Genomic DNA, 230,026 nt, shown 5'->3' with positions numbered 1-230,026 from the left:
CGTGAGTTGAGCTGGAGTGAAGACCCAAGTAGGGCCCATACTCTGAGTGGGGCTCCCAGTAGAGTGGTGCCAATTGATGAGGCCCAGAAAGACCCAGTCAGACACAACGGTGCAGCAGGCACAGAACAAGAGCAGACCCAGGATGGGGAAGCAGGGGCAGAACCTGAACTATAAGGGGAACAGACAGAGCCTGAACTGGAAGGTTCCCCATCTCCCAGGAAGGTTCTCCTCCTATCCAAGGTCTCGGAAGCTGGCTTCACCGGATTCACCCTGCACAATTCCCTCCCTTCTCCTGGGGAGCCAGCTCAACCTTTGGCTCCTGCACTGGCTCTCCTGGCTGGGACAAATAAGGGCCTGTCTTCCCTGGAGGACCTCTTCCCATATCTCAGCCACTCTGCCCTCTGGGACATTTCACTTGCACTTCTCCAATCTCACCATGGGCCTAGACCTCCACCCGATATTCTATCACTGCCCTGCTTGAGAAGCCACAGAAGCCGGCGGTGGCAGAGGCGGTGGGGACAGAGCTGGCGAGTACCCACAGATGCCACCAGCTGTCAGGGGGGGCAAGTGCCCCCCCATATCCCCCCTACCAGCCGCCTATGTACCCATTCAACATCTCCTCCACACCCCCATCCAGTCTGAGGTTCCTTCCATTAGCACAAGGAGAACATAAAGCCCCCAGGGGAAGGAGGATAACACCTTTGAGGGCCTTTACGCTGGCAGCGCAGGGCTCTGCCATGGGGGCACCGAGAAGAGGACTGAACTCCTGTGGGGACTCCATGGCCAAGTAGCCATAGAGCAATCTCACCTCCCACAGCAAGGACCCAGCAGGGACATACCTGGCTCTGGAGACCACAGGCACAGCAGCTAAGCCAGCTCAGTCTGAGTACCCAGCCTCCCTTGGGGACACTAGTCACCACCTTCCCTGGTTCAAGCTTCTCCCCTTCCTCCAGGACCAGGGCTGTGAAAGAAACCAAAGGCCAGAAGTGCTGACTGGGCTAAGGAAAACCAAGGAAGCCAGGCTTTTAGACCCTGCAGGAGCTCCCAGCTGCATAAGACAAAGCACCCCCTTCCTGCTGCAAAGCCATCCTACTGCTTGAGGTGGCTTGGTTCAACAAGCATTGGCTACTTGTCCATCAGGGAGATTAGGAAGGTGAGAACAGCCATACCTTAGCATGTGATGGGAAGGCAGTTCCATATAAATCCCCCTGCCATGGCCCTGCCTGGTTGTGTAGTGAGGCCAGGTCTTGCTAGTGATGGGTGTGTGGGTGGAAGAGAGCTTGCTTATATCTGCCTGTGCCCCACCTGCCACTACTCTGTGGCCTTCTCAATGAAGCTCACTTGGCCCCTGGAAGTTCTAGATGAGTCCCTGAGGGACTATGTGCTGGGCACCCCAGACCAGGAGGCTAAGCACTGCTTCATCTGTTTCTCACTAGGTGCTGACATAGTTAGGCCCAAGGACTGGGCTGAAAACTACAGGGTACACAATGGCTGAAGGGAGAGGGCTGGCCTATGTGTATTAATGGGACAGCAAGGGAGAGGGGGGAGCAGCAACAGCACAGAAGGAGTTGGCTTGTCCCCCTCTCTGACTCTCACTGAAGGTGTTCCCCAAGTGCCTTTCTGTATCCTGAGAGCCCTTGAGTGTCTTTGCCCACCCTTCACTGAAGAGCCCAAGGCTCATGGCTGCAAGGGGAATGCATCTCTGGGCCAGGAGAGATGAGTGCCAAGGGCCCCAATGCCAAGTAAACACACTCTTTGGCCAGGGATACTACAGCCAGCACTGTGAAATGTCTCCAGAGCAGAAGCGGCCTGGTCCTCTTGCTTCCTAGTGAATTCCTCTCCCCTTAGTCCAGCACCATGTTCCTGGCTGCAACTATGGGGCTAAGAGACATGGATCCCAGCACCTAGGAGCACCCACTCAGTGACTCTGCTGCTCAGAAGCCTGCATCCAGGGCTGGCACAGAGAGCAAGTGCTGAGGAAGCCTTCAACCTAGAGTTGCACTGAGAAGAGAGGCAGCTACCTCAGGGCTGGAAGCCAAGGGTCTTGCAGCTCTTGCTGCAGGGGAAGAGCTGTGTGTAACTCCTCATGAGGATGCTGAGTCAGTCCCAACTGGGACAGTACTGCTCGTGGTGTGCCTGAGAGAGAGAGAGAGAGAGAAACACACACAACACTTGTTAGCAAGGTTTTCCTCCCCAAGGGGCTGATGCAGCTTCAAGGTCCCAGCTGCTGGGAAGGAGAGGACTGGCTGGGGCTCCATGCCCTGCTTGTGGGTGGGTGACTGACTGAGGGCTTGAGAGTGAACATCCCAGTCACAGGCAGGAGCAGGACCCCCTGTCCCTATAGATCCTTGCCTCTGTTCTCACAGGACCCAGAAACCACACACTGGGGGTCGCAGCAAGGAACCTGGGCCGCAGCCCTGACTACCCTGCCACTCTGCTCTTATGAGAGCTCACAAACCCCCTCTTGCTGGGGGCAGGAGCTCTCATCTGGCCTGGGAAGCTGTGCCCAGCTAAGGGACAGCTGTAGCATCACCACCAGTTTTGGTTGCTACTTCTAGCCAGAGCATTCAGAAGAACAGCACCAGCAAAATCTCCCCCTCACAGGCATAACTCAGTATCTTTCCATGTTGCACCCTTTCAGCCCTTACACAGGAGAGTTTCAAAAGGGCCAAAACTGCAGTTTGAGCCATATCTGAGCAACATTATCTAGAGCAAATGCAGATAGACAAGGAAAAGCAGATGATTGGACAAGGTTGATAACACCCACGAATACACTGCACAGGCAGTGCTTGGACTGAGGCCCACAGGAGGAAGTGGGATGTTTCCCTCTACTTTACCTATCTCAGCAAATAGGTGGCAACTCCTTGCTAGGGGGGCAGGGCTGAAACAACAGGCAGGGCTTGGGTGAGGAAAGAGAGGGGCAAAAGGACCGTGCTTAGGATCAGGGAGCTGCAGATCAGCCCCACAATGCAGAGGGAAAACCATATGGGTAAGATCATGGCTGGAACAGCAGGAGACTCAGCTAATCCAGTGAGATGAATGAGTAGAATCCGGATGAGGATGGCTTCCCAGCCTAGCATGTAAACCTCCCCTATGTGGTGGGAAGCACTTAACCATGCTCCCTGCTGCCATGATGGCAACCAGGCAGGGGGCCCAGTTCTTCCCTACTATTTCTTTGGAAATAAGCTTAGCCCTCACCCAGCTCAGGAGTGGGAGAGAACTGACAGGGAGCAAGTGATTCAGGGCTGTTCCTGCTGGTACACAGATTATCTCCTTCCAAGCAACTGGTGTATCGTTGCTTGAGAAAACGTATGCTACTGGGGTGTGGGGGTGTTCTAGAGCCAACACAACCGAGTCTATTGTCCAAATGTACGTGGCTAAAATTTAAGGCTAAGATTTCAGCCTTGGAAGCTGCTGTCTGGGGGCTGCCACCCTTACCCTGCCTTGGTTACCTGTGCAACACAGAGGCCAACCTCGTAGCTCTAAGATGCAGCTGCACTGCTTTCTAATCACAGGAAACTTCCTTGTCTGACCATTTACCAGCCCTGCTGGGTGGGCTACCACAGATCAGGGTTAGAAAATTAAGCTCTCCCTTCCTGTGTCTCTCTCACTGTAATTGGAACTGCATTCCCTGCATCCCAAATGACACCAGGCAGCACTAGAGCCACTTCCTGGGGGGATCACTAGCTACTCTTTACCAGATTTGCATTTGTTCTTATCCCCACCTGTGGGCTAGGCAGTTTGGGGGAGGGGCTATGCAAAGACCGTTGAAACTTCCTGACTGAAAAGGGTATTTTTTTGAGTGCCTTCAACTCAGTGATCTCTGAACATGTGCCCACTACTTAATTCTTTATACTCCATAGCAACTAAAGTCTCATCTGCCTTTCACTTAATTTTTTTTGTTAAGGCTTAAAGTTAAGTTAATGCTTGACAGTCTCCTCTCTGGAAATTTCTCATTCCCAAACGCAAAAAAGTGGAATGACTTTCAGATAAGCTTGGGCAGGAGAGGCTGAACTAGGTAGAAGCTGACCTAACAGACATCCTCTTGCCAATTCCACTAGGGGCAGGGGGATGATGCTCCTCATCACTGTCTGTAGACTGTGAGAGATCCAGCTTCTGGTCCAGGCTCTAAATCATCCCTACTGAAAGTCCAACCACTTACCTATTGACTTTGCCTCTTCCCAACATCCCCTCTCTCCAACATAAAATGCCCCAGTTTGATTCCAATATACAACAAAACCCAACACTGAAATCTTGACATTTGTCACTAAACCTTCGTTCTTGGCCAGGCCTACCTGTGGGGATAAAGCCTAAAGATGCTCAGATACTACAGTATCGAGGTCATAGGAGTGGCCAGGAGTGACTGAGCCAGTGAGTTCCCTGGGATGGGGTGTCTTCCAGGACAGGTAAAACCTGAATTTTTAACCAGGAAAAAACAAAACCAGGAAACAAATTTTTAAGAAAACCACTGGTTATTGACAGAGAAGGAGAATGCACCCCCCCTCCCTGGGCTTCCCTCCTCACTGTGTCCCTTTCAGCTTTCTTTACCAGTCACAAGGAAGCACAACAGTCATGAAAGTGCAGTGTTTCAGTGCATAATTCTAAATTGTCTTTCATTTTAAGCAAATGGCTTGAGCAGTTACCCTAAAGATCTACCCCCCATACATCGCATTAAAGTAACCCCAGATTCCATGAATATGATCAATATACATACATGCACATCAGAAGGAAATTACACCAAATTGTGCATCAGAGATTTAATTAAACAGTGTTTTAATGAACAGAAACACCCAAGTAATTGTTTATTAAAGCCTGAATGAGAAAAAGATGCAATGTCCAACATGCTAATGAAGGCTCTGATACCTAGGGTCCCACAGCACTAATAACCAGGTATCACACAGTGTCATGAGCCACTGAAGCTTAAGGTCTAATAGTAAAATGACCATCATAGAGCATCTTTATTCTCTCCTTTGGCTCCCCTAGTGTGTTCTGGTTTCTTTTGCTCCTTAGGTCAAGGTCTGTTCTCCTCTTCAAGATGGTCACACAGTGGTGCATGCCACTGTTGATATTTAAATACCCTTGCTTTTTTGGCCTCAGCAATTAGCCATTATCTAAGGCCTTATGAGGCTGTCTCCATTAGAAGGAGAAGTTAGAGATCCAAGTCAAGTATTTCTTTGGTGCAATATGATTTTGTTACAAGAAACATACACAAATTCCCATTTCCCACCATACAATAGGAAGACACAAGAGCCAGTCCACTTCCTTGCACAGATGCCCACATCTGCCTCTCCAGAGAATTCTGTGCCCAAGAAGTGCCATCTCCCAGACCCGTCCAACCTCAAACCCAGAGGCAGAAAACCAGACTTCCAAGCCCGTGTTAGAACCACACTGGACTACATGGGCTAGCCCTGACTGAACATGTGCCTTCAGCAGGCTTTCTACTACTTGAAGCTGTCCATAATACATAAAGGGGCTTACTTGCTTTTTCCATCGAGAGCTTGATTTTAACTAGATCCATGATTATCTTTGGAACAGTCTCACTTGATGGCATCCTCGGGACTGGGCTGCCAAACAGCAATGTTGCTGCACACACTTTGCTTCCGTTCCTTCCTGCTGCCTGAGGTATGGGGAGAATTGACACATGATATTTCTTGCCCTCGTGAAGCCTCCAGAGAAGGTGGACTTTGGTGCATCTGGTGGCAAACATGCCTCTTTCAGGAGTGATTCTCTGCTGTCTTGGTAATTAGTGGAGAGTCATGTCATGGAGAGGATTGTGCTTCATGATTCATCCCAGATTACCTTGACCCTCTCAGGACTGTGGGTTTGTACAACAGGCATCCCTCATTGGTCAGTGCTCTGTTTGCCAACTGCTGGACTTGCTACCATATTTATCTCTTGGAGCTCCCGTCACTTCAGATCCATGCACCAAAATGTCTTGTCTCAATTTACCCTAATAAGCAGCAAAATAACACCAGGCTTGTGCATGTCAGGGGAAATCTGGGTTCTAATGAAGCATTTTGTGCAGCACTGGAAAATGTTAGAAAGAGAAAAAAAACTTTCAGGAGGACTGGGACTGGGGTGTGCCAAGAGCTTCAAATTAGTCAATGCTGCACTTACCAAGTCCAGCAGAATCAGCTGTCCAGTCCTGTTAGAATGACAGGGCTTGGGCAAGGCTTTATTCCCTAGTGGAAGCTCCCCTGCTGATCCCGTCTTCCTGCTGGATGCAGTCAGCAAAATCCCAGGAGCAAGGCCAGTCAGAATAGTCGTGTAACTAGGGGTGAGTGAGTGGAAAGCCAGCCCCAGGTGCTGACTGCAGCCCTGGCTGTCACTGGCCCAGCCACTACTGCTGCACCAGCTGCTACTTTTTATGCTTCTGGGTAGAAATTCCAGAATGGGAGCTTTGCAAAGACTCATGTGGACTCATCAGGAAAGCAGGATTACAACCTCCTGTGACCTTGCTATTTGGAAACATTTTCATAGATTTCATAGACAATAGGGCTAAAAGGGACCTCAGAAGATCGAGTCCAGCCCCCCGCCCAAAGGGCAGGAAGTCAGCTGGGGTCATAGGATCCCAGCAAGATAAGCATCCAATTTACTCTTGAAGGTGTTCAATGTAGGTACTTGAACCACTTCTGATGGCAGGCTGTTCCAGACCTTGGGGGCTCGGACAGTAAAGAAATTCTTCCTTATGTCCAGCCTGAAACGGTTTTGCAGTAGTTTATAACCGTTTGACCTCGTCATCCCTTGGGGCGCTCTGGTGAACAAACGTTCCCCCAGATACTGATGGTCACCCCTGATAAACTTATAGGTGGCCATCAGATCACCCCTGAGCCTGCACTTTTCCAGGCTAAAGAGCCTCATAGATCTCAGCCTGACCACCCAGTTTCATCCAGGCCAAGTTGGACCTGAAGCTGAACTCCTGGTTTTGCAAACGAACTCTCCAAACCCAAATGGCTCACCAAGCTGCTGCTAAGCTTTGCCCATCCCAAGACCCTTGTCCACTGTGTGGCATACTGGTGCATCAGCCTCAGCACACTGAGCACTAACATATAGACCTTCTGATGCACACCAGCTGAAGGCCTGGCCTCTGGGAAGTCAATTGGAGTCTTGCCACCATTTCCAGTGGAGCCAGGATTATACACTGTTCACAGGCTCAATGGCCAGCACACCTGCCAAACACAAGTTCCACCCTCTGTGGCATTGCTGGAAATGAGGAACACAGGGGAACCAACTCGCACACAACTGCCAATTGCCTTTTTACGGTGCCTGCTCTTATGCCACAGGTGGCAGGATCCCTTCTACTACTGAGAGAAACACTGGTGAAACAGGATCTGTAACACCCGTGCTTGGCAGCGCCTCAGTTCCACCCAGGCCAGTGCCAACATCTCAATTACACATCAGATTGTCCTCCAGGGGAGAGGAAACCTATTATTTCCCATTGTTCCTAATCTGTGCTGCTGCTGCTCTCTCTCTCTGCAGGAATAGCTTTGCCCTGCTCCTTGCTGTAAAATGAACTAGGAGGCATGCTAAGATGTGAGCTAGCTGGGGCAGATTGGGGGTGGATGCAGCAGCCAATGACAGAGCACAGTTTAGTGTTGCACCTGCAGACATAAGCATCTGGGTAAGAGACTAGAACTGCCTGGGGCCAGGGGAGAAGGACCAGAAAGGGAGAACAGGGAAGATGCACTATAGGAGGGAAATTTTGGCTATCACCATATCGACCTCCCCCTATCAATCATGAAACAGGCAGTGGCATCACTGGTACCTATGCAGAGCAGGAGGTACCAGAGTTACCCTCAAATTACGCCCCCACAGGTGTCCCAGAAGTGGCCATGCCTTGCCTAAGATAAGGTATAGGAGCCCTTCCTGGGCTGAAGCTACAGAGCAGCATGTCCGGGCTTCTTTTCCACTCCAGAGAGATGTCAGGCCTCTCTTTCTGACACTGTCCTCACTGATGCTGCCCTTGGTGTGGGGAAAAGAGTTAACATGCTTGTGTTCCTCTCTCCTGCTTCTTTGGGGCAGCTCATGGCTTTGCAAGGAGCTGACACCAGCAACCCCATGTTCCTCCAGGGTTTAAATCTGCTAGTCCCAAGGGCCATAGCTGTCTGAGGCTCTGTGGTCTGTACAGTGTGAATGGGATCCAATCAGATGCAAGATACACCAAGTTGATGTTTCTTCACCTGTTTCTGCCAGGCCTTGTGCAGTAGGTGCAGCCTTACCTGGGGCACACCATGACTGGGCAGAGAGCTGCTCTCCTCAAACCATTGCCTGCCCTACCTTCAGGGCCAGTGCCAGGAGTCCATCTCTGTTCCATGAGGCCTGAAGCAGCAGGAGGTGAAGTGAGGGCTGAGAGTAGGCAATAACATTTGAGGCTGGTGTTGGGAGGCAGAGTTACTGAGCAGAGGGCCTTGCACCTGGGAACGCAGGTTTCCATTCCTGGGCTTCATTAGACTTGGAGAACATTGCTGCCCCAGCACTGTCCTGTTCTTCTGCAGGAAAATAGCCCAGCATCACACGTTAATGCTGCAGCAACCTCAAACAAAAAATACTAAAGCCAGGGCACCAGCCCTGTGGGACAGCAGGCATAGGCCCCAGCACCCTGCTAATGCCACTCCACTTGCAAGCTTGAACTACTTGTTTAGAGCTGTATAATCCAGGGTCATAGGCAAACCCTGGGCTGAGAACCTGCCCAAAGCTGTACCTAGCAGAAACCAAAGTTTTTTCCAGATTGACCCAGTGCTGCAGAGAGAGGTCTCTTTTGGCAGAATAAGGGAGCAAACCACCAGTTCAGGCTGCTGCTCAAGTGCAAAGTACCTTCTTTTGGATTCCTATCATAGGCATTTAATAGCAAAGCTGTCCCCCTATAACCCACTGCCCTAACAGGCATGGGAGCATGGATGGCAAGCACACCATGTGGCCACAACAGTCCCCTCCATGCAGTGAACTTCCACCTCCTGGTGGGAAGAAGGACAAGATAATCATGGTGAGGGTGAGCTGACACACCAGGTGCCTGTACCATGTGGGTCAGGTTGGTCCAAATAAATAGGGCCTGTTGGCACTGCCAACCTGACCCACTTCTCGGCATCACCCATGGCAGGTGGAATCCCTCACGCAGGTTGAGGTCACAGCAGGGATTGCCCTGGCATTGGGTGCCTCCCGCAGGATCTCTGGAGTGCTATATTTGTTTGGGAGGGAGCAGGGATAGTGATGCCAGGGGCATGTTGTGAGAGCACACAGGGAGGAACAGCAGGCCTTTGTGCGAGGGGGAGAAGTCTCTGACTGTGGGTACCAAGCACGAATGGCAGCAATGGGCCCGAGTCATGCTGTGCTCAGGGGAGGCAGTGGCAGGGAGCCAGCTGGATGCTGATGTGCTCAACACCACCAGGGCCAAGTGAAGGAGGCACTAGTTGTAAGGGCAGGACATCTGAGTCCCACCTCTAGCTCCAGGGAAGACTTTCTGTGGGACCCTGGCCACTGCCCTGCCTATCCCCCATCTGGCTCTCCTGGTCAGACTGCAGGCTTATGGGTGCTCAGCCCAGCAGGGCTCCAATCTTGGCTGGTGCCATCACCACCCAGAAAAGCACCTGGCAGCCTTCAGCATCACCCCACGAGTCCCTCCATGGCAGCCATCAGCATCACCTGACAGGCCCCTCATGTCAGTGGGCTCAGACAAGGCCTTGCCTGTCTCGCTCCAAGTCAGGAGGGAGCTTGTCTGCTCACAGAGATAGTTTTTTGTCACAGAGCAGGGCTAGGGGTGGGGATCCTGCCCCTAGACAGGCCAACAGGGAGAGAGGACATAAAATCCAACTAGGATGAAGCACACTACCAAACAGCAGCCTTGCCCTAATGTAGGACATGAGGTAGACTCCCCCCCACTACAGACAGCAATCAACAGACTGTTTCATTGCCTCAGTAGGATCTTACGCTGCCAACAGAGCTCTTAGGCTGTTCACCAGCCCAAGAGAGGACTGTGATCCCTTGGGGAAAAGGGGAAGACTTGGGGTGGCTGCTGCAAGCAGCACAGTGATGTTGGGCACAGGTCAGACCAATCCCTGGTGAAGCAGGTGAAACCCCTCTGTCCTCAGGACTGGGAGGGGACCAGAGGCAGCTGCTTGTCCTTGTGGCCAAGCTACAGCAACCTGCTCCTGCACCACCTCTGGCACTAGCCCCTTTCTTCCCTCCACATCTTTTGACCCCTGGGCATCTTGGGGGCTGGGTGGGCTGTGAATCAGCCCATAAACTCATGGAACAGATAAATGCCTACCCTACTACCTCCCCCACAATAGGCACAGAGTGAGGGGAACTACGCCACATCATATCCCCCTTCCCCAGAAGGATGATTGTGCTGCTTGGGGTCACGTCATGCACAGACTCCTGCCAGCCTCCGTCCACAGGCTCTCATGCTGCATTTGTCATTTTTACACCATTTTATGAGTAGCAAACTGGCTTGTGCTGCAAGTCTTTGATATGCGAGTGCTTGGGGAAAAGAGAAGAGTCAGAAAATTGCATCCAGAGCTTTTTAAACATGCATTAAACTCCCTTATAAATCACATCACAGATGCTCAAACAAACTGCTCTATGGAGCGCCACAATGCAGACTCATGGTCCCCTATCATGCCTTCCTCAGCATAGCCCCTGGATTGCAAGTGTGGGCTGGGTGCCTCACTCATCAGGGTGCCTGCATGAGGAGTTCCCCTTCCTGAATATCTGTACAGGGCCTGCAATCCAGGCCTGCCTTCACCCATTCAGGGCAGAAACACATCCTCTGCTTCTCCGATGTGGTGTGCAGAACACAGCACATTCCAAAAAGTTGCAAACAGTGGCCTCCCAATGGCTGTGAAGCAGATACGGAGGAAATGAAGCTCTGTGCAGTCAGGTTATCCAAGATCTCCATGGCACATAGCTTTCTTGCCCCTGCCCATACATCTCACATTGATGTGCCTGGACTTCTCTTTGTGGTCAGAGGCTAGCAGAAGCAAGCACCAGTTCCACCCAAGACTGACATGTACCTGTATGTCCCTGGTGGCAAGAGCTCCAGAAGAGAACCTGTGCCATCCTTTCTGTGTGCCATTATTGGTATCTGGCACAGTTTGCTAGGCCCCACTTCCTCCTGGTCAGTTGCTACTTTGGAGGCAGTAGCAATCTGTACCACCATCTCTGAAATCATCAGCACAGAGCCCACTAGACTTGCTCACACCTTACTAGCCAACAACCTGCATCAGCCAGGGGTAGTCAGCCTCTAGATGGCAACAGCAACCTGCTTCTGAACAGGCAAGGCTTCTTTCCTCTGAAGGTCCTGGCAGTGGAAGTTCTGGGTAGTGCCTTGTGGCAGGAAGCCTTCCTCATGAGCAAAGGTGAACCACTGCTGGCCATCTCAGGTCAGGCCTGCATGGTCTACATCACATCACTCCACACTAGTCACCCTATACTAGAAAGGCTAGTCTGCATGTAGAGAAGTTGTAGCAACCTCAGCATGCATCAGGTCCCTCCCCTCTGGCCTGGCACCCTCCATCCCCTACAATCCCTTCATCATTGCCCATCATTGCCTCTGAAGATTACAAACTATTGCAGACGCACCCTCCACTGACTCCCATGCTTTCCTGCTGCAGCAGTATAGCTAAAAGCAGGATCAGCTCACACCTGTGCTGGATTTATGCCTGGTCGCCAGCTGCATTCAGAAGCCATGAGCCTACAAAGCCAGAAATGCCTCAGTTAAGCGCATTGGCAGCTAAAGATGCTTCTGGAGAGTAGCTCAGGAAGGACAGACAAGTTCTCCCACAACACACTGCAGACAAGTTTCCAGAATGGCTCAGGTTGGCACCAAGAAACATGGGATACTTCCATCACCCCATCAGAACTGCTAGCACTTCACCTGAGCCAATGCAGTGCCAGTGCATATGCAGCTACCCAGCTTTGAGTCAAAGATCCTATGTTCAAACCCTGCAGGGTAAAAGTCATGTAGTCATGAAATTAAAAACAATCATGACTGCAGAAAGAGAAGGCCTAGAACTTAATTCTAGCATCCCAGAGTGCTGGCTTTGCAACCGTAATATGATATGGTTGCATCCATCCATACAATTATATATAATAGTTGCCCCTTTTAAGTTAATGTGAAAACCCCAGAATAATCATACCTGTTGAAATCAATTCATAACTGTTAAGATCAATTATGTTAAGAATTGTTCCCTACAGACCTGCCATCGGAGTTGGTACTAATTTTTGCTGAATTACTGCACTATTACTATTTTGGTTAGGGGAAATTGTCCTTTTATAAATAAGCTGGGGAACTTGATTGCAGAGTGTGTTTGCAGGAGATAAAGAAGGAGGGGGGATAGTCCTGCATATCCAGAGAAGATAAAACCCTGCCAAACATCCAAACTATTCAGAGTCCTATTAGATTTATGTGTCTTTCCAGAAAAGCAAGACCCCACAGCACTTAGCAGGGAGCAGGATGACTCGGGACACTGCAATTGAACTGCATTTCAGCCACCAGCCTAAATCCAGAAAAGCTCAGGTAAGATTAAAAGCTGTTCTCATCCAATAGCTGTTTGGTGGCCTTCATATGAAAGGAGTTTGGTGGCCCTCAGCTCCAGCGCCACCACACTTTGTGCTCATCAAGCAATGAGGCATCTGTCTGGGATGACTTAAGAACAGTGCAGCATGCATCTGTGCAGGGGCAGATGGGATGGCCCTCAGAGTGTATAATTCTGAGAGCTTAAAATATATGAGCCATGGGGACCAACCCACCCTATTAGCCCTGAGGAGGGCCCTTCCACCAGCCCAGAGAACAAGGGCCGAGGCCGGGTATGGAGAGAGGCCTGTTTGGAGAGAGTCCTCAAGAAGCTGGGATGGCTGGTTGTTCTGTCTTCACTGAATCCCTGAAATGGGGTTTTCTTCCTGAATTTGAAATACGGTCCCAGAGTGGCACTAGGACACAATACACTGTTCCCTGGTGCTGCAGGAAGCCAAGAAGCCAGAGCCATTCATGTGGACTGGGGCCCAGGCCTGCTAGCTAGCTAGTAGCTTGGTCTCTCAGTACTACAGGGATGTGGCCGTATGCATGAGCTCTGCCTCTCTGCAGAGCCAATGACCCTGCCCACAGCCCCACTCTACAGTGGCTGCAGCAGCTGGGACTGGGAGCAGCATGGACCAGTTCTGACCCTGGCAGTCTGCAGAACATCTGGGACCAGGTCCCAGATTTTGTTTCTGTAAAGTTGGTTGTCTCCCAGGGACAGCATCATTCCCCAGGACCGTTCAGGAGCCCTAAATCCACCCCATGTTAGACTACAGTCTCAGGGAACATGCAGTGCTATATAACCCATAGGACCGACCACACAAGGAGAGCAGCAGCTGCCCCTCATCCCATTCCTTTCAGCTCCACGCCTACCCCATCTTGGCAGCTCCAGCCATAGACTGCCCCAGGTTCTACACATGGGTCATCAACAACTTGCCCTGCAGTGAGTCCAGGGCCACTGTGCATGTAAATGTTAAGGGAGCTTCTTGCCATCCTGCCCACCTGCTCCTTCCTCCTGCTGCCATCAGCACTTAGCAAAGGTTGGAATGAGCCTTCAAAGCAAAGCCTGCAGCACTATAGGCAGGCACAACTGGCAAGAGAAACTGTATTCAGCTGGTCTGGGGTGCAGAAGCCTTGGCTATATTAAATGCAGCATTGAACAGGGAAGAAGATGAAGGACACATGCTAAAAGGTGAACAAGTCAGCTAGGGAGCACTCACAGCAGCCAGATATAATGGGGATCCAGTGCCTTGGCAATGGCTGGACAGCAGCCAGCACCATTAGGTGCCCCTGAGTGACAGGAGTTGAAGCAATGGGACTGCTCCGTCACTCAGGTGCAGCTGGTTGTATGCATATGATGGGGGTGAAGATACAGGGCCAGGCTGAAACTTCAGCCCCAAGCAGACTGTTCCTGAGCTGTGAACATGAAGGCCATCAGGAAGCAAAAGTCTGTTGGTAGCTGCCAAAAGTCAGGAGATGCCTGGCTGAGGGGTGTCCTACATCAGGGTTGGGAGTGCAAGATGCAGCCTCCAGTGTTAACTGGCTGCTCATGGGAGGAGCCAAAGCTCAGGGACTTGGGGATCAGCACCCAATTAACCCTTTCCTGCGCTGCCCAGGGGCTGAGAATGAGAGCTGTGGTTCTGGTGCGATTCCCTCCCCCGGCACTCCCCTCTTCATCCTGTCTCCTCACAGACACTTGTGCACAACAGGGCACTGCCTGGAACCTCCCAGCTGCCTCAGCTCTTCACTACCCTTCAGGTTGCATTGTGGAGGCCAAGCTCAGGGAGCAGGTGTCCAAGCAGGAGCTGGAGGTGGAAGGCCTGGACAGCTGGAGCAAACTGGCACACCTGCTGGCCAGAACAGAGTGACAGGGAGCTCCTTCATTAGCAGAGGCAGCAGCTAAGGGGAGGACATACGGCAAGACCTGCTGTAACCTCCATGCTTCTCTTGCAGCCTGCATCTCAAAGGGTCCCAGATCACTTTGGGTCCAGCACCTCTGGCAGGCAGAACAGCAGTGCTGTACAACTAGGGCACAACCAGTGCAAAGAGTGGAGCATCTTTAATGGCCATACAGCACAGGAGGGCCAGCTGAGCTGAGCCTTCTGGGTGACATGTCTGTGTCTGGGACTTCAAGGCCCAAGTGCTTCCCAGCTGATGCTCAGTTTACAGAACTGCAAAGGCACCAGCTCCATGCTGCAGTGGGGCAGAGGGTGGGAGGGAACTGAGCCAGACAGCAGCTGGGGATGAGTTTTGGAAAGTGCCCAGGAGGCAGATGGTCAAAAAATAAAGTGAGCAGCTGTGCCCCTCCAGCATGGCAGCACATGCAGCTCCCTGCTGCCACTCAGTGTCCAGATGAGAAAAATGCAGCATTCCTTCCATCCTCGTGGGATGAAAACCCCAGGGGTTTCCTTCAGTAGGAATCTGGTACTCTCCAGGGCCATGGACTTCCAGCACCGCTGTGGGAACCTGCAGAACTAGGCATCCCCACAAAGCTCCAGCACACAAGACTACAGCTGGCAGGACCATTCAAACAGTAAAACTTGAGTGGAACTTAATGCATGGCCTGACTTTAGAATTGAGGGTCCAGTGTACACCGAGCGGAATGTCATGGCCTGAGTGAGGCAGACTCACATGCTGCCCTGAAGCAGTAAATAGGTGCACAACAATTGCATGAACATCACAGTGCCTAGGTCACCCACCTACACATCCCATGGTAGACCAGTATATCCACTGCTGCAATGAGGGCAGAAGCACCCTTGCAGACCCAGTGTAGAAAGCTGTGGCATCCGAGAGCACTGCTGTGCCTGAATGATGTTTTGCAGAGAAGAGAGACAGCTGCAAGCAAGCCAATACTCTGCTCTCTACCCCATCCCCCAACTCTCCCCAAGCACTTGAGGGCAGCTGGAGCTCTTGAGAAATCCCTGCTGTAGACCCCATGACTCCCCCACCCCTACCAAGCACAGGCTCTCTCAGGTTGGGCTGGATTGGGGGCAATGCCTTTTGTTTTCCTCCTAGGCACAGGATTTGGGTCCTTCCTGCTCCTCAGAGGACCTCTGTTCAAACTATGCACTCAGGAACTGGGGTTACACTAGTGTTATCCTAACGAGCGCACTGGGAATGGTGCACCGCGCATAAGTGGATTAACACCTGGGCCTGCAGGGCCCCTGACAATCAGGGGCCCCTGGATGCCTGGGTTCCCTCTGAAAATAGTGGCTTTCCCCTTGCAGGCAGGTAGCATTCCAGCCTGCAAGGGGCCCTGCTAGGGGCTGTGGAAGCAGGATGCAGGGGAGCACCACATGCATGTGCACTGGCAGGAATGTGGCCAGGCAGCATGGAGAGCAGCTCCCCACAGGTAATTTTATGGGGGGCTGGAGAGTGGGGGATGGAAAAGTAGGGGTGCAGATTGAGGCCCCTGGGCCCCACGTTGAGGAAGGGAGTGGGGTAGGGGTAGGGAGTGGGAAGCTCCCTGCTGCTGTACAGGTGTACCCCCAGGTGAGGCATACGCCCCTTCAGATTTGGGTGTGGGTTGAATACAGGCTGCCTGCTGTGGACTTGGGGCTGTCTGCCCTGCTGCCTTTTCCCCAGGGACTCTGTGCCAGCCATGTGCCCCTGCCCACCCAGCAGCAGCAGGGGAGGCAAGTTGTGCCTCCTGCTGCTAGGTGGGCAGGGTTTTGCCCCATGATCCCAGCAGAAGGGCAGCTCCTTATTGGTAGCAATGTAAATAGCACATGGGGATATAGAGTAAATTGGTGCCTGGCATGACCAAAGTGCATTTTGGACCAGGCAAGACCCTGGTCAGGGGTGTCCGGAAGAGTCCCCTGGTGCCACAGAGGCATGGCATGGTGTGGCCCAAGAAGGATTTCCATCTCTAATCCCAGCTCAAAAGAAATTCCTTATCTGAGCCATTATACTTAGTGCAGTGGGCATGGGGAGCTGCCAGTTAGCAGCATGGCACAAAGAAACTGCACTCTGGGCCAGGCAAGACTCCATTCAGGGGTATCTGGGAGAGTCCCCTGGTGCCACAGAGGCATGGTGTCAGGTGGCCAAGAAAGGATTTCAATCTGTAATTTCAGTCCAAATGCCAGTTCCTTATTTGAGCCCATATACTTAGTACAGTGGGCATGGGGAGGCCATCAGTTGGCAGCCTGGCACGAACAAACCGTGCTTTAGGCCGGCCAAGACTCTGGTCTGAGATGTCCAGGAGAGTCCCTCAGTGCCACAGAGGCATGGTGTGGGGTGGCCCAAGAAGCATTTCCATCTCTAATCCCAGCCCAGAAACCAGTTCCTAATTCAAGACCATATATACAGTTATTTAATCCGAATGTCATTTAGGGTTCTGTACTTGATGTGGAATATTATTGTACATATTAATTAGTAAATATGCATAGCTAATAAAATTATCTCTGTTTAGGATGTGTAATTCATTAATAACAGCTTTATTGGGTCTAGATGAGCTTTGAAAAAGGAACTGGGAATAAGCAACCAACTTCAGCCTCATCCCATTCCCCCTGCTTCCCACGCAAGAGCTTGATACAAGCTGGATCACAATGTGAGGTGCATAGCAAGGACTGTTGAAGGGTCGCACAAGGTGATTCCTACCAACCTGGGCTTTGCTATTACACAGCCGGCCAAGAAAACTGGGTCAGTATCGACCTGGAAAGATGTGGGCAGTGGAGCTCCCCCAAGGTTCGGTCCTTGGACTAGTACTGTTCAATATCTTCATCAGTGACTTGGATGAAGGCATGGAGAGCACTCTGTCCAAATTTGCGGATGACACCAAATTATGGGGCAAAGTAAACTCACGGGTGGGGAGGGAACGGATTCAGGTGGATTTGGACAGGTTGGAAAAGTGGGCAGAACAGAACAGGATGCAGTTTAACAAAGACAAGTGCAAAGTACTGCACCTAGGGAGAAAGAGTCACCAACACACATACAGATTGGGAGATGACCCTCTAAGTAGCACAGTGGCAGAAAGGGATCTTGGGAGTCATAGTAGACTCCAAGGTGAACATGAGTCGTCAATGTGACAGTGATAAGTAAAGCTAGCTGCACTCTATCGTGCATTAGCAGGTGCATCACAAACAGATCTAAGGAAGTGATACTTCCCTTCTATGTGGCATTGGTAAGGCCATAGCTGGAGTACTGTGTCCAGTTTTGGGCACTGCACTTCAAGAAGGATGTGGATAACCTTGAGAATGTCCAGAGGAGGGCTACTCATACGGTTAGGGGCCTGCAGGTAAGGACCTGGATCTCTTCAGCCTCTGCATGAAAAGGCTGAGAGGTGATCTTGTGGCCATCTACAAATTCATCGGGGGGGAAGGGGGGCAGCAAAGAATAGGAGATGCTCTATTTACCAGGGCTCCCCTTTGGATAACCAGAAACAACAGCCAAACTGACAGAGAGCAGATTTAGATTGGACATCAGGAAGAACTTCTTCATGGTAAAGGTTCCCGGAATCTGGAATGGGCTCCCAAGGGAGGTGGTGCTCTCCCCTACCCTGGAGATCTTTAAGAGGAGACTGGACAAGTACCTGGCTAGGGTCATCTGAACCCAGTGCTCTTTCCTGCCCAGGGCAGGGGGTTGGACTCCATCTACTGAGGTCCCTTCCGATCCTAAACATCTATGAAATCTATGAAAACATGCAGTGCTTCTTAACTTCAGTTTGGAAAGACACCACAGTAAAGCAGAGCATGGGTTTTCACTGTAGAGCTTTTCATAAAGGGAGCATCAAGCTGCCACATGCTTGCCCCAGTCTACTGATGGGAGATAAGTCCCTCACCCAAAATCATGTAGGAAGTCAGTGAGACCTCATGATGGAGGCCTCCACATTCCCATGGGGGTAGGCTGCCTTGCTCCAGAACCCTGCCTCCACCTCTTTCCCATCATGAAATCAGAATAGCTACCCACCCACAGCAGAGCCCCACTTCCAGTACACCCCCTTCAAGATGAAAGCTACCCTCTGAAATGGCACTCTTTACTGTACTTCCCACAGCGCTGCTGCTACAAAAGCCATCCTGAAGGATTATGAAAGAACCAGCTTTCACAAGCATACCTTAACCTACTGGTTCTTCACCTTTTTTAGCCTCCAGGCACCCCTCATGCAACTCGAGGCACTCGTCCGAAAATGCCGGCTCTTATTTTTCTGTAGTCAAAAAACAAGTGAAAACTAATAGAGCAATTCTTCTGTTGCAAAGAACTCAGAGCAAGAACAGCTGAGAATGTTATTGACATCCTGGATTCCTCTTTGAAATGTCTGGGTTAACTTGTGAATCATGTCTGCACACCTAACAGTGCTAACATTGTGTGGCATGCTGCAGCACCCTTGAAAGGATTAAGGCACCCCAGGGTGACATGGTGCTCTGGTTAAGGAATCACCGCCTTATCCTTTAACTAACCCATGCAGCCATAGTACAGTTTGTAATCTCACTATCCCCCTGGGATGGTCTCATCTTGATTGCAGTCCCCCTAGTACAGCCTGCCTAGTGGGTGTGGAGGAGCAGGACTCTGATCACACCATAGCCTGTTTCAATGCTTGAACACCCACATAGTCGAAACATTCTTCCAAATCCCACCCCTAAATTCCCTCCACTGGTTTGAGGTCATTGCTCCTGGTCCTGTTCCCTACAGCCACGGAGAAAAGCACATCTCCTTCCTGCTTGCACTTGCCCTTCAGGTCTTTGAAGACTTATCAAATCCTCCCTCAGTTCTCTCCAGGGATCCTGGTTTTCTGTTTAAATACCACAAATTCTCCGATTAATACCCCCCAAATCTATCCTTCACAACTGAAATGAAATGCCACTACACACACTACATATAGTTATATATATCTCTATATCAGTTGAACGCATGGATGTATTAAAAAATTTAAAGCAATCTGGAAGCCTACCAGTGCCTTAATCGTTAAAAGGTATCCAGGTTGTAGCTGAATTAGTCTAGGGGAAAAAGCAATCATTGTTTAATCATTAAGATAAATTCTAAATACCTACATATTTGATTTCGGTTTATCATGGAAAAATCTGAGCTCCCTCTGCCCCCTTCACTCACCAGGATGCAGGTCCAGCTGTGGCTGCCCCCCTACTGCTTTGTGGCTCTGAATAGCCCTGATATGCTGGTGCCTCTCACTTCCAAGCCACAGCCTCCCCACCTCAGCCCTGCCAGTGTCCCTCACTCCCAACCTGCAAGCCCCCCCGTCCCAGCCAGTGCCCCTCCTGACCCGCAGCCTCCCACCCTCCCCAGCCCTTCTGGAGGGGTCCCCCAGCTGCCCCCTGCCCCACCTGGACTCACAGGACTCCAGCATAGGAGGGGGTATGGGTCCTTCAGGGGCAGCAGGGAGCTGCATGACTGGGCCACCAGGAGCCAGTGCCTGTGCTCTTAGGGGCAGGGGTGGCCATGTGTGGCTGAGAGACACTGCCTGGGGTCTGGGGTGCCAGTCCTCCTCCCTCCAGTCTGCGCCAGGGCCAGACTTGCTCCGCTGCCACCCACAGGAATGGGAACCACCACGGGTGGGACAGAGACTGCCTGGAACTCCTCACCCTCCTTCAGCTGCCTGCAGCATGGCCTGGGCCAGAGCCATGCTTGCCTTCATACCGCTGCACTGATCTTCCCGACCACATTGCAGCCCCAGCCCCACGCTGTAGCCCCACCCCCATCCAGTGGCACAGGGCAGTGTGTGGTCCCCAGCCACTGTCTGTGCCGTGCAGCTCCCTGCTGTCCCTGAAGGACACCCCCCCCCCCCGGAAGGTGGAGCAGGCCCCACTGGCCACAGAGCCAAGCTATGCTGCCTCAGACCCCTCCCCACCCTGCCACAGCCCCAGTACCCGGACTCTTTCCCCACCCCACACCCCAAGCACTGGCAGGTACCCACTCCCCCCACCCCACACCCCAGTTAGTGCCCCAGATGGCCCTTCAACCCCAGCCCCCTATAGACTTACCTGCATGCAGTTGCCAGGGCTGCTCCCACCATCCTGCCTGGCTGTATGCCAGCCATGCATGTGACTGCACACATGCACGTGGTGCCCCCTACCTCCAATCGCCCCCATCCCCAGCTCCAAGCCACTCCTTGCAGGCTAGAAGCCTTCCAGCCTGCAAGGGGAAACCTGCAGTTTCCCACTGTTTTTTCCTTTAAAGGGGAAAATGTGGAGGATGACATGAAGCTCATGATGTTCTCAAATCAACCCCTTTAAAGCAGCAGGAAGGAACAAATGGGTTTACAGCCTCCAACCCCTGGCTGGCTCAAGAATGGATCTCAGTCAATGCTGCTGTTTTGCAGGCTGCAGACTCAGCCTACGCTTCTCCAGCTTTAATTACTGTACAGCTATGATCTGAAGGTTTGAAGGGGAAAATGCATTTTGTTAATGAAGCAGGATGATTCACGGCTCCAACCTCTCCCCGCCCTCTGCCATCCAGTGTCTACATCGGGGCGGGTAATTATTTTGGGCGGAGGGCCGCTTACTGAGTTTTGGCCAGCCATCGAGTGCCGCGTGACAGGCAGCCAGGGGCAGATAAATATTAATTTTCTAATTTTTTTAGGGGCCCCGTGGGCCAGATAGAAACGCCTGGTGGGCTGCATTCAGCCCACGGGCCACATTTTGCCCACCCCTGGTCCATATCCAGGCCTATTTTGGTCTGTTTTGGCCTGGCTGGCCCTGAGGGGAACCCAGAGAGGATTTTTCCCACCTGAGAGAATGGGAACACAGCACAAGAGTGGAAAAACTTGTCTGACCTCAAGTGCAAGATTATCTTCATCCCAAGGAGCCCAGACAGTTAAGTCAGTGGCACCTAATTTCCCTTGCATTTTCATCAGTGCTGTCCTGTATAGCGCATGGGGCGGCTCCAGGGGTGGAGAAGGCACCATATAAAAAAGCAGGATAGGGAAAACTTTGGATGGTGGGGGAATGTTTCAAAGCTGCCTATGCAAATTTCATCACCTTCTCACAGAAAGCATGTGCCATAGGCCAAAGGCACTAGCTGTTTCAAGGTTTAAGCTTTTCAGGCTTTAGATGCAGCTCAGTCTTGTGCAATATCCAACTCATTTCCAACAAGGATAGTGAAACCTGGAACAGAGCCACAATACCATGGGGCCCTTGGCCAGCCCAGTACCTGGTTTTCACTGGCCTAACACCAACCCTGGCAGAGCTCAACAGCATAGTGCAATTTACAGCCCACTGTTCACATCAGAGACTCTGCAAGCAGGTTATAAATGTTCTGCAGCTTGGGAAGAAACTGATAGCTATTGGGCTGCATGGAGTTCCTGAAGCCAGAAGGCTTTTACTGTGGCTGCCACTGGCACCTGCTGATAAGCTTACAAGCCAGTTTCTATTACAACCCTGCGTTTTCAAACACTTGTGGCTTCCCTGTCACTGGTCTAGACATTGGTACGCTGCTCTGTGCCAAAGTGAAATCAGTTAAAAAAAATCTAATCACCCTTAAGTGCTTGCTTCAGGCCATTAAATGCCAACTTAATAATCACAAACATTCTGTGCGTAAAGAACAAGAGAAGAAATTCTGAACTGTGCTAACATTTCTGTGCTAATGCAACATCAACTTTCCACAGATCGTAAGATGGGAAACACAAACGTTAAGGCCTGAACACTAATAAGGAGGCTTGTACAGTCAATTTGAAATCCAGTGGGAAACTATCAAGACAAAAAAAAAAAAAAAATCAAAAAGCCTTTCCCAAACACCTAACCCCCACCCCATAAATCTAAAATCTTATAGTAGGCTCCTGGCCCCTCTCCAAAGTTGCAGTTTCAAAACATTACCCTTTTCCCTTCTGGGTGCAAACCCACAAACAGCAACAGGGGGAAAAAAGCCCCAAAACCAAACAAACCTGATTGAAGCCAACCAGACACAGGGCTGCTCAGCTGGACACCAGCACTCCCTTGCAGGAATGACTAGTGTCTCCCAAGACTGGGAGGCCACTATTTGTAGGTGGCGGCGTCAGCATCAAGCAGCGAGCGGGGACCACCCGCAGACACCAGAAACAGCATCTGCATCAAGCAGTGAGTGGGGACCACCTGCAGACACAGGCAATGGTAGGGCAGGTGGTGGTGGCAACCACTTGCAAAAGCTGGTGACGGTGGCCAATTGCAAGGCAGGGGGGAGCATGTGTTCCCCCCCCCCCCCCCCAATCCCATGGTCCTCCTATGTATCGCCTATGCTCCCTTGGGTACGTACCAAGTCTAAAGCTCAAGCCCAAACTCCAGGGCATGCTAACTAGAAACAGTCCTTTCATCTCTTTCAGTTACAGCCACTTCTGGGGTTGCTTCTAAAAAAGGCTCGGGGAATAAAATGTTAGGACCAAATCTGATTAGTTGACCGTGTCCCTTCAAAATAGCTATCTCGGCTGCCTGTAACACCCCCTTGCCCTGTGGTTAGACCTGCTGTCATGACCAGAACTTTTGCACTCTTGATGTGTTATAGACTTCAACTGTACAAACACCCAGCTCACTTCTGTAAGCTTTACTCACCAGAGTTGCTTTTACATATACATGCTAACTGGGTGACTTCAATAGGATGCCTCCCGTGAGTCAAGATCTGCAGAAACAGCCTGCTGCATTGCTGTTTGTACTGCTTTTGTACTTAACCATAAATTGGGGGTGGGGCATTTTAATTGCAAAAAAAAGATTGACACTCTAAATTTCAATGGAATTTAAAGATAAATGCTTTTTCCCTTAAAGTCTCCCATTACCTCCTTTGTATTCACCTTGCCTAGCTCTTGGATAGCACTGCCACCTACTCAGGCTGTTCTGTGCCCATCATCCAGGCACCTGGCCTCCTACCAGGCCACTGTCTCCACACAACTCCGGGTTCCCCATTTTGCTGTCTCTTGGACTGCCTTTAGAGTTGCTTTTACCTGCAACTGCCCAAGCTATCTTCAGCCTTAGCTGTGATATCCTGAGATTGACTTAGGGCAGCATTTCCCAAACTTTTGGTACCGGGGGTACTTTTTTTCTAGAATAAAATGGGCAGCACGCTTCACTTGTGCACCCAAAAAGGTGCGCATGTCTATATAAGATTTACATAGCATTGCCCAAGCCCAGTCTTTTGGCCCCACAGACCACACGAGCAGTGCCAGGTCAATCTGCAAGCCAGATCTGGTCTGTGGGCCTGATCCCACCATGCAGAGCTTGGAAAATTGGTGGTGGGGAGTCATGGCCTGGTTTAATTGTCTCTACTCCCCCACCAATTTCTGGATCCATGGGGAGCCCCACAGGCTAAATGCTGCTGCTCTGCATGCTAGATCTGACACTGATTGGGTATAATTTTTCATGGCACACTTCTGCTGCTCCACAACACACTCTTTAGGACTGCCTGGTCCAGGGAAACTTTCAGTATGGCTAACACTGGTCACAGCTCTGCTCACATATAAAAGGAGTCTCCAAATTCAGCAGGATCCAGTTTCCCTTTCTCCTTTACATTACACCAATGTGTCTCAACCAGAATGTTGCAGTATATGAATCACAAAATAAACCCAGAGATTTCAAATAGGAATCCATGTGCTATTATTTCTCTGTCAGCAAAAAAAAAGTGAAAATTAAGAGCTGGTATTTTCCAAGTGTGCCTTAAGCCTAAAAAGGTTAACAGAGAATCATGCCCTGGTTTCACCAGAAGGGGTCACTAACAGGCAATGCAATGAATGACATGGGATCCAGAAATATGCTCAGAGAAGTCTGCCCTCCTGAAGATCAGAGGGCAAGACTTCAATCCTGTTTCTGCCATTCATGTCAGTGGTGCAGAACAGGACTTCCCCCTGTTCTTGGTTACTCAAGGGGGATCCCAGTGAGGTCTACAGAGCTATTCCTGAGTCACACCAGGGAAGCAAGACAACTTGGTCTGAACAGGGATCTCTGCATGGCAATACCTTGTGCAGCTCCTGGGGTTTCTATAACACCATTGACAGGAAACTCCCTGAAGAATCTACCAGCCCAGAGGAAGGGCTTCATTTCCGATGTTCCTGGGGATTTTGCAGTGCTCACACAATTCCTGCTTTTAAAGCCTGAGTCAGCAATGACAAGCTATGAAAACATCTCTCAGTCCTTCCCTCCTCTGCCATCCCTTCCTTCCTGGGGAAGCAGAGAAAGGAGAAAACACTCTGAAGAGTAATGGTAACAGCTTTTAATTTGACAAGAATCAATACATCATTTAAGACAATACTTTTTTTGCCTCGTTTCGAGTTTCCTTCACATACCAGCAGGGAGAGAGCAACTTTATTGGGAAGTACAGTTTTTTTCCTTGGGAATTTAAAGCATTGTCAGTGTGCAAGTCAGTGCTTTTGTGTTTAAAACTTTTTTCCTGGTGATTATTTACAGTTACAGTACCTCGGAGTGATCAACAGGAAAAAAAAAAAAAAAAAAAAGACTGTTTTAACTGGGGATACATGATCCCAAGTCAAGAAAGGCAGGTCTCCAATATTTATATATTTATACATATATATATATATATATTTATATTTATATAATATTTGTGTATACACAGATACATTTCTCTCTTCTTTAAAGTATTAAAAAATTGATCAACCTTCATTCTATAAAAATACCTACTCTACAAGATAGAAAAATCTCCCTCTCCAAGTATACACTGATTTACACCCAAAGCTTCTCTGGAAATGTACAGTACGTGGCTTCTTCCCACAGACTTGAGGAGCGAAATGTATGCGAGGGAGACAGCTCAGAGCACTGCCAAGTGCACAGGAGCTCTTGGTCTGCTGGGGTATGCTACACAAGGGTGCAGGAAGGGGAAGGTGGGTGTTGGTGGTTCACTGCCCTGGTGTTGAGAGAACATGGCTCCCTCCTTCGATGCACATCACCCCTTTTCTTGCAGCAGATCTTACAAACAGAAGCCTCCTCAGGAAAGTGTTTTCACAGAACATCCAAAGGGGACTGGAGATCCTGCTCCTGCCTGGCAGAAGAGTTGAAAGCATTGCCTCCTCTTTGCCCCTCTTAAAAGGGCACTTCCCTTACCCAGTTCAAGGGACTACAGACTTTAAAACAAAAGTCAAACCTGTATAAATATGAATACACTGCACAGGTGCCCGGAAAGCTGGCTCTGTATCATGGAGTGGTAGAGAAGTCAGGGTAGCAACATTGCTTAGGGCGCTCACAGAGATCCCCAGGCAGACTCCTCTCCCACCACTGGGACATCCTCTAGGCTACCATGAATATGGTTCTGTGCTGTCCTGTGCCCTGTGAAGTGCTTTTACTCTCCAATCTAAGGAATAAAACTAGGGAAGAGAGGATAACTCAGTAGTTGTGAGCATGTAACAGGCTTTACAGGGGAGTGACGAGTGCAGCTACAGAGCTGGCCACTTGCCAAACTCAGATGCTTTAGTGCTACAGATGAGGAATGCATGTAAAGTGTGGTACTGGTGCAGAAGTTTTCCACATTACTACAGATTTGGCATTCAACCCAGTTAGCCAAGTCCTTTAAAAGCTAACTGGCTGATTTAAAAACAACAAAATTGCCCCCTATTTTAAAAGAGAAACCTGCTGTCTGTCCCATGTGACTATGCTTGGAATCAGGACAGCTATTTGTTACAGGAAAAGTGTATTTGTGAGGAACCATTTAATATTGACTTGGAGAAAATTATGTTTTCAAGTTTCACAAACATACCCCCCCCCCGACTTGTTGGGCCAAAACACCTCAGTAACAGAAGCCAGATCCTTCAGGAGCTTCTACCCTTCTTAATGTTATTTTGGTAGCCAGAGGAAAAGGCTCTTTTTAATCAACTCCTCATTTACTTATTAGGCAATGCACTGTGAAAGGCCCTTAGATTTAAAAATGGCCTTTCATAGTAGTGAGCCTAAATGTGCTGGATGCAAACATGGCTTTTGTTTCCCAGCAGTCATGGATTTCAGTCTCCAGCGAGCTGTATGCCCTTCCCACCACAAGGTTCAGGCTCCAGGTAAACTCAGTTGTCTAAGTAGTCAACACAATGATAGCAGTTTCCTGGTTTAGACCAACAAAAACTTGATTAATGCAAGGGTGAAACCAAAGGTAGGGCAGCACAGGGATGTGAGAAGAGGACAGGCAAGAGCCAGCCAGGGCTCTGCCCTATACCCTGGCAAGGGCCCCACCTCCAGTGCTGTGAGTGTCAACAGCGGAGCCCATCTCAGAGAAGATTATTGCCATAGACCGTACCACTTTCATTCTGAAGTGACATTCAGGCATAGGCGACAGTTTCCATGGTACAACAATCCTTGGGCCTGAAATAAGTGTTCAAATGGCTCATGTTGTTTCTCTTCACTGTAGCTTATTCTCTGACACAAGGGGCTGCCTGAATGCAACTGCCTCAAGGTGCTGTGCGCCCATTTGTTGCTGCAGCAATTCTAAGGCTATAAAAGTACTCCAAGGTAAGGAGGAGTCATACAAACAGAAGCAGGAGCAGGGAAGAACATGCCAGCTGCCAGGCTGGCTCCAGGACTGACTAATAAAGCTGGGAGAGATTGTAGCCCTGCCTTCAGTCCCTGAAGGGAACAACAGGAAGGAAGGGTAGAGAGTCCACCTATCCATGGTTGTATGACTTTTATCCCTCCCATTGCTTGTTGCCCTACCGCAGGCCCATTCAATTCAGGCCCCACTGGCTTGATTCATAGGGATTCACATCTGATACTTGGGGAACTTGTCCCAAAAGGAGAAAGGGAATTTGGTAAAAGCCACCCCAGTGAATCACACATGGGATGGAGCTTGCTGAACAGTGAGCTCCAAAGATGGAGCAATGTGACATCTCGCCAAGCCAGAACAAAACACAAGTGCAGAGGCACAGATCAGGCTCCAACAATGGTCTACAAAAAATGGCTACTCCTCCCTTTTCATCTACCACCTAAATGGAGAACCCATCAGGGCCAAGCCCCAGGGAGTGAGGTGCTAGCAGTGCTGTTTGAAGAAGGAACTTCCCACTATGAGTGAAAAAAAAAAAATATACAGGTCTGGGACAAAGCTTTTCTTGTTGGTAGATTTGCCTTAGTGAGCATGTGCTGGACACTTCGGCAAAGTAGGTGTGTCAGTGGGACAGGGCACAGAATTCAGTCAGCTAGCTTCTCCGTCCCATTAGCATCTTCTCTTAATAACAGGCTGAATGGGAGTCATCTCTCTATGGCCCTAGGTTCTGGATAACTCTTTTCAAACTCAGTCCCCACCTGTGCAATAGGGATTTCAGGATTATGGTTTAGACAGTTCCTGTTAGCAGCCATTTATCAACCCCAGTGTTCGATATGTTCCAGTGGCAGGGTGGCAGTTCCTCTTCTTTCCCCTTCCTCTTCTGCCTATGCCTGCATTTCTCCAGATTCCCTTTTTACCCCTCAAAGCCAGGAAGGGTCTTTAAGTAATGGAGTCAAACAACAAAGCTTCATTGCTGTTTTTCTTTCTCCCCCGGTCCACTGGATTAATTCATCCAACAATCTGAAGTGATGCTTCTTGTGCCTTCATTAAGATCAAAGGTGTTGCAAGCCTCTTTTCCCCTCTCAGAGCACTAAGTCCACACCAGATCCCCAGTACAGAGTCTGCAGCTTGTGGCCTCCTTATTTGACTTCCAGGATGGATGGATTCGTTTCCATGATGGCAACAATGATCCTGTCAATGTAATCCTGGAGGCGGAAGTTGATTTCTTCCTGTTTTTGAATCGCCTCCATTAGCTGTAGGGAGGAAGGGCAGGGACCTAATTAATAACTAACAGGCCAAAGGTCCAGGACATTTAGCAAGTATCCCCTTGCAATCTCTAGCCATAGATAGCTTGCTCAACAACAAACATAACAGATCCAGGAGGGGCCACTACAAATAAGTACTTTGCCCCGAGAAAGACATCCTACACAACAGATTCCCACCATCCTCTGAGTTTACACCAATCATGTACACAACTCCTATATGACAAAGGCTACTGCTAACAAGATTCATTCCTTTTACTATACAGCACAAAGTCCACTAGAACTCATAACCTTCTCAATGCCTAAGCACAACCATCTTCTGGCTATAAACTCCCCCTTTTCCCCCCACCAATGTAGGGTCTTATATGGTCCCCCCACAACAGCATCTGAGCACCTGATAGGTTATGGCTTTCTTCAGAAATGTGCAAAGGCAGCAGCTCAGCCAGAATCTCTCTTCCCAAGAGCAGCTGAGCTGTAGAACAGCATCCCTATGACACAGCATTGCCTTCTTCTGTTAGGCAGCTTTCAGTAGATCTCTACATTGTTAGTGAGCATGGAGGGCATTTCAGCTCCAACTAGGTGCTCACAGGCAAGGAGCATGGATTACATAAATACATCAATCTACCTAAAAACAAAGGGGTTTGAGGTAAACAGGGATAAGCCTCCTGTCAACACCATACAGTAAATACCTCATCTCTGGAGACCGAGCTGATTTCTGCAGCTAGGGACTCTGAAAATGAAGCTGAGAAGAGGTTCTTGGCTCCCTGGATGCTAAGGTTTATGATCTGTCCATTCAGTTCATCATTTTGTTCCTTCAGGTTTCGGTTATCCTGGTCACAACAAAACCCACAAATCAATACAAACAATTTGCACGTCTACAGTGTGAGAAATCTATCAAGCATTAGGTGCTCTACAGAAGTTCTGTCCCATCCTCATTTTGCAGATGGGGAAGTTGAGGCATAGACAAGGGAAGAAACTTGCCCCTGGTGTCCTAGGACTGGGTGGAAGAACCAGAAGGAAGACAGGCTCCTGACTCACTTCCAAGTCAGCAGAGCCCTGGGAGGCCTTACTCAGTAGAAGACACATCGGAAGGATTCTACAGCTTTTTGTATTTCTGCTATGGATCTGGGATTGAACTGTTTCAATGGGGGAAGAAAATAGCATTCCCAGAATGCATCCACCACCTCAGGATACTGAATGGCTGGGTAGGCAGATCACTGCTTCCATGGGGAGAAGGTCTTGCATTCCCCCATTCAGTTTAGAAAATCCGGGCACTCCCTTGCAGTTAAATGTATTCACATTACCCAGTCTACTTGCAAGGGCCATCATGCACATGAGCAAACCCAGGAGATTCTGACTTGGGACCACAAGCTGCTTTTAGGTCCAACCTATGTGGTAGCTGTGACTCCAGGAAAGAATTTCTCTGCAGTAACCTGCCTCCACCCCCAACACTGTTCCAGCTGTGCTTCATGAGGAGTCTGCACCAGTTAGCAAGGGTAGACCTAAAGAACATCAGCTGTACTGTTCAGCTGAGCATTGTCACCATTACTGGCTGAACCACTCATCTTCCCTGCCCCAGTCCCAACTACCTGTTTGAGCCGTCTGATCTCTTGCTCCAGCTCTGTCTCCCGCGTCCTACTATTGTACTCCTGGAGTCCCATGCTGCTGCTTCTGCCTCTTCGCTGCTCTGCTTCAAGTTTAAACAACTGCAGGTGCTCCAGCTGCTTCCTGAGGTCCTCAATCAGCTGCAACAGAACAAAGGAGACTAATGCAGTGGGCAGAACAATCAAACAAATCCACTCCCTGAATATGAGGAAGCTAACAGTGAGGTACAGGTGGCCTGACTACCATTGTACTTGCACTCTACAGGGGAAAGCATCCTCTTACCAGAAGATTGTGACAGCAGGATTAATGGCCATCTCTAAGGGTGGAAGCAGATGTAATCTTTGGTTGCCTTCATGGTGTCATAAACATTTTCATGGCAGTACAAAGTGAAAAGCAAACTGCTTTTTGCTGTGCCACATGCCCAGATTTGTAGTTGCAACAAAAAGTGGTAACAATCTGCGCCACTTTACTGTGGCAGACATCTATTTGCTTATGGTGGGAGAGCACAAGCAGCCCAGAGCTGCCCATGCTCTCCAGCTACCTGCTCCAGAGTCTTGAGGGGCCCTGATCCTTTGCACTGTGGGAATTTCCAGGCAGAAGTGGACCTTTCAAACCCACAGAGTGCCTGCCCAGCTTTTCCCCACTTACAGAGATGTGTGCCAGGGATCTCCAAGGAAACATCTGGGTAAGCAGGGAAGCTACCAACCCATGCTTCACATGGTGTTATGGGCCAACGTGGGACCTGCATGGAGGCACAGGGCACTGAAGATATCCTAGCTCCCTGCGCCTCCACATTGCCCCATGCTGGCCTGTGCCTCTATGTGAAGCACAAGTCAGCACAGGTCCCAGCATGGAGGCTTAGGCACCAGGGACTCTGGTTCCTGTGCCACTCTACCCTGCTCCACATCAGAACCCACAGTAACCTGCGCTTCTACATGAAGTGTGGGTCCCAACATGGAGGCGCGGAGCAGAGCAGGAGCTTAAGAATTTCCAGCATTCTGTGCCTCCATCCTGGGATTCCCCAGCTCCCAACCTGGGGTCTGGTGCACGGCCTGATGAGAGATAATGGTCAACATGCATTTCACCCAATAAAACAGATCAGCTATGGCAGGATGTGACCCACCACAGCTGGTCCACTTGAAGCAGAAACAGACATTACTAAAACAAAGGCAGAAGATGGTTTCTTCCCTATCCCTCCTCAGACTGTGCACTGTAAAACAGTGACTGCAGACAGGGAGGGGATCCTTACAAATACACTGGACTGAAGAATAAGCACCAGCCCTTGGCATGCCAAGGCAAGAACTGCCCATGAGCTAGTGTCAGGAGGGTGGGCTGCTATTTGAATTTTTCTTTCAACTCATTTATTCTGCTGCTCCAAGAATTTCACAGCAAGGAGCACACAAGCCCTTCAGATGCACATGGATGTCTTTGGAAGTTCAAGTAACCAAACTGCACTAGAGAGATCATGCAGCTCTGGACTCTCCCCCACTTCAATAAGCCTCAACAGAAGCCTGCTGCTGCGAAATGGCAATGTTTTGTATCCACCACCTCAAAAGTCAGGCCTGATACTTTAACCAAATGGCTGCTTGCATTATAATACAATCCACCTTGCTTGGTAAACTGAGGCAAAAGCCTCCCTTTCTGCTGTGGATGGCAAACATTAATTTGTCCTGTAATATGGAGAAATCAACCTTCCAGAACTCCTGGAGCAAGGGAAGTTTTTGAACCCTCAGCCCTTTTCAAGAAGAGGTTTGTAGTTTTGCCTGTGTAAAGACTCCCTATTGTTTGTCTTGTCAGGAGTAGATCAAGTGCTGTAACACCAAGCATAAGTGATCTTCCACACTGCTTCAAAGGGGACCATTGAATGAGATGGCAGGACGAGAGGGGGAATGGTTGGTGCAAAGCACACAGAACACATGCTCCTGACAGATGTGAAAAAACAGAAACAAAACAAACAAACAACACCCCCCCCCCCCAGCTTTTTACCAGAAGAGGAAGGGTGCTGGTTTGACCTGGATCCCCAGCTTCTGTATAGATTGGGTGCTTCAGTGGGGCTTGTTTGCATTTTTATATAAAGCTGATTTAACCAGCTATTGGATACAAGTGCCAAAAAGCCCAGATGAAGCACCTGATCTATACTGGCTTCAGGAACCTGGGTCAAACTAACATGCGTCTTGTGGGCATGCGCTACGCTCACTGCAGGAACACATTGAGCTAAAAGTAAAACATTCTTTTCACACCTGTAAGCAGCCACAGTTCTGTTCTGATTGTTATTACATTCTTGTCCTTGTTATGATAACACTGGTTGATTCCAAGTCCCATCCTCATGCCTTTTCCATTACACTTAAATATGGATGAAAATAAGGCATTGCTGAATAGGGAAAAAAGCCCTAATCAGAGGACTATATATTGCATATCTATATCTGTAAACACAATTATGTTTGGATGAATTTTCATGTCACTGAAAATGATGGCTTTGATACAAGCTGAGAGGGCAAACAGTACAGATGCTGTGTCAGCTTCCTCTGCCCAGCTACGACAAGGCATCTTTACCGACTGCCTTATGACTAGGCTCTGCCAAGCTACAGTGATTTTTTTTGTTTTTTTGAGTAGTGGCAAAAAGGTAGGACAAAATTATCAAGGACATTTTACCTATAAGCAGTTTGCATCTCCTGGTTCCCTAGCAATGAAAGCAAGAGTTCCCCCTCCTCTTCCCCCTGTAGGTGTGTCCATTGTAACTGAAGGCACTGGACAAACACACAGGCAGAAGGGTTTAGACAATTACATAGATTTACGTACCTCTTGGGTGGACTCTTTTTCCTTCTGGAACTGGTGTCTCTCATGAGTCAATTTGTCTCCCATCTTCCTCTTGCTTTCCTGCTCCTCCTTGAGTTGAGCAGTGAGGTCTTCAATCTCATCTAACAATTTCTGCTTCTCCTGCAACAAGATTTAGCCAGGCAGAAATATCACCAGAATTCTCTCATAGCTTTGCAAGGACTGTCCCTCCTGCTAATCCAAGAGGTCAAGCCTACGCATTGCAGTAAGGGAACATGCTTTTAACTGATGTACATTACTGCAGCTACTTTGCCTGCTGTGCTTTCATCTGCTCTCTGGGGACTTCACAGACTCAGTGCTCTGGCAGCAATAGAAGATGTAGTAGTGTAGCTAGCTGACACAACTAATGACAACCAGTCTTAAACCATCTATGTGGGCACCTGAATAGCTGCCTAGTGACTCTGCACAGCACAGAAACCATGTTGCTGGACTGGGGCCTAAGTGACAGCTGCAAGGCAGAGGTTACATGAAATCAAAGGGATCTCTCAGCTTGAAACAGCGTGATGTCACCTCTGAGATGTTTAAGGATAAATAGCAATTCAGAGACATCATACAAACCCCTCTTAAGGCATTTCCTTACTTGGAGGTTTTTGATGAACCAAGATGGGATGGGATCCTTGATGAGCAGAAATAAAAGCTTTAACTGGGAAATGTAACCCAAAGCTATAATTACAGGGCATTTCTGAAACACCACTATATAATGTTCATATCTCAGATGAATGGTTGCACAGGACAGCATGCCAAATCCATTCAAAGGTTAGACATGTAGATGTTAACAAATTGCTATTAGGTTTTCAAGTTCTGTCAGATCAGCCCCTCTCTATAATGTAGCATAATGCACAGCTAGCCCTTAATGTGAGAGCCAAGTAAAAGATGGCTATTTCAGGAGCACCTTGATTTGATACAGACCAAAGTTCACAAATGTAAGTACTTAACAGCATATGCTTGAACAAATGACCACATTGCTTAGTGCACCTGAAAACAAACAGCTCTCAGTAAAAGTTAAGCCACTACTTTGATGCCTAATGTCAGGCTCTCAGGTTAATTAAGTGCACTGACATTTTCTGGGATGAAAGGTGCTGTGTAAGTGTGAAATTATATTAACAGGAAATGTTTGTTTCAACCATGCTGAATTAAAGGAGACATTCAATTTATCAGCAGGGGTTTCCCTCCTTCATGAAGTTCCAGTATAATTGCACCTGTCATTGCTCATTAGCCACATTTATTCCAATTTAAGCTAAAAACAAAGAAGAGCAATAACACTTTGTGGATGCATCTACACAAGACATTTACTGTGCAGCAGACTAATTAGGTGTGCAGTAAACATCTCCGCACCTACATGAGCCCCCATTAGGCTGGAGTAAAATAATTTACTTCACAGCAGGGCACATGTAGATGCTGGAGGGGCTGGCTGGGGCACGAGGGTGCTTCATTGTAGGGGTTACCTGCTGGCCAGCCCTGCACTGAAGCACCCTCATGCCCCAAGCCAGTCCCTCCACAACACACTGAGCCAGGGGGAGCAACCATGGTCTGGCAGGCTGACCCCTGGGGCTCCTGCCCTGGTTCAAGATGCTGTGAGTGCATGTGCAGATGTGCACGCAGCAGCAATACACTCCAGAGTGATAAAGAGAGAAGTGTCAGGAACAAACACTTTGCAGATGGCTAAATGTGCCCAAGGAAAAAGCAGAGCCACATATAATCCAGATCTAAAACCTACTCTTTAAAACGAGGGTTTCCTATTTATTAAGTGATCATTTTATATAGCACCTGTTAAACCAGAAAACCCCCCAAACAAACCTCAATGCACTTTTTAAACCAGGTCTTGATAGATGAATCACTGGGTTGAGTCCTATGGCTTGTGTTACGCAAATGATCAGACTAATAATAGCCCCTTACAGAGCCTTAAAGGCTCTGAATCCAGGAAAAAACAGAGGCTCCAAAATATGCAGGCATCTAAATGTAAATTTCATCTTCTGGCACCTTTGCTCACAGGCAAATATGACTGTAATTTCTATTTAATACACACATCTCAAATCATACACATACATTTATACCCATGCACTCCCCTCTGCCCACTTGCACATGTTCTTAGCATAAAGATTTTTTCTCCTGATGAATTTGGCAATTAAAAGAAAAACGTCAATAAAGTTTGCATCACATCCCCACTGCTAGGTACATACTCAATGGAACCTAGATATAGTGATCAGGGAGGAAGAATAAGAAACAATTCAATGCTCTGAAGCTAAAGAGAGGCTAGGATATAAGAGGGTTCCCCTGCACTAGGTTAATTTAAGAGTACCCATTCTGGTGACAGCAACTGAGACTTCCATAAAATCTGCCAGAAGAGGGCAGCATCTCATGCACAAATGGTATGACAAAGGGATACAAAGCATATAAGGTAGGGGTGGGCAAAATGCAGCCCGCGCCCCAGATGCGGCCCGCCAGGCCATTCTATCCAGCCCACGGGGCCCCTAAAAAAAATTTAGAAAATTAATATTAATCTGCCCTGGGCTGCCTGTCATGCGGCTCTCGATGGCTTGCCAAAACTCAGTAAGCGGCCCTCTGCCCAAAATAATTGCCCGCAACAGATATAGGAGCATTGGCTGCTGGAACACATTCCATCCTCTGGTTAGACTAGAAGACTGCTGATGAAGTTCATATTCAGACTGCATTAGCTCAAGCTGCTCAACACCAAGATCTACAGAATTTTAAAAGAAGACAATGCAGTGACTCAGTCTCTCCAGACAGAGCTGGGGCCCAGGGTAATATTTAGGGTAGGACTGGAAGAAATGAGGCTTCAAAAGGATCTCTTTGTTGCATAACCTAGACTCCATACAAGTCTATTGTATAAATGAACAGCCGCATTTTCTGCTCAGTTGTCAGCCAAAAAACCCAAATCACACGTGAACTGAACAAGATTGATTTATCCAAAGTTCATGACTCCCAAGGAAAACTGCAGTGGCCCTCCCTCCCCGTTTTGCAATTGTTATATTCAGTGCCATAGCAACAGAGTTTGGCACCCAGGGCAAAGCCCGCAGTGGCAGCCCATCCTCGCCTCACACACAGATCCAGGAGGCACAGGCCCCGCCCTCCCCCATGATTACCTGGGACTGCACACAGAAGTGGGAGCCTGTGGCTCCATCCCATATCCTGCCCTGGCTGGGTAGTGCCTATTGGCATCCCCTTGCTTCAGCACCCAGGGCAGTCACCCTGCTCGCCCCCCTTGCTATGGCACTGGTTATATGGTCTTGGAAGAAAGACAGTACAAGTTCTGCCTAATACACCAGGTTCTGCCTAAGACAAGTTTGAAATTACACTGCAAAGACGTGAAATGAAGATATGCACAGGAAAGAAACAGCATCAGGAGAAGGTGCTGAATCACAGCTAAAGAATTAATACCATATTCTAGCACAAAATACAGAGATGTGCATCCACACTTTCTCACCCCAATCTCTGGCACAGGGAACAGATCGCTCTTCCTATTTTTAGTACACAGAAAAATAAATATATAACATCATTTAAGAAAGTATTCCCTCTCACCTCCTCTAGCCTCTCGATACTGGCCTTCAAACAAGGGACGCAGGATCTCAGCTCACTGTTATCATCATCCAGCTGCTGTAGTCTGTAGCAACAAATATACACACAAAGTTCACCAGTGTGCCTCCAGCACTGGAGAACTTTATAGCATTAATCATAAGAGCACATTCATTGAAGGCAGGAACATGGAATCAGAAGTATGGGGATGGGATGAAGGCAGCACTCCAAAACTGACCTTCTCCCTATCTCTTAAAGTAGAACTCAAAATTTTCAAATCTCCCCATTGACAAACATGGAGACAGAGAAGCAGACATTTGACTAAGTGTGGCTGGACTCCTGTGATTTTTGAATGCTGTTACAAATACTCCATCCATAAGGCCCCATGCCATCTTTCAGGTTGAGGACAGGGCTACCTTCATTGCCCTTCCTTCTGTTGGAACTGCTTCACCATGTCCACATCCTTCACTCTGGACCTGATCCTAGCAAAACTCTCACTTACTCTACTAAGAACAGGATCAGATGTTTTGCCTGTTCTCATGAAAGTGATTTGAGTTAGAAAGTCAAACAGGCTTTCATGGTCTTTTCACATGGCTCAAGTGAACACTGTCTTTATTCATGCATTTGGAGCAGGAACAAGGAGGAGACACATAGGCTAAAAGTAAGCAGAATTAATTAAATCCAAATAAGTTCTCCCCAACTAGAAACTGAGCATCAGTTCTGAGGTGGTTAATTTACTATTTTTGGATAAAGTTGTGGGAAAAAATAAAGCAGGAAAAAGAGGGGGTTAGAAAGACTTTGTACAGCCATTATTGAAGCAGCATAAACTTGGATGCAAAATAAGATGGAAACTTACCCACTGCTGTGTTCTAATCATGAAACGCATTTAACACAAAACCATATCAGGAAACCTGCACAGCACAAGGCTGTGGCTGCTGGACCAACCTGGCTTGCAGATTCTCAATCTCAATACTCTTTTCTCTCTCCATCTTGCTCAGAATTTCCCTCTGTTTTTTGATCTCCTCCATGAGGGTCTCATCTGCTTTCAACTCCTGTTCCTTCAGCTGCTCCTCAAGGGCATTAGCTCTTTTGAGAGAAGGAAAGATGCCGATTAACCATTCCTGACATTACACAAGAGTCCCGCGGGCACACTGCTATTTTGAGAGAAGGGATGTCCTTTTTCATCCTCTTCAGTTTACTTCCTACAGGATTTTCCACAGGAGTGATCAGGGAACCTGAAAAATCATAAGATGTCAAAAGGAAGTGTGCCTGTACAAAGCAGAAGGAAGAGACGCCTAACAAGGGCTCACCTCATTAAAGACCATGTGAAAGCAACTGGCACACTATTTATCCATAACCAGGTCTATTTCAAATTTAAGATAACCCCCCATTAATTAGATTCCACGCATGGAAAACTATACATTGTTTAATTATATATATTATTTAATGTTAAATACGGTATCTTTACAGCCATGAAATCCACTATTCCCCTCTCTGGGGTCTTTAGTACCAACTCTGAAGCATCTAGATTTGACAGTAGAATCATTGTGAATCCAAAAAAGGAGGCAGGTAGATTGCCACCACACTCTGAATAGCCTCAGTGTTACAGTGAAACCCTTTTTAAAAGGAAAGATCAACTTATCAACTTGCCAACAAGGACAAGGGCAAAGTCCTGGACTTGGGCTGGAATAATTGCATGCACAAATACAGACTATAGGGTATAAATGCTTAAACTGCAATACTGCAGAGAAAGAGCAGGGATTACAGTAGACCAGAAGTGCTCAACCTCTGGGCCAAATGTGGCTCATGGAGTCATGGCACCCAGTCCGCAGGGCTCCCCAGGGGCTAGGAAATATGGCGGCTGAGAAGCAGCGACAGTTAATGCTGTCACCCTCCCCTGCTGCCAAATTCCCAAGCCCCACAGCCAGATCAGGGCCAAGGCATGCCCCCTTCCCCACCTTGCAGCCAGATCAGGGCTGGGCCATGCCCCCTGCTCTCCTCTGCATCCCCCTCCAGGAATGGGATTCAGGACCACCAGACAGACCCATCCCACAGGCTAACCAGGCACTGCAGTACCAGTTGAGTACCACTGCAGTAGATCATAAGCTGAGTATGAGCCAACAGCGTACTCTTGTTGCAAACAGACAGCGTACTGGATTGTTTCAACAGGAGTGAAAGTCAGAATACTAGGCTGGGATGGTTTTGAAAATTAGAATGCTTGTCAGGGATGATCCCACTTCAAACATGGGGCTGGGATAGATGACTTTACAAGGTCCCTTCCAGCCCTACTTCCCTAGGATCCTATGAAAAAGAGTGCTTAAAATTTGCACCTTAGTGGAGCAGTGTAAAATCTGGGTGCTCCACAGAATAAATGGTGGAACTGAACCATGTCTAGTCCTTTCATTTTTTTCCTTTCCAACTTGGCTGCCATTTTCTCCTGCATTTCTAATGCAGTATGAAATTCACATGCTACACAAGGGAAATTCCTTTCTGCTATCAAGGATATTTGGGCAGTTCTGGAAATAACATTCTTTGGCGTTCAGCGGATCCTATACAAGTGATGTAGGTCTTACATAATGACTAACTGTCGCAGAGACAAAATGTTGGGATTTGGAAAGCAACTTTAGCCAGTTTAGAATAAGTTCATATTAAACTACATCTAAGACCTAAAAGAATGTGCCCATTTACCTGTGAATTCACACCCAAAAGGGAATTCTCTTAAGTGAAATGTGGAGGTATTTCCTATCCAAACCTAGAAGACTTTTCTTGCCATGTGGTTCTCAGCAGAGCACAGAAATCTCAGAAGGCCTGTAGGTATGCTAAGCTAGAACACAAATGCTTATTAATCTAAGTATGCAAATATGCAAACCTGTTCTTGGAGCAGGTGAATAAGTGGTGCACAGACTAGCTTTCATTTTTATGCCAAGGCAGCACACAGGTGAATTAGCTTCAATACAAATTGCTGAGAAGTTTGCCGGGATATTATTTTATGTAGTTTATGCTGACACATTTCAAAAGCAATATGATACCTGTTTCAGGCATTTTCAATAGATCACCCCATGTGAAAACAACCCTTTATTTGAATAAAAACCAGTTAACCCTAAGTGATTAAAATGAAAACATCTTATTACTGTGAAAGTTTAGCAAGGAAACCTTTACTTGAGTAACACACAGCTCTGTGACACACTTGTTACTTACCAATCTTACAGTTCTATAAATGAAACTTCTAATGGCTTTATGTGGTGAAGGTAAATGGGGTTGGAAGACAGAAGCTTATCTGAGATTAAAGAGCAAATGATTATACTTAGATGAGGTTTAGAGTTTATGTTTTTGCCAGCATCTGAGAGCAATGAAGTCATTTGGGGCTGTGGGAGGTATAGATGTTTCCTTAACAGTTGTTAAAATGCATTGGGCTAAATGAAGGGCTAAGTAGGGGGAAAATAGTAATTTCTCCTTTCTAAATTGTATTAGATGTATTATTGCTAACTATTTGTCAAAGTAGTAGCATCCTAGGGAAGAATTAAAGCCCTATCATCCTAAGCATTGTGCGCATACAGAAATGACCATGCCTGTCCTAAAGAGTTTGCAAACTATGTTGACAAAATGCTCTTAGATTCCATACAGATTATTTATGAATGCAGGGGCATCATTGCCTGAAGGTGAGCTACTCACACCTGTCAGGCTGCATGCGTAACTGAATCCTCAGTAATTTATCACTGACCCAGGAAAGGGGCAGGGCAGGGCAGGGCAGGGCACTGGAGATAAAGCAGAAGGGTCTCTTGCAAAGAAGGCAATTGGATGCCTGCTGGCTTTAAAACAGCAGCCTTTGGATTGGATGTTGTTTGGGCCATTGAATGAAGGCAGATTTACTAAGTTTTAATACTCTGCTCTGTGTCTTTTTGTACCTTCCTTTTCTACTGGCTTGCTTCCAGCACTTAAAACAGGAGCTCCCAAAAAATAACTGCCTGTCACACAGTCAGTAACCCTAGGGAGGATAAGGGTGAAGGTTCCATTCAGAGTCACTTTCTAGTCCAAATACACACATACATACATGCACACACACATGCGCAAGGAGTAGAGGAAGGGAAGTAGCTCTAGAATACCATCAGAAACTCATGCTCAAGCTGTTTGCCCCTAGGATGCAAGATGAGCTCCCTCACCTGTGCACAAGTTGCAGATTTTCCTGTTTTAACCGATTGTGCTGCTCCCCATTGGCTGCTGTGTCCTTTTCCAGCTCTGTGACCCTCTTCTCCAAGAAGATAACCTGTGCAGAGAGACAGACGGGAGACCAAGATGCCAATGGATTCTTTCATTTTAGCCATTGTCATTAAGAGCACTGGCGAGCTGCTACCTAGCACCAAGAATCATCCCCATCAGGACTGAAATCTAGGGAGCCAGTGAAATAATTGCACGAGAGAAATAGATTTACTCCGGCGGCGGAAGCAGCAGGCAGTTGCTTCTAACACATATTGGCCTTGTTTGACTCCTATAGTATCACTAACTATTGTCACAGAATCACCTGCTGCTGTTTGAGCATTCCCAACCTCCACACTCACTGACTTTATTTGTATTTAAATAGTTTGAGAATAGGCTGCTCTTACATTTTTTTCAAAACATGCTTTGTTCTCCTTCATAGCCTGGTTCCTAGACCATTTCCCCAATATCAATATGGGACCAAGCAGTTCACTGGAGTATCATCTTCCAGATTAATCATGTTACACCAGTCACTTTTTTCATGAAGGCTTTGAAGTTGTAGGTCTATAGAAGACAACCAGCTGCTGTAAACTGTAATAGATTTACTGGAAGTCAGAACTGTAAAAATTTACACCAGATACAACTATGCCTTATGGTACTTAGAAGAGACACAATATCCATTTTCCCCTTAAAAAGTGTCCAAGTATTTTTAAACAAATAAAACTTTTGCCAATTCTTTAAAAAAAATTAGACAAAAGTAACTCTTCTCCCTCCATGTTTACCTTATGCCTAGTGTTCCACATTTTCAGTTTTTATTTAAAAAAAAAAAATCTGGGAATTTTTCAGAGTTTATTTTCCAAGCATAAAAACCAGGTTCAAACTGGGATAAGAGGAAGAAAAGAAAAAAAAATTGATTTAAAACAGGGAAAATAATAATACGTTCCCATGGCGGTAAGGGAGGAAGGGAGTAAGGCAGGGACTAGGGAAGGGGCAGGGGGAGGGGCACGGTGCAGCCTGTTGGCCGCTCCTGGGGCTGCAGCAGGCAACCAAGTGGAGGGAACTGTCAGTGGGTGCGGGGTGGGGGCGCACAGCTCTGGCTGCTACAAGCACCCCAGGAGGGCTGCAGGCAGGGGGCTTACACTGGGCTCTTCCTGGGGGGCACATGCCCCCGGATCTGCACGCAGGACAAGAGCAGACTGCCGCTGCAGGCTGGGACCAGTAGTAGTACCGGGCTCTTCCTGGTGCTCAAGGCAAGTGGTAACCTGCTCTTGTCCAGCGCACAGATCCAGGGGCACGCACCCCCCAGAAAGAGCCTGGTGCAGCCCTCCAGCCCACAGCCCTCCTGGGGTGCACGTAGCAGCAACAGTCATACCCCCCCCCCCCCAACACCCACTGACTTAGTTCCCTCTCCAGTTGGTGTTGGTTGTTTCCGGGGACGCTGCACAAAAGGGCTGGGATAAGTGTCAGCACTTGGGGGTCAGGAGCAGAGGGAGCAGAGCACACATGTGCCCCACACACGTGAGGCCGCTTACCTAGGTGGCGGAGGCAGCAGGCAGCAACAGTGGCGGCAGCGGAGGGGACAGCAGCAGCTGATCCCTAAGGTAAGTGGGGGGAGAGGGTGCTGGCGCAGCTGAGGCGGATCCGAAGGGGAAGCTCTTTGGATCCCTCTTAGTTCAGCCAGCAGGGAGCCGCACTCCTGAGCCACGTGCAAACAGGTATGCTCTGTAAGGGCACACCAGCATTTCCGCTGGTGTTCGCATACGGCGGGGTGCATGGTAGCAGCCCGGAAGGGTGCATGGTAGCAGCCCGGAAGGGTGCCTCCAACAAGCGAGAGTAGTAGACTCAGCTCCCCGGACATGGTGCGGCCGTAGAACGCAGCTGCTAGGGACCCCACCCCAGCGGTGCCACCTGCCCTGGGCTCTTCTGAGGCCTCCACCTAGACAGAGCTCCTGGTAGGGTCAGTAGCCCCTTGCCCCCGTCTGTGGGGGAGGCTCAGTGAGGTCCCAGCAGCCGGTGGGAGGGGGGCCTGGTGGTTCCCTTGCCTGTCTCTCCTGTGCCTGACTTAGGGCTCTGGAGGAGCAGGTATGGGAGCTCCAGGCTGAGGTGAGCAGGCTGCGGGGGATCAGGGCTGCAGAGGACAAAATCGATTCATATTTCTGTTCACTGCAGGACCAGTCATTCAGTGTACAGTCCCCCCAGGAGACACGTTCAACACAGGAGTGGTAGAAGGTATCCACCAGATCCAGGGCTGCTCGGGCTAGCGTGGTGGAGGCTCCCCAGGTACAGCTGGGGAACAGATACGAGGCCCTGGCAGCCGTGGCGGAGAAGGATGAAGGGGATGCCTCCAGCAGGGATGATGCCACTCCATGCAAGACACAGACGGTACAGAGAGGAAGCATCAGGAGGAAGAAACGCTGGGTCCTCATCATCAGGTACTCCATCCTAAGGAAAACAGAGGGACCCATCTGCCGACCTGACCCCATGGCACGAGAGGTCTGCTTCATGCCTGTGGCTTGGATTCAGGACATTGCAGAGATGGAATTCACCATCCAGCGCAGGGTGTCAAGGGCCTGCAGCAAGGCGGTAGCCCTTGACTGCAAGAGGGCCAACTTCAATGCATTGAGGAGATTAGCGGGAGAAGCACTGGGGTCCTGCAGAGTAGGGGAATTGGGTGCCCCAGATGAGTGGTTGCTCCTTAAGGAGACGATACTCAGAGCCCAAGGGGTGACAATCCCAACGAGAAGCAAAGGGGGCAGGAGTGCCCAAAAGCTCCATTGGCTCACCAAGAGCATTTGGGAATGCCTGATTGCCAAAAAGGAGGCATACACCCAGTAGAAGGGAGGGGCTATCACCAAAGAGGAGTATACTTCCACCGCTCAGGTCTGTAGGGGGGCTGTTAGGAAAGCCAAGGCAGATACGGAACTAGGGCTAATATCAAAGATAACAAAAGGTCCTTTTTTAAATACATAGGAAGCATGAAGAAGACACTGGGTAATGTGGGGCCCCTGAAGGACATGCTTGGCAATCTGATGGTTCCACCAGAGGAGAAAGCAGACCTCTTTAACAATTTCTTTGCCTCCATTTTCTTGTGCAGGGACTGGGACTCCCCTACTGAGATTCAGGACGGACTCAGGAGAAACTCCGCCAGGCCTAGGGTCAGGGAGGACTGAGTTAGGGAACTTCTGGAGGGGCTGGATGTGTTCAAATCAGCAGGTCCAGATGCTCTCCACCCCAAAGTGTTGAGGGAATTGGCAGGGGTTATCACAGGGCCCCTGGCACAGCTTTACGAGCCCTTATGGTGCTCTGGCCAGGTACCGGATGACTGGAAGAGGGCCAATGTAGTCCCCATCTTTAAAAAAGGGAAGAGGGAGGACCCGGGCAACTATAGGCCCATTAGTCTTACTTCAATCCTGGGGAAGCTCTTTGAGAAGATTATCAAGGAGCACATCTGTGATGGGCCAGCAGCAGGGATGATGCTCAAGGGCAACCAGCATGTTTTCATTAGGGTCACGTCCTGCCAGACCAACCTGGTTGCCTTCTATGATCAGGTCACAAAAATCAGAGGATGCAGGTGTCATGGTGGATGTAATCTTTCTGGACTTCAGGAAGGCCTTCGACACTGTCTCCCACCCTATTCTCATTAAAAAGCTAGGCGACTGTGGTACTAATGCCTACACAGTCGGATGGATTGCAAATTGGCTGAGGGGTCGTACTCAGAGAGTGGTGATGGACGGGTCATTTTCGACCTGGAGGGAGGTGGGCAGTGGCGTCCCCCAGGGCTCAGTCTTTAGGCCCGCACTGTTCAATTTCTTTATTAGCGACTTGGACGACGTGGTGAAAAGCACCGTTTAAATTCACAGATGACACCAAGATTTGGGGTGAGGTGGGCACGCTAGAAGGGAAGGACAGATTACACCAGGACCTGGACACATTACAAGGGTGGGCAAATGAAAATAGGATGGGATTCAATACTGACAAGTGCAGGGTGCTGCACTTGGGCAGTAGGAACGAGCAGCATACTTATAGGCTGGGTAACTCCCTTCTTGAAAGCACAGTGGCAGAAAGAGATCTTGGAGTCATTACTGACTTCAAGATGAACATGGGTCAACAATGCGAGAACACGCTCAGTAAGGCTAACAGTAATTTGTCGTGCATCCACAGATCCATTACAAGCAATACCAAGGAGGTGATCCTCCCCCTCTATGCAACACTGGTCAGGCCGCAGTTGGAGTACTGCATCCATTTCTGGGTGCCGCACTTCAGGAGGGATGTGGACAGCATTGATAGGGTCCAAAGGAGGGCCACTCGCATGATGTGGGGACAGCAGGGCAGACCCCATGAGGAGAGGCTACGGGACCTGAACCTGTTCAGCCTTCGCAAGAGAAGGCTGAAGGGGGACCTGGTGGCTGTCTATAAAACTTACTAGGGGGGGACCAGCGGGGATTGGGAGAGACCTTGTTCCCCTGAGCGCTTCCCAGAGTAACAAGGAATAACATCCATTAGTTGTTAGAGAGTAGGTTTAGACTAGACATTAGAAGGCACTACTTCACAGTCAGGGCGGCTAGGAGCTGGAACCAACTTCCAAGGGAAGTGGTGCTGGCTCCTACCTTGGGGGTCTTTAAGAGGAGGCTTGACATTTACCTAGCTGGGGTCATTTGAACCCAGTTTTTCTCTCCTGCCCAGGGCAGGGGGTCAGACTAGAAGATCTACAAGGTCTCTTCCAAACCTACATCTATGAATCTGTGAGTAGGAACAAGCAGAGCCCCAGGGGGCATGGGGCACGGCACAGCTTGCCCCCACTCATTCTAGCCCCTGCTGCAGTGGCGCCGGGAGTGGCCAATGCCAGCTGCCCGCAGCTGCTGGGCTGTGCCGTGGCCCTACCCCCCTGCCCTGCCCTAGGCTCCGCTTGTCCCTACTCACCCCAGCCTCTGGGCTGCACCATGCCACGATGCAGGGAGCTGGCATCAGCTACTCCCAGGACCACTGCAGCAGGGGCTGGGGTGAATGGGAACGAGCAGAACCCCAGGGGGCACGGGGCATGGCGCAGCTTGTCCCCACTCACCCCAGCCCCTGCTGCAGCATCCCTGTGAGCAGCCAACACCAGCTTCTTGAAGTTGCTGGGCAGTGCTGCACCCCAAACCCCCTGGGGCTCTGCTTGTTCCCACGCACCCTAACCCCTGCTGCACTGGCACCGGAGTTAGCAGACACCTCCTGCCTGCATGGCGCAGCCCAGGGACTGGGGGGAGTGGCATGTGGCCAGATGCAGTGTGGGTGTAGGGGGGACCCAATCCCCAGCACCAGCACCTCCCGCCCCACCTGGGGTAAGAGCTGGGAGCCACGCGCCCCTGGGCAGTGGCTCCAGTCCCGCAGGCCTGTGTGGAGCAGCTGGGTGCAGCATCCGCTGTAGGGAGCAGGGCCGAACTCTCCTGCCTGCCCCCCTGGTGGGGCTCACAGCTCCTGGCACAGGGCCCCAGCCAGAGCTGCCGGGGTGCAGCTGGGACCCACGCACCCCAGGAGCAATTCCCACAGCCCCTCCTGCCTTTCCCGGGGTCAGAGCCAGGGGCCCCGTGCCCCCAAGCAGCTGTTCCAGCCACCCTCCACTGGCCCCTGCATGGCCACCACCCCCCTCTCCACATCCGGCTGGAAACCCGAGCCTCAAGTAACCGTCACTTTTAGCTTACTGGCATCCCCAGCCATTCCCCACTCATGCCAGTTAAATGCCACTCATGCCAGTTAACTCATGCCAGTTAAATGCCACTCATGCCAGTTAAATGCCAGGGATTTTACTGTACCCAGTAAAATTGAGTGAACTGAAAAATGGGTGTAAATCAGTAAAAACCAAATAACTTAAAAAAAAAAAATCAGTAAAAACTGAAAATGTGGAACACTACTTATGCCCAGTCAGTTTTACAGTTGTACCAATGTTTTCTGTTAGGCCCAAAGAGGGTGGAAGGAGGTGGGGAGGGGGAATGTCACAAGAGGAGTGGGGAAATGCACTTTTTTTTCTTTTAAAGAAAATAACACATTACTGTCAAACCACAAGCAATAGAGGAGGGACTCGGGGCAGTTACAGGACCAGAAACTATTTTAAATTAATTTTTAATACGGACCTGACGAGATTTCACTTTCCTCCCCACCACTCGAGATCCTCTGGCAGAGAAGTAAGAAACCATGTAAAATCAGAAAAAATAATTTTCCTTTGGGTTGCAAATCTGCATTTTAATTTTGCAATTACTTCCTCCCCTTCCCCTGAGCTATATACTTCCCTGTTCTAATCTATATGTTATAAAAGGAAGGTGATGGTAAATATACCATAAGAAATGCGCTCTTGATATCCTGCCAAGCTGCAGTACTCAAAATTGTGACCACTGTGGTCAAGAAAACAATCACTGCATGCTATAAACAACAAGTGGTGAGGATACGTTTACAAAAGACAAAGTATCTATTCATGAAAAAGGTTAAGACACAACATCCAAGTAAGATCAGATCAAGCGACACAAAACATTTTTTTCTTTACCACAGATGTGCCTGAAAAGTCAATTTTACACAATACTTTGGAGTGAAGGACAAGTTCTGCACAAATCTACACCAACTCCAGAGTGTCAATTCAGAACTAAGAAAACAATAACTAAAACGTTCAAACCTGCTGCCTGAAGTTAAGTTACAAAATACATATTTGGGATCTTTAAAGAATTAGCTTAGTATCCAGCAGAGTTTGAGCGCACAACTGAAGCTACCATAAGCTACATGCAATTGCTCGGTACCCTGAAGTCAGAATACATTTATATGCCCTTTAGGCATCCAGGTTTGAAAACTCTAGCATAAGTTTTAAGAGAGACTTACTATAAGTTATGTTATGCTATAATCACACCAAAGTGCTGTCAAATGCAAGAGTTAGGTATCTTTAGACGCTCTATATTGTCTCTCATCACATTGATCCATGAAGCTTCCTCTTATAATGCTAAGACAGTGATTCTCAACATGAGTGCTGCAGCAAGAGCATGTACAAGGAGGTAAGTGGAGGCTCTTCCCTGCCCAGCTACTCCTCCTCCCACTACCTCAGTGCCCAGCCCCTCTGCAAGGAGGCAAGGACTATAATAAATAATTTTTAAAACTGGGTATTATAGAAGGGTGCCTGGAATCTAAAAAAGTTGGGAACCACTGTGCTAAAATTAAACCAGTTCTGAAAGGATATTTTCATGCACATTTATACAAGCCACAATTCATTTTACTGGGAGTTTTCCATAGTCCCTCAGCTATTTTTAGCTATTGGTGTTCTAGTAAAAGCTTTCCTTCCTTTCATCCAGCATCTTTTCCTGTCATATAATCCTTTGCTTGTAACATCCCAGCAAAGCTCATCAGGGATGTCACAAAGTCAGCATTATATCCTCACTGTGCAGTAATGGCAAGGGAAAGACAGAAGTCCTTATTTCAAGCCAGACAACTTTACATACTAGAGAAAGTGGCATTAGCTTGCTTTAATTACTACTGTGAAACACAAAATAAGCTGATTATAAAATAGATTTTTCTGTACCAATATTCCTGAGTAAGTATAATTACTTTAAACAACACCCGCAATGCCTGTATATTGTATTAACAGGCCAGCAATATCACCTATTTAGATTAAGACTACATGTGCAAGCCTCCTGTCATCACAATGAAGAGGTCACAAAACACAGGATTGTTTAGTAACCGTAAGGAAGAGGCATCACAAGCCACTTACCACCATAAAGCAAAACTCAAATGCAAGCCTGGGCAATTCAGCCTTAATTCTCACTGAAAAGACAGCAATTAGACCTCCCAACCCAACACAGGAACAGGACAATTCTTTCCTGGTCATTTTGTCAAATTATACCCAGCAGCTGAGTGCAGAATGCTCTGTATTAGTCACCTGTTTCTTTATCCTTTGTGTTAACCTATCCAATGTCAGCCAAGCTTCCAATAACAAGTGATTAATACTTTGCATTTCTACAGAAACTTATGCCCAAGGATTTCAAAGCACCTTAAAAGCATTCAATTACCCACTGTAGCAATAGGACCAATATACCAACTTTACTAAATGAGCAGACACACAAAGAAATGACTGGCTCTAGATCACACAGCTAGTCAGACAGAGCCAGATACAAAATCTGGATGTTCTAGTCACTGACCACTTGATTTAGCCAGTACACATACATGCTCCTTCCACTAAAAGGGAAAGTAATTCTAAAATCAAATCGCCATATAAACAGAGCTTAACAATACGTTCAGATGCTATTCCTCCTTTAAGGCAAAACAGATGAAGCTGAAATAGCATTCAAACCTTGTCAGTGATGTCCTCATCTGCACACTCCATGGCGTCCCGGTAAGGGTCTTCTGTAGCATCCACAGCCAACGTGCCTGTCTGATGCAAGTGTCTATAACAGAGACAGACCAGCCCAACCCAGAGAGCACCAGCAACATTAGAGTCAGCATTGCAGAAGACAGTCTCAAACTTATTTACATGTTAGACATACAACTCTGTTGTTCTTATTTCTCTCAACTCCCAATGCTTTTCTTCCATGAGATATCAAGACTCTACCCTGGAGTTAAAGCAAACTTTTAAATTCCAGTAATCGCATGTTTTAACCACCTCCAGTTTCATCATGACAAGATGCATCCTTGATTTTCACCAGGTACCAGTATCTTAACAACATCTCAACTTTCCTAAACTTCATAACTGAATTTTTTACCTTATTAGTGACTGCTTGTTAAGAGTGCAAATGCTTAGCGGCCAACAAGAAAACATGCAGTTACTTTTGGAACTTTATGTTATACTTTATCAAGTTATAAATCAGCTTTTTTTGACCTTTGGAACCTGGAAAGATAAGAGCTTACTTTCCATACTTCAGTTCTTTTTAAACCTGTTAAGACTGGCATCTTATACCAACAGGACTAGAAAGTACCCTGCTCTCACCACCGATAACCAGGTGTGAAGTGACTGGGGAAGTCAAGAGAGAGAATGGACCTTATTGTGAAATACACTGTTAACTCTTGCTCCCAAAGATGAAGACTAGTAAATTGTTAGCCAAGACTTGTAACTTTTTGTCCACGTGTGTATTTTGTTTCAAAGGACATTGTCCAAGATACTCAACCAAGACATTTACCAGCTCTGAACAGTGATGTGTTATCACAGAAGACTTGCTCCATATACCATCTTGACAGGAACATGGAAAAAAGGAGGCAGTGCTATTGATACAACTTAAATAATGGAAGAGCTATCTCTTTTGAGCTCTATGGAGAGGGCAGAGGATTTGTGGATTATGGTTTTGCCAGGAGCTTTTAAAAGCTAGCTTGTAACTGCTTAGGAGTGCAGTTAGATCCTGGATTTGTCTTTCCATACACTGTAGTTAGCACAGTGCCCTCTGGACTGCTTTGTGCATATCAGTTGACTTTGTAGGCACCAAAATCTTTATAATACAGGCAGGACTCCCTAATTCTGCTTTGGTAATTTGTCTAGATCTCTTTCCTCCCACTTTCACAGGGTATCCCAGAATTCATTCTGTCTTATGCTGGCATCACTGTGCACAAATGTCATCCATGCACTCTGGGCCATCCACTCAGATTTCTCCCACAATGCACTGTAATGAGCATGTTTATTTTACATGTAGGTGTGGCCCTAAAGCATGGATGACATCTAACATGTTTTAACTTTTTTCTTCCCACCCTGGGTCTTTAGCATGGAATTAGACTGTAAATTCTTTGGGCTGGGAGCTAACTTTGCCCAGTGCCAAGCACACTGTAGTCTCATCTTAGCTGGTTAACAAGTCAGCATTAGCCAGGAAGCAGATGGTCTTTGCAACAAGGAGCAGGCATTTCCTTTTCCTGGGAACCCTAGCCTACAGTTCATAGCAGGAACTAGTTGTATTACTCTTAATAAACTATACAATTGCTCCTGTACCAAACTAGTAGCAAGCCTGTGGTAGCAGATGCCAACAAAAACAAAACACTTGCTCACTTCCCTAGCATTTGTCCCATGTAGATTTAGACTGACTGTATTTATTCCTGAGAGATTATCATCTCAGACATGTCACGCTTTGTGGCAAGGAACATGCCATTTTTTTCTATCTACTTGAACAATCAAAAGCCATTGAGCAATCTAAATTTAAAAGTGTATTTATAAAGCTCCCAAGCCACAGGAAGAGATGATACTGCATATACCTTGATGACTTCTGTTGTTTAGAGGGAGTTAAAAAGGAAAAACAACCTAACTTGAATCCCTGGCGATTCTGTTCTCTAAGAAAGCAGAATTCTGATTCTTAGCCTGATCCTCAAGTACTGACAATTGCATTGCAAGTACCTCTATTATTTAGAATGAAGACACTGAATGGATTCTCAGAATATTTTGAACAGATATCAGTTCCGCTTTCTAGAGCCAGTACTGGGGTTCTATATTAAAGAGTACTTGAGGCTTGAAACTAATTTGGCGCAATGTTACCAGCTTTGGAAAATACATGGGTGTTGTATAATAAAAGATGCAAGAAAGAACGATAATTCACAGCATCAGGCAAAGTTATTAAAAACATGTATTTACCTTAAAGAGAAGGGATCCCTCTTAAAAAAAGATATGAAAAAGAAAGAAACCTGGGTTCAAACTAGATAACCCCAGGTTTTATCAGAAACCCATTTTATTTCTTCAGGCAGATGCACACATTCAATCAGAAGTATTATTAACAACCATCACGGTACTGCTGAACTTCTCTATCCTCTCAACCAGAGCTCAACCACCACCATAGAGAAGAATAAGTGAAGTGACTGCCCCCTGAAAAACACTACCAAAGATCTGAATTTGTGAATCTGACACTGGCCAGGTTCCGAGTATAAAGCTACCTGGAACTGTGATCTTGGAGCCACTGTGATAGATGAAGAGAGACAAGAATCCAAGTTGGATGAGGCTGGGGAACAGTTTAAATTTAAAATGAAAATTCCCAAGTGATTTTGTTAGCAGGTAGAACACAAAAAGCAACTTGAGGAGTACAGCATGTTAAAAATCTCTTAAATTAATGGGCAGCCTTAAAGAGCTTAGAAACTGTTTCTTAATAAACCACAAGGAGACGAAAAGATTCTAAGGAACAGAGTTTAAAAGTAAGAGAATAATACTCAAGACATACTTCCTCTCTAGCAAGAAAGAATCATGCCTGGAAGGGTTAGTTTGCCACAGAAAAGACTGGAAAGGAAACTGGAGGAAAACAGCTGGGAAAAGATTTCTAAGAACTCCTGAGATACTGAATCCAGCACAGGAAGACTACTGTCCAAGGGAAGCCTGACAAGACAGGACCAGCCCTCCCTGCATTTCTGATCTCAAGAGATTCACAATGAAAGTGAAAATTTCTTGAAACGTGACACAGAGATCAAATGATCCAGCAAAGATGGTGGCTGCAACAAGCAGATTAGGAAAGTCTGAGATTACAGGCTTTTGTAAAATGCAAATTAAATCACAGACCATTCAAAAGACGAGCTCCCATTTCTCAAACAACCCCCCCAAATCAAAATTTAAAGAAGGTGTATGTATGTGAAAAGATGAATACTAAAATCTTCTCTCTCCCACCCCCTCCTTTCACTTGAGTTGCACTGAACAAAAGTATTTGATTCTCGTATATGATTTCAAAAAATCCTAGAGGAGATACCAATGAAGAGAATGCCAGGAAATGAACAGGGCAGGTGGGACAGCTAGCTAAAAGGACCTTTCTTAAAATTACAAAAAGAGCCAACATAGGGTGAGGGGGGGGCAGGAGGGGAGTAAAGAAATCTTAAGCTACCTCCCCTGAAGGGAAAGACTTGAAGCTGACAAACTGTTACCAAGACTATTACCAAACTGTTACCAAAGTCGCTTCTAAAAAGAACCTCAGAGATAAACAGGTGCTTATATTTTATTATACAGTGTCCACAAGAGGAGTTCTACTGATGTAACTGCAGTGATACATTTCCCCATGTACACAAACCTTAAGGCAGACTTAATCTATGCAGAGAGAACTGTAACAACCATGTAAAGCCTCAGCTGTAAGGGCTCAACTCTAATATCTAAGGAGTCCATGAAATGATGAGGTCTGGATGAAGGTAGTAAAGAAATTAAGCAGGATAGAGTGCACAACACTCAATAGAGCAGAAACAAACAGAAACAGAGGACTTGTTTCAGAGTGAATTGGTTTTAATGAGGTCTCATTTCTGATTGGATCTGCCTGCCCAACTGACTGAACCAGCAAATACTCAGTCTAAACTAATAACACTAATAATAGACAGAAGGGTATCAGTTACCAGGAGTTCTCAGAATGGAGATGATCTTCCACAGCAGCCCCCCAATCTCCACCCATCTTGGGTCACACATGGACTGGGGAGGTTTGAGAACATTCAAGAAGTAGCCAAGTTTATGGCAGTCAAGAGGTGTATTAAAATTAGCTGTTTAAAATATATCATGAGAATTAAACCAGCTATAAATTACATATTTTGCAGAAGGTAACATTCATTTATCTACAAGCAAAATATTGCACATCTATATAGTTTCAAGCACGCTGCACATCTGAATCTGCGCAAGCACATTCCTTTCCTACTGCAAAAGGATAATACAAAATGCCAGCATACCTTGCTACCTTCTTGCTTGAGAGTCTTTTATTCGGACTGTGAAATAAAGAAAAAACAGGAAAACAAAGTCAGGAAAACTGACAGTGAAGAGTAAGAGAAACAGGAAACAAGCTAAGAACATTAAAGGGGCACATCCTTTACAGCACAGCACAGCACGGCACAGCACAGCACAGCACAACATGCATTACTCAGCTTTTTAATGCAATCCATGTTAAAATCAAATGTGTGCATGTTTTTTAACAAAATTTCATAACAAATCAAAAGGTCTAGCACTTGTTATGGCTGCAGGAATTTCACTGGCACTGGCAAGAGGCTTACTCTTCACTCATTGATTCCAGTCCTGAAAACAGATCTTTGAGAAAAGGACTAATAAGACTTGGGCTTGGTAGGACTCAGCCCAGTTGCAAGGTGACTGTAGCCTGATCCACTCAACAGCACATGCTAAAGAGATCAACTTTCAAAGGAACAGCGCTGAAATACCCTGAAAAATCAGGCAGAACTAGCACACAACAGGCACAGATGTGGAAGAGCCAAATACTTTTAGAAACCCAATACAATATCCTCCACATTGCATTCATTACAAATATAAACTGACTTGTGTTTGTCATTGTATATGTCATCAGCATCAGTTGACAGACGACTGGCTAGTTATTTTAATGTCATACTAGATTTAACATGATTTTGCGGTTGTTTAGTTAATTTTGTCCTCTCTTCTCTTCCTCCCTAGTATAGGCAGCTGTATTTGCATCTAAAAAAATCAAGATGACTGGATTTTAAGCAAGGTCTCATTGCAATGATTAGTAATAGGGACAGCATACACTAATTTAATAGTACCGGCAGATGTAACAATTGTATGATTATAAAACAATATTAATACATGCTGTTAAGATGCAACTGTTGCATGATTATACAGTGACATAAGTGTAGCAAAAATAACCCTAACTTTGACCCTGGATGATGCACGGTTAAAGATGGAGCAATTTAGCTCACTTGTATGGCTACATGATCATGCAGATATAACACTTGAACAGCTGCTGTGTGCTCCCAAGCAGCAGCTCCTCCCCACCCCCGGCCTTTTGAAGTGGCTACAAATGTCCATCTGTCTACATCCTTACTAATAGCTGCCAGAGGAACCATGTATGATAGCTATTTAAAAAAAAAAAAAAAAAGTATGTTTTACAATGCAGTTTACTGCTATTTAAAACTTAACATGACATCCCAACACATGATATATGTAGTAGGGTGCATCCACACATGCAAACATGTGCGCTTGCAGCAGCTCAAATAGAAGCAGTGCAAATTTGAGCTAGGGCTTTTTGCCTCAGTGCACATGCTTGGACATGCACTTTGTTGAGGAGCAAATTGAGTCACTTGGGGCAAAATAACCCTGCCTGGCTCCTTCTGGATCTGCAGCCAGGGGGAGCTAAAGCCCAGGGCCAGCACCTGTGCTGTGTCCAGCAGTATAAAAAGCTGCTCTCTGGCAAGCAGCTCAGGGCTACTCACTCACAGGAGCTTCTGGGGCTTGGCCACTTGGTACCTGGGGACACTACCCCTTGTGCCAGCTGGACTGCTGCAGCAGCATCCCAAATCCATTTTTAAAAATACCCCAAAATCCATGTTTTTCCACAATTAAAACAAAAGACCACTCTACACACACACACACACACACACACTCTCTCTAGATATATATCTAGCGAGAGAGAGCAAGCGCGAGTGCAGTCAGTTGGGTAATGCTTCATCGGTATATTTACAATGTTAAAGCAATGTGGAAGCCTACCAGTGTCTCTATCATCATGATAAAATAAATTCTAAATACCTATATATGTTGATGTGTACTTTTGGTTTTCTTCGCACATAATGGGTGTTTTATAGGGGGATGTGGTGTTTGCAGGAAGCAGGTGGGAAGGGGTGTGGGGGAAGGCGGATGGGTGTGTGTGTGGAGGGATGTGGGTTGGTGTGGGCTGATTGCTGGGGGGATTGTGAGTGTGGGGGACCCTGTGGTGGGGCTGCTCAGGAGGGGTGCAGCCCCCCCCCCCCCACAGGGCCCCAGCCCCCCCTGCCCAGGGTCCTATAACTTGCCTTTAGCAGCAGGAGTAGGGCGCTCTGCACCATGGCAGCAGGACCCAGCGCGACACATGGGGACCATGCGTCGGGTCCAGCTGGGTCCTGCCAGCCCTGAGGCCTCTCTGCTACCCGCCTGGGCCGAGTCATGGTGGCAGGACCCAGTGCAGCACGCAGGGACCGCGTGCCAGACCCAGCCAGGTCCTGCTGCCCTCGGAGCCCCTCTGCTGCCCAGCCGGGCCAGGCCCTTGGTGGCTCCTGCGCCATGCCCAGACAGGTCCTGCTGGTCCTAGGGCTGCTCCAGCTGCCTGGCCGGGCAGCAAGAGCAGTCCCAGGGCCGACAGGACCCGGTGGACGTGGCACGCAGTCCCCGTGTGCCACGCTGGGTCCTGCTGTCATGGGCCCAGCCGGCCGGGCAGCAGAGGGGCCCTGAGGGCGGTAGGACCCAGTTGGGCCTGGCACATGGTCCCCACGTGCCGCGCTGGGTCCTGCCACCAAGATCCCGGCCCAGCCGGGCAGCAGAGGGGTCCCAGGGCGGGCAGAACCCAGCTGGGCACGGCATGCGGTCCCCATGCACCACGCCAGGTCCTGCCTCTGCCCTGCTGTGCCTGCAGGGCGGAGGTGGCACGCGGCAGGACCTGGGCCAGCCCTGTGTGGCTCACTAGTCCAGCTTTGCACCGGAGTGGGTCACAGGGCTCCGGGAGGCACGGGTCCTGTGCGTGCCTCCCAGAGCCCTGCAACCCATTCCAGTGCAAAGCCAGACTAGCAAGCCGCATGGGGCTGGGCTGGGTCCATACCCCTTGCAGCCCTGGGGACATCCCCCCTGCCACTCCCCAGATCTGCTCCCCACATCCCACTGCCACCCCTCCCCCCCACTTACCTTGGACAGCGCTAGGGGCCGAGGCAGCAGGAGAACAAAAGAGACACTCTGGCTCACACCTCTTTTGGAGGACTGACCTCCTGGCACGGTCTGGGACTGTGCCTTACTCCACTCTTCTGTGAATCAGTTTTTTTAGACCCCCAGATATCCAGGGGTCTAATTTTTCTCCCTGGGCTGAACATTTTTTTGTTCCCGCACGTGCCTCTTGCCCCGCTTCAAAGGGATTTGAGGCGGGGCAAGAGGCACGTGCGCGCTCATCTGGACGTGCCCGTAGAGTTTACCATTATCCTTAAAAGCTTTATATCACAATGCCATGACTCCTAGTACAGATAAACGGTACTTGGTTGCAGAACTTCTCTGCTCACAAGATGAACATTTAGTAGTTCAACTCAACATCTAATAGTACCACTTCAAAGCTTTCTCCACTAACCCCACTCCCCATTTAAATCATGACTCCTATTTTCCCCTTTTAATTTTACTAACATGCAATCAAAATAGGACAGGTTACAGTGATGTATGCCTCAATTTTCCTTATAGTTTTAATCAAATGGTTGCTTTAAAAACAAAACCAATCATTTTCCTATAGAATCTTTCCATCTTTCTCTTAGTCATTCCCTTTGCTCCTCCCCAGAGCAATGCCTTTGTACAGGAGGAGTTGTCACATAGTAAAGTTTTGACACCTACATTTAACTTTTGACATGGTGTCTCTATGTATGGGGACCTACTAACTTTAGAGGGGTTTGGCAAATAACCTATTATTTGCCATTTGCCAGGGAACAATACTGCCTTAACTTTACATTCCATTTTTGCCATACTCTGTCTTGTTAAGGAGAATGGGACTCCAACCCCAACAGGGATGCTATTACATTGGATGAAATACTAAAAAGAAGATATATCCTACAGAACAAATCTCAGAGGTCCCCAGGATTGGATAACTTGATAGCTTTCTTCCTTATTTTTATTTTTAGGACTATTATAGCAACAGTTAAAGCATTTAATACCAGCAATATCAATGGCCTTTAAAACATTGCAAACATTAATTTCCAGCAACAAGTATAATGCTCAGCATCTCTCCCTCAGACTGGGCACAGAAAGCAGGGCATGGATCAGGCCACAACCCATAAGCTTTGGGTAGACAACCTGGAAGCTCAAACCTAGGAGACGATCTCTCTTCTGAAATCACAGGGAATAGCTGAACACAATCTCCTTCTACTTTATGAAGAACCTTTGATGTGGTTACATGAAAAGCCCCTCCCCTCAAAGAGGAGTAGGGTGAGACTAGAGAGCAAGCACCACTCGTGACTCCCACACTCTGAATACATAATTTTTATTGTAAACTTACTCCATTATTTCTTTAAAAAGAACATCCAACCTTTAAATAGGTCTTTTCAATAAAGTCATTGTGGCCTAGTACCACCAAAACCATGGAAAGTTCATTCCCACCTCTGCACCCAATTAAAAAAAAAATGTAAAAGAGAATGGAAACTGATCATCCATAAGACCAAGCTGAAGAGTAATGAACATGGTTCATTACAGACTGTGACCTGAGGCAACTGGAGGCTCAGTCCTCCACAGAGACACTCTGGTAGCCAACCAGAGCATCTCTATGCTGGCCTTCACCCAGGTGTTGAAGCACATTGCCTGCCCGTGCAGAGCAGGGAGCGCGCCAGCCGCAGGGAGCTGGACCTGGGCTCCTGCCAGTAAGTAGAGGGTAGGGGACCATGGTGGGACCACACAATCGGGCAGTGGCAGTTCAGGTGCCAGGCAGCCAGGGCCGGGCCCTGCTGCCCCATGCTGCAGTCCCCCCACAATCCACCCACATCTACCCACACACCCCACAGCCCCCCACATGCTCCCTTTCCATCCTCCTCTTGCAAACCCCACATTCCCTCAGCATACATCCTGCATGCCCAGCTGCAGGATGAGACCTGCTGGCAGGAGCTGTGGCTGCAGGGACAGCTGTCCCCACATCCTGGTTGGTGAAGGGGTCAGGGGGAGCTCTAACTGCTCTATGGTAAGAAAACCAAAGGCAAACAGCAAAACATAGGTATTTAGAACGTATTTTATTATGATAACAGACACACTTGTAGGCTTCCAAATTGCTTTAACACTGTAGATACATCAATAAAACATTGCCCAACTGATCACTGTCTCTCTATAGCGGGTTTTAATTTTAATTGCGGAGAAACATGGATTTCAGGGTATTTTACAGAGTGACTTTGGGATTTTTTTATCAGGGATTTTTCAGTTTTCAAATAGGGAACACCAGAATTCCTGCTAGGGAGGCAAGTGGCAGGACCCAGGCAGAGAAGCCTGCTCAGAACTGGCACGTTGGACCCAGCTGGAGGTGGCTGACCTCCTGGCCAGTTGGGACCAGGAGGACATGCTTTGACAGTTCAAAGCAGGCCACCACACTGGGAACATCTTCTGGGTGATAGCTGCCCAGATGGCCAGGCAGGGGGTACACATGGCAGTAGGGCCACACAAAAGTCAACTCTGCAGCCACCACCCACTGGCAGCCCACTGCACAGCCCACTGCAGCCTCTACTGGTTGTGCAGTCCCCACCTGGGTCTGGCAGGTGCACAGCATATCACAGCCAGGCAGCAGCCCCCACTGCCAGACTGCTGCAGTGGGTAAAGGATGCAGGGAACTCTCAGGGCTGCTTCAGCAGCCCAGCTGACACAAAGGGTAGTGTCCCCAGGTACCAACTGGCTGGACCCCAGAAGCTCCTGAGAGAGAGTACCCTGAGCTACAGCTGGAGACAGCACAGGTGCTGGCCCCAGGCTCTAGCGCCCCCCTGGCTGCAGATCTGGGAGGAGTCAGGCAGGGTTATTTTGCCCCAAGTGGCACAATTTGCCCCACACCAAAGCGAATGTCTGGGTACATGTGCTGAGGCAGAAAGCCCCAGCTCTAATTTGCACCACTTCTATCTGAGCTGCTGCAAGTGCACATGCTTGTGTGTGTACGTGCCCTAAGAGACACTGACTGACCACTCTTTTCTTGCTAACAGGTTTACTAATGTTGGTTTTAAGAGTGAACTTTTGACATTCCTACTGCAAGCAAGAATTGCTTTTGGCACTATTCAAGGATGCTGAGACAGCTTCCCATATATCTGATGGAAAGAGACTAGATTCTGCCTTCTCTGGTAGTAGTCATAAAAAGAGTGTCACATGTGACCGAGGAAGATTAATCTTCCCTGCAACCCCCATGAATAGCTTATCAAAAAGTCTTGGAATCCACAGATGGAAGAGCTCAGAAGCCATGTGCTACCCACCACAAAATGCACTTCAAATATGGTAAAAGCTAGATACACGTGGGTCTGGTTTCCTTGGGGTCCAGGGAAGTGTCACCTAGCTTTAAATAGCTTCTGCTTGATATAGTTTTGGAAGTAAGCTGTTGCAGAAATCTGTATCTAGCAATTGCATCATGGACACATTTCAGGCACGGCTTTAGAATATTGTGTTTTGTTGTTTGTTCCTACTCATTTCATAGTCCCTTTGATGAACTCCTGGTGAAGAATGAAGAAATGCTGATAAGAGTTCTGGAATACTGCCACTAGGCTTCCTGTTTTCTTCTGGATGCAAGGTGTTGGCAATCATCTTCAAAGCACTCAATCTATGGCCATTATCAGAGTGTCTCTCAACCTCTCTCTTGTCACAGCTGCAATAGACTTGCTGTTTAATTTGGGGGTTCAATTCTCTCAGTAAAGTGCTCTCATTTCAAGCTTTTTGTCCAGCACAACAAGAATTTGGCACTCTCCAGGGGATGATGCAAGACAAAGTTATTTAATCAGACAAAAGCTAAAATCACTCTTTTCCTTCCCTGGAGTCACCTCTACTAGTTCATAGACCAGAACTGTATTCTGGATTTCTGTCCACTGTGTTGTTGGCTGAATCATTACCTGTAGTGTGAACATCTTAAGCATGACTGACTGTCACACTGTACAATTTTATTCTTCTGTTGTAAGCATATGCTGCAAATATCACTGCATCGAGTCACCCACTGATGTCACTTAACAATAAACCAAGAGACAAAGAAAAGGAGTGGCATCTCATTGTTCATTGGACTTCACTGCCTTGTTTTAGGCACCTTCAGAAGTAGGTACATTTCCTAAGCAGGTGCTGTTCTTGAAGAGCCTAATTCTTAACAGACAAGGTTCCTTGGGTGAATTTGATATCTTTTATTAGACCAACCCAAATGGTTGGAGAATAGTTATTAAGCAAGCTTTCGGGTTCAAAAACCCTTCGTCAGGCTAAGGAAGCTTCAGCAGTTGGTGTGTGCTCAAGCTTCCTTAGCCTGATGAAGGGTTTTTGAACCCGAAAGCTTGCTTAATAACTATTCTCCAATGCACTCTCATCATTTTCACCGGTTATTTTCTGTTTCTTTCTTCCATGCTCAGATCCATTCATTTGACATGATGCCAACAACAGTAAGATTTCCCTCAGCTTCTGATTTCCTGACCTCTCTTAGAGGGCTGGGCTAACAATAAGGTCGAACTGCCTCTTCTCCAGCTGAGCGACCCGCTTGTACTTCATACAATATAAACATTCTGTTTCCTTGTCAAGCAAAATACAATCCTTCTTTCCGGTTGGACTGCCTTCTTCCTGGAGTGTGCTATTCTAACGCTGAATTTCCTGACTTTCATAGATGCTAGGATCAGAAGGGACTCAACAGATCATCAAGTCTGATGCCCTGCCTAAGCAGGAAAGAGTGCTGGGGTCAGATGACCCCAGCCAGATGCCTATCCAGCCTTCTCTTAAAGACCCCCAAGCTAGGGGAGAGAACCACCTCCCTTGGAAGCCCACTCCAAATTTTGGCCACCCTTACCGTGAAGTTCTTCCTGATATCTAGCCTAAATCTGCTCTCTGTCAGTTTGTGACCATTGTTCCTTGTTACCCCAAGAGGCGCCCTGAACAGAGCATCTCCGGATCCCTTGCTGTGTTCCCCTAATGAATTTCTAGGTGGCCACAAGATCACTTCTCAGCCTTCTCTTGCAGAGGCTGAAGAGGTCCAGGTCCCTCAGTCTCTCCTCACAGGGCTTGTCCTGTAAGCCTCTGACCATATGAGTGGCCCTCCTCCAGACCCTGTCAAGTCTATCAACATCCTTCTTGAAGCACGGAGCCCAAAACTGGACGCAGCGCTCCAACTGCGGTCTGACCAATGCCACATAGAAGGGAAGTATCACCTCCTTGGATCTATTTGTCATGCATCTGCTGATGCATGATAAAGTGCAGCTAGCTTTGCTGATGGTTTCATCACACTGACGACTCATGTTCATCCTGGAGTCCACTATGACTCCGAAATCCCTTTCTGCTTCTGTGCTGCTAAGAGTACAGATCCAAGGACTGAACCCTGCACTTTGCAGACTTGGCTGTTGCAGACCCTTTTCTCTCTCTCTCAGCCTCTCAAAAACTACTTCAGCAAATCACAATTTTACTCCCTTTTACTTGGTTTACTGAGACTCTTCCACTTAAAGCTCCACCCTTGCTCACAGTAATGTTTATTTGCAGAGCTCTGCTCTTCTTGCATGCTATTTTACATAGCTTTTATCTTTATAAGTAATATTCAGATCTCCCAGCATGGAAGACCTTAGTTAAACTGACTGTATTTCTTCCTCACTACTTTGTTTTTTTCCCCAGAGACACGAGGAATAGTACAGTGGTACCCAAAAAGCTTGTTTATAGCCCTCCCAACTACACAGCTGGTCCAAAAAGGTATCACCCACACATTCTTGCCTCCAAAACAGGATCTGTAATTCCTCAGGGGTCATCTCTTATGTGAGGCCCTGCAAAATTTGTTTTACCAAACCACCTCTGGTCAAAAAGGCTTGTCTAGATGAGAAAGCTGCACCAGTTTCATTTATAGCCATTAAAAAAAACAATGAATGGAAACGAATGTAACACCTTGTATAGGCACGCTTTTGTTGGTTTACAGGTACACATTTCAGTTTTGCATGCTCTTATAAAAGCATCTGCACGGGATGCATCATTGCATCTTAAAACCACTGTAGCTAAGCCAGCTATAGTTAAATTGGTATAAAACAGAAGTGTAGGCAAGGCTAAACTGATAGAACCTTGTGCATGATGGAAATAACACTCATTACAGCCCAACATGGGGTTCAAAAGCAATTACTAGCCAAACTATTGCAGGTACTGTAGCTTTTGGATTCTCACGGGCATTCAGCATGTTTTGAAATTAAGTATTTCATTGGTGTCATCTTTCCTACTTTTTTTCCAATTAGCTAGCAAGTATTCATTGTTCTGTAAGCAGTTCCTCCATTTGTACATCAGGATCCCTACACCAACAGAAAACAAAGCTAGTGTATAATATTCAAGGAGTCTGAGCAACAATGGGAGGGGAGTGGGGGAAAACAGCAGAGAAAACAGAGGGAACTCAAATCTTTTCATTATATGTTTTCAGTTAAAAAAAAAAAAGGGCATAATAACCAAGCCTTTTTAGGTGCTATCTGGGGAAAAAACTATTAGGCTGGGGTTTGCAGTGGAGCTGAAAAGAGGCCCAGAAATCCAATTTAAATTTAAATGGCATTTAAGGGTCCAGTTTTCTTGGGTTCCTCTCTCAACCCTTAAGTAATAGGAATTTATTAAGAAGAAAACTTGGATATAAATAAAAAATCCCAAGAAAATCTAGCATCCTCATTTATTAGTTGTATAACAAGAAAGAAGGCACCAGTATGAACTCCTTTCTGTGAGTCCCATAGAACAGATACCATTACAACTTGTGCATATTTCTCATGAAAATTTGGAGAAGTACTTCCTAGCAAACAAGCCAAAGGGCCAATTCCCCGCCATTTACTGGTTCTCCTTCCATCTCTGCAGCCCTGAGACCTTAACTCAGTGGCGCTCCACCTTTTGGCCCATGGACCAGATGAGTGGCACAGGACCAGTCTATGGGCAAGATCAGGCCCTGGGGCCCAGTAGCACCCTCCCCTGCCTCCGTGTGCTAGGACTGCACCCTGGAGCTGACCCCTCCCACCTGATCCAGTGCACAGGGCCCAGGGCTCCCTATGAGTCTGGAAATTTGGCAGCAGGGGAGCAGTGCCACTGTTCCCTTGCCACAACATTTCCAGACCTATGGGTAGCCCCGTGGGTCAGACAACATGGGTGCTTGCAGGCTGGATCTATCCTGCAGGACGGGGGGCTGAACATCCCTGCTCTAACTCTATGCTGCCCTTACAAAGTAAAAGCAGTGGAAAAAGGTGGGGAGGCAACCCATGGCATGAGAAATGGCAGACTTGTTTGGGGGTGGGAGAAGAAACAAGTCAATATTTACTACTAATGTTAATTTGTTCAGTCCTCCTACCCAACAGACTGTAGTGTGACAGTTTGAACTGAGAAATCAAACCCCGCTCGTATCAAGTAGGAAAAAAAAAAAAGCTATAGGCTGTTAAATCTGAGCAGTTAAACCCATAAATCAATTCACTCCCAAAGTGCTTGACAGCCTACATTTTTACTCCACTAGTGATACAGAAAGCAGAATATAATCAAGGAAGCAACTAGTATACCAACAGGAAGATGCTGACCAAGGGCTCTAGGCCCTATTAGGACTTTTCTTCAAATTACTATGGAGCTTGTAGTTTGCACAGAACAGAAGAGGCCTCAAGTTTCAGAGTGTGTCACACAGAGTAAAATGCACAGAATTCAAGATAGCCACTGCAGCAGGATGAAGGACTGAGTCCACCCAGCCCAAGACTTGAATGTGGGGCTGTAGATTAGCCTAGTATCGCTCAGCATTATAAATCAAAGCCAGTAGGTGTTTCCCCCAAGTGACAGAAATACTGTACATGGCAAATTTAAGATATGAATTCAGTCTTAAGGACTCTACTAAGCTCAGTATGGTAATGAAGTGCTGCATTCACTTAACAGTCAACAGTACATGCAAAATGACTGATTAGAATAGAATGGAAGATTCCCATTGTCAGTTAGCTTTTTCTCCCTTCATATTTCAGATCAATAGGACTTTTGTTTAGCTTCTATTAAGGCAAAGAGCAAAGACTTAAAATCTGAAGAGGCTTTAAAGGCTTCGATATCAACTGCTTTGCCTATTCATATTGGTCCTTTGGGATGAAGAAATCAAGCCACCAAATTCAGTAAGCAAGGGATTTGTAGGACAATGAGAGCCTCCCCTTCTGCTTGAGAAATATCAAACATTGAAAATGCCACACACAACCCCAATTTACCTATTCATTTCAAGATCATTCAGGCGAGCAGAAAGATCCTCAAGGCGGTTGATTTGTTTGTGGCACTGGCTACAATAAAACTCAAATGCCTCATCTGTGATAATGCTGTGCAGTTTCGCAGCAAGTGGATTGGCGCTAGAGAAATCACAAGTGTCATTTTAACAGGACAGAACAGACCGATCTGATTTAGTTTGTGGCTTCCACAAGTTACATGGGTGTTTGAAAGCAAGAGGTAGTAGTAGATCAAGTTTTTAATGCAAGATCTGCAATAAATAATTCTGAGGCAAGTGCAACTGCAAATATTAAGTCCAAATATCACTGAATTCTTAGAAGTGCGACTGAATCACTATTTTCTTGGACTTGCTAGGTCAATGTACTCTACTGCAAGCAAATAATGATTTCTGGCTTCCTGAATGGGAATTATGCCCACTTACAACACAGTGGAATTTGATTGCTGACACCTGCTAAGGCTGCCATTTTGCATCAATACCTTTGATATCAGTGGAATATTAAGATCATCAGAAATACAGGCCTAACTGATATGCGACTATGATACGCTTGGGTTTGAAAGCCAGATCTCTTTGGTTGGTCATAATTACTTTCCATTCTAAAAACAGAATTGCACTGTTGCCCTCTTGCCCTACCATAAACGGGCAGGACTTCCATTTTAGAAAGCTCAGCTTTGAAAGAAACTGTAATAAAAATAAGGTCAGAAGGCTTAAGCTTTGTATCACTTCAATGTTAATTTTTCTTTTTAAAACTTAAGAGTGCATAAATGCTGGCAGAGTCAGCTTTGCTCTTGTGCTTCAGAGAGACTAGGAAATGTGAGGTCTAAAATTGTTGTTAGTGTTGGGCTATTATGAAAGGTCACTCAGCTTTTGCCCAAGTGACCCATGCAAAATTCACATTGCTAAGGAGTTCAGTGACACTTAGCAAATGAAGCCTTTTTAAGACATTGGCTAAAGTTACTTTTAGTTTGATTAAAAGATTTTGAATAGCAAAATGTATATACATTGTGGGATAGACATATGCTGCACAGTCTGTCCCAGTGGAACCCACTTCTGGAAGCCAGAAACTTTAAATTACAGGGAGGTTAACAGTGGGGGAAAACAAGATGACAGAAGTTTAATTGAAAAGAGACATAGGTAAGGGATATGAGCATTCAGAAACAAGTTTAAGACGCATGAAAAGACCAGTCAACCATAGAGCATAGATTAATACTGTTGTCAAAATGGCCTGCAGGCTGAGAGGTACTTAGTACCCAGAACACCCAGTGAAGTAACTGGGAGGTATAACACAGGCTCAGGCCCTGCACATTTTCTTCTACTGACTTCAAGGAGTTCTCAGAAGCCTCTCTCAGAACTAGGCCTGTGAGTTTCAAATGCTGTTGTCTACAGTATTCTTTAACTTGCTTCAATATAGAATTAGATGTCACAGAGCTTTGTTGTTAAGCAGCTCTGAATTATTAAAGCAAATTTTATTTGGGCAATGGGATTCTGAATTTCTACTCCCCCGAGGGCTGATTTTGTTTTGCAAAAAGCATTATTCAGCGGCAGTTACTACAATTGCTATTGCTTTGCAGAACAGTTTGACAGCAGCACTCAGGACAAGGGAAATATCCATTTCAACAGAAATGGATGTTCAACTGTAGTTTCAAACTTTTTAAAAACAGAAATAAAATAGTTTATTTAGAGAAGTGTGTGCCTCTGAAGTTTTAGCTCAGGCATCTGATCTCAAGTGGAAGATCCAAAGATGTATTTCTCATTAATATAGGCTGCAAGATGCACAAGTTATATAAAAATATAAATATATTCACTTTGGTAGGGGTGTGACTTATAAGATAGAGTTTCCCAGATTCCCAACCTTAGTTAAAAAAAGTAGCTTATGAAAATGGGAATAGCTCATTAGCCAACAAGGGTGTAAAAATGTCCACAGGATTAGGTCTGCAATACCAGTGCTTTATGGGTAGTAGCTGTAATATTTTAAATATATTCCAAGCAGCAAAGTTAAACACTAGATTCCCTACCAGTTGGGTAGGTGAAGACCATTAATCTTTAACCTCATTACACATCCAAGATATCCAAATAATCCAGTTTAACAACACAGGCGTCATACACCAATACTTCCATAATCACACTGCTTCCCCCTCCCCCGTCCCCCCCATCTTACAGAACACTTATTTTTTAGTTTTGCAATTTTTTTTTCAGTACTTGCAGCACAAAGCATGTTACTAGACAAGAAAAAGGAGCATAGGAAGAACCTTTAAATTTCAGTTTCCATTTATTTTTTTTTTAGCAATGAGTGTTTCAGTGAAACTCTTCCGTTACTGCATTAATGCACCCAAAGAGGTGGCAGGAGCCCAGTGGAGGTTTGTCACAAATGCAAAACAATGAAAGTTTCAACAACACATAGTGGTAGTCTGACTAGTCTTTAGGTACAAGTCTTCCTGAACTGGACCAGAAAGCATTAGTGTTACTCTCGCAATTTAGAAAACCTGGTAGACATGATTGTTTATAAATTCAAACTGGTTCTTAAATCAAGCAGCTCAGAACAAGAAAATCCAGTACCAACTAGTACACCTTCCAGTTCAGTCAAAAATATAGCACAGCTTTACTAAATCTTTTTTATGTCAGAACATATTTAAGAAATTAGCACATTTTCTGAAAAATTCTAATATAATAAAGGGCTTTGTCTGTCTGTCCATAATGCTTTTGGCCAACTGCGCATGCAATGCCAAGAGGGCGGGTGGCGATTGGCTGCGCAGGCCCAAGTTTGAGCCACTGCCGGGAAAGTTTGTGGAGGCAGCGAACACGCCCCGGCTGCCTGAGCAGCAGGGCTTCCCCACGCCTCCCTGCCTGACAGTGAAGGGGGGTGTCACGGTGGCAGTGGCACCCCCCCCCACCTGCCCTTGATGCCCCCCAGAACAGTTGGCAGGGAGGGAGAGGCAGTGAGCAGGGAGGGAGGGGGTCATGGTGGCAGCTGTTGTCAGGGTCAGGCAGCATGGAGGGAGAGAGGGAGGGGAGCGGGAAGGGGCCCCCCCAACAACAGCCAGCAGGAACGGGGATGCTGCATGGGCCCAGGTGGGCACGAGGTCAGGGAGGTCATGGTGGCAGCTGTTGTCAGGACTGGGTGGCAGGGAAGGAAGGAAGGAAGGGAACAGCCAGCAGGGAGGGGAGGGAAGGCAGGGGGAAGCCTTGCTGCGAGGTGGAGGTGGGCAGGGAGGAAGGAGCCTCCACGCGATAAGCTGGAGGCGGCGGCGGCAGAAGGAGTCTTTATATGGCCGGCCTCGAAGGGTGAGCAGGGGGCCATGTAAACACTCCCTAAAATCCTTCATTCTTGACAGGCAATTAACTAGTCTCTAAATAAAGAGCTTAAAAAATGTACACACAATTATCAGGCAAGAGAGGTGCAAACGTACTCCTGTGGCACATTAAGGTAAAGGGAACCTTTTTTAAACAGCATCTTCTCTCAACATTTAAGTACTTCTGTGGCTTTCAGCCTAATCTCTCTCCCCAACAAGCCCCTCTAACAGGTATACAGACTAGTAGTGAAAGACAGCTGAATAAGCTACATCTTCCTTCAGCAGAAGATGCTGTGATGCAGAATCTTAAGGGAATCAAAACACAGGGTATACTCAGAGCTACAGTGATTCATGAATAAAACTGAATATTTCTTTGCAAGTGTTTGAGATAGCTTCCAGGCAAACAGTTACAATTCAAGTTTCATTTTGGGGTACAGAATGTGTAATAGTGCAAAAGTAGACAGACAAATGGGACACATCTCTCGTTACTGTGTTAGAGATGAAAAAATGATCTACACTCCATTCTCTCAAAGGCTGAGTGTGCATGAAAAAGAAGTGCCCTGTTCTCTGTAGGTGGTCAAAAGCCTGTTGTCCTCCTGTGTGCAAGCCCTAGGATGGCAAGTCCAGTTCCCAGGGTTAAATGAAATAAAAACTGCTAAACTCACCAGTTAAACAAAGCACCAGAGTGCTTTTCATAGCAACTAAACTATGTGCAAGTGAATTTCACAATGATTTATCCCTTCTCAGATCAATGGAATCCTGGATTGCCTAAGTTTTATTAAGGCTTTGGGAAACTCCAACACAGACAGAAAGTTGGACAGTTCAAAAAGGGGTTTTATAACTGCAAAGGCGACACTACTGAAGAAACACATTTGTGCTAGTATAGGCATCACTACCCCTGAGGGGGAAAAAAACCCATTGTGTTATTTTTTCGCACAAATTTAGAGTTATTGTGTTGGTCATTGCTGATATATATTCCCATTTCACACAAATAATAATTTGCCAGGAGAAAATACTGGCTTCTGGCTGGTTAAGTCACACTACAAGATTTTTTTTTTGTTTTGTTTTTTACCACAATGGTCAGATGCAAAGGGTCAGCATCAAGGAGCTCTTCTTGACTGTTACTCTGGTTTTCCAGCTGCATTAATAACGATAGGGCAAGTGACTTGTCCATAATCACATTACTTATTCAGTCAGCCCAGTAGGTAGTTTGATACCAGCACCTTTTTTGTTCCTAGCCATTTCTTCCACTGTGCTACATCACTGCCTCCTTGCAACCTTATTTGTGCTTGCTGGAAGAGCAGAGGGCTATATCAACTAGTGCAAGCTAAGTATCACATGCAAGTCACAAAAGGAAGATTTCTGAATCAAGGAATCAGCAAAAAGCTGGGGTGTCAATTTTCTCTAACAAAGTTTTGGTATTAAATCACACTTCTCACAGGAAAGGAAACATGACATTTTTTCCTGATGCATGTGAAATTAGATTATTTTTTCCAGCTGTTGCTGGAGCTATATGCACCTTTGATTAAGAGTAATGAGTTATTGCTCAAAAAAGTCTAGGCAACAGATATTCAACTTCTATAAGTGACTAACCAGTTCTACTCCAACGTGTCAGGACTCCTTCTTGTGAGCCATTTTGATGTATAATACCAAAAAAAGGAAACCACACATGCACAAACCCTGGATAAAAAACTCATAATCAAAGGAAGTGAGACTTAACATTGCCAGTACTGGGTTCACTGTTACCTGGGAGAAAGGAAAGAGGAGCCACTAAAGCTGCTTTCCCCGTTACACAGGCTGTCTGAGAACAAATCTGCTTCATTCCTTTCTCCGTAATCCTCGAAGTGCTCCTCCCCACTAATTACTGTAACGATGGAGTGATTGAGGTCTGAGCTCAAGGGTAGGTCATGTGGGTGGGATCTATTAGAGCAAATAGTAAAAAGAAAGGTGTTAGAATGTTGCCAAGGCAGTCGCCATTCCCATCCTGTGCATTACGCCCACATTTCCAATTGTTCTTTGTTACATGCCAACTTGGTATGAAAGGCTAGTTCTTGAAGCAAGTGGCAATATGATTTGTAGGGCATTTTGAACACCAAAATGTGCAATGTATTTGTTCTACAAGCTTAGCATGCATAGATCAAAATGGGCACCAAATAATTTCTATGATACAAAGCTGTCTCCCAGCTGCAACATGAAAATTTGGCACAACAAAATTGGTGAAACAATGTATAATTTGGTTCAAAAATACATCTAAGACATGCTCAGCAAGTTGGGCAGAGAAAACAAAGCTTAATGATTCTTGAATGAACATCAACTCTTTTTTTAAATTACAGCCAGCCTACACATTAGGCTGTTACTTCATTTAGTGTTGTGTAATCCTATTAAAAGTCCAGTACTAGTGTTTAACATCATAACCCCTCAGTGACACAGATCTCAGCTGTTTATACAAGGCAGCTATTCAAAACATTAATAAAGTTGCCTTTAAATTAATTGGTAACAAGGAGCCTCTTCTATTTTCCACTTCAAAAATGTTTTAAGCACTCCTAAAAATCTGGAGGCACTGCTGCTTTTTTATGTGGTATTAACATCACATTCACAACCACAGTCTGTTTCACATTATTAAGCCCTCATCTAAATAGGCAACAGATTCATCACTGATATGCCATTGCTTCATTCAATTCATACAGGACATGCAGGTGATCAACAGTCATTAAAAATGTCGTTTTACATAACACCATTAGTCTCCAAAGTATTTTATAAACATGAATTCTTTTCATGCACGTGCACATAATGTTGTACTATCTGGCTGCACTCTAATACAGAGATTTTAATGAAATGCTAGAAAAAAATATATTGTAAGAACCAAGTAGCAGAGAAAATCTAGTATAACCAACTTTGGTTTTATGCTACATTGCAATTTACACAAACCCAGTGAAGAAAAAACCCTCAGATACTACTGTGCTTTTTAGAATTTCAAGGCTGAACAGAAGTCACATGATCTAAGAATTCCAATGTACATGGGAGTTGCCCTCCTATTGTATTATCTTCTTGTAGTAGAAAGTTGCATTGACCCAACAGTAATATTAAATCTAATGAAAACACACACACACACACTTTTTTTTTCATTAGATTTAATATATGAGACTTCAGCCTCATTTTGCAGAAAATGAGAAAAATACAAGTGAGAAATGTGGTTGAATCTGACATCAGATAAAAACAGCTTCAACTTCCTGGAAAATTGCCCATCTTCCCACATACTAAGTTACATCTGTAACCAGGTCCATCAAAACAGTGATGCTCCCAAACTTCTGCCTTTATAGGAATCTCTTACCAAATGAGGTACATGCATGAGCAGAGACTAGCTGGTTCTGATACTCAAGGCACTGCCTTCAACATTAAGTGGAAGACATCAAGAAGACGCGAGACATCAAGAAAGTGCACAGGCAGAGCCAGAAAAGGAGATGAAAAATATTAAAATGCAGGTGGGGGTGGGGAAAGAAAGGTATACTACCCCCCCCATCCCCAGCTAATATTTTAGCTATGCAGCTCCACTTAAGGACAGACAGAGGCCCTATCCAAGGACTGTGTTTAAAACAGATTCCTGCATCATTTCATGAAGACCTACTTGAACTGAAAACTTTAAGACCTAGAGCCACAATAAGCTTTACCAGGAACAGCTTAAGTAGTTGCTTTCATTCATGCAAACTAACCTAGGTACTTAACAATCTTTAATGGCAAATGCCTAAAAAGTAACCTTTAAAATTAAGTGCAAGTCTGGCTAAAAGAGCTAGGTTTAATGAGATTTGTAGCGAGGGATCCATGGAAGCTCACTGGAACTTTGAGACAATTCTCTCAGTGCTCTGTCTCATTGCCTCAAACCCTCCAGACTGCAAATCAAACCAAGTATGGATTCTTCTACGTAATCTGCAATTTTTTAGCTTCCTTTCACATTCTAACTCGAAGCACGGAACTATTTGATTTTATGAAATCCCCATCTATTTAGTGCATGAAGTTCAAATCATCCCATCTCCTGTCCTCTTACTTGTAACAAAGCACTTTAAAAAGAGACTTCCAATTCCCCCATATTTACATCTATTTTTTCTAGTTGCAATTTAATTAAAAAAAAAAAAAAAAAAAAAGCCTAAGGAAAGGATTGTGTACCTACAGGCAGGTGAGTCCAAGATATGTCATTTTTCCAGTAGGCCGAGGGGAATGTACACAGGCTGGCATGTTTTGTTGCCTCTCCTTGGTATAACCAGCACTGTTTGGTGGTCTTGCAGCTCAGAAGCTGATTATATACTGAGAGTTAATGATCACTGAGCTGAATACTCTTTGTCAAGGAAAGCACAGCCAGCTAATCTCATTTCTTTTATAATCCATACGGCTGCTAACAGCAAGCACCCTTTCAGCCCCAGTTCAGACTGCCCAGAAACTTTTAGTCCTCTCCCACTCCCTAGCATCCAAAGGAACAGTTGAGGGGAATGGAAAGCTCCCCCCAGCAGTTTTGCAAGTGAAGCAACAGACTTAACTAAGGAAAAACTTAGAATGCTGGTTTGGAGACCTCTGGGCTGAGCTGACCTGCTTCTCACTTGTACAGTGGATATGTTACTTAATAGTCTTTAAGTGATAGAAGTTTAAACAAATCTTTATTTCAAAAGGAACTAAAGTAATTTCCATTGTAAGGTCATTATAGCTTTCTAATTCTCCCCTACACTCTGCATTGGCATCTTTCATTTTTATTTCTTCTCCCATCCTCAAAACAACCTTCACAGTAGCCTTTGTGGAGGAAGCAAGGCAAGCACAGCGGTTCTTCCAAAGGAATGTCTGTGTTGCTCTAGCAACCATATGGAGGAATGTTTAATCAATGCAAGTACATTTTTGGACAAGAGTCATTAAAGTTGGAATTCAGGTTGTTAACAAATATATTTGCAGTTTAAGATGGAGGGGAAAATTGAAGATGTAAATTTCCATTCATATTCAAAGAGACCCAACACTAAATATATTGCTTGATATGCAATGTTGAACATTTTATTTCACTCTGTTAAGCCTTGTATGATGTGTAAGAACACAGGACCTGAATAGGTAGAAAACAATAACTGGAACACAGGGAGCTGTTAAAGAGTAAAGAACTAAGAAGCGTACAAGTGGCAACTGCGAGCATCCATTTCAAGAGGATTACTGTACCAAATTCAAAAGAAATGCAGAGTGCTAACTTTCTAGAATACAGAACTCTTGCACAAAGTTACCAATGCTAAGAAAACACCATTTTTAAAGTTGGAAAGATGAATTATTTTCTCAGTAGAAATTCAGATCAAAAGGCAATTCCCTCTTCGCGGAGTTGTGTTTGCTTTATGCCAGTAGCAAATCTGGCCCCATTGCAGCAATTCACCTCCTTCTCTCACACATACTTAATCAGAAATGGTCAACACTGACCCGTTCTCTGGTTCCTCTATAGCATCTGTGAACTCTGAGTGCACCGTGGAATCAATAGCACTGTCTGTTTCAACTTCATCATGCATCTCGTGATGTACTAGTGTGCTGGTGTCCTCGTCCGTGAAGGTTTCACACTCGCTGTAAGTGCTCTCTGACCCCATGTAGGCACTGTCAGTCACCTCATTTGCCTGTTATAACAATACAGCAACAAAGAAAGAAACCTATTAGCAAGTCTTTCACTTGGTTTTGTACAGAACAAGAACATCTGAGATGCATTCTAATTGGTTACAGGCTGAATTTTACTTTTAAAAGATCAAAAAAAATGCTCCCTTCCTCCCCCTTCCCACCATGATAGGAACTGTAAATCCTGCCCAGGTATGCCGTATGCATGGTTGATAAATCACCTACATCTCCCTCATTGAGACATATGGGAAATGACCAAATAATTTCACCAATATAAACAGTTTGGGGCTGTCTAATAGAACCAGAAATGTGGGGTGGAAAATTTTCCAGTGCTTTATTTTTCTATGGGAAATTTTCCAATTTAAAAATTCACTGTTTCATAAAATTCATTAGTAACGATGAATGGATGCCAATACAATATTAGGCAAGCTTGGCAGTTTCAAAGTTGTAATTAATGTTTTTCAGGTGATTAACCCTAGGAAGTATGAGAGTGTACATATATATTTTATGGATTTGTAAACAGGAGGGTAAATGCACTCAAATAATAAATCCAAACCAAAAATTAAGTCATGAATTCACCTAATTGGCTGTGCAGGTCAAATAAAAAATAAAAATTTTAGTTTTGATTTATCTCAGACTGCAAGTGAAAGCAAAACCAAAACTAAAACTGTGATTAATTTTTGTTTCACTTTCAGTTCAGCAAACACAGAGCAGCGTCTCATTTCTTTTCTTGAGTTGGGGAAGCTGAAAGTGTTTGCATAAGGTCTGATAGTTTTTTTAGTGCTTTTGGTTTGAAGTAGTCATAATAATGCCTAATCAGACCCCTCCCCCCCCAAAAAAACCAAAAAAACCCCCTAGTGTGTGGCATCATTATAGTGACGTTCAAGCCACTCAAGAAAGGAACAAAGTTGGTAGATGTAAATATTACGGGCAGGACTACGTTACCAATGCAACAAGAATGAAGATAAATTTAATAATATGTAGAAACTGTCCTGAAAGACTACAAGCCATATACAGAAAGCTAATACAACGAAGTGGTGGAAAAGTCTACTTCAGGAATCCTATGTAAGTAAACAAATTAATATGTTAAACAACACACAGTATAGACTAGCATCTATATTGTTTTAAAACATTATAAATTTTAAAAGTTGTTAATGCAACTCTGGACTATTATTTATTTAAAAGAGTTGTATCCTGGTTTTCTGCTTGCACTAAGCACCTAAAGTGGCTTAGGCTTAACAATATATTTTTTTTAAATTACATAATAGATAAATAGTTAACTATTTTTCAACCCAGTAGAGTGAGCTTAGTCCTCTGGCCAATGTCACAGGCCAGACTATACTTCCCTTTGGCTCTGCAGTCCCAGGGCAACAAAGCAGCAGGTGGAGCAGCAGTGTTTTTTCTGGCAGGGAGGGGGGAAGCAAGCTCCCTTCTCCTTCAGATGGATGAAGACAGACTAGAATAGGCTAAAATAAAAATCTTTTCCCTCTTGTTGCAGGAACTTGGTAGCTCAAGTGAAATAGCAGATTTGCAAAAAAAAAAATGGAAAGTGAAAATGTTGAGCTGCCAGGTCTGGGGGAAGCAGCAGCAGGATCCTCACCTTCAAGATCACTGTCACCAGATACATGATCCACCATGATCACATCGCCATCCATCACTGCACTGGGGAGGAGGATCTTCTCAGCCAGGCTGGCTAACCTACTCAACCTGGCTTTAAACTAAGCCTGCTGGGGGATGGGGGGGGACTACCGCCATAGCACTGGGCAACTTTTGCAAATCCAGCAGGCTAAGGCACTTAAGGGGACCCACCCCTACCCCAGCCCCATAATGATGTGAAGGGAAGGCAAGGGCCCCCAATGGGACACTTACATGCCTGTACACCAATGCCAGGAGCTTGAGGAATAAACAGGAGAAACTGGTCCTCCTGCTAAACAAGAATGACTACGATCTCATAGGAATAATGGAGACCTGGTGGGACTCCACCTATGACTGGGCCACAGGTACATACCTTATACAGGAGAGATCGTGTGGACAAAATGGGTGGGGGTGTAGCTCTCTATGTCAAGCAAAGCTACACATCCCTGCAAGCCAACATGGCACCCAGGGTGGATGACTGGAGACTCTCTGGGTTAAAATCCATGGTGAACATGTTACAGGGGACATAAAGGTGGGAGTCTATTACAGACCTCCTAGCCAGGATCAAGAGCTCAGCCCGGAATTCGCCAGGGAACTGGCTGAGGCTGCACGCTCCTGGTGCATGGTTGTCATGGGAGACTTCAGCTACCCAGACATCTCGTGGGAAGAGCACACAGCCAAATCTGAATGGTTAAAAAGCTTCCTTACATGCATGGATGAGCTCTATCCGATTCAAGAAGTCTATGGACCAACAAGAGACAAAGCATTGCTCAACCTGGTACTGGCAACAGGGGGTGACTTAATCAGCAGCCTAACAATCAACGGGAAGCTGGGAGACAGCGACCGTGAGCTGATCACCTTCACCATCTGCCATAAAGCTGACAAGCCAGTCAGGAATGCAGAAGTCCTTGACTTCAGGAAAGCTGGCTGAAATTCAGGAGGCTTGCTGGCAAGGTCTTAAGGGACCATGACATGAAGGGGAGGGGAGTTCAGGATGAGTGGTTGCTCCTCAAGAGAGCAATCCTGGAAGCACAAACAATGTCTGTCCTGTCTCGGAAGAAAGGCAGCAAAAGGACACAGCAGCCCCCTTGGCTCTGCAGGGAACTAGCAGACCTCCTGCATCTAAAAAGAAAGACCTATAAAAAGATGGAAGACTGGATCCACCTCAAAGGAGGAGTATTCTGCACTGGTCCGGACCTGTAGGGAGCGAACCAGAAAAGCCAAGGCTGCGACTGAACTCCAACTGGCTACATGTATCAAAGACAATAAAAAGTCCTTTTTTAGATATGTGGGGAGCCAGAGGAAAAGCAAGGGTAACATCGGACCCCTGCTGAACCAGATGGGACAACTGACAACCAACGCCCAGGAAAAAGCTAACCTGCTTAATGGGTTCTTTGCATCAGTTTTTCACCAGCCGCAAGGGACGACCCTGATCAGTACGGTACATGACAGCCAGGGTGAGGGAGAATTGTTACCCTTCATCAATGTAGACCATGTGAAGGAACACCTTGAGAGGCTGGACACCTTCATGTCAGCTGGCCCAGACAGTTTACACCCCAGGGTACTTAAGGAGCTGGCAAGCGTCATAGTTCAGCCAGTGGCACGGATGTTCGAGAACTCGCGGCACTCAGGCTAAGTACCCAAAGATTGGAAAAAGGCCAATGCAATTCTTATCTTCAAGAAAGGGAGGAAAGTAGATCCAGGGATCTACAGGCCCATCAGCCTGACCTCTATCCTGGGGAAGATCTTGGAAAAAATTTTCAAAGAGACCGTTCTTGACAAACTGGCTGATGGCAACATCCTGAGGGATAGCCAGGACAGGTTTGTTGCAGGTAGGTCTTGCCTGACCAATCTCATCTCCTTCTATGACCAGGTGACCTATCACCTGGACAAGGGAGAAGAGATTGATGTCATATATCTTGATTTAAAAAAAGCCTTTGATCTGGTATTCCATGATCAGATCATAGAAAAACTGGCCAACTGCAGCCTCGGCTACATCACAGTCCACTGGCTGGGGAATCGGCTCCGAGGTTGGACCCAGAGGGTAGTGGTTGATGGAAGTCAGTCATTGTGGTGTGCTGTGACCAGTGGGGTCCCCGCCTATACTATTCAACATCTTCATTAATGATGTGGACATTGGGGTCAAAAGCGGACTGGCCAAGTTCCCTGTGACACCAAACTTTGGGGTAAAGCGTCCACACCTGAGGACAGGACGGTGATCCAGGCTGACCTTGACCGGCTCAGAAAATGGGTGGATGAAAACCTGATGGTGTTCAACACCAAAAAATGCAAGGTACTTCACCTTGGGAAGAAAAACTCCCACAGCATGTGTATAGGCTTGGCAGTGCTACGCTTGCTAGCACTACGGCTGAAAGGGACTTGGGGGTCATGATTGATGAATGAGCCACCAATGTGATGAGCCACCAATGTGATGCTGCAGCTGGTAAAGCGAGCAAAACTCTGGCTTGCATCCATAGATGCTTCTCTAGCAAATCCCAGGATGTCATTCTCCCGTTGTACTCAGCCTTGGTGAGGGCGCAGATGGAGTATTGCATCCAATTCTATGAGTAGCTGTTCAAGATAGTCAAGCTTTTTATCAAGCTTTGTGGACAAAATATCAAAAGAAGATCAAGAAAAAGCAGATGAGACATTAGCTTGAGCTATATTTGCAAGTGGTACACCGCTTTCCATAACTGAAAATCAACACTGGAAGGAACATTTCAAACTAATTCACCCATCATATAAAAGTTATCATCACATTATCACTTATCACATTCTCTCTCAGAGAGTATGAAGGAGTTCAAACAATGGTTATTCAAAGGATTGGTCAAGCAGAATAAGTGTCTCTTATATCAGATGGATGGACTGATATACAAGGAAATATTTTATTGAACATTATGTTATCAACACCTGAACCAATATTGCTGAAAGCAATTGCTACCAAATCTTCTCGTCATGCAGGTATGAATACATAGCCAGATTTTTAAGTGAAGAGATTGAAAGTGCAGGTCCCTCCAGGGTACAAGCCCTTGTAACTGATAATGCAAGTAGTATGAAAGCTGCATAGCAAATATTAAAGGCAAATTATCCTCATTTAATAGTATTTGGCTGTCTTGCTTGGGGGTTGAATCTTCTGGCAAAGGACATAATAAGTATGAATACAATGAAGACAATATTGGAAAACTGCAAAGCGACTGTGAAGGTATTCAAACATCATCATGTTGCTAATCAGACTTTGAAGAAATTACAGAAAGAGAAACTGGGGAAGGAAAATGCACTTTTGTTGCCATGTGAAAGTAGATGGAGCTCAGCTACAAAGTGTTTACGTAGTTTGCTGCACACAAAGAACTGTTTGGAGACTGCTTCAATAGATGACACAGCATCCCAGATTATTCCCATGAACATTTGGAAGCAGATTCTCGACAATGATGTGTTGTGGGTTCAAGTTCAAGGAGCATTCACTTTGCTACTACCAGTTTCAGCGTCGATCAAGAAACTTGAAGGAGATGCACCGAGCCTTTCAAATATTCCAGAGATATTCAGACAACTGAATGAAAATCTAATTGAGTTTTTGCCTGTTTCACCTCTATCCAAAAAAGAAATCAAACAAATGTTTACTAAGAGATCTGAGTTTTGCTCTCATCCAATTTATCTGCCAGCAAATCTTTTGGATCCTCAACACAGAGGATAACATTTATCAGAAGAGGAATTATCTACTGCTCTTGATACAATTATGGAACTAGCGAAGAACGTCCCCAACATCCGCAAAATAGCCGTGACAACAGACACTGCTGAGTGCCGTGCAAAAGAAACACTTTGGAGCAAAGGCATCATTTGGTGGGCAACAAAGAAATTGTCTCCTCTCACATGGCGCAAGGGATAGTGTAACACTGGACTGTTGTCCAGAATTGCTCTAAGGATCCTAAGCATTCCACCAACAGCAGCTTCTTGTGAACAGAACTGGAAGGCTTTCAGCTCAATCAAAATAAAAAAGAGGAATAGACTAACAAATGAATGCACCACTAAGCATGTTTCTATTACTCAAAATCTCTTGCTTCTGGAGAATCAGCCAGAAGCACAATTAATGAAGAAGATGCAGCGTGAGGATAAGTTGCCTTTGCCCACAGATTCATTGGTAAAACCATCCTTTAGCGAAAGAGAATGTGGTTCAAGTCGTTCTGAATCAGATTTGCCTCGATCTGATTCTGAAATGGAACTAATAAGTAGTGCAAACAATTCTACAGATAGTGACAATGAAACTGGAGGTGACCTCAGTGGAAGAGAGTTAAACTCTGTTGAGTAGATGAGCGGAAAACCACAGCATAGTATGCACAGTTCTTTGGGTGTGCTAAAATTACTGTGTCAATAGTTTTCGGTGCCTTCGGGTTTTTTTCTTAAATTTAAACAAACAATGTAAGGGAAGTACATGCTATTATGTATTGTCTTTACATTTTTATAAGTATTCCAATAAAAATAATTTCTTTCCACATAAAGCTTTGAATTCATTTGAATAGAACATTTAAATCACATCAGGTGTGCTGTATTCAATTTCTTTTCCTAATCAAGTATTTCAGTTCAAATACTTGCAGCTATTGGAACATAATATTAACATGGGTGTACTTTTTTAGTTTTGTTTCCTAAATATAAGTCAAATAATGATGCTAAATCAGATCACAATCTGTTTTGGGCATTGGAAAATTTTCCAATTCAAAATTTTCCGGAAAACCCACATCTCTGAAAAGAACACCATTTCCTGAAGTGCCTTATTGCTTTTAGATTGCATGAATTTGATGCAGAGACAAAAAAATAAATAAATCAGCATTTAGAATGTATGTTAATGTGGGCACTTCTATTGTAATTATAAGAAATGGACATGGGCTTTGTTAGGGATTAGCAGAAAACTATCAACCAAGAAGATGGTTTATACCTTCATAGATGCACTTGGGTTAACAATAGTTCCAATCATACTTATTTCTTTAATCTGTTTTATAAGTTGTGATGACTAAATTTGATTTATACAACTATCATTAAAACTAAGTGGACTGATTTAATCGCTACTAAATATTCTGAGAAAGGAGGAAAACTCACAACAAGGAAAAAAGTGGTATTGCAAAGTTTTAAAATTAGCATCTGATCTGCACAGCTCCAAAAGGAAACTTGAATGAAGACTTGTTGAAGCTGAAAAAGCATTTAAAAATATCTGACCAACTTATTAATAAATATTATCAGCATTTGTAGGAAAGCAGCAAGATTTGGTTGCTAGGACACTGGACTTTGGGTTGCCTTTCTGGCTTTGCCACTGATTTGGTGTGTGACAAGTCATTTTACCACCCAACCTGCATCTGTTTGGCATTTTTTTTTTAAATAGGTGGCTTTTTAATTCTGCTTGTACTGTGCATAGCTCAAAAAAACCCTTACCTTAAGTGTGAGGTTTCTGGGAAGCTACTGGAGTACCATTAAACAAATAAATGTTACCACCACGAATGAATAGCCAAACAGAAGTAATAGTATTTATTTCAAAGCATTTACATTGATTCATTTTTGCACTTTACTCAACTTGGGACAATGAAACTAGTCTGGTTGTTTTCATTTCTAGGTCTCGAGCATTAATAATGGTGATGCTTACTCCAAGGCAACATTTAGCTTGGAAATGCAGATCCCAGGAGCAACAGGTCAAGGGTAGGGATAGCAGATATCAACTCCCTCCTACTATGGAGAAGCCACTTAATTAAGACTCTGCAAGGCTGTAGCTTTGGGAATAAACTAAAGGAAGGCAGGATTATCCTTACATACAGCCTAGTAAGAAAAACCAAGAAGAGGAAAGGACTGAACTAAGGTTGAATTTTTGTTTTGTTTTGCTTTTATTAATAAATTTAAGCAGCTTTTTCTATAAAAATTGGCATCCAGGGCTACAGAATTTGGGAAGCACTGGTGATGCTGGATAAGAGAATTCCTCCCACACTAAATGTTTATCTATGTCCCTCAGAAAGAAACAGAACTACCTTTCCTTCAGCAAAGGAAAAGTGGATGGCATTGCCACAAGAACTAAATTCCTAGAGACTAAAAAGCAGCAGCGTGGAGCCCAATGCAGCAAGAAAGTGTAGGAGGCATGTGCATACACATGCATGAACTATAGCTTTGCTGGGAGCCCTTTTCAAAGGCTTTCACTGGCCACAACCAACATTCCAGACTCCACAGATCACAACTTCTGGTGTCAAAAACTCTCTTATGCAGGCCTCAAGAATATTTGACTTTATCTGAAGTTTACCCAGCTAGATCAAAGCAGCTATATAACCAACAGCGGTTTTCTCCACCAGGGTCAGAAGACCACAGTACATAACTCAAGTGATACATTCTGTAGAGTGGTTCATTAACATAAAAGCAAAACACTTTTTCCATCTGTCAAAGACTACACAGAGCAGTTTTTGGTGCTTTCCCACTGCTTTATAAGAGAAGCTGCCCTAGATTTTCCCTGGTCCACAATGACTGAAAGCAGAAAGCTAGAACACGCACTAGTCACCTATGGTCTTTGAAAGATCATGAAAAGCTGTTCATTTCACAGATTCGTGGAAGCACAGGGTGAGGATGGGTCTGCTGAAGAGTCCAATTTATCATGCCAGGCACCATAAATCTCAACTGTATTTTCCTTTTTTCAGGATAAATCTCACTGCTGCAAAACCACCAGTATAGCATCGCCAGTATTAGCAAAGCTGAGAATCCTCCTATAGGAAGGACAAAAAGGTGACATGCCTACATTCTGCTACACTGAGACTTCCCCAAACAGGGTAGGCTCCAATATGGAGGGTCTTTCCTATGATTTGCAATGGCACATATGAGATGAGTATCAGCCTGAGGACTTATTTCATTCTGAACCCTGATAGGAACTCTTGCTCTCAGCCTGGAGTTTTCTCCCCCCAGGGTAAGTACTCTCTGGAGAGTGGATATGTGTGTGTTGTGTGATAACCAGGGATCTGGGTTTTCCGTTTCCCACAGAAAAGTGAACTAAAACCTGATTTTTTTCCCTTACAACCTGGAGATCAGTTCCTGCAGGAAAGTTGGGGGGGGGGGGGGGTAACTGAGGCCCCCATAGGGAGGGAGTTGGGCAGAGCTGGGGCTGCTGCCCAGCCAGACAGTGTGGGGACTGGCATCACAATACATGGCTGCAGGGCCCCAGCAGGGAGTGGGACAGGGCTGCAGGCGGCTTGTTCGGGGGCAAGGGAGAGGGGCTGGCTCCCTGCCACTGCATGCACTCCCAGGGGAGTGGGGGGCATGTGCCTGCCAGATGTGTGTGCAGGGTGGGGGCGGGCATTGGCTGCATGCTCAGGCGCCTGCCCTGCTGCCCTCCCCTGGGGTTTCTGCAGTTCAGCATGTGCAACCTGGAGCTGCAGGGAAGAGTGTGGCTGCACAGGAAAGCTGCTTGTCACTGTGAGCTCTGCACTGCCCTGACGATACATCCCCTGTGTGCAATCCTGTGCTGCTGCCCCCACGTATGCAGGGGAAGTGTCACCAGGCCAGCGCAGAGCTCACAGTGGCAAGCAGCTTCCTTGCACAGGTGCTCTCTGCTCTGAAATGCCACATTGCATATGCTGGGCTGCAGAGGCCCTGGGGGAAGGCAGCAAAGCCTACAGCCCCTGCCCCATGCACAGATCTGAAGGCAGGGACCTCCCTGCTCCCCCAGGAGCACCCGCAGCAGCAGGGAGTTGCCCCCTCCCAAGCCCACAGCAGGCAGGCAGCAGGGGGCGGGGGGGGGAGGGCAGGCGGGCTCCACTCCGTTGCAGCAGCTGCTGCCTCCTGCCAGCATAACTCTGGCAGCTAGGGGCCCCCTCCAGCAGGGCTGGGGGAGCAGGGGGCGGGGGGTGGAGGTGAGGGGCACCAGCAGGGCCAGGGAGGCTGTGAGGGAGCTTGAATTTAGGAGTTTTTTTATGATACATATAAGTGTATTAGACCATCAGAAGTGTGCTAAAATGCAGAAGTTCTCTTAACAGAGTGAGAGAACGTTTACCCTATGGAAACTGACCATTAACCTAATTTCTAGATATTGGGTTAATGGGAGCACAACTAGTTCAAATAAAACAATTACTTTGTCTGTTACTATTAGGCAGCACACCTCAGTTGTACATGTGACTTGCACACTCCCCCTTTGGCAGGTGGTCCATTGATGTTTCAGCCAATAGAAACACTCTTGTGAATGAAAGCAACAAAACAAATGAACAAAAGCCCCCCAGAAAACCCAATTAGAAGATTCTTGCTCTATAATGATCTATCCAAGTTTATTCTTGAAAGTAAACCCACTTCAGTAATCCTCTCTAAATACTACCCTAAAATTAGAGCCTGAAAGCACGGATAGGTATAATACTTATGCTGGTATAGTTGGCATTATCCTTTAAAAAAAACTAAAACAACAACAAAAGCAGTGGGAGACAACATAACCACAGATCTGGGGTAACAATCCAATTGAGGGGAGAATTACTCCTGAAAGAAAATAGGGGGGCTGGGGCAGAGGGTAAAATGCTACCAGTGTAAGTTATGCCTGTGTGGCTGTTCCAGGGTAACCATTCACTGAAAACAAACAGGCTATTCCTGCCATCTTGAAGATAATAGATGCCTAATGTCTGAGCTGCATTAGAATACCTACATATCTGTCCACTCCTGATCTTGGTGCAATTTACATCTTGTAGATTAACACCAGGACATTAATGTGATGCCATGTCACTAAGAGTGATAGGATATATCAATTTAAGTCTATCTCAGTGGCAGAAACACTTAGTTTAGCTAATATCTAGATATCACTGGAAAGGGAATTTTTCACCAGTCTTCCAATTACTGACTTCTAAAGTATTTGAGACTACTTATATACTTTGCCAAAGCAAGTGCTTTGCTGCATTGAGGTCTTACTTGATAGGCACTCACAATGACATCCAAGTAGAATGAGGACAAAGGAAATTAAGACAGATCTGGAACAAGCAGAAGCTAGATCTCAGTACTTACTGCCGCATGTTCTTCAATGTTTAGAAACAGATACTACTGCAGAATAATATAGTAGATTAGCACAGTGGAGGAAATTATTTACAGTTTTATTGGAGTACTAACAGCAAAACAACTAATCATGAAATCATAGAAGGAAGGACTGGAAGGAACCTGTAAGATCGAGTCTGGTTCCCTGCCATGGACAGGAGGGCTCAAATGGGCTCAACGAGGTATTTGCTTCCTCTTAAAGACCACCAGAGATGGTGACTGCACCACCTCTGCTGGAAGTGTGTTCCAGATTTAGTTACCCAATCCAGCTATTGAAACATGAGAGGAAAGACTATTAGGAGAATTAGATTAATTTCATGGTAGCAATGAAATATAACAACTACAAGGACAGGCTAGACTTCAACAAAATAGCAGCACTGGTCAGGAGCTGGTCACATTTCACTGATGGATACAGTATTTCTCATGAGCATACTACCTCAGGATTTTGATTCATTCTAAATGCTGCCTTTGTTTGTGGACCCAATAGTCTTGTGTTCAGTCTCTGCCAAGCAGAACATAAGAAACACGACGTAGGAAAAATGTTCCAACAGGCAATACAAAAGGTCAACCCAACATCCACAGCAGTTAATGAATGTCTATATACTTGCTTATTTCAATGGGATATATTTATACCTGCATTTTCTCATCAGATTATGAATGCATTTAACAAAATCAGGAAAGTATTGTTCATAAAGGCCAAAATAAATCCTTCAGTCCTGTTTCAAAAAGAGCCTCCCAATATCAAACTTCTTGTACTTTAATTTTTTAGAAGATTTTTATCACAGTGGCATAACAAACATTAAAGAGATTCACAAACTGCAGCTGCAAAAAACAACAAAAAACACTACTTAAAAAAAACCATTACAAAAAAAAATCAATATCACTAGCCTGTTATATGCTATCTACAAAGTCCAAGACACAACAGAAAAAAGTGGTTAAAGACATCAGAATCATGCACTACCTCTGTGATAAACAACCCGCTCTTATCAGTTCTGAAGAAACATTTCACTAGAACAATTCAAGGAGATGCAAGTATACAGAAAATCTGAAAGGGTTATCAGCTATTTCTGAGCTAGCAGCAGTTACAGTAGTAGAGAAAGTCAACATTTTGAAGCAAGGCGATTTTTTTTTCAGTTACCCAACCCACAAAAATAAATTGCTTCAATTTTGTTTTTAGAGCAACAGTGACATTTTCCAAACAAAAAGGAAGCTAGTTCCAACTCTGTGAGCGAGGCACCACCTCTCTATACCACACTGTAAAGTTAAAGAGCCATAATAAAAACAGGGGAAGCAAGAGTGCCAAAGAACTACAAAAGGAGCACTTGCTCCTCAGTTCATGATCATCTTAAATACAGCGGTTGCTACTAAATATGTGTACACTTAGCACACAGTAGAAATTGTTAACTGCTAGCATTCAAGTCACTCACTAGGTCTCCCAGGATAGCAAGCAATGTTGTAAATGTGGAATTTATCAGATTTTCCTTGATACTAAAGAAACTCTACCCATAAGTGGTTATTTGATTATTTTACAGATTACTTCAATGAAATGGAGATTATGAATAACAAGTAAATCCATTATGGAGAGAAATGAGGGAGCCTTGGCAATATCTACATATCACATGACAGACTCTGGCATGTACTGGAAGTTATGGCATAAAGCTGATGACAACCACCACCCTGATATACAGATTAATACAGGCAATGCTGAAGGCACTTCTCCGTATTAACTGTAGGTCATCTGACCAAAGCTTTCTTAACAACACTTCTGACTAATGCTTATATTTCTAACCTATAAAGTAGGTCTGACATTGTCAAGAGATCCTTGCCATTAGCTTTTCTGTGTATTTGGTACATACCTTCTAGCATTCTGTTATACATAATCTGTATCGACTGATTTGAACAATTGTTTGAATTAATATTTTAATACTAATTTGTATGAGATCTCAAGTCCCCCCCCCCCCCCCCACACACAAAAAGCTTCATCTCCCTGATAACCCAAATGTTCCTTTTAAGCAATGATCTGCAGGAGTTTTGTTTTCCATTTCACCACACACATTTAAAGTTTAAACCTCAGGATAATATGCAGAGAAGACAGACTCACAAATCTAACCTTGTTTTTCTTTTACAAAAGCAAGGGCCAAAACTGTTAAAGTTAAAATGTATCCTGGTGAATCTCTGCATTTCACCTTTGCCCAGAGCCCTATTTAAACTCCTGTTTTTTGCAACAGCAATACCCTTTGCAAGATCCCTCTGCCAGTAAAGTTTGCTTTCATATTAAAGGGAATAGTGTAAGCACATTTTTCAGATAAAGCATTAAGTAACATCACATGGCATGTTGCATCATGGTTTTATAAAGGGTCAGAGAGACATTAGACTAGGTGGTTGTAATTTTCTTAGTTGCATGTGAAGGAATTGCTGTGAATAATACTATTTGAAATGCTCATATTCTGAAGTTGTGTATTTTAAAATTTTTCACTGAAAAAAAAAATATATATATATATTTTTAAGAGTTCAACTTAAACACCTGTCTCCTTCCCTAAACCTGTCCTTAAATGCTGTAAGTGGCAAGCAATAGAACAGAAAAAGGGAGCAGTGGAAGCATATTTAGATGCAATGAAATGAAGCCTAATGAAAACGTTAAAAACTTTCTTTGGACCATCAAAAGGAGCATCATGGATGGCAGCAATATACACTTTCAGGCCTTCAAGTACAGAATATTTGATCTCTTGATGCTTCAAGTCAAAAGGAATATTCAGGAATTTTAATAATGCACTTCTCCCAAGGATAATCTTATTTCCAGGAGCAGTATTCTGCAGCATTCACAAAGGTATATACACTAAACACAGGATGGACTGCATCTTCACTAGAAAAAAGTTTGCAATGTTTCCTTAAAAAAAAAAAAATTAACCTACTTTTTGAACAAATGTTACTGAAACATGTAGCCCTGAGCTATTACATTTCATCTATGACTCTCAAAAGAACTTCCTAAAACATTAACTGATTAAGCCTCAACACCTCTGCCATGTTGAGATTGTATATATAGCATATGTATTATCTCCTTTAAAAACTATTGCCAGCTCTAGTATTAAATTAAAACTTTGACTATTTACTCTGTGGTGCGACAGCTGTCCATTACAAAGTTCAACAGCTGTTAAAATTCATAGAAAATTAGGGTTAGAAGACCCTAGGTCCTTTTCTGCAGAGCTGCTGCTTAGCCAGTCAGCTCCCAGCCTGCAGCAATACATGGGACTGTTCTGTCCTAAATGCAGGACTTTGCACTTGTCCTTGTTGAGCCTCATGGCTAGGGACAGAAGTTAGACAAACTGGTTTAACTGATCAGAAACTGGTTTAAACCTGTAACAGAATATAAATTCAGTGCACATAAACCAGTTTCAAAATGGCTGAAACTGGTTTAAGATACACCTGGTTGAATGCTGTATCAGACTTAACTGATTTGGGTCAAACCAGTTTATGCAACTTCTGTCCCAGATCCCTTCCTGGTTTAAGTTCCCCAGCATCCCAGATGCTTTGCAGCCCTAGGCTGGGCTGTGCTCGCTGCCCGACTAAGGGTGGGGGCGTGGTCAGACACATGGCCCCTGAGGCAAAGGGAGCAAGGAAGGGGTTTATTCCCCATTTCCCTATGGGGGAACTGCGGCCCCTGTCAGCCATTCCCCCGCTCCAGTCACAGGGGAGGGAGCACAGACAGAGCCAACTGGCATGGCCCCCGCCATCCACCAGAGGATGGCGATGCTGAGGCTGGGGATGCAGGGCAGAGCTGTGCCAGCCTGACAGTGCTACTAAGGGCGGAGGCAGAGGGGCAGCCTAGGCTGGGCTGCCAGAACCAGGTCCTTCCCAGCACACTGCAGCTCGGGCTGGGGCTGCAGGGACTGTGCAGATCCCCATGCCCGAGCAGGGCAGGGCTATCACGGAGCCCCAGCCAGTTGGGAAGAGCCCTGCAGGGTTGACCTGTGCAGGCAAGGCCCTTCCCAACCTGCTGTGGCTGCATGACAGCCTGGCCCAGCTCAGGTTGAAGCGGCTGCCACCCTTCCCAGCACAGCCTGGCTGGGGTCCCTACGGGTCAGGGTGGATCTTTAAAAACCTCCACAATCATACTTGGCCCCTATGGGGGCCTGGCCACGCTCCCCAAGTCAGCTCCCCTCCAGTTTTGCGGCTGCTGCAAAGAGAAAGGTGGGCTCTTCTAGCGCCCCCTGACATCTAGCCTGACCTACTGCAGACATGTGCCTGCATTTCCAGAATTAAACATGAATGTCAGTGCACTTGCAAAAAAGTTCAGTCCAACCTGGAAAGACTGAATCAATTCAGGCTTCGACTTTTTGAACATCTGTCCTTATCCCATGAGATTTCTTTTGGCCCAACCCTCCAATTTGTCTAGATCACTGAATCCTAGCCCTACCCTTCAATGCATCTACTATACACCCCAGTTTGGTGTCATCCTTGGACCTGCTGAGGGTGCAATCCATCCCATCTTCCAGACTGTTATTGAAGATATTGAACAAAACGGGCCCCAGGAGCAACCCCTAGGGCATTCCACCTGATACCAGCTGCCAGCTAGACCCCGAGTCATTGATCACTACCCAATGAGCCTGACAATCTAGCCAGCTTTCTTATCCTCCTTACAGTCCACATTTAAGTGTTTCACGGTCACTGTGGGTGACTTGTGGGTATTTTTTTTTACTAAAAATAATTTTAGTAAAACTAAAATTATTTGGCTTCCTATAGCTTAAGAACCCTTCATGTTACAATATTCTTTCCACTTAATATATGGCAATACCTGTGTGCCTCTGCTTATCTGGAGCAACACTACAAATTTCAAGGATATGGGAATCAAGCCATTGAGTTGTCCTGCCACATATGATGGAAATAAAGGACAAGGAATCATTCAGGATAGAATGGGACCTAATAATGGGACTTTTGTAAATAATGTTGTAATGAATATTCTATCTACTTTAGACATTTAACTATTAATAATAAAAATACTTCAGAAACAAAACAATTCTGCTGAACTATGGTTTGCATACCATCTTTGTATACCATATTTGGTATGCAAACCAACATACTAGCAGTAACAGTCCTATTCAGCAAGAATAATGTTTGGATTCTTAAAGAGACACTGGTATTATAAATAGTGGTGGGAAGTCATCCTTTTAGAGTGAAAAAAGCTATCCCAAAATGATGCTGATATTTGAATTTAACGACAGCTTCCAATTTTGGGTCCAAACTTGGGTCATTTATGGCATCACTCTTATTGGGCATTCCCGATTCGGAAGTCATGGGAGGTATAATTCTTTAGCACTTCAGAAATTGGGTCCTAGCCATCCCAAACAGAGCTGAAATACTGACGCATCCAAAATTAAAGACAAATTAAAAAAACTAAAGACAAACTCCTTCAATTCATTTCACCAATCTATACAATGGAGAAAAATGTGCTGTTGTACCTTAAGGGTAGCACAAGTAATTGGTAATATTTGTAAAACACTGACAAAGTCCCCGTTAAGACTAAAATGACTCTTTTAGGCCTAGTATAGAAGTTATTGCAAAGTCCAAAACCACGTAGACATGAGAACAGAATTTTATTAGGGGTATACAAAGTTTTGGGTGCTGATTCGATTCAGAGGAGATCTGGAGAGCTTTGGTGATTCAGGCAGTCCCCGTTGGCTGCAGCAGGGAGCTGGACTCGAACTCCAAGCCAGTAAGGAGGGGGCGGGCAAGGGGGGGCTGGAGGAGGGGGAACAGGACCATAGGGGGACCCCCACCAGGCTCCATCCCTTGCCTGCTCCCCCAGGCCCCCTGAGTGCCCCCTGACCCCTGCCCACTCCCCCAGCCCCCATGGCTGCCCTGCCCAGGCCCAGCTTCCTGCCCTTTAAAAAACGTGCCTACTCACCCCTGCTGCCAGGCAAGAGGGTGATCCCTGCTGCCCCATGCTGCATAGGGGGCTCTGCCACGAGCCCCCTGATCCCTCCTGCTCTCCCAGCACCTTCCATGGCTGCCCCACCTGCCCTAGCACCAGCCCTTTAAGAAAAAAAAACAAAAAAAACCCCCCCACCACCCCCCCCCACTCACCAGCTGCTCCAGTGGCCTCGGGGCTTCTGGGTGCTTGTGCAGAGCCCTCCACACAGCACGGGACAGTGGGGATTGCTCCCTGCCAGGCAGCAGCCGGTGAGTTTGGGGTTTTTGTCTTTTTCTTGAAGGGCTGGAGCTGGGGTGGGCGGGTCAGCCATGGGGGGACTGGGACAGAGGGGAGGTCAGGGGGCTCATGGCAGAGCCCCCGCCACATGGAATGGGGCAGCAGGGATTCTCCCTTCCCTGCTGGGCAGCAGCTGATGAGTGCAGGCTTCCTCCCCACCAAAGAGCTGGGAGCTGGGGCAGGCGGGGCAGCCATTGAGAGCGGACTGGGGATGAGGCCTGTGTGATTCAGAGATTTGGCTGATTCAGCAGTAGCCGAATCAATTTGGGACAGTGATTTGAATCACCAAACCCAATCACTGTCCCCTGAATCGGCCAAATCCAAAGCAAATACTAGCCACTTTGTACAGACCTAAATTTTATGCTGATTTGTACCAGCACACACACACACGCACTCCAGTGATTAAGGGGGAGGGGGGAGATACCAATGCAGTAGAAGGAGGAAAAACTGTGTAGCTTCTAGCCCTGGAAATGCTATACAGCCCCTTGGAAGAAACTGGGAATGGGGTAAGAGAGGTGATAAAGGAAGGAAGTACATAGCAGATATGTACATTTGCATGCTCAAAATGTCCACTAATCAGGAAGAAGGTAACACAGGAAGATATCTCTGTGCACATAGAAATTCAGGGGATATACTGCAAACACTCTACACCATGGAACATAATTTTGTTTTACAAATGGACTTTGGGAAAGTTTGGGATGAGGACATGAAGTAAATATCAAGAAGATACAAATAACAAGGACGATGGAGTAGATCAAAAGCTGCTAAGGCAAGCTGATGTATTGCAGAAGACTGCATTAAGACAGGGGCTGATGTATAGGACATGTGGGTTTTTAGTTTCATGTCACCCAAATGGTATACTTTTCCTGCCTGTATAAAGGAAGCATAACTTTAATATAGCCAGTCTAATTCCTCTAACGTTTATAAAGCATTTTAGGTTCTCTACAGAAAAAAAATCCAAAAGGGATGTGAAATAGCATTAAACAGCCAACCAGAAAAAATAAATTTCCAGTAAGTGCCATTACTATGCAGTCATTTTCTTCTATGAAAATGTGAACTTAATAAAAAAAACCACCTGTGTTCTAAAAGCCAAACTTGAAATCCTGAAATACTGTTTTCCCTGGCCACAGAAACTAGGAAGCTATGAAAAATCTTTGTTTTCCTAGTAAACAGTGGTGTATTTAAGAATAATGTCTGTATTGATTAAACAGTCAAGACAATGGAAGGCAGATTGCTATTGGACAGACTGTTCTATAGCCAGGCAATATCTGCCAAGCGTAATTGCAGTTTCATACCAATCCCCATTCTGCTAAACCCAACAAAGCAAAGAACTTTCTGGAGGAAGGCCAATACCAACTGTTCAATATCTTTATCAGCAATTTGGACAAGGGGGTGAAGAGCATCTTGTTCAAGTTCTCAGATGACACTAAGATGTGGGGAGAAGTGAGCTCGCTAGAAGAGAGGGACAGGCTACAACTAGATCAACAGGTTACAGAGGTGGGCAGATGAGAACAAGATGGGTTTCAATATGGACAAGTGCAAGGTGTTACACCTGGGAAGGAAGAACCAGCAGCATACCTAGAGGCTGGGAAACTCCCTTCACGTCAGCACAGAGGCAGAGAAGGATCTTGGAATCACTATTGATTCCAAGATGAACATGGGCCGCCAATGTGGGGACGCGGTCAGGAAGGCAAACCACACTTTGTCATGCATCCACAGATGCATCACGATCAAGTCCAAGGAGGTGATCCTCCCCCTCTATGCAACATTGGTCAGTCAGGCTGCAGTTGGAGTACTGCATCCAGTTCTGGGCACCACACTTCAGAAGGGATCCTGACAGCATCGAAAGGGTCCAGGGGAAGGCCACTCACGCGATCAGGGGGCAGCAGGGCAGGCCCTATGAAGAGAGGCTACGGGACTTGAACCTGTTCAGCCTCCACAAGAGAAGGCTGAGAGTGAATCTGGTGGCCACCTACAAACTGGCCAAGGGAGAACAGCAGGCAATTAGCACTACCGGGGGTAACAAGGAACAATGGCTGTAAGCCAACTGAGAGTAGATTCAGGCGAGGTATCAGGAGACACTACTTCACTGTCAGGGTGGCTAGGAGCTAGAACCAACTTCCAAGGGAAGTGGTGCTTGCCCCTACCCTGGGGGTCTTCAAAAAGAGGCTAGACAGCCATTTAACTGGGGTCCTTTGACCCCAGCATGCTTTCCTGCCCATGGCAGGGGGTTGCACTAGATGATCTGCTTAGGTCCCTTCCAACCCCACCAACTATGAAACTCTACAGATCCCAAACCAAAACAAAATTAATGTACCCAAATTAAGTAGTGCACAAGTTCTTAACATTTATTTTGCTGTGAAGAACTAAGTTCTACTTCCTATATCAGCAAACCAGCAGTGACATCCCCAATAAGCACAAAACATTAAGAGGCACTTCAGATAAGCTGGCAGACTTGAAGTCAGCTGCTCAAGCTCCAGTGTTACATTGTGTGGTTAATGCCATGAAACTGACGGCCCAAATGTGGACTTCTTGGTGAACTATCTTTACACAGGCCCAAGCCCACTCTGTTTTTGAGACCTATTCTCCTGTCTGCAGTCCCTCATCAGATACAGCATATTGAACTACTGACCTAATGGCTGAAGACCCCAATCAAACTTTGTTAGAGCTCCTAGATAAATATTTAAATTGGTTTTGAACTCTCAGAACATTTGAACTGTTTTCTATCGCCCAACATTAGCCTGTTACTAAAAAGCAACACTTCCACAGCCTGGAATCTTGTTAAAAACAGCACACATGAAATGGGTTTGTGTGTGGTACCAGCTTTCAGTGCTGCCAGTAAATATTTGCCCATAGGCAGAACACCATTACATCACTGAGCATTTCCATACAGTACACTATCAAGTGAAAGCCACTGACCTAAATGTTGATAGTACTTGTTTAATCCACGTATTTGTGCAACATCCCATTTTTCACAGAAGCCAGAGAATCTAACACTCCGCTGTCAGTCATTCACTTCTGCAGAACACAGGCTTGACAAAATACAGTACTTTTCTAAAATAAAAATAGTCGAGGGGTTGTTTTTTTTGTTTTTTTAATACCTTACTGAAGTATAGATTTAAAGCCTGCTGCAGTCACCAGCAAAATGTTAGTACTAGGCTAGGCAGGATTTGCCCTGTGTTTATCTAGTGAATGTTTAAACAAGAGATTTTCCCTAAAGCAGTAACCGATTTCTCACAGAACTTGTCTGTTCCCAGTTCAGAACAACCTGCCAGCCATATTCCTTCCTGGATGAGCTCATCAACAAACAGAAACTACAAAAAAGGCACATACCTTTTAAAAAAAAATCTGCATAGAAACATACAAAGTGCTAGTGAGAGCAGGGAAAAGGTCTATTTTTTAAATAGGCGACATATTCCAAAAGGACTTGACAAGAAAAGTCACAGCTCTTTCAACAGGGTAAAGACCCACCATCTCCCCACTGCTGTGTCATAACTACTTACCTGCAGTGTCAAGAAGTTCCAAGACAGGATTCAAATTTTGGTCTCCACGAACTAAAATCTCTCTTGCTTTCTATTTTTGCAATCCAGTTAGATTCTCCTTTGAGTTATATATTATGAGCTCACCTGACGACACATCATCTCCCTGGCAAACAAAAATCCACCTCCAGACACATACTCTGTTAATAAAACTTATTTCTGACAGGGAGGAGGGAAGCAAAGTTCAGGAAGTATTTGCTGCTGGTTTTAAACAGACTAACCTCGGATCTCTACACAGAGTTCCTTTTGTTCTTGACTTTGCAACCTCCCCGATAACAATACATGAGCTAATGCATATTTCCTTGTCATTTTACTGAGATATTATTAGTCACAAAATATAACTAATTCCTTTTCTTCTCCCTGAAAAACAGAGCCAAATGAAAAACTGCACAGAGACTCTTAAGACATATGCACATAAGATAAACTTTACTATTTAGCAATACTATAACAAGCACTCTGGATCATGTCTCTTATTCTCTTACAAAAGCTTAGAAACAGCTTGGTGTTATACAGAATACAAGACTTAAGAAAAAGTTCAGACTGTACAAGACTTACTCATTTTTATTTTTCAAAGGGTTTTTCCACACTTAATACTCTGTTACTGATGGAAAAAGAGGGGCTTGATTTAACAGGTGAGCAAATGTTTATGAAGTCTTAACCTCATGGTTTATTCCTCTTTTCTAGGCTATCATTTGACAAAGTTACTATTTGTATTTACAATTCATATTTAATTACATTAACATTATACATTTTAAAATGTTAAACAAAAAATGGAAATTAAGTAGGAGGGAATTTTCTTCTTATCCCTCCCTAAGCAGATACTCATCCAAGCAAAGAAACAGAACAGCAGCAGCAGCAAAAAAGAGAGAGTCCAGTAGGAACTGGTCTACAATTTACATTGCCTGGAAAGTTGTTAGGTTTTCTAGATTCTCTTGACCTAAAAATAGGAAATCCTTGAAGTACAATGGTGATGATGCAGTAGCTGTCAAACCAAAAGTCCCCTTTCAGTTGTTCAGTACTTTCTCTTGGCTGAATAAGCAATTTAAAGCTTGTGTTCTTGCAGTTCCACCAAACAAGGCATCAATCTCTTTAAACTGACCTACAGCCATATTCCTCCAAGCTGATGGATGCATCTTTCCACTGTACTTATACTACATATCTTTACAAGATTTTAGAATTACACATTTATTTACACACCAGTGCAATTATTTGAAGGCCTGAGCAACTTCTGGGTGGAGTCTGGGAAGGACCATTTCCTGGTCTTTTAGTATAATTCTGAGCAGATACAGTACTGAGTTGTATTAAATCAAATAAGTCCACCAGCCTGCAGTATTACACATTCAAAATTATTTTAATACATCTTAACATCCCCAAACTGCTTGACTGTAGACCACTGGTTCTCAAACTTTTTGAACGTGAGTAGGACCCAGTTAAAAAAATAATAATAATAATTTACAGATTACAGTGCTTGCTTCCTTGAAGAGATGCCAGGCACTGGAGATGAGTGGAAACTCTAGGCAGGGACAAGTCCGAGCCTGTGAGTATCTGCTTATCTCCTCATACCTTGAGGCACACAAAGGATCTCATAGCACCCCAGTTGAGAATCATTGTTGTAGACTCAGCCACAGAGCTGAACAAGAAATTTCAGGTAGACTTCAATGAAAACAGAGTGCCTAACTACTTTTGGTAACCATTTCCCCTCTTTAATGATATATCACCATCTACATACTTGCACCATGTTCTACACATCAAAACCAAAATCACAGCCAAGTTTAAGGTAGGGCTGTGTGAAGCTTTGGGTGGCGATTCAATTCGGAGGAGATTCAGCCTGATTCGGTGGCCAAATCTCCAAATCCAAATTGAATTAGGGGACCAATTTAAACAATGTTAAAGTAAATGGGCCAAATATTCAAGACTCCTTCATTTCAGAGAAACAGTTGAGGATGTCATGAGTGTAAGTTTTATAGCAAGATTCTTGTCGCTTCATTTTCAGCAAAACTCTGGGTTTGAATCGATTCAAAGCTCTCCGAATCTTCAGAAAAGATTCGGAGAGCTTTGATGATTTGGGCAGTCCCTAGTGGCTGAAGCAGTGAGCTGCAGCTGGACTCCAAGCTGGTAAATACTAGGGGCTGGGGGAGGGGACCATGGGGGGACCCCTGCCAACCCCCGCCCCCACATGGCTGCCCCACCCACTCCAGCTCGGTACTTTAAAAAAAAGCCCCGGTACTCACTGGGTGCTGCCGGGCAGGGGAGTGATCCCTGCTGCCCCCCACTGCCCCGTGCTGCATGGGGGGCTCTGCCATGAGTCCCTCGACCCCTCCCTCACTCCCACAGCCCCCCCACGGGTGCACCACCTGGACCAGCTACAGCCCTTTAAGAAAAAAAATCCAAGAAAATCCCCGGGACTCTGCTCCTGCAGTGGCCTCGGGGCTTTGGGAGCTTGTGGCAGAGCCCTGCTACCCTGTGCCACGTGGCGGGATCTCCCCCCGCTAGCAGGAAGTGGTGAGTGCAGGGTTTTTTCTCTTTTTTTTTCTTAAAGGGCCAGAGCCACAGCAGACAGCTTGTGCAGAGACCCCCATGCAGCGTGGGGCAGTGGGGCGCAGCAGGGATCTCCCCCCACCCCCGGCAGCACCCGCTGAGTTGGGGCTTCCCCCCACACCTGCCAGGAGCTGGGGAGGGCAGGGCAGCCACTGCCAGGCAGGGAGAGCAGGTGGGGGATGGGCCTGGTCTGGCTGATTCGGAGATTTGGCAGCAGCCAAATCTCCAAATCAGATTTGGCCGAATTGAATTGGGACAGTGATTCAAATCACCAAATTGAATCAGTGTCCCCCGAATCGGCCAGATCCGAATCTGAAGTGAATACTAGCCACTTCGCACAGGCCTAGTTTAAGGTACTCTAAGAACAAACAAAAGCTCCATTAAGCACCACTATAAAAGTGTTTAAACCAGTGTTGCTCCTCCCCAAAGAAATTCCAATTTTTACATTTTTGGGGGTTACAACTATAAACATCAGCTACAGGAATGGCACTTATAAGAAAATGCTTGGAAAAAAAATGATTTATTTGCCTCTTGGACATTTCCCCAAGAGCTTCTTCATCATGACTTTGTCTAAGAACAGACAAAAACCCTACCATTGTTTATAACCCAGAGGTTTTGCTGAAAACGAAGCAACAAGAATCTTTCTATAAAACTTACACTCATGACATCCTCAACTGTTTCTCTGAAATGAAGGAGTCTTGAATATTTGGCCCATTTACTTTAACATTGTTTTCCTACTAGAGAGAATGATTTCTGCCAGCTGACTTTTGCAGCCATTACTACTGTAACCCACTGCATTTCCTACCATTTTTATGCCTCTTACTCAAATGTTTCAGCTTTCTAACCTGCCGTGCTTCAGCTGAACAAACAAGTACTTCCAACCATTCTTTCAAGCAGCAGTGCTGTCTAGCAGGCAGGGTAGCAGCCATCAACAGACCCTTTAATAGGGCCTTATTCTGCTACAAACTTAGTGCACAACCCTGGGCTTGGTCACTTCATCTCTCTGAGCCTCTGCTCCAGTCCCATCTTTTGCCCATCACCTGTTTAGACTGTACACTCTTCAGACCAGCTGTTTTACAGCGTTTGTACCATCTGCAGCACTATGAAGCCCTACTTCTCTGGTAATAAAATTAGTTTGTTCATCAGCTGTTTAAGGTCCAAGTCTTGATGAGCTGGTACCTCTTTTTGAATAAGCTGTTTGATCAGGAGTCCATTTTGTTGATGTTTGCTGTCACCTTTTTTCCTTGCTATGTTCCACACATTGCAATCTGGCTTCTAGCTTTTCTTGATTCCCCTCCATTGAATGGTCTTCAACTCTGAATACCACCTTGTTTCGGAAAGCAAGGAGTTCATTTTCAAAAATTCTTTGCGTACTGTATTGCCCAAGATAATACCTTGAGAAACGCCCATGCTAGAGCCCTTAGGCAGGCACTGAAGCAGGACTTTTGAAAGACTACATTTTGGGTTGTTGGGTTTGTTTTGTTTGGGGTTTTGGGGGGGGGGGGGGGTTTAAAGAAAAAAATCAGTTCTCTAATTTTTTACTCCTTGCCTTGTCTTTTTAGAAGGTCTACTGTCCAACAAGAACTTTGCCTTGAAAAAAAAAAAATAAAAAAACCCAAAAAAGTTGATATTACTCAGTCAGCTGATTTCAGTGCCCAGATAGAGAGGTTAACCAAATATAACTAGCTTAATTTACAATCTGGATTTAGTTTATAAGTACTAGATAGGTATAAATATAAAGTTTATGTATACAAGTCACTGAAATTTGATTTATTTGATTTTTCTCCACCACCACTGTTGCATAGTGTACAAATGTATATGAAGACGGCATACCAGACTTTGTCATCAGTCAGAGTGATAGTCACTTGACCAAAAAAACCATACCCATTGCATTTAAAAAGAAAAACCCACAAACAGAAATCCTTATAAGATTTCAACAATCTCAGCAGTTACCTGTGCTACAAAATAAATCACTCAGCCAAAAAGAAATGAAATAGGAATTTACATTTTCCACAGTAAAAATAAGATAAAGTTTTTCAGCAGTGTGAACAGGAGTTTATCGAGACCAGTGGTTCTCAACCTTTTTGCTGGGTGGGCAGGAGGTATGTCACCATGGAGATGCGGTCAACGCAGGGCCCCCAGGGTAGGGTAGTAGTCGGAGCCCCGAGCCTGCAGCAGGCAGCTTGCATCAGCCCCCACTCTGCATACATCTGGGGGGCACGTGCCCTGCCATGCCTCCCCCCTGAATCAGCTGCCCATGGCTCCATCCCACTTCCCACCCCAGCCCCATGCACTGCCCTGGCTAGGCACTGTGCTCAGCTCCTGTCCCATTCCCTCCTTCATGGGGAACCTTGATCTGCCTCCTTCTCAACCCCCTTATACTCCCCACCTCCCCACAAGGCTTACTTGCAGGGAGTTGCTCTCCAGGCTCTGCAGCTGTGTTTCTGGCCACGTACATACGTGCAGGAGCGTGCATGCACATGGGGACCCCCTGCATCACACTCCTGGCAGCCCCTTACAGGCTGGAACGCTGCCAGCCTGCAAGGGGAAAGTCATGCAGCCTGGGATCAGGACTTCAGGTACCTACTGTGGGACTGTCCTGCCCAATTAGGGACAAGTGGTCACCTGATCAATGGCCAGTCCTGACCCAGTATTCCTCACTCCCGGTCCACTGTCCCCCACCACCAGGCCCAGCCCCTCATTGTGGGGCAGGGGGTGAGTACATGAGGCAGGGGAGGGGGGAGTGTGGAGCATGGGGGGCCCCCAAAAGGGAGTGGGATGGAGCCATGGATGGCTCGTCCAGGGAGCAGGGGGACCAGAGCTGGCTTCCAGCCACTGCACGCACTCGGGGGGGGGGGGGGGGGGGGGGAGGAGACAGATGGACAGACGGACGGGACATGCCCCCAGATCTTTGCATGGGGTGAGGGCGGGGTATGGGGTACCTGCTGTGGGCTCAGGCTTCCTGCCCTGCTGCCCTCCCCCAGGGCCTCCCAGGCCCAGAAGGTGGGACCTGGCATAGCAGGACAAAGCAGGGCCAGGCAAGAAAGCTCCTTGCCGCTGGAAGCCCTTCTCTGCCCTCCCACCTGGCAGCAGTGGCGGTGGCAGCGCAGAGTTGTACCCCTTGCTGCTGCCAGGCAGGCAGGGGGTGCTTCACCAGGGCAGCATGGGCCATGCAGTAGTAAAAGAGCTTCCCTACCCGGCCCCACTCTTCCCTGCTGTGCTGGGTCCTTTCCGCTGGGCTATGGAGGCCCCAGGGGGAAGGCAGCAGGGTGGGGAGCCTGCACCTGCCCCTGCCATGGGCTCTGCTCTGGCCATACCCCCTGTGGGGGATGAGGACCTGGGCTCCACACTCCACTCCCCTGCAGCCACTACCACTTCCTACAGGCAGCTGGCAAGGCCTGGACACTGCTGTGGGGGGACAGGGGGCTGCGTCCCTGGCCCCATATCCTGGGCAGCGGGGGGCCCAGATCTGTCCCCTAGTGAGCAAAGGGGGCATGGGGAGCTTTGATTTTCCATGATAAACCCAAAATCAAATACCAAAATTTATAGGTACTTAGAATTTATTTTATTATAGTGACTGAGCCACTGGTAGGTTTCCAAATTCCTTTTATTGATATATTTATCATTTTAAACATTGTGTTCAATCGATACATACACCCCTCCGCACGCGCGCACACATGCACGCACACACGTGGCATTTCATTTTAATTGTGGATTCTGGGGCTTATCAGAGAACTTGTGATTTTTAAACCGAGAAAACCAGGATCCCTGGTGATGAGTGGCAGAAATGTTTTACTTCTAAACTATCGCTGTCATCTACAAGCTTAAACAGACAGCACTGTACCACAGTTGCACTGTTCACAGTTTGAGAGTTTCCTCTGCTGCCTTGAGGGCTGGAGAGACTTTTCCCAAAAGCTTAGTGTTATTGGAACATAGATTCTGCATAATGCTACAGTTTATACTGCCATTTACATGGCTGTATATCTACATTACACAGCCTACAGGGCTTGGAGAAAGTGACCATAGTATCATCAGAGTATTGACTTACACATTGCTTAGGAATTGAACTCAAGAGCTCTTGCTTACACCGCACTACTTTGCTAAAAAGCATTTATTCCTTTCAGCCGACTGAAACATGCTTGCTTTCATGCACAGTTACTACCACCATACCTAGATTTCTCAGGGCCTGATAACAATGCCATACCTAGACTCCTGGTGGCCCCAGGTGAACTTTTAGTACCGGGCCCACCTTCACCAGAGATCATCATAAAAAATAATCGGACAATGGGGAAAAAAATTACCATTTTCAGATCCTCTTTCTGTCCGGGCCCCAGGCGGCCACCCGGTTCATCACCCATGTCTGTGTCTGCCCAGTAATAAACTGAACTGTTACAGAGCTGCAACAAAACCTGTGGTCAAGAAGGACAAAGTCTACTTGTATAAAAGTGCAAAGACAGACATGAGCATGGTCTTCCCCACTAGGAAAAATAATAAAGAGCAGATGCTTTTTTCCTGTTCTGTTAACATTAAAAAGCCATCACACTAAGTTGTTTCATCCTCTGAAATATTTTGCACTAATTGGACAGCAGAGGGCAATGCTGAACTCAGTTCATAGAATGTCCCACTTCCAGTATGATGCAAATCTGTACTTCGTTAGCATTTCTTTTTCCTTCACAGGTCATACTAATTACCTCTGTCATATCTCAGTTTGACAAATTTTAGCTTCTCCTCCTGCATGCCCTATTTTTTTAGCTACTGATAGGCCTGATAACTTATTATGCTCTTTCCAGTCCAAAATATTTGGAGATTACAATAGTTTGCTCTCCCCCTTTGCCCATCTCACCCAAACATTTACAGGGTTACAAGCTGTTTTATGCCTAGGCACACATATCCCCTCTCTAGCCACAGTTAGACCTCAAGTGTCCCTGTATCTGTCTCAGTCCACTTGACAAATCAGTGAACGATCCTGTCTGTTCTGAATAATTACCAAGTTAAGGAAACTCCTACCAGGAGACAAAGATATTTGCAATATGTGGCAAACATATTTTGGCTTTGGTAACTATACAATGGGCTGTGTCAAGATGCTAAGTTCTAAATTTGTATCTTCCACTAAGTGCTGCTTACGTTGCTGTGCACTTTAGAATTTATTTTTGAGTATAGCTTCACACTTCTAACCTCAGGAAGGAGGGTGCTATCAGTCCTACAAATAAGTTAATCAAGAGGCTGCACTAGAGCATTTATGAAAGAACTGGGAACACAACCCAGATGTCTTGCCTCTTTCATGAGCAGAAAGAGGTCATTAGTCATGTTAGTCTGAAGTCAGGCTAGATATATAAGAAGGAATGGTGTGGACCATAATTAGTTACCCTTTCTAGTTCTGAGGTGTCACTCCCTTCCAGAAACAGGACCCAGGAATTCTGACACCCAGGCCCCTTTTCTTACTCTTAAGTGGTAGAGGCCTGTGCTGGTATTTGAGGGATCAGGTTCAAGCCTTGCTGTTGATTCATGTAGTGGAAGCCATATGGCTAGACAAGACTGAATCTCTGGTTCCCTCCCTCCCCTTCCTTTTTATCCACCATCATATTTAAACAAACCTTTCTTAAAGCAGTTGTTTATGAGTCAAACACAATTTGTTGCAATTAGGACACAACATGCAACAAAACCTATAGTCTCCATTTCATTTTCTTCTGCAGCAAGCTGGTTATGCTTGAGCCTGCACAGACAGAGGAAGCAAGGAGAGCAGTTTTACTAAGCTTTGGCATTCCACCCATGGCTATGTTTTTGCCAACCAGCTTTTTTTTTTTTTTTTTGGGGGGGGGGGGGTGGAGAAAGGATCTGTGGGGGCTCTTACATAATTCCAGAACTAACAAGGTAAGAAAAGCATTTCCCAAGAACTACAAGCCTTCTTTCCTCCCCCAATTCCTTCACTCTTTCATAACCCAAATCTCCCCCTGCCACATACCATGACTATGACAACTCTAGACCTATAGTGTTGCAAGAGGAGATAAGGCCTTGTTAAATGTCATGTGCAAAGTGTACGTTTGGGCTGACCCCTTTATGATCTATGCCAATGTGAGATTTGAAAGATTCTCTCTTCTGTCAGGAGAGAGAATACCGGGCTTTAACATTTGTTATTCAGATTTTTGTCCTGAAGATTCAGGACACCTGAAAAAGTTAGCAAAATTATGAAATTATGAATTATAAGCAAGAAAAGAACCACCTTATTAAATAGAAGAGATGAGTTTTTATTTGGACTATTTAAACCTTGTTTTGACCTATTTAAATAGACAGCTGAGGGAGGAACACTTTATCAAAAGACATCATCTAAAGGCAGAGAGATCTAGTGATCCACCTTTTTGTGATGGCTGATACACTAGGGATGACTAGACTAGAGTCTGAAGTACAAAACAGGAAGATGATTAAGGTTTCTAGGGATGCTTTATGCATCTTTTGTACAAAAGATAACACAAGTTCAATTTCAGTCCTTGGCAGGTCACCTCTAAGAAATTTCCTTTTGTGTCAGACCTCTCCCTGTTAAAGAAAATAATAATAAAATTTTAAAAAGGTATCCACTTTACCCAGCTTTCTCCGCTCCAACTGTGTATGTCACTCCAAAAGCCTTAAAAATGGGCTTTTACGCTGAGGACGAGCTGAGTGAGCACATGCCAATTATGCTTTTCAGAGCCTTAAGGTATCATCTTAATGATAATTTTAACTGCATTGCAGACTTTTTTCTCTAAAGTCTTGAGCAATAAAACTGTTGGACTGCTGCACACCCCTACACCCAGGCAGTTTGGTGAACACAGAAGGTCCTTTACACGAAAATACTGTTGGGAGTGCTCCTGTATGGGCAAAGGGCAATAGTGACTTCTGAAAACAAGCTCTTTTCTCTTCCCTTTGCTTCACCTAATCTGGATCACCCCTGAATTTTTATTTTTTTTTTTTAGCATAAAGGACCATCATGTTTTACACTTCATTAAACTTTATCTCAGTTAGTTCCCCCAAATCACCCAAGGATGGGCTTCTATAACATACAGTGCCAGCTAATATTTCAGACTAGCTGAGAGAAAAAAAATGTTTTCCTGCTCACAGCAGGTTTGTTTGTACCAGCATTTCTCTCACCTCCTCTTTAGCTCTTCTGAAACAGGATGTGCTGAGTAAAAAGGCAGACTAGGGGCTTGCTGTTCAGTTGATCAGTTTATATAGGATAGGGCAGAGAAACTCCCCTCTCCCCTTATACCCCTACAAGAAAACATTAATGTATTTTTCCATGTATAACAGGGATCTCTCTCATTTACCAAAGCTCTGCAAAATCTTTACAGGCTGGAAATGATTTGGGTCGTGTATCCAAGACAACAGCAGCAATTTCTGCCCGATATATTAGCACACGCTCACTGACCTAGGAGCGCACAGAAATTAGTCAGTTCAAAATACAAAGGGATTTTTAAAAGAAGCAGGCCAAAGATTTTTGCTTTTTTCCCCCCTTCTGTTCACCTTATTCTGACCGATCAGTGACTCTGTCCTACAGGTATTTCATTCTGACAGGGCAGGCCAAGCTTCTGGATGCAGCTCTCAGAACAGTTTGTTCAAACTGCTCTCAAGGAACTAAGAAAGTGACTAGGAAGTGTCCTGCTCTAATCCCCATTCCTTAAGAAACACCATTCACCCTTGGGATGTAGGTTTAAGCTAAGATCCTTACCAGTGTGAATGTAACTGAGCCATCAATCTGACCCAGACAGCAAGCCTTTTAAGCCTCTAGATGGCTATCAGCATAGAAAAAAAAACTGGCAGTAGGTGCAATAGTCATTTTACACAGTCCAGTGAGCAGAGGTAGAGGAGCATGTGTGGCCTTGAACAAACTGGGAGAGAAACTGGAAGAAATGCATTCTCACCCCCAAACCATAACTGATTCCTTTTAAGTCAAATGGCAGCAGTCATCTTTCCCAGAACAATGATCTTATTTGCAAGGTTTATTCAAATATATAATAGGTGTCAAACTGCAAAACATGTATTTTTATCTGCCTAGACAAAGCTTAGGTCAAGACAATGAGGATATTCTGCATACAAGGAAACAGACTAAACACTGCACAGCTAAAAAGCCTTTCAGTGGAGGAACTTACAGCTTGCACATTAATTAGGTCCATGATATTATCACCTTCCAGTAGGATGAAAAACAGAAAGGTTAAAGCAACTTGCTCAATGAGTAAGTTACAATAGCTTGAAAGAAAAAGGGAACCAACCAAGCTGTTTCATAAAAGCCATGAAAGTGAAAGAAGTGGAGTCTGAAATAGAAATAGCTTAACTTTAATATTGCTTCAGACAAGGGCTCTTCAAAGTGACACCTAAGAGCCTCATGAAGCTTATTGTCTTAAAAAGGACCCAGTAATGTCCCTATGCTTTTAATTACAAAGGGGAGGACAAAGCTGATCAGTGGCAGATTTATTACTAGGGAACACATGCATACAGTTCTATCCCTTCATCAAGAAGATACAAGACCAAGAAAATGAATGATGGGGTATGCAAGTATTTCTGACAAAGCAACTTCATGCATATTTATAAGCAAATCTTAAGATTTGCAAGCTGGGAGAATCTTTTAGGTGAGTGGGTGAGCACTGGTAAAATCTGAAAGTATGAGGGAAGAAGTGCATTATGCAAAACTGAACAAAATAGTGAATCGTTTAAGAGAACATTAAAGGAAAAGAAAAAACAAATCCATTTAAATTCAATTCAACATGGATATTTGACCTCTGCCACTGTGGAATCAGGAGGCTGTTTGCTCAGAAGTTAATTATAGTGGCCTTCCTCTGCTGCTGTTCGGAAGAAACAGAGTAAGCCAACAGACTAGGGAAGAACAAAAAGCTCACAATTAAAGATGACAAACATGTTACTGTAACAGCAGCCTCATTTACAGCTGGGGAGAATGAAGAACAGGAGAAACTGGAATGTCTCACTTTGTTCTGAGGACCAAGGAGGTCAAAGGCAAATTAACCAAAAAGCTGACTGTGGGAACGAAAATAAAAAGGAAGAAACCCACAGTGTCCTTTGCTTTGCCTTTTACTGACAACAGTGATGAATGATGAGGTCTGAAACATCCTGCTGTCTTTCTGTCTGGAAATAACCTCCAAGAACTCACAGCAGAGAGAGAGACAGGCTCACAATTGGCATATTTTATGAAGTAGTTCCTGAAACCAGGTTTATGCACTGTCACTACAATCCCTGGAGGCAAGTCTTCATGCAAATACAGCGAGCAACCTGCCAATGTGCTCCGGTTTGGCCACAAGGGGGCCAACTCCCACAGTGAGCACAACACCGTCGGCTTGTGGCCAGACTTGCAAACCCAGCAGGGTGTTCAATGCAACTGATCACTAATACTGAGCACCAAAGCAGCACAGGGCTGCATCTGACAGCTAGAAATCCTTATTCTGATTCCAATTCAGTGCTTGGGTGTATAACAGAGCACACGGGGCAGACATTCAGAAGTCCTGCACTCTTCAATTCCCACGCAAAGTTGATAGGAGCCATGAATGTTCAGCACCTCTATCAAGTCAAGCCCAACATATTTTGCAGCCTTTTTCTCCCCCTCACCCCCCACAACCTAGATGCATGCAGCTTTCATGCCCTTAGTTCATACTTGCCTCAAATGTGACAAAGTCATCAAACTCATCAGGACAGGTTGGGGGATCCTCTTCCTGAGCGTATCCCATATCATACAACTGATTGTCAGGATCTGCAAGAAAAGAAAAAGAGAGGTCAGCTTCAACTAGAAGGGACTAAAAATGGATTTGGACCCCAAAACAAAGAAGTGCCTTTTGATTGACTGAGAGATAAAAATCAAGAGTGAGGGGCCTATTTTACCACTTTCACTGAAGGGCCTAATTTGACAGCATCCAAACAAAAGGCAGAGCATGAATCCAACCAAAACAGTGCTTTTAGCACTCGATCCTTGGAGTCCCCTTTCCACCATGAGAAGGTGGCTTTTACTTTCAAAATCAGTCTGGCAGGACTCCTGCTGCTTCTCCTTTTCTCTGCTTGTTTTCTCACATTTTTGTCACTGCCTTTTCCTTCTTCTCCTCTAATAATGTTACCTCTCTCTGCCTCCTCATTCAGCCTATTCAGCTGGCAGCAGAGGAATGTATTAGTTCTACACAAAATGGAGCTGTCTGCCATGGGAACAGTGAGAGGGAGCAGCCTCCAGCTACATACAGCTTCTCCCATGACTACATGAGCACCCACCTTAGCAGAAAGCAAGGGAAACTGGGAGGGCTTTCAAGGAGCTACACTAAAACACTTTTTTCTCAAGCCCAATACAATGTGCAACAGAAGAGATGTACAATTTCTCAGTCCCAAGACTTCCTCACTCTTGTGCGTAAGTTTCCCCAAAACTTCTTTGGAAAACATCTCCATGTTCTCTAGCAGGTTGCTCATGCTGTGAGTTGAGAAACACCAAATTAAAATAAGATGCCATATATCATCAGCTCAAAATAAATAGCAGAAACAAGACATGTCTTGGAACTACAAGCATTAATGATCCAAAGCTATCCAACTTGAATTAAAAAAATAAAACAACTAATCAAAATGACTTCCTTTCCTGGATAAGTGATTCTAGGGAAGCTCTTCAAATCAGGATGTATTTTGGAACAGATGGGCTTTAGCGCTACCACTAACACCTATGTATGATGAGAATGTAAAAAGCACACTCCATAGGCATTTCAAATAGCTGTTTCCCAGCAATTTACCTATACAGCCAGTTTGGAGCATTTTTAGGCTCAAGACCAAAATTAAGTGACATCTACACATCTAAGCTTTGCTGCAGTAGTTGATCTCACCAGTGCAGCCGGAAGCAGAGAAGCACGTGCAAGTTCCATTGCAGAGAACACTTTCAAAACTCTATGCACAAACTTAAGCAATAAAGAGCGTTTGCTATTAATAGGTTTGACTTGTTACAGTATTAAGAGCTGGAGGCAGCATGGCTCAACTGTCAGGACACATGATTGGGAGTCCAGAAAACAGGGTTCTCTTTCTGGCTCCAGAACAGACCTGACGTACGACTGCACATCTTCCCCATCTCCATTTTCATTGCTAACCATGTCTATTCAGAGTGAAAACTTGTAGGGTCAAGAGACGTTTTAGATGGGAACTCTAAGAACTCACACATGCATAGCAAGTACCCAAGCAAGCTGCTTTCAGTCAGTACTACAAACTGGATATCCACCTTGTGCTCCACAATGCGAGAAGGCTGGGCAGAGCTCTCTGCCTGACAAGGAAAGATGCTTTTTTAGGCAAATGACAACGAGGTGAAAAGGACATGCTTTTTACAAGAATGTGCTTATTTCACTGCTGTCATCAACAGGCCCTTTGAGAAGCAGCAGGTTCAAGAAGACTAAGTTTGAGCACCACAGGTAAAAAACGACAGACAAAACAACAAAAACAGTCTTCCTTGGGTGTGGAAAATGGTCTGAACTGCCCATGCCTGGTTTACCGAAACTTGTGGTATTCCCTAGAGATAGTATAGGTTAAGGTAATCCTTCCTCAAAAAGTTCTCTTTTATGAAAAGGCCTGTTTTTTATGCTTCCCCATGGCTTCAGATATCTTTCTTTCCTCCCTTCACCTTTTGACTCTCCATTCATCCAAATGCTAAAAACTTGCAATGACCTTCATTTAAAAAAAAGAAAAGAAAACAGTGCTGTCCCTGTCAGCTGGCCAGTAAAGATTATACTGCACACATGCACCAAAACTTAACTTCTTTGTCTTGACAGATAGCTCTGATTTATGTCTATGGACTGTAAAGCTATCCAATTTGGAGGAAGTTTAACACATGGCTTTCTTAAAGATTAGACCTCCTTAACTTGAATGTGTGGCTCAGTGGCAAAACCATAAATCAGACTGAAGAATGAGCTTGAACTTCTTCACTAGCAAATGGTGTATGATGTGCTCTACTGTAGGCATGTGGTAGGGTCATTGCTTCAATAGACAAAAGGTGCCCTTGTTTGCAATTTACGGCTGCGGTATCTCTGCTGATTCGCCTCTGTAGCAGCATGGATATCTGTACATTTTATTTCCAGTGATTCTAATCTTTGGACTCTGGTTTTTGATCAGGGCAGAGACTGTTACTTATTTGGCCACAGTGATTTTGTGCACCATTAAGGCAACTCTGCAGAGTTCTTCTTCCTATCCAAATGCTCCCAGGTGGAAAACAGTCCTTTTCAAAAGGCAGCACACTGCCTTTATTTTTAGCCATAATATTAACAACAAAAAAGGCAGAAAAGGTGAAGAATTCATTGCAGAGCTAGTTTCTCTCCCCCATTTAAATTACAGGATCCTGTAGAGATAGAAACAACTATACTTTACCCAGGCTGAACAAGGTATGGCTGGACCAGTATAAGAACGATGCTTAAATGGTAGCGGTGGATAAGGTAACCTATTAAGTCTCTCCCCTCTCCGTTTTCTGTAGTTCTAGGATATCAATTTAGGAACAGCTTCATGACTCCTACAACTGGTAAAGCCAACTCTTCAACTGTATGGTCCAAGGATAATGATCTGACAGCCGACAAAACACGGGATTGCCCGAGAAATGCTCAAGAGGAGCAGATAAAAGGCTGATATTTGTTAAAGGATGAATGGTCTTTCCAAAATACCCTGTAACCAAGACTCCCTCCAAGCTGTGTGCGTGCGTGGCCGTGCATGATTTAAAATCTTGCCACGCACTAACTTTTTAATGCTGCACACCAGCACAGAGAGGAGCTGGGCGTAGAGCACGACGGAGGCACCTGGGCTGGCGTGGGACACTTACCAGAGGTAAGCTCCTCCCGTGGGGCTGGCAGTGGCTTGTCCCCGAGGTGGGGGAGGGGACAGGGCGAGGGTAGCATGCCTCCTTGCTCCCCAAGGCGAGGTGAAGCGGGGGCTGGCACCGGGGAACTGCTCTGCTCCCCAGCCCCGACACCATGTACCTCCTTGCTCCCCAAGGCAAGGCGGGGGCTAGCTACCACTCAAGGGCGCTGCATCCTCAGCAAGAGAGATCTTCTTAGTCTGACCAATCTCTGCGCCAAGATGTATGTAACTAAACTGCTTGTAAAAACAGTTTCAAAGAATATAGGTAGAAGAAGCAGTGGTTGTTCACAGGTTTGAGCCGGAGGGGTGAGGGGACATAGAACACAGGACAGCAATTGAGTTAGAATCCTGAAAATGCAAGAAATCCCCCCAAATCTTCACATGCAGCTACCAGGTAAAATACCCCAAACACCAAGAACATCCTGTAACCTGCCAGAGGCAAAAACAGAGGGGAGAGCATTGCTAATGCCCTAATACTGCAACAGAGAAGTAGTATCTAATGTATGCTCAGCAGATTCTGAGATAATGACCATTCCCCATGATACAAAGGAAGGCAGTTTTCTGTCAGTGATTGATCTTTATGGAAATCAAACCATTTCATAAGCCCATTTCTATTTCATTGTTTGTTTGTTTGTTTAATTGGGAAAAGTTAAAATGTTTTTTTTGAACTGATGACGCTAAAACCTCCCCATCATGTAGAAACATTTGGCTTGGTAATGTTGTTATGATTCATTTCATTTGGACTTTTCAATCTATTAATGGGACACTATATTTTATAAAGGAAGGAGGACCCAGGAAATTATAGGCCTGTTAGTCTTACCTCGGTCCTGGGGAAGCTCTTTGAGAAAATTATCCAGGAGCACATCTGCGAGGGGCAAGCAGGGGATTGTATGCTTAAGGGCAACCAACATGGGTTCATTAGAGGCAGGTCCTGTCAGATCAACCTGGTGGCCTTCTATGACCAGGTCACAAAATCCTTGGACGCAGGTGTCATGGTGGACATAGTCTTTCTGGACTTTAGGAAGACCTTCGACACTGTCTCTCACCCCATTCTCGTTAAAAAATTAGGAAATTGTGGTGTCGATGCCCACGCAGTCAGACGGGTCGCCAATTGGCTGGAAGGCCACACCCAGAGAGTGGTGGTGGATGGATCATTTTTGACCTGGAGAGATGTGGGCAGTGGAGTCCCCCAGGGGTCGGCCCTCGGGCCCGCACTGTTCAACATCTTCATCAGCGACTCGGATGAGGGGGTGGAAAGCACCTTGTTCAAATTCGCAGATGACACTAAGATGTGGGGAGAAATGAGCATGCGAGAAGGGAGGGACAGGCTGCAACTGGATCTGGACAGGTTACGGAGTTGGGGGTGGGGGCGGATGAGAATAAGATGGGATTCAATACTGACAAGTGCAGGGTACTGCACCTGGGGAGGAAGAACCAGCAGCATACCTACAGGCTGGGGAACTCCCTTCTCATCAGCACAGAGGCAGAAAAGGATCTTGGAGTCATTATAGACTCCAAGATGAACATGGGCCGACAGTGTGGGGAGGAAGTCAGGAAGGCTAACCTCACCTTGTCATGCATCCACAGATGCATCGTTAGCAGGTCCAAAGAGGTGATCCTCCCCCTCTATATGACATTGGTCAAGCCACAGTTGGAGTACTGCATCCAATTCTGGGTGTCGCACTTCAGAAGGGATGTGGACAACATCAAGAGGGTCCAGAGGAGGGCCACTCACATGATCAGGGGGCAGCAGGGCAGGCCCTACGAGGACAGGTTGTGAGACCTGAACCTGTTCAGCCTCCACAAGAGGAGACTGAGAAGGGATCTGGTGGCAGTCTATAAACTGGCCAAGGGAGACCAGCAAGCAATGGGAGAGTCCCTGTTCTCACGAGCACTACTGGGAGTAATAAGAGATAACGGCCATAAGTTGACGGACAGTAGATTCAGGCTAGATATCAGGAGGCGCTACTTCACAGTCAGGGCAGCTAGGATCTAGAACCAACTTCCAAGGGAAGTGGTGCTGGCTCCTACCCTGGGTGTCTTCAAAAGGAGGCTAGATAGACACCTTGTCAGGGTTGTTTGACCACAGCATCCTTTCATGCCCATGGGAGGGGGTCAGACTTGATGACCTGCTCAGGTCCCTTCAGACCCTACCTACTATGAAACTATGATATAGGAATGAAAAAAACCCAGCATTTAATTGACTGTGTTGAGTTATAACCCTAAAAGGAATCTTCATGGTTACAAAATGCACAGTACTGTTTCTAGCATTAATTTACTGTTCAGGAAATTAAATGGTGACTGCTTGGGAAGCATCAGCATACATGCAGGGAAAGAGCACACAAAAAAGCAGTGAGCAAGAAAGTAATTCTGGGGTGGACCAAAGCGGCGCGTGCTGAAGAGGGGAGGCAGGACCAATTTGGGAAAGGAGCAAAGCTGAGCACTCACGAATCACTACAACTTAGAAGGAACATTACCTATAACAGGGTTCTGCAACCTACAACCTGAAGGCTGGATGCAGCCCATAAAGTTTTTATCTGAGGTGTGGTCAGAATCAGGATTGAGGGGAAAGAGAATCAGGGCAGGCAGTCAGGTTCAGGCTTACAGTACCTGAGGCCAGCAGAAGCAGCTGGGGCTCAGATGGGTGGGGCTAGCAAAGGCAGGCTGGGCCTCTCTGGGCAATGGAGAGTCCACAGCACTGAGATAGTGGCAGGGGCTAGGCAGGTGGTGCTCTATGGAGGGCAAGAGATGCATCACTGCAAGACACCTTGGATGTTGCTTTTCCAAGAGGATTCAAGTTCCTCCTCTGTAATTTCAGGAAGGGGAAATATAAAAGGGGTGGGCCAGTGGTGGCAAACCATGGGGGATGGCAACTTGTTATCCTAGCTGAAAACTTTGAAAAGGCCTGTCCAGACAAGAAGTCAACCTGCTAGATGGCTGTTTTAAATTCAGACAGTGTGCTGGCCCCATTCATTTCAAATGGCGGTTGCCTTGTCCAAGCAGAAATTTTTTCTTAGTCCTGCTTGACTTGCTTTTGGACTGAACTGTGTTAATCTAACCCACTGCCAGTAAGAGGTTGCCAACCCTTGCCCTATACTCATTTAAATCAACTCTGAGTAGGTGAGAGAGCTAGTTGCTTGTAGCTCATCTTACCAAACAAGAGCCTTATTATTCATGACTATGTCACCTTCAAACCAGGTTATTGTGACATGCTCTATTTAAGGCTACAGTTGAAGAGCATGTGGAAACAAACACACAGCTGTCCACCTAGGGGTGTTCTGCCTAAGAGGCATGTTACATATATGCTTCAGAGACTGCAATGGTTTTCAACTGGTTTCCAGGTGCAATTCAAGGCGATAGCTTTCATCTTTAAAACCCTTTACAATTTCAGAGCAGTGCCTCTGCATGGTACCAAGACAGGACTGAGTGCAAAGAATTCATGAATCCTTATGCTTGCTGGGGACAAAACCTAGGCCAAGCAGCTGGAAGCTGTGGGACTGCCAAGGTTTTTGCCACTAAGTCACATAGAACAGCTCTGGGCAGGGTCAGGCAACTGATATGATTATGTATGTATCAGGCTTGCCTGTTGGAGCTTGGGTCTTGAGTCCCAGGCTTGAAATCTTGCTGTTTTGATTGGTGGAGCTCATCCACCAATCAGGAGGCACCAAGAAGAGTTAAGTCATGCCCCTTCCCTGAGGGGAGGCGTTCCCCCCAACTCCCGGACCTGATTGAAGACTGCAACACTCAGGTCTGGAGCCCTGAAGCATATAAAAGGAGCTGCGTGCCCACCATGAGGAAACACATCCAGGACAGAGAAAGGCGGGGCGGGGCTTAGAAGAACTGAGGAGAGCTGCTCAGCAGGGCGAAGCAGTAGCCCAGAAGCGCCCCTGAAGACTTCCATCAGCAGGGAATGGCAGATGGCTCCAGCAGCTAGGTTCTCAGTGTGCAGCACAGCACACGGCATCCAGACCCTGGGAGTTGTATGAGGTGGCTCGGGTCTGCAACGTCTGGCATGAGGCCAGAGACATGGTGTTCAGGATGGTGCACAGAGTAGGACCTTTGAAGCACTTGGGCGGCTCAGGTCCTCAGCCCCCAGAACAAGGCTGGGAGCTCGGTACAGGAAGTGCTTCATGGAAGGTCCAGGAGCAGACCGAGCCTCGTGCTGCACGAGGCAGCCCAGGTCTCCGACCCATAGCAAAAGGTTGAGTCCAGAGAGCCAGACGGTGATCGGGCTACTGAGCCAGTAGAAAGGGCCAAGCCAGAGGCCCCAGAAGCCCTGCATAGCGGAGCCCTGTTCCAGGGGACAGCAACCCCCCCGAAGCCCACTGCAGGCGAGAGAGCAGTCTGGTACAGAGGACAAGGGCCACCCTCCAGGCCTGGGAGCCGTGAGTTGCAGGGAAAAGAGGATTCCCACAGGGGAGGGGGAGTCCCCCCCTGGTTAGTGGAGGTCTGAAAGTGGAGGTCCCACTGGGAGGGCCCCCCCAAAGTTACCAGCTTCTTTGTAGGGCTTGGGAAAAGCCCAAGGGCATTAGTTTCCCCTCGGGATTGAGTTGATCTTTGGGGTTCTTGCGCCGTAAGTGGTGATGTCATACCTTATATTTTGTGAACTCTCATGTTTGTAAATGAGTAGATTAATAGAGTCCTAGGACTCTGCTGGGACCCCCTGTTGCTATTATTTCATCTATTGTTTATTTGTATTTATTTGTGGCTTATTTATTGTTCACCCATACTTATCTATAGGTTATCCGTTGGCTATCTATGTTTATTTGAGGGTTTATCTGTTTCAGATCAGATACTTACCTGTGACTTACCTGCATCTGAAGCACTGGTATAAGGTTTTATGGCATTTACCCAGAGGGTATTGTTTATGTTATTTGTTTACATATCTTATATATATATATATATGAGAGAGAGAGAGAGAGAGAGAGAGAGAGAGAGAGAGAGTGTGTACACGTTTATATCCATGTTTCTTTTCCTTGTGATAAGTTAATGTAAATAAATATGTATATAGTTAAGTCCCCTGACTGTCCTGACCTGGTTCTATAGGGACGGAGGGAAACTGAGCAGTCTGCAGTTCCCCCACAGCACACCTGCCAGCTAACAATCCCCTTCAACTGGAGAAGGGGAATATATACCTGAGTTACCTGGGCTACATGTATAGTCTGCAACACTTTTCCCACTGTTGCTGGCAACAGGCAAACTGCCCCCATACTGACAGCAACAAGGGAAGTTTCTGAAGGAGTTTTAGGCCTCATACAGATATTCAGTTTCTCCTGGAAGAATCACTGAACTCCCAGGAAAAACCACCAGTGTACTGATGTTCAGGCTTTTTCCTCCCGAAGTAAAAAAAAGCCACTCCAGGAGAATAAAAAACAAACAAAACCTGGGAATAATTAGAATTAAGTCACCTCCAGGAAAGACTCCTGGGTGAGCAAATGTCTATACATGTCATGGCATCTCTCCAAAGAGAATATAGATCATCAGCATTCCCTGCTCCCCCAGGAGACCATGTTCTTCATTGGACTCTGCTACTCCAGCAAAGAGCAGAACACCTCCTTCACAATCCCCATGTTGTGCTGCAGGGAAACACAGGTTGACCATGAACAGTCTGAGTCCATCAATTAGGGCTGCCCAATGCACTGCTGCCATCTGTGACCAGGCAGACTAAGGAAGCCTGCAGAGCAAACTGAGATGTGTGCACAGCCAGCCAGCTCTTACCCCACCCTGGCTATTGCTGGTTGGGGAGATGGTTATGGTTACCATATGTCCAGGTTTTCCCAGACATGTCCTCTTTTTGGGTCCTCCCATCTCAGTCTAGGCAGGGTTTTTTTGTTTGTTTTTTTTAATATCAACAAATGTCTGGGATTTGGGATTTTGCTCTGCTCACTATCAAAGTTTTCCCTAGCACTAGGCTGCAGCTGGTCAGTGGAGGCACCTGCTCCTCCAGCAGGGGAAGGGAGCTTGGGATGGGCAACAGGAGCTGCATGGCTGGTCTACACCGGTGCCTGTGCTCATCAGGGTGGGGCTGCGGGGGCAAGGGCTGTGGTTTAGGAGTGAGGAGCACCAGGGTGGGTGGGGGACTTTGGGTCAGAAGCGCAGGGAACAGGCAGTGCCAGGAGGCTGTGGGTTGGGAGTGAGAGGCAGTGCCTTGGGAGAGGCAGGGACAGGGCATGGACATATCACTGCCCCCCAACAATCATATTAATACCCCTCACAACAGGTATCTTCTTTTTTAAGATTGGAAATACAGCAACCCTAGAGATAGTAAATTCTTCACAGCAGGGGATTTTATCAGCTGATTTTTTTTTAAACGATGGTTGTATGCAGACACATTGACAAGAACAATGCCCAACAAGAATAAATATAATCTCTGCTACATCCTGAAAACACCCAGCCTCTGTTGCAATCTCAGTCTGATCAGACATGTTTTGATATTACCCTTCTTGAATTCCCAACTGCATAAACAGACAGAGTTCAGGTCTCATGAAGTTTTGTGGAGAACGTGGATGCAAGTTATCCCACCTGGTTGCAATAGAAATAGGCTAGAAAGATCTGAGACAGATCCTATTTTTACAGTGATCTGGGTTTTGTAAATACAACACCACTAAAGATCTTGGTGGGAGGGCAGGGAAGAGAATCTTCTATACATTTCTCATCAGTTGACTGCACACTTGCTAGTGATCCATTCAGCAGAAGTAATAACTAGGAGACAGTGGGAAACACGGTTGATTGCCACATCTCCACACCCCAAGGCAATACTGCTTTTTCCACTAACATCAAACAGCAGAGAGAGGAGACAAAAACCAATGAACAACATAGGCTGAGTTTTATGCTCATCTTGCCTCTTGTGGCAGCATTCTCTCACCAGAACCCCCCAAACCATATGGCGCTTTGTGTATACTAAGAGTTACTATGGAGATATCGCCTGCCTGTCCTCCAACACAATAGGCTGCATTAAGCTTTCAAATTCCTGTCCAAACAAGCAGAAAAACAAAAGGAGTTAGCTGCTTATTAGGAGCTCCAAGGCCATGAATACCATCTTCACACATGTGCAAACATGCTACAGATCAAGTAGTGCAGCATAGATGACTGCCCTCACTTTGAATTTTTCTTCTCTTAAATGACCACACCACTTCAGCAAAACAAGAAGCTATAAAATTAGGAAGTCTTGGAGTAGACAGTGCTCCTGAAATAGATTAAAATTGGCTTCAGAACACACAGCAGGAGATTTCAGTAGCAACTGAGCACTTGAGTGAAGAGCTGAGAGCATGCTGACATGGGTCAGTAGCAGAGCTACTGGTTGACTTCCCATAGGAGTGACCTAGAAAAAACAGATCCTTTCGGAAGTGTTTAAGTCTGATGACAACACATACAGAGCATGCTGCTGGGAGCTACAGAGCCAATACACTCAAAATTATTTGAGCTGTAACGACTGTGTGCAGATAACTGACTTTCACTGCTTCATTGAAGAATTTGTCTGGGAATTGATTTGAATAGTAAGGATAAAGAACAGAAATCAGAAAGATTTAGAGCCCCTGTAAGAATAGGTTTGGTTGCAGGATGGGGCAGAGGGAAATGCAAAGAATCGTAACAAATCTTTGTCCTGCCTATGTTTATGTTAAGTGAGACAGTAACTAAAGAGATTAGTGAATAAAATTAAGGACTAACCTACTAAAAAAATTCACTAATGATGAGCATACACAACTTTAAAGATGAGGTGGTCAAAAGAGCAGTAAATATAAGAAACCAACATGGCTACAAATCTGTCCAAGACAGAAGAATGCATAGATCTATAGGAGCAAATCCTCAGGGAATGAAGCTATTGGGTTGATGCTCAGGTTAAGAAATGAAATAGTTTGACAGATATTTCTAAAGACATCTCTGCTCCACATCCTTTGTTTCAGTCTCAGTTTACTAAGGGGCACCATGTACTTATAAGTAGCTTTATATTACAACAAGCAGAGACCAATTAGCTGTGCTTGCTCCGCATGAAAAATGGGAGACACTGGAAGTATGTGTGGCAGAAGAAAGGTTTCACTCCCTTCCAAACTCCTTCCCCCACCTCTTTCTTAATAACTGTACTTTGGATAAAAGGCAGGGTATATATGCATCTTCTAAATTAACTAAAGAAGGTACATCTAGAGCACAAGCTTTTGTGAACTCCACTTCACCTTTGAACTCCACAAGGTGGACAACATTAGGTTTCTATATATAATTCAACGGTTCCATCTACAATTCTATGCTCTAAAATGGCAATAGCCATCTCACCTTTCTTCTGCTCAGGACTTGAAGCTAGTCTCGTAAAGAAGCCAAGAGCTGATGAAAGGATTGGTGAGTCTTCCTCACCACATATCTGATCATACTGATAAACAGTAAACAGGAGATTATGGCTAGGATCTGGTTTAAATCATTGGCCCAGCTCCTTTAATCTTGGAAGTTTCCCCTGCGCCCCTCGCCCTGCTGCTGATTGGCGGAAGGACCTGCCAGACCTGCCATTTGCCCCTGATGGCCAGGAGGCAAAAGACATATTTTAAAATATGCCACAGTTTTTGCCTCCTGTCCAATCAGAAGCAAGCTGTAGGGCCACCAGGGCTCCTCAACCAGATCAGCAGCAGGAGGAAAAAAACTGCAACATATTTAAAACTACAAATTTTAATCTCTTGGCCATCAGGAGTGAGCAGCAGAGCCAACAGGGCCTCTCCACCAAGCAAAAGTGGGGGCGGGGACAGGGAGGGGGAGAGGGGGACTCCAAGTTTAGAGAAGCCGCCACACCGTGCTCATGATTTAAACCAGGCCCTAATTATGACAGTCCCCAGTGCTACTGTAAAAACTAGGGCTGTGCGAAGCTTTGGCAGCTGATTTGATTTGGAGGAGATTTGGCCTGATTTGGGGACCAAATCTCTGAGTATGAATCAAATCGGAAGACCAATTAAAAGCTCCAAATCAATTCAGAAAAGCTTCAGAAAAGATTTGGCTGCTTCGGAGATTCAGCCAGACTAAACATGCAGCTGACACAGCTGTCTCCAGTCGGTAAATCTGTTGAGATTGGGGAAGGGGGGAGGGATGGGAGGGCATGGGGGATTGGGGCTGAGACTCAGACTGGCACAAAATGCCCAGCCAGGGCAGGGGGATGCAGGATGTGGGTGTGGCAGCACTGGGAGCGGGGGCTATGCTCTGCTGCCGCTTGCCCAGCCAGGGCAGGGTGAGATGTGGGCATAGGTCGCTCCAGGCTGAAGGGGGCAAGTAGCAGCAGGGCAGAGCTCCCACTCCCAGCACTGCCATGCCCGCATCCTGCGCCAGCTGGCAAGTGGCGGCAGGGCACAGCCCCTGCTCCCAGAGCTCATGGCAGCACTGGGAGCAGGGGCTATGCCCTGCTGCCACTCAGAGCAAGCTGTGCCTGCATCGCACCCCCCACCCCCATGCCGGCTGGGCCAGGCAGAGGATGGGGCCAGACGGGGCAGCCATGAGGGCTTCTCCCACAGCTCCCTCCACCAGGGCAGAGGCAGGCACAGCCAGAGGAGCTGTAGGAGAAGCTCCCATTGCCCCTGCCTCCCAGCAAAAAAAAAAAAGAAAAAGAAAAAGAAAAAGAAAAGAAGCCCTGCGCTCACCAGCTCTGGCAGTGGCAATCAGAGCCTCTGAGGGCTAGTGGCAGACACACAGCATGGGGCAGTGGGGGCAGCAGGGATTGCCCCCCGCATGGCCTGGCACCCACACAGCAGCTGTCGCATTGTGCCGCACACTGTCTGAGAGCTGGGGCGGCTCCAGCAGTCAGTCAGAACCCAGCAACACTTAGCCCCAGCCCCCAGACAGCATGCAGCGCCCTGCTGAGCCGCACTGCACCTGCACCACGGGGCACCTGCTGTGTGGTGCCAAGCAGGGGGGACGATCCCCACTGCACCAAGCCCTCAGAGGCCCTGATCCCCGCTGCCAGAGCTGGTGAGTGTGGGGCTTTTTTTTTTTATGCCAAGAGGCTGGGGCTGGGCAGGGCATGGGGGCTTCTCCTGAGGCTTCCCACTGCTCGGGGAGAGAGAGGCACAGCTGGAGGAACCACGGGAGAACCTGCAGCCACCTGGCTGTGCCTGCCTCTCCCCAGCCAATCCGAATCTCCAAATCAGCACCGAATCTTCAATTCTGATTTGACCGAATCAAATGGTGACAGTGATTCAAATCACCAAATCAAATCACTGTCCTCCGAATCAGAATCGAATACTTCCCTATTCACACAAGCCTAGTAGAAACCATGGGCTTTCTGTTCACATCCCAGGCACTGCCATCACAAGACAAGATGGCAGAGGTGCAAAAGAAATGCTGAAGAGCCAGAAAATTGGAGAGCTTACTCAGCCCCAGTAAGAATCAGGCAGGAAACAGGAAGCCAAAGTGGAGATTTTGAAGGATGGAGAGGTGAATGTGTGGAGAGAAAGAACTAATAAAGGGCAAGTAAAAAAAATTTGAAAGAAGGGGGAAAGAAGAAGCTAAACAGATATGTACAGCTTTTCCATTAAAGGGCACCCCCTCTACTTCTATACATCAGAATTTAGTAGTGCATCTTTTCTTATAACTCAACTTGCTGTTTTCTCCAGAGAAACTTCCTAAAGACTATTCATTGTGTAGCAAACTTACCTTTTTGGGGCTTGGGTTGAGTCCCAGGATCGAGGCTCTGCTGTTTGATTGGTGGAACCTACCCACCAATCCGGAGGCAGCACAAGGGAAGCAATACCACGCCCTTTTCCAAAGGGAGGGGGCAAGGAGCAGCTGGACCCAAATTGGAACTGAGCCAGCCAGGTCTGGAGAACTTCGGGGATGGAGCCCCTGAAGAGTATAAAAACGGGTAGCGTGCTCAGCACGCTGGGGAGAAGCAATGAGGGACGGCGAAGAGAGAGGAGTTCTGGAGATGGCCATCCTCGAGACCCTGCTTGAGTTTCAGCAGTGCACAAATTGGTGCACAGGGATCAGGCTCTAGGAGCTACTCGAGGCAGCCTGGGCCTGCAAACCCGGCAAGTAGCTGGGCAATCAGTGTGCAGATCAGCACAGAAAGCTGGCCCTGGGAGCAGCTCAGGCCTCACCTGATGTGGGGGTCGGGGCATGGAGAACTGCCTTGGAAGCAGCTTGCAGCTTCTCACATTAGGCCCGGCCCTAGGCTGAGTGACCGGAGCTCCGCAGTGCAGCTCCACCTTTAACTAAAAGAGCCCCAGTGTCCAGAACAGGGCCCAGGAAAGGGGAGAACCCCCGGTGTGAGACTGGAGAGTCGGAGCCTGCAAGGGCTTGTCTCCCATGAGACAGAGAGCAAGTCCTGGGTGCCCAGTGTGGGGCGCCAGGCTGTCAAGGAGAACTGAAGGCATCACTGGGGAGAGGCTCTTAGGGGCATCGGCATCAGGGGATGAGCCTTGACTTCTCCAGAGAGAAGGGAGGCTGACAAGTGAGGAAGGTCTGCCGCCTCCACCCTCCATCACGGAAGGGGTGTGTCCATGCCCCAAGGCCCTAAAGGGGAGGGGCTTCAGTGTTAATTGTGTTGTATAGGTTGTAGGTTATTTGGTTCATATTTGGTATTATATGAGAATTGTGGAATATTATATATAGTATTATATGTTAAGCCTAGTAAATATTCTATGTTTTATAGTAAATGTCTGTGTTTATTCTTATAATAAATTGTACATAGTTAAGTACTTGCTTTCAGGCTAGCTTTATAGGCTGGAAGGAAGCCGCTCTGGTATCTGACCCCTTCCTCAGCACCCTGCCTGACCACCGCCACTGTCATTGGAGGACAGGGCCCACCCCCAGGTGTACCTGGGCTACAAATGTTACATCTGGAAAAAAACAAAGCAAAAAAAAAAAGACTTTAACAAACAGAGTTGCAAAGTCAAGCACTTAAAAAGTTGGGAAGCATCAGGATTAAGGTCGCCTGTTCAACCTTAATTCCATCCTCTTTTGTATATGCACTATATAATGCAATCATATATGATCACCCCTATAGGTTGTATGGTAGTTAGTTATTCAGTATTTCTTTTTATCCTCACAGTTCACTGCATGGCTTCAAGCCTTATTTAAAAAAAAAACAAACAGACAAACAACCCCCCCACACCATCCAAAACCCAGCACCGAACAAGTGTCATTAGCTTCCTCGTGAATATTTCCATAGTGCTCATGCCACAGTATCTTAATGCTTTGCAAACATTAACTAATCTATCTTTACCACACATCTGTGAGATCAGGAGGGTATTAGCATCCCCATTTTACTGCTGGAAAACTGGGGCACAGAGGGATTAAGGACAAAACTGTCAGAAGTATAAACTACTTTTTTGGGTGTTCAATCTGAAACACTCAGGAACTGATTTCCAAGCATGCTCAAAAGTACACCTCTAGCTGATTTCTGTTGCAGACACTTAGAATCAAATCTCATCCTGAACAGAATCCTGATTCACTCCCTGAACATCCCCCATACTGTACATGTAATGAGGTATGGATCTCCTAAAACCAAAAGGCGAGCTTGAAGGCAAGTTGCACTAACACACATACCACTCTCACCTCCCACCTCAAAGTTAACAACTCTGTATGTAATCCCAATGACAAAAATGTTGTTATTTTCAGACTAGTGTTTGACCTGAATTTGAGAAGGGAGATAATTGCCCATTGAAAATTAATAAACAATACACTTCAGTGACCAACTGTTCCATACCTTCTGGTAAAGCCACAGTTGTTTTCAATGTCTTTTTGGCCAATTGTCATTGTTCAGTCAGATCCTTTGTAGTCAGACAGTTAACAGTTCACCAGTTTTCTCAGAGAACATATATACATAGCAAAGAAGCTTTTCAAAACTGCTATTTAGAATAACAGAAAATTAGGGTTGGAAGAGACCTCTGGAAGTCATCTAGTCCAACCCCCTGCTATGTCATAGCAGGACCATCCCCAACTAGATCATCTCAGCCAAGGCTTCATCTAGCCAGGTCTTAAAAATCTCCAAAGATGGATATTCTACAGCCTCTCTGGGTAACCTGTTCCAGTGCTTTACCCTCCTAGTGAGAAAGTTTTTTCCCCAATATCTAACCTAAAACTTCCCTTGCTGCAACTTGAGACCATTGCTCCTTGTTCTGTCATCTGCCACCACTGAGAGCAGTCTAGGTTTATCCTCTTTGGAACCACCCTTCAGGGAGTTGAAGCTGCTAGTAAATCCCCTCTCAGTCTTCTCCAGACTAAATATGCACAGCTCCCTCAGCCTCTCCTCAGAAGTCTTGTTCCCCAGCCCCATAACCATTTGCATTGCCCTCTATTAGACCCTCTCCAATTTGTCCACATCCTTTCTGTAGCAGGGGGGCCCAAACTGGACACAGTACTCCAGATGTGGCCTAACCAGTGCTAAATAGAGGGGAATAATCACTTCCCTCGATCTGCTGGCTACACTCCTACCAGTGCAACTCAGAATGCCATTAGCCTTCTAGGCAACAAGGGCACACCGCTAGCTCATATCCAGCTTATTGTCCACTCTAACCCTCAGTTCCTTTTCCACGGAGCTGCTGCTTAGTCAGTCCCCAGCCTGTGCCAGTGCAAATCCAGAGCTGCTCTTAAACCATGCACAACACTCAATCCTTCCCATTCAGTGAATCACAGTAGAAATGGACATAACAGATTTTTGGCTGGCTGAGGGTGGAGCTAGTGCTTGTTAAATCAGAGGCACTTCTGAAGAGAATGGCATCCAGACAGTGTTAGGCATACAAAGGGGATGAGGGGAGGCAGAGAGGGATTTTCACATAAGTTGGGTTTGCAGTTCTCCCACTTACAGCTTCAGAAAACACAAAGGGAATCTTCTTCAAAAGGAAGTCAAAAACAGTCACTGACAATGGGCAAGCGTGCTGGTAATTTCTTTCCCTTGAACTCTCCACTCAAGTGTTAAAGATGGTACTTAGGATAGCCAAATGATCCAGTAACCACAAGGAGGAAGCTATATTCTTCTACAGTTAGCTTTAGCCCTAACAGTCACAGAAACATACTTAAAATTATTCTGCATGTGGACACTCCTTCAAAATTGGCTGTAAAAAAGCTACTGAAGTAAGTGTTTGGGTTAAACTATAAAGGAGTTTTAAAAATGGAGGAGGTAGCATCTAAACTGTGTCAGAATCAATCAATCAGTCTTAAGATCACTGATGGTGACATGAAAGAACAACATTTAGAAACTGCATAGTATGTGCACACAGATAAACTGAGAAGAACTACGAACACCGGGTAAGACGCATAGTTATCAAAACAGAGATTGGAAACATGATTTGGCATTACTGAGACTGATGATAATTGTGTTTGAAGAATTTTTGTGTAGTTTTATTATGTCTGCTAACTTTCTATAAATACTATCTGCAATAAAAATCTACATATAACATGAGATTTAACTTGGAAGATATGCCAGTTAGATAAAAATGAAACTAAAACAGTTATTTAATAGGAAAACAAAAGAATGGAAGCTGACTGCAACCGATTTAGGATCATACTAGATTGAACACTGCATTTGAATTGCATATGGAAACAGAAATGGCCATTGTAATTTGGGGATATAGACACATTGCGTCTTAGGGCAAGAAGGTATCAGTATACTTCATGGGTCTGCCACGTCCGCACTTACAACAGTGTTCAGTACCAGGCACTAGGGCTGTGCGAAATTTGGCCAGGTATTTTGTTTTAAAGCTGTTTCGATGCATTTTGAGCTTGAAACAACGAAATTGAAATGAAACAAAAAGCTCCAAAACAAAACGAGGGCACTTGAAACCATGAATGATGGTGTGGCTCCCAGCAGCTGGGGGGGCACAACAGCGCTGGTGGCAGAAGGAGGATGGTGTCAGCAGTAAGCGGGGGAGCTCCTGTAGATGCTGCTGGCACTGTTGTGGGGGGGAGAAAGAGGGGGCAAGCGCTGACTAGGGGTTGGCGGCCACCTGCAGACACTGCCAGCAGCAGCAGCCAGCAATGATCGCTGACCACCTGCAGACGTTGCCAGTGATGTCAGCAGTGGGGGAGGGGTGGCAAGCAGTGGCCACCTGCAGGCACTGCCAACAGTGTCGGCAGTGCCTTTTCGTAGGGCGTGCACTGCCACGCTCAGGGGGTGCACGTGTACCTGGCTACACCCCCTACACATTGTCAATGCTTGAAACGTTTTGAAAGTTTCGAAGCATTTTGAGTTTTGAAGCTGGCCTTGCTTGGCTTCAGCACTGGTCCCAGCCAGCAGCAGCAGTAGTAGCCTATTGCATCCCACGCACAGATCTGGGGGCTCACGCCCCCTGGGAGGAGTCTGGCACAGCCCCGCAGGCCTCCCTGAGAGTGTGGGCCCCCGGATCTGCATGCGGGGTGACAGCATGCTGCTGCTGCTGGCAGCAGCAGTCTTCCTGGCGCTTGGCACAGGCTGCACCCAGCACCAGTACTAGCCAGCAGCGGCAGCCTCTTGTCATCCGGCATGCAGATCAGGGGCACCTTACCCATGGGAGGAGTCTGGCAGAGCCCTGCAGCCCTCCTGGGAGGGTAGGCCCCCAGATCTGTGCATGGGATGACAGGAGGCTGCCTCTGCTGGCTGGGACCAGCGCTGGGCACAGCCCGCACCCAGTGCCGGGAAGACTGCTGCTGCCACTGGCCCTAGGCAGCAGTGGCAGCCTCCTGTCACCCCATGTGCAGATCCAGGGGGTCCATACCCCAAGGATTCGTCCAGCAGAGCCCTGCAGCCCTCCCAGGGGGGTGGGCCCCCAGATTTGTGTGCAGGATGACAAGATGAGCGATTAGTCAAGGACGCACTGCAGAGTAGGAGTTTTGAAGGGATGGGAGCCCAAGAAGGGTGGCTGTGCCTTAAGGAAACGATCCTTCGGGCACAAAGCAAGATGATCCCCGAGTGAGGCAAAAGAGGGAAAGGGGCCAGGAGGCTTCCCTGGCTGACTGCAGAAATCCAGGGCAGCTTAAGGGCCAAAACGGGAACACATAAAAAGTGGAAACAGGGAGAGATCACCAAAGACGAATATACCTCCTCTGCTCGTGCTTGTAGGGAGGCAGTTAGACGGGCCAAAGCTACCATGGAGCTGAGGTTGGCAACCCAAGTAAAAGACAACAAGAAATTGTTTTTCAGATATATAGGGAGTAAAAGGAAGGCCCAGGGAGGAATAAGACCCCTGCTAAATGGGCAGAAGCAATTGGTGACGGACAGGGGGGACAAGGCTGAACTCCTCAATGAGTTCTTTGCCTCAGTGTTCCTAAGAGAGGGGAAAGACAAGTCTCTCACTGGGGTTGTAGAGAGGCAGCAGCAAGGCGCCAGATTACCATGCGTAGACCCTGAGATGGTGCAGAGTCACTTGGAAGAACTGGATGCCTTTAAGTCGGCAGGCCCGGATGAGCTCCATCTGAGGGTGCTGAAGGCACTGGCCGACATCATTGCAGAGCCACTGGCGGGAATATTTGAAAGCTCGTGGCGCACGGGCCAGGTCCTGGAGGACTGGAAAAGGGCCAATGTGGTCCCCATTTTCAAGAAGGGGAGGAAGGAGGACCCGGGCAACTATAGGCCAGTCAGTCTCACCTCCATCCTTGGCAAAGTCTTTGAAAAAATTATCAAGGCTCACATTTGGGAGAGCCCAGCAGGACAAATTATGCTGAGGGGAAACCAGCACGGGTTCGTGGCAGGCAGATCATGCCTGACCAATCTAGTCTCTTTTTATGACCAGGTTACAAAACGCCTGGACACACGAGGAAGGGTGGATGTCGTATACTTAGACTTCAGGAAGGCCTTCGATACGGTATCCCACTCCATACTGGTGAACAAGTTAAGAGGCTGTGACTTGGATGACTACACAGTCTGGTGGGTGGCGAATTGGCTGGAGGGTCACACCCAGAGAGTCGTGGTGGATGGGTCGGTTTCGACCTGGACGGGTGTGGGCAGCGGGGTCCCGCAGGGCTCGGTCCTTGGACTGGTACTCTTTAATGTCTTCATCAGCAACTTGGACGAGGGAGTGAAATGTACTCTGTCCAGGTCTGCAGATGACACAAAGCTATGGGGAGAAGTGGACACGCCGGAGGGCAGGGAACAGCTGCAAGCAGACCTGGATAGGTTGGACAAGTGGGCAGAAAACAACAGGATGCAGTTCAACAAGGAGAAATGCAAAGTGCTGCACCTAGGGAGGAAAAATGTCCAGCACACCTACAGCCTAGGGAATGACCTGCTGGGTGGCACAGAGGTGGAAAGGGATCTTGGAGTCCTAGTGGACTCCAAGATGAACATGAGTCGGCAGTGTGACGAAGCCATCAAAAAAGCCAATGGCACTTTATCGTGCATCAGCAGATGCATGACGAATAGGTCCAAGGAGGTGATACTTCCCCTCTATCGGGCGCTGGTCAGACCGCAGTTGGAGTACTACATGCAATTCTGGGCGCCGCACTTCAAGAGGGATGCAGATAACCTGGAGAGGGTCCAGAGAAGGGCCACTCGTATGGTCAAGGGCCTGCAGACCAAGCCCTACGAGGAGAGACTAGAGAAACTGGACCTTTTCAGCCTCCGCAAGAGAAGGTTGAGAGGCGACCTTGTGGCTGCCTATAAGTTCATCATGGGGGCACAGAAGGGAATTGGTGAGTATTTATTCACCAAGGCGCCCCCGGGCGTTACAAGAAATAACGGCCACAAGCTAGCAGAGAGCAGATTTAGATTGGACATTAGGAAGAACTTCTTCACAGTTCTAGTGGCCAGGGTCTGGAACGGGCTCCCGAGGGAGGTGGTGCTCTCCCCTACCCTGGGGGTCTTCAAGAGGAGGTTAGATGAGTATCTCGCTGGGGTCATCTAGACCCAGCACTCTTTCCTGCTTATGCAGGGGGTCGGACTCGATGACCTATTGAGGTCCCTTCCGACCCTAACATCTATGAATCTAAGAGGCTGCCTCTGCCGGCAAGTGATATGAGTTTTCCTTTCAACTGTTTGAAGTGCAGTTTCACAGGAACCTCTGTACCCATCTCCCTGAAACTTGGCAGGCTTAGTGCCCTCAGAAGGGGCTACCATCCCTGTAATTTTCATCTGAATCAGGCAAGGAATGACAAAGTCTTAGGCATTTTCATGATTCCCCATTATAGCCTATGGGCAAAACATCTAAATGCACTGAAAGTTTTGATGAAACGAAACGGAACAGCGCTTCAAAATGAAATGAAACAATGAAACCAAACACTGTCCCTTTGAAACGGCAAAACAGAAGCCAAAACAAAATGGTGCTGTTACGCACAGCCCTACCAGGCACCTCATTATCCGGAGTTCAGAGAAATACTTATCATGTGGATGAAAGGACAGAGTTGAGGAAAGACTGCCATTTCTTAAATATGAATAAACCTAAGGGTCTGTAAGAGGGGTAATATTATCAGGGCATAAACAATGGTTAAGGAAAGATTGCATAGAATAAATTAAAAAGAACACACAAATTGGAAGAAGAGGATGGCGTTCAGAATAAGAACATGAGCAATTTTCCAAGAAATGCAGTAGAACCTGAACCACAGGGCATGTTCAAAGACCAGAATAAGCAATGAACTAGAAAGCATGAACAAGTCAATCTCTTCTGTGCAATACAAAAACTCTTCTTCCAAGATTTTACCAAGTATCCTGACTTGTCACAAATCTTGAGTGAGGTAGATGCTAGGCCTGTGCAAATAGGGAAATATTCAATTCAAATTTGGCTGACTCAATACAGAGATTCAGATCACTATCAGCTTCAGAAGATTCGGTGCTGATTCAAAGAGATTTGGAAATTTCGATAGGCCAGGGAGAGGCAGGCACAGCTAGGCGGCTGCAGGTTCTCCCATGAACCCACACACTCGCTCCCTGCCTGCACGCATGTGCACGTGCACGCCCACACACTCACTCCCTGCCTGCACACATGTGCACGTGCATACCCACACACTCACTCCCCACGCAGGCACGCGGGCGCGCGCGCACACTGCACGGGCACGCGGGCGCGCGCGCACACGCTCTCTGCACGGGCACGCGCGCACACACGCTCTCTGCACGGGCACGCGGGCGCGCGCACACACGCTCTCTGCACGGGCACACGCACACTCTGCACGGGCGCGCGGGCGCGCGCGCACACTCTCTGCACGGGCACGCAGGCGCGCGCGTGCACACACATACACACACACTTTGCACGGGCACACGTGCACACATACTGTTCTCTGTGCGGGCACGCGTGCGCACACACACACGCACACACACGCACTGTTTTCTGTGCGGGCATGCACGCACGCACGCACGCACACTGTCCGCAGCCCCTTTTGTTGTTCTTTGATAAGAGATTCTTAGAACAGACTGCTCTTACCTTCCTTGTCCCCAGCCTGTTCTTGCATGAACATGCACCAGACACCTCTGTCTCTGCAGCCTTCTCTTTCCCCTTCCTCCCCTCCCACCGCCACCAGCATCTTTCACTTTTGGTGCCACTCCTATGCTACAGTATCTCCTTCCACCTGTTCCCATTCCTCAAACTCTCACACATGCTCCCAACTTTCCTTACTCCAACCATCAAGGTCTTCCCATAAAAGGGTCCCTTTCAAGTGCTTCAAACCCATCAAGCTGGGCACAATGCAGGTCTACTTTAGTACAGACGTGTTACCCTTGTCCTGACAGGTTAAAGTTTACATTCACTTCTCATGTCTTTAATAAAGGTCACAAATTCTTTAAAGGAAGGCACTGAGTCTTTCTGGAAGCTTGGAAAACATCTAGCATAACAAGGCCCAGAGAGAGGTCTATGGACACTACTGTAGTAAGAATCATTTTATATATTAAAATTCTTGGAAATGATAATGGTTTCCAGATAATCAGCTACTTCACATGGCAGGTTTAAAATGACCTGGAACTCCTGAAAAGCAGCATCTATGCTTGGCATCACAAAGTGGGCTCAGCATGAAAAACTGTATTTCTTATTGTCACAACCCAGTGATTTTGGTGCCTCGGCATGGTGGAATTTTCCCGCCACATGAGAGCCTCTTGCAAAGTAAGAGGTTTTCTGTTGCAGCAGAAAACCCCGGGTGCAAGAGAGTTCCCGCCATTCGAATGCAAATTAGTGTCCTGCTATTGGCCAGCTCTAAATTATTCCTACGTGGTGGCTAGTAATTGGCTTACTAGCCGTTTAAAATTTCGCGCGACTTCCGCCCAAGTCAGAGAACTTTGAGCATGCTGCAGAGTGCTTCTAAAAGAGATCTGACTTGCAGCTGAGCTGATCGATAGACTGATCACCTATCGATTCTTCTCCCCGTCGTATCCTTTTCCCTGCCGGCCTGATTTGTAGACAGACGTGCTGGCCTGAGCCCTGCCAGCTGGAACAACTAACGTAGATGTTCAGACAACCAGACCATTTTCGTCGCAACCACAAGCAACGTAAGTAAAGTTTTACAACCATAAAGCTTTCTCGGCCTCTCTATTCACCAGCCCGCCTGACGAACGAGCAATTATTAAATCACCTCGAGTCAGCTTTGGCCGTCCGAGACACTTATGACTACTGGGAGATAATGTGTAGCCATATTTTGGATCTCCCAGCACTGGAGCACATAGTTCTGCAATTGTAAAACATTAACTTGAAGGAGAAATAAAATTAAATGGGCTAATAGGGGTTGATTGGCACACATCAGCTGAACTATCAAGGAGAATCAGGCACCCAAGCAGCACAGAGATAATTAACCAAAGGGTGCATATTCCACCCTTCCTTTTCACTCTTTGATGATGAGTCACATTCTGAAAACATCAAAGCACAGGAACAGTTTCCATACAGCATGCTACTTCCTGAGCCACGCTCTTCTGTGTCAAAAGATGCATATGACTGAAACTTCAGAGGCTAAGTGAATTGGAATAGTATATTAATCACAATAGTTGACCGAATTTGACTGTCTCATAGTAGGCAACAATTTGTGAACAAACTAATTTAAAACAAACAACTGGCATTCTCCAATGGCTATATTTTAAACTGAGGTGTCAAGAGTGTGTGATGAAGTTTGAGTGGGTTTGATGTTTAAGCACCAGAGGACAAGTTTTTATGTACTTGGGGAGAAAAAAAAAAAAAAAAAAAGAGATAGAGAAAAATTTCTGAAATGTAGAAGAATCTCATGAAAATCCATCTAATTAATTTCAGCCCCAAGGGCTGCTAAGTCATAACAGCGGTTTCATGGCAGCATGTTTGAGTAATTCCCCATCATCCACATTATCGAGCTGTAACAACAAAACCCACGGACATAGTTGCTAGAATCCTTCCCGCTAGCGTGCTGACCTAGTATCTTCCCAAGTCATCTACCATGTTGTTTTGGGGCAAATCTATTCTGTCTATTAAGTAGCAGCAAAGACAATGGGCCAAATTCATTCCTGCTATAACTATTAAGTAAATCCTTTGAGTTATGCATTCATTCATCCCCAAAAGCTCAAATAAGTTTTAAACTACAAATATATATGCTTTTCATAGGTTAGCATTTGCTTAGCCTCCATAAGATACATTCAGAATGGCATAAGTAAATTTACTCATGAACTAAACTAATCTAATTAAGCACTTCAAATATTTCTCACAGAACCTATTACTACACATGAATCTCCAACAGCTAAAAAATATATCACGGTTGAGTCACAAAGATTGTGACTAAACAGAGTACACATCAGCCTGGAGGGTATGTGAACACCAATCTGCATAGCCAAATCTATAACAACCAAATCTCATTTGATATTATTACACAGGAAATTTGGATCCTTCACCCCAAAAGAAACTCTTTCCTTACAGAGAGTATTCTATAGGACTAACATTGCACAGAAATATCCGGTTACCTCTTTAGCAACATCATCAAAAGGAGACCAGGAGAAAGCCTTCCTATAAGAATATCACTATTTTGGGGGGCTGCAGGACCTGCTGCTGAAGCAACTAAAATCCACCACAGGGCCCACCCAGACTTGCACATGTTCCTCCATTCCTGCAGGCTCAGTGAGCTAGATCATAAAGCTCTAATTTTAATCCTTAGGAGACAATATTGTTATACCTCCAGGCCAGGCCATAAGGAACATCTAATATAAATATTAAAATTACCCTGTAATGTGCTGATAATTTTTTTTAATTATTAAAAAAAGAAGAAAGAAAAACAAAGTGAGCACTTCTTCACCTTATAGAAGGCATCTCAGGTTGCAGTCCTTTGACTACAGGGTGTCTGCATCCTGGAAGTTCCTGGTTAGAAGGTCTTGCCCCTTCTGTTCCGGGTCAGGCCACATTCAGGATTTTTTAATGTTACAGACTAGGGAGTTTTGCCTTCCTCAGAAGGAGACAGCACAACCCTCTTCCTTGGATCTCTCTAGTGCAGTGGTTTTCAAACTTTTTTTCATTTCTAGACCCCTAAAAAATGTGAACAGAGGTGCAGACCCCTTTGTATTGAAAGTGTGGGTATTCACATACTGTTGACCAATTATAGTAATCTTTTCTGGACTCTTTAGACAGTCTGCGGACCCCCAGGGGTCCACAGATCACAACTTGAAAACCACTGCTCTAGGGCATTTTATCAACCCTTGCAACAGTGGGATACTGACAGCCTTCATCCCTCTGCTTTACCTGTGGCAAGGTAAGGTGCTTTTGCTGTTTGGGCATTATACCTGGTAGCTGTACTACAGAACTGATTGTGTAGTTTTAGGAATAGGTTACACAAGGATTTATATGGGATGGGATATTGCCTGTTGACTGAGGACCAGAAGACCTCTGGAGGACCTTTCCAGCCTTACTTTTATGTGTATTATCAGCAAGATTGTGAAATCATAGAAAAGTAGGTGTTGAATGGTACAAAAATATCATCTCTCATTTAAGACAAGAGATGGAGGAACCTTAGTCTAACAAGCAGGACAAATCAACATATCTTTTCTTTTATCAGGCATCTTTAAAGCAGGAAAGCAAAGGAAGCTAGAAATACACAAGATTAATTTGTTCAATCCCATCTTCCCCATGTTTAGAGCAAGTTCAATTAATTCCAGGAGAGTCCTACTACTAAAATTTATTTGCACACAACTGCAAGAGGCAGTGCTGCCCTTTTGCATGTAAATTACCAAGGTTTTGAGCTACCAAATTGCTCCTATAGGTTTGGATTTTTTCTTTGAAGTAACCATTATTAGATGCCAAATTTAATTCCCAGGATTTAACCTCTTTGTGGGAAAGCAAAATAACGTTCTTGCCTCTTTAAATCCTTTATTCCAACAACAGTGTATACAAAGGCATTGTTGAGTGCCATGTGATGCACAGAAAAGACAGAGTAATTTCAAGGGCAGAGTAATTTCACTACATTCTTGCTTATGAACTGATCTTCATTTTACATTCAGAGCAGCCTGCTCTCCCCAATAACAGTTTAAACAAACAAACCAACGGCATCAGTTTTCTTTCAGTGGCTAAAAGTAAATGCCTTCATAACTGGTGGCAGATTAGATAGGGCTGGAAATGAGCAGCACCACCAGTGAAGTCTTTATCCAGCAGGGATGCTGTCCGGGTGAACAGCAGCAGCAAGTCTAGGCCAGGGAAAGCATTAAAAATTAATACACCAAGAATCTGACAGTATTGGACAAGTGTCCCCCAAAGCCATAATTATTCAATCTATTAGGCTCTAGGTTAAAGTTCTCTTTTTAATATGGAGTGCCCTGAATATTAAACCGAGTCTAGGGGCCCTCGCTAACAACTGTATTCTTAATGTGATATATAACTAGGGTGAACACGTGTCCCAGTTTAGCCGGGACAGTCCCAGATTTCAGAGACTAGTCCTGGCCTGCTGTCAGGTATTATACTGGGTGCCTCAGAAACACAAGGGTGTGGGGCACAATCTGGCTGGGAGTTGGAGGAGTGGTACAGAGCACCCTGCAGGTGGGCAGGCAGGTACTGCATGCTGTCCTACCCCACTCCTGCCTATTTGAGAGAGCATATGGGGGGGGAGGGGCAGCCGTGTCCCAGAATTCATGTATAATGTCCTGGATTTCCATATAGTCAGCCTACATCTAGCCTCTGTTACAGAACACTTCCATAGCAGTGCTCATTCAAAAATACTAGAAAGTGTGGATTCTTAACCAGATTTTTTTTTTATATCCTTTTCAAAATGTACTGATTCAGAATTCTCACAAGTATGAAGGCTTGACTTTTGTTTAGATCTTTGTGCACTAGAAGCTTTTATTTTCTCTGGCTAAAGAGATCTGCAATGCAGAGCTTGCAAGAAAAAGAAGTCAGTGATATATATTTCCAGATATAACACAGAAAGCCTAAGTGTATCAAGTTGCAGTCTAATATTTTCTATATCTTCCCCACATCTTTAAATGACAAACTATACATGTTCCATGTATAACCAGAAGAGATGCAGGATGTTACTAAGACAAAGATGACCTGAGTTTTTAAGAAATACAAGAAATACTACTAGCAGACTGACAAAAGTGATTAGTGGCCCATAGCCAGCCAAGGTGTATCACAGGTTAGCCTTGCACCCTCCCCAAGTGCCACTCTGATCCACTTCCCTCTCCTGTTTTGCTGTTCTGCTTTCTGCCCCAAGTTCCCCATCTGATCTGCTGTTCCGTTTTCTGTTTTCCTGCCCGTCACTCACTGCCTAATCTGCTGCTCTGCTTTCTGCAGGAGGGCTCCCCAGCACAGGGGTGTCAACTAGGGGTGTGCGAAACAGGCCATATTCAATTCAGATTCAGCCCAAATTGGGGACAGCGATTTGATTTGTTGATTCGGATCACTGTCTCAATTTGATTCGGTCGAATCCAAATCTGAAGATTCGAAGTTGATTTGCAGAATCAGCTATTTGGCCATAGACAGAGCTTTAAATGTTTTTCCTACATACCTTGAGGTACCAGGCATAGCTCACAATTGCTACAATGCTGGGGTAGAAGGAGCACCCCACAGGAGGAGTGCAGGGGGCCCTCCGCCCCTTGGCAGCGAACCCAGTGCTTCTAGTCCAGCTTTGGGTCCACCGCTAAGTGCATGGGGGGGCCCCCCCAGCTTGGCAATCGACTGTGGGGTGGACCCTGGATGCCCCTCCAGGCCCAGGAGGCACCAGTTGCCAAAGGGCTTCTGGTCCACTTCTGGATCTGCTACCAAGCGTGCTGGGGACCCCCCTGTGCTCCTGTGGGACACTTCATCCGCCCCACCATCTCAGCATTCATGAGCCGCCTGATACCTTGAGGTACGTAGAAAAAAGACCATTTAAAGCTATGGTCATGTCCGAATCATCAAATCTTTCCAAATCGATTTGGAGGGTTCCGATTCGATTCTGAGAGATTAAAGAGTCTCCTGATTCTATTTGGATTCGGAGATTCGGCCACTGAATTGCAATGAATCGAGTCAGTGACCAAAGCTTCGCACAGCCCTAGTGTCGACTATGCGCAGTGGGAGGGTAAGGGGGACATGAAGTTGGACTGCTCTGTACTCACCTAATACCATTCCACTTGAAAACAAAGCTGAGTTAGACGGCAGATCACATGACAAGTAGTTGTTAGTCATCACCACCAACACAGAAGCATTCAAATGTCAAATCAGGCACCACAAAAGAGTCAGAAGCTCTTAAAGTAACAAAACATTAGGTTCTTTTTGTCTTCTGGCTTTTGAACCGTTAGTAGTGGCATCTTTTCTAGCCCTTCCAATGGCAGAGAGATTAATACTGCAAAAGGCTGAGATTCTCATGTAGACAACTCCCAGAAATACCCATGCCTTTGGTAGAAAAATAAAAAATAAGTCCTTCTAGGGCTTCCACAGGCTGCCCCTCACATGCTCATAGTAAATGGAGAGCATCATGGAAAGCCTGCCAGGCCCTGGCAGTCCTGACTAAGAAGGACGAAGGGGATGCCTCCAGCAGGTATGACGCCACTCCACATACGACACAGACAGCGCAGAGAGGGAACATCAGGAGAAGGAAACATCGGGTCCTTGTCATTGGGGACTCCACCCTAAGGGGAGTGGAGGGTCCCATCTGCCAACCTGACCCCATGACACGAGATGTCTGCTTCATGCCTGGGGCTCGAATTCAGGACATCACAGAGAGGATCCTGGCCTACATTCGACCCTCAGACCAGTACCCCTTGGTTCTTGTCCCCGTAGGAACAAATGACGCAGCCAGAGGCAACCCAGACTGCATCATGAAGGACTTCGAGGCCCTAGGGGACAAGCTCAAGGAGATGGGGGCACAGGTGGTATTCTCCTCTATTCTCCTGGTGAGCAGGCATGGACGGCAACAAGAGGCCTGCATTGGCGAGGTCAACTGGCAGTTATGGAATTGGTGCTGCCAGGCAGGCCTCGGGTTCCTGGATAATGACCCACACTTTTGTGCAAGGGACTTGCTTAGATGGGATGGGCTACACCTCTCTTCTAAAGGCAAGCGTGTCTTTTCTTCCAGGTTGGCTGATCTCTTGCGGCGAACTTTAAACTAGCTTCACCGGGGGATAGGGCCACAGGAAGACAAGAGGACACATCCCAAACAAGACAGGTGACATACACAAGGAGTACCCAGGTAAGCAGCAGGGGTCCAGATAATCCTGAGAATCGGGGGGGGGGGGGGGGGAGGGGGGGGGAGCATACGCACCAATTCAAGGCCTTAAATGCCTCTATACCAATGCTTGTAGTATGGGGAATAAGCAGGAAGAACTTAACCTCTGGATAGCTAGTTCAAACCCAGACATAGTAGGGCTCACAGAAACCTGGTGGGAGTCATCCCATGCCTGGGCAGTCAACATTAGGGGCTATAGGCTATACAGGCGGGATAGAGGCGGGGGTGTTGCGCTCTACATCAAAGAGCAATACACATCCTCAACCAGCAGGATGGGGTGAGAAGGGCAGGCTGAAGTGCTCTGGGTCAGGATACAGGGGGGTTGTGGGGAAAGGGACTTAACAGTGGGGGTCTACTACAGACCTCCCAACCAAGGGGAAGAGCTGGACCGCGAATTCTCAGGTCAGCTTACAGAGGTACTTAAGGCAAGGGATGTAGTTGTTATGGGTGATCTAAATTACCCAGACATCTGCTGGGAGGAGCAGTCAGCAAGGTCTGACCACTCATGGAGGTTCCTGGCTAATACAGGACCTCCACTTAACCCAAGAGGTGCACAGTCCTACCAGGGGAAATGCCCTGCTGGACCTGGTCCTGGCCACAGGCAATGACCTGGTGAGGGGACTCCAGGTCCTCAACCACCTGGGCGATAGCAATCATCACTTGCTGGAATTCACCATCCAGCACAGGGTTTCAAGGACCTACAGCAAGGCAGTAGCCTTAGACTTCAAGAGGGCCAACTTCAATGAGCTGAGGAGATTAGTGGGGGAGGCACTAGGGTCCTGGAGAACAGGGGAAATGGGTGCCCAAGATGAGTGGTTGTTCCTTAAGAAGACAATACTCAGAGCCCAAGGGGTGACAATCCTAACAAGAAGCAAAAGGGGTGCCCAAAAGCCCCCCTGGCTCACCAAGAGCATTCAGGAATGCCTGATTGCCAAAAAGGAGGTATACACCCAGTAGAAGGGAGGGGCTATCACCAAAAAGGAGTATACCTCCATTGCTCGGATCTGTAGGGGGACTGTTAGGAAAGCTAAGGCAGATACAGAACTAGGGCTAGCATCAAGTATAACAAGAAGTCATTTTTTAAATACATAGGGAGAATGAAGAAGGCTCTAGGTAATGTGGGGCCCCTAAAGGATATGCTTGGCAATCTGGTGGTTGCACCAGAGGAGAACGCAGACCTCTTTAACAATTACTTTGCCTCTATTTTCTTGTGTAGGGGCCGGGACTCCCCCTACCGAGATTCAGGACAGACTCGGGAGAAACTCCTCCGAGCCTAGGGTCAGAGAGGACCGAGTTAGAGAAATTCTGGAGGGGCTCGACATGTTCAAATCAGCAGGTCCAGATGCTCTCCACCCCAGGGTGGAGAGGGAATTGGCAGGGGTTATCGTGGGGCCCCTGGCACAGCTTACAAGCACTTGTGGTGGTCTGGCCAGGTGCCAGATGACTGGAAGAGGGCCAATGTGGTCCCCATCTTTAAAAAAGGGAAAAGGGAGGACCCGGGCAACTATAGGCCCATTAGTCTTACTTCAATCCTGGGGAAGCTCTTTGAGAAGATTATCAAGGAGCACATCTGTGATGGGCCAGCAGCAGGGATGATGCTCAAGGGCAACCAGCATGGTTTCATTAGGGTCAGGTCCTGTCAGACCAACCTGGTTGCCTTCTACAATCAGGTCACAAAAAAAAAAAAAAAATCACTGGACACAGGTGTCACGGTGGATGTAGTCTTTCTGGACTTCAGGAAGGCCTTTGACACTGTCTCCCACCCCGTTCTCATTAAAAAGCTAGATGACTGTGGCATTGATGCCTACACAGTTGGATTGCAAATTGGCTGAGGGGTTGTACTCAGAGAGTGGTGATGGACAGGTCATTTTCGACCTGGAGGGAGGTGGGCAGTGGCGTCCCCCAGGGCTCGGTCCTCGGGCCCGCACTGTTCACTTTCTTTATTAGCAACTTGGATGATGGGGTAAAGAGCAGCCTGTTTAAATTCGCAGACGACACCAAGATTTGGGGTGAGGTGGGCATGCCAGAAGGGAAGGACAGATTACACCAGGACCTGGACAGGTTACAGGGGTAGGCAAATGAAAATTGGATGGGATTCAATACTGACAAGTGCAGGGTGCTGCACTTGGGCATTAGGAACCAGCCGCACACCTATAGGATGGGGAACTCCCTTCTTGAAAGCATGGTGGCAGAAAGAGATCATTATTGACTCCAAGATGAACATGGGCCAACAATGTGAGAACATGCTCAGTAAGGCTAACCGTACCTTGTTGTGCATCCATAGATGCATCACAAGCAGGGCCAAGGAGGTGATCCTCCCCCTCTATGCAGCACTGGTCAGGCCGCAGTTGGAGTACTATGTCCAGTTGTGGGCGCCGCATTTCAGGAGGGATATGGACAGCATTGAGAGGGTCCAGAGGAGGGCCACTCGCATGATCTGGGGACAGCAGGGCAGACCCCATGAGGAGAGGCTACGGGACCTGAACCTGTTCAGCCTTCGCAAGAGAAGGCTGAGAGGGGATCTGGTGGCCGTCTATAAAATTACTGGGGGGGACCAGCGGGGATTGGGAGAGACCTTGTTCCCCCGAGCGCCTCCTGGAGTAACAAGGAATAACAGCCATAAGTTGTTAGAGAGTAGGTTTAGACTAGACATTAGAAGGCACTATTTCACAGTCAGGGTGGCTAGGAGCTGGAACTAACTTCCAAGGGAAGTGGTGCTGGCTCCTACCCTGGGGGGTCTTTAAAAGGAGGCTCAATGTTTACTTAGCTAGGTGATTTGAGCCCAGTTTCTCTCCCCTGCCTATGGCAGGGGGTCGGACTAGAAGATCTACAACGTCCCTTCCGAGTCTACATCTATGAAAACAAGTCTTTGAGCTACTCAAGTTACAATGAGACCGGAAACAGGAATTTGAGTCTACAGACTAACTGGCCAACTCTTTATTCCCCTGGTATATTTGTAGAAGACTGCAGAGAAAGTCATCTTCTATTGCTACCTATACAGCTATTTTCTTGAATCGTTCTGTCCACTGTTAAATAATGATGACAGACCATATGGCTTTTATCCAAGTACAACCATCTGTCAATAGCTTGTCAAGGCTTCACCACTGCAGTGGTGACGCACTACTGGCTAATTTCAAAGGAAAGAAACTGCCTCAGAGGTGAAACTTTCTGCTCTCTCGTGCAGATTGATACTACAGAGCAGGAGTAATGCCAGAGAAGCTGTAGAGACAACTCCTGGAGGCTGTCTCCAGACACTGATTATAATCAGCAGTAAAGTTCCTCTTCGGGAGGCAGAAGACATTTGAAAAAAGTAGGAAACATTGGCTGTCACAAAGTGCCCCACCCTCACTTGTATAGATCCTTAAGCCAGCATTTCTTAACCTGGGGGTTGTGACCCAGAAGTGGGTTGCAAGAATATATGAAAGGGTTATGAACAATCATGGACAAATGGGGGGGGGGGGGGAATATCACAGATTTTCTCTTTTAAAAAGGAAAAAGAAAATGTGGAAAACCGCTTGCAGGCTGGCAGAGCCTTGCAGGCCTGTACACAAATGCCAGGAGCTTGGGGAATAAGCAGGAGGAGCTCATCCTCCTGCTCAACGCAAATAATTATGATGTCATAGGGATAACAGAGACCTGGTGGGACTCCACCCATGACTGGACCATGGGTATAGATGGCTATACCCTGTACAGGAGGGATCGTGTAGACAAAAGGGGCGGGGGTGTAGCTCTCTATGTTAAGGAAAGCTACACTTCCCTGCAAGCCAATATTGGCGACCAGGGTGGACGGCTGGAGACCCTCTGGGTTAAAATCCGTGGGGAACACGGCACAGGGGACACAATGGTGGGAGTCTACTACAGACCTCCCACCCAAAGTCCTGACCTTGACCAGGAGTTTGCCCGGGAACTGGCTGAGGCCGCATGCTCCAGGACCATGGTTGTCATGGGTGACTTCAATTACCCAGACATCTCGTGGGAGGATCACTCAGCAAAATCTGAGCGGTTGCAAAGCTTCCTCTCGTGCGTGGATGACCTCTACCTGACTCAAGAAGTCTATGGGCCAACGAGAGGCAAAGCGCTGCTCGACCTGGTGCTGGCTACTGGGGAGGACCTAGTCGGCGACCCAGTGATCGATGGGAAGCTGGGTGACAGCGACCACGAGCTGATCACCTTCACCATCCGCCGAAAAGCTGGCAAGTCAGTCAGCAACACGCAAGTCCTTGACTTCAGGAAAGCCGACTTTGACAAGCTCAGGAGGCTTGTCAGTGAGGCCCTAAGGGACTGTGACCACAGGGAGAGGGGAGTTCAAGAAGAGTGGTTGCTCCTCAAGGGAGCGATCCTCCATGCACAAACTAAGTCTATTCCATCTCGGAGGAAAGGCAGCAAGAGGGCACAGCAGCCCCCCTGGCTCTCCAGGGACCTAGCAGACCTCCTGAGGCTAAAAAGAAAGGCCTACAAAGGATGGAGGATGGGAGTCACCTCCATGGAGGATTATTCTGCACTGGTCCGGTCCTGTAGGGAGCAGACCAGGAAAGCCAAGGCTGCAACTGAACTCCAGCTAGCTTTGAGCATCAAGGACAATGAAAAGTCCTTTTTCAGATATGTGGGGAGCCGGAGGAAAAGCAGGGGCAACGTTGGACCCTTGCTGAACCAGATGGGGCAACTGACAACTGACGCCCAGGAAAAAGCCAACCTATTAAATAGGTACTTTGCGTCGGTCTTTCATCAGTCCCATGGGATGCCCATGCCCGCTACGGGACAGGGAAGTCCAGGTGAGGGTGATCCCCTGCCCTCCATTGATGCTGACTTCGTGAAGGAACATCTTGAGAAGCTGGATACCTTCAAGTCAGCCGGCCCTGACCATCTTCACCCCAGGGTACTCAAGGAGCTGGCGAGCATCATAGCCCAGCCTCTAGCACGGATCTTTGAAAACTCTTGGCGCTCTGGTGTAGTGCCCGAAGACTGGATGAAGGCCAATGTGGTGCCTATCTTTAAGAAAGGGAGGAAAGTGGATCCGGCTAACTATAGGCCCATCAGCCTGACTTCTATCCCGGGGAAGATCTTAGAAAAGTTTATTAAAGAGGCCATCTTTAATGGACTGGCCAACGCCAACATCTTAAGGGATAGCCAGCACGGGTTTGTTGCGGGTAGGTCTTGCTTGACCAATCTCATTTCCTTCTACGACCAGGTGACCTAATCACCTGGACAAGGGAGAAGAGATTGATGTCATATATCTTGACTTCAAAAAAGCCTTCGATCTGGTGTCCCATGATCACCTCTTGGAGAAACTGGCCAATTGTCGCCTTGGGTCCTCCACGATCCACTGGCTGGAAAATTGGCTCCGAGGTCAGACCCAGAGGGTAGTAATTGATGGAAGTCACTCATCATGGTGTCCTGTGACCAGTGGGGTCCCCCAAGGCTCTGTCCTTGGACCCATACTGTTCAACATCTTCATTAATGATGTGGACACTGGAGTCAGAAGCGGACTGGCCAAGTTCACCGATGACACCAATCTTTGGGGCAAAGCATCCACACCAGAAGACAGGCGGATGATCCTGGCTGACCTGGACAGGCTCAGCAAGTGGGAGGATGAGAATCTGATGGTGTTCAACGCCGATAAATGCAAGGTTCTCCACCTTGGGAAGAAAAACCCGCAGCATCCTTATAGGCTCGGCAGTGCTATGTTGGCTAACACTATGCAAGAAAGAGACTTGGGGGTCATCATTGACCACAAGATGAACATGAGCCTGCAATGTGATGCTGCGGCTAGTAAAGCAACCAAAACGCTGGCTTGCATCCATAGATGCTTCTCAAGCAAATCCCAGGACGTCATTCTCCCCTTGTACTCGGCCTTAGTGAGGCCGCAGCTGGAGTACTGCATCCAGTTTTGGGCTCCACAATTCAAAAAGGATGTGGAGAAGCTTGAGAGAGTCCAGAGAAGAGCCACGCGCATGATCAGAGGTCAGGGAAGCAGACCCTACGATGACAGGCTGAGAGCCCTGGGGCTCTTTAGCCTGGAAAAGCGCAGGCTCAGGGGTGATCTGATGGCCACCTATAAGTTTATCAGGGGTGACCACCAGTATCTGGGGGAACGTTTGTTCACCAGAGCGCCCCAAGGGATGACGACTAGGTCGAATGGTCATAAACTACTACAAGACCATTTCAGGCTGGACATAAGGAAGAATTTCTTTACTGTCCGAGCCCCCAAGGTCTGGAACAGCCTGCCACCGGAGGTGGTTCAAGTGCCTACATTGAACACCTTCAAGAGCAAACTGGATGCTTATCTCGCTGGGATCCTATGACCCCAGCCAACTTCCTGTCCTTTGGGCAGGGGGCTGGACTCGATCTTCTGAGGTCCCTTCCAGCCCTAATGTCTATGAAATCTATAAGAGGTCCAGCCTGAAAGGAACTGCTTGGGGCTGGGGGAAGCAGGAGGAAGGCAATCAGGCAGGGGACGCTGTGTGTGACCACGCACGCGCGCACATACACGCGTGCGCACAGCAACCAGGCAGCATAGAGAGCAGCTTCTGTAGCTCCCCACAACCAAAACTATGTTGCTGTTAATGTTTTCCTGTTGATGCCGATTTCTGTCTTTAAAATTAGGACTGTTGAGCTGCTTTAACTTGTAGTGCGTAATAAGTATTTTGGGGTCAAAATACTTGTGGGTTTTCTACTTAAACTATTTACTAGGTCGGGACTGTTCATCAATATTTACAGGTCCTGGTACAAAAATAAAGTTTGAGAACCACCGATTTAAGCAGCAAGGTGCAGGAAGGTGCAGACAGAAGCACAGCTCCCAGCTGTAACTCGGGACAGATTTTTGCAAAACGTTCAATGTTACGTTACCCCAGACCAAACAGAAGTTCACTCTTGGCTCCAGGGGAATCTAGCAGGGGCTGGGAAGGAGCCTGCAGCTGGGTTCCCATAGCAACAGCCAGGGCTCTCTGCCAGTGCTGTTTTCAGAATGGGAGGGACGAAAGGCAGCAGAGGGAGCCGATTCTTGGGGTTCCCCAGCTGGTGCTGAAGGGGGGCAGGTGCGTGAATTGAAGCCCCCATGCCCCACCATCCAGGAGGGGCTGAATCCCCTCCCCCCCGGCCTGAACTCCCTCTGCTCCCTTTCCCCTCTCCCATTCTGAAAACTGGACAGGCTGGAAGCTTGGCAGACACAAATTCCAAAAGATGCTACATTTTGTAACACTTATCTGATACTTCATGCAATGAGGGGTCAGATTTTCACCCAATCAGACATTTTTGAAGCTGTTTGTAGCTGTGCTCTTGTGTTTGGTCACAACTGTAAACCGCTTTTTGTGCCCAGATCAGGTGAAAATCATCACTTCTGTATGCACCCCAGCTAGCTGGCTGCCTTCCTCCCTCAAAGGAAGTGCACCTGATTTTTGACAACTTTTTTAAACAAAGCTTTCTGTATCAGGGCTCAAAGCTTCAAGTTAAAACTGGTGGAGGGAAGGTAGTACTAACAGTAGTGCCAGGCAGAGACAACCCGAGCAGGGTGCGGGGCCTGGGACAAGTCAGCCTGTGTGGGGCCCTGCCCCAGATGCGAGGAAGCCGGCAGCAGATTCAGCAGTGGGGGACGGAGGGGGGAGAGAGGTGCCAAGCGGCTGGACATGAAGCCAGCAGCAGCATGCAGTCACCATGCTGCTTTGCCCAGCTCTGCAGGGCCCCCCAAAGTGCAGGGCCTGGGGCAGTTGCCCTGATTCACCCCCCACCCAGGGATGGCCCTGGTGCCAGGTAATATAGGTCTAGTGCATCTACACAGGGACTTTGCTGTGAGAAACTCAGTCTTAGCTCTAGCAGTTCTGCAGCAGTCCGTTTTCTATTCAACATCCTATTCTGCCCCTGCCCTGCCCCATTCCACAGCTCTTCAAATCAAAGACAGACAGCAGAAGTGAAGTTTATCAAATTCCTTTTGTAAATTTAAGCAGTTTCCCTTCTAGCAAGTTTCTCTTATTCACCCTGACAGGATTATCTTCACAGGAATGCAGCTTGTTAGTTAAGTACAGTCTTTAGTGCCTGAATCCATACCAACTGTCCACTACAGCAGTGGTTCTCAACATTTTTTAGACTGAAGGCACCCCCTGGAAACTGTCAGCTCTTAGTTTTCACTCGGGGGTCAACTACAGAAAAACAGAACAGTTCTTCTGTGACAAAGAACTAAGAAAGACCAAAACAGGCCAGAATGCTTTTAAAACTATGGATTCCTATTTGAAATCTCTTGGTTTATCTTGTGAATCATGTTTGCACACCTAACAATGATAACTAATATTGCCTGGTACCTAGTGGCACCTCTAAAAGGATCACAGAGCATTCCTGTGTGCTGCAGCACCCTGGCTGAGAATTACTCTGCTACAGAGGTATAAGTTGTCCTTACACCAGCACAGTTACATAGGCAGACAAGGTTCTTTGGGTAAATTTGATATTTTTTTATTAGACCAACTCAAATAGTTGGAAAAAAATCTTCTTACAGAGTACATTTTTTGTGTGTTCTCCCCCCAAGCCCTCACAGTAATTTCTAGTTTCCCCACAAGCACACAGAGAACTCTGTTCTATAGATTCCAGATATGTATCTTGGCTTGCAAGTTTAACTTTCAATCCTCTCAAATCTAATTCATTTTTAGTTCAAGTGTCTATATAAAACTCTAGAACTCTTGGTTCAGAGATCATACCTTTTATTAGACCAACTAAGAAATCACAAAAAATTACCTTTTTTCTGTAAGCTTTTGGGCTCACATGCCTTTCATCAGGCTCAGGGCAAGTTAAAGATGATAAAAAGTCCCCATAGGTAGGAAATAAACTTCATTTTTGCACAGAGGAAGCTGAAGATGGAAATCAGTCCCACTGGATCCATGAGAATGTCTTTCTGAGTTTCTCTCTGTTGTGCAGATCAGGCAGGATTCCTTCCCTGTTGGTGTCAGATGGCAAGCAGGGAGGTGTAGAAATCTTCCTTGTTGTTCAGCAATGAAGTTTAGAATCCAGAGTCAGCTAAAATTCGGCATCTTCCATGTTTTAGGGATGTATTTTCTTTACTCTTTAAATTTTCCCCGAGCCTGATGAAGTGTGCGCTAGCCCAAAAGCTTGCAGAAAGTTTTTTTTTTTGTAATTTCTTAGTTGGTCTAATAAAAAGGTATTAATGACATCATCTTTAAAAAAAAAATGCATGTTCTATTGTATCCAGCTTCTACCAGCTTCTCAAGTATCTAATGTAAGGGTTCTAAGCTTTCTCTGGCTCCAAACCAAGTTAGTCTCCTTAGTGCCATTTTTTAACTAATTGGCTTCCATTTGCAATACGTCAAACCATCACCAAACTAACACCACCTCAACTTAAGGTGCAGTCAGTCCTATAACTAGGAGTGGACGAGAGGGGCACCTGCCCTGAGTGCCAAGTTAAGAGGGACTAGAATTGCTGCCCAACCCCCATGGAATCCACACCCCAGCAGGAACTTCAAAACAGTATCAGCTGCTGTTGCTTTAACATCAACAGAGCTGGGGTAGGCAGAGCATTACCAATGGCTCAGATGGGACTACTTATAAAGTGCCCAGAGTAAGATTGCTGCTCCCCCACCCATCTTCTCCACTCTTGCTCCATGCCCTCTGCCCCCACAATTCACACCCCAAAGTTTATCCAAGGTGTAGATCTCAGTTTGTTATGCCACTACATGTACTTAAGTCTTTTACTTTTGCTGCTATTAGTTTTTCCAGCTATTCCCTAGATTTTCCTGAAGACTCACTACTGATACTTCACTGGCCTTCTTCCTATTTACATTTTTCCAGAATGGCACTCTTCTGTCCCAAGCGTCTAGACATCATTTATAGGCCAATCAAAAAAACCCCAAAACAACCAACTCTATAACAACGGTCAGAAGAAATCCTTTGTGGTTATTGAAACTGTACTGCAATAGTACAGAGAAATGCATACACACACACACACACACACGTTTTAGTTTATTTCACCACAAGAATGTCTCATGTAGCAGAATACCCACTATTGCCAAAATGTAACAAGATCTTCTGACAGGACACTGCAACACAACTTCAAGAAGTTTCAGAACAAGTTTTACTCTTCTGGATTTGTATCAAGGGTACTGTATTTTCTAGTATATAAAAGTTGTGTGCACAGAAGGCGAACCCACCAAAAATGATAACATTTAGGAAACAAGTTTGATTGAAATTTGGTAAGCTCTTGTTAATATGATTTAAAAGATTTTGTTGCATGTCTTCTGTGGATTAAACACCTTACATTTTAGCCCTCCTTTTGGAAGAGGGTGGAAAGAGTCTTGTATGCTGGAAAAATGAGGGCATGTCTGCGTGTCTAAATTCAGAAGGCATTTTAGACTTGGTGAAATCATGCTTAGCAACTCTCACCTAAAGCCACAATACTTTAAGAAAACAGAATGCAGGAAAAATAAGCAAGCACGAATTTCTCAGGAGCCAGGGGGATGCCACAAGAAAGCAGAAAAAAAGAAGTGGTCAGTGCTGCCTGCCCTAGGCCACTGCAACAAGACTGGTTCCATTACAATTAAATGTATGGCTTCACTGACAGGTATGGGATTCAAGCAGAGTGGGAAGGTCAAAGGTCATTTAGCCATACCAAAAATACAAAAACACAGCTGAAGCAGGAAAAAAAAAACCCCAAAAAACAAAAAACCAAACCATTCTCTTGAAGTCAATATTTAGGGGTGGAAATAAAAATAAGGGACTCGCTACAGACTGAAGACCACCTCATCACTACTCCAGCCTGACTTCCATAGTATACATGGATCAGTCTTATTTCTTTTCTGAGTACTGAATTAAACTGGAAGGGGGGTGTTAATAAATGTAGTAGTGTACTGTAGGCACTAGTCTAAAGGGATTGTCTTACTTTAATGAAAGGATGAGTATCTGCAGTATTAGTTCAGTAGTTTAATGTATGTTCCTTTACAGTGCCAATAGAAGTTAAATTATATGAGTTATAAACCACTGTGCTTTGTTAAATTTTATTTTCCTAGTGTCTAACAACTTGGATCAATCAATATAAAAATTATAGAAGTAAGTAGTTCAGCTTCCTCTGATGACCAACAGGGTAGGGTAAATGACCTCTACAACAGTATTAGGAGATCAGGTAACTACAAAGATTTTGCTGGTGTTGTGCCCTGCCGAGGACCAGACAGAGGGCGGGGGAGCAGAGGCCAGTAGCACTAGCATCTGCTCCCCCACCCTGCTTCCTGCAAGAGGCAGAACAGCAACAGCATGGGGCGTTAAGTGGTAGCACTCCATCCCAGCCCCCTCCCTCACCCCCAGTCATTCTTGACAGGCAACTGGCTAGTGACTCATAATAGTAGATCAAAAGAAAGGGAGAGGAAGAGGCTGAGCCCTAAAGGGAAATGGGGTTATTTCTATGGCCCAATGATTGGTCTTAGATTACTAACTAAAATCTTTTGGCAACATATACAATTCAGGTTCTTGAAGTGATGCCTAACTGGTGAAAACAATGGAAATAAGAACGCCCTCTTGGGTTCTGTGACCAGTGGACACTTGGAAAAAAAAAGAGGGGTTCCTGAACAGGGTTGCAGACTTTGGGGGTATACTTCAAAAGTAGGAAAAAAAAAAAAATGAGGACTAGATATCAACCCTTGATAGATGAGCCTTGGGGTTGGGAAGGGGAAAGGAGGGGAGTTGTCAAATCAGGCAGTTTTTAAAGGCTGCCATTGTGTTTTCCATTGTGAAAACAATGCAAAATAATTCAGTAGGTTCAGTCCAAGTTTGCAGAGAACCTGAAAAACAGCACAAATCTTGCAAGCTTTTCCAAGGGGCATTCACAGCAACGCGTTAATATTGTTAAGGCAAAGACCTGGTGAACAATTAATTTCATTTGAAAGCTTGTCTAAATGTACTCCTCCAACCATACAGTTGGTCCAATAAAAGATCACTCAGAGATCCTTGCCTGTTGCGTATTTCCTGAATCATCACAACTACATGACTTCAAAACAATCAATACTGTTAACCACTTCACTGGAAATCTGCACTTTTTTGTGTACTCACAGCACTTTCATTTTTAGTGCCATGAGTGTAAAACACTTAAGCTGCAGAATGGAGAAGAATTCACTAGGGAAAATATTAACCTTGGTGTCCAGCAGGACACCAACATCCTCTCAACTCGTTTGAATCCTCTCACTCAAGCTGCAGGTGGATTGGGGACATGCACCTCAGAACTGGCGATGAAACAAGATAATCATGGCTGTATCCCAGAAGGATTTAGAGCAGTGGTTCCCCACCTGGCTAGACTCAAGACTCCTGCTGTAACTTGTGTGCATTGAGCAGCATGCCATTTCGAAAATGAACTAGTCTATTACAGTGTTTACCTCCTTGTAGAAGGGTTAGAAGGGAAATGGCCAGGAAGGAGGAAGCCTAATTCTGTGCTCATCTCCTCATACCTCATGGCATCCTTCTAAAGGATCTTGTCCCAGCAGCCTAGGTTACAATCACTGACTTTTCCGCTTTTTTCTAGTCCTTTCACATTTCTCTTCTCATGTCAGGAGCAAGTCTATGTAGCATACTGCAGTGAAGTTGGGATGCCAGGGTTAGTTTGGATATTGAAGGCAGTCTGAACACAGTGGCATGGAAGCTCCCTGCCAGCTAACTTACCCTGCTGAGAAGTGCTCTGTATTGCCATGCCTAGAGTGCTCCTGGGATACAAGCAAGCTCGTAACAGCTAGCTCTGGTATCTCTACACTGTGCTGCAACACACAGTAAGGTCGTCTCATATTATATTCATTCTCTCTTTTCTGAACTAAATGAATAGAAGTCAAAGTGCAATTATACTACCTGGGATAGAGTAGGTGTTTAGGCAGAGACGAACAAACCTAAGACACAAGATATTTATTGAACTAGACCAAAAGAAAGTCAGAAGTAAAAGATGCTTCTCTGCAACTGACCTGCTTTTGCAGACTTGGTAAACTTTAAACAGAAAGCTGTTTTCCCCTTTCCAACCTGCACTTGACAGCTTGCCTTAAACACAGAATACATTTAACAAGTGGTTTTGAAAAAAAAGGACACCCCAGCAGCAAGATCACCCATTTCCTTGCTTTACAAGAATGGTTTCTCCCCCCACCCTTTTTTTTTAAATTATTATAAAAAAAAAAAATAATTGCACAACTATAATCAATATTCCCCACCTTTGAAGATCAGCAAGTCCAAGAACATTGCGAGCAAAACTGTTCAACTTCAGAGCTGTTAAGAAATGCTTCCCACCTTACTTTGCTTTTCTTTTTATGCCTCTCCTTATTCAAAAACTCAAGAACATTTTGTGGTGTACTTTTTGAGCAAATAAAAAGTTTTCTGTTGTTGCAAAACATGAAGCCTAGAGTTAGATGTTAAGACTAGGTCCATTACTTCTATCCAATTAATACCAAACACTATGGCAATGAATTATTGAAGAGAAACTTAAGCCACCTCTTCTCAGATAGCAATTTATCACAGATTAATGGTTCTCTAAATTGCCTGCTCCCTCTTCTAAACTCAGCTCCTATTGTAGATCTTCATCCCAACAGATCTTCAAGGTATATAATATGTAAACTGCTAAATAAATTATATGTAAATATTTATATTCTAATCACTTAAGTCAATTATTATTTAAGCTGATGGTGAATAATTACAAAGCTAAAAAGCAACCTGCAAAGAATATAAGTCATTCCCTCTTTCAAAGATTTAAGTATACTCCAAGCACCCAACCATTCCTAAAGAAGTTTCAGAGCTTTCACACACTTCATTAATCTGATGCTCTAAATATATATTAAAAGTCTACACTACTAGTGTAGGTCACCAAGAATACATAAAAGAAACCTCAAGCAAGCAGCACTGGCATCTTAACCTAGGAATCATTATTTTTGCTTTAGAGTTGTATAAAATTTCTCCAACAACTAAGCCTGATGGCAAGGTCCACTTTGAACTTTGCTTATTAAGACCTATAGCCTACACTAAAAATGTTCAAACAATTAAAACCCAGTGAGAACCATTCAAGGGCACCATTTGCATAAAAACACTTCTTGGAATTCTTTCTGAATAAGTCCTCCTGGTTGGAGCATACAGGTCATCTTTGTAGCAGAATCGTTAAGACTGTACTGCACCACAGGCACATGTGGCACTTCACTGACAAACATGACATGCTCTTAAAAGCTTATCATAAAAAAAGTTAAACTAAACATAGAAAAGAATCTCAGATGTCATGAGCAGCAAACTAACACAAAAAACTTATTGTGTAAGCTCCTTGTTAGACATCACTTCTGCACGCTATGAACAGCAAAGATTAGCACATTTAGCAATTTAGAAGTTCTGCATCCTAATCCAGAAATTTGACTTAACTGCACTTTCATGAAGGTTTAAGTCTCTGGACTTTGTACTCCTATCAACCAGCTCCTTACTAAAAATGTACAAGATTCAACTACTGAAAACAAACAATATTAAGTCTGGAAACTAAAGGTGTTTATAGATGTGCTGGGGGGGGGGGGGGGGGGGCACCTTTAATTAGAGAGAGGCTTGGAGAGCTGCAATTAAAAGCGCCTGGACTATCACATGCATCAGCACCCATGTTTAAAACGTGGCAGCGAGAGCGCTTTAACCAAACCTTGAACGAGCCTTAGTTAAAGCACCCCTGCTGCCATTTTTCAGCAGGGGAACGTGCTGATACATGTGACACTGGACTCTGCTGGAGCACAGCAGTTACCACGCTCCAGCAGACTTGATGAATCAAGTCTGCTCCAACTCAGTGCAACTGCAACACATCAGAGCAGCCTCTCTGCATGTGTCTAGGCGCCCAAATAACTACATTTACCAAGAAGCCTAATGCAGTTAATGCTGGTGTTAGAGCAATGTTTGTCTTTTAAATGCAACTAAAACCAGTTTCCTTTGTTTTTGGTCTTCACATAATTCAATTCAAGTTGTAATGAATTATTCCAGGAGTTGACCACCTTTTGTGGGGTGGTGGCAGAACAAGCCAGCTTAGGCAAGCACCAGGACCCAGCTACCTCTGCCTCTTCTCCCTGCCACCAAAGCTGCAGTATGGCATAGGGAGAGCCTGCCCTCCACTGGAGCCTGTGCACCCAAATACTGCTGAAGCCAGTTCCATAACTGGATCCAGCCCATGTGCCATAACCTGCTGGCCCATGCACTATGTTTATAAATTCACTAGCTGAAATCACGAAGCCAAGAAAGTATTTTTACCAAGTAGTTGTTCTATGTTTTGTTTTGTTTTTAATTTGATGCCTCTCCTTTTGCTTATAATATAATAGCAAACAAACTAACCTCCATTTCTAATAGCTGTAATCCCTCTATAGAAGTCTTCAAAGCTGATCACTCCAAGTCCACTGGGGTCAAGATACTTCGTTAAGTCCTTCACCTGCAATTACAAAAACAAGAATTACAATTTTACAACAAAGCATTTCAACACACAGTATACAACAGCAGACTGTTGATCAGATGCACATTACTGGAAAGCCTCCCAGGAATCAGATTCAGCTTACTAACCATTACTAGAAAGAGCTCTACTTAAAATCAACACAGCATTAGCAAAAATTCCTCTTAATGAAGGCACAAGCAGGGAGTGCCAAAGGGGTAATTGGTATTTAACCAAGTGATCATTCAAGATTAAGGCTGGCATTTAGAACTTCAAAAGAAACTATGAAATTAACAAAGAATCATGAACATTGGTCAACATAATGTTGTTTCAGTTTTGACCCCCATGCTTGCTCCTTGCCTTAAAGAAAAAAAAAAAAAAAGAGTTCTGTCTTAATGGGGATTCCTGTTTAATTGGGACAATATGCTGCTCAACAGGAGGTCCCAATTAAAAAGATTCTATAATAATGAACTGATCTGTGTTATGTATTTAGATAGTATAATTAGAAAAATCTTTCTGAGGGCATGTGTATATGCATAAAAATCACGTCAGCCAGCAAGGATTAAGATGTTAATACTGAAATTGTAGAAAAGGAGTAATGGGAGACATTTTCAGAAATGGGCAATGATCATTTTGGCAATTCCAATTGAATAGTTGCAATTAAAAAGGCAAAACTAACGTAAGTTCTCAACAGTCAAAAGACTTAAAAAACCATATATTTAGTTCCCTGAATGGTTCCTGCTACTTTGACTTTATTTCAAGAAAGATATTATACAATAGTTTATACCAAGAAACTTGAAACAATTAGACACTTTTTCCCTAGGCTGCTTCTTTAGCAAATTCCCACTGGAAGCAACATTGAGGCATATTTGGAAGCCAGATATGCTAGGTAGTTCAAACAAAAAAGAAAAAGAAAGCTAGACAGAAAAAAGGGCAAAGAGAACTACTTATGGTTTTATATCTACTAAAAAAAGAATGTCAAGATTTTTCCAGTTCAGACTCCCCTTCCTACTTCCAACTTTGCCATTTATAGGAGCCCACCAGGAAACTTGAAGTTAGCTTCCCTGTTGAATTTTTCTATCTGTTAATACTAACTAGCATGTTATTGACAAACTGCTCTGAACTACAGGTTGCTATTTCTTTATGTCTCTATTTTTGTTACTACTGAGCAAAAAGATGATTCACTGAACCATTTATTTAAGAAAAAAACTTTACATCTATATTTTTTGAAACTTGAAAGAATGAGGCCAAGAGAAGCTACATATAGACTGTAAGGAATTTAAAACGCAAGACTCCCTTAGTTACCCATGTACCATCTTTATTATACACAGATTTGCATTTATGTAAAAACCAAAAAAAACCCACAAAAAACCACAAAAACAAAAAATAACTACCCACACATGCACGTTAGTGGCATTTTAAATCAGTTTCCTGTAGTTCCCACATGTTGTTATGCATGCTTTGCCCCCCTCTTCTCCCCCCCTTGGAAACTTTAGAATGTTCCTTCAACAAAATTCCAGGCAGAGCAATTGCTAACATACCTTTAACGCACAGGAAGTGAGAGGCAATAAAAACCACAAAACACTTTTTGTGCCTGACTCTTCTGCGAAATAACTTATGAAACTAAAAAACATTGTATAGAGTAAGCCTGCTTACTCTAATTGTGAGTTTTCCACATTTGAATATTTTTGCTTAAAAAATAATCCAGAATAAGATGGTAAGAAAACTACCTAGATTTGACAAGGACAAGTGTAACAGCTACTATTACTTCATGAAGATTTAATAGATTTTACAGTTTAAGGGTAAAAGCACGGTCTGACTTGTAAGGAATTAGGGACAATAGAATCGGCTCTTTCTATGCCAGGCTGAAGTGTATGTAAAAATACCTGAAGAGAAAATTAATACCTGCTTCCCTCATTTCAAGTTTATCTGCCCCAAGTGTGAAAATTAACTAATACCTGTTCTAATAACTGCTCTGGGCATCCTCTTTCTCTCTCTCCTTAAAAAAAACAAAGAGGAGATTACAGGGGGAAAAGAAGCCGGAAGAGATGGAAAATGAAGTTCTGGGTTTTTTAAAATTTGAAGTAGAAAAGGAAAGGAAATGCATGCACTTTTCCTGTTTGGGGGTGGGATCATTGAGCATACAGAGGTAGCCACAAAACAGTTCAACCTGTTTTGTATACCCTCTTCAGTCAAATTTGAAAAAGTATATTTAAAATAAACAGAAGAATGTGCATTAACAGATGCAAATCTCAAGTCAGGTAACAATGGTCTTATAGTTGCCTGATGCACAGCTCTACTTTCTTGTCAATTACGGTTCATGGGCACTAAGGCAACATAAATTATAAGTAATGTTCAGTTCAAAAAGAAAAAAAAATGTTTCTACTGAGGTCCAGTTGCCCAGGTGTTGTCAACACCAGGGAGAAGCATTAAATGCACTATTGTTCAATGCCAGTGGCACATTGCATGGATAAGCTCCTTCCACTTGCAGGCATAGACAGACTGGCTCCTCCTGTCAAGTGACAGCATTATACCGATATACTCAGACCAGATATTCCAGTCCCTTGAGTTCCTGCTGCAATGCTAATGTGGCATAAAGTGAACAGGAAAAGGAGAGGGAAGTAATGTGCAATTAAAGACCAAGTGTTTTAATAGGTTATTAAGCAAACCTATTCAGAATTAAATCTGAAATTATAACAGATTACAGTAAGGTTTTAACCTGCTGAAGCACATGAATGCTAACCCATATGCTTGATGCCAAAGTTAAAAGAAAAAAAAAAAGTAACTGAACTGGAGGAAGTCTGACTAATTATCTGGTTAGAGTTTAGAAACTTCTTCCTTTCAGCTTAATGAAAAGTTCATTCTAATTTAAGAAACCAAACAGTGTTAGGAGTGGGCAGAGTCAAAAACCTTATGTTCCTCTTGCAATCTATAAACTTAAAACTAGATGCTAGTGGACGAGATCTAGCAGTTCTAAAACAATGGTTCTCAACCTTTTTAGATTCAAGGCACCCCTTGACAGCCTCAAGGTACCCCTCAAACTCCAGCTCTTAGTTTTACTCCGTGTGGCTACAGAAAAATAGTAGAGCAATTCTTCTGTTGCAAAGAACTCATTCTGCCATGTTGTGTGGTCTTTGTTTTTAACACTATAGATTCTTAATTTAAATCTTTTGGTTCACCTTGCAAATCATGTTAGCACACCTGACAGTACTAACATTGTGTGGCACCCTTGAAAGGATATCGAGGCACTCAAGGTCCCACAGCAACCTGGTAGGGAATCACTGTTCTGAAGTCTTGACAGACATAACAACAACAAATAAATTAAAATCAGTTCAACTCACTAGATATAGTTAATGCTTAGTGTGTTTTAATAAAAATAAATACATTTTGAAAGTGTTCTGGATAGATTTATTTTAAAAAACGTTGTATTTGAAAACAACAGATCGAATCAATTTTAAAATGTAGGTTCTGCATTGTTAAATTGAACCCCAAATCTCCATCCAAATAAAGCTCAAATTACATGTTAAAAATAATCTAAAAGCAGCAGCATGCCATAACCATTTAAAACATGACAATATAAAAATTAAGAAATGTAAGTATGCCTTAGTGTGCTGCACAAGTATGCTTATATAGAGTACTTGCCTATTTGGGGAAAAATAGCATACAAGTATAAAAGATGCATTTATTTTTAGCCTTGTACCAACATTAATGGTCACCAACCAAACAAGTTTCTCTAAGAATACAAATGAAAAAGAAGATGAAAAATCATCTATTTAAAACAATAAATCTGCCCACACAAAAGCAAATCAGAAATTGCCATTTCATCATATAGAGCACAGATTCTTAAGAGTGCCACAGCATCATGGGGTGCCTTGAGATCCTTTCAAGAGGACCACAGGGTGCCACACAATGCACTGTTAGGGTCCCCCTAGATGTTCAGGTAAAGGCATGATAAGATCCGATGCTCCTGACAGGCCACATGTGGATGGCAGGAGGTAACTGTGGGATCCAGCATCAGATCAAATCATGCCTTACTGCTGGTGTGGGAGGAGCCCAGGAATGCCACTAGAGATCTAAATACTACTATTTTAAAAATTATCTGTTTAACCTCCGTTAATTATACTGGTTAAACGGTTAACCGATACAATACCACATACCTACTCCCGGCTGTGTGGGTGCAGAGCCCCGGGCGGTGCCTGCCCTGCCCTAGGGGAGGGGCTGCAGACACCTTCTGGGAGCAGCACAGGGTGCTGGGGGCCATGGGCTGTGCAGAGCTGCTGGGACACAGCTATTACTGGGAGCCACTCCCCAGGACTTCTGACAGGGAAGAAAGTGGTGGCAAGCTCCACCAGGCAACAGAGCCTGCATCAAGCCTGGGGTGGCAGCAGCAGAGGAAGGGCTTTCCTAGTCCACTGCAGCCTGCTGTGCATTGGGAGGCAGAAAGCAAGCAACACCAGGAGGTTCAAGTAGGTTGTTATCTCCCTCCAGCCCCTTCTCAGCACTTCTAAACAAGGAGCTAATTGCTTAATTGACAAGTCATTAGGCCACCTACTGTTTTCCTCTTTAACCTCACAGGCTAGGGGTACTAGCCCCTCTTTGCCACTCCTCCCCATTCCCACTTGCCCTGCCACCTTCCTGTTCTTGAGGCGCCATAAATGCCCATGCATGCACACATCCATAGTGCAACACGTAGGCAGTAAGGAGCACAGCCCGGCAGTGAGGAGAGCGGTGTGCAGCTGGCAAGTCTGCTGTGGTGGACAGGGTTGGGGGGGCAGATCAATGCCCCCTGTATAGAGAGATGGAGCAGGGCAAGGGCTGCAGCAGGAAGTGCCCAGTCAGGGTGGGGCGGGGCATGGGCCTGAGCCACAACTAGTCCAGAGAGCACAGGAAGGCTTCCACCACTGCATGCACCCCAGGGGGGCACGGAAGGGGGGCTGCAGCTGCAGGCTGGGGCTCTGCCAGGCTCTTCCTGGTGCATGGGGGCAGTGCTAGGGGCACGTGGCAGTGGCACTGGGATGGGGCTACAGCTAAATCTGGGGTGGCTACAGCCCCCCAGAACCTCCCTCCTAGCACCGCCACCTGCCCCGAGAGCAGCCCTGAGCACAGCCCCCATGCGCCGGGAAGAGCCTGGTGCAGCTCTAGCCTACAGCAGCAGCCCCCTCTGTCCTTTGCCCCCACCACACATGCCCACCCCCAGTGCATTCCTTGGGTGCGCACAGCAACAGGAGCTGCCCCCCCACCCCACACCCCCTGGATGAGCTGCGGCTCAGTCCGCCCCTCCTGGGCAGCACCTGTCCCATACCCCTCCCCACTCCCTCCCTCACCACAGGGATGCTGATATGCCCCCCAACACCCCTTCCTTCCCCCCTGCCCCCCCAACTTACCAGCTGCACGCACCTGTATTGGAAATCTGATCTGTATTGGCCAATATGCCGCCTTAAAAATTGGCTATTGGTATTGGCCCCAAAATCTCTATTGGTGCACCCCTACTTTTATTCGAGGTGCACCAATATTGGTCTGATACTGGATCAGCACCAATATAAAGAAAATTGGGTGCATCAGAAATTGGCCCAATGCGGTCAATAATTGGCCAATAAAATGCCCGTGCCTGCACAGCATGCAAGCAGCAAGGAACATTATTGGCCATGGGGGGAACCTGGGTGCCCTCCCAGATCCAGAAAGCAACAGTCGCTGAGCCCAGGGGGCTGCAGGGGCCCCCCCAGTGCACTCCCCAGCAGACCCAGAAGTGGACTGGAAGTGCTTCTGATCCACTTCCAGGTCTGCTGCCAAGTGTGCTGGGGAGCTCCCCATGCTACTGTGGGACGCTCCATCCACCCCAGCATCACAACATTCACGAACCACCTGGTACTTTGAGGTATGCAGAAAAAAAAAATCATTTAAAAGCTGTGTCTATGTCTGAATCAATTCAGACAGTTGTGATTCGATTTGGAGAAATTAAAGGGTCTCCTGATTCGATTTGGATTCGGAGATTCAGCCAACGAAAACAGGCTGAATCTCCGCCGAATCAAATCAGGGACTGAAGCTTTGCACAGCCCTACTGTCCAGCCAGGGCAGGGCACAGGACAGAGCCACAGTTCATCTTGGGGTGCGTAGGTGAAAACGGTTTCAACGCTGCTTGCACCCTGGGAGGGCACAGGCAGGCAGGCAGCTGCCCCGCCCCACCCCCGTGTGCTCCTGGATCTGCACAGGGCAGGCTGCAGCTGTGGGCTGGAGCCGGTACTGCACTGGGCTCTTGGCGGCAGCTGGGCTCAGGGCGGGCAGCAGTGGCACTGGGAGTGGGACTATGGGGGGCAGGAACTGGAGCCACTCCAAATTTTGCTGTAGCCTGCCTTCCTTCCTAGTGCTGCCACTGCTTCCCCTGATGAGAAGAGCCCAGCACAACCCTGGCTCCAGTCCACAGCTGCAGCCCTCCCAATGCAGATCTGGGGACACATCCCTCCCCCATGCCCTCCTGGGTTGCATGTAGTGATGAAAGCTGCCTCCGTGCCCCCCCCCCCGACAAGCCACAGCTCCACCCTGCACCGCCCGGGGAGCATCTGCCCCAGTCCCACTCCCTCACCATGGGGAGTGTTGATCTGCCCCCCTCCCATCACAACAGGCTGACCAGCTGCATGCAGCTGTATCAGAAATTGGATTGTATCAGCCAACATGCCTTCTTAAAAATCAGCTATCGGTATCGGCCCTCAAAATCTCTATCAGTGCACTCCTAAGTTTTATACCAGCATTTGGGTTGAGGTACAAAAGCGCTTGAGAATCACTGTTTTATATCACCTCAAGCAGTGGTCAAGCCCCACTACAGTGAAAGTCACAGTATAAAGAGAAGCCCGTCCACCTGCCCGTCCCCCGCCAAAAAAATGCTATTCAAAACAAAGTCAAAAGTCAAGTCTCTAACCCAGCACAGACTGCTCCTCTGATCCATACACAGGTCCAAAGAATATCCAGTGACTTAAATTTGACTAAAATGACAGGTAGCTATTGAACCCCAGATTAAAAAGAACCTGGTATAACCCTCTGCGTGAGTCCTAACCAGCTCTCTTCAATAACTCGGAGGCAATTAAGGACAACTACTAACCTTGCCTCAGTACCTGATTACACTTGCTCTAGTCCTTTTTGCAAAGTAGTAACATCTCTGATTTTACTCCAAGTACTGGCACATGACCCATATTCATTTCTAGACTGTCTGGCAAGAGTCAGGATCGTAACAGAAATTTTCCAAGGTCTCTACGAAGCGATGAGGCTTGTCAGAGAATGCACTATTGTAGTGTTAAGAAAGCTGGACAGTATTTTGTTTTAACATCTTAAGGGGAAGCTGATAAATTGGCTTTTGCCAGGGAAAAGCTTTTAGACCAAGGTTGTAATAGTCTGTATGTACAATTCTGCCCACCCACGAAGGGTTTTGAAAACAGGCTGAGACACCTAGGATGACTTTCTAGTCACAGTTGGTCATCTAGATCAATATTCTGTTTCCATTTAGTCATCCGAAGTTACCATTAGGTCAATAGTGTTAACAGAAGGTATCAGATAAACTATCAGTTGGGTTGGTCCAATGCTACCCCAATTTTCATGCCTAAGGGATGGGATTAAAGATGCTATTAGTTTGATTTTAATTGTCCATGGCTGGGCCATACAGCATAAAAGGCCATTTTTTTTCAGGTAGAAGTCTCCCTTATTAGAAACAGTGACAACCAAGAAATACAACGATGTTCACCTCCTTTCTAGATACTGACTGAATACAAAGTGATGGACCCAAAGCCCTTTGTATTACTGGGAGCAGGACAGCAGAGGATGGGTGCAAGGCAAGTGTTTTATAATGCTGGTTAGTAATGGGATTACAGGTGTATGCCACAGAAAGACAAACTTTTTAAAAATAGATGCAAGATCTGAAGTCAAAGCATGTAGTTCCTGTGGACATACAGCATGAGGATGTACAGAAGCATCTGAAGTTGGCAATACTTTTAAAACAGTACCATCTTCAAAAGCCATATTTTTTGCAATTTTAAGCATGAAAGCACTTTTCACATGTAGGTGGGGAGATTTCCAAAAAGAGAGCTCATCTTGCCATTATAAATAAAAGGAAGCGCCAACACATACCAAACATTCCAGGCTACAGTCTAGCATACCTTTGCTAGTTTCTGTAAGGCGGAAAACATATTTTAAAGCTTCTCTGTCTGTTTTTTGTTGCAATACTGTCCTGATGCATTCAGGCCTTATCCATAAAGGTTTGTATCTGAGCACTGTCAGGTACCCAAATCAGCACTTCTGGGCTATGTACAGACAGTCAAAACACCCAAGGCTGAATCAATTCAATCTTCATGGGTTAGTTTAAGCTGCATAGATTGAACTGATAAACAAGTGAACAGACATTCGCTTGCGATTCTGGAAATGCAGCCATGTGCCTGCAGTGGCTCTGGCCAGGAGCTGGGGTGGGTGCTAGAGCACACCTCCCTGCTTGGCTGGAGCAGACAGCCTGGGCCAAGGCTAGCCTGCCTATGTTGTGAGGGGGGATTTCAGGGGGAGGTGCAAAGCATCCTGGGATGCTGGGGTACTGTGAGTTAACTTGAATCTGGAGAGGATCTGGGATAGAGTTCAACAAACCAATTTAACCTAAATCAGTTAAGTCTGATACTACATCCATCCAAGTTTATCATAAACTGGTTTCAGCCATTTTGAAAGCAGTTTATGTGCACTGAACTTCTGTTGCGTTACAAATCTGAACTGGTTTCCAATCACATATATCGATTCATGTGCAATTTCTGTCCCTACCCCAGTGGAGCTCACACCTGCATGACATGACTATGGTTGAATACAGGGTGGTTGCCTACTTGAATGAAACTCTGTTCCAAGGGAAAAAGTATGACAGACCACTTTTTCTCATCCCAGTGAATGGGTGAAAAAGAAAGTACCCTCAGCATTTCCCATCATTCACTTCCACTCACCCTCAAATCTCAACCCCAAATATAGAAAAATATGCTAAGGATAGCTTGCACGTAAATCTTGCACAGAAATCAAATGATAGAAGGGAAACAACAAAGTCTCCGCAGCATAGCAACACAGCACCTATTGCTTGGCTGCAAAATCTTAAATCTAATTTCACTAGAGTTTGCTTGACCCTGCAAGAGACTGAGTACCCTCAGTTCTGGAAGTTGAAAGAACTCAGCCCCTGTAGGATCAAGCTCTAAACTGCAAAGCTGAACAAGAATGAGACACTGGGAAACAAGAGCAGAGGAATCATTTTAAATTAAACTTATAAAAAAAAATCCAAAAAAAAAAAAAAATCACATAAATCAGAATCAACTGTGACAGCTACAGTGGCATCTTTGCTACTTAAAAGGATTTAATAGATCTGCCCTAAAAAGGCTTAATGGTAAATGTTAGCAGCAATATTTTTCCTGGAAGCTTGTTGGATGATAAGGAATTATGTCTGCTGCAATTAGAAACAGAGCAACAAGAGCCAAGATGGTCTTAAGCAAATCCCCCCCAACACACACACAAACACACACTTTCAATATCCAAAAGTGACTGGAACGAGTTAAAGACCAAAATCATCACCACTACTACCTCCACAAATGCCTCAGTGAGGGTACCTATACACGGCCCCAATGCCTGCTCCCACGCATTCTAACTAATAGACTCAATTAGTTAGCTTGCTACAGGACCATGGTTGTCATGGGTGACTTCAATTACCCAGACATCTCGTGGGAGGATCGCTCAGCAAAATCTGAGTGGTTGCAGAGCTTCCTCTCGTGCGTGGATGACCTCTACCTGACTCAAGAAGTCTATGGGCCAACGAGAGGCAAAGCGCTGCTCGACCTGGTGCTGGCTACTGGGGAGGACCTAGTCGGCGACCTAGTGATCGATAGGAAGCTGGGTGACAGCGACCACGAGCTGATCACCTTCACCATCCGCCGAAAAGCTGGCAAGTCAGTCAGCAACACGCAAGTCCTTGACTTCAGGAAAGCTGACTTTGACAAGCTCAGGAGGCTTGTCAGTGAGGCCCTAAGGGACTGTGACCACAGGGAGAGGGGAGTTCAAGAAGAGTGGTTGCTCCTCAAGGGAGCGATCCTCCATGCACAAACTAAGTCTATTCCATCTCGGAGGAAAGGCAGCAAGAGGGCACAGCAGCCCCCCTGGCTCTCCAGGGACCTAGCAGACCTCCTGAGGCTAAAAAGAAAGGCCTACAAAGGATGGAGGATGGGAGTCACCTCCAAGGAGGATTATTCTGCACTGGTCCGGTCCTGTAGGGAGCAGACCAGGAAAGCCAAGGCTGCAACTGAACTCCAGCTAGCTTTGAGCATCAAGGACAATGAAAAGTCCTTTTTCAGATATGTGGGGAGCCGGAGGAAAAGCAGGGGCAACGTTGGACCCTTGCTGAACCAGATGGGGCAACTGACAACTGACGCCCAGGAAAAAGCCAACCTATTAAATAGGTACTTTGCGTCGGTCTTTCATCAGCCCCATGGGACGCCCGTGCCCGCTACAGGGCCAGGAAGTCCGGGTGAGGGTGATCCCCTGCCCTCCATTAATGCTAACTTTGTGAAGGAACATCTTGAGAAGCTGGATACCTTCAAGTCAGCCGGCCCTGACCATCTTCACCCCAGGGTACTCAAGTTGCTGGCGAGCATCATAGCCCAGCCTCTAGCACGGATCTTTGAAAACTCTTGGTGCTCTGGTGTAGTGCCCGAAGACTGGAAGAAGGCCAACGTGGTGCCTATCTTCAAGAAAGGGAGGAAAGTGGATCCGGCTAACTATAGGCCCATCAGCCTGACTTCTATCCCGGGGAAGATCTTAGAAAAGTTTATTAAGGAGGCCATCCTTAATGGACTGGCCGACGCCAACATCTTAAGGGACAGCCAGCACGGGTTTGTTGCGGGTAGGTCTTGCTTGACCAATCTCATTTCCTTCTACGACCAGGTGACCTATCACCTGGACAAGGGAGATGAGATTGATGTCATATATCTTGACTTCAAAAAAGCCTTCGATCTGGTGTCCCATGATCGTCTCTTGGAAAAACTGGCCAATTGTCGCCTTGGGTCCCCCACGATCCACTGGCTGGAAAATTGGCTCCGGGGTCGGACCCAGAGGGTAGTAATTGATGGAAGTCACTCATCGTGGTGTCCTGTGACCAGTGGGGTCCCCCAGGGCTCTGTCCTTGGACCCATACTGTTCAACATCTTCATTAATGATGTGGACACTGGAGTCAGAAGCGGACTGGCCAAGTTCGCCGATGACACCAAACTTTGGGGCAAAGCATCCACACCAGAAGACAGGCGGATGATCCAGGCTGACCTGGACAGGCTCAGCAAGTGGGCGGACGAGAATCTGATGGTGTTCAACGCCGATAAATGCAAGGTTCTCCACCTTGGGAAAAAAAACCCGCAGCATCCTTATAGGCTCGGCAGTGCTATGTTGGTTAGCACTATGGAAGAAAGAGACTTGGGGGTCATCATTGACCACAAGATGAACATGAGCCTGCAATGCGATGCTGCGGCTAGTAAAGTGACCAAAACACTGGCTTGCATCCATAGATGCTTCTCAAGCAAATCCTGGGACGTCATTCTCCCCCTGTACTCGGCCTTAGTGAGGCCGCAGCTAGAGTACTGTGTCCAGTTTTGGGCTCCACAATTCAAAAAGGACGTGGAGAAGCTTGAGAGAGTCCAGAGAAGAGCCACGCGCATGATCAGAGGTCAGGGAAGCAGACCCTACGATGACAGGCTGAGAGCCCTGGGGCTCTTTAGCCTGGAAAAGCGCAGGCTCAGGGGTGATCTGATGGCCACCTACAAGTTTATCGGGGTGACCACCAGTATCTAGGGGAACGTTTGTTCACCAGAGCGCCCCAAGGGATGACGAGGATGAATGGTCACAAAATACTACAAGATCGTTTCAGGCTGGACATAAGGAAGAATTTCTTTACTGTCCGAGCCCCCAAGGTCTGGAACAGCCTGCCACCGGAGGTTGTTCAAGCGCCTTCATTGAACACCTTCAAGATGAAACTGGATGCTTATCTTGCTGGGATCCTATGACCCCAGCTGACGTCCTGCCCTTTGGGCGGGGGGCTGGACTCGATGATCTTCTGAGGTCCCTTCCAGCCCTAATGTCTATGAAATCTATGAAATCAATTAACTGAGTTTGCTGGAGCATCTAATCAGAATACTCCAGTGGCTTCAGCGTCACCCGTATTCAGTATCCCCACATTTCAAAATGACAGTGGGACAGCTTTAACTAAAGCTCAAACAAGCTTTAGTTAAAGTGCCTCTGACACCATTTTGAAGCACGGGATGCTGAATACACAAAACACTGTAAGCGTTTTAGTTAGAGCGGCTCCTAAGAACCGCTGTAATTAAAATGCTCCTCCCTCCCACCCCAGAGCATGTGTAAAGATGCCCTAAGTGAGCAGTTTGGTACTTTTTAGGTCCTGACAAGTTTTACACGTTGATCATGAGCAGCAAAGCCAAAACTGAAGCTGCGTTTTTGGCATTTTTTTTTGGATGAATAAAACACCTTTTCTTACAGGGAATGGGGAGTGAAGGGGAAGGGGGGGCAGGAGAACCATCTTCAGAACCCTTCAGAACCCTTTTTGACAGGAAAGCTCAGGAGGAAGAGCACAAAAGACATTCAAAGAAAAAAAAAATAAAAGACCAGAACTTTTAACGTATCTAAATTAAAGAAAGAAAGAAAAGAGCCTTGTTTGGCTTTCCTTTTGAATAATTTTTGCATTTTTCTTGAAACGTCAAATCTTGAAAAGACCTAATTTCCACCAAGTCTTTCAGGAAAGGCGCATCAGCCAAGACCTACATTTCAATTGTAAAAAAATCCAAGCTGAAAAGCCAGGAAGGGAAGAAGGGATAGAAATCAAGGCTTCCTGTTTTAAGTATAAAGGAACAAACCCACAAACCTATTCTCCACCCTCCCCTTGACAATTCCCATAAGCTGTTCCGGTAACATAGTATGGAGTAGCCCCTGAGAACCCCATTTCTAAAAGAAACCTATGTAAAATAAAGGCTTTTCAAAATAATTTTTTGGCAGAACTCCAACTTTTAATTTAGCCAGAATGATCTCTCCTAAAAAGCTTCAAAATTCCTCTGCTTTTAATGCTTTCATAATGTGGAAGCATATTACTGAAAGAAACTTCAGCTTCCTTGGCTATTACATGCAAAAGTTACTTGAACAATGTTTTGGTTTTCCTTATTTTGTTTCTCTCAAGAGACATTTATTCTTTTTTTCTAAGTGCACTTTCTGTAGTGGATAGTTTAAATTTAAATACCATGCTAACCCAGATTTTAAAATAATGTAATTAAATCTTTAACCAAGCAGCATTAAAACCTCATTACCCCACAATGATTTGCTGCCTATATGAACACACATTATTGAAACACTCTCCTCTCCTTCCCCATTTAACAGCTTCCAAAGGGGAGAGGCGCTGATGCTGTTCAGGAGCACATAGAAGCTATTACAGAGTATGAAGACACATCACACTTGAAGCATTTCAAACACCTTTCAAGTGTTTCAAAAGGAGGAGCTGTACACACACACACACACACACACACACACACACACACACACACACACACACACACGCGTCCTTTCTGAAGGACTCCAAAAACAGCCAAAAGGCTCTAACACAGAAGAGGTGGAAGGCAGGGCAGACCTTCAGCAGGTGCTCTCCCAAAGCAATGCTCTCCCCTTCCATGCCAGGAGACTTCCCCTCCTCTCCCCTCCCCTGCCCCCCCCCCCCCCCCCACAAAAGCTGGGATTTCAGTTCTCTAGCCCTGATTTCCCACTTGTCTCCTTGCTTTGGGTTTCCCAATTCCAGGCCCCCAACTAATACAGCACTAGTCCCCTAGCATATTAGTAAAGGACCTAGTTTCTCTTTACCTGGAAAAAATGTGCATGTTGTGTTATATGCAGTGTATGCCACACCATCTGCACCCCACTTTTCAATATCCTAGATCTGCCCACATAGCTGTTGCTGTGGAACCATGAGGAGCTGCCAGAAAGACATGGATGGAGTCTGGTAGCTGCTGTCTGCCACCAGAACCAAGTAAGCGTAGCCTAGGTCTAATTGCAAATACTGTGAAAAGGGAAAAACTAGGAGTGGGGGAGAGGGGCTTTAGAGTGGCTCTGAGAGCTGCTCTAATTAAAGTGCTTGGAGCGTCACATACATCAGTGTCCCAGTGCTGAAAAATGGCAGCAGGGGCTCCCCTGCTGCTGTTTTTCAGTGCAGGGACACTAATACATGTGATGGTGGAGTCTGTTTGAGTGTGGTAATTACCACACTCCATCAGACTCGATTATTCATGCTGTAGTTACAGTGCATTGGAGTAGCCTCGCTGCACGTGTACAGGCACCCCTTGGGGCCAGTGACAAAGTGGAACTGTTAATTCAGCACTGAATTAGAAGGAGGTGCCTTTTTGGTTGTTGGTAAAAATTGGGGTAATGCTTTTAAAGCAAGTATAAACATTTTATACTTTTGTTTTCACCTTTTCTGCACTAGGTATTGGGAAAGTTGTAGCTGAAAATAGATGCAGTTCCCCTCTGTAAACAGCACAACATAGGATGAAGCAGGTTGTAGCCTAAGAAAGCTCATGTATCTCTGAATGAGTTGGTTTATAAAAGGTGCCACCCTGCCCTGGCTTCAGCATACCATCTGTACAGTTTGTAAAAGGCACATGACGTCACATCAGTCAAACCATTATAATGGATCACATATAAAATCTGCACGTCAATAGGTTGTAGCATGGCCAGCAGTGGAAACAGGCTGACTTTAAATCAACAAGGCTTGTCAAGAGGCAGGCTGTGGTTTAAATGAAACACAATGCTGCTGTGAAACTGCCCATTTGGCAGGGACCTACAAGCCCCTGAACTGTCATGTTGGACATCCTTAAAAAAAAAAATTAAAGAAATAAAAATCAGAAGCATATGTTTTTATTGGCCAAATAATGGAAAGTGACACAAGATCCATCAGCACAACAGCTAACTTAACTGTTGTTCTAGACATTTCCAACTCAATTCTAAAGATATCTGGCGTTGCAGAAGGTTTCCAAAAATCTTTATGCTTCCCTTGAACCAGTTTCTACTCTGCTGCAATTAGAGTAACCTGATTAATCCGTCTTTAAAATATCCTCAAGGGACCAAATCTCACTACACCAAGCAGCAATGGTCAATTACAAATAAGCAAGGCAAGATTTTGATGTTAATTTTGTATGCAAGTTGTGTTTATCTGGGCTGCCAGGAAAGTACACTAGCATTTATGGCATTTAAAAAAGGCACAAGTGTGTCAACATCTAAATTGTTAGTTTTGTCTGCTAACGCTTTGGGGGATTTTTGTTTTGTTTTATAAATATCTAAATAATTCTCAGCTGGAATTTCTGCAGTATGGAGAAAATACAAGTTCATGCATTTTTCCACTTGTCATTTCAATCCTAATGCATTCAAAATTGCAAAAACTTTCAGTACAATCCAGTAAAAACAACTTCCTAAGACAGTTCCATAAGACATCAAAATAATGATGCCACTGTTCTATTTTGTTCCCATCTCTATCTGGGACAGGAGAATCAAAACTACTACTTTAGACTTGTACAGGGGCAATAAATAATTGTCATTTAATACTAGTTTGCTGGAAGCTTTTAAAGAAAGAATGGGTGGGAAGCATTCTAAAAGTGAAGATAAAGGAAGCTGAACGGTTCACTCAGTTGGTTCACTATGCTTGAAATCAAGTTAGGCAAATATAAAAGCCATATAAAACCAGAGGTCAAAACACACAGATGATTTGTGTTAGCTCACAGGTCTAAGTTAGTCATGGATCCAAAAAAACCCCTCACCTTGTCCGTTCCCAGGGGAGAAACAGAATCAGAGCAGTTTAGCAAGTCAACTCCAAATCCATTCTCTCACCCAGTAGAACAAGGCAAAGGCTTTCTTGGCATCTTCTGGACTTCTGATATATGTCACTTAGTTCAGCCACTTTCTACACAGATGTTGAACAGCAGGGTTCCTCAGCCCCCAGCTGATAGGCCAGATCCAACCTACAGAGCCACTGAAGCCAGCTTGCAGGGATCCCAAAAGGGTCTAGTAATTTGGCAGCAGGAGAGCAGTGGCTACCTGATCCAGCACACAAGACTTAGGCCATGCATGCTGGATTGAGCATATAGATCATACCTGCCCTGTTGACCAACCCCTCACTACTCATCCAGCCCATGGGGCCTAAAAGTTGAGCACCACTTGCACATTAGAATTAAATCATCCACTGTCAGGAAGCATGAACAGACATTCACAATATCAGATGATGACACAGAATACACTAATGAATTTCTTCAGTCTGTAGTTGTGCACAACATGTCTAGAAGGGAGCAGATAGAACAGTAAAATCCTTTGCCTCCAGGTAATGTCCACTATAAGTATTGCTTGTGAAGTACACTGAATGAGGCAACTTGTATGGAATTGCATTTTGTTTAAAGCTATTTTAAAATAAAAAAAGCAAACAGAAGGAAGGATTGCATTTAAAACGCTAATCTGAAATGGAGACTGAACCAAAACCCCATGCAGCTGACAAAATAAGTCTCCACTACATAGGATAAATATACCTCTAAGGCAAGGCATTTTTATAAGACAGGAGCCGTATGGATTGGGAGTGCAAAAAAATAACAGAAAATACTTTTCTTCAAAACCTCAGATTTCAACAGGAAGTCAAGGTTAGAAAGCAGAGCCAAGGTACAAATATAATCATAAAAAGGAGATGGCCAAAACTCCTATAAGCCAGCTGTAATGCAAAACGCCATGTACCTCCCCACCCAGACCTAACCAAAATAATCCATCATACAAGATTAATTTAGTTGGGCTCATAATCAGGAGCAGCTGTTTTCATTGAACCTTCCTGTCAAATTAAAAATCACAGGATTTAGATTCTTCCAATACAGGATCACATAGGTTTGGTTTGGTTTGGTTTGAAATGGAAACAACACAGGAAGATTTTTTGCCCTTCGCCACCTTCACACAAGAATATGAACATCCAAGTTAATGTAGGTGCAGCCATGTAGTTACACAAGTATGAGAGCTCTCCTGTTCACCTAGGTCAACTTTGAAGATTATTCCTAGACAAGACTGAAACATACCCAGAGATGCTGCAGTTTGATAGAAAAATAAGCCTAGTTTGAAAACAAAGCTTTCTTTATATCTTGAAAAGCAGATACAGTATGCCCAAGCTTCCTAATTCTTGTGCTTGATTTCTGTTAATAAAAGGAAAGTTTCACATAGCATTAGAGGGCAAAGATTGATTGAAGATACTCTTTAAAGAATATAGAAGCCGCACTAAAAAAGGATCTTTTAATCTACTGTTTAAAATAGTAGCAGAAAGTCAAGAATATTTATCTCAAAGCCAGCAAGGGGTTGTATGCAACCAGGCACTCCCTGCCATCAAAGTACGGTCGCTTGTCTAAATTATTCTGAAAGGTAGGCGAACTCTCCTGGGTTGGAGTTCCTGTTCTGCAGCAGTTTAGACAGTTGGAAAACTCAGGACACAGAGCAATTCTCCAAAATGTGTTTTTAAAGTCTTAATAGTTCATATGTTCGTACAAAGTCTCATATGAAATTTATACTCCAGGGTTGATTTTTAAAGTGCAATAACTAAACTTAATAAGATCTACAAGGGTCAAATAAAAAAAAAAGTCACACTTAAAAGCAGTTATTTACTTCTAGCTTAAGTGGAATTGACCTGAAACTAGATGGCCATTTCTATTATTGATATACCCTTCCATAAAAAGGGGACAAATCTATCAACATGGGGAGAATTCAAGAATAGAAACCAAAAAAGAAATGATAAAAGAATTAATAGATCTGGTACTACCAGATTATAAATTTATGTTTATATTTTATACACACACAAATATAAAAATAAATAATAATTAAAATATTCTGGTACCACCAGATACCTAAGAATTGCAGTTTATGAAACTGACATACGATGTACATGTTTTGAAACAGTAACTATTACAATGTTCAGAAGCAATAAAAAAAACACAACTACTGCCAACGTACCCATAAAATGAGAAGAAACATAAGAACAAAGGCCTAACATGTTGGAGAGTGATAACCAAGTGCACAACTGGAGAACAACATGAGCAGGAAAATAGAAACTTTCAAATACTACATTATATTAAAATATTGTTCTACCTTCCACATAGAAGGAATGAAGGACTGCCCCTTATTAGCCCTTGAAGCTTGAGCCATCTTCAAAAACAAGAAGCATGACTACTTCCTCCTTATTCTCCTTCTGCTTCTATTAATTAATACAGTACCAAAAGAGATCTCCATCCCCTTCCATGGATCCTAGAATTGAATATTATTTAGTATACCGAGAAAACTTTACTCCACATTCCAGGTTAATGAAGTTGCTCTTAAGGCAACACTAGTACTGAATAACAATAACTTGCATATTCAAATGGGCACCAGGCAGTTGGCTCCAGCATACCTTCCCATGGCTATATGATGTTTCTGCAAGGTGATGACATAATTATGTCCCTAACTGTTCTTCAAGAGACTCCCTCTTCCCTGCCATCCTTCTTACACAGTTTTCAGAAAGGAGTTCACTAAGGCCAGTGAGCAAAGGTGGCATGCTTGAAAAACAGAACAGATGGCAACTCTTTATAAAAAGGAAGAATAAGCTTACTTGTAACCCAAGATGTGGCCCATGTTTAGGAAGTACATGATTTCAGGACTAGGATCTGTAAATTGTTTAATTTTTTGCTTCCAGCTGTCTTACTATGCCAAGAAGAAGCATTCATCTTCTGGTTCTTCTTTTGGTCAACCATCACTGGAAGAGACCAACTGGCTCGATCATTTCACCTAACTATGACCCACACTTCTCTAGTTAGAATGAAATTCAAAACTCTCATCACCAAATGGGCTATTTCACCATGATCCACTGGGTCTCTATGAAATGGTACCTAAGCTACACTCCACTATTGCTACTGTGCAAGTGTGAGCTAAAAAGAGAGCAGAAAGCTTCCATTTCAGTTAGCAAATAGAGACTGTCACCATAGGATCTGACAGACAAACCACTAGAAACCAGACAAGAGCTTTCTTTACCACCACTATCAAACCCCTCCCTTAGGAAGCCATCAGTAAATGAATATGCCACAGGCTAAGAAGGGATGGCATGGCCAGAAATAATTCTAGAAAACAGAACAAGAGTTACCTTCCCTTAGTCATGCTACTACTGCCTGCCTAGGAAACTAAAGTACATTCATAGCAGTTTCATTTATTTCTAATCTGCTACTAAGTGCAAAGTGCAGGAAGAATAACCCCTTCCTATACCACCCCTACCTAATATGTTGGAAATAACGGGAAGTAGTTATATTCTTCCTGGACACTGCTGCAAAATAGTGCCAGTCAAAGTCATCGCATTAATAAAGCCTGTAAGTCCCAATTTCAAACACACAGTTAACTGCTTTGGTCAGGAGATCCATTCTGTTGCTAATCCTCAAAAGAATTCTAGCACTGAATAAAGGAACAGTCTCATGGCCACATTTTCATTCAACAGGACTGCCAGAGCAGAAAAATGACTAGGTCAAGCAGCCAAGTGAGTCTCTACAGTCTACAGAGCATCTACAGTTTGTCATACAGCATGACCAGCTGTAGGGGAATCATAATGGAGGGGGTTATGTTTTAAATTCTTCTTTTATCACAGCTTAATTTGTTATGCTAAAAGAGACCAAGCACTGTGCATGTGTAGAAAGTAAAAGTAGTCATTAGGATGGTTTACTCAAGTTAATTGACAATAAGCTGATTATTTGATTAAACCAATTGTTACAAAAAGAAAAAAAAAATAAGCAAATTCCTGCCAAGCAACCTTCAAGAGAGTATGCAACAGGGTTGTTTTTTTGGTTTGGTTTTGTTTTTTTTAGTGGTGGGGGGGGGCAGGGAGAGGGAATCGAATCTCCCTCTTCCCCCACCAAAAGGGGCCACCAGAATACATACAAAGCTTTTCAAGTCTGTCTATTCAGAATGTATCTCACTGTTCACCAGTTTAAGATTAGACACAATTACTTGGACTCTGCATTCTTAGCCAAATTAATCTTCTGCTTGCATCAGAATCACTATACAGGTACAAAAAGATAGTTATGCGAGATACCTATAGGATCCCTATTGAAAGTTTCATTCCATCTACTGCATGCTGTGACTACTCAAAAGTAGGATTGCCTGTGGATATTGTGCTAAAGGAATATTGAACCTCAGAACTGAAGTCAAAAGAACAGTTGCAAGCAACACTTCTATCCACATTTTTGCATGATTTAAGTTTGCCACACTGGAAAAAAAGGTACAACATACCTGTAATCTTTGACCCTAAGAAAACAAAGGGACTTAATCCCAAGGTTTACATACAAGTATCAAACAGACACTGGGGCATTAGAGAAGACAACACAGCTTTATCCTGTCCAGCAGCTCAAAATAACCTGAAAATATAGTAGAAGTTCCAAATGCAAGTAGTGCACAATTGTAAAAGGCAGTGCAAAAAAAGGTACACCCAGAGAAGTAGACTGACATGAATCCCCTCAGACTTTGTTCCAAGGAATGGTAATCTTACAAGGAAGTTTCTGTAACAAATATTGCTAATGTGAGGTGTGCTTTAGGTATAATGAAAATAACTACACTTCTCTCCCTCGCCCCACCAGAGCATAATTCCTATAGCAGTGGTCTCCAACCTTTTTATGCTGAAGATCACATCTTACTGGTAAAGGGCACCCAGGAGCTACCATGCCCCCCAGCCACCTGCCCCACCCCCCCGGACCACAGAGTGCCTCAGACCCACTCAGGCCAGGGCCCGATTCCATTTCTGTGCCACGGCTGTGCCGAGCCACGCCCACCCAGCAGCCAGATGAACGTGGTATTGGGTCCTGGCTCGGCCACGTCTGAGATTCTCCGTGGTCCAGGGGCATGTGGAGGGGGGGCTCCTGCCACTAGGTGAAGCCTGGCAGAGGCCCCAGGGGCCCGTGTCTCCCCTCCCCACCCCCAAACCTGTGCTCAGGATGAGGCAGCTGCTGCTGTGGGCTACTTGCTGTGCCCGAAGCACAGGTCAGGGAAGGGAAGTGGACCCCTGGGGCCTCTGCCGGACTGTACCTAGTGGTGGGAGCCCCCCCCCCACATGCCCCTGGATGGCCAGATCTTCCCAGACCTGGCTGGGCTGGGGCCGCCCCCATGTGAGTTGACACTGCCAAGCTGAGCTGCACCCACACATGGCCAGCTGCAGCAGGACTTGAAGCACATCAGCAGCTACCTCTGCCACCTCCACCCCTGTAGAGATGGGGGGAGCCCCCCCATGTCCCTGGAGGAGACCCCCCTGGCTCCAATCTTCCCACCACCTGGCCAGGCTGGGTCTCCACTTACCTTCCCCTGCTCTTGGCTGGGTTGCACAGTCAACCGCTCACTGCAGGGGCCTTGATCTGGCCCCTTCCCCTTCCCTCCCCAACAGATTGACGTGCTGGGGCTGGGGGCAGTGGGTGTATGCATGTGTGCACGCCCAGCTGTTCCGCCAGCCCAAGATCAATCCAAAGGGGCTCTGGGATCTACCTGTCGATTGGGATCCCCAAGTTGGTGACCACTGTCCTACAGGATTTGATCTTGATGTCAGAGCCTTTGGACATCAGTCTGAGCAACCTGTTCATGTAGCAAATAAGAACCACAATGGATATGTTCTGGAAAAGTAGCATAGGTAACAAGAAATTTAATGAAGCTAGAGTGCTGGTATGCATGGGTTTGAGGCCTTGGAATCATGCAAGAGAGAAGCTAAGAACAGGACTAAAGGTGCAGACAGAAACTACTTTTGTTGCATGATCAGCCCCTTAAAAGCAGTGACCGAATAGAAGAGCACAGCTGCAGAGTGCTCTGATCATGTGACAAATTAACCCTCATTATATGAGTGTTCAAATGAAGGCGCTCCAAAGCACAGCACCTTCATTAATTTCTGCCTGCTTCAGCAGCTGGACTGAAGCACCTGGGATGGGGCTGAGCTGCTGTCTCAGGACAGGAGAGGAAGAAGGTAAGGAAGGGAAGTCCATTCTCAAGTTTGCCTAGCTGTGCTGGGGGTGGGGAGGAGACGAGTAGATTGGAGCCCCTCACCTGAGGGGGAGGGAGGGCACCAATCTACCTATGTCTGTCCCCCCTCCCATTCCAGCACAGCTGGGCAAACCCCAGAATGGATCTTTCTCCCTACCTTCTGCCCCTCCCATCCTGAGAAGCTGCAGACAGACAGACTCTCTCATTGGATTAGCTCCAAATTGGAGCTTGATTCCCCACCCTCCTGACCCAACAGTTGATGTCTGTTGGGTTGGGAGGATTGGCCTAACTCATGGCACTTTCTGCAAAGTGTCATGAGTTGGACTGGGGAGCTGCACTTCTGTCTGCACTTTACAAATGAAACAGCAGCACTACCACCAACAGGAAAGAACAGAAGCTGCTGCTGTATTTCAGAAACAACATGGATGCAGAAAAGCAAAATGTTGCAGTGGCGAGAAGAGTTTTGCTGACATTACTGAACATAAGGTGGCTGTAAAAGAAAACAATCAGCACTTACCTTCCAAATCCAACCTCATTTCTGAATATGCTACTTGCGTAACTGTTGTTGTTTAAGTCAGGATGTATTTGCACCCCAATATAAAATAAGTTAAGACAAGCTGGAAAATAAGAGGTCAACCTACACAAAACATTTGTTTGTTTTAATGACTCATTAACCAGATACATAGGTTAGTAATGGAGGTAACCAAAACAGAAGTATTTTAGATCCCTGATGAAACAATAGATTAGTCCCTCCCTACACATTGTTTAGGGTCTCCCCCCTGGAATACCTGCATTTTTTAAAAATACGTTTCCTTTTTCTTTTTTTGGTTGAAGCTCCCAAAAACCATTGTTAGCCATATTAATGAGGCCTGAGGGCCCTTTAAAACAGAAGGGCAAGTCAGGAGGAGAGAGATGCTGTTACTAGAATAAATAAATAAAAATCCACAGAAATCATCATAAAACCTATTATTCAAAAAGGTTTTGTACTTTCAAATATTTGCATCTAGAGTAACTCTCTCTCCCCATTTCAGCAGTCATAATACAAAGTTTACAACATCCAAAAAGCCAAAACCCATCAAGTGACTGGGATGCCACAAATTCAGCATTGCTATTTTGCTGAGGGACCAAAGAAAGGAGGAAGAGCTTAGCTGACACGTTCTTCTTCATTTCTGATCCTCTGTTTTGAAAGAGTACTGGGTCATGTTAGAAGCCTACAGACAAAAGGTATAAAGTGCAGCACCTAGCTAATGCTGATACTACAAGCATTTGAACCTTTATAGTTTAGGTGGATGGCTAACTCTGAATTAGTTTATTGGCTGTTTGTGTATGTACATTTTTTTTTCTTTTTTGGTCTGGAAAAAAAAAAATCATCACAAGATCATCTTTCTCCCTTCCCTCAGCACTGCTCTCCCCCAAATATACTTTTTGAACAGAGAGAGAACATTAGTTTCAGGGAAGGGAAGGGAAAACACCTAAAGACAAGTTCTGTCAAATTAACTGCGTTTGACTGGAAAGGATTCAGAAAATGGATGGCCTAAGTTACTGCAACCAAAACAAGACAAGAATAGGGAAGCCCCTCATCCCTGGCACAGTCTCTTTGCTATACTCATAAATCTGCATAGCTGGGATCCAGCTGAAAGCTATGTGGATGCTCATAACAGATTGACTGACCTCAAGTTTACCACTTCTGGATGAACAGATAACTGTACTCCGTAGTAGTTCTCCAGTGCTTTCATTCAGACTAATATTACATTATTATTAAGCCACAAGTCCTGTGGAAAAAGCAATATTTAAAGATAAATCATTAGTTAGGTAGCAATGTTGCTGTCAGTGTCTAAGAGTAACCCAGTCTTCCACATGCTCTAGGAACAGAAAGCTTTCTTCATATTATTGTATCACTCAGCTGAAGCAGCTTTAAGCATCAGCCATGCAAAACCCACAGCAAATTTTAAAGCTGCTAAAATTGGGTACAATATTGCACTGCAAATGACTTGAGTCAGATTTTACTGCTCTGGTAGTCTCCTCTCACATTTCTATTATGTTCATATGTGATGGTCAGCAGGTCTGTTTGGTGCATTTTGAACAATCCCATCTTTCTGAAAAGTAGGGGTGCATCGATAAAGATATTTTTGGACAATACCGATGGACGATTATTAACCAGTCATATCTGCCTATACCGATTCAGTAGCTGATATGCAGCCTGGTGGCATGGAGAGCAGCTCCCTGCCAGTAAGTCAGGGGGGGGGGGGGGAGGGGCAGCATGTGGGAGGGAAAGGGAAGGGGGGAGCAGATTGAGGCCCGCAAGGCACCTGAATCCTAGAGTTCAAAATCTTGGCCATGATGTTTTCTCTCTAATTTTGAGGAGACCATTTGTTACTGGTACTCATTCCAAATCCTGAACAAAAGAAGGACCTCCAACAACTAGCAGTCTAGGAAACAGCCCAGCTTGTCACTAGGTATGAAAGAATTCCTGGCATCAAAAAGGCTCCACCAACAACTGACATCTCATACTCCACCCCACTTTCACAGATGTAAACTACTAGGGCTGTGCAAAATTTTGCTGGCTGTTTCGATTCAACACTGTTTCAACTCATTTCAAGCTCGAAACAGTGAAATCAAATTGAAACAAAGGGCTTCGAAACAGCCTTGAAACAAAACGAAGCCAGTTGAAATGTTTCGAGTTTCGAAGCAGCCAGCAGCCAGGTAGGTGGTGGGAGACAGGGGAGAACCATGGCTGTGCTCCCAGCTGCTCTGCAGCCCCATGTGACTCAGCCGGGAATGCAGCCCTGGCTCTCCCTGCCTCCCACAGCCACTGCAGGAAGCTGATCACAGCACAGGGGAAGGATACTGAGCCTGGGCTCAGTTCCCCTCCCCCACTCTACAATCCTGCTGGGGAAGGCAACTCAGCCCAGCTGGGCTGAGTTTGATTTTCCCCAACTGGATCTGGCCCTGGGGAGGGGAAACTCACTCCAGCTGGGCTGAGTTCCTTTCCCCAGCCCGATCATAGCACTGGGGAAGGGAACTGAACAATCCAGCTCAATTCCCTTCCCCAGCTCCCAGGTAGCAGCACCTGACTTTCCTCCCTCATCTGGCAGGCAGATTGGGGGCCCGCAGCCCCAGGAGGACTGGCACAGCCTCCACAGCCCTCCTGGAGTTGCAGCCCCCATCTGCCTGTTGGATGAGAGGCTGTTTCAAGCTTCCCCATTATAGCGTATAGGCAAAATGTCAAAACACAAGCAGTTTTGATAAAACAAAATGGAACAGCAGTTTCGAATCGAAATCAAACTCTGTCTTGTCTAAACCTCGAGACTCAAGTTGAAATGGAACAGTGCTGTTTCACACAGCCCTATGAACTACCTCATACTTACCACTAGGTAAGAGAAGTCACATGGGCAGTTACCAGACCAGCTTGTTGCATGCCCCAACTTGCCACATGATGTGTTCATATACCTGTACACATTGGCATGTCAAATGTGGTGAGAAAGTAAACCTTGGAAATAATGCTCCTCAGGACAGACTGGGGTAGAGCAGAGGGATTATGACTGAGAATCTGGACAGCCTCTCTTTAGGGAAGTGTACTGACCAGAGGTCTGATCAAAACAGAGACAAGCCACTCTGATCAATCAATACACTGGTAGCATCCAGATTAGGTCCATTACCAATTCAGGCACTTTTCTCCACTAAACCCCTGAAGCTGCAAGTTGATGAATCTAATCACAGAACGACAGTGACAGAGGGTAGCCATGACAACTTAAACCTGCCAAATCTGAATATGTCCTGCTTAGGGTTACCATACATCTTTTTTCCTGGACATGTCATCTTTTTGGGTCCTCCCATCTCCATCTGGGCACTTTTTTTTTTTTTTTTTTTTTAATATCAACAAATGTCCAGGATTTTGCTCTGCCTTCGTTCAGCATCAAAGGTTTTCCAAGCACTTCCTAGCTTGCCCCAGCAAGAAGCTGCTTGGGGCTGAGGGGAACAAGAGGGCAATTGGAGGCTGTGGCATCACGTGCGTCTGCTAGCAAGCCCTGGCAGCTGCAGGCAGGTAGGTCTGTGGGGGGTAGGGGTTGGAGGGCCAGGGCTGGGGACTATATGCATACACAGGTGTATGTGCACACTTGTGGTAGGGTGTGGGTAGCAGGGTATGCAAGGGGGGGGGGGGGGGGCAGGTGCCTGCTGGCATTGGGAAAAAAACTGTCCAGGCACTGGGATCAATGGGAAAAAGGGCCAGTCTGGTCCCCATTTTCAAAAAAGGGAGGAAAGAGGACCCAGGAAACTGCAGACCCGTTAGTCTTACCTCAGTCCTGGAGAATCTCTTTGAGAAAATTATCCAGGAGCACATCTGCAAGGGACCAGCAGGGGAGATTATGCTTAGAGACAATCAACATGGGTTCATTAGAGGCATGTCCTGTCAGACCAACCTGGTGGCCTTCTATGACCAGGTCACAAAAGCCCTGGACACAGCTGTCGCAGTGGATGTAGTCTTTCTGGACTTCAGGAAGGCCTTTGACACTGTCTCTCACCCCATTCTTGTTAAAAAATTAGGCGACTGTGGTGTTGACACCTACACAGTCAGATGGGTTGCAAATTGGCTGGAGGGCCGCACACAGAGAGTGGTGGTGGACGGATTTTTGACCTGGAGGGACATGAGCAGTGGGGTTCCCCAGGGCTCGGTTCCGCACTGTTCAACATCTTCATCGGCGACTTGGACGAGGGGGTAAAAAGCACCTGGTTCAAGTTCACAGATGATACTAAGATGTGGGGAGAAGTGAGCATGTTAGAAGAGAGAGACAGGCTACAACTAGACCTGGACAGGTTACAGAGGTGGGCAGATGAGACTAGGATGGGTTTCAATACTGGTAAATGCAAGGTATTGCATCTGGGGAGGAAAAAACCACCAGCATACCTACAGACTGGGGAACTCCCTTCTTGTCAGCACAGAGGCAGAAAAGGATCTTGGAGTCATTACAGACTCCAAGATGAACATGGGCTGCCAATGTGGGACAGTCAGGAAGGCCAACCGCACTTTGTCATGCATCCATAGATGCATCACGAGCAGGTCCAAGGAAGTGATCCTCCCCCTCTATGCAACACTGGTCAGGCTGCAGTTGGAGTACTTTGTCCAGTTCTGGGCACCGCACTTCAGGAGGGATGTGGACAACTTCGAGAGGGTCCAGAGGAGGGCCACTTGCATGATCGGGGGCAGCAGAACAGGCCCTACGAGGAGAGGCTATGGGACATGAACCTGTTCAGCCTCCACAAGAGAAGGCTGAGAAGGGATCTGGTGGCCACCTACAAACTTGCCAAGGGGGACCAGCAGGCAATGGGAGAGTCCCTGTTCCCCCGAGCATTACTAGGAGTTATAAGGAACAACGGCCATAAGTTGACTGAGAGTAGGTTCAGGCTGGACATCACGGGGCACTACTTCACAGTCAGGGCGGCTAGGAGCTGGAACCAACTTCCTAGGGAAGTTGTGCTTGCCCCTACCCTGGGGATTTTCAAAAGGAGGCTAGACAATCATCTAGCTAGGGTCGTTTGACCCCAGCATCCATTCTTGCCCATGGCAAGGGGTCAGACTTGATGACCTGCTTAGGTACCTTCCGACCCTACCTACTATGAAACTATAAGGGGCAGGGTGGGGCCTTAAAAGGGGCACGAGGGAGCTGCGTGGCCAACCTGGTGGCACCTGGGCCAGTACCCTTGCTCTCAGGGGAAGGGCAGCTGCTGCAGGGGTGGTGGGGGGGGGGGGAAAAACAGGGCTACAGGTTGGGAGTGAGGGGCAATGTAGGTCAGGAGTGCAGAACACAGGCAGGGCCAGGGGGCTGCAGGTCAGGAGGGAGGGGTATCATCAGGGACAGGGGGGCTGTGGCTTGGAAGCAAGAGGCAGGGCACAGGCACATCACTGCCCTCCCCCCCACAATCATGTTCCCACCCCCCATGGGCACATCATTACCCTCCCACCCTCTTTTTTGAAACTGGAAATATGGTAACCCTCACCCTACTTAAATACTTTCTCCTTGGCTCTACCACTGAGAGCGCCAAGGTACTGGGCTAGAGAGACCTGTGATCTGACCCATATAGCCTCTTATGTTCAAATACAGCCAGCTCCCACAATGATGGCACTTCCCTGTCCTGCTGAATCCAAGAATGGTGGCAATATTTTGTAGTTTCAAGTTATCAAAAGTTACACTTGGTCACAGACCCAAGAGACCTCCCCAATGCATATTTAAAAAGGTACCTGTAAAACTAAGAGGTAGAAAAAGCTCGTATCAACATTAGAAGGCACTATAGAAATGCACCTTATAGACTAACTGAATCAGAGATGCGCAAGTTTTTGTGAGCAAGAGGTGCATCGCTACCCTGACTTCAGACTGAACACTGCTAACTTCCTCTCTCAATTACTTGTCAAGTCAAAAACATCTATTTCTGATTAATGATTTTATCATATTTTCCTCCCTTTTTTGTAACTGAAGATTTATTTTGAAACCACTTTTCAGTAGTTTCTACTCTAAAACCCTCCAGAGGGACAAGGCTGGGAAAACAGTGGAATCATTGAGATGTCAGAAAGGTAGCTCAAAATCTCTGTCAGTTAACCAAGTTCCTCAAAATCTAATGTACTGTATATTATAAATCACCTGCTAAAGAAAACCCCATTGAGTACCATTTAATTCTTGAATTTCTCTTGTATAGCAGAAGATAAGCCATAGTTTCAGTTGCAGAATGTCAGTGCTGCAATAAGCAATTTACAAGTACTATACTAAGTAAATGTATTCTTTTAACCCTGTCTGATGGCTACTGCAGAAGACAGAGGTTGATGGATTCTACTTCACACCCTCCGCATTCAGGATACCCAACAGATAAGGAAGGATGTGCAGACATGCAAAAGTGGTCTCCACCACCCTACATTCTCCAGGTTTGCTTTGGTGCAAAGCCTCCACCTCTACTCTTCCCTTATTTGCTAAAAATAATCTGCCTCAGCTGATTCTCATAGAAGGAAGAAAGTGAAATCCAGGGACTTGAGTTTCACAGCTGCCCACAGGCTTTTAAATAGTAGTCACCTGATCAGTATCTTGTTAATTCAGTTTGGCACTGGTCAAAGACTAATATTTCAAAACTTGGAGAATTTAAGTAATTTCTATTTAAGAAAGCTCAAAATTCAAACAGTTCAGGTTTTAAATTTTTGGCAAGTTGTTTTCAAAATTGTTCCCCTCCATTGCAGCCCTTTAACGCAGTTAAGTTCTAAACTAGGGCTTCCTAGGTTTCTGAATGCTGGAAGCAGTATGGGCAGGGACAGATGGCCTGCATATGCCCTGCCACAGACACAGAAGAGGATTGGCCTAGATGGACCCATGGTAAAACATGTGCCATGCTGTACCAGACCAATGGTCCATCTAGCCCAGTATGCAGCCTATAACAGTGGCTGGAGTGGATGCTTTACAGAGAGAGCATCAAACCAGGTATATCTAGAATAGTGATTTTCAACCAGTGTGCCATGGCACCCTGGGGTGCCTTGAGCACTTTTCAAGGGTGCTGCAAGATGCCAGACAATATTAGCACTGTTAGATTTACAAACATGATCCACAAGATAAGTCCAGAGACTGCAAATAGAAAGCCAGAGTTGTGGTCTTTGAGTTTTGCAAAAGAAAAACTATTCTATTATTTTTCTGTAGTCAAAAAAGAGCAAAAACTAAGAACTATCATTTTCCAAGGAGTGCCTTAAGAGTATGATGTTTGAGAACTACTGATCTATCCTCTGATCATTACTTCCCCTGGCATCCACCATCATTAGTTTAGAGATGCGGGGGGGGGGGGGGGAGGGAGTCTGTGGTCTGACCCAGTACGGCATTTCTTATGTTGTTAAACAAGCAGTGTCTAGCATCCCTCTCTCCTTACTATTGATCCATTCTAGCTTTAACAGGAAGTCTGAAACGAAAAAATATTTCAGAAATTGGAAGGGGGGGAGACCTCGGTTCATTTTTCTGCATTTAGTGGCAAGATAAAAATTTACTATTTCTAAGTTTTAAAATGTCCTAGGTTTTCAAAATGATTTTTAAAAAGAAAAAACCCCTCCATTAACAGAACAAAAAAACCCCAAAAAAACAAAAAAAAAAAACCGCATTTTTCCCAGCAAAATGATGTTGTCATCAGATTTCTGACCAAACCCAATTTCATTCTGCTGCTGTATAAACTATAAGGCACAGGAAGCTGCCTATGCCGATTGAGAACAGTACTATACTGTATCAACTTGTTTAATAGACTTCCAGTTCTTTTGGTTACAAAAAGAACCTATGTCTTGCCTTTGAAAAATTATAATCCCAGAAACTGATGGTTGAGGCTCCTACCTCGTCTTCCCCACCCCCCACAACCTGTCAAGCAGAATTTCTAGTTGGAGAGTAGCAAATAGATTTTCCACACACTTATTAGGATACAGTTCCAAGGGCTTATGCAAACAGTTTGGCCTTGCCAGATCATACAGCTTCTTTGCTTGAAATTATTCCTTTTCTTGGAAGAGTACATGGAATTTCATTGAGCTCCAATTTCAAACCCCTCTAAAATACTAAAATGCTGAGAAGGAAGTTGGGGGGGGGGGGGGAATGCTGATAAAGACTGGATGGCTCAAAATAAGGAATTTTACAGTTATGTAATGAATTGGTTGGTTCTGTCCTACCAATATAGGATAGCATGTCCTTGATATCTGATGACAGTTCAGTAGTCTGTATGAAATGAGCTGATTTTTTTCAATCCAGTAATTTGTGAACAGGAGGTAGGAATTTCAAAGAGCTACACACAAATCACTGACACAAACTCATCTGCTTGACTGGACTGCAATCTAAGTAGCTGGACCCAAGTTTAAATGGATGAAGTCCCCTCTTATTCTTGAAAGCTATCTTTCTACACCAGGCTTTAAAATTGCAATGTGCAGGAAGCATCAAGAAGCTGAAATTTCTTATTTTTGTGGCACGCACAGCCTGCAAATAGAAGACTTCAGCCTTCTGGCCATCAACTCAGCCATATAAACAGCACTAAGCTTCACGAAACACCACGGCCAAAAATGCTTGTTCTTTTATGAAAGATGAAGCATAAATGCAATTGCCCTCCATGGTGTCCTTTAAATTTTCTACAGGCATTCAACCTGCTATTTCCACCAAGAGCAAGTGCCACGCTGCCAAAGCCCAAGTCACGACAAAAGTTTAGGACCAGACCTTCTATATACGCAGAAGCAGTTACTATGTGGGAGAACTAAATGGGATTTCTGGAAGGAAAACTCACATAACTGGTTACATCTACCTACTTCAGAGGTGGACAATCAACAAACAATCAGCCCTTGGGGCACAATCAGCACCTGGAGCAAACTGGGGGGGGAAGGAGAGGGCATCAGTCTTACCCATGCCAGGAACTAACTCCCATTCAGTCCCCAGCTGAGCTGCAGTAGCTCTTAAAAAGTGTCACTAGACATTGCTTCTGCCACCAGCAAGGACTGTTCTGGCATTCTTAACATAGATATGCTGCCAGGGCACAGACTTCATGGGGGGGGGGGGGGGGGTGTAGGAAGTGGGACACTATTCCAGTGCTAATCTTACCTTGGCACCCTGGGTGGGTACTTCTCCCCCACCCCTAGGTATGCTACTCTTTGAAGATCCCAATTATTGCAGAAAGTTAAAGTTAATTCAGGCACTAGGGCTGCTCCTCAAGTCTCCCTGCCAGATTAGAAAGACAAAAACAAAAAAAACCCCCAAAACCTTGATCACATTTTCCTTTTGTTAAAAAGGAATAAATAAATAAATAAAATAAATAAATAGAGAAGTCTCTTACTGTTGCAATATAAAAAAAAAAGCCACAAAACAGCAGTTAACCTAACTACACAGTTCTATTAAATGAATAAAATAAATTTGTAATTTTTTTCTGATAGACTAGGTCTATATCAAGCAACCTCAAAGTCAGAGCTAAATTGTATTGGACATGTTTTGAAAGCAAGACTGAAAGAATGGTCTCTACCCCCAAAGCATTTCTATTCAACTAGACAACAAAAATGCAACAAGCATCTATTTTGTTCGTGCAGTATGTAAAGCCACAAAAGATGCAACAAGCATCTTTTGTGGTTTTAAGTATTATGTAAACACAATAGAACAGCCAACAATGTTACAGTGATGTAGGCCCAGCAGTGCATAATATATTCTGAGCCTGTTGAAACTTATATTAGGCATGTTATGAGCATAAGACTGAAAGGATGGTCTCCACCCCATAGCACTTATTTAAATAGACAACGAAAGATGCAACAAATGGCTGTACCTATTTTAGTTTATGTAATATATACAGCACAAAAGGAAAGGAGTTATCTAGACAAGTCACAAAACCACTCATGCCATATACCCCATCCTACTGGTTTCAGTATAGCTCTGACAAAAATAGCATGGAAACAAGGAAATAGAGAATGTGTTGCTGCTTCACAAATGAACAATGCCACCATCAGTAATGTTTACTTCTATGGGGGGTGCTAATTTCAAAATTGACCATGTTCCTTAACACCTTCCACGCTGCACCACAGCAGTAGCTAACATGAGTGTGCAGAGCAATCTGAAGGTTTCAATACATGTTGGGGTGGAACCAATGTAATGCAGCACCTCCCAACAGCCCCAAGGAAAAAAAAAAAAGTGATGAGATGCACCTTAAGGGCCAGAAATCTTCAGAACATCCTGAATTCACACTAGCTCTCTGCATTCAGTTAGGACCTTGTTCACCCATAGGGGACATAACCCCAGCTATACTGGAAGTTTTAGGTCAGGCAGCTTTCAAGGTTTATTTTTATTTTTTACCATAGTTGTCCAATTATTCTGGAGAGGCTTGTTTATGTGACCAGGCCAATGTGCGTGAACCCTCACTGTTACCATCAGTCCGTGGTGCATTCTTATGTTCTAATATTGCCAGCTCAAGCACTGCTTTACTGTGATTCAGCATGGATTGACTGTAAACAGAAGCATCGTGTTGAAAATCCATGCAAGTGGGAATTAAAGCCAGACGCACATACCCACAACCCTCAAAGTCTTTGAAATGGAAGATGGAGAAAAACTGAAAGGAACTTTTGGGGCATTTGACAAAATAGTAGTGTTTAGTTCGACTTGTTAAACAAAGCACTCATGAAATCCTACTGTCTTAAGTATTTCATTTAGATAGTTAAGCAGACAGCTGTAGTGCAGATGTGGTGAAAAAAAAATGTCAAGAAATATTTTCACTCAGTTTAATGCTGCACTGAGAGTATGCATTACAAGCAGACAGGAGATGGAAACTCTTCTGGCATCTGTTAGTGAGAGTTGTTGAAAGTATGAAATATATAATTCCCTAAGGATAAATTTGTGATCCGTGTCAGCAAGCATGCTGAACAAAATGAATACAGTAGCAAGATATCAAATTGTTAAGGGGATCATTTTTATCCATGATTATATAGCATTAGAACATGCTCATTTACAGATCTGATGATTCAGATGGAATTTTAGTAGAGTGTGTTTTAGTCTGTGCTCATGACTAATATTCATGACTTGCTACAGCCACAGTATTTTGAGCCACACACTCACATATACTCTCTACAAGACAAGATTCTGGAGGAACAGAGAAAGAAAAAAGTACAGGAACTAGTCTGACAGGATTCCCCAGAGGTAAGCAAATACCTATGTTCTCCCAGAGTAATCAAGGACATGAATGAAATACTGTTTGTTCAAATAAATCTACACAGAAGAACCAGTCTTAGGGTCTTAGAGAGTGTGGAAGGAGAAAGAGAAACAAGGAAGTAACCTACGCAGACCCTCTGTAGGAGACTGAATACTAAGGTTAACATGGGTTCCCAGTTTTCTGCAGCTTATTCTTCCATTCCAGATGGGGGTAGGGAAGAGACAGAGAGAGAGATCATGATCCCAATTCTGACTTGCCGCCACTGATGCCATCAGAGCCACTAAAAACAGGACAAAAGACAGGATATTCAACCACAGACAGACAATACCACAGACTCAAGACTTTGCAAGTGACCAAATAAAGAAGAGCTTTAAATATTTTCTCATACATTTGAGCATTGCATCTTGAACAGGCTTATGGCTACAAGCACAACAACTAATTCCACCCGACTCTTGAAAGAGAAAAGAATGAGGAAAGGCAGGGAGGGAGCAAACACTGATCATGCTGACACACAGGAAGGAATCTCTGGAAAAATTCCACCAGGACTTTAGCAACTTCTATCCCTCCATCAACAACTCTAGAACACTCTGCCCAACATATTCATTTCTTGGACACCACTGTGAAACTTTGGGCACCTATATGCATGCAGGGTGGCTGCTCTGACACACTATAACTCTTGTCATCTGCAGTCCCCAACTTGATCAATGTTGACTCATCATTAATGACTTCCAGCCCCTCCTAGGAAGTGACAACTGTCTCAAGGCAACTTTGTCCTGGTTTACAGGCAGCTCCCCCAACCTCAAATGACATCTCCCCAGCAACAGGCTACCTAAATCCTATCTTTGCCAAGCCACCAGGTCTTGGTAACAGACCCAGATTCCAGCTGTATCCCCTCATCATAACTGGGACAAAAAAACCCCAAAGATTATAACATCCAGGGTTCATTCACATGGCATATGATATGTTGATAGAAGAGCATCACCTGCTTACAGTGCCCCTCTGCTGGCTAAATTAAGCAGACAAGGTGATCCCTACATGAAACAAATCAACAGACACCCCTCTGACATCAATTACAGAAAGACACAGAAGCCTGTAGCACAGGAGTAGCCAATTATTTAGGCTAGAGGGCAACTTACGCAGTTATGGTGAGCTGTTGTGAGCTGGGTCAGCATCCTTCCCTCCACCCCCTGCTCTGCCACACTAGGTCAGCACCCCTACCCCCCTCGCAACAGCTCTCCAAAACTCCTTAAATGGCAGACTACTAGAGCAGGCAGATGGGCAGGCTCTCTATGGAGAGGACATAACCAGAAAAGCCACCTCCTCTCATGTATCTCTTTTTAGGTTGATTTGTTGGAACATTTCTCATTATGACATACAAGCATCACAATGAACTAAACAGAGACATTTAAGAACTCCACTTGATTGAACAATATTAGTATCGTGAGTGTGCCTGAGGGATTTGAAGGAAATGATGTAGCTGGTTTCCTATACATTAGATGCCAAGGATTTTGAAAAACAACCAAGATAAGTGTTGGAATTTTTTTAATCCCTGTTAGAAGAGTAATAGTTTGAAGTATAATCATCATCTTCAAATCAGCAAGAGAGACACAAATTAAGAGGCACCACCTAACAGAGTGAGAAAAATAAATTTCCTTCCACTGTTATGCTGCACTGTTAGGCTGATCCTCTCTTGGAGGAAAAAAAATTAAATGAAAACAATATGAACATGTACAAGCAACGTTAGATGACTTCTACCCATATAAAATGCAGCCTGCAGTCATATTTATTCTCTCAAAATAAAGATATTTCAAGGATACAAAAGGAATTTTATCCCATGACAATAAATGAGGAGAGAGGTGGAAATCATAAGTGGTGCTGGCTCCTACCCTGGGGGGTCTTTAAGACAAGGTTAGATGAACACCTTGCTGGGGTCATTTGACCCCAGTACTTTTTCCTGCCATGGCAGGGGGTTGGACTTGATAATCTGCTCAGGTCCCTTCTGACCCTACCAACTATGAAACTGTAACAAGAGAGGAAAATTAAGCGTAGAAGGGAATATTCTGAATAGAGAAGTAATGGATTTCGGTTATCAACAGGGATCCTGGTTTCCCCAATTAAAAAATACATCGTATATTCTCTGATAAAAACCCCAAATCCACGATTAAAATGAAAGGACCCTCACTTCCCCCCACATCCTCCCCAGCCCTGCTGGTTCCCCTCACCCCCCCCGCCTCGCAGCCCCCTGGCCATGCTGGTGCCCCCCTCACTCCCCCTGCACAGCCTCCCCAGCCCTGCTGGTACCCCTCACTCCCCACAACTCCCTGCCCCCCCAGCCCTGCTCGAGGGGGCCCCCAGCTGGCAGGGCTATGGGGCCAGGGACCCAGGTCTGCAGCCCCCTGCCCCTGGCAGGAGGCGGCAGCTCCTGCAATTGAGTGGAGCCCAGCTCCCCATGCCGCTCATGCAGGGAGGGGGGGCCCCCCCACAGGAACTCATGCCACACAGATCTGTCTGCAAGACAGGGGTGGGCTCGGGCTCCCTGCCCTGCTGCCCTCCCCCAGGGCCTCTGCAGCCAGGCAGGTGCAATCCAGCACTACAGAGCAAAGCAGGGCCATGCAGGAAAGTTACCTGCAGCTGCGAGCTCCATGCTGCCCTAGCAATGTGTCCCCTGTGCATGCAGCAGCAGAGGTGGTGGCACAGGTTCATGCCCCTTGCTGCTGCAGGGGATGCATTGCCCTCCCACTCCCTCCCAGCCCCCTGTAGGCTGCAGCTCTGCCAGCCTGCAGAGGGCTCATTGAAAAACAGCAACATCCACAGGCTTCTCTGCTAAAATGGGAAACCTTCGTTTTCCTCTGGTAAAGGGGGAAATCAGTGTTTTTCTCTGTTTCCCCATGGGAAATGGAAAACTCAAATCCCTGGTTATCTGTTACATTTAGTTGATTTAGTTTTACGTAGACAAAAGCAACCTCAGAAGCAACCTTAACATGGTTTAACTTGCAAGAATGAACAGTTTCTAATAGAGAATCATAGGAAGTTGCATTATTCTACTAAAAATCACTCTTCTAGTGATTTTTTTTTGGCAACAGTTAGAAGAAAAAAAAAATCCCAATATCTACCTTACAGTTTTTCTTAAAAAGGAGTAACCTGTTAAACATATATTTTAGACATAAGAGTGCTGCTAAAGATCTGCAAAAGAGCTTAAAGGAGATAAACACAAAATAGAACTTATTTCTCACGAAGGAAAATGAAAACCTAAAAGGCTGCTGATAGATTTGAAACCAGCCAAGGTTTTGGCAAGGTGAGTTTTTACACAATAGAGAGACTGCCTCAAAGAGTGTCTGGACTAGATTCATCAAGCGCAGCATACTACTTTCCTCAAACTGTTCCAAAAGAACAAAGCAAAAACCACAAGCCTCGACTAATACTTAAAATGCTGAAATACAATAGTGTGCATCATTGTGATCATACCCAGTCACTTGACAAGATTACTAATAGAACTCCTAAATAAAGGAGTTAGTATCATAGATAGAAAGCTATTTAGTATTAGCAACTCAAGGTTTAAACTTTACTCATAACAATACTAAACATTTTCCCTTACAGCAGTGCTTCCAAGGAATTCCCATCTCTTCTCTTTAATATACATTTTGACAAATACCATCACCACCAGATGAAGTAAGCTTGAAACAGTGAACCAAATACTTAGCAATCCTAGTGTACCCATTAGATATTGCTATAGATACAATATATAGACACTAAAGAAGGTTTTCCCTACCCAAAGGTAAGAAAGTTAGGCCTGGTTCTGCATAAGGCCAATGGAGGTTTTGCTGCAGGCTTCTATGGATAAGAAGCAGTCCCTTGTAAAGCAGGGTAAGTGTAAGAATACAATGTTCTCCCTTTCCTTCTCTCAAAGTTCAGTTAGTGCTATTTTAATTTAGAAAATAAGTTTAAAAATGATACCATGTACACTTGTATTTGTTAGAATGAAACAATAGCAATCCAAGCATCTTCAGTTTACAAGCTAAAAAGGTTATTTGCCTAAATTAACAACCCCTAAAATTAAATAAGGGACCTGCAAATTAAGATGTTTGTTTCTTTAGCATATTGTCAAGCTCAAAAAAAGGTCAGCAGGCCAAATTATGCCATTAACGTTGATACTGCAATAGCACAAAGAGGTCACAACCCGATGGCAGCTTACTGTACTAGCATCATAAATGGCAGTCCAGATCAGCCAAAACAGATTCACCAGTTCCTAAGGAGGGAGAAGATAATGTATCTGAAGGGCCTCCATGAACTTCAGATCCTCGAGTCTTTTGTGGCTCCTGAAGAGGCTTCAAGTCTAGCCCTGAGCTATGATGGGTCCATTGTGGTACCCGAGCACCTCACCTATTAGCAAACATATCCTACATAAAAATCAGCGTTACTTTGATAACTGTAAAATGCAATTAGTGACTTGGCCAAGGTCACATGGGAAGTTTGGTAGAGCCAAAGAGCTGAACTCTGGTATTCCAGGTACCAAACAAGAGACTTAATCAAAACACTAATCTTTGTTCCAAACAGTAGAAAGTTCTTTGTACAGATCTCAGATGGGAAGATCTTCCTCTGCTTTTAAACTCCCTAGCCCAGGGGCTGAATTTATAACCTGGGTTGAAGAAGGGTGGGAAGGAAAGTTTCCTTGTTTGAATTTGATATCCAAAAGTTATTCAAAGAAATATGTTCCCCCTTAGGACCACCACCAAAGTTCAACATCACAGTAGACTTAATCCAGTCTGGGCAAGCCATTTAGTCCACGGAACAGTAGCACAAATATAAATAAATCAAACCCAGATTTTGTTTTAGTACTATTCTACATGCAATATCCGTTTATGATATAATAATTCTCTGTCCACTTTGAAGAAAGATTCTTTTAAAAAGTTATAAACCAACCCCACACACACCCTATACTCCAGGCCTAAAACATTAATCCATTCTATAAATATAAATCTTTTAATAGGGTTCTTCATTTTAAAATGCGGCCGTCTGATTCAGAAACTTTGATTTTCAAATTTCACTTTCAGCTACCTTGCAACAAGCAGACAAATTATATATGTGAAGAAACAGAAGAGTAAATTATATATGTGAAGAAACAGAAGAGCACCTTTGAGGTGCTTTTTCCTGTCACAGGGGAGAGAGAGACAGGTGCAGGGTCTCCTTGAGTCTCCCTAGCATGAGATATTTTAACAACAAAACAGCTTTCTAAAGGAAAAAACAAAACAAAAAGCAAAAACAAAAACAAAAAAAAGTCTAATTACTAGGGTAGGTTTTCCACCACACCTATTGAATACTGGAGGGAAGTTAAAGCTCAACTTTTCATTCATTCATGTTAATTACAATTTTGTCATTGATTTCAATAGCACAGGGCTGGACCTTTAGTCAACACAATTATAATTTAAAGTTTCATTTCCCCTTTTATTTTTATCCAACATACACATGCCTTGTACTCAGATGAAAAATGTTGTCGGTCTGTCCAGAGGCAAGCTAAAGTATGCATATATATATATACTGAATATTGTTCTTTGAAATTCCAATTCAAATATTGAAATTCTAACACCATTCTCAAAAAGCCACCACTAAAAGTCATTTAAATTTGTTGAAAGTTGCTGCATTGGCATCTTAGCTTGCAGTTGGATGCAATTTAGATAGTCTAAGATATTGGATTTATAATGTAAGATTCCTAGAGGAAAACTATTCACACTAGTAACACAACCAGGACAAGAAGATCTCAGAATTCAAGGTCTTCCATAGATGTTCTGTTTTATACACTTCCCCAAAATCAGAGTGCTGGGATCCTGGGTGGGTTCATAGCTTAATACATCTCACAATAAGTGAAATCAGAGAAAAATTACATATACATCAGTAGGGAATCAAGAACCTCATTGTAAATTAGATTATACTGTAGAGTAGGAGGTCAAGTTAAAAAAAGATTCTTCCAGACTAAGAGAAGCCAGAGGACTTTGGACAAAACTCATTCTGAGGAAGCAAACAAACAAACCCAGTGTCAGTTGCAACTCAAGATCATTTCACAGAATAAAGTGTGATACCCTAGTTTGGGGACAGACTTTTAAAACAAGCTGGATAGCAAGTACAAAGGACTATGATTTAGAGAACACAGTATGAACACACCCAAGTGTGATTTCACCAGGAACACTGTGTCCAGTTCTTGGCATTGTGTGCCAAGGCAGATATTGATATAAATTGGAGAGAGGTCAGAAGAGCAGCAAGAACAAATGAATAGGCTGGAGAAATTAACATAGGAGGAAAAAAAAAAGTTATATATATGCAAAGACCAGCTAATGAGGAAAAAGGGTGCCGTTCAACCTACACAAATATTTGTAAATATCAAGGGCAAACAGTAGTTTGTAGCAAGAGGATCAAACTAGGAGAGAGGGAATCAAATGTAAAGTTTTTCATCATGAAAACAAAACTGACAAGTAACTAACAGACTGTAAGCCACTCCCAAGACAGGAGGCCATATGTCTTAGTCTAGTTTGTAAGTATCCCAAATAAAATACACAGGGCAATTTTTCATAGCATCATGTAATATATTTACATAAGTGCAAATGGCCTTTTCCATTTCCAGTTCCTCCTTCTAATCCTAGAATGAGAGTAACTCCCAATCAATCTTTTGGTTCAAAATACTTTTTTCATACCTCAACATGAAACATCCTGGGTGTGTTCAACATCACACCTGGGTGTGTTCATAAATCATAGTCCTTTGTATTTGCTGTTCAGCTTGTTTTAAAAGTCTGTCCCCAAACTAGGGTATCACATTTTATTCTGTAAAATGATTTCGAGTTGCGACTTGCATTGATTTCATAGACATTTCATAGACATTCAGGCTGGAAGGGATCATCGAGTCCAGCCCCCTGCCCCAGGGGCAAGAAGCCAGCAGGGATCACAGGATCCCAGCAAGATAAACATCCAAATGTCTCTTGAAGGCATTCAGAGTAGGTGCCTGAACCACCACCAGCAGCAAACTATTACAAACCTTGGAGGCTCGGACAGTAAAGAAGTTCTTCCTTATGTCCAGCCTGAATCAGTAACGGAGGAGTTTGTGACTATTTGATTGTGTTATCCCTTGGGGCGCTCTGGTGAGCAGACGTTCCCCCAGATCCTGGTGAACACCCCTGATAAACTTAGAGGTGGCCACCAGATCGCCCCTGAGCCTGCGCTTTTCCAGGCTAAAGAGTCCCATGGCTCTCAGCCTGCCGTTGTAAGGTCTGTTTTCCTGACCTCTGATCACGCGTGTGGCTCCTCTCTGCACTCTCTCAAGCTTCTCCACATCCTTTTTGAATTGTGGAGCACAAAACTGGATGCAGTACTCCAGCTGTGGCCACACCAAGGCGGAGTATAACGAGAGAACGATGTCCCAGGATTTGCTTGAGAAGCATCTATGGATGCAAGCCAGCGTTTTGCTTGCTTTACTAGCCGCAGCATCACATTACAGGCTCATCTTCATCTTGTGGTCAGCCCCTTTCATCTGTAGTGCTAACCAGCGTAGCACTGCCGAGCCTATAAGGATGCTGCGGGTTTTTCTTCCCAAGGTGGAGAACCTTGCATTTTTCGGTGTTGAACACCATCAGGTTCTCGTCTGCCCATTTCATGAACTTGTCAAGATCTGCCTGGATCACCCTCCTGTCCTCAGGTGTGGATACTTTACCCCAAAGTTTGGCGTTGTCGGCAAACCTGGCCAGCCCACTGCTGACACCAATGTCTACATCACTGATGAAGATGTTAAGTAGTATAGGCTCTAGGACAGAGCCTTGAGGGACCCCACTGGTCATAGTGCACCATGATTGACTTCCATCCACCACCACCCTCTGGGTCCTACCGCGGAGCTAGTTTTCCAGCCAGCAGATCGTGGTGAGGGTTTGCTTGTTTGCTTCCTCAGAATGAGTTTTGTCTGAAGCCCTCTGGCTTCTCTTAGTCTGGAAGAATCTTTTTTAAACTTGACCTCATACTCTTTTCATACCTCAACATCTCAAATAAGTAGATAAGGTTTCCCCTTTCTCCATCTTTCTGGAGTAAGTTCCAAAATGAAACAAAACATTGTATAGCTGTTATCATTATATCTAGTACCTCTCTTCACTATGTATAGAAGTTTAAATTATTCCTTCAAAATGTACACTGCCCAACATGATGTCAATACATTTCATCTATCAATGCACTCACATAACTAAAGGACAAGACCATGATATAGCTACCTGCTGTCTTCTCTTGTCTTGGTCTAGACTGTCCTAAATTAAGGACAGCTTATGAATCAAATAAGTGAATAAATAAAATTCTTGCTAGCCTACTCCCCTTTTTCCAAGCCATTAAATAAAAGAATCAGTCAAAATGCAGATCCATACCACAATTCACCAGCAGCACTTTGCCATTTGGAAAAGTAATGGTGTACTCCTATATTTGGTTTTAATTCCTTAAACTTCTAAGCTTTGAGAGCCCTTTACCTTTCACCCCACAACTACAAGGTTCCTTTAACTGGTTTGCAAGGACATCGCCAATGGTTAGCCTTAGACAGAACTAACTACAACTTTTTTTTTTTCCAAGCATTTCTCCCTTTATCTACTATTTATATGACAAGAACAAAAAGTTCCAAGATACTGTGCAGATATTTTCTTTTTTACAAGACAGACACCCCAAAGTGGTTTCTCCCAACCCTTTCATATTTATCTAAGTCTGTTTTTTAAGCTCTTTGTTCTGTCAACTAATCTGGCACAAAACAGTTAACTCAGTAGCCCCAAATTTGAAAGATCATCCTACCACTTCCAAGCCCCAGTTCTCTGGTACAGTAACCGGCTCTTGTTAGATACTGCATGTTCTTGTTAGCCACTTCATCCTTAAAATTCCTTTTTTAACTTATTGATAACCAACTGGTTCACATGGCTTGCTATTTTTAAAGTTAACAGTTTGTTCTACTACCACCATTTTGGGGAGAAAAACAGACACCTTCCTACCCTCCCCTCTTGTGCAGGCTGATGTAAATAAATTACCAATATTTCTCTTCTCCGATAGATCTTTATCCTCTTGTTACTATTTCTCCCTGGTAATCCAACAGACCAATTAATTCTCTGACAAACTTCCTACTTCTGTATTTAAGTCTGTATGTTCATGTACTCTTGCTTACTCCCTGAAATTTCTTCTCTCATCCTAATTCCACCCCCACAGTAGCTTCAGGTGTGCTGGATCTTCATTTTTTAAAGGATACTGTGTGGTCTAAATCCTATCCATTTCCACTTAACTCATACTTTTCTTTCTTGCCTGCCTGCCTGCTCTCTTGCTTGTTTGGAGACAGGAGTACCACCTGTGGCTGTTACAGCTACTTAACTAACCTTCAGACAACAGACAATGTTATAGTTCCCTCAGTCCTGACTTATACAAGCTTCCTTTTTCTTGTTTTTTTTTTTTCCTTTTTAAGGAAAAAGCCTCTAAAATCCCTCTTGCAAGTGTTAAGGTGTTGAGGCTATTTTTGTGAGCATATTTCCTCCTACAAGGATGTTGAGCTTACTTCCATTGTAGTTGAAGTTACTTGCCGATTCGATCATAAACACTCAACAACAGAACCAACTGTTCCAAGGAGCAACTGTTTAAAAGTTATCAGGAGCAACATGCAGAAATACATTTATTCACAATCTACATATTAAAGTAAATCTCAGCTATGTCAGTAACCCTGAATATCACTCAGCCAGGTGAAACAAAGCATGACATTCAGATGATGTTGGAGGGCTGGCAAACTTAAGAGCAGCAAATTGTAAACAGAGCAAGTTTGGTATAGGATCATTAGACAGCCTGAACAAAAAACATGCATCTTGCCTCATGTTTAACACATGGCCTTCTTTCCGAAAGAAACTGAGTACTGTGTAGGCTGGTGCACTGATCAGACTAAAATAATCAGTGCTGTATATTCCTGCAGAACTCTTCACCCCAAAGCACTTAACTGCCATTAATGAACTAAGTCTCATAACATCCCTGTGATATTGGTATGATTCCTAATGTGTAGACAGGAAAAGCAAAGGTGCAGAAAAGGTTTTGAGAACTGAGCAGAGTCATACAGCTTTGTTCATCTTAAAAGCCACTGTTAGGAAATGCAAAACACATTTGCCTTACTTTCCATGACGTTTGCACATTCAGTGGCTGTAACCTGTATGCTCTCATGTTCTATTTAATTGTATTGTTTGATGTAGGAAGATTGTCAGAAGGTATGTAGTTAAACAAGCTAAGCTTGTTGGCTTCCATTTTCATTGATACCCTAAGGACTACACAACACAACAAATATCCCTCAAATTGGTTCTGCCAACTTGATAACAACAACAACAAAATCTTATTAATTTATAGTTTTAGCAGGTTTAACAAAATTGATAGACACACTGAATAAGGGAACATCTCTACCAATTTGCAGGACTTCTCTGCAGACAGACAATTACAGGGGATCTAGGATTCTGAAAAGGGGGTGCAGATGGTATGACATCATCACACAAAATGCATTTGTCTCTACCTAAAGACAAACTAGAAGCTTTACTAATATACTATGGAGCTAGCACTATATTATTCAGTGAAGATTAAAGCAAAAAATATATATATTTACTTGAATGTGCACTAATTTGCTACTTTACATATAAAATTTAAAAAAAGAAAACATAAAACTAAGTAAAAATAGTCAGAAGATATTATTGTTAGTTCTGTTGTCATTACAGTTATATGTACACATCTTATTCAGATTCATAAAACAAAATCTTGAGCATCCTGACAGTGCCTCCAGTTCTTCACTGTCAGCCATTTCTGGATCAAGGAATGGGAATTACAAGATGTCACAAACAAGTTCCTTGTGACAAACCCCACTTTTCAACCTGCTGGCTTTGAACTGTAATGGCAAGAGCGGTCCCTGCTAAACAGGTTCAGGACAGGCCAAGGCCCCTGCACAGCCAGCCTTCACTGCTGGGGCCTTAGTGCTAACCCACCGTGCACTTGTAAAGAGATGCAAACAATGCTGCACATCACCAAGGAGTGTCCCCTCTACAAACTAAGAGGTGGATTAATAACTTTGCACTCAATTAATAAGGAGGCTATTGCTTGGCTTCACAGATTTGCATTCGCTAAATAAATAATAAAATTAAGTCATTTCTACACCCGAATTAATATTACCAAATCCAAGTTAAGTTTTTTTTAGCAGAAGAAAGACCTTATCCTCAGGAATGGCTAACACAGCAAAACTGCAGAAGAAAGGATCATCTGAATAGTGGAACACCAAGACCATGAAGAAAAAAAAAAAAGATAGGAGGGTTATTAACACCTGTGGAGAGAGAGAGAGAGAGAAGCCTGAATCATGGCTCATTATCTTGTCTCTGAAGTCAGCTGAATTAAAGGGGGAGAGGGGATGCAAGTTGCACACCCTGGATCCAGCATGGAGACAATACAGAGAACACTGATCAGGGGAGGTCCAGGGGTCTTGACATCCTCCCTGCTTTCTTGTCAGTTTCAGCTGTTCATAATTTTAAGTCATTTCTTGGCCCCAACCCCCGCTACTAGATATTACAAAGATACTCATTACGACTAGTATTTAACATTATTTACAGATTCACCCTTCAAAATAAAGAAACATGATCACTGGAATTCCTCTGGGAAGCTGCCAAAGCAGCTTACAAAGTGTTTTACTCAAAGAAAATTTAAATTCTCTATTCTGAGTGGGGTGGATTGGAAATGAAGGTGGTGAACAACAGCTTTCATTACAGTTCTTTGCTAACTTCCCCTAGGCTGTGATTTTACTCCTTTACAACTTTTACTCCTCTGTTTTCAATGTTACATGGAAAGACTCTAGCTTCCCCTTCCTTTAGATATCAATGAGGAGCAGTTGGAAGGAGTATTACACAATGGTTCTTCAGTAGCCCTTGCCCTCAACTTGGAAATAGTACCCTTGGAGAGACAGCTATCCCCAAAAAAGTCAATCATGGAACTGAGAAAGGGAGGGGAAAAAATTAAGTCAACCTCCTGTCTTTGGGGTGAATGATTCTTTACAGCCCCCAAGAGATAAAGTAGTAGCAAGTCCATGGGATTTAAGTGGATGGCTTTCCTGGGAATGAGTTCTCAAACTTATAAATCTGCATACAGGTATATTACTCATTTAATGATGCAATAAAGATGGCAAATGCCATTCATGCACATCCTTTCCTAGAGCATCTCTCAGATTTAAGGAGTCTTCCCTGTGATTTGAAAATTTAAAGGATATGTTGTTGGCTTGTTAGAAAATATCCATAAGAGAGTGAATGAGATTAATTTCTTACACTTTGAAATAAACCAAAAGCTTCCTCTGCTTGAAATGCACACACAAATTCAAGATAGTATTTGCTGTTTCATGACACTATGTATTGTGTGCATGCCAGGTGCGTACAAGGAACTGGCTGACTTGCCTCACTTAAGCTCGCAGCTCTTTTAAGATCTACACAGAGCCAAAACCACATTATTATTTGGAATACAGTTTGGGATTGTGACAGTATCAGTGCAAGCCAAGGTTGAAAGAGCAACTAATTTATTTTTGTCCTCTTCTATATAATGTCAACCATTAGCTCTCTACATTTTGAGTCAGACCAGGTGGCTTCATATTACATCACCACATTTGAGCTGCTACAAGAGCATAAATTGAAATCCAAGCTTGCCATGGTACAATACAACGGAAGGCAAAAAAAAGAAGGCTATTTTAAAAAACGGAAAAAGAAGAAAAACAGAAGAGAAAAATCATGCCTGCCAGAAATGGAGCTACTTGATGCTCAGTAATCGCATATATGGTCACATGTACAAGAAAAATAGTGGCCATAAGCACAAAACATCCATGGTTTATAAGTATTGTAATAGTGACCAACTGCTTAACATCTGCTTGATCTGCATTGTTTTATTTGCTTTGAAGAACACAGAAATCAATAAAAGTGGAGTTCCCTTTTAAATGAATGGACAGGCTTTCCAGCCAGCTAGCTTCCTCGACACACTGCAAGCTTTCAAACTAGCATAGGCCTCTGTGCCTATGCCTCTTTCAAACCCACTGATGTCCTTCATCTGAAGAGGCCTGGATAGGCCAAAAGCTTAAAATTACTCTACGGCACTAAATTTGCTCAGGTTAACACACTGTTTCAAAGACCACTCAACCATATCTGGAGTACAACTGCCAAATTTTCTTGTTTTAATCCTTTTCTTCAGCGATATTTCTTAAGACAATACATACGCACTTGACAATTTTCATTATTTTGATGTTCAAGGGACCTAGAATAAGATGCCAACTTATCCAAGCCCCACCTTAAGAGGAGGGTCTTTACCCAAATACTTAGCCTAGGTGAATGGTCTAATAGAAAGGTTAACCTAAGCAAACAATAGCATCTAAAATATAAAAGGCTGATTTCATGGAGGAAGATATTGCCAAATTGACTTCCAGAGAGTAGGGAGCTCTCCACCTGGTCACAGATGCACACATCCTTCTTCACCTGTAGAACTGCTAAGGGAGCTCTCTTTTCACCAGTCAGGCCCCTGTCCGTGTTATCAGCGCTCAGTAACTCTTTATTCCATTAGGCTGGAACGTGACACATGCCAAGCCAACAGGAACAGGTGCAAAGCATGAAGGGCCAATGAACCCAAGAAAACCGTGAATGGGGTTAGGATTCTAAAAGTCTGTCTTTGCTTCCCTACCCAAGTGGCAGAAATAAAACTAATGTTTAAAATGCATCAATTTAAAACAAGGTTTAAGAACCAGGATATCAAACTGTCTTCCTTGCATCTAAAAATTACATGAAATTAGAGCAGCACCTAGTTTTACACACCATGCCACAGACCAGGACAACAGAAGGAGCGTAACAGTGCCAGGGCCACTGTCCCTTTTGTCACTCTATGGTGCCCATCCTAAAGCAAAAGCAGCAATGCTGATCAAAGTCAATGGGAGTGCTGCCCACCTGGGGCCCCCACTCCCACCTAAATAGCTGCTCAGGATAACATTGTTTCGTTATGAACAGCAGGTTACCTCATATGAGAGCAAGGTATTTGAACACCAGAACTAAGCACCCCAAAGCCCTTCAGGCAACCTCCACAGGTCCCCCACGCCAGCCCGGCTCGAATCCAGGGGCCTGGCCATAGGTTACCTGCTCTGCTCCATAGACGGTGGCAAACTGAACAAACTCCTCTATCCGGACAAAACCGTCCCCATCGCGGTCCAGGGCATCGAAGACGGCTCGCAGGCGAGGCCCCTCCTCGGGGCAGGCCGGGGGCTCGCCGGGGGCCTGCTCGGGCTGGCAAGCAGCGCGGGGGGGCAGCGGGTCCATGTCGCCGCCCGGCCGGGGGCCGCAGCCGGGGTCCTGCGCGCTCGGGGGCGGCCGGCAGCCCGGGGCCGGGCTCCACAGGGGCGCAGGCGAGAGGCGTCCGCCCGGGGGCTCCGGGCTCCCGAGGCCTCCTCCCTCCTCGAGCCCCTCCGAGCTCTGGGGCGCCGGTGCCGGGCGCGGGAGGAGCTGCTGCTGCCGCGAGACCGAATCCGAGCCGCCGCCGCCGCCGGGCCGGGCGCGCTCATCACCGCCGCGGGCCGCAGCCGCCGGCGCTCCCGGGCCGCCCATTGGCTCCGCGCGGGGGCCGCGCCCGGCGGGCCGGGCCGGGGCCGGGGCCGGCGGCACCTGCTCCCCCGGCGTCAGGAGCGGGTCCGGGAGCAGCAGGAGCGGGTCCGGCTCCATGGGCCCGGGCCCCGGCCCCCCCACTCCGTCGGGCTTGGGCTCGGGAGCCCTCAGCGGCTACTGCGGCCCGGGCCGCGCGGGGCCGAGCGGGCGCGGGGCGCGGGCGCTGCCGGCCCTTGCGCAGCCGAGGAGCCGCCTGGGGACCGGGGCCGGGGCGCGGCGGCGCTGCCATGTCCCGCACCCATCCCCGCCGCCGCCGCCCTCACATCCCGCGGGGCCGGGCCGGGCCGGGCCGGGCCGGGCAATGCCGCTGCCGAGGACTGGTGCTGCTGCAGCGGGGCTCGGCGAAGGGGGCCGCCCGCCCTGCTCTGCTTCGCTCGGCTCCGGCTCCGCTGCGCTGCGGCTCCTCCCGCCGCCGGGGAGGGCTTTGTCCGCGCGGCGCAGGCTCCTCCCGTCGCTGTCGCCGGGCGCAGCCCGGACCGGGGGCGCACGGGGCGGGCCCGGGCACACGCACACGCCGTGCCCGGGGGACGGGGACGGGGTCGGGGTCGGGGTCGGGGACCGCCCGGCCCGGCCCGCGCTGATGCGGATGCGGCGGCGCTCGGCCCCGAGCCGCCCGCGGTGACGTCACCGCCCGCGGCCCCGCCAGACCTCTCCTCCCCCGCCGGGCCGGGGACTCCTCCTCGCCGCGCTGTGCACGGGCCGGAGCCGGGCAGAGTCGGCTCCCTTCAGAGCAAGGCGATAGTAATCACTGGGCGCGACTACACGTGCATTAATGCGCCTTAGTTAACCCACATCAAATCTGGTACCTCCGGGGACCTAGGGCATTTGTACATATGCTTGCGCTGCAGCACCAGGGGCTTTTAAAAGCACAGTTGTACAAACAGCAAAATGCGCATCAGCACATAAAATGGCAGCTTTTGAACTAAAGTGCATCACTGCCATTTTCTGTACACTGACACTTACACAACTGCATGCGACAGTGCAGTCTGTGTCAGCTCAATTAATTAAGTCTGCTCCAACCCGCCAGATCTCTGATGCATGGGAGGATAAAAGTTATGGGTATAAATGCCCCTGAACCACAGCCACACCCTGGAATTACACCAGGTTGGCACAGACTCAATCAAGCGTGGTCATTACTCACTTCAGCAGCCTCCTGCATCTGGTGTATCAGCATCCCTGCTTAAAAATGGCGGTGGGGTGGTAGAACTAAAGCTCACTGAACGAGCTTTAGTTCAAAGTGCCCTGCCACCATATTCCAGCATGGGGTACACTGATACACGTGATGCTCAGGGGCTTTTAATTGGCACTGCTCATGAATTAAAGTACACACACCCCCACGCCTCCCAGAACACGTGTAAAAATGCCCCACGGGTTTTTTTTAGTGACACTTTAAAGCACATTAAAATAGGCTAATGTGCATTAAAGCACACATGTAGATGCATCCACTGAGATGCAATTCCTTGAGAGATGGGGAGCGGGCATAGATAGCCACCTCCTGGAGGCTAGATAGGACCTCCCTGCAGCAATGCTGCTACCTGGATCCTGAGAGGATTTAGGGGGCGCAGAACTCTCTACACTTTAAATGCTGGAGGCTGCAAGCGAGAGAGGAACAGTAGAAAAAAACTCAATTCACTCCCTCCCCCTTTCAGCATCTACTCCCTACCACACTGACGCAGGACATGGGGCAGGATGGACCTGTGGTCTGGCCCAGTCAATGGCAGCTCTTAATAAATACTTCTAACAAAGTTAAAATATTAACTTGATATTTGTTAAATTTTAAAGTGAAGCTTCATTTTGCTCATGAGAGGCAAGAATTTCTTAGGGTGATCTCTTTTCCTGGACTAACTGCATAGTTGACATAGAGTTAGACAAGATTTCTAACACAAGACCTCCTTCTTCAGGTCAGGAACATATTCTGCACTGAGAAAAAGTTGTCTTAAGCAATTGTCCCAATAAAAGACCATCCAAGGAAATCCTTGCCTCTCACATAATTCCTGGACAATCACAGCTACAAGGTAATAATAAAACTGATTCTTATTTAGGAATTCAAGCATCAGAGCAATATTGACAAATCAACTTTCCTTAATAGCAAAATAAGGGCTCAGATGTCACTCCTTCAACTGACAGACCTATAGTAGGGTTCTCACATTTGGGCTCCCTAGGGACATGCAACATTTTCCATACTGCTATATGGGAGACCATGGGCAAATCTAGGATTTTGAAAAGGGGTGTACATAGTGAGGTGCATCATCACATATAACATGACACATACTTTTCTCCAGGTAAAAAGAAACAGGAAGCTTTGCTAATACACTGGGACCTAGGGCTGTATTTTTCAGGTTAAGATTGATGCAAAAACACACAACTTTATTGGAATGAGTTAAAAAAAGTCTGCAAAATGGTAAAATAGGAGCCACATTACCAGGAGCACCTAACAGAGAGCAGAATTGCAGAAGAAAAGCTAGCTTGATTAGTGGAACATCAAGACCATTAAAAAGGAAAGAGGGTTATTAGCATCTGTGGAATGAAGAGTTCAGAAAGAATCAGGTAGATTACAATGAGCCATGAACTCAACTGACTCCCTCACTGCTGCCTGAATAGAAATGCTGCTACCACTGCAGTCAGTTGGTTTCAAACATTGGGTACAGCAGCAATCAAAGTGGGGTACAACTCTGCACCCCCCTGGATCTGCCTCTGGGGGAAATTTACAGTTAGAACCCAACCAAAAGAGATTAGCCCCATATAGATGATGTCAAGAACCATTGGCCTGAAGTCAACACTTATCTCGGTGCTCAAGTATGTTATCACTAATGTAAAGACATAAAATTGACAATATAGTATTATTTTGTTGGTGAAATATTTATATTATAGCAGACTTAATGCCCAGTTTTTTATTCCTTATTGTCTCAAATAAGAATAAATATTATTGTGATAAGGATTAAAGAACTGAGCAATATGTCCATTGTACATAAATATTTTATCAGCAAAATAATAGAGTGTTTTCAACATTCCTTGAGTTCATCTTGGCCAAATATGAATTATTTGGCAAAATTCATTACATAAAGAATTATTGTAAAGATATTTTGTATTAATGAGTGTTCTGTTAATGCATGGTAATCATTCAGGGGTTTAGGTTGTAGCCATGTTGGTCTAAGGACATAGGCAGACAAGGTTCCTTGGGTGAATTTGATATCTTTTATTAGACCAACCCAAATGGTTGGAGAATAGTTATTGAGCAAGCTTTCGGGTTCAAAAACCCTTCATCAGGCTAAGGAAGCTGCAGCAGTTGGTGTGTGCTCTTCCTGGATGGAATCTGGTAATCATTCATAAATTCATGCAGAATTCATAAAGTGAATAACATTTGCAAATATCATTGCATTTGTGCAGCTCCCAGGCAAGCAAGGATCTCAAACATCAAATTTCATGACAGGCAGCAAGTTACCTATTGTTTTCAGTGTCATCAGGGTGACAATCTATACATGTCCTTGTAAGGTGGATTATTCCTGTTACTTCCATCCTATATAGGGCTGAATGTGCATAACAGGAGAAAGTACACTTTTCATCTGGGAGTCCATTTCCATTTGGCAAAAATATAGTTTACTATGAATTATTGTATTTAATCCATTTATTAATAAGCTTAATCTACAATCCTGCAAATACTGAGCTATATGAGTAACTCTACACGGGGGTACTTCTCACGGAGTTCATTTCAACTGTTGGTATGGGCAAAGTAACACATGCACCTGAGAGCATCACTACCTGGGAAAGTTACATTACTATAAGCTGAAGTGCATATTTAAAGCACTACAGTTATACTGGCATACCTCCCAATATGGACACACTGGGTGCATCTACACCTGCACTTTACTGCAGAGTAGACTAATTAGCTGTGCAGTAAAGCGTCACTGTCTACATGTGTGCCAGTATTAAGGCACAGAAAACTAATCAGCTCCACTGTAAGATAGTACTGTCAGAGATAGTAATGTCTTATATCAGGGTAATTTACTGTGCTGCAAAGCACATGTAGATACTGACCACAGGCATCAATTGCACCTGATTGGTCCAGCCAGCTGGGGGCCTGCTCCAGCCTGGCTGGCTGCTGTTCCATGCACATATGTAGATGCTGTGTCTGGGAACAGTTTACTACAGCTCAAACTGCTCCAGAGTTTATTGTTTTGCATTAATTGCATATGGAGATGTACTCAGGTTATGGCTAGGTTCATGGGGAGCTGGGCTCAAATAGGACAGTGGCAGCACTGGCAGGTAGATTGCTCCCCTCTGCCCAATCCTTTGGTGTTCCCTGATAGCCTGGGAGCAGGTACATGGAAGGGAAACCTGCTTCCCAGTGCCCCTGCTATCCCAGGCTGAGCCCAGCACCCTGTACACCCTGGCTGGCAAAGAGCAGGAGCACCTCTAGAACTCCCTCCACCTGCAGGGCAGCCAGAGACAGCATAAATAACAGCAGTGGTGAGTGGGAGTTGTGGGAAATAAGAGAGGAGGGAAGGTGCCATTAAGTGTAGAGGGGAGAGAAGGGGGTGTCAAGAAGGGAGAAAGTTCTTACCTAATTCATAAAAAATGTCCCCAGCAGCTTCTCCCATGGCATGGTCTCCCCACCCCAGTGTAGAGGGGAAAGAAGTTGAGAGCAGGTTTGCAGCAAACTATGCAGCACCAGCCCCTGCTTCCATACCTTCTTTACCAAATCCTGGATTCTCACCTAGTTTTGGATTGGCTCTTCTCCCATTGAACTTCCTTACTTATTTTATTGGGAGCAAAGTTAATCTGTTGTCTGATTTTTCGATTTTATAGTCGGCTCCAGTAAATCAAGTGAAAATTGACTTCTTCTTGCCTGCAACTTGCCCTGCAGCCACATCATCCAATAGCTATGATCTTGTCAGTTCTAACACGCTCCATTCAGTCAAGCCAGTTCTACATCTGAAGGGGAGGCTTTTGAAGAAAACCCAGGCTACTGCAAGACGTGGTGATGCAGATTCTATAGTAGGTACCATTTTCCCAAAATCAATATCCTAGTCAGTTCTGGCTATTAAACATGTAGTAAGAATTTTTCTTGACTTCCCATTATAAGAGAAATTTCCCTTGTATAAGTATTAATTCAAAATGGCTACTACATTCATGCCCAGAAGTGGCTACATTTCACTAATGGCCAACATGAATCCTCTCTCATCAGGCATATAAGGTTTTCTAAGAAGATAAGATATTAGTATGGGGTTATACTCAAGATTTACTGGGAAACTTGCACTTTATTTATAAATATAAACTGGGCACAAGCTGGTCAGCCTTCATGTGTTGCATGCTACAGGGGAATCGGTGAGTTGTTTCATATATCTCCTCAGAATCTGAAGCTTTCATTTTTTATTAAATTTTGTTTCTAGCCCTCTTGGTTTCAAATATAATCTTAAAACTATGGATGGCCTCTAAACAAGACAGTATGGTTGAAAGGTGTGAACTTACTCTACTCATCTCAGTGGTGCTTTGACTCAAAAGCTTAATTAAGGGAATAAGCAGACAAGGTTCCTTAGGTGAATCTGATATCTTTTATTAGACCAATGTAAATAGTTGGAAAATAGTTATTAAGCAAGCTTTCGGGTTCAAAAACCCTTCGTCAGGCTAAGGAAGTTTCAGCAGTTGGTGTGTGCTCTTCCTGGATGGCATGAAAATTAAGGGAATGTGTGCCAAACTGCTAAGTCATTCACTGCTGATCATTTGTGCAGAAACATCTGGTTAATGTGTCGGACCACCGCTCCCTGGAATCTTCTTGCAGTATTTTGTTGCAGTGGCCATAATTTTACAAGACAGAAGCAATTGTATGTATTGTGCCAGCCAAGCATCATTTGCTTGAATGAGTGCAAGTCTTTGCACTTTCCTTGCACTACAGCTAGTTGCCTAGAATTGCAATTTAAGATGATTTGCCCTGGCACCAACGTTCAGATTTCTCCTATGTGAAATACACACTGATGTGGAAGAAAAAGGGTTGAGTTTCATAAACCTAGAGGTTGGGGAGAATGCAAATTAGTCATCTACCCATCTTACCTAACAATAGTGGTTACATTTGCCAACATAATCGCACACTCATGTCAAGTGGGATTCAATTTTCCCTACGCTACAGACTATGCTGACCTGTAAGCCTTGCGCTTGAGCATTTAAATTTCCTGCCAACCCTCCTTTGGTGTAAGATTGTTCAATGCCTAAGCACAGGATGAAGGACAGGTTGGCAAAACAGTTTTGCATAGTTTGTTGCAGTTTTGCTCCTCTCAACCACTGCTGCTAGCACAGGTTGCCTCATGAGTTAACTTTTCTCTTGTTAAAGTTGCAATAAAATTGCTATCCATTGTTTATAATGATGTCTGTGTCTGTCCTCATTGACACCTGCTATTTGCCAGAAGAGATTAGGACAAACGTTTGAAGAGTGAACTCCTGATTTTGATAAGCTCCATGAAAGCATGGCCCTTAAGAAGTCTAGTGGTGTCAGAGAAAATATTTCTGAAATTAACACCCAGTCATCCTAAAACTTTTGGCACTTCTTCTCACCACAGACAAGGCAGTTAAACAAGTGTGGAGTTTCTAGACCAATTTGGTTTTGAGATTATATTAAAACCCATGGGAAAGGTAGTAAAAGGCCTCAACAGCCCCCTTGGCTCAACAGGGAACTCATGGACCTCCTATGTCTAAAAAGAGAGGCTTATAAAGGACGAAAGACAGAAAACACCACTAAGGAGGAGTATTCTGAGCTGGTCCGCACCTGCAGGGAGCAAACTAGGAAAGCCAAGGCTGCAGTTGAACTCCAACTGGCTACACAAATCCAGGACAATTAAAGTCCTTCTTCAGATATGTGGGGAGTGCCGCAGAATGTCTCTCTCCCCAAAAACTCTGCTATGAGACAATTTGGTTAACATGGTCACTGCAAAGGGCAGACATCCCATGGGCTCTTTAGGTGAACCTGAGTTGTAACCTGAGCTGGATACATTCCTGAGGGAGGGGGGAAACCAGCTCTCTCTGCCTACGTGACTGGCCACACATACCTGGGTTGGGGCTTAGGCTCCCTATTGTTTTAAGCAATGCCAGTCTACCCAGGAGGAGGTGCAGTAACCATGATAAAAACTTGGAGAGAAGCTGGACCATCTGAAACTTGCTCTCTCTCTTGAAACTCATGATCAATGAACTGCCTGCCTCCAGAGGGAATCTCCACCTGCCTCTAGATGATACTCATGAGTAAGCTACCTGAGATCTAACTAGATATATAGCTTTCAGTAACTCAGATGCGTGATCAAAGGCTACCCAGCCACCCTGTTTGCTCTATGGGATTTCTCTGATATTGCTCTACCCCAGGGGTGGGCAATTATTTCAGGCAGAGGGCTGCTTGATGAGTTTTGGTGAGCTGTCAAGGGCCGCATGGGTAGCCCTGCCCCTTCAGTTACCCCACCTCCCGGTTGCCATCTTGGGACCAGAAGTCCTGCCCCCTAACCCCTGACCTTTGCCACTGGATGTCCCTCCCCTTGCCCCTAGAAGTACTCCTTTTAGAGAGGTGGCCTTGGAACCGAAAGTTACACCTTGTCATGTGGTCTGTGTCATAAGACTCATCCACCCAACACCAAACTGCCTCGCTTGCCATATCTGTCCCAGAATCTGTCCTGACCCATCCCAGCCCCCCTCCCCCCCCCGGCACAGCAGAAGCCAGCCCAGGCCCAGGTCCCTTCACCAGCACAGCACCTTCCAGTGCTGTAAGACCCCTCCCGTCCCAAGCCACAGGGGGCTCAGCCACAGCTTTCCTCCCCAGTGCAGTGCAGCCCAGCCAGCCCATCCTGTCCCCTACCAAGTGGTGGCTTCCCCACGTGCTGCTGCGCTTTCCCCCTACCTGCACCAGCTGGTCCCAAAAGGCAGGAGGCTCCACCGTTGCTTCTGTTGGCCGGTGCTGACCCGGCCGGGCTCACCCTGTCCCCAGCAGCATGTGGGAAGCTGGCTTCAGCCGCATGCTACTCCGGATGGGACAGACCCAGCCGGGTCAGCACCGGCCAGGAAAAGAGGCATGCAGCTGAAGCTGGCTTCCCACATGCTGCTGGGGATGGGAGGAGCCTGGCTGGGTCTGCACCGGCCAACGGAAGCAGCGGTGGAGCTGTGTGCCACTCAGGATGGCATGAGCCCAGCCGGAGCGGCAGGGATTCAGCTGCATTTTCCCCCTACCTGTGCTGGTCAGTCCCGAGTGGCACACGGCTCCGCTGCTGCTTCTGTTGGTTGGTGCCAACCCAACCGGGCTCCTCCCATCCCCAGCAGCATGTGGGAAGCTGGCTTCAGCCACATGCTGCTGCAGATGGGACGGCCCGGCTGGGTCTGCACCGGGCAGCAGAAGCAGCAGTGGAGCTGTGCGCTGTTTGGGATGGGATGAGCCTGGCCAGAGGAGCAGGGGCTCAGCTGCACTTTCCCCCTACCTGCGCCAGTCAGCCCTGAGCGGCACATGGCTCCGCCACCACTTCTGCTGGCCAATGCAGACCCGGCCGGGCCTGTCACATCTGGAGCAGCACGCAGCTGAAGCGGGCTTCCCATGTGCTGCTGGGGACGGGATGAGCCCGGCTGAGTTGGCACCGGCCAGCAGAAGCGGTGGCGGAGCTGTGTGCTGCTTGGGACTAACCAGTGCAGGCAGGGGGAAAGTGCAGCTGAGCCCCTGCCACTCCAGCTGGGCTCGTCCTATCCTGAGCGGCACATGGCTCTGCTGCCACCTCTTCTTCCTGGTGCTGACTGGGCTGGAGCTGCAGCCCAGCTGCTGCTTCCCCTCCTCAGTGCCAGTCCAGCCTGACCCCGCATGGCCCGAGCGGCATGGGGAAAGCCTGCCCAACAGCCACTTTCCTGGACTTACCTGCAAGGCAGGGCCCTTTCCAGTCCCATGCAGCAAAGCAAAAGCTGGTCCAGACACACTTTCCCCTCACTGGCACCACAGGTTCTGACCCAGCACCCCCTGCCCCTCTCAAGCTGCAAAGGTGGCCTGAGCCAGGGGCAGGGCGAGGCCAGCTGGGTCAGGCTGAGGTCAGGGTTGGCTGCCTCGCAACCAGAACCCAAGTAAACAGCCTGAGGTGCTGCAGCTGCCAGCTGGTGCCACCGGCTGCTGCTGGAGGCTTTTAGAGAGGCAGCTGCCACTACCAGGGTTTTGAAGGGGCTCTGCAGGCCGGAGAAAAGTGCTTGGCGGGCTGGATCCGGCCCGCAGGCCATATTTTGCCCACCCCTGCTCTACCCTGCACCCTATTCCAAGCCTATTCCTTGTAACCAATAAAGTTCTCCTTTGTACCTAGCATGGGAGACTTATTGGGAGAGGAGCTAGATTATGCCTTGGGGTCCCCTTGGTTCAGCCGACTAAAGGAGCTGACTATTTGTGCTTCGGACTGAGGGATGCACCCCAACTTCTTGAAGTGGGACGAGTACCCTCAAGGGCTACTAGGCCTGTGTTTTCCAGGGGGCACAGAGCCAGAATCAGTCCACCTGGGTGGTGGTGGCATTACCCCCAGGCTAGCAGGTATGCTCCAGGAAGGGGGTCGGCCAGACGTGAGTTGCCCCCAGGGAGGCACTCAGAGTCTGGAAGGTGGTCAGGCACAGTGAGGTCGGTGGCTTAGCACAGGGGCACCCCCTACTGGCCCGCCACAGGGATTCAAAAGACAAACAAGGGCAACATTGGACCCCTGCAGAACTAAACCAGCTGGAGCAGCTGACTACCAACACCCAGGAAAAAAACAATCTGCTTAATGATTACTTTGCATCAGTTTTTCACCAACCCAAAGGGACCACTCCACCGACCATGATGTGGGATGATCAGGGTGAGAGTGAATATATGCCCACCACTGGTGTGGATCTTGTGAGGGAGCATCTTGTGAGGCTGGAACCCCACAAATCAGCTGGTCCGGATAGATTGCACCCAAGAGCGCTAAAGGAACTGGCAGACATCATAGTGCAGCCACTGGCAAGGATATTTGATAACTTGTGGCGCTCAGGCGAAGTACCTGAAGATTGGAAGAAGGCCAATGTGGTACCCATCTTCCAGAAAGGGAGGAAAGAAGACCCAGGAAACTACAGGCCAAACAGTTTGACCTCAGTCCCTGGGAAGATTTTGGAAAAAAATTATCAAAGAAACCATTCTTGACAGAGTAACAGAGGCAACATTCTGAGGAAAGGCCAGCATGGGTTTGTTGTGGGTAGGACTTGCCTGACCAATCTCATTTCCTTCTATAACCACATGACATATCACCTGGACAAAAGGGAAGAGATAGCTATAATATATTTTGGACTTTAAAAAAGCCTTTGACCCAGTGTCCCATGATGTCCTCATGGAAAAATTGGGCGACTGTGGCCTTGACTGCCCCACAGTCCGATGGCTGGGGAACTGGCTCTGAGGTCAGACCCAGAGAGTGGTAGTTGACAGAACCGAATCAACATGGCACTCGGTGACCAGTGGTGTCCCCCAAGGCTCTGTTCTAAAACCTGTACTCTTTAATGTCTTCATAAATGATCGGACACTGGTGTTAAAAGCGGACTGGCTAAGTTTGCTGACAACACCAAACTTTGGGGAAGACTGTCCACTTGAGGATAGGCTGGTAAATCCAGGCTGACCTTGATAGACTTGCAAGGTGGACGGATGAAAAGCTGATGGCATTCAATATGGAGAAATGTAAGGTGCTCCACCTTGGGGGAAAAAAACACGCATCACCTTTATAGGCTCGGCAATGCTACACTCACTAGCACCACAACCGAAAGACTTGGAGGTCATGATTGACCACAAGATGAACATGAGCCACCAACGCAATACTGCAGCCGGCAAAGCAAACAAAACTCTGGCTTGCATCTACCGACGCATCTTGAGCAAGACACAGGATGTCATCCTCCCAGTGTATTCGGCCTTGGTGAGGCCACAACTGGAGTACTGCATCCAGTTCTGGGCTCCACAATTTAGGAAGGATGTGGAGAACCTTGCAAGTCCAGAGGAGAGCCACATGCATGATCAAAGGGCAAGACAGCAGTCCTTATGAAGAGATGCTCCAAACCATAGGACTCTTCAGCCTGGTGGAGCACGGGCTCAAGGGGGACTTGGTGGCAGCATATAAGTACATAAGGAGTGTGCATCAGGATCTGTGGGAACACGTGTTCACCAGAGCACCCCAAGGGATGACAAGGGTCCCACAGTCACAAACTCCTGCAAGACCATTTTAGGCTGGACATAAGGAAAACCTTTTTTTCTGTCTAAACCCCCAAGGCCTGGAATAGACTCCCCCCAGAGCTGGTGCAAGCAACTACTCTAGATACTTTCAATAAACATTTGGATGCTTATCTTGCTGGGATCCTTTGACCCTAGCTGACTTCCTTGGGGCAGGGGGCTGGACCTGATGGTCTTGTAAGGTCCCTTCCAGCCCTAATGTCTATGAAAAGCTATGACATCTATGGGGGGAAAAAAGGAAACAACCCCTGAAACTTTCTAAATTCCTGCCTCCTGTCAGGAAGCCCAGTATGATTTACTACAACATTTACCAATGCTTAAAAAATATTGGGTTCAAGACATTTCAGGAGGAAGTTACTAAAAGTGAGTTAAAAAACCTGATTTTTATCTGCATATAAAATATTTAAAGTTTAAACATTAACTCTGGAGCTGCTATTGTGTTTCCTAGCTGTCTGGAAAAAACATTTCAGTTGGATTTTCTTTTGTTGAACCTTCAGAAGGAAGAGCAAATGAGGGGACAGCTCATTTGATGTGACAGGTTATTTACAGATGGTGATTACTCCCTCACCATGAAATGTCTGTCTAAATTATTGGCTTTGAAAGAAACAACCCTGGAGTCATTGCCAGTAATTTTTTTTTGCTAGGGAACAGATCTTCCGAATGCTACAAATAACCCACTGATTTCAACATGGCTACTTGCATGACTACAGCACACAATTTTTCCACTTATGCTACAGACAGTGCCTTGAGAGAGAACGCCCCATTGGATATAATTGTTGAACAATCACTCTGGCAAGGGCTGTTGTATTTATAATGGTTTGTTTCCTGAGAGACAGGTGCTTTATTTTGGATACTCTGGTTATTAAAATAAACCTAACAAACACCACTGAAACAAAAATGAAGCTGTTCTTAGATCTGAGTCTCACACTGTTCACATAATAATACAGCGCTTTTAGAGGGTGTTATTATCTGTTGGTGGTGTTTAATGTTCCTTTATTTAGCCTGTAGGGGAAAACTTGCTCAGTTCCAAATTTGGAAAGTGAAATCTGTTAGGAGAAATTAAAAAGAATGCATGATAAGGCCACTTCAAGAAAGCATGTCCACATACACTTAATTTTAAGCATTTGCTTAAATTCCATTAACTTCAGTTGAACCTAAGCCCATACTTGAGTGCTTTCCTAACTAGATGTTTTCCTGAATCAGTACTTAAATTAATTCTTCCTTACTCAATCAAAAAGTTCCTATTGTATACTTTAAAATTTCTCTCATGTTTGCAGTGTTAATTGAAGCTCCATTGTATATTTATTTGCAAAATTACCCTGTAGCTTCAGTTCAGCAGGCTGCTGATATGAGTTACCATGTAGTCACCTTGCTAGGATACTCATTTTCTGAGAAGCTCTTGGATTTTTCACAGTCATCTTTTACAGTGTTTTCCTAATGCTGTTGTTTGGTTTCAGGTGATGAATTTCGAAATTTGAATTGCCATGAAACATTGAGGTCATTTCCAAAAGAGCAAAATAATGAAATATATAATAATATAAACATGCTTAACTCTCTCTCTCTTGGATAATGTGTCCCATTTGGAGGAGGCATGGGGGTGGGAGAGAACAGATGAGTTGTTTTTTTGCATTGGACAGCAACAGCTATGAATCAGCTGCAACAGATGGGACTTTCTGAGAACTCTGTGGGCCAGATTCTGTTTCCATTTAAGTCAATGGGAGCTTTGCCAAGCACCCACTGCTTTTGTCACAGTAAACTGGAGACAAATGCTTTGCTTTTCTGCAAATCCAGCCCAAACTGGCTTATATTGACACCCAGGATCAGTGACCAGTGATCAAGATTAGTGACCTCTTCTGAAAGCCTAGCTGTAAAATATCAAAGGTAGTTAAAAATGTAAGAGAATAAGACAACACGGGTTGGTGTGTGACCAGGGAAATTTGCCTGAATGGGGCCAATGTACAAAGTGAGTGGGCATTCATCACAGCAGCTGAGAAGACATCTGTTCCCTGGCATGTCTGTCCTATACACACCAGAGACCAGACCCCTACCTGGCAGAGCTGGTTGCATTATAACAAACAGATTTGGTAGCTGTGTGGAGGAGAAGGAATTCAGAGGGCAGTGCTTCCTGACAGCAGAGAAGCCAGTGAGCCAAAAGGTCAATTCAAGACAGTGACCAGGGCTGATATATCACATTACAGAACTAAGGACCAGAGGCACAAACCCAAGAAACATCTGGACCTAATTCAAAGAACAAAAGGAAGTGGGAGAGGGAATGGTTAACCTGTTAACTGAAAAGCTGATACACTCTTTCAAATATGACTGAGGGCACCCATCTGCCTGGGGAAAATAGGCTGTTCAGGGAAGTAAGGTGAAACATCTCGCATTTCTAGGATGTCAGAAGTGAGTCCCCCGACTGGTTCCAGTTTCCTGGAGGGAGGCTATGCAGGCCACATCCCAGCAGCACAGGGTTCAACACCAACAGAGCTGCCTAAACAAACATCCAGCTTCCTACTGGAGGAGGGGCAGACAGATGTTGAGGTAATCCAGATGCACCACTAGGACAGCAAGCAGACAGCCAGGAAATATGATGCCTGCTCATATCACATGCCAGGAACTTTTATTTCACAGTCCACTAAAGTAGGAACTGTGGGTCTTGGCTGAAGGCACAGCAAAATGACACATGCAATCCAGAGATGCTGATTGATGTCATTGTAAGATGTGTGGGGAAGTGAAAGAGATGCTGTCAGGTATGGGGCTGTGAGGACATCTTGGTTTCACCCTCAGCCTGAACCCCTCTCTGGCACCAAACTGCTGTTTTGTTCCTTCAGCCACAAACACTAGAAAACCAAAGACAAAAGGAACAATAGTAACTGAGACCTTCCCTCCACCCTCAACAGATCCTCAATAGCTAAATCAGCACTTTTCCAAAGGGGACAGGGGTGAAAAGGCTGCCAGAGGCCCAGGGCTAAAGCAAAATATATCCAGTCACCATTGTTCACTCTCTTCAGATGTTTCCCCTTCGTGAAGAGAAGGGAGTTATTTCACACTGTGCCTGAAACCCAAAGTAGTCCTTAATTTGGGCCTTCCCCTTTCTCTGGTCTGAGGGCAGCCCCCAAGGAACCAACCTTGGTGCTGAGGAGGGAGTAGCAGGACCTAGCACTTTTAGAGCTCCTAGAGAAGACCTGACAGACTGGTCCTGACAAGGAGCCCACGAGGCCTGCTAAGTAGGCCTGTATGAGTCAGCAGCGATCCGATCCGGCTTCGGGTCCGGCCACTTCGGATGGCCATGATCTGATCCAGAGCTCCAGACCGGGTTTCCACCTCGATCTGGCCAAAGTGGCTCTGAAGCTTCAGAGCCAACTCAGAGATCCAGCCATAAGGTATAATGGGGAAGCAATGGAAGATCTATAACTTTGTTTCTTGTCTGATTTAGATGAAATTTGCAGGGATAGCAGCCTCTGCTGAGAGCTTGAAACTTGGCAGGTTTCATGAACATAGGTGGAGGGGTTTGGGGGGAACTTTACCCCAAATTCTTGAAAGCCAAACTCATGTCATGGCTGTGTGTCACACCACAGGGGAGTCAAAACTGCAGGGGTGGCAGCTCTTGCTGAGGCCACAAAGTCTGCCAAGTTTCAAGGAGATCGGTGCAGGGGTTTGGGGGGAACTGCATGTCAAGCTGTGGACAAGCAAAACTGGTGCCATGGGTGACACTGTGTGTGTTAAGGTGCAGCACAGTGACAGCTGCAGGGATGGTGGCCCCTGCTGAGGCCATGACACCTGCCAGCTGTGGAGGAGATCAGTGCAGGGGGGTTCTGGGGCCCTGCACCCCTAGCTGCTGACAGGCAAAACTCGTGCCATGGGTGCTTGTGGGACTGGCTGTATGTCTTGGGGCAGTTGATTGTCTGTATTGATTCTTTCCTCTCCTTAGCCTGGTTTTGTAGGTGCTAATTGATGCTGGTTAAGTCATTATGTAGTAGCTAGGTCCTGTGTATTGAGCTGGTCCCCAAGCGAATCATGATTGATTGACTGGTAACTGGTAACACAGCAGCTTAGCAGCCAGGCCTTCAGTACAGGTACTCCTCACTTAACGACCTACCTGTTTAACGACTGCGCGGACTTATGACCAGCTCTCCGAGCAGTCAGTATCGTACGAAATGTATTGTGGAAACGGCAGCACGGTGTCTCAAGCCAAGGCACGCAGTATCAAGGGGCGGCTCCTCGCTTATCGACCAATTCGCTTAACGATCTAGTCGCAGAAACGGAACTCGGTCGTTAAGTGAGGAGTGCCTGTAGTGTCTCCCTTCCCCGCCCCAAGACAGACACAGTCAGTCCCACAGCACCCATGGCACCAGTTTTGCTTGTCCGCAGCTTGAGGGGCAGTTCCCCCCAAACCCCGGCACCGATCTTATTGAAACTTGGCAGGCTTTGTGGCCTCAGCAAGAGATACCATCCCTGCAGTTTTGACCCCGCTATATTGTAATGCCTTGACGTGACATGAGTTTTGCTTTCAAGAATTTGGAGTAGTTTTCCCCAAACCCCTGCACCAATCTTCTTGAAATTTGGCAGGATTCATCTTCGCTGTAGAGTCTACCACCTCTGAAAATTTCATCCAAATCAGACAGAAAAACAACAAGGTTATAGATATCTTATTATTTCCCCATTATACCCTATGGCTGGATCTCCGAGGCAGCTCCGAAGTTTGTCGGAAGCTCCAAACCACTTCAGGAAGCCTAACGAGGCCAGCGCTTCAACCCAGACATGCTGCTTCGGACCCTGAAGTGTCCGAAGCTTCTCCGGATCTGAAGCTCTGTCAGCAGTAGGGCTGTGCAAGGCTTCGAAGACAAGTCTGCACCGTGATGTGTCCCAGCTGGAAGAGCCCTGAGAAGACTCCATGTTCCTGCTACCATGCTCCAAGCCTATAAGTGTGTTAGGGAGGCCGCAATAGAGCACTTTCCATGGCTAAGGTCTCGGTTTGGGAGTATATCAACAGGTGCACATGAACAGGATACCCTCAGCCCCAGTGGTGCCGGAGACAAGCCTGGAATGACCTCACAGATGCAGTTCCTGGCTTGGTGCATACAGGTGCGGTATGCTTGGAAGCATGCTGGCTGAGACCTGCTGTCACCACCATGTAGACATGCTCCCAGTGTCTTGTCTAAAACCAGCAGGCGAGACTGTCTGAAGCAGCCTCTCCTAATTCTGGACCCAACGGTGGCCCTCATTGCCTTAGGCTGAGGGAAATTTAGCAGTTTGCAAAAAGCTGCATCTATCTATAACAGACAAACTCCTGCTCATCAGGAGGAAGGCCTCTGGACCATAGACGTTCTGTCTCAGCTATGATAATGTGTTGCATGAACACATAAGAACCAGGCACACACGAGCTCAACTGATGGACTAGTCCAGACTTGTGTGCCATCACCAGCAGGCAGACACCACAGGGTAGAAACATCAGGACTTGCCTGCCAGAGTTAAGGGAATCTAGCAACAGGGGTTAGACTTGTTTCTAAAGAGAGAGGGGATAGAAGGTAAAGGAGGGAATATGAGCAATTAGCCTTAGGGAAAACATGGCTCAGCAGTGCCTTCAAGGTACAAAGGCGCTAACCACTCGTCAGGACTGCAGTCATTTGAGGTGGCATTACACTTTCCTCCTGCACACCTGTCTTTCATGCAGGTCGCAGTTTTAACACCACCCAAAACCAGGTTGCTAGCTGGTGTGATGCACTTGCAATGGTTCTACCACCTAGAAGTTGCTATAGCTACATGTCCCCTTAAATATTAACAAATGCTTCTGGATTACAGCTCCTCAGATCCACTTGGTTTTGGAGATGAGAAGGGATTAGACTCCTAGCAGCTGACCACTGATAACATTCTCGGTCTCCTTTATTTCAAAGCACAGGAAAATGAACAACTCTGCCACACATGCAGGCAAGCTTGAAAATCCCAAGAGGAAAATGGAAACCAGAGCCACCCTCAAAGGTGTCAGAAAAATGAGATATCTTGTGTTAGTTCCCCTTAGGGCCAGGGAAGCCAGCCCCTCTCTCTGGAGCAGCATCACCATGTGCTACCAAGACGTATCAGATTAGAGAGTACAGTGCAGATACTTCTCTCTGGAGCTTGTCAATGCATCTGAGCACTGACCGGAGGTTGCCCAAGTGGTGCAAGTCCTTCTTTGGGGCACAGTGTCCTGCACGCCCGAACCCAACCTGCCTTAGCCCATGGAGTGAAAAGGTCACTGAGGGTGCTGACAGGTGTGCAGCTCCCTCCTGTAACTCATGGCACTTCACAGGAAGCGTCATGAGTTACAGTGTTCCCTCTCAACCCAACAGACACTTGCTGTTGGGTCTGGGGGGATTGGGGATTGAGTTCTGGTTTGGAGCAACTGCACATCTGCAGCTGTTCTTCCCTAGCCCCACCACTCCCCACTCCCAGCTCCAGTGCCATCTTCAGAATGGGAGGGGGAGAAGAGAGGGGAGGGAGTCCACCTGGGGTTTATCTAGCCTGTGCTGGAGGGTGTGTGGGTGGATTGGAGCCCCCATGAGGTGGGGGAGCCTCCAATCTACCCACCCCATCCTCCAGCACAGGCTGGGCAAACCGCAGCCAGAACTCCTCCCCTGACTTCTCCCCTTCCCATTCTGAAGACTGCACTGTATCAGCCCAGCTCTGCTCCAGGCATGCACTGACAGATGTTAGTGAAGGCACTCTGCTTTGGAGTGCCTTCATCTGAACCCATATGAGGATTCAGATTGTTGCACAATCTGGCACTTTTAAAGTGTTCTGCAGCCATGCACTTCTGTAAGGGCATGACTGTAGAGCACTTTCAAGGGGCCAATCACATGACAAATGTAACTTCTCTCTGTGCCCTGAAAACGCTGTGAGGGATAACGTTCCATTATCACTGGATCACCAGGACGAGGAGATGACCTGACTGTTAGTTGAGACTCAGATTTCTCTTGTTCCAGGAGGGGTGGCATATTAGAGCTTCCACCAGCATAATGACAAGCCAGTTGTGCCTCAAAGTCTGTGGTAGTCAGTTGGACAACCTGCAGAGCCTACCTTTTCTCATAGGCATTAAGGGTGGGGGCAAATTGATGGATTCAGGGGTATGTTGGGTGTCATGATATGGCCTCCTCAGGGATGGCCGTAATGTCCCTAGGGCACCGTAACTGAGCCAGCTCCACCCTATGGGTGCCTATTAATCTTTCCTGCCATGTCTTGCTGATATAAATGATGAATTGGGAGGCTGCCCTCGAGTTGCTGCTCAGCCACAGTCCTTACAGACTCCTCTAAACCCTGTGGGTTGTTGGACCTCTTTATTGGGTCCCACACTCAGGAGGTGCCTTATGATATCCCCAAGCCTTTTGGGGTAGATGAACAACTCCAAAACCACCCCTTTATCATGCCCCATGCCTCATAAATGGTATGTAGACGTTGTCTTCTTGTGTCAAGGCCTCAGTTTAGTCCAGCCCGTTTCCATGCCCTTGCTGGCGCTGGGTTCTTTGCACTGTAGTGTGCCCCAATGAGGCCTCCTCTCCCTCAATAGCCTGAGTCTGGTCCACCATTTTAAATAACAACAGAAAGCACAAGCCCCTGGGCTACGACACAACAATAACATAGGGTCCACACTCTATCCCTTTTAAGAAGACAAGCTTCTCTCAGTTTAATGGGCCTCTTCCCCACCAGCACGTATGAGCTCCTACAGCCCCTTAATCCTACCAGCATCAGAACAGGCAGTCAAGCATCTCCAAGTAGCTTCCTCTATTAGAGCTCCTTCCCCCTTGGCTGCTGCCAGAGAACTAACCATCTAGACCCAGCCCTGGGGTTTCTGTGTGCCCAGGGTCCTATCTTCTTCCGGTCAGCTGACCAGGTGCAAGTGCAGGCTAATTAGCCTGCACCTGCACCTCACCTCATTAGCCTGATGCAACAGTAACCTACACCTGTGGGGTTTCTGCCTGGGTACTAGGGCCCTCTCTCTAGGCAGTTGCTGCCCTTAAAAGAGCAGGCACCTTAGTGCCCTGTGGCACTGGGACCTCCTCATGGTCCTATATGTGAAAGGATTCTGGAGGAATCTCACTGAATCACAGATCTATTTTCTCATATTTTGGTACAGCATTGAACGAGGAAACACCATTCAGGCTAGCTGCCAGTGCCACACGAGCTGGCCCCAGTCCAGCAATTCCGACAGGGTTGATAGCAGCAGTAGCATGTCCATCAGTGCATAGCAACATAAAATAAGCGCTCCAAAAACATTAGTCACAGATCAAAGCTGCTGTTGACATAAAGGGTAGAACAGAGTGTGCTGAGGCTGGGGATGTGCCGCTTGCTGGGTTTTGCCCAAGAGATCCAGCATGGAGGGCACTGAACCAGATTCTCAAGAAACCTCAGTTCTATTCCTGGTTTTTGCCACTCACCTCAAAACTCCCTCCTCTGTGTGTCCCAAGGACTAGAGGAAATAATTAACTCCCCACTTACTGGTGTTCAAACAGGACCTCTGCCTTCTTTTCTCCCCACCTCCAGTTTTGATGAAAGCAGGTTCTGAACATCCCCATGGCAAGAAATGCATCTCACTGGGAAAACAGGAGGTTAGAAATCCAGCATTAGAAGTCCAGGCTTTCATCGCTGTCCAGGGGATTTAGACACACAATTCCCATTATTCTAAAGCCCGTAGCTGAAACTGTCAACCAGTCAGTGTCCTTAGAGTAAAACAGGAATCCTTATGAAAACTGGAGGCAGCTTCCACCCAGATGAAAAACACATATGATTGTGTTTTGCAGCTAAAGCTTAAAGGGTAGCTTTCCCTTCATGATGCTGGTAACAATACAAGCTAAAGCAGGCTGATGAGAGCTTGAGTCAGAGCATAAGCCAGTCTGTGGGAGGCAGGAAGGAGCTTTCCCCACCCCACGCAGAACTGTGCAGTTGGCCAGTTGCATTATGGGTACTACTCAGTTTTATCTCTACCATCAGGTGCTGTCTGTTGTGGCAGGCAATGTTGTTGATGGTTTGGTCTGGCCAAACCAACCAGGCACTAGATGCACTGCAGGACACTTGTTTTCTTTTCTTATTAGTGGCAAGAGCAGCAGCACTGAAACCCCAATCTATGCCCATCCTGCTCGTGCCATCCCCCAGACTTCTTTCATTTCTTCTTCTGTGTCTCTAGGCACCTACCGGGGCCACAGACAGCTGTTTCCTATCAGTGAGGAAACAAAGTGCATTGATAGGAATGCATGGTTAACACCAGCCATTGACAACTTACCAGGTACCATGGCCTGTTTCTCACTGTCTTCTACTGCCACTGTGGGGAAGTGTTTGGACATGGCAGGCAAGATAATGTGGCACTGAGAGAAAGGGAAGGAAAATTCAGAGCAGAAGCCATCAATTCCCCAGCTGTTAAATGGGATAACTTGAGCTGCATGCACGCTCCAATATGTTTTTAAAGGCCTGTGACATTTTTGCATAGCTAACAGGAATCTAGCCAAGGCTTCCACTTCATAACTTTGCTGCAGACAGTAAGACAATGTCTGGATTTCACTTTCGTTTATATGTATGGTAATTAGTTGCTGTAAAAGACATGGCATAGACCACTACCCTAGTTCCACAAGTGAAATCCAAGAGCAGATTCCACCCCTGTGGCAGCTCAGATGAGCTGAAGCCAAATGCTGCTACAAGCAGCATCTGAACCGCAAAAATTGGACTGGGTCAGAACTACTGGCTGTCCCAGTCCTGACCTTATCTACATAGCTTTGCTAACAGACCTGAATTCTGCCCTGCTGCCACCTCTGCTCTCCCAGGCCTGAGTACCACATCAGCTGTAGCAGATTAATTGGCTAGAAGGTCACAATAGACCATTGCACTCCTCTAGTCTGGTCCCCTATCCACACAGGCTGTAGAACTCCCCTGGTTTCAGTCTTGGTTGAATTAGAGTTGATCTTTTAGGAGAAGAAAAAAATACAAGCTTGACTGAAAAAGGTGCTGGTGATTTAGAAATGTTACTCTGCCACTTAACAAATTTGCACCTTATCTGTAGCCCAGAGGTTCTCAAACTGTGGTCCATAGACCACCACTGGTCCGTGAGCTCCATTCAGGTGGTCCGCAGAAAGGTGATCTAAGGCTAAAGCTGACAAACATTACACACAACTTCCCAGAACTTTGCTCAAAAAACAGGCACATCCATCACATTAGAAAAGTAAGACTACTGATATTAAAATATGAGTTGTGTGCTTTGATTTGTAGAACAAAAAAAAAGTTTAAGTGGTCCGCTGAGATCCTCAGTAATTTTCAAGAAGTCCACGAAAAAGAAAGTTTGAGAACCACTGCTTTATCTGGAAGTAGCCCAGCCTCAACTGCCAGTCATTGGACCACCTTACACATTAGCAAAGTTATGTTGTCTACTTAGGTACCTGTAAGACCATGATCAAGTAATCTCTTCACCTGGTCTGATAAGCAGACTAGTTGGGGCACCCAGAGCATCTCCCTCCATGACATGCTTTCCAATCCTTGCTGATGTCACAGGAGGTGATGTGTGTGACACATGAGCACATACAGAGCCTCAAGAACACAAATGAGAAAGGACAAGCTGGTGGCAAAAGATGCAGTTCATCATGGACTGAGCTACTGAGGGATTCACCTTGTTTCCCTTGGAGATGTGCATGGGTACCCAACATCACAGCTGGTGAGGGGCTAAAGGTCTCAGTCCAAATCCCACCCACAGTCTGTTTCCTGCATTGCAGCCAAGCAAGACAAACATGCTTCTGCTACCTTGCCATGAAGTCTTCCCTGTTCTGTGGGAAAAGGGGTTGAGGTAGAGAGACTTTTCCTCTCCACTGAGTCTCAGCCCAGGGCTTTGAGCATACACTTCCAGCAGCCTTCAGTCCAATAGGCCCAAGCTATTACTTCCCTCCTTGTCCCTCGACTTATCAGCACTGTCCACTCCATACATTGGCCTCAGTTTCTCAGTTATTGGATGCAAAGTATCAGGTACACTTCATAGTTTCATAGTAGCTAGGGTCAGGAGGGACCTGATCAGATCATCTAGCCTGAACCCCTGCCACAGGCAGGAATGAATGCTGGGTTCACAAGATCCCAGACAGGTGATCATCCAACCTCCTCTTGAATTTGCCCAAGGTAGGGGCGAGGACCACTTCCCTGGGAAGTTGGTTCCAGATTTTGGCCACCCTAACTGTAAAATATTGCTTCCTGATCTCTAATCTAAACCTATTCTCCATCAGCTTATGACCATTGTTCCTCGTCACCCCAGGTGGTGCTGGGGAGAAAAGGGCTCTGCCTATTTGCTGTTGATCCCCCTTGATGAGCTTGTAGGCAGCCACCAGGTCCCCCCTCAGCCTCCTCTTGCTGAGGCTGAACAGGTTCAGGTCCTTCAGTCTCTCCTCATAGGGCCTGTCCTGCTGCCCTCTCACCAAGCGGGTGGCCCTCCTCTGAACCCTCTCCAGGCTGGCCACATCCCTTTTGAAGTGCGACGCCCAGTACTGGACGCAGTACTCCAACTGCGGTCTGACCAAAGTTTCATAGAGGGGGAGTATCACCTCTCTGGACCGGCTTGAGCTGCACCTTTGGATGCATGACAAGGTATGGCTGGCCTTGCTGGCTGTGGTCTGGCATTGGCAGCTCATGTTCATCTTGGAGTCAATAATGACTCCAAGATCCCTTTCCACCTCTGCTTTCAAGAGGGGAACTCCCCAGCCTGTATGTATGGTGTGGATTCCTTCTCCCAAGGTGCAGCACCCTGCATTTGTCTACGTTGAACCCCATCCTATTCTTGTCTGCCCACTTTTGTAGTCTGTCTAAATCTATTTGCAGCCTTTCTCTCCCTTCAAGTGTGTCCACCTCGCTGCACATCTTAGTGTCAGCAAATTTGGACAGCGTGCTTTCCACCCCTCATCCAAGTCACTGATGAAGATGTTTAACAATGTGGGCCCAAGGACTGAGCCCTGCGGTACCCCACAGCTCACATCTCGCCAGGCTGAGTACAACCCATCCACCACTACTCTCTGGATGCGCCCCATCAGCCAATTTTTTACCCATTCAACTGTGCAGACATCAATGCCACAGTCGCTCCTCCCACTATCAGTGCTATCAACCAGAGTCCTCTCCTGACTGCCCAGCCCTCCTTTTATTCTCTGCTGGAGGCTGGCTGGCTCCTTGCATGGCTCTGGTCACCAGACAGGCAAGGTTCTTTGGGTAGATGTGATATCTTTTATTAGACCAACCAAGTAGTTGGAAAAAAGTTCTTTGCAAGTTTTTGGGCACAATCACCCTTCTTCAAGCATAGGAAGTCTCTGCTGTTCTGAGACTCTGGTCACCAGAGGGTCATAGCTTCCCTAGGGCTCCAGTTAACCCTTTTAATCCTTTCACAGCTGTGTAGGGTTTAAAAACACCATTGCATGCTTTACTGTCAGAAATTCAGGTACATTTTCAAGTGGTGTAAATCACTGGGGGCTGACCTTTTGCCAGGTGTGCCACAAATTAACCCCAGGCCCTCTTCAACTGTCACTCTGATCCCCTTCCCTGCCAACCTGCTGCTCTGCTTTCGGTTCCCTGCCCTATCAGCTGCTGTGCTACCTGTCCCCTCCCTGTTCTGCCACATGCCACACAAAGAGGCTGCCTGTACCACTTGTGACACACAGGCTGCAGGTTGGCTTCTCTTGGTGGTCTCTTGGTCCCTTGGCCATGGACCATGGTTTTCACTAGGTCTGTGTAAAGTGGCTAGTATTCATTTTGGATTCAAATTTGGTCGACCCCCCCCGCTTGCTCCCCCAGTCCCCGCACAGGTGCCCCACCCAGGCCAGCTCTGGCCCTTTAAGAAAAAATAATCCAAAACCCAAAAACCTCCCTGGACTCACTGCTCCTGCCAGCAGGGAGTGATCCCCGCTGCCCCTCGCTGACCCCTGCCATGTGGGGGGCTCTGAATGAGCCCCCTGAAGCCCCAAGGCTACTGCAGGAGTGGTGAGTCCCAGGGCTTTTCCTGGGGGTTTTTTTGGTGACATCTGTGACACCTATGGGGGGCTGGGGAAGCAAGGGGGGGGCAGGGGTCTTGTGCAGAGCCCCCCCCATGCAGCATGGGGCAGTGGGGGGCAGCAGGGATCGCCCCCCCCGCTGGGCAGTACCTGGTCAGCTCCGGGGCTTTTTTTTTTAAAGTACCAAGCTGGGGTGGGTGGGAGCAGCCATGGACAGGCTTTTCCGAAGATTCGGAGAGCTTTAAATCAATTCAGACCTTTTAACTGGTCCCCTGATTCGATTCGGATTTGGAGATTTAGCCACTGAATCTCCTCCGAATCGAATCACCACCCGAAGCTTTGTACAGCCCTAGTTTTCACCTCCTGCATGAACCAGGCCAGAGGATTTCATCCAGTTATTTGTGTTTTGAGCCCCAGAACTGATGCTGGAATAAAGCAGTTTCTAGAAGGGCCACTGGCCTTCACTTCAGAGGTCCCCGCAATACTCAGGGACAAGAACGTCACTCTTCATCACCCAGTAGATAACAACCTCACACAAAGGCAGCCAGCAGCTCCTCAACAGACACTCCAGTAGGACTTACACGTGGCTATTGCCCTAGAACAGTGGTCCTCAACCTTTTGAGACTTGAGGAACAACACATTAGACTCCATGCCCCCTTACATAACATTTTTAGTTGAATGACACCCAGTTTCAAAAATGAATTTATAGATTACAGTGATTACCTCCTTGCAGAAGGGACAGGCAGTGGGAATGGGGGATCATCCAAGGATGGACAAGCCTGAGCTTATCTGCTTAGTTTTGCAGTTCATTTCTTACCACCTCACTTATCCCTTCACACCTCTAGGCACCCTTCAAAAGTTCTGGTGACACCCCAGGGTACCTCTGAGACTCAGTGCCCTCGGTTCCCACTGGGGCTCTGGACACCATTCTGCTGGATGCTGTGCTTTGAAGTGACAAGACAGGCATCTTGCAAAGAACTGGATTGCTTGGTTAGCCCAGCCACTGAAACAGCAGAGCCAGAATGCTGAATGCAAAGCTGTGTGTCTAGGAACAGACAAGCCAGACTGCCAGAATGAAAGACTGGATCCTGGAAAGCAGTGACTCAGAAAAGGAACAAAGAGGACAAGCATTTAGCATTAGCTATTTGCTTTGCAAAATAGGACTAGTCCTGTCCTTGATGACATAAATAGACCAAATGAGCCAAAAGGGACAGTGATGTTTACTTTCTTATACAACCATGCTGAACACTGTGTCCAGCTCTAGTGGTCACAATTTTTAAAAGGATGTTAAAAAATTGGACACAGAGCAGAGAGACCGAGAAAGGATTTGAGGGCTGGAGAAAATAAGCTCTCTCTCCCTGTAAGGCAATCTGTTTAGCTTATCAAAACAAAGATTGAGTGGTGGCTTGATTGCAGCATATAAGCAGCTTCCCAAGGAGAAAATAAAAGGTACCAAAGGGCTCTTTAATCTAATGGAGAACAGCAGAACAAGACCTGAATGTCGGAGGCTGAAGCCAGCCAAATTTCAATTGGAAATAGAAACCAGTTTTTAACAGCAAGGCTGATTACCAGCAGAACAAACTCCCAAGGGACGTGATGGATTCACATCTCTAGAGCTCCAGCTCAGGACTGGAAGCTTTCTGGAAGCTTTGCTTAGTGGAGGCACACAAGTTATTGGGTACAATATCAGGGTAATTAGGTGCAGTTTAAGGTCCTGTGAAATACAGAAGGTAAGATAAGATGATCTAATGGTCTGCTTGGGCCTTAAGCTCTAGAAATCCCATGTTTGGCCAGGAGCTCCGTAGTGAGGGGCTTTGAGAGGCAGGGAGGGGCCTCTGCTGCAGTCCACAGGGAAAAACAAAATCAGAGCACTGGAGGGAACTTACTTATTTTATTTATTGGAGCGCAGAAGCACAATTCAGAAGGATCTCAACAGATTAGAAAGCTGGACTGGAGCTAAAAGAATGAAGTTCAAGGCTGACAAATGCAGGGTGCTGAACCATGGGAAGAATAAGCAAAAATAGAAATACAAAAAGGGCAATGCCTGGCTGGAAGGCAGCGCTATGGAGAAGCATCTGGGGGTTCTGGTAAATTACAAACTCATCTTGAGTCTGCAGTGTTATGCAGCTGTACAAAAGACAAATTCGGTTTCGAGATGCATCAGTAGAATCGTTAAGTGCTAGACATGGCAGGCAATAGTGCCTTTCTTACTTGGCACTAGTTAGGCCTCTTATAGACTGAGTACTTTGTGCAGTTTTGGGTCCCAAATTCTGAAAAGGATTTGGGGAAAGTTACAGAAGGTTCAGAGGTAGGTGACAAAAATGATAAAGGGCTTGGAAAGCAACAATAGAGGAGAGATTGAAGGAGCTAGGCATGTTCAGCTTGCAAAAGATGCTTAAGAGGGGACATGGTAGCAGTCTTCAAATACCTGAAGAGCTGCCATAAAGAGGGGAAGCACCTTTTCTCTCTTCCTGCAGACAGTAGGGTACAAACCAATGGTTTGAAGTTGTAGCAAAATAGGTTTAAATTGGATATCAGGAAAAACTTCACTGTTAGAGCAGTAAGGTATGGGAATAGCCTGTCTAGGGAAGTTGTGGACTTGATGATCACTGGAGGTGTTCAGGAAGAGATTGAACAGGCATTGATCAGGAATGACCTAGGCATAGGTATGCCCATGTTCTATTATGGCTATTTCCCATGCTTCTGCTTTGCTGGTTGCCACATGGGCCTGGGAGAATTGTTTTCCCCCTTCTTGCTGCTACAGGTCAGAGGGTTTTTTAAGCCCCTTCCTCAGAAGCACTGGGTGTCAACTGCAGCCAAGGCTAGGCATTTTGATCGGAGTATGCCAATGCTCCTGCTGGGACTTAAAGCTGGCCAGTCCTGGGTAGATGGTCTTGTTCCTCTGTTCAGGGTCAGACTGATTGCTGTATTTGGGGTCAGGAAGGAATTTTCCCTTGGGCCAGGTTGCTATGGACAGTAGAGAATTTTGCTTTCCTCTATAGTGGGGCCTGTGGCCCTCTTCCTGGGATCTCTCAAGCCTGTTTTAACAGGCTTGCAGCAGGACATTGCAGCAGCAAGACATTGGCTGTTGTGTCCCCTTAGCTTTATCTGCAGCAGGTTAGGGTGTTATAATCTTGTGTTGTGTCAGGTTTGACTATGTTGTTTTGCTAAAAGGTTAGACAATGGATTTGTATGGGAAGGCTTGGATAGTGATGATCCTGCCTCAGGCAAGGGGTTGAACTACATGACCTATGGAGGTCCCTTCCAGCCCTACTTCTCTATGATTCTATGGTTTTCTTGATTTATATGTGGCCCTTCCCAGAAGAGGCTCAGAGCAGCTTATAGTAAGAAAATAGAATTACTTAGAAACAGGAACACAAAGAGAAAAAAGGAACTAGAATATCAGGATAAATCAGACCTCCTAAAACAGTATCTCACCCTAGCTTTGTTTGTTAAATGCCTGCCCAAATAGGAAGGTCTTACAGCACTTCTGAGGGATGTCCAGGTTTGGGCTGTGGCAGGCCTCAAGAGGAAGGGAACTCCAAAGCTGAGGAGCAACTACAGAGATCCCCCATGCGTTTTTGCCAAGTTGTACTTGTAGAAGGTTGCTCTCGATTGACCATATGGATTGCAATGAGGCATAAAGGAGAAGGGAGTCCTTTAGGTAAGTAGGGTCCAGTCTGTTTAAGGCCTTAGAGCAGTGTTTCTCAACCTCTGGGTTGTAACCCAAAAATGGGTCACAAGAATATATGAAAGGGTTGCAAACAAACTTTAAAAATGGATTCTCCTTTAAAGAAGAAAAATGGGGGAAACTGTGGCTTTTCCCTTGCAGGCTGGCAGAATTCCAGCTTGCAAGGAACTGCTTGGCCCCCTCCCCCCCCCCCCCTTCTCCACACACTGGGAGGCTAGGGGCAGCAGGTCAGGAATGAGGGGCACTGGATCAGAACTGGCCCTTGATGTTTATGAATGGGTCGCAGTACAAAAAGTTGAGAACCACTGCCTTAGAGGTCAAAACCCGCACCTTTGATTTCTCTTTTATTAAAGAAAGCAAAGTTTAAATTGTGTGGGGAATGGAAGCCTCCCCCTACCCCCAGTATCATGAAGACAGAAGCCCCAACACTAGTCTGGAGGAACACAACACACAGCCCATGGGCCACGTGACTGACCAGGGCAAGCCCAGGGGCCTGCCGTGATTCTTTTCAAGCCACTTTGTTAGCTGAAGGATTTGAAAAGCAAAACTGCAAGTCCTGTGATCCCTTTCCAGTGACTCGTTCACCTGAGTCTGCACATGCATTTGCTAGCCACATGTGCTGAAGGCTTGCTCAGCATCACTAGAGCTCACTACTGGCAACCTCCCATTGCAAGATGGCTTGCATGTGGCCCTCAATAAAGCTCGAGCCATGCATCCGTTGTAGCCCATGGTTTTCAAAGTAGCTACTACTCTCACCCCCACATACACACTGCTCCCAAGACCTCCAGGTGACCCACCTGTCAGCCCACATCATCACCCAAAGCCCCCTAAGCTGCAGAACATCAACTTGCTAACATCAGATCTGAAGGCAACTGAGATGGTCCAAGAAATGGGATTTCTCTGTCCAAGACCTTTGCAGAAACTGTTTCAGTCCTGGTTTGAGACTTTTTAATGCCCTGCTCATTTCAGTTCAGAAAGGGACCATTAGATGGCAGCACAGAGCCAAGATGCTTCACACTCCTGGTTTCTTCTTCCTGACAGCGGTTAGCAAACAGTTGCCAAACAGCTGTTCCTGAGCATTGAGCTCTTTGAGATCCAAATTGCATGTCAGAGGCTAAGTCAGAAGCTAGAGGGTAGGAGCACATAAAATGGAGTTGCCACAAAGCAGACCTGCAGAAAGACATTTACCCTGCATCAGTAAATCCAGCACTCAGGTGACACTCCTGTTCTTGCTAGGACCAGACAACTGTTCCTTTTGCTGACATGACACTCCATCCCACATCCCTCTCTCACCCTTCACATCCAATCTCTTCCACAACAATGCTGTAGGCAGCCTGCCCATGAGCAGGATCTTGCTGGACAGGCGAGGGAATGCAATACGGTTTTGAAGTTGAGACTTTCCAAATTCAGGTTGATTAAAGGCAACAAAATTTCAGTTTGCAAAATGAAATGTGCCAGTGAATGAACAGAAGTCATAGGCTGAGTCCCAGAATGGTAATTCTTTAATGTCTGCCTTGAGGAAAGATCAGCTGGTATAGACACAATCAAGTAGGAAACATGATCTCTTAGCGCAAGCTTTTACAAAGTCAAAGCAGATTAAGAGCTATTTCTAGCAAAAAGGTTAGCACAGAGCTGCTAAATACGTCAGAGAGGAGTCGCAAGCACCACTTCCATACTATATAGCTTATCAGTGGCATGGAGCTGGCAGGGCCAACACGTTTACAGGCCTACCATCCGATTTGCTAATTTGGAAAAAATCTATTCTCACCGGGCACAAAAAACTCCAGCCTTAGGTTTACTAGTGATTCTAGCATTTAGGGACAGACAAGACTGTAGAGTAACACACATGAATAGGATTCTTTATTGAGGCTGCAGCACAGAGATGCATCCTGTGGTACACGCCAGCTCTCAGGCTTACTCAAAGGCTGCTGTCTAGATTACAGTGACAAGTGGGATCTGATCAAGTTTGCATCCCACCTGGTGCTGAGAACATTTCTGACTCGCATGCAGTCCCTTAATGAAAAAGAGCAACATACATGCCTAGCACAAATCTCTGTCTGGACTGAGATTCTACTGACTGGGAGAGAAAGTGTCTCCTGCCATGCTGCTAGCAAGCAAGAGGGTTTTTAAACACTTCAGTTGGTAAGGGAAAGGATCATTCATATGGAACCAGTTCTCACACAGGGTGGAGCTTCTCTCTCATGTTGGCCTGACAGTGGAAACTTGGTGCCCCTGCAAACTATTTAGAATCAATGAGAACTGCAAGCCCTAATACTACAATACTAATCTGACTTGTGGTGGATTTCATTTCCTTCCCAAACACTACTATATAGAGAAGGCAGGGCCTGCAGAGGCATGAACTGCCCCATCCATCTGTGGGTACAGAGCTTGTGATCTGAATGTTGTACATTTCAGTGGCCATTATGTCCATGTGCCTCACTGTGCCCAAAGATCCAACAGGTCCCTGCCCCTGCCAAAGGCTCCAGCTTTTCCAACTTCTACAGTATATGACACTGTCAGAAAAAATCCACAGCTGCAGCAGCATAAAATTCACAGATTCTGAACTCAGGGGTGCTTGGCCATCTAAATCCAATGGAGATGAATGGGAGTCATGGATGCCCTGAGAAGCATAGTCCTTTGGTTTGAATCCTGCATTTTCATATCCCTGAAGCTGCTAGTTTATCTCCAAAATGCAAAGGTCTTACTGCTGAACTCAGGTCATGGTCACTGCAGGGCACACAGGGTACTGGGCATAGAGATGCTAATTAGCTTGCTCACATCCAGAGCAAGATAAAGCCCAACCTGGCAGCAGAGTTTGTGCTGGTCTAACCAGTAGGCAGCCATCTGCAGCCTACTAAAGAAAGGGCAGGTTTTACTGCTAAGAATGCAGACCCCAAACATCACATGCTCAGTGTAGTACTGACAATTACTAGCCCACTGAACTACCCCAAAGACAAGCTGGCTCTAAACTGTGTGCTCCAGAGTTCAATGTGCAACTTGAGTGGAGACTTCAAGAATAGGTTGTTCCTGCCTTCCACTCTAACACATTAGACAGGGGTGAGCTTACCTGCTTCAGAGAACATGTTGCTGGACAGTTATCAACCAGCAACATAGGAAAATACCAGCAGCTTATGGGTTAGAGTTAGGAAAAC

At 45.9% G+C, this 230,026-nt stretch overlaps 1 protein-coding gene and 1 long non-coding RNA gene across 6 annotated transcripts; both read right to left on the bottom strand.

Annotated features, from left to right (window-relative positions):
- Nucleotides 1-24,616: 24,616 nt before the first annotated feature.
- On the bottom strand, nt 24,617-199,569 carry RAB11FIP3 (RAB11 family interacting protein 3). 5 transcript variants are annotated; one of them, XM_014597439.3, is made up of 15 exons: nt 198,488-199,569; nt 150,521-150,614; nt 105,544-105,635; nt 72,794-72,981; nt 69,107-69,280; nt 64,060-64,194; nt 52,921-52,956; nt 48,626-48,719; nt 40,290-40,393; nt 37,075-37,215; nt 36,136-36,217; nt 32,560-32,697; nt 29,745-29,900; nt 28,845-28,985; nt 24,617-28,146 (listed from the first exon to the last, which is right to left on the bottom strand). In XM_014597439.3, exons 1-15 carry the CDS (start codon nt 199,064-199,066, stop codon nt 28,033-28,035), a joined length of 2,268 nt encoding a protein of 755 aa, XP_014452925.2. In that variant the 5' UTR covers nt 199,067-199,569; the 3' UTR covers nt 24,617-28,032. The 5 variants fall into 5 exon arrangements, with proteins under 5 accessions (XP_014452925.2, XP_019348644.2, XP_019348646.2 ...); XM_019493099.2 differs by lacking the exon at nt 64,060-64,194 and having other exon boundaries at nt 198,488-199,566; XM_019493101.2 differs by lacking the exons at nt 64,060-64,194; nt 69,107-69,280.
- A 13,246-nt stretch (nt 199,570-212,815) lies between these two features.
- Nucleotides 212,816-219,457, bottom strand: LOC109284497 (uncharacterized). Its single transcript, XR_002091975.2, has 2 exons — nt 218,685-219,457; nt 212,816-213,052 (listed from the first exon to the last, which is right to left on the bottom strand). It is a non-coding gene; the product is annotated as an uncharacterized LOC109284497 (long non-coding RNA).
- Nucleotides 219,458-230,026: the final 10,569 nt, after the last annotated feature.

This window comes from Alligator mississippiensis, chromosome 13 (genome assembly GCF_030867095.1).
Source record: "Alligator mississippiensis isolate rAllMis1 chromosome 13, rAllMis1, whole genome shotgun sequence".
NCBI lineage: Eukaryota > Metazoa > Chordata > Crocodylia > Alligatoridae > Alligator > Alligator mississippiensis.
This window is presented reverse-complemented; position numbering and strand designations above follow the sequence as displayed.

Coding starts and splice junctions, on each gene's coding strand:
- RAB11FIP3 (XM_014597439.3), bottom strand. CDS start 199,066: ATGGAGCCGGACCCGCTCCTGCTGCTCCCGGACCCGCTCCTGACGCCG. Junction 40,394..48,625: donor ATGAGGACATCACTGACAAG/GTTTGAATGCTA, acceptor CTCTCTGCACAG/GTTATCTTCTTGGAGAAGAG. Junction 28,986..29,744: donor AGATCAGACGGCTCAAACAG/GTAGTTGGGACT, acceptor TGTTGTGACCAG/GATAACCGAAACCTGAAGGA.